General features: G+C 44.6%; 2 protein-coding genes across 3 annotated transcripts; both read right to left on the bottom strand.

The window, feature by feature from the left end:
• Positions 1-6326: 6326 nt before the first annotated feature.
• On the bottom strand, positions 6327-208117 carry RFTN1 (raftlin, lipid raft linker 1). 2 transcript variants are annotated; one of them, XM_081235581.1, is made up of 11 exons: positions 207865-208021; positions 203263-203300; positions 190677-190829; positions 126905-127091; positions 99768-99876; positions 71361-71709; positions 62239-62442; positions 51828-51943; positions 18633-18736; positions 16188-16269; positions 6327-7708 (listed from the first exon to the last, which is right to left on the bottom strand). In XM_081235581.1, the coding sequence occupies exons 3-11, from the start codon at positions 190819-190821 to the stop codon at positions 7301-7303; spliced, it is 1704 nt and encodes a 567-aa protein (XP_081091707.1). In that variant the 5' UTR covers positions 190822-190829; positions 203263-203300; positions 207865-208021; the 3' UTR covers positions 6327-7300. The 2 variants fall into 2 exon arrangements, with proteins under 2 accessions (XP_081091707.1, XP_081091706.1); XM_081235580.1 differs by lacking the exon at positions 203263-203300 and having other exon boundaries at positions 207865-208117.
• A 51746-nt stretch (positions 208118-259863) lies between these two features.
• DAZL (deleted in azoospermia like) lies at positions 259864-275042 on the bottom strand (the record flags this gene model as incomplete). Its single annotated transcript, XM_081235364.1, has 12 exons — positions 259864-259917; positions 262797-262895; positions 264236-264349; positions 265176-265226; positions 265960-266031; positions 267438-267577; positions 267668-267731; positions 268182-268233; positions 268792-268883; positions 269144-269290; positions 271103-271150; positions 274719-275042. The coding sequence occupies 12 exons, from the start codon at positions 275040-275042 to the stop codon at positions 259864-259866; spliced, it is 1257 nt and encodes a 418-aa protein (XP_081091490.1).
• Positions 275043-288358: the final 13316 nt, after the last annotated feature.

The following is a 288358-nucleotide window of genomic DNA, read 5'->3' on the forward strand; positions in this document are numbered from 1 at the left end:
GGGGATGGAAAAAGATATTCCATGCAAATGGAAACCAAAAGAAAGCTGGAATAGCAATTCTCAGACAAAAAAGACTTTAAAGACTACTAGAAGAGACAAAGAAGGACACTACATAATGATCAAGGGATCTATCCAAGAAGAAGATATAACAATTGTAAATATTTATGCATGCAACATAGGGGCACCTCAATACATAAGGCAAATACTAACAGCCATAAAAGGGGAAATTGACAGTAACACATTCATAGTAGGGGACTTTAACACCCCACTTTCACCAATGGACAGATCATCCAAAATGAAAATAAATAAGGAAACACAAGCTTTAAATGATACATTAAACAAGATGGACTTAATTGATATTTATAGGACATTCCATCCAAAAAAAACAATACACATTTTTCTCAAGTGCTCATGAAACATTCTCCAGGATATCTTGGGTCACAAATCAAGCCTTGGTAAATTTAAGAAAATTGAAATTGTATCAAGTATCTTCTCCAACCACAACGCTATGCGACTAGGTATGAATTACAGGAAAAGATCTGTAAAAAAATACAAACACATGGAGGCTAAACAATACACTACTTAATAACGAAGTGATCACTGAAGAAATCAAAGAGGAAATAAAAAATACCTTGAAACAAATGACAATGGAGACACGACGACCCAAAGCCTATGGGATGCAGCAAAAGCAGTCCTAAGAGGGAAGTTTATAGCAATACAATCCCACCTTAAGAAACAGGAAACATCTCGAATAAACAACCTAACCTTGCACCTAAAGTAATTAGGCAAAGAAGAACAAAAACACCCCAAAGTTAGCAGAAGGAAAGAAATCATAAAAATCAGATCAGAAATAAATGAAAAAGAAATGAAGGAAACGATAGCAAAGATCAATAAAACTAAAAGCTGGTTCTTTGAGAAGATAAAATTGATAAACCATTAGCCAGACTCATCAAGATAAAAGGGGAGAAGACTCAAATCAATAGAATTAGAAATGAAAAAGGAGACGTAACAACTGACATTGCAGAAATACAAAAGATCATGAGAGATCACTACAAGTAACTCTATGCCAATAAAATGGACAACCTGGAAGACATGGACAAACTCTTAGAAATGCACAACCTGCCAAGACTGAATCAGGAGGAAATAGAAAATATGAACAGATCAATCACAAGGACTGAAATTGAAACTGATAAAAAATCTTCCAACAAACAAAAGCCCAGGACCAGATGGCTTCACAGGTGAACTCTATCAAACATTTAGAGAAGACCTAACACCTATCCTTCTCAAACTCTTCCAAAATATAGCAGAGGGAGGAACACTCCCAAACTCATTCTACGAGGCCACCATCACCTTGATACCAAAACTAGACAAGGATGTCTCAAAGAAAGAAAACTACAGGCCAATATCACTGATGAACATAGATGCAAAAACCCTCAACAAAATACTAGCAAACAGAATCCAACAGCACATTAAAAGGATCATACATGATGATCAAGTGGGGTTTATTCCAGGAATGCAAGGATTCTTCAATATATGCAAATCAATCAATGTGATATACCATATTAACAAATTGAAGGAGAAAAGCCATATGATCATCTCAATAGATGCAGAGAAAGCTTTCGACAAAATTCAACATACATTTATGATAAAAACCCTGCAGAAAGCAGGCATAGAGGGAACTTTCCTCAACATAATAAAGGCCATATATGACAAACCCACAGACAACACCATCCTCAATGGTGAAAAACTGAAACCGTTTCCACTAAGATCAGGAACAACACAAGGTTGTCCACTCTCACCATGCTTATTCAACATAGTTTTGGAACTTTTAGCCACAGCAATCAGAGAAGAAAAGGAAATAAAAGGAATCCAAATTGGAATAGAAGAAGTAAAGCTGTCACTGTTTGCAGATTATATTGATACTATACATAGGGAATCCTAAAGATGCTACCAGAAAACTACAAGAGCTAATCAATGAATGTGGTAAAGTAGCAGGATACAAAATTAATGCACAGAAATCTCTGGCATTCCTATACACTAATAATGAAAGATCAGAAAGAGAAATTAAGGAAACAATCCCATTCACCACTGCAACAAAAAGAATAAAATATCTAGGAATAAACGTACCTAAGGAGACAAAAGACCTGTATGCAGAAAATTATAAGACACTGATGAAAGAAATTAAAGATGATACAAATAGATGGAGAGATGTACCATGTTCTTGGATTGGAAGAATCAACATTGTGAAAATGACTCTACTACCCAAAGCAATCTACAGATTCAATGCAATCCCTATCAAACTACCACTGGCATTTTTCACAGAACTAGAACAAAAAATTTCACAATTTGTATGGAAACACAAAAGACCCCGAATAGCCAAAGCAATCTTGAGAACGAAAAATGGAGCTTGAGGAATCAGGCTCCCTGACTTCAGACTATACTACAAAGCTACAGTAATCAAGGCAGTATGGTACTGGCACAAAAACAGAAGTATAGATCAATGGAACAGGAAAAGAAAGCCCAGAGATAAACCCACGCACATATGGTCAGCTTTTCTTTGATAAAGGAGGCAGGAATGTACAGTGGAGAAAGGACAGCCTCTTCAATAAGTGGTGCTGGGAAAACTGGACAGGGACACGTAAAAGTATGAGATTAGATCACTCCCTAACACCATACACAAAAGGAAGCTCAAAATGGATTAAAGGCCTAAATGTAAGGACAGAAACTATCAAACTCTTAGAGGAAAACATAGTCAGAAGACTCTATGACATAAATCACAGCAAGATCGTTTTTCCCCACCTCCTAGAGAAATGGAAATAAAGACAAAAATAAACACATGGGACCTAATGAAACTTCAAAGCTTTTGTACAGCAAAGGAAACCATAAACAAGACGAAAAGACAACCCTCAGAATGAGAGAAAATATTTGCAAATGAAGCAACTGACAAAGGATTAATCTCCAAAATTTATAAGCAGCTCATGCAGCTCAATAACAAAAAAACAAACAACCCAATCCAAAAACGGGCAGAAGACCTAAATAGACATTTCTCCACAGAAGATATACAGACTGCCAACAAACACATGAAAGAATGCTCAACATCATTAATCACTAGAGAAATGCAAATCAAAACTACAATGAGATATCATCTCACACCAGTCAGAATGGCCATCATCAAAAAATCTAGAAACAATAAATGCTGGAGAGGGTGTGGTAAAAAGGGAACACTCTTGCACTGCTGGTGGGAATGTGAATTGGTACAGCCACTACGGAGAACGGTACGGAGGTTCCTTAAAAAACTACAAATAGAACTACCATATGACCCAGCAATCCCACTACTGGGCATATACCCTGAGAAAACCATAATTCAAAAAGAGTCATGTAGCAAAATGTTCATAGCAGCCCTATTTACAATAGCCCAGAGATGCAAACAACCTAAGTGTCCATAATCAGATTAACGGATAAAGAAGATGTGACACATATATACAATGTAATATTACTCAGCCATAAAAAGAAACGAAATTGAGCTATTTGTAATGAGGTGGATAGACCTAGAGTCTGGCATACAGAGTGAAGTAAGTCAGAAAGAGAAAGACAAATACTGTATCCTAACACATATATATGGAATTTAAGAAGAAAAATATGTCATGAAAAGCCTAGGGGTAAGACAGGAATAAAGACACAGACCTACTAGAGAATGGACTTGAGGATATGGGGAGGGGGAAGGGCAAGCTGTGACAAAGCGAAAGAGAGGCATGGACATATATACACTACCAAACGTAAGGTAGATAGCTAGTGGGAAGCAGCCGCATAGCACAGGGAGATCAGCTCGGTGCTCTGTAACCCCCTGGAGGGGTGGGGTAGGAAGGGTGGGAGGGAGATGCAAGAGGGAGGGGATATGGGAACATATGTATATGTATAACTGATTCATTTTTTTTGTAAAGCAGAAACTAACACACCATTGTTAAGCAATTATACTCCAATAAAGATGTAAAAAAAAAAACCATCGTATTTAAAACTATCTTTATTTTTTTTAAAAAACGGTCTTAAAATACCTAGAAATAAACCTGCCTAAGGAGGCAAAAGACCTGTAGTTGGAAAAGTATAAGATGCTGATGAAAGAAACTGAAAATGACACAAACAGATGTAAAGATATACCGTGTTCTTGGATTGGGAGAATCAATATTGTCAAAATAACCATACTACCCAAGCCAATCTACAGATTCAACGCAATCCCTATCAAATCACAGAACTAGAACAAAAAATTTTTTTTAATTTGTATGAAAACATATTTACATTCCTTTACCTTCTCAAAGCAATCTTGAGAAAGAAAAGCAGAGCTGGAGGAACCAGGCTTTCTGAATTCAGACTATACTACAAAGGTACAGTCATCAAAACAGTGTGGTACTGGCACAAAAACAAATATAGATCAATGGAACAGGACTAAAATAAACCCATTCACCTATGGTCAATTAATCTACCGAAAAGGAGGCAAGAATATACAATGGAGAAAAGACAGTCTCTTCGGTAAGTGGTGCTGGGAAAACTGGACAGCTACATGTAAAAGAATGAAATTAGAACATTCTCTAACACCATGCACAAAAATAAAGTCAAAATGGATTAAAGACCTAAATGAAACCAGATACTATAAAACTCCTAGTGGAAAACATAGGCAGGACCCCCTTTGACATAAATCGCAGCAATATCTTTTTGGATCCGTCTCCTACAGCAATGGAAATAAAAACAAAAATAAACAAATGGGACCTAATTAAACTGAAAAGCTTTTCCACAGCAAAGGAAACCATAAACAAAACGAAAAGACAACCTACAGAATGGGAGAAAATATTTGCAGACGATGCTACTGACAATGGATTCATTTCCAAAATAAACAGCTCATACAGCTCAATATCAAAAACAAAACAAAACAAAACCAAACAACCCAACTAAAAAAATAAGCAGACCTAAATAGAGAATTCTCTAAAGAAGACATACAGATGGCCAAACGCACATGAAAAGATGCTCAGTGTCGCTAATTATTAGAGGAATCCAAACCCAAAGTACAATGAGGTATCACCTCACACCAGTCAGAATAGCCATCATCAAAAAGTCTACAAATAAATGCTGGAGTGGGTGTGGGGAAGAAGGAACGCTCCTACACTGTTCATGGGAAAGTAAATTGGTACAGCCACTATGAGGAACAGTATGGAGGTCCCTTAAGAAACTAAAAATAAGGCTACCATATGATCCTGTAATCCCACTCCTGGCATATATCTGGAGAAAACTGTAATACGAAAGGATACGTGCACCCCAGTGTTCACTGCAGCACTATTTACAATAGCCAGGACATGGAAGCAACCTAAATGTCCACTGACAGATGAATGGATCAAGAAGATATGGTACATATATACAATGGAATACTACTCAACCATAAAAAAGAATGAAATAATGCCATTTGCAGCAACATGGATGGACCTAGAGATTATCATACTAAATGAGGTAGGTCAGATAGAGAAAAACAAATATATGATACCGCTTATATGTGGAATCTTTTTAAAAATGACACAAATAAACTTACATACAAAGCAGAAGTAGACCCACGTAGAAAACAAACTTAGGGCTACTGAAGGGGAAAGATGAAGGGAGGGATCAATTAGGAGTTTGGGATTAACATATACACACTACTATGTATAAAATAGATAACTAACGAGGTCCTACTGTATAGTACAGGGAACTACTCAATATTTTGCAATAATCTATAAGGAAAAAGAATCTGAAAAATACATACACATGTATAACTGGAAAAAAAAAAACCTATCTTGTCTTCGAACAGAGCCTTCAGCTTTTCTGTAAGCTCTGGGGCTTGGGTGTGAAGTTAGCTCAAAAGTCAAAAGGAAAATGACTGTACAATGTGTCTGTGTAAGGGTTTTCAATTCTGCCCTATAAAAATATATTAAAATGTGTTTTATTTTAGCAAATTTGCAAGCAGGTAAAAGACTTACCTCATTAAATAATTAAAAGCTCGGAGACATGCTTAGAAATTGACATAGGGCTTCTTCTTTGTTTTAAAAAGGTATTTGTCTCCACCACCCCCGGGTGATGGGAGATGGCCGTGCCCTGACTTACCTGGTGGCACCTGAATCCCGCTTTCTGTCTTCTTTCTACAAATGAATGCAGAGCATGCTCAGCTGGCTCCGCTGCTTCCACAGAAGCTTTGGTCTCTCCAAAGTCATCCATCTGCTGCCAGGAGTTAGAAACTTAGGAAGCGTGAACAGGGGACACGAGGCTATAGGACTTGTTACTGCAACATGATAAATACTCAATACTCACAGTGCACTAAACTCATAGATGATTTATTGCTTTAAGTAACTAAACAAGAAAGAGAAGAGACAGGATGTTGGTCAAGACAGTTGACACTCTCCAAGGTTTGCCAGCTGCTTCTACTTAAAGCCACATTCTGGATGATATAAACACATCATAGCATACATGGGAAGTGACTTGGCTAATGACACATGATTAAAATAGCACGTAACAAGGGCTCGCCGCCAGTCGGTTTGCCTTGAAATGACAGAAAGAACGTGTGTTCATGTGATGTGCTGAATACAAAATCTTAAAAAAAATTTTGGCATTAACACTAACACAGAATACTTTCTTGGACATTCTTCAAGAGTGGGTACACACACAGAATTACCTCTTCATTTTCAGATTACCAGTATCTATGGGAACACTTGGAGAAAAGCCAGGAGGTGGGGCACCTCCCCTCCCAATGTTATTTTATTTGCCAAAGCAGCAAGGTCTGGGGGGGTTAGATGGAGAAAGGCAGCCCGACTGGGCACCAGGGGTTGTTACAATCACCAAGTAGCTGCAGCAGACAGCACGGGCTGGACACGGCCATCTCGGGGTGTGGGGATGAACAACTCAGCCTTGACTTGTAGACAGGGTGGCCCGCGATTTGGCCCGAAGGCCCCCTGGAGGCTCTGGGTGGGGGTAGGCACAGGCACTGGATGGTCCAGCCCCTCCCTGGAGTGGCGTGGGGCCAGGGCTGGGCCTCCAGCCCCCATGTCTGGGAGTAACCTGCCCTCTTGTGTTCTAACACCAGGGCCTTACGACACATTTCAAATGGATGTGCAGAAACCAACACTGTCAGGGAGCCAGCCCTCCTCGGAGGGCTCAGGTAAGCTCACAAGGAGAGGTCAAGCCAAGCCAAACGGTAACACGTGACACCAGGGCACATCAGCCCCCAGCCCAGCTGGCACTGTGCCCCAGGTCTGCCAGCTCTTCACGCCTCAGCACCACCTGCTGAGCCTCAGTTGTCCTCTGCTGCCGTGGGCTCTGCAGCCACTTCCTCAGCATCCCCCTCCCCGGCATCCTCTCTAGGATCAGGACTGGGGTGCCCAATGCAGCCCCCTGCAGGGGCGGGGCTGTGGCCGAAGGGACCGTTCTGCACGGCCCCAGCCTCCACCCAGAGCTGGCCGTCAGGACGCAGCTTTTCTCCCAGGACCTCCGCCTGCGCGGGGACCTTCACCTCCGCAGAGGCCCAGTCCTCCTGCTGCAGCCCCGGCACACGGTTTTCCACGTCTCCGGCTTTGGGAAACCGGTCTTCTAGATACCTCTCATTTTGCTCTGCTTGCTGCTTTCCTCTGGCACCGAGTTTACCTCTGGATTTCCTCATCTGCCTGTTGTGCATTTCGTCTCGGGAGAATCGCCACTGAAACTAGAAATCAGAGAAGATGGGGATAAATACATGCAGCCTCTGTGAATCTAGAGCTTCCCGTGGACGTTTGTTTGCATTCACGCCCACGTCACTTCTGGCAGCAAGACGCAATGCCCAGTATTCCCGGAGCAGGGCATTCCTGGCACCAAACCGAATCACAGCTCAAACGTCACACCCACCCAGAGCCTGCCGATCCTGCCACGGCGTGGATTTTAGATGTGGATTCCAGGGGTTTGTGGGGGGCGAGGGGTAGTTCTTTCAGCTGGCCCCATACCAAAGGCCTGCGAAAGAAGGTGCTGAGATCCTATCATTTGGAGGACCAGGATGGGTGAGGGGACACGGGCCTGTTCTTCCTAAGTGCCAGGGCTCCGGCCACTCCCTTCCACTCTGAGCAGCTGTAGGTACCCCGCACTGGCCACCGCCTCATCAGATCACCCCAGCCAGAAGGGCACAGAACCCGGGTGCTCAGGTCCCCCTGTAGGATGGGCAGGCTGACAGCCCCCAGCCAATCCCCTGAGTCCGGCCACCTCCCCAAAGGTCTCACTCCCTTCTGGGGGCAAGCTACGACCAATGACTGGTCCAGTCATGGACAACGGCCCATCCTCCTGTTACCAACTCTGGGCAACTCTAAAAGGCCATCCCTGCTCCAGAGCTACAATCACAGCCCAACATCTCCCTCTGCCCACTCCTGTGCCCTCCTTCCCCAACATGTATTCCCAAGGGCACTCCCCCTAAAACCGCATCCAAATCCATCTCAGAGGCCGCTTCCCAGGGAGCCCCACCTGCATTTCCCTGTGGGACAGGGAAGTCTATGGAGCTCAGAGAGGACCAAGCACACGGTCAGCAACAGAGCTGGGAAAGGACGGGGTCACATCGAAGCCGTGGAGGGAGACCGCCCACGTGAAGAGTCCACCCCCCCACCCCGACTGGCCTGTGTTCTCATCTATACAGTGGGGGGGAGTAACCCTAACTTAAATCAGGGTCAATAACTTTTTCTGTACAGAGGCAGGTAATAACTATTTTAGGCTTTGCAGGCCTTACGTTCTCTGTTGCAGCCATTCAACTCTGCCATAGCACAAAAGCAGTCATGGGTAACACGTGAGCAAACGGGCATGACTGTGTTCCAATAAAGCTTTATCTACAAAAACAGGCCGTGGGCCAGATTTGGCCTGAGAGCCGTAGTTCGCCAAACTCTGCCTTAGAGGGTATTTATTTCGATTCAATGATGCAATAATCCACATAGCAGGCTTAGCACTGTGCCCAGCACACAATATACCAGTGTGTCTGCTGTTACCATTACTGACACAAGATGTGAGTTCAGAAGGTCAGGGATGCCATCTGTCCTCTGCACCCCTGCATCCCTGGGATACAGCACAGAGCCTGGCACAGAGAAGGTGCTCAAAACCTTTTGTGAGATGGGTGAATGGAAGGACGGCAGAGCCCGGCCAAGCTAGCCAAGCTCCCTGTTTCAGGGGAGCTGGTCCTGAAATCTTAAGAGTCAAAACACAGCTTGGGCCTTAGTGAGGAGTTACTGGTGCATCCGCACATCAGGTCTGGCTGATCTCCAGAAAGTGAAATTAATTTGAGGAAGAAAGGGGAAAAATTCAAAGTCCTGTTGAGTCTGCTGACAGCAGGAGCTGCTCTGGAGGAAGACAGTTTGGGAGCCTGTGTGCTTGGAATAAATCCGGGCGAATGAGCTGGAGCAGACACAGAAACGTGAAGGGTAGTAAAGGAAGACTCGGAGAAATGGGTCCCTGTGTTTACAAAAGAGGGATGCGCTCCTGGGTAACAACGCAGAGAGAACTGTGGCCTTCTTCCACTCCCCAAGCATAAGTCTTCCTGAGCAAAGACCCCTCTGAGCCCTGCCATCCTGGGACCCAGGTCCCCGGTGCTCAGAGTCAGAGGCCGGGAGCTGCGTGCTGCACACCTGGGGTGACGCCAGCCACAGGGTCCTGGGGACAGGCCAGGCCCAGCTGTGAGAGGCACGGAGAACAAGAGCGAAGCCCCAAGAGTGCTGGGTGGGGGAGGACTGGAGTCAGGAGGCCCCGGGGAGAGATGGGTCTTGCTGGGAAGAGAATCGGGGGCCTGGACCCCAGGCAAGGGCCTCGGTCACCCCGCAGGTGCAGCTCCGGGCCCCAGGGACACGCGGTTGCGCTTGAAGTTCCACTTCTTTCTTTCGTTTCATTTCTTTCCACTTGAGTCACAGCACACTGGTTTCATCAAATATGGACTTAAATCTAAGCCATTCTGTGACTGAAAGAAAAATAAAGGGAGCCATCCGTTCAAATGACTTCTGGCGAGGCTAGAGAGGGGAGCCCAGGAGGGCAGTTGCACCATCAGTGGAAAACCATTTCCTAAGGCTTTACCATGCATAGATAAATCTGAGTACTTTGCTAGGAAGAAGCAAAAATGTGCTATGTAAATTCTTAAAAATCTGCCAACTTTGTGGCGTTTTCGGTGGTAGAAGTCTACTTCCTCAAATAAGACATCTGCCTGAACACACTCAGGGCTCCGAGGCGGAACACATCCTGGGGTTCCTGTGTTGACCCCCTTTTGGACAAGACTGGTAAATTTGAATATTCCATCAAAGAAGAGGAAAAGGAGTGAAGTGCATGCTGAGGTTAGGATTTAACGTTTATCCTGTCTTCCTCCACCCGCCCTCCCTGCAAATCCCAAATGAGTTCACCTACAGTGTTGGCTGGGTTTCCCCAGGGCACTCCTTTTTGGGGGTTCTCTTGTACGATGGCTGATGGACTTCCCTCTGGGGGTAGTTTGAGTTTCTTCCACCCAAGCCATGAGTTTGCAACAGTGGACCCCCTCTGCAGGTGAAGGGGTGCCTCAGACCCCACCCAAAGGCACCCACTTCAGTAGACACTGCCAAGCAGGCATCTTGGGGCCCCCTAACCACCAGTGCAGGACCAGGACCTCTGACCTCAGCACAGATGCTGCAGCCTCCAATGCCAGCCCTGCATGGCTCTTGGGTACCACGCAATCATGCTTCATAACTGCTGCCTTGTTGTGTGCAGAGGCTGCTGCATTTTAATTCCAGCCCAAATGGAAGGGCCTTTTTTTTTTTTTTAATGGATGTCTCCAAACAGTGAGACCCTCTGCATTTTGCATGTTCTTAGAAAAAGGCCAGTCAAACTGGCCTATATATAGCGATCTGAGAGGCAGTCAACTCTCAGAGAAGCTGGAGGAAGTTTTACTTTTGCCAAAAAACTGGGGAGATTGCTTCGGCTGAAAGGCCCTAAATGCTGAGACACCAAAGCATTACACGTAGTGTGGTGGCTAAGACCCCGGTTCAAACCCTGGTTCTGGCATTCGTTAGCTGTCTGTCTTTGGGCAAGTTATTAATCTCCAAAAGAGCTGCCCCTGCCCCCAGGTCTGGGTGCACAACCCACACGGTAGTGGATGAGCACAGCACCCTCTGCGGGTGGGCGGTGTATAGCTGTGCCCATTCTACCTGTGCCAGACTCCATCCTGGACCCTGGCTATTTTCTAATGCAAACCCGATGTCCTCTCAGAGGCTGCTCTTGCTATAAATAAACAACAGACTCGTGGTTCCTCGGATGCCTGGCTATATCCAGTTTCCTGTAGAGGATCACACTGCATTGATCTCCTGATATAATACGACAGAAGGACACAGACTGGAAAGGGCCTGTGGCGGGCACACCAGCCGCTTCCTCCAGGACCCTGCCTGGGCTGCTGGGCAGAGAAGGATTTGGGACTGTCCGTACCGAGCTGGATGGGAACTACTCCAGCCAATGTTTTTCTGTCCTTTGGAGTCATCCCAGAAAAATCTGCCAAGCCAAATGTCTTCGAGGACTGCACCGTTTTCTGTGTCCTCAGATGGGGAGTGGTGATGTCACTGACTCCCCAAGCTGCCCGGGGTCCCCAAGCCACCACAGCTGTCCCAGTGCTGCAGCCAGGTCACCCAGAGGCTCTGGCTGGAGTCTTCTCCTTTCCTTCTCTCCTTTTGAAGGGGGCATTCTCATGAAGCAGGGAAGTAGCAGTGGCCAAAACTCAGGGTCTGTATAAACTAAAAGCTAAATGGGACAAGCTTTCCCATTTCCCTGAATCCCCAAAGCGGTACTCTCATTAGGCATTGTTAGCACCATTATTATGATGGGCATGTAGAGGTTCAGAGGGGTTAAGTAACTTGCCCAAGGTCACACAGCTAGAAAACAGCAGAGCTGAAATTTGAACACAGGTTTCTCTGGCCCCACACTAATCTTCCATCTGCTCATTCTTGGTGGGTGAAAAGGCTTTAGGCTCATGTTCTGGAAGGAAGGGAGGAGAGGAAGCCAGGGGGAGAGGGCACACACCTTCGGAATAGCTCAGCCCGTCCCCTAAGTGCCTCAGCTTTCAGACTTCATGGTGTTCGGATTCATCTGCTAGGTCAGGTGCTTGACTCATGAAGCCAAGGGGTCAGCTAATGGAAGTCCAGCTATAACTGCCATGAAAGATGCTTTGGTTTGTCTTACTAAAAACAAATATCTACACTGAAAGCTCCCTGACAGGCCCATTTTTTAAAGATCAATAATAATAAAATGTGAATGGAGATCCACACAGTGAGCCTAGAGGGGGCCCTAAACTATTCAACTCAGACACTGGCTCTCAGACTCGAGTGGGCATCAGAATCACCTGGAGGGCTCCTTCAGACACGGGTCCCCCACCCTGTCCCGGAGTTTCTGACTCAGGGCGCCTGGGGAGGAGAGGGAGACTGGCATTTTTAACCAGCTCCTGGGTAATGCTGGTACTGCTGGTTCACGAGCCACAATGTGAGAACCAATCAGGTAAGAACAACAGCTGGGCAGGGTTTCACCGTGTGGAACAGGGTCCCCAGTCCTTGCACAGTGCCAGCCCTGCGTCCCTGGGAGGGCCTCCTCCACCATCGCGCCCGCTTCCCTTCACCAGCAGTCGTCCCTTCCTCCTTTGCTGGGGACAGTCACAGTCTTTATGGAACAACCAAAACTACAGTTGGCCCTTGGACGATGCAGGTCCACTTACACGCGGATGGTTGGCAAGAGTAAAAACTACAGTGCTGCTCGGTCAGTGGTTGGTTGCATCCTCGGGTCAGTGAACCTTGGATACGGAGGGCCCACTACAAATTACACTCGGATTAACCTCCACGTTGTTCAAGGGTCGACTGTATTTCAGATCCGAGGCGGTAGAGCTTTCCATGCGCAGGCTCTGAGGGAAGAACTGTAGCATCCACAGCCTGAAGGATGCATCACATCCTGAGCAGTTCCAGGGCGAGTCTCCGAACCCAACCAGCGGCTGCAAGTTGAGCAGGGTGGATGGCCTTCCTGAGCCGGGTGTGTGTGTGGCACGTGAGTGTTCTGTCGGTACCTAAACTGAGAAAAACCCCGACTAGCTGTCCATGCCAGAAGTGCGTGAGAAAAGGAAAAATCCTCCGCTTTACAGCAGCGTGTGTGTCCACAGCTCCACGTCAGCAGGGCTGGTGATTTCATTCACACATTAAGAAACCATCCATATCTGCCTCCACTTCAAGTAATTTAGTGGGAAGGCAGACTTCTCCCGTGTCGTAGAAATCACCTGTTACCTTCCAAGGAGGTTAATATTTGCTTTGAAAGCCACACTCAGAGGTACACAGAGAGGTTTCTTTCAACTGGTGAAAAGTCTTGACTGGAGGCTTTTGTCCACTTGGCTGATTAAAGAGGACTAAGTATGCTGCACCCTTGATGTTTGAATCTTGCAATCTCTTGTCTGAAATTTCAGTGCCAGACATACTGTGCATGTCCCAGGCTCAGAAGTTTGATTATTCACTCATTGATCCAGCAAGTATTTGTTGAGTACTAACTAAAAGCCAGGCACTGGGCATACAACAGTGAGGACAAAAAGGGTCTGTTCTCACAGAATGAACGTCTGATTCTACTGGTGGAGGATTGATCACAAATAATTAGAAACGGAGAGGAGAGGAACGTGGTTCTTCCCAGTGAATCACAGAGGAGCCTGGCTTGGTCTAAAAGGAGAGAACACCATCCCCAAAAAATACAAAGGAAGAGAACATCTGGGGCAGGGGAACTGCCCAAGCAAAGGCCCTGTGGCAGCGAGGGGCACGGACGCGCAGGAAGGCCAGAGTGGCTGGAATGCAGAAGATGGGGGCCAGATCCCACAGGGCCGTGTGGACCACCATACAGGCTTCCATCTTTATCCTAAGAAAAACCCAAAGCTTTAGAACCATTTTAAGCAGTGGAGTGACACGATTCAATTTACTCTTTTTGAAAGTTCACTTTGGCTCTGAATGGAGAACATATCTGAAGGGGAGACCTGTCATCAGGAGATCGGAGGAGTCATCCAGGCAGGTGGTGATGGAGAGAAGAGGGGGTTCCAGAATGTCTAGGACCTAAACCAGATGTGCCTTAAGGACAGACTGAATATGGTGGGAAGGAGATGGAAGCACCAAGGGCAACCTCTAGGTGTGTGGGAGCCTCTAGGCCATGGAAGCGCTGTTCCTCTAAGGTCAGGGGGTGGGGTGACGGCCGGTGCGGGAAAGGGCAAGGTCACGAGTAGCCGCAGGGCAGGTGGAGCTGGGGTCCCAGGGGAGAAGCCAGGGCTAAACATGCAGAGGTAAGACTCATCGACACAGAGGTGGTGAGTGAGATTTTCTCACTCTGGGGGTGGATGAGATTTTCTCAGGAAGAGGTGAGAGAAAATGGGGAGAAACGGGGCTAGAAATGAGGAACTAGGTGGGAAACCAGGCGAGAGTGGTGGGACAGCTGAGAGAAAATGGTGCTTCGAGGGATGGAGGGCAAGAACAGTGTCAGTGACGCGGGGGGCTAGGGCACGGTGAGGATGGAGCCATGGCCACGGGCCAGGGGGCACCGTCTCCTGGGAGCAGGACGATGGCCCGTCAGCTGAGTGAGGAGTGGATGACGGGGGTGATGGGATGGTACAGTCCCTGCATCTGGGGCTGTAACAGTGAGGTGGCCTCCCCAGGTCACACAGAGAACAGTGCTTGTCACCCCAAGCCCTGGAATGAGCAGGTCTGCCCGGGTTCGTGCAGCTCACTGGGGGTGGACATCTCTACTGACCAGAAAAGGCCGACTCCCACCTCCCTGGATTTCCCGAGGTGCGCTGTTCTACTTTCTTACAGCAGCCTTAAAGCTCTACCCCTAACATCCCCCTGCCCTCGGGTTCCCACTGGCTTGTCCCCTGGGTGAGATGCGCAGCCTTCACCAGGATCAAGCCACCTGTCCGTCCTTTGGGATCTGCTGGCACCACAACAAGGACACGCTGGCAAGAAAAGGCAGCACCACGTCCTCCTCGTCAGGGCAAAAGCTGGGCTTTGCCTGGCGTCTGGAGGGAGACCTCAGCAGTGCTGCTAGAAGGTCACTGCGTGAATGCGCGCGGCTCCACGGCCCAGGCCAAGCTGTGGCTGGTGGCAGCCCGGGACCATCCGTCTTCCAGCTGGTGGCTGGTTGCTCTTGGTGGGCAATGGTGGCTTCGGTGGCTGCCTTCTGGTCCTCTGCTGCTGTCATCCGTCACACCGGCATCTCCGAGCTTGAAGAGCCCTTCCTCTGCCCTCCATCCCAGCTGGCTCCGGAGCTTCTTCCTTGGCGTTCCTCCCACCAGTGGCCCCCCCCTTGGATTTGCTGGCTGCAGAGGGGCTGCTCCAATCTGTTCACTTGCTTGGTGCTCCTGTCTGGGCTCTGGGTCCCAAGAACACGAGGAACTGCGGGTGGGGAGCTCGGGGACGGCGCCCGGCGAGGGCACGGGCGGGTCCGGTGGGCTCTGCCCCACAGTGTGGCCTTGTCCGTCACAGGGGGAGCCAGCCGGCTCCAGGGGCTTGGAAGTTTCCCTCGACTCTTTTCCCGAGTGACCGTGAACACCCGTGGGAAGAGCACCCAAGGGGGCAAAGCACGGGGGTGTGAGGCATCGGAATCATGTCACACAAGGGGAGGACTTGGCCTCAGTCTCAGGAAACACGGGAAAAACTCTGAGAACGGCCACGTCTCTCAGTGCCCCTGTGTTTCTGGGACAGTTCACGTGACGTCCAGGGAGAGGGGGAAGGCCCCTGGCCATCCCAGGACAGCCTGGCCCGAGGACTCACTCCACAGGGGAGATGCCCTCTGTCTGTAACAGCCACTGCCACTCAGACCTGCAGGGCGGGGCCTGTGGGGAAGGTCGTCTGGCAGGTTCTCTCTGCCAAGCTCCCCAAACTTCTGATGTCCCAAGGGACCCACGGGCAGGACAGGGCGTCAACCAGCTTGGAACGAGATTAAGAGATACGGAGAAGCTGGGCGTGAGCTCAGCCGTCCCAGCCCGAGTCAGACGGCACCTGCCTTCCCACTCCCCCTTCAGCCTCGTGAAGCTGGTGGCCTGAGCATCCTTGCAGGAGGAGACCGGCGACAAGGCCCTCCGGTGCCCTCACCTGCCCCAGAGGGGCTCAGGTGTCCCCGGGCTCTGGTGAGCAAAACAGAGCAAGCAAAACAAAGCAGCCAAGGTCACTCACCTTTGATTCCTTCTTCTTGATTTTCTGAGGTAGACACGGTCTCTGAAGAAAGACAATCTGCTTGGTGGATACGTTCCCCTCCCTGTAACACAGGCAGAGCTGAGAATGAGTCCTTTATACCTGGCGGAGCCCCGCACCTCACACGGAGGCTGCCGTCCTGAACTTCATCCAGGTCGGCTGCCCGTGGGAAGGAAGGTGTCCGCCCGAGAGTGAGAGGTCGGAGGTCAAGAAGCCCCCCACCTTCCCACCCCCAGGCCACCCACCCTTGCTTGCTATCTCAGGGGCCCAACGAAAGCTATGTGTGCACCCTTGGAAGGCAGCTTCCTGGCTGAAAACCCCCTTTCCCGTGACGTGAAATGATAGCTACCATCTTCGCCAAATGACGACAAAGTGGCCTCAGTGAACATCAGAGGGTGGAGGCCTCCTCCAAGTCTGTCTCTGGGAATGAGGCCAAGGAGGGAACTGGTTGGCCTGGGATGGGCGGCCAGTGAGGACCTGAGCGATTACAGGAGTTTGGGCAGAGGGCCTGGCTGCACACGGGTCCCGGCCACCACCCTGAGTCACCCTTGTGAGCAGCGGGAACTGGCATTAACGAACGGGCTGGGGACACTATTCATTTTTACGGCACAGGGGGTGCGCCTTCCTCCCAGGAAGGCAGGACCTCGAGGAGCTGCCTTTAAAGATGCTAGAAATGTTGTGACGGAGATCATTGTTTTCTGGCCACCGCGAACCCCGCACCTTCGGATCACTTTCTTAAACCTCTATTTGGCAAACGTCTTCTCTGCTGAGGTGATGTGTCACTACATGGGGTGTTGGACGGAAAGGAGGGAGAGGACTAGCATTTTCTATTTTGTGCCCGGGCCGGGCTGGGCGATTGCACCCGGCGCTCCAAACAATGGGACCCCTACTTTCACCAATGGGACAGGACAGGACAGCTCAGCTTGGTCAAGGAGCAGGCCGGGGGTCACACAGCGGGGATTCTGCCCGGTCCCACGCTCTCTCCACTCCACCGCAAGGGTCATTTAAGGCCAGGAAGGTGGAGGATCACGGAGGCTTATTTAGAAGGTGGGACTGCTTGAGACAGAGAGACCGTCCCTACCCTCCGGGCTGCGAGCACAGAGCCAGCGGGGGCTTCACATTCAAATACATTCTCAGGGAGGCTCTTGTCCTCTGGAACAGAAGGCAGGCAGCATTCCTAGCTGCATGGACTAGGAAACTGGCTCAAAGAAGCTACGTGGACTTGACCAAGGTAGACAACAATCGGCCGACTCAGGACTTGGGTTCAAGCTCTGGGTCACAAATCGGGGGTTCCTTCCCCTCCACGGCACCACCCTATGCCCACAGAAACTTTGGCCAAGAAGCAATACGGAAATCTCCCGGTGGTCCAGGGCCCAAGGGCAGCTGCAGACTGGCTCCTGCAGCTGCACAGACCCCGGGAGTGGGGGATGTGATGAGGGCCCAGGAGAGGCAGTGATGGGAGCCCACACTCCCGCCTCTGTCTGTGCTCTGGGGCTGCACCACCTGCCATCCCCCAGGTCACTAGGCTTGCCTCAGGCCGTCCATCACCTGCGGGTGTGAGCACGCAGCAGGACTCAGGGAGGGCGGGGCTGAGGGCCACGGGAGGGGGCACCCCCAGAGGTCAGCAAAGAGGTGGCCCGTTGTAGACTGAGGGTCTAGTCGGGGGTTCTGCCACTTGCTGGCTGTGTGGCCTTGGGTATGTGATGGAGCCTCTGTGAGCCTCAGTTTCTTCATCTGTAAAATGGGAACCACATCTATGCTTACCACCCCACAGGTAGTTAGAAGGACCAGCTTGATAGCAAACCCAAAAGACAGATGGAAGGGCTTTAGGGTTCGTAAGACTAGGATAAGCCCACGGGCTCAAGGGACAGCAGGGAGAGCTGAGGGTGGACAAACGACCATGAACGTGAAATCACAGGGAGGGCCACAGCCAGGGCTGAGAGTCCAGGGCGTCATGTCCCCTTGATGGGGCTACTGACCAGCGCCATGACCTTGGGCTAGCACTTCAACCTCCCCGGCCACACTTTCCTCAGCTATAAAATCGGTTAAATACAGCCAAAAACAATCCCACCTCACCTCACAGGATTTTTTGAGGACTAGATGAGACTTTGCATGCAACGTGCCTGCCCAGCCCAGCACAGGGCACACAGCAGATGCTGAGTTTCTTTTGCATCTGAGAGCCCTGGGTCCCCTCAGCCCAGGTGACAGGCTAGGCAGCAATGGCTCACTGGCCGAGGCTCCCCATGTGGGAAGAGGGCTGCTCTGGGTGGGGGGGTAGTTAAGACTCTGAAATCCTGACCCTGCCGTCTCCCAGGTGGAGAACTGACGTAACAGCACCAGACTCACAGGGATTCAATAAGTTACGCACGGAAGGGTTTACGGGGAACAGTGCAAGTGTTCAGTAACGGTAATGATGGTTATTGTTACCTCGTTGTCTTGACGACAGGAGTTGGCAGCACACAGGTGAGTTGCCAGCCGTAGGCGGCCAGCGAGTTCAGCAGGGGCACGTAGTCTGTCTGCACCTCGACACCCTGGGGAGAAAGGCCACAGTCAGGGCTGCAGCTGCCTCAAGCCAACGACGTCTGAGAGACGGAGAGGGGACCATCCAATCTGCCAACCCAACAAAGCAGAAAGGGGTGGGATGCCCTGTAGCCTGGGGCCCTACTCCAGCTCCGAAGATGCTTCAAGAGCTTGGAGCCCGACTGCCAACATGGGATTTCTTTCCAGCCCCGACTCAGTCTGTGCAGTCGGCAAAGAGATAGAGCCAAAGGGTTGATCCATTCGTTTTGTTTTATTCTTGTCTGGACAAATAGCCTCCTGTGAGTTTCACTGAAGAAACACCATCACTTCTGCTCCAAGACGTACCTAAGCCCATGACAACATCCACTGCTCCAATGGTTTCAGAGCATCTTGTGGGGAGTGAAATTACATTTGACAAACGATCGAGTCATCTGCATCCAGCCACAGCGGCAACACACACACACACACACACACACATACACACACACACCCTGCACGTGCACACAAACAGGGAGCTTCACCTGTGTTACACATCCTGCCGTAAAGGAGTAGATGAAAACTGCTTCATTTGGAATCAGGGAGGAGCAGGGGGAGGGGACTGACGCTTGCCTTTCAATTTAAAAACCCAGTCCTGCTCCCACAGGGAGACAATCCCACAGGGAGACAATCCCACTGTGAGGCCGCCAGCCCGGTCCTTACATCCTGCTTTCTCGAGAGGCAGGCTAAGCCCCACCCCTCCCTGCGTAGACCCTGCACCCACTCTCTGCTCGGTCAGCTCCTGGTAATGGCTTCAAACACTACTGACGTGTGTAGAGTCCTTCCAGCGGAGGCCGCCACAGGACTCATTCAGCAAGTACCTCGGAGCCCAGGTGGGTCGGAGGTGAACGAAGGCACAGTCCTGCTGCTGGAGTTCAGTCCAGCAGAGGCCACGGCACAAACACCCATGTGACCGAAATACAAAACAGCCCCCTGGCAGGGCCATGAGGCTGCACTGTTAGCAGAAAGGGATGGTGTGATCGTGGTCAGGGCGGGCTTCCTGGGGCTCAGAGGCTGGGTGGAGATGGACAGGTGGAGCTGGGTAAGAGGCATTCCGGGGGGACGCCAGCACAGACAAATGGCAGACCGCGAGGGGCCTGGAGCACTGAGAAGAGGCTCACCCGGAGAGCGGTGCTGCTCAGAGGGGATCACCCACAGTGAGGGGCTGTCCTGCTGGAGGCCTTTGGGGGACAGAACCAGGGGCCAGAAGAGAGATGAGGGAACAACCAGCTCTGCTTCTCCCAACGGCTTTTAAAACTCCTATCACTGGGCATCCATCCCAGCGTGGCTACCGGGCAACCAACGTACCCTCGGGGAGCCTCAACTATATAAAGTAAGTCTTGGCCTATGTCAGTGGTTCTCAGAGTGTGGTCCCTGAGCCAGCAGCATCACCTGGGAACTTGTCAGAAATAGAGTCTTGGGACCCCACCCAGACCTGCACAATCAGAAACTCTGGGGGTGGGACCCAGGGGTCTGTTTTTTTTTCTTTTCTTAATGGAAGTGCTGTTGAGTTACAATATTATATTAGTTTCAGGTATACCCCATAGTGATCCAATATTTTTATAGATTATACTCCATATAAAGTTATTATAAAATATATATTCCCTGTGCTGTACATTACATCCTTGTATCTTATCTATTTTATACATAGCAGTTTGTACCTCTTAATCCCCTTTACCTATCTTGCCCCTCCCCCCTTCGTTCTCCGCACTGATTACCACTAGTTTGTTCTCTATATCTATGAGCCTGTTTCTGATTTGTTATAGTCATTCATTTTATTTTTTAGATTTCACATATAAGTAGAAACATAAAGTATCTTGTCTTTCTCTCTCTGACTTATTTCACTAATAGGCATAATACCCCCCAGGTCCATCCATGTTGCTGCAAATGGCATTATTTCATTCTTTTTATGGCTGCATAGTATTCCATTGTGTATATGTACCACATCTTCTTTATCCATTCCTCTATTGATGGACGCTTGGGTTTCTTCTGTATCTTAGCAATGATAAATAATGCTGCTATGAACACTGGGGTGCATGTATCTTTTCTAATTGGTGTTTTCTTTTCTTTGGATACATACCCAGGAGTGGAACTGCTGGATAATACGGTAGCTCTATTTTTTTTAAAGAGTGTTTCCAGTAGCTGACATGCAGCTAAGTCTGAAAAGTACTGCCTAGATAATCAATTAGGTTTCTTCGGATGACAGAAAAGAGTCTGCAATTTTGTGGCCAGAAATGATCAGCTGTTACTTTCGAATTTCCCCGAAAGGAAAGCTGTTACCTTTCTTTTCATCCTCCAGGAGAGGAGAAGTCGGGGGACTTTGAAAGGCTCTGCTCTGTTACTAATACTGGTGCAGCAGAAAGCAATGGAGGGGGGAAGAGGAGAAGGTGGGGGACAAAAGAATGGGGTGGGGAAGGGGCAAGAGAAGGAGGAGAGGACGGGGAGTTAATGAAAGAGGGGAGCAGGAAGAAAAGGAAGGAAGAGAGGAGAGACAGGTACAAATACAACCAACTGACGGGAGAGGGACAGGAGGCGACCCCACTCTGGCCCCGTCCCTGAAGCCCCCATTCAGGCCAGAGGCGGCAGAAGGTGACCCAGCCACCCCTGTCTCTGCTGGCCCCCTGGACACACGGGACCTCCCTTCCAGACCAGTTACGGCCAGTGTCCCTTGTGCTGGACAGGGCCCTCACCACCTGCCGTGGCAGCTTTATCCTGAGAACCCGTGCCCCCATCCCTGCATTCCTGATTTAAAGAGGAGAGAAAATGGTGCATCCACACTCAAGCTCTGCAAGGTTAAGATTACTTGGGTCTATCAAGAATAACCTTCCCACTTTATCAAGCACTCTGACAAACCAGCTACAGACGGTCGCCATGGCAACCAGGACAAGCGTGGTGCTCACAAAGCCCTGAGTGGCAGGATGGAGTCCTTTTATTGGTGCCTGTGCCCCGGCCGGGTTTTCTCCTCGGGCACCCAGCAAGGCAGGACAATGGGCACCCCCGAGGCAGCCTGACCCGCCTGCCCAGCCAGGCCTCGCAGGGCTGCTTCTGCTTTGCTTCTATTTTATTCCCCTCATTCACCATCTTAAAGAGAAAGACAGCAGGATTTCTCCCCAACAGCTTTTCCCCTCAAGGTAGGGGATGTCAGCCAGAGGGTACAGAATCAGAAAGACTAAAAGGAAGAAGCGAAAACACAGCAAAACATGACCCTGCTTGAGAGAGCTGAGAGTTCAATCACAAGTGTTCCCAGCCGGCTGTCACAGAACGGGCTGAAAAGTAAAATACAAATGGTAGGGGGTGAGGTGTTTCATTCTGCCAGACTCTCCCACTCCAACTCTCTGGGCTGGTCTTGATTTAATTAACGGTTAATGTGGTTTTCCACAAGCACCTATCAAAGCCGGTTTGCATATTATCAACAGAGTCAGAAGACGACGTTTCTAAAATATGACACGAACTCCATGCAGTCAGTGGAAGAGGCTTTCAAGTCCATTAGCTAGCTGAGAAAGTGGTCAGAAACGCATCAGACGGAAGGCTCTCTTTGATCTGCTTTTCTGTGACACTCCAGAGAGGAGAGAAAAGCACAAACAACACTCCAAAGCCAGCCCGCTTATCAAACGAAAGGACATTTCTTTCTGGGAACAGGTGCAAAAATTTTAATTAACTCTCCACTCTCCTGTGTGGATACATAATCTCCGATCACACCTGGAGTGTTAAAAAAAAAAATGAAGCATGTCCTGTGGTTCTTTGACTTGTATAAAAGGGATTCATTTGTATTTAAGGCTCTTTTTCCTTTGTTCCCCGTAATTTCTCCGTGGTTGCAAATCCACTAAAGAAACAGGCACCCAACACAACTTTCCCTTACCCTCCAAAAACAGAACAACACAATGTAGAGTTTACTAAGAAACGCATGTGTCTTTTGATCCGCTCAAAGATCCTTTGTGCAGGGGCGGTAACACATCGGTCCAGTGAGAAAGTTTGTATCCTGAAGTCAGTGTGCTCTTCTTTTCTTCTCCTTGTTTCCATTCTGGAAGAATCTGGGAGAAAAGCAGCTTAAAAGATGATACTTTGCTCCTTATTCATGACTCTGAATGAAGACAGGAATTCAATTTCCATGTCTGAAAAGTATGCAGGACTTCTGGGCTGGTCTCCACACCTGAAACAATGACTGGAGACAGCCACCAGCTGGGTGCTTCTCTTCCCTTCCCTTCCCTTCCCCGAGAGGACATGTGAAGCAAGAGCCCTGCAAGAGTCTTTTGTAAAATTGCTACCGAAGCACTGATGCCTAACACTAATTGGCAGGGCGTGTTTATATACTATTTCCTTACTTATCAATTTTAGGTGTCTATTGATTTCCTACCATGGGAAATGAAGGCTTAGAGCTCCCATTCACATTTCTTACTTTCTCTTTCCTGATGCCCCAAATGGTTATAATTTTAATTAAATCAAAAGTCTGTTTGTGTTATTGCAAATATTGCTGGGTCAAGTAATGCACTGTGACCACACCTTTTTTTTTTTTTTTTTAATATAGTCCTTTAGTTTTCCTGGAGTTAACTGTGGCCTCAATTTCTTTCATCTGTGTGGTTGTACATGAACCCATCACTAATTCATTCCACATGTTCCAACACTTCTTCTTCCTGCCCATCAATAACTATCCCATGTACCTAAATATATTCGTTCTACTTTTTTCCACTTGGAGACATATTTCTGCAACTTTCTGTACCCTTGCTTCAATCTGGTGTGGATGCTTCCCAGGACTGTGTTCTCCCTCCACTACTGTCTATGGCTGGTGTCTTCTCTTTTTTGATTTCCTCCTCATTTTGCTGGAGCATATCCTCTAGTGGCTCCCTAGGAAACAATGCCCTGGAAGTTATTTGCATCCCTGCACTCCTAAAAATGTCTTTGTCTTCACTTTTAACTAAGTTTGGGTACAGAAGTCTAGGCTGAAATCTGTTTGCCTTTAACACTTTAGAAGTATTGCTCCACTAGCTTCTAGATGTCAGTATTGCTATTGTGATATCTATTTGGATTACTAATACTTTGAGTGTAATCTGTTGTGCTGCTTTGGAAGATTTTAGGATATTTTTCCCCGTGAAGTTCCAGAATTTCACAACATGCCTTCGTGTGTGTGTGTGTGTGTGTGTGTGTGTGTGTGTGTGTGTGTGTTAAAGGGCTGTACACTCAATGGCTTTGCCCTCAAAGGATTCTTGTCCTTTGGCTCTGAAAAGTGTTTTGGGTTTTTTTTGTTTGTTTTGATAATTTTTCTCTCTTCCATTTTTGTCTTCTTTCTTTCTGGACTTGCTATTAGTCAAAGCGTAGGACTGATATTTTAATTTTATTACCTTTCTTTCCCCCTGTTTTCTTACTTTTTAAAAACTTTACCTTCTGAAAGATGTCCTTTATTTTGTTTTCCAGTCTTTTTGTATGTTTTAAAATGTTCTGCTGCCCTATTTTCAGACCCCAAAGCTCTTTCTTCTCTTTTGATCATTTCTTTTTTATAGCATCTTGGTTTTGTTTCACGGATACATATATTCTATCTCTATAAGTCGTTTCGTCTGATCCTTGAATTATCTCTGCAGTCACCAGGTTGCACAAGACAGAGGTGGCAGCCAGGGATCTTACCACACTGTGTAAGGACTTCACCACAATGCCCCAGTTTTCAGCTCTGCAGTTCACATCCCACCATTCTGCAGCGAGTTAGGCTTTGAAGACCAGAGCTTTCCTCAGGATCCCTTCTACATCCAGGTGCAGCTTCCTCTACTTTGCTAAATTAATCCGCCTTCCTCCGTGCACCTTCCATCTTCTAAAAATCTGTTGAAATCACACATCTTCCACTTTCTCTTCTTCCAATATTTTTGTTCTTATTTTGTTCTATCCATCCATCCATCCATCTACCTACCTATGTCTCTATGTCTCTATCTATCTATTTACCTATCTATCTTCCTATCTATCAATCCATCCATCCATCCATCCACCTATCTACATACCTATCTGTCTCTATCCATCTATCTTTGTATCTATTTATCTATCCATCCATCTACCTACCTATGTCTCTATGTCTCTATCTATCTATCATCTAGCTTCCTATCCATCCATCCATCCATGTACCTACTTACCTACCTACCTATGTCTCTCTCCATCTATCTATCTATCATCTAAAGTCATTTTTCATTATTTGTAGGAGTTCTGTTCTATAATGTCGCCACAAACACTGAATTAGCAGATACTGAAGCACTGTTCCTTGGGAGATACAGGGTTAGCTTCCTGTTAGCCTCTGGTCAGATTTGTAACTCACGCCTGAACAAAGCTTACTTAACACACATATTTGCCCCATAAGGCACATCTCAGCCTTCCTGTTCTTAGGAACACAGGACAGAACTGCACCACTATGCTTGGGGGCAACTTTATACAGTGAAATCACCAACAAAAAGCACAAGCATGTGAAAAATGTGGCACTAAGTGAACTGCAAACAGGACACTTGTTTACAGCATGACAGCTAAAATGAGAAAGCTTAGCTGGGAACATGCATGTCAGCAACATAATTTATTTATTTATTTTTTGCCACTAAGCATACATCTGCAAGTGACTGTGAAAGCACCAAGAGTACTGATTTGGAGATTACAAATAAATTTACAAATACATCTATCATTCTTTTAGTATCAGTTCACTGGGATTTTTCAGAAGAGAGAAGAAATAGCTACCTATGTCCAACTCCCCACATTTAACACAATTTTATTAATTTTTAAAGGGCCTACTGGAAGCCATTTCTAAACATCTTAGAATCCAGAAAACATAAAGAAAAAATAATAAATTTGGTGACATAAAACCCCTACTGCGTGACAAACGACAAGCTATGCAAAAGCAAGAGACAAATGACAAGATGGGAAACTATTTGTAGCTCAAATTACAGTCAAAAAAGTAGCTCCTAAAAATTGGTAAGAAAAGAAATCCAGTAATCCAAATTTTAAGATGGGATGAGGCTAGGAAGAGAGCCACAGAAAAGGAAATTCTAATGGCCATAAACCAGAGGAAAATATACTAAATCTCACAATAAGAGAAGTGCAAATCAAAACTACCCTGTGATATCATAGTTTCACCTCTCATATTGGAAAACCCCCAAAGTTTGAGAACTACTTAGCTGACAAGGCTGTGGGGAGGCAAGTATTCTCATACATGGCTGGCAGGAGGACAGATTCAACCTCAGGGAGAACAATTTGACAGTATCTCTCAAAATTACAAGTAAATACATTTACCCTCTGACCCAACAGCCACACTTCTGGGAATGGATCCTGTATATTAAAAAATGACAAATGTACAGAGTTATTCACTGGAGAACTGTTCACAATAGCAAAACACTGGACACCACCTGTGTCAATCAGTGTTGGGCTTGTTAAATAAATAATGCTGTATAACAACATAATGGGTAATGGCTGCTCATGTACTGAACCAAGGCATATGGGACAAGGACCACAATGAGAGGGAAAGATTCCTATGGGAGAAAGAAAAATGCCCACTCACTCCCCCCAAATGTGTCTACGTCCTAAATCCTGGGGCCTGGGAAGAGGTTGCCTTCTATGGTAAAAGGGATCCGGCGGATTGATGAAGTTAAGGATCATGTGATGGGGAGATTAACCAGGTGGGTTCAATGTGATCAAAAGGGTCCTTAGACAGGAGGCAGGAGGTGGGTCAAGGTGAGGATGGGAGCAGAGGGCAGGGTGCTTGGCCACCAGCAGGTTGGCCTCTAGAAGTTGAAAGCAAGGAACAGATTCTCCCAGAAAGAATGCAACTCTGCCAACCCCTTGATTATAATCCCTTACAACCCATTTTGGACTTTTGGCCTCCAGAACTGTTAAGAGAATAAATTTGTGCTGTTTTCAGTCACTAAGTTTGTAGTAATTTGTTACAGCAGCAATAGGGCACTCACACACAGTCTAAAGACAGGGAAAGGTTAGATGAAAAGGAAGACTTGGAGGCATTGGCCAATACGGGCAGAGAACAACTCAAGGAGGGGTGAGGCTGGCTGAGGACTCGGTCTCCTGGGGAGGGGAGAGCAGAAGGTGATAAAAAGCCCTGAACTGGCTGGAGGGCAGCCCAGGGTAGGAAACACATTTAAGAAGAAAGATCCACACCATCTAATGTCTTGAGAGGGCAAGCAACACAGAGCCTGAAAAACCATCTCTGGATAGACCGTGAGGTCTCAGGAGACCACAGCCAGTTTGCTTCAGGAGGGAAGTGGCTGGCATGTAAACATGTTCTCAGGAAATCTGGGGTCTGCCTTGACTTTGCCATGGCCAGCAGAGACCCTGGCCATGACGGCACACAGGGAAGATAAGAGTCATGCCCTCAGGAGATAGAAAGTAGGGATGCAAGGGCAGGGCAGGAGAGGGGAATGCCAAGCTGGAAAGAAGGAACATTTCATCTTCATTTATCAACTGGAAAGTAGGGGCTGTAACACGGCGGCGGTCTTGCAGAAAACTCCGTTGAGTCCTTCAGTATCGCCAAGGGCACGGCTATACCAGGTACCACTATTCACTTATGAATCTCCACATCCAGTCAACCTGGTTCTGTGCCACGCACCTGGGAAGCGAAGATGTGTGAGCCTCTTCTCCTGCTGTAGGAGATCCCGGTCCAGGGGGTGGGGAGAGCTAACATACAGTCCCTCCCCAGATGCAAGCCACCATGAGGTGTGCTGGAGGGAAGGAGAGAGGAAGGAAGGCTGTGCCACTCGTTCTCTCTGGGGAAAGGGCAAATCCATCTGAGGCCAGTGGCAGCTGCAGCAGCCCTGCCTTCCTGGCCCCCATCCCCCCACAGGCCTCCTGCAGGACCACTGCCTCTGCCAGCAGAGGGAGGGGCAAGGATGCTGGGGCCGGCTGGAGATGTTGTTTTCCTCTTTGTTTTACACACAATGCCCCAGAAAAACATTTTGCTGATATGTAATTAGGCCAACATAATAGAGCCTAAGAAAGCCGTCCGTCTCATTTTAGACAACTTCGGCTTTCATAACGTTCAAAGAGAATACGTTAAAAAAAAAAAAGCTTAGCTCTCAGATGTAGAAAAGGGGGCAGAGGAAAATACATGCAGTGCGTGGAAAGCTTCCTTTCTAGGACGATTTACCCACCCCTGCTGGTTAATTCACATCTTTGCCTGATTTTCACTCCCACACAAGAAAAGCAACAAACTGCAGCCCTATTGAGAGCCCAACAAAATAATAACAATGACTGTTATTGTTATTTGAGATACACTGTTTGCAAAAAATGGCCTCAATGACTACTTCCCTGCCTCTAGGCCTCTTTACGGCATCCTCCAGCTCCTCCCATAAAGAGGCAAAGTCCACTTCTCCACCCCTTGAGTTCAGGCTGGGCTTGTGACTTGCTCTGACCAACAGATATGGTAGATGTGACATCATAGTTGTTCTAAGCCTAGGCCGCGAGTGACCTTGCTGCTTCTACCTGCTCTCAGGGAACCAAGGACAAGCCCAGGCTGGCCTGCTGGATGATGAGAGTCATGTGGCCCAAGCAACTAGCAGACGTGAGGGATGCCATCTGGGACCAGCGAGACGCCAGTCGACCAGCCAGTGACACACAAGCAGAGTGAGGTTACAGGAGCTTAGCCCAGATCAGCAGGATCGCCCAGCTGACCTGTGCACTCACTACAGCCATAAAGGCTGGTTATTTCAATTCGCTAAGCTTCGGGGTGCCTTATTCCACAGGAGAAGCTGATAGATTATGATTATTCTAGGGAGAGCCAAATAACCCAGCAAACCTCTAGGAGGAAAATCGGAGTGAAAGTCACCTCATCTGATTAGAGAGAAATAGAACGTAATAGCTACTACTGAATGGAGCTCAGGGTTTCTAATTTCTCACTGCTCTCAAAGCTGGCACACCACGCCCTCATCTCCTACATGCCAGACATATTGTGATCTGGCATGACATCGCAGTCCTGAAGTCTCATTTACGACAAGCTACCGTGAGGCCCAGCACTGCCACCAGCGTACCCTGGGAGGGAGAGAGAAAAACCCACGCAGGGGGAGAGCGTGCTCACTCGAGATGCTGTCCGGGCTTCTCCCAGAGTACCACGCATGCCCAGCTGGCAGGAAAACCAAACCTGCAGTGCAAGATAACACTCTTCTAGATTCTAGGCCGGGCAGGTGATTTGGTCCTGGGACGTGCAGCTTCGGGAGAGGGGTTAGGGGTTATGGGGCGGAGGGACAGGAGATGCGTGCGTGCATCAGAGCTGCCTGCTGATACGCGCCTGCTCGACAGCGTGAGAACCACGCCAGGTGCGTGGCAGCAAAGGGCTCCCAGATTACGTTGCAGGCAAAGATGCTGGACGTTTCAAGGTGAAGGGGGCATGGCTGGGGCAGACTCTGACCATTAGTAGGAGAAGATGCTGCTGCCGTTCTGAGCGCAAACAGTTAAGCGACTCAAAGCCGTGACATCCTGTGGGCTGCTCTGCGGGACCTCATACTGGGACAGCGCGAGCCGTGCATCCTCCAGAAGCTGACATTTCACACACACACTGAATGCATCGGGGTGAGCGCATCCTCTCCGGCAGGCAGACTTGGAAACAGCTTGGTCTGATAACAATTGAACAAGAAACATTTTCTCCATCCAGGGACTTGCCAAGTCCCTTCCGCTTGCTTTGAGGAGTGAGAGGAAATTAGACTTTCTGGGAATAAATGGGATCTGTCACTTTGTCTTTAGACAACATGAGGTGAATGAGGGATCATAGTTTTAGCCTTTCTTTCTTATTTTTCCACCATATCTACAACCTAGAAAAAAGAGGATTTAAAAAGAGCTTTCCCACAGTATATAATTAAAAGGGATTTACTCTGGAGTGGGGAGGGGGTGGGGACGTGTGCCAGCAAAAACTCTCGAACTTAAAACTACATCCAAGTTATCACCTTCAACTACAGTGGATTCCTGACTGCTTACCAATAATCATAAAGCGTTAGCCCAGATGATGTCCCTGAACAAAGGCTGCTTCAAAATCCTAGCAGAAGCGGCAATGGAAGTTAAGGGTTAAGGGCAGGCCAGCAGCAGTCGGAGCCACAAAGCACAGTCACTCTGAAAAGACAGTAACGTTGTAGAACATTCAGCACAACACCTTTTCCCTCCCTGACTTTCTCCATCTGGTAAATTCAAGGGGCCACGGTCCCACTTCAGCATTCGGTCAGTATTCTCTCTGGTCAATATTCTCTTGGTGGTGACCCAATTGTTGGCCTCTTGTTGCCATGGTTACCAGGATGCTAACTGGACCCTCTCCCTCAAGCCAAATCATGTTGCACGAGTCCCTCACTGTGTCCTCTGGGGACCCTGCTCCTGGGAAGGGGACTTCTACTAGGGCTCCCGAGGTGCTGGGAACCACCAGCGGGAATATCCAGCCTTCAGGACATGTCAGACCCCTGACTGTCAGCTGCCCTGTCACCAGGGTTCTTCCATTCTCTCTGGTTTTCTGCTCCACTACAGCCTGGAGATAGACGCACCAGAGCCTGTCACAGACGCACTGTTGGGTTTCCATCAGCACCTGGGTTGTGACCCACCAAAGGAGGAGCTGATGAACAGAAAACCAAGGTCAAGCAAATGAAAATGGCCTCAGAGAGATCAGCCAACTCTCCGTGGGGTCCTGAAGAAAACCCCCCACTACCCTCTGTCCCCGGCACTATCACTTCGTCACACTGGCCACTTCTTAACACTGATTAGCTCATCTATTTATTACTGTCTCCTTCACTGGGATGCATTCTCCACAAAGCAAGGCGCTTGTCTTATTCTCAATGAATCTCAAGCAACTAGGGAAGTGTCTGGCACAAAATGAGTGAATGAATGAATGCACCTTCCCTAGCATTTCTGGGGTAGGTTCTGCCACCGCTGTCTTATATGCTCAAAATCTTATCAAAATTGCTGTAAATCACATCCAACACTAATGAGACGTGAGTTTACCATTCAAAATGGGAGTTAATCTGCCAGGATGTTGTGGTACCATCCTCCTGACCTTTCTGTATGTGGCAGTTGGAAGTATATTCATGTATGAAAATTAAATGCAGAACCACATTGGTCACCAACCACCAAGGCTACTGGATGCTTTAGCAAAGATTGGTAAAATTATTAAACTGGCCACACACAAATCCATCCCCATCCTGCATCTGTGCCCCGGCACTGTGATGCAGAGGGTCCTACCAGGAGATAATATCTGTCTCACCACCTCTTGAATCTGAGCTTGGTTTTGTGACTTTCTTTGGCTATTAACAGGATATTAACAAATCAATAGGATATTAACAAAGATGATGCAAACCAAAGCATGAAATAAGTAAGCTAGCACACTGGGGCTCTCAGGGACCCTGTGACTTCCCTACTGTGAAGAAGTCTGGGCGAGTCTACTAGATGTTAAGATACACAGCGCCTTCTGGCCCAGCCAACAGCCAGCCAACTGTCAGACACGTGAGGGAGGCCAACCCTGGATCCTCTGGCCGTCACCTGATGTATGAGAGAGCCCAGGAGAGGTCAGCTAAACTGCTTCAGAGCAGAAGAACTGCTCAGCTGACCCAAAGAATCATGAGCTCAATAAACAGTCATTTGAAGCTGTGAAGTTTGGAATGGTTTGTTATACAGCAAGAACTAACTGATACAGACTGGAAAACAAAACATCTATCATTTAATAGAGACAAGTCTACCTGCTTCTTTCAGTGTGACTTTGTCTTCATATGGCAGGGTGACTCTGCACTATTTTGTACCCTAAATCGGTTTTAAATAGGGTGATGTCTTTGTGATGATCCTCACACTCTTGACCCATGTCCCCTTCTGGACAGCATCAAGCATTTTTAAGGTGAAATCAAAAGTAAAACTTGTTTCCATGGGATACAAAATAGCTAGCTTTAAAAAGTATGGACCTTTAAGCCAAAATGTGATACAAAGCACAATGATAAAGCTAGAGAATATTCATGATGTACAAGAGCAAAAAATGGAAACCATCTAAAATCTACCAATAGAAAACTAATTAAATAAATTAAAATATGATGGCTCATATACCAATATTCTACAGCCATTTAAAATGATGAGATAGAAAGAGTGTGAACAAAATAATCCCATTTTTAAAAAATACATGCAAATGTAGACAGAATATATACTAGAATACACACCAATATGTGACTATCTTCTCAGTTATGATGAAAGTGGGATGATTTTTGCTTCCTTTTCCTTATTTGTATTTTCTAAACTGTCTTCAATTACATGTGTCATTTTTTAAAAATACCTTAAGAATAACTGACATATCTAAAAATTCACCTGTTTATAGTACACAATTCAATGGTTTTTAATATATTCACAGAGTTATGCAACCATCACCACAGTACAAATTTAGGACGTTTCCATCACCTCCCCCCAAATTCTTGTCCCCATTAGCAGTCACTCTTTTTCTCCCCATCCTCACCCCTAGGCAACCACCAATCTACTTTCTACAGATGTGCCTAATCTGGACATTTCATATAAATGGAATCATACAATATGCTATGTTTTGTACCTGGCTTCTTTCATTTTAACATAATGTTTTCAAGGTTCATCTGTGTTGTAGCATGTATTAGTACTCCATCCCTTTTTATTGCTGAATAATAGTCCATTGTACGAATAATATTCCATTGTACATGTTTTATTTATTCAACACTTGATGGGCATTCGGATTGTCTCTACTTTTTGGATATTATGAATAATGCTGCTATTATTTCTCTTGGATATGTGCCTTAGAGTAAAACTACTGGGTTGGTCATATGGTAACTATGCTTAACATTTTGAGGAACTGTCCATGCATCACTTTTGCAATAAGAAAAAAAAGTTATAAAAATTTAAGAACAGATGTCTTGGCCTCATTAGACTAGCTTCTGAGCCTTCTTGTCTAATTTGCCAAGTGAATCCTCCCTTCCACCATAGTTGAAGAGGATGTTTAATAATTTTGCCTCAAAGAGGCCACTGACTTAAAAGCAATAGTTGACCCATGCGTCCCAGCTTATTAAAGCTGGAAGCAATCAGGGTGTTTCTCCGTTCAGTGGCTCCTGGTTGGATTTTTAACATGCAGATCCTAATCTCCACCCCCAGACCTACTGACTGCCAGGGCTGGTGCTGGGGAATGTGTATTCGTAACAAATCCCCAGGTGATTCTGAGGATCAACAAGGTTTGGGAAGCACTGTTCTAGTGCTTCCTGCCCAGAACAGAAAGGCCACCGCCATCACCCCTGAGAGATGGTAAACTGAACATGTGAATCACCCTGATACCTGGGAGTTGACAGCCTCACGCCCCACCTACTTCCACTGCCAGATGGTTCCACAAAACTCTCCAAAGGATCCTGATTTTCCCCTTGCAACTAAGGAAAACAGAGTCTATCCCCTTTATCAGAGGTTTGCCCTTCAAAGATGTGGAACCAGCTTCCTGATTGCCCTTGTTTGTTCCTCCTCCAAAATAAACACAACCACTTGTTTTCAACCATTTCCAGGCATGCCCTCCATCGCTATCCACCCCCGAATCCGTCTGTGTTTCTTGTCAAATACAGCAGTGCGGTAGGCATAAGACTCCCAGTCAACCGGTATCACACTGGAAAACAGAAGATAAGCACCCCCAGGGGTGTGCATTTCATGATATGGCCAGTTATCTTTTACTCATAGCAATAATCTCATGTTGTTTCAAATCCACACAACCAGTGTTTGATGAAACTTGTAACACGAAAGGAATTAATTTGGATCCAGGGAACATGAACATTAGAAACAGCTAGTCCCTGACTCGAGGAGTTCACAGAGCAATTAAAAAATTAAATAACTCTATGTCATATGATCCAGCAATGCCACTCCTGGGCGTACATCCAGACAAAACTATAATTTGAAAAGATATAGGCACCCCACTATTCATAGCAGCACTATTTACAATAATTGCCAAGACATGGAAACAACCTAAATGTCCATTGACAGATGAATGGATGAAGAAGAAGTGATACACACACACACACACACACACACACAATGGAATATTACTCAGCCATAAAAAGAATGAAAGAATGTCATTTGCAGCACCATGGATGGACCTAGAGATTATCATACTAAGTGCAGTAGGCCAGACATAGAAAGACAAGAATCTAAATTATGAAACAAACTTATCTATGATACAGAAATAGACTCACAGACATAGAGAACAACAGACTTGTGGTTGCCAAGGGGGAGGGGGTGGGAAGGGAGGGATGGAGTGGGAGTTTGGGGTTAGCAGATGCAAACTATTATATATAGAATGGATAGACAACAAGGTCCTACTGTATAGCACAGGGAACTATATTCAGTACCCTGGGATAAACCATAATGGAAAAGAATATGAAAAAGAGTAGACATATATACGTATAACTGAATCACTTTGCTGTACAGAAGAAAATCACACGACATTGTAAATCAACTATACTTCAATAAAATAAATTTTAAAAAATTAAATAGCTCTAAGGAAGGTGGAACATGGTGCCAAAAGTGCTGAAAGGAAGGGAGTGCAAATCCAGCGTCAAAGATGATGTCACAAAGAGTTGGGCCAGGAAGGGCAAGGACCTCAAACATCGAGGGGGGATTCAGCAGAGGGCAGGAGAGAACACAAATGGAGGGACAAGTAACCAGGGTGTGATCTGGAAAACCCCACTCGGTCACAGCTCAGAGCATTTGGAGTATTTGGAGAGGAGTAGTCGGTACACTGTTCACCTGAATTAAACTTATTCATCACAATTGCTTTCAAATCAGGTATTCTCCATGCTGTGTTATTGATTTTTTTGCACTTAAATACAATCGATTTTTTTATACTTAAATGTATCCCATTACATTTTATTGGGCTGGTTTTGACCTAACATTGATAAACTAGTAGATAATGAGATTGGAAGGAGTTTAAGAAATCAGGGAAACCTACTCAAAAAAGAAGCTGGATTAGGTAAGTAATTTTCAAGGCTTCTTGTTTTGTTTCTTTTCCATTTTTGAAAAAGTAGTGGGAGGCTTTCCACAAACATCAATGTAATCTAATTTAGAAGCCCAATATGTAAAAGCAGATAGATTCAGAAAAAGCAGCTCTGGTTCCCACTGACGTGGGTGGGTTTTCCGGAATCTTCCCCACTCCCCGCTCTCAACGATTCCCTCAATTCTTCCCTCCCCCACCCACACTGTGCCCAACTGAAATGTTTTTGTGGAGCCCAAGAGCATCCCTGTTCTTTGGATCTTGACGGCCATCCAGTATACTCCACGGCCTCCCACAGGTCCCCCATCATCTATGTCTCTACACGAGGCACTGAAAATGACGTGAAACAGGACAAGGCACAGGATGGCATCATAGGGCCCACAAAGAAAGACCCCCATCCAATTAAAGATGTTCATACTGAGTGTAGCCCCTTAAGCAGTTCCAAAGGAAGCAGGCCCTTCCTTTGTATTTCATCTTACTAAAGTTCTTGCCAAGTGAATTTAAAAAGGACAAATTCCAAGGAAGGGTGATGAATGATCACTTAACTACAAGAACACCCTCCAACCCTTTATACTCATTGATTTAATATACTAAGTTCTTGCAGAACCATTTGCCCTGTCCTCACCTGTGGCCCCCAGGCTGTCTATGCATTTAAAAAATTATTATAGGGGTCATGAGAAGGAATGCAGGCAGTTCTCAGGAGCAAAACCAGCCCTTGGATGGCAGCCAGCAAGGAAGCAAGGACCTCAGTCCTACAACCACAAGGAGCTGGATTTGGTCAACAACCTGGAAGAGCTTGGGAGCAGATTCTTCCCCCAGAGCCTCCAATGAGGAACACAGCCCTGCCAAGCCCTGATTTCAGCCTAATGAGACCCAAAGGAGAGGACCCAGTTGAGCTCACCCTGACTTCTGACCTTCAGAAACTGTAAGACAATAAATTGTGTGTGTGTGTTTAAAACTCTTATAGAATCATTCGCCACCCTTCTAATCCCAAACACATTGGAAAAACCTAAAGATAAAGCCCTTCTTATCACATTGAGGGTTGCCTCTTTTTTGTCATGCACTGGATGTTTTAAAGCATACTACTGTTTAAAAAATGCATTCGTCCCATGATTCTGAAAACGTGATGATTTCCTTCACTCTCTCTTCCTCTGCAGCCAGGCTCTAAATTCGCTTTGCCCCATGGTCTTCACCAGACCACACACTTGCCTCTCCCCTCTCATCAGCCTTAAAAGGTTCCTGGTGATTTAGGGCCTCTCACCACCCCTCAGGAAGCCTGACAAGGAAGAGAGGTTATTTACGGGTGTGGAAAGACCAGGGGGTGAGCATTCATTTTTAATGACTGCACCTCTTCCCCCCCAGTTAAAGGAATCAATCCTTCCTGCCTGGATTGAATCCATTCATCATGTTTTCACAGTGGCTGACACACAGTAAGAACTCAATATTTATTCGTTGAATAAATTTTTAAAAGGCCTAACTTACTTGTATGACTACATTTTGCATAGGAAGTGAAATATGGGAATCTGAGAAAACGGGACCATTGAGTTTATGGAAGAAAAAGAGTGCAGACAGAGAGTAAAAGTCAAATTCTTCCTTTGTCATCCACTCTCTGAGCTGTCCCCAAGTCCAAGTTTAGTCTTCTTTAAAATACTTCTAGGAGCATCCCTGCCTTCTGTCCCACTCAGTGGCAAACTGTTGGTTGCCAAGGCCAATAGTCCAGGTCCGCCTTCCTGGCTGACACCCTCTCCAGCCCAGCTCACCATGATCTTGACAGTGACGTGGGTCTGCGACCCAGCCAATGGGACAGAAGGGAAACTCTGCTTGGGAGTTCCTGGGAAAGGTCTTACTTGCTAATAAAAAATAGCACATGGCAGGAAATGCCCCCTTCTTTCCAACTGTCATCATGTTCCCATGAGATGCTTGGGAACTGCTGCAGCCACCTTGGGATTAGGGTCCTGAGGGGAGACCTAGCAGACAAGCTGAGGACCGGGATGCGGAAGGTGACAGTCCCCAGGTCCCTGATGATGTCCTCAAGCCGCTGAAAAAGATGATGCTGCAACCCCCCACCTTCCTCCAGACTTGCTGCCTGGTGAGATGCGATGACAAATCCCTACTGTTCAAGCCACTGCCAGGTGGATACTCTGCCTTGACAGTGGAAAGCATCCTGATTGATACCCATGACCACCACATATGACATCACTTATAGGTGGAATCTAAAAAAATGATTCAAATGAACTTATTTACAAAACAGAAATAGACCCACAGACGGAGAAAAGAAACTTATGGTTACCAAAGGGGAAAGTGGGGAAGGGATAAATTAGGAGTTTGGGATTCGCAGATACACACTACTATATATAAAAGGGATAAACATCAAGGGCCTACTGTATAGCACAGGGAACTACATTCAATATCTTGTAATGACCTATAATGGAAAAGACTCTGAAAAAGAATATATATATATAACTGAATCACTTTGCTGTACACCTGAAACACTGTAAATTAACTATACTTCAATAAAAAATTATGTTCAAAACAAGAAGTTGTACAAGAAAAATAAATAGGTGGAAGACAAGAGAAAGTGGAATTACTCAACTCCTATTTTACTTTATTTTCCACAAGGAGAAAATAAGTACACCTAAAACCTAAGAGAAGAAAGGCTATGGGGAGACAGAACTAGCTATCATCTACAAATGAACTTTTAATTACCCAAGTAAAATGAGTATTCCTCTACATAAAAATGAAAATATTCCAGATAAAGCTGCCTTCCACGCTTCCATGCCAAGTCACATGTAGCCACCATCATCAGCTTGGTGGCCGCTCTTCCAGACCTTTTTCTGCATTTACATATTCCCACACAATATACATCATATTATTCTGTGAAGTTTTTTTCCCCATTAATGGCATCACACTGGTGAGGGTATCTCTGTACTGGTCAGGGTTCTCCTGAGAGACAGAACCAACAGAATGGATAGAGAATAGAGAGACAGACTTTTAGACAGATAGATAGATAGCGACAAAGAGACAGAGACAGAGAGAGATGGATAGATAGATTGATTTGGAGGAATTGACTCATGCGATTGGGGGGCTGGCAAGTTCAAAGTCTGCAGAGCTGGCCCTCTCTTGATGTCTCAGCTGACTGGATGAGGCCCACTCGCATTATGGAGGGTTAGTCATCTGCTTTGCTCAAAATCTAATGATTTGAACGTTAATCGCATCTAAAAAACACCTTCACTGTAACACCTAGATTGGTGCTTGACCAAACAACTGGGTACCACAGCCTGGCCAGGTTGTCCCATAAAATTAACCATCATGGTTCTTCTGCACCTTGTTTCCCCACTGGACAACACTTCACGGAGTTCCTTCCGTGTCAGTCTGTACAGAATGACTGCATACATTACTGTAAGGATGCACCATCCGCTATTTAACCCTTCCGCTACTGATGGATGTGCACCTTATTTCCTTTTTCCTGTTACTAATAATGCTGAAACCATGTCCTGGTATCAGCATTCTTGTGAACATGCCTCTGTTTCTCCAAAAGAGATGGATGTGGGCTTCCCTGGTGGCACAGTGGTTGAGAGTCCGCCTGCCGATGCAGGGGACATGGGTTCGTGCCCCGGCCCGGGAGGATCCCACATGCTGCAGAGCGGCTGGGCCCGTGAGCCATGGCCGCTGAGCCTGTGCGTCCGGAGCCTGTGCTCCGCAGCGGGAGAGGCCACGACAGTGAGAGGCCTGTGTAACGCAGAAAAAAAAAAAAAAAAAGAGATGGACGTGAGGTGTGGACTTGCGTAGGGGTGGGCATTGAAAATTTTTCATAGAAGTTGGCAACCTGCCCTCCTAAGCAAACCTCAATTTTTTAAATGACAAATTTAAAATTCATCAAGCCGAGAAGAATTCCATGTTAAGGAAAAGGTGCTCAGCACACTGGCATGTCACTATCAAAGGTAGATGCAAGGAGCCTGATCAAAGTGAAAGCTGGGAGAATAGACATTCTGTTGTCCCAGCCACTGGCAGACTCATCTGAGCTGCGGTTTGCTCTGAGTTAGAAGGAGTGGCGTTACCACCTGGGAGGGCGGGCCTGGTCCTTTCATGGCAGTGATCATCCACGGGAAAATCTTCTGTACCACAGGAACAAGGCAGAGACCTGCTATCTTTGGCACTAAAGGCTATGATCTCAGAACCAAAATAATTATCTTGGAGAAATTGTGGCAATGAGAAAAAATGCCAGATGGTTTAAAAGGAACAAATATTGGCTCCCTTGTCGGAGCAGAAGGTGGTGAATTCTAGACACCGCAGACATTGACGTTATTCCCTGGCAAATCCCAGTGTGGACCATTACATGGATAGTCAGGAGCCCTTGGAAACAGAAGATTGATGCCCAGAAGGCTGCGGATGTCCATGCAGAAAAAGGGGGACATACAGGTTGTTGGATAGGGTTGTGGGACAGGTGGGGTGGAGTGTACACCAGAGTGGGTTCCAATTACAGAGATGCCTCTTACCAAGCCTCTCATGAGTCCTTCAGGGACAAGATGGTGACCGCTGGGTGGAATGACAGGGCCACATGAAACCTCTGCAAACGGGGCTGGGGCCACATTAGGGCCTGGAGGAGAGATTCCAACAGCATGCCAAAGGACCATGTCCTCCATCCACCCGTTGGACACTGGATCAGACAGAAGCAACCCTATGTGGGGAATGCTCAGAGAAGCCAGGGCTGGGACGATCCCCCAGATGCAAGATGATACCATCATGATCACAAATGTCTCAGCAGGCTGGAAAAATGGGCAGAAACCAATGGGAGGCGATTCAACAGCAGACTGAACACACAGATGGAGGATGGAGACAACACCTGACAACAGCGCCTCACGGGATGAGAACTGTGGGTGTTCACAGGCTGTAACAGGTGCCCCCAAAGTCCATTCAACTTCCAGCTGCACTAGCAGAAGCCCAGGTCCAGCTGTAGTGAGACCAGATCCTTGCAGGTAGCGGGCTGCTCTTCACGATGCCCTTCAGATCCCAGGATGCTGTGCAGGTGAGCACTTCCAGGGTAAGTCTTCCATGCTCCCACACCTGTTCAGGTCAGTTAGACCCATGATCACAGCTACATGTCTTAATTTAAATTATTTAAAATGGATAGGAAGTGCAAAGAAGTTGTTTCCAGGAAAACTAGATAGAATGCTTTGAAGAAACCTGACAAAGGACAGTTGCTTAAAAATAACAACTGTGGCCACTGTCTGGTGGGGCGGAGGGGGCTGGAAAAGACCAGGAAAAAAAATCATGAAAACAGAAGGATTCTGCAGTCAAATCCCTTTGCTACTCTTTACAGACACTAACGCTGGCCATCAGCGACTGCACACTTTGGTTGATAAAAGAAGAATGAAATGGGATTCTAATCAGCAGACCCCAAACTCAAAAAGATTGGCACATGGATGTGTACTTACATATTTTATATTAAAATGTGTAAGATGTGAATATGCTTTTCTTTTTAAAAATTGTAATTGAAGTATAGTTGATGTACAATGTTGTGTTAATTTCTGCTGTATAGCAAAGTGACTCAGTTATACATATGTATATTCTTTTCCATTATGGTTTATCACAGGATATTGAATATAGTTCCCTGGGCTATACAGTAGGACCTTGTTGTTTATCTATCCTATATATATAATAGTTTGCATCTGAACTTGTGGTGAGAGAGACCTTCAAGATGGTGGAGGAGTGAGACGTGGAGATCACCTTCCTCCCCACAAATACATCAGAAATACATCTACATGTGGAACAACTCCTACAGAACACCTACTGAATGCTGGCAGAAAACCTCAGACTTCCCAAAAGATATATATATATTTTTCCTTTTTCTCTTTTTGTGAGTGTGTATGTGTATGCTTCTTTGTGTGATTTTGTCTGTATAGCTTTGCTTTTACCATTTGTCTTTGGGTTCTGTCTGTCCTTTTTTTTCTTTTTTTTTTTTTTAGTGTAGTTTTAGTATAGGTTTTAGTATAGTATGTTATCATTGGTGGATGTGACTTTTGGTGTGGTTGCTCTCTTCTTTCTTTTTTCATTACTTTTTAATTATTTTTATTTTTATTTTATTTTATTTTTTTATTTTTTTATTTTTTTTATTTTATTTTTTTTTTGCGGTATGCGGGCCTCTCACTGCTGTGGCCTCTCCCGCCGCGGAGCACAGGCTCCGGACGCGCAGGCTCAGCGGCCATGGCCCACGGGCCCAGCCGCTCCGTGGCATATGGGATCCTCCCAGACCGGGGCACGAACCCGCATCCCCTGCATTGGCAGGCGGACTCTCAACCACTGCGCCACCAGGGAGGCCCTATTTTTATTTTTAATAATTTATTTTTATTTTTTATTTTAAGAACTTTATTTTTATTTTATTTTTTCTTCCTTTCCTTCTTTTTTTCTCCCTTTTCTTTTGAGCCATGTGGCTGACAGGGTCTTGGTGCTCCGGCTGGGTGTCAGGCCTGTGCCTCTGAGGTGGGAGAGCCGAGTTCAGGACACTGGTCCACCAGAGACCTCCCAGCTCCATGTAATATCAAATGGTGAAAGCTCTCCCAGAGATCTCCATATCAATGCTATGACCCAGCTCCACTCAAAGACCAGCAAGCTACACTGCTGTATACCCTATGTCAAACAACCAGCAAGACAGGAACACAACCCCGCCCATTAGCAGAGAGGCTGCCTAAAATCATAATAAGGTCACAGACACCTCAAAACACATCACCAGACGTGGTCCTGCCCATCATAAAGACAAGATCCAGCCTCATCCACCAGCACACAGGCACCAGTCCCCTCCACCAGGAAGCTTACAAAACCCACTGAACCAAACTTAGCCACTGGGCAGGCACCAAAAACGATGGAAACTACGAACCTGCAGCCTGCGAAAAGGAGACCCCAAACACAGTAAGTTAAGCAAAATGAGAAGACAGAGAAACACACAGCAGAAGAAGGAGAAGGGTAAAAACCCACCAGACCAAACAAATGAAGACGAAATAGGCAGTCTACCTGAAAAAGAATTCAGAGTAATGATAGTAAACATGATCCAAAATCTTGGAAACAGAATGGAGAAAATACAAAAAACGTTTAACAGGGACCGAGAAGAACTAAAGAGCAAACAAACAATGATGAACAACACAATAAAGGAAATTAAAAATTCTCTAGAAGGAATCAATAGCAGAATAACTGAGGGAGAAGAACTCATAAGTGACCTGGAAGATAAAATAGTGGAAATAACTACTGCAGAGCAGAAGAAAGAAAAAAGAATGAATTGAGGACAGTCTCAGAGACCTCTGGGACAACATTAAATGCACCAGCATTCGAATTATAGGGGTCCCAGAACAGGAAGAGAAAAAGAAAGAGACTGAGAAAATATTTGAAGAGATTATACTTGACAACTTCCCTAATATGGGAAAGGAAATATTCAATCAAGTCCAGGAAGCACAGAGAATCCCATACAGCATAAATCCAAGGAGAAACATGCCAAGTAACATATTGATCAAACTATCAATAATTAAATACAAAGAAAAAATATTAAAAGCAGCAAGGGAAAAATAACAAATAACATACAAGGGAATCCCCATAAGGTTAACAGCTGATCTTTCAGCAAAAACTCTGAAAGCCAGAAGGGAGTGGCAGGACATATGTAAAGTGATGAAGGGGAAAAACCTACAGCCAAGATTACTCTACCCAGAAACGATCTCATTCAGATTCGACGGGCAAATTAAAACCTTTACAGACAAGCAAAAGCTAAGAGAATTCAGCACCACCAAACCAGCTTTACAACAAATGTTACAGGAACTTCTCTAGGCAGGAAACACAAGAGAAGGAAAAGACCTACAATAAAAAACCCAAAACAATTAAGAAAATGGCAATAGGAACATACATATCCATAACTACCTTAAATGTAAATGGATTAAATGCTCCAACTAAAAGACATAGACTGGCTGAATGGATACAAAAACAAGACCCATATATTTGCTGTCTACAAGAGACCCACTTCAGACCTAGGGACACATACAGACTGAAAGTGAGGGGATGGAAAAAGATATTCCATGCAAATGGAAATCAAAAGAAAGCTGAAGTAGCAATTCTCATGTTAGACCAAATAGACTTTAAAATAAAGACTATTAGGGCTTCCCTGGTGGCGCACTGGTTGAGAGTCCGCCTGCCGATGCAGGGGATACGGGTTCGTGCCCCGGTCCGGGAAGATCCCACATGCCGTGGAGCGGCCGGGCCCGTGAGCCATGGCCGCTGAGCCTGTGCGTCCGGAGCCTGTGCTCTGCAGCGGGAGAGGCCACAACAGTGAGGCCCGCGTACCGCAAAAAAAAAAAAAAAAAAAAAGAAAAAGAAAAAAAAAATAAATAAAGACTATTAGAAGAGACAAAGAAGGATACTACATAATGATCAACGGATCAATCCAAGAAGAAGATATAACAATTGTAAATATTTATGCACGCAACATAGGAGCACCCCAATACATAAGGCAAATGCTAACAGCCGTAAAAGAGGAAATCGACAGTAACACAATCATAGTAGGGGACTTTAACATCCCACTTTCACCAAAGAACAGGTCATCCAAAATGAAAGTAAATAAGGAAACACAAGCTTTAAATGATACTTTAAACAAGATGGACATAATTGATATTTATAGGACATTCCATCCAAAAACAGCAGAATACACTTTCTTCTCCAGTGCTCATGGAACATTCTCCAGGATACATCATATCTGGGTCACAAATCAAGCCTTGGTAAATTTAAGAAAATTGAAATCATATCAAATATCTTTTCTGACCACAACGCTATGAGACTAGATATCAATTACAGGAAAAAATTCTGTAAAAAATCCAAAAACATGGAGGCCAAACAATACACTACTTAATAACCAAGAGATCACTGAAGAAATCAAAAAATGCCTAGAAACAAATGACAATGAAAACATGATGACCCAAAACCTATGGGATGCAGCAAAAGCAGTTCTGAGAGGGAAGTTTATAGCAATACAGTCCTACCTCAAGAAACAAGAAATATCTCAAATAAACAACCTAACCTTATACCTAAAGCAATTAGAGAGAGGAGAACAAAAAAACCCCCAAAGTTAGCAGAAGGAAAGAAATCATAAAGATTAGATCAGAAATCAATGAAAAAGAAATGAAGGAAACAAAAGCCAAGCTCAATAAAACTAAAACCTGGTTCTTTGAGAAGATAAACAAAATTGATAAACCATTAGCCAGACTCATCAAGAAAAAAATGGAGAAGACTCAAATCAATAGAATTAGAAATGAAAAAGGAGAAGTAACAACTGACACTGCAGAAATACAAAGGATCATGAGAGATTTCTACAAGCAACTATATGCCAATAAAACAGACAACCTAGAAGAAATGGACAAATTGTTAGAAATGCACAACCTTCTGAGATGGAACCTTGAAGGAATAGAAAATATAAACAGACTAATCACAAGCACTAAAATTGAAACTGTGATTAAAAAATCTTCCAACAAACAAAAGCCCAGGACCAGATGGCTTCACAGGCGAATTCTACAAGACATTTAGAGAAGAGCTAACACCTATCCTTCTAAAACTCTTCCAAAATATAGCAGAGGGAGGAACAGTCCCAAAATCATTCTACGAGGCCACCATCACTCTGATACCAAAACCAGACAAAGACGTCACAAAAAAAGGAAACTACAGGCCAATATCACTGATGAACATAGATGCAAAAATCCTCAACAAAATACGAGCAAACAGAATCCAACAGCACATTAAAAGGATCATACACCATGATCAAGTGGGGTTTATTCCAGGAATGCAAGGATTCTTCAATATATGCAAATCAATCAATGTGATACACCATATTAACAAATTGAAGGAGAAAAACCATATGATCATCTCAATAGATGCAGAAAAAGCTTTTGACAAAATTCAACACCCATTTATGATAAAAACTCTACAGAAAGTAGGCATAGAGGGAACTTAGCTCAACATAATAAAGGCCATATATGACAAATTCAGCCAACATCATTCTCAATGGTGAAAAACTGAAACCATTTCCTCTAAGATCAGGAACAAGACAAGGTTGCTCACTCTCACCACTATTATTCAACATAGTTTTGGAAGTTTTAGCCACGGCAGTCAGAGAAGAAAAAGAAATAAAAGGAATCAAAATCAGAAAAGAGGAAGTAAAGCTGTCACTGTTTGCAGATGAGATGATACTATACATAGAGAATCCTAAAGACTCTACCAGAAAACTACTAGAGCTAATCAATGAATTTGGTAAAGCAGCAGGATACAAAATTAATGCACAGAAATCTCTTGCATTCCTATACACTAATGATGAAAAATCTGAAAGAGAAATTAAGGAAACACTCCCATTTACCACTGAAACAAAAAGAATAAGATACATAGGAATAAAGCTAAGGAAGGAGACAAAAGAATTGTATGCAGAAAACTATAAGACACTGATGAAAGAAATTAAAGATGATTCAAACAGATGGAGAGATATACCATGTTCTTGGATTGGAAGGATCAACATCGTGAAAATGACTATACTACCCAAAGCAATCTACAGATTCAATGTAATCCCTATCAAACAACCAATGGCATTTTTCACAGAACTAGAACAAAAAATTTTCACAATTTGTATGGAGATACAAAAGACCCTGAATAGCCAAAGCATCTTGAGAAAGGAAAACGGAGCTGGAGGAATCAGGCTCCTGGACTTCAGACTATACTACAAAGCTACAGTAATCAAGACAATATGGTACTGGCACAAAAACAGAAGTATAGATCAATGCAACAGGATAGAAAGCCTAGAGGTAAACCAACGCACATATGGTCACATTTTTGATAAAGGAGGCAAGAATATACAGTGGAAAAAAGACAGTCTCTTCAATAAGTGGTGCTGGGAAAACTGGACAGCTACATGTAAAAGAATGAAATTAGAACACTCCCTAACACCATACACAAAAATAAACTCAAAATGGATTAAAGACCTAAATGTAAGGCCAGAAGCTATGAAACTCTTAGAGGAAAACATAGGCAGAACACTCTATGACATACATCACAACAAGATCCTTTTTGACCCACCTCCTAGAGAAATGGAAATAAAAACAAAAATAAAAAAATGGGACCTAATGAAACTTAAAAGCTTTTGCACAGCAAAGGAAAGCAGAAACAAGACCAAAAGACAACCCTTGGAATGGGAGAAAATATTTGCAAATGAAGCAACTGACAGAGGATTAATCTCCAAAATTTACAAGCAGCTCATGCAGCTCAATATCAAAAAAAAAAAACAAAAAACAACCCAATCCAAAAATGGGCAGAAGACCTAAATAGACATTTCTCCAAAGAAGATACACAGATTGCCAACAAACACATGAAAGGATGCTCAACATCACTAATCATTAGAGAAATGCAAATCAAAACTACAATGAGGTGTCACCTCACACCGGTCAGAATGGCCATCATCAAAAAATCTAGAAACAATAAATGCTGGAGAGGGTGTGGAGAAAAGGGAACACTCTTTCGCTGTTGGTGGGAAGGTAAATTGATACAACCACTATGGAGGACAGTATGGAGGTTCCTTAAAAAACTAAAAATAGAACTACCATACGACCCAGCAATCCCACTACTGGGCATATACCCTGAGAAAACTATAATTCAAAAAGAGTCATGTACCACAATGTTCACTGCAGCTCTATTTACAATAGCCAGGACATGGAAGCAAACTAAGTGTCCACCGATAGATGAATGGATAAAGAAGATGTGGCACATATATTCAATGGAATATTATGCAGCTTTAAAAAGACACAAAATTGAGTCATTTGTAGTGAGGTGGATGGACCTAGAGTCTGTCATACAGAGTGAAGTAAGTCAGAAAGAGAAAAACAAATACGGTATGCTAACGCACGTATATGGAATCTAAAAAAAAAGATCATGAAGAACCTAGGGGCAGGACAGGAATACAGACACAGACTTACTAGAGAATGGACTTGAGGATATGGGGAGGGGGAAGGGTAAGCTGTGACAAAGCGAGAGAGTGGCATTGACATATATACACTACCAAATGTAAAATAGCTAGCTAGTGGGAAGCAGCCACATAGCACAGTGAGATCAGCTCGGTGCTTTGTGACCACCTAGAAGGGTGGGATAGGAAAGGTGGGAGGGAGACGCAAGAGGGAGGGGATATGGGGATATATGTATATGTGTAGCTGATTCACTTTGTTATAGAGCAGAAACTAACAGAAAAAAATATTTGGAGACTTGGAAAAATTATATATGTATTTGAAATTTAAAAAAAATAGTTTGCATCTGCTAATCCCAAACTCCTAATCCTTCCCTCTGAATATGATTTTCTTTGGTTCTTTTTTTTTTTTTTTTTTTTTGCTGTACGCGGGCCTCTCACTGTTGTGGCCTCTCCCGTTGCGGAGCACAGGCTCCGGACACGCAGGCTCAGCGGCCACGGCTCACGGGCCCAGCCGCTCCGCGGCATGTGGGATCTTCCCAGACCGGGGCACGAACCCGTGTCCCCTGCATCGGCAGGCGGACTCTCAACCACTGCGCCACCAGGGAAGCCCCTCTTTGGTTCTTTTTCATTGACTTTTTCAGTTAACCCACCAGTTCCCAAGACAACTGCATCAACTCAAAGCGCTTTCCCTACTGTTTTATGTTCAGTTCTGGTGGCAGATTTCACAGGAAGCACTTGTGAGCTAGAAGACAGTCCAGGCAGCGGGATGAGGATGGAGAGGCTCTGTGGCTCACAAGCTCCTGGTGGTATCCTCCAAGTCTATTGCGCGGTCAGGCTGAAGGACGTGCAGACAGAGAGAAGATGATGGTCCCTTTCTCTGCCTCTCTCTTCCTCTTCACCTATCCGTCTATGTAGCTTCCCCCTTTCCTTTCAAATAATCACCCTTTCTGCTCACACTCTAGATTGTAAACTCATAGAGCACAAGCCAAATACCTGTTATAAATACCCTATGGATAGACTTTCATCCCATTCACAACTGCCTTTAATTTTAGGCCATAGGTTTCCAACTGAGAAAAATGCAATTATTTGCATTTGACTCCACATGTTCCCTAGCCCAGCCTCCTCTGTGCTTTTGGAACAAGGTCAACACAATAGGCAGAGGATCTTTCCAATTGATGATCCCGGGTGACCGATACAAGAAAACAGTATTTACTTACTCTATGGCAAGTACGACATTCACAACTTTTAACTACGTTATCTTTTTTCATTCTCATCGACTTCGAGAGGTTGTTACCCGTGTCTCCATTTGTACAATTGAAAAATGGAAAAGCAAAGACGGGGTGGTTTCCTTTTCATACACTCAGCAAGAAATAAGAGAGCAGGATGCCTTCCCAGGCCAGACTCGAGAATCCACATTCTCTTTCCAACATACCGCACTGTCTGCAGAGCTGTAAAGAGCCAGGTAGGTTGTCTTGTGAAAGTGTGTGTGTGTGTGTGTGTGTGTGTGTGGTCTGGGGTGCAGGGGAGAGGAAAGCCAGGAAGATGTGGCCTAATTAGGCTGGCACATCTGCACACAGAGCTTGAGGATATTAATGGGCAGAGGAGTAAAGGGGCAGGAAAGGGACAAGTCAATCCCAACTGTGAGAAAAGAGAAAAAGCTGGTCCGAGATACTTTGTGGTCAGAGCCCTGGGAGGCTCCAGGAGGAGAGTGGCTGCCAGAAAAGCAGGATCAACCACAAGCCAAGAGGGAGCTGCCCAGGGCTTGAACAGGAAAGGCCTTCCCCAGAGGCCATAAGGATGGGGAGGAGAGGGAGGGGATGGTCTCGAGGATAGAGGTGAGGGAGCTGGACACCCCCACACACAGCCCAAGGCACAGGCAGAGGAGCAGCTGTCTGTGGGTCAGAGCAGGGGTCGGACAGAGCTCTTCCAATTGCTGGGCCAGGGGCAAGCCCACCCCACACTGGACCCTGCTGGGCTGTGCTGGTAACAGCTGCATACACGTGGCTCCTCTAAGGCAGGGATTGATTCTCACAGTGGGCTGAATAGGAAACTCGGGGGGAGAGCCTGGACGTGTGTCTTTTAAAAAGCTTTCCAGATAGACACAAGCTCAATTTTGAGAAACACTGGTCTACCCTTGGGCTGAACCAAAAGGCTTTCAACCCAATTCAGGAAGCATTTACTGGATGCCTTGAGAAACAAAGATGAACATCCACTGACAGATGAATGGATAAAGAAGACGTGGTATATATATACAATGGAATATTACTCAGCCATAAAAAAGAATGAAGTAATGCCATTTGCAGCAACATGGATGGACCTAGAGATTATCATAGTAAGTGAGACAGAGAAAGACAAATATCATATGATATCACTTACATGTAGAATCTTAAAAAAAGATATAAATAACTTTAAATACAAAACAGAAATAGATCCACAGACATAGAAAACAAATTTATGGTTATCAAAGGGGAAAGGTGGGGAGGGATAAATTAGTAGTTTGGGATGAACATATACACAGTACTATATATAAAATAAGTAACCAACAAGGACCTACTGTATAGCACAGGGAGCTATACGCAGTATTCTGTAGTAGCCTATAAGGGAGAAGAATATGAAAAAGAATATATAAAGTATGTAGAATATATATATACGTGTGTGTATATATATACATACTTTATATATTCTACATACTTTATATATATATATATATATATATATATATATATCTGAATCACTTTGATGTACACCTGAAACTAACACAACACTGTAAATCAACTATACTTCAATTTAAAAAAATAACCATTTAAAAAATTGACAGGGGCAAAAAATGACAACCGTGTCCTTACTTGAGTTTGTAACCATTATCTCCCTCCCACAGACATTTTATTTTTTAAAATATTTATATATGTATATATTTTATATTTGTTTGGCTGTGCCGGGTCTTAGTTGCAGCACGCGGGATCTTTTTAGTTGTGGCATGCATGTGGGGTCTAGTTTCCCAACCAGGGGTGGAACCGGGGCCCCCCGCACTGTGAGTGCAGAGTCTTAGCCACTGGACCACCGGGGAATTCCCTCCCACAGACTTTTTAGATAGTAGGCGTTCCCTCCAGTTACGCATCAAGGTCACATTTTAAAATTTCAATATTTCAAAGGCTGAAGAAAGACGAATCATTGGGATGCTTTTCCTATCACCCTTTTCATCAAATATCACACGACCATAGACATCTGGGGAAAGTGGCATCTGTACCATTCTTTCAGACACTAGTTCTTAAAACTGAGGAAGCTTCAGAACCACCTAGAGAGCCTGTTAAAACCCAGTTGGCTGGGCCCACCCGCAGGGCTTCCCATTCAGTAGGTCCAGGGTGGGGCCCAAGCATCTGCATCTCTAACAACTTCCAGGTGCTGCTGCTACTGGTCCTGGGACCACACTTCGAGAACCACTTTCTCAGGCAATTTTGGATCATTGCCATCAAACCATCTTTACTGAGGAAGCCACAAAGTCTGCCTTTCACAGCCACTTTAATGTGCAGACAGCAAGGGATTTTATACACGTTCCCACGGCCCTGTGGCCGATTGCATGTGCAAAATCACGCAATGTGTTTCTGGTGCAGCCACGCATCGCTTGCTGATACAGCCCTGTGTCACAGAGCAAACCGAGTGCTGCAGCTTGTGGGTGCAGGGCAGCCAGCATGGGCTTGTCCGGACGGGGTCCTTGAGATCCTGCATCTACCACACGTGGCAGGCTGGGTGAACGGACCGCCCCATCTTACAGCTGTGGAAGTTTAGGGTCCCCAGTGGGGACATGACCTGCCCACATTGGACTCTGCATTTTCGACAGAGCCTCACTTCCTCTGCACCCCATTTCCAGTTAGGGGCACGGAGGCTCACTGGGACCGACGGCGGGTGGGACTCACTGGCGGAGACTGACGGCAAAGCAGGTCATCACCTACGTCCTCACCTTCCTCACTACTTACGCCTGCAGGACCCCTGGCCCCCAACCTAACTGGCCCTGGATGCTGTGGTTTTGGAATTCCTGTTTCTGATTATTACAGTTTTTCTGTGGACTCTATTCTGTCACATTTTCAGGCAGCTATTTCCCATCCCTACTCAGATGCAGGCTGCCCCCTGCACCCCTGCTCCCCACACCAGGCCTCCTCAGAACGGCTGAAGGCTCAAAGGCTAAGCAACGGTGCTCATGGGGCACTCCACCCCCGTCCAGGCGGGGAACTGGCCACAGGCTGCAGTGCCAAAGGGCACAAGGGTGTGGCGGGTTCCCGTGCCCCGCACTCTGCACCAAGAGCTGCTTCCTCATCTGTCCTCCTCTGGCACAGAGACCCCCCTGTCTGGCAGGGCCCCTCGGAGCGACGCCCACCCTGTGTCCTTCTAGGGCCAACTTGAGAGCATTCAGAAATCAGTCCCCTATTTTCAAACATGCCAGATGCTGGGTGGACAAGAGACTGGTCTATAAAGTCCATGTTTCAACAGTTGCAGAAATGCCTTTAAAATACACACCAGCAAACCTCAGAAAGAAATCAGCTCTCCCCTTCCCAAATCCCAGCCCAACACAGCTTGAGGAATTCCTCTGCCCACAGCAATCTGGTGGCCTTGCGGGTCAATATATCTCAAAGACCGCCTTCGACACTTAATGGGCCAGGATTCTAATCTCCCTGTGCCTCAGTTTCCTCATCTGTAAAATGGGAGCAATCACAGTACTCAGACTTATTGCGAAGGTTAAGAGCGCAGGTGCATATAAATTTCTTCTGGCATATAAATTTCTATGGCCCCCTGTCAGAGGGGGCCATACAGTCTAGCTCCAATAACGATGAATCTCTAATTATTATGGGGGCCACAAACTATGCGTTTGCCTCACTTATGTCACTTAGCGTTTGCAAATTAATGAAAGAAGAATCTTTTCTACCCGGCACACACAATGTGTTTTTTCTACAGAAAGGGAAAAGTGGGGCCCATCCCCCAACTGGGGGTGGCATAGGAGGGGCACCAAAGGACGAAAGGGGTCCTCACAGGGTGTATGGAGGTCCAACTGCCATTCAGAGGAAAGCGACGTCCAGCAGCAGCCACGCTCAGAGGAGTGAGCGGGTAAAACAATCACTGTCCAAACAAGAAAAGCACCACTGCCAATCCCAACACTTACGTCCAGAACCGTCCATTGTTCCACTACAATAGCATCGTAGCCTTGCATGGTTTTGCTATCTTCTGTGGAAACTGCTTCAAAGATGAATACTCCATCTGTCAAGCCGTGTAAGGAATCTGTGGAAAAAGAAAAGGCGGGGCGGGTTGGAGGGAGGTTGCTGTAAACCGTCTGTGGCAGAAGCCTTACAAGCAGCAAAAATGTTCACTGCATTCATTAATAATCCCAATCAGAACATCTTTTCAGCATGTTAATTAAAGAAGGCATACACAGCCATAGAGTCTAGCCCCATCAGAATGAATGAGACTAATTTACCTCGCCGTTTTGAATAATATCCTTGATTTTATGAGCCCAAATTTCATTGTTAGCAATCACCATTTGATTTCACGTGTTTACCTTCCTTTTCATGCTCCAACGTCAGGATGCACTGGGGAGAACTTATTCGGGGGAAATGCAGTCATTTAGAGAGAGTTTTTAGGAGAAAACTATATTGAGGTGAGAGAAATTATTCTGAAGTGGGGAGAGATGCAACGCAGAGCTCTGGGCTTGCAGACACAGTCCAGATGCGCCGATTCCTCGACATTTGTGTGACGTGGGTGCAGTACATGGGACACTTCACGCAACTCTTGTCAGGAGGTGAAATTTGGGGGAAGGGAGAATTTTTCAAAATGATTTACCATTGAAAATGTTTCCCTGGGCACTGCTATAGTTAATGGTAAAGTTCCGAGTTCCATATAATTCAACAAACCTACATCAAACATAGCATGATTCAGAACTGTCTCAGGCAATGAGGGTGTCAAGAAAAACACAACAGGGTCCTTGCCCCTGAAGAAGACTTTCAAGGAGGCACTTTTTAAATTAATGGCTCCTAAATACCCTAGATTCACTTAGATGAGGGGCTGTGGAAACAGAGGAATGGACTCAGAAGCAGGTGGTTTGGGCCCATGCTCTATCGGAAGAGGGATCTGACCCTTCGAGGGGTTTGGTTTCTTGTCTGTGAAAGGGGGTTGTAGACAGAGGATTCCTCCTGGTCAGTATTCTACAAATCACTGCTCAGTCCCACTGTTCTGGACTGAACTCTGTCCCCACCCCCCACCCCCAATTCATATGTTGAAACTCTAACCTCCAAAGTGGGTACATTTGGAAATAGATCCTTCCCAGGGGTAATTAAGGTTCAATGAGGTCATAAGGGTAGGCCCTAGTCCAACAGGACTGATGTCCTTACAAGAAGAGGAAGAGACACAGAGCACCACCCACCCCAACCCCCTAACCTTGCACGGAGGAAAGCCCATAGGAGGACACAGAGAAGGTGGCCATCTGCAAGTCAGGGAAGGAGCCCTCACCAGAAACCGAATTTGCCAACTCCCTGATCATGGACGTCCAGCCTCCCGATCTATGAGAAAATAAATGTCTATTGTTCAGGCCAACCGGTCTGTGGTGTTTTGTTATGGCAACAGACATAAAAATATGTTTAGTGATATAAAGGCCAATTCACACAATAATGTGATCTTTTCTTCATCAGGAAGGAAAGGGAGACAAACACAGAAAGCCCCCTGAGTCACACTGGAGTTCAGGAACTGCCAGCACTTTCCAGAAGTCACAGAAAGACAGACAGGGCCTCCCTGGTGGTGCAGTGGTTGAGAGTCCGCCTGCCGATGCAGGGGACATGAGTTCGAGCCCCGGTCTGGGAGGATCCCACATGCCGCGGAGCAACTAAGCCCGTGCAACACAACTACTGAGCCTGTGCTCTAGAGCCCACCGGCCACAACTACTGAGCCCACATGCCACAACTACTGAAGCCCGCGCGCCTAGAGCCCGTGCTCAACAGCAAGAGAAGCCACCTCAATGAGAAGCCGCGCACCACAACGAAGAGTAGCCCCCGCTCGCCGCAACTAGAGAAAGCCTGTGCGCAGCAACGAAGACCCAACATAGCCATAAATAAATAAATAAGTAAGTAAGTAAGTAAGTAAGTAAGTAAATAAATTAATTAATTAATTTTAAAAAAAGCTTCCAGGGCTGAAGGGAATTTTAACTGCACAACCTTTCCAGAGAACAACTTAACAATGTCTCAAAAGACAGAAACACAAAAGTCCATCCTCTTTGACTCAGAAACCCTACCTCTTTCAGTCTATTCTGAGCACCCATTATGTGCCAGGCACTCTTGTGATCACTGGTGACAAATGAAGACCCCGCCCCCATGGAGCTTCCCCTGCCCTGCAGGGGGAGAAAACATAATGTCCCAGGGGATAAATGCTATGAGAATATAAAGTGGTCTGGGGCGGGGCAGGGTGTAGCATGGAGGTAGAGGCAATGGCACGGCTGTTTCTGAAAGAAGTGCTCAGGGTAGGTCTCCCCCCCCCTTTGAGTAGAGATGTGAACTAACTGCAAGCCAGGCATATGGATCTGTGGGGTTTGAGGGTTCAAGGTAGAGGGCACAGCTTGACTAGAAATGCAGAGTGAATGAGGGGCCACCAAGGACCAGACAAGCAGCAGAATCATGAGAAGAACTTCAAGACTGAGACAATGGTGGGGAGATAAGCCAACCAGGGGCTTATCCATGTGACTTGCTTGGCCAGTGGGATCTTAGTGGGTGTGACGCAAGCAGGGGCTTGCAAAGCACTGGCGTGGTTGAACTTGACCTCACATCTGTGCCACCACTTTGAGAGCACATGCCCCAGCTAGTCTGTTGGAACAGAGCTGCCCTGGTGGAGCTTAGCCTAGATCAGCTGATCCACAGACCTGAGAGTGGGCCCAGCTGCCTCAAAGAAGCTGCTCCAGGCAACCGACAAATATGAGACAATAAATTATTACTGTTTTAAGCCAATGAGCTCTGGAGTGGTTTGTTACACAGCATCATCCTGGCAATATCTGACTGTTACAATGCCCAATTGAAACTTAAGAAATCTGAGACCAGTGTACTTCACTTAGCCTGGGGAATATTCCTGATTATTCCAGAATGATAGAGGGGCCTGACCAACTCAACAAACCACAGCTCTGAGGGGAATTCCTGGAGCACAGCAGCCTCATCCTGATATTCTTTCTACCGGGCAAGACAATACTCCATTTCAAATAAGATCCCTGTGGGTTAATCAATACTATGCTCCATTTTTGTATTTGTTTCCTATACCGAGAGTCTGTTACCAATCAGCCTTAGCAAGAGTGCTAAGCTTGCCTCTCTCATCTGCTCTGCTAAAAAGTTCCCCCCAAGTGTTTGTTCAATGTCCTCCTAAAAGACATTTGACTAAGGTGACCAAGGAAGGACAGAACTGCTCTCTGGCTGAACCACATTTAAATATTTTAGGCTCCAGGACAAGCACGGACCATAGTCCAGCTCACTTATCAAGTTCCGGGTAACACAGGTCCAGCTGGAGCCCCTGCCACAGTAGGGATGCCCTACGGAACCCCTTTGAATAAAGCTTTCCCAAGTCCTGACCTGGGGATGCTTGGGACCAGAAGATACTCACTGATCCTTCAGTAGCATATGACCACAGCACACATTTCTTCAAGGCTTCTACAAAAATATGTTATACCCAATTTCCAAAGTCTCTACCTACAGATCTCCTTACTGGTAAGCCTCCAAGCCCTTTAAATGCTCCTACCACACGCTCTAAGTATTAGAGTGCTCAGCACGATATAGACAGAGTTGAGGTCCACCTGGGGAAGGAGACAGTGCAGCCCATCCAACTTTCTTTCCTACCCCCTGCCTGGCATCCCCTCCTTCGCTCCAAGTCACAAGCCTGGGAGGAGGGCTGTGTGGTCCAGGCTTGGGGGCGTGAGGCAGGAACAAACCAGGTCCTTATTTACCATCCTCCTCGTTCAGTCCTGCCTGCAGCGTCTCAGCCCGCTGCTCTGCTCTTCCGAACCCAGAGAGCTGATTCACCCACTTAACTACACAGCAAGTTCAGAATGGCTGTCAAAATTCGGTCATCTGTAACAGCAAAAAAGTCAGTGAACCACAGACAGCAGACAGCTGGGCTTTTAAAGAGCCCCTTGTTTTGACGGCCTCATCCACCACCCGTCTCTTCATCACCTTCCTCGTTCAGCCTCGCTGTAGCGTGCTCCGAGCTGGTATAAATAGGTCTCTCTCAGAGTGCAGCTCCCCATGCAAAAAGGTTAAATCATCCTCCATCTATGGAAAACATTCCATTATCACTGCATTTTTTAGTAAAGTAAAGATGCTTCCCTACTGTGCACAGAAAGCTATTTGCCCTGGCATCGTATAAATATTTGATGCCGGTCTTTTGGCAAAAGGACACCTTAACTTTCCAAGCTTATGCTTTACAAGAGGGATGTGAGAAAAGGACATTTGCCCTATTATCCCAAGAGGTAAATTCTATGAGAAAACTGCTCTTCCCCTGCAGCCTCTGGGACACGAAGACTCCATCTAGCAAGTACCCTTCAGGCTCACCCTAGGTGCCAGTCCTCTCCCAAGTCCAGTGTGAAATGCACACGCCATCGACATAGGGGTCGATGCATGTGGTCTACTAGAAAATGTTACTGTTCTCCTTTTAACAAGCTAGGATGGTTTAAATGCCCACACTGGGGTCACTGGCATAACAGATGTCCTTGACCCCCTGAAACCCCTTTTCCCCACCAGCATGGCACTCACGGCACCACCTTGGTTCCAGGAGTGGCCTGTACCAACTGCATAGCCATAATCGCCCATGTTATAGGGACGCACGCGCAGCCGCACTCAACCAATCGGACAATGGTGTGTGCAGCTCCCCCATCACCCCACAGCTAATCTGCTGACATTATCAAGAGTGGAGCAGGCCTGCTGCTTCTCTTGCTTCTGCAGCCCTCACTTCTGTTCTCGGCCAGCCTGCCTGCCTTCCTGCAGTCCCTGTTTGAAGCGGTGAATAAGTTAGTTAGGGGCAGCCTGCAACTTCAGTGTCATTTATCAGACCAGATGACCAGATGGGGAGGAAACGCCCTGATTCTGTGCTTGCCAGCTAGGAGGGCCTCTGCCAGGCACATTCATGGCTTCTCATTGAATGCCTCCCCCTGCCACAAGTTCTGCAAGGTTATCATTCCCCCTAAGTGGTGAGAAGATGGAAGCAAGCTATAGGCGTGAAACCATTTGTCCACATTCAAGCGCATACAAGGGCCTATCTCGACCTGAAATGTAGTTTGTGTGACTCCAAAGCCTATGCTCTTTCAACAGGTGACAGATATTTTATTTTGCTACCACGAGGATGTGCCAGGGGCTGTGCTCCAGCCAGGGGATGAGCAGCCTAGGCGCCCAGCCTCATGGAGCAGGCGTGCTCTGACCACTAGGCTGCTCTGCCTGTCCTCGTGTTTTGTGTGCATCTCAGTGGGGCTGCAGTGAGATGGCCTTACGGCTTCTGTTTGGGGCCAAATCCATGCAGAGGCCATGCCTTCCTGCATGGGGCAAAGAAAGAACAAAAATATGTGTGTAAATGGATAAGCTGTATCTATCAACACAAGGGACAGCATACAGCAGCGAGAAAAAATGATCTGCAGTGACGTGTAAAAATGTGGATGAATCTCACAAAGAGAAGCCAAACAGAAAGAAGCCAAACGCAAGGGCAGACTCCACCCACATAAAGTTCACGCCCCACCTGTGACGCTTCCAGTCAGGACCGTGGTCGCCCTGGGGGAGAGGCATTGTGAGGCTGTGAGTGGGACTCTGATGGAGCTGGGATGCCCTGTTTCTTGATCTGGTGCTGGTTACACGGGTGTGCTCGCCTTGTGAAAACCCACTGAGCTGGACCCTTAGGATCTGTCTTGGTTTCTGTACGTGTGCTATACTGCAAGAAAAAATGTACTTAAAAGATGTGCCATGGATAGAAGAGAAAATGCATTTCATGGTGTAAGTGAAACGTACCCCTTATGTTATTCAGCGGCTCCTCTGAAATAGAAGCTACGCCTGCGACCACTAGGCCAACATGCCTGGAGCCTGCGGTCAGACAAGGCAGTGGCCGTGAACTTCCTGCAACCTCCTCCTCCCTTGCTCCCCCAGTCTGCAGGGGCCTGGTGATGCACACCCCAACGCCAGCTTCCCCCAGCACTACGCATTACTGAGCAGCATCCAGAAACCTTTATTGGTCGCCTCCTGTATACAGTGCACGGTGGACAGACACCAGGACACTAAGAAGCATAGGAAGCAGGCCCTGCCCAAGGGCCTGCAAACATGTCTGCCTAAAATGTGTCCCTACATGTATTTTATTTAAAATACATACATGTTTTTTACCTATGTATTTTGCAAATACAAGGTAATCTGGTTTATGCCAGGCATCAAAAATGTGGTCTAAATACCAAATGTTATTTGGATTGACGTGAAGCTGGGGCATCAGAGAAAGTCTTAAGGAAAACCTAATCTTTAAAGAGGTAGGAAGGGAGGGACTTCTAGGTACAACATGTCTCCTGATGTGACACAGCTCGTCAAACACAACAGCATCTGGAATGTATCCTAGACCTAAGGGCTTAATTTATCGAGGCCTTAGAGCTAAATTCCAGTTTATAGGAAACAGAGGCTGGAGAAACAAGAAAAATTTATGAGGCACTGGCCGGACAAATCCAGAGCGCAGGGCATTCTAAGAGGCTAGGTTTATTTCAAGCAGTCAAGGTCATGAAGAACGACTCTTCCAGGTACAGGAGCCGTAGGGACGTGGTCACCGTATGCAGTGCCTGTTGCTGGGCTGGATTCTGGTTTGCGCTACTTGCTGCAAAGGACATTTTGGAAACAGTGGAAGACCTGTGAACATGGGCTGAGTAGAGATGATGCTGCCAGAGGCGGAAGGACTGCCCGGCTAGGAGAGGGTGAAGGTGGGGCGAGGGGAGGGGCAAGGCCAGGGGGTAGGGAGAGGGAGGGGGAGGGCTAGGACAGGGCCAAGGGCAAGGCCAAGGGCAGAGCAAGGTGGGGAAAGGAGGGGAGGGCAAAGGGTAGACCAGGTGGGATGCAGAGCAAGGACGGGGCCAGGGGGACAAGGCGGGTGAGAGCAGGGCAAGGACAGCTGGTGGTGGCCAGTGATGGTGGCAGGGACTCTGCAGGCCTGGAAGCCCTTGGTGGGAAAACAAGCTTCAGAAGGCGGGCAGCCAGCTCCACCTCGCCCTTACCCCAGACTCCTGGTACCCACCCGAGCCCTCAGCAGCAGCCAGCTCAGCAGAGGGTCTCCCTGCCCGGCCTTTCCCACCCTTGGGAAGCGTAGATTCTGGCCTTCATCTCACTGGCTGCAGTGTTTCCGTGCATCCATCCATCCTGCTGTTTGAGCATCCCCTGGGCTCATCCACGCTGCTGGCTGCCACCAGGTCCTGCTACTTCCCTTAGGGTGACTTTCAGCTCTCCCCTCCACAGGGGCCCAGCCGGGGGCCTCAACCTCTTTTCAAACCTCAAACCTCTTTTCTCTCCTCGAGTCCCTTTTCCCCACCTACACCCTTCTTTCTTCCAACCACTTTCTTGCCACTTAGCAGCTGGGCACCGTGGCAAAGACTTCAGTGCTCTGTGTCTCGGTCTCCACAGACGTAACGACAGTACCCACCCCACTCAGCCATGGGGATCAGATGAGTTGCTGTGTGAGCTGCTTGGCCGAGGACCAGCGCACAGGAGCCGCTAGGGGTGTGTTACCATCATTCTGCTGCCCTATCACCTATGCCTGAAGTCTACCAGACCCCAAGGCCACAGCCTCCCCAGCCCAGGACACCTGGGCATTCTCAGGAGGGACGCCCAGGAGGCCACGAGCAGAAGCCCAACTCGAGGATGGTACAAGCCTTTCCATGTCCTGGGAGGTAAAGACTCGAAAACAGAAGATGGAGTCTTCACTGGATTCTTCGGGCTAAACATCACCTTGTTTATGGGACAAAGCTCTCATGCATTTTATGACCCTGTGGAAAATATTCTGAAGCACAAATGTCTAGTTAAGAAGACTGATGCTTTTCCAGATGGCAAACAGCTTAAAGATGTGCTCCTAGCTCTGCCAGGTTTATTTGTAAGGACACTAATTATCCTACTAGAAATGGGTTCTTTTTATAATGATGATTAGCTTGCTTTTTTTTTTTTTTAAATTCTGGTTAAAGAACATATGCATGTTTCCTCCCTGGCCAACAGAAAGCCTGGGCTTTCCTAGAGCAGAAACGCGCTAACCCAGTAAGCCCTTCTCCCAGGTCACACGCTGCCTCCTATCAGAAACGTCAGGGTGAAATCGCGTTTGAATTTTGAGTGGGTTCAGACGCATTTTGTTCTGAGAATGTTGCAGCCGTCACCGGGACAGGGATGTGCAGCCACGGTGCAGCCCGACGTGTGGGCAGCCCTGCTGTGGAGACGTCACAGGCTCAGCGCAGGCTGCTCGGCTGCACTTGCCAGGGAAAATTTCATGTTCTGTCTTCAAGGCAGGAAGGCTGGATTTCATGCAGCTAAAGCCAAGGGAGGATATAACAGCATTTCCAACACTCTAGTCAAATCTGAAGCAAGACTGTATACGTTATCTGTGTTTTTGGACTCAAGGTTGGAGATCGGGGCTGGGGGAGGGCTGGAGGTGGTAACGGAGCCTTGGTTGCCAAAGGCAGAATGGCTAGACAGACAACGAACGGCAGCGTGAACTTTCAAGTTCAAGGTGTCCTCTCTTGGGGCTCAGCTCGCCTCTGACACATGCAGGCAAGAGAGAAAACTTCCCCTTTGAAACCCCAGTTCTCCCAAGGTGGGGACATGACCCGTGGCTGCCTTGGTGGCTGCCACGTCCAGCACCTCCTTACCTATCTGTAAGATGTTAGTGCAACTAACATCAGTTTCCCAGGGAGATATGCACAGTCACAGGGAGCCCCTCTGGGCCCAAGAGGAGATTAAAGGAGCTGTTGTTGCCACACCCGAAGACGAAGACGGGCAACGGGGTGTCCCTGCAGGAAGCAGGGGGGGGAGGGTTCCTCCCTGGCCCCCCCTAATGCTAATGACGAGGGCTGTAAACATCTGGCCCTAGCACACACCCTGGTGTTGGACGGTGCATCTTCAATAGGCCGGGACGACCCCTGGCTTCCAGGAACTCTGCAGGCACCCAGGGAAGGCCTCCTGGAGCAGAGGGAGTTTACTGATCTTGCCGCCAGGGAATGGAACTGACTCGTGCTTAGTTGTATTAATGAAAATATACTCTAGAACTGCACTGTCCAATACACTAGCTATGAGCTACACGTGGCTATTGACATTTAAATTAATGAAAATTAAATAAAATAAAAATTAAGTTCCTCAGTCATACGTACCACATCTCCAGTGGTCAGCGGCCACCAATGGCTGGTGGCTACCATACTGGACAGCACACATACAGAACAGCCCCGTCGACACAGCGAGTTCTACTAGACCGCCCGTCACCTTTCTTATGTCCTTCACCCACCCACAAATAGTCGTGGCCCACGATACCGTACAATGCCTGCTGCTACTATATAAACATACTAACATTAGATATTGCTACTAAGATAGGGACAAGGGACCTGCACTGTACAGTGTTCTAAGGTTTTGGATGATTGCATGTATGTACATTCAGAATTAAGACTGATGTCTCTTCCAAGGATGCTTGTTAGCATCTCAAGGGTCGCAAGTAATATAGCATCCAAACTCTGTTCCTGACGCTGCTAATTTTTAGAGAGAAAACTGCTCAACAACCAAGACGCAGGGCTGTCAGTGCCCCCTGCCACGTTTTGCTGGGATCATCGGATTTGGTGTTACTTTACGTTTCACTTACTTCGGGATCCTGCAGCCCTCAGCATCCACACATGCTGGCAGGTTGGCCCTACTCCCCAAATTGTCTCCCGATTTCGACGCCCCTAGCAACTCAACTTGCCTTCGTGTTAACTTGAAAACCCTTTCTTTGCCTGTGACACATCTCCCCACTTTGGGCAAACTTTCTCTCTGCCTTAGAAAAGCTGACACCAATAGTGCTACTCATGCAGCAACCCCCCAGAGAGAACCCATTACTGGCAGGGCCACTGGGTGCCGAGAGACCCAGGAGCAGTGTGTATGCCCATGGAGCTTACAGAAACCAATGCACTTCTCTGCAGTTAATTCCAAGGGGCTGCTACTGTTGCTTCAAACTGTAATGGTGTCTACAAACAATTAGTACTTTTGCAGCGGCATGATCCTAGGGGGTAATTAACAAACCCTGGGAAAACCTTTTGAAAAGGTTTTAAAAGCAACCTAGATCGAGGTCACCAACAATGAAACAGAATTGTTCCCGCTTCTCTGTCATGTTAGAATAGACCTGGCTGACTCCTGCAGGGGTTGACATAACATGGGTGGTGCGCTTTATGGAAGATTCCTCTAGATGTGTTCATCAGAAATCAAACACAGCATGCTGATCCGCCGCAGAGCTTTCTGAATAGGGCAGGCTCTGAAGACGGGCTGAGAGGACAAGAGTTAAGCAGCAGAGTTCAGAAGGGCCCCCCGAGGGGTGGGCTGTGCCTTCCCTACCGTTGACCAAGCCGAGGGAGAAGACCGAGTTCACCAGGACGCCGCCCTTCCGGAAGTGGTCGCTCATGTGCTCCAGCCAGTTGGCATCCAAACTGCTCACCGTCTGGCCATTCCTGGAGACCCGGAGGGGAATGGTGACGGGATAGTATTGCCGGCACTTCTGATGGCTCTTCGGTTTGTTGAAAAGGGCGAAAATCTCCATTTCTGTTGGGATTTGTAAAGAGAGTAGGGAGAGAAGAGGTCACATGGTGACATACTGCCTCACTGGGCCTGACGGGATCTCTCAGGAGCCTGAAGAAACTATATCAAAGGCCAAAGTTCTGTTAGGTTTTGCACTGTTACTTAATAATAAAACCCGATTCCAGGGACTTCCCTGGCGGTCCAGTGGTTAAGACTCCGTGCTTCCACTGCAGGGGGTGCGGGTTTGACCCCTGGCCGGGGAACTAAGATCCCACGTGCCACGTGGTGCGGCCAAAATCAATTTCTTTTAATTTAAAACAACAACAACAAAAAAAACCCCAATTCTAAGCAGTATGTTAGGGTGGCTTAAAAGTGACATGGACCTCAAAGGTTGAGTCTTAAGGTGACTGCCAACAAAAAAAGTGGCACTTGCCATCTGCCTCTACAAGGATGAGGTCACTAGCCACTGCAGCCACCGACCTCAACACACCCTGAAAGGCATTCAGGGTGGAGATCAGGAAGGAGGCCCTCTGTGCTCTGAGAAAAACTGGCAGATCCAGCTCTTAGACAGTCAGATATTTTCAGGAAAAGACATTATGAGCCCAATTCTTGCATCTCCTCGTATCTAGAAAAGCACTAAAATCATTAACAGTGACACCTGCTCTCGTGACTAGCAGCCAGCCTCTGCCAACACGTGTGCTCCACTGCACGTGACCCCTTCACTAAAATCATGTCTAACACTGTCCTTCTCCCCACCTCTCTGGAGCAGTTTCTCAGAACTACCTGAAACGCTGTCTCCCAGGCTAGAATCCTCATTTAGCCCCAAATAAAACTAACTAGCAAGTCTCATGTTGCAGGACTTAGGTTTTGAATCTGGCATATGATGAATAGGTGTTAGCTGGGATTCATTTGTACAGTTAGGTGTTTGAGCAAAGGACATAGTAGACATTTCTAGAAATTCATACGAAGGTGTGTTTTAGAAGAAAAAGCAGACATAGTTTGGGGGCGAGAGCTGGTCTTAAAAAAACAAGTAAATGCACAGAGGCACAGAAAGACAAAAATACTGCTGTAATTCCTGGAACCTTGTACATCCCTGAACTGACTATTTATAAACTGCAGTGGTGTTTCCTGGGGCCAGACCCATAATACTTAATCAAGTACATCAAAAATACATCACTGATATGTAAAAATAAATACGTTCCAGTAAATGCAGGTTCCTGCCTGAAGTGGTAGGTCGCTCAAACAGCCAAGCAGGCCCTGAGACTGAGGCTCTGCTTCCCGTGCCTTCATTTATAGCTCAGTTCTTTAAAAATCAATACTCACTACACCCCACAGCTGACCCTCGCCTCCTGTGACACACGCTACTGGCCGTGAGTGAGCAGTGTCAGCCTCCGGAAGCAAACACCTGGAATTTCAATCGAAGTCTGGAGGTCTATTTTTGCGTTACTCATTTAGTCAAGCAATCAGAGCTCACCCAGCTTAAAAAGCTTTGCTTACATGGGCTAGTCAGGAATATGCTTTGGTTTCCAAAAATATCTATTTGGATAATAAGAAAGTCCCCACCCTTCTTCCAAAGAAATATTTTAAAGGTCATAAACAATGGTTGACATTAGCAAAAAGGACAAAGGACATCCACGCTCCTTGCAGGAGATACCTCGCCTAGACTCACATTCTGGGACACTGCATCCCATATTTCAGTATTTCACAATTTTTCCAGTATCCGAGTACATTACTTTTTTTTTTTTTTTTTTTTTTTGAGGTATGCGGGCCTCTCACTGCTGTGGCCTCTCCCGTTGCGGAGCACAGGCTCCGGACGCGCAGGCTCAGCGGCCATGGCTCACGGGCCCAGCCACTCTGCGGCATGTGGGATATTCCTGGACCGGGGCACGAACCTGCGTCCCCTGAATCGGCAGGCGGACTCTCAACCACTGCGCCACCAGGGAAGCCCAGTACATTACTTTTTAAAATGGACTCACTCTGCTTTATCTAAATAAGTGCACTTAAACAGGAAACTCTGCTTCACGACTATAAGGGAAACCACTACCATTTGCAGTAAACAGGAGTGAATGATGAGGCACGTTCACACCAAAAATGTCCATCCACGTAGCACCTCAAATTATCTCACAAGATGACTGTATTCTGGGACCAAAGGAAGGCTTTCCACAGCCCCAAATGAGCAAGCACCAGCAGAGACCTCCGGGGAGCAACGCTGGGCCACAGACTTTGTCGTCAGCAACGGTGAAGCCGACAGGGAGGCCATTTCAAGCTATCCATGGGGTAGAGCCAGTTAGGAAGGAGGGGTCCCCATCTTCACAAACGGCCACCTGGATCTTCAACAACCACCGCTGGCCCGTTCATCATCCCCAGCCCAAATTACCTTTCTGGGTCCGCTTACCTGACTCAGGAAGCCAACTACAATCCAGCCAGGAAGTGCTTTCGCAGGAGAAATTAGGTCTTGGTATACGGAGCTAGCAATCCCTAGACTATTTCGTGACTTTCAGATACACACTTTAGGAATGGAGTCGTGCAGACAGCACAGAAGGTTTGTAAAGGAGGGAAATCAAGCAATGGATTAGAGCTGGGGGGTGAGACAGGAAGTGATTGGGTGTTTTCCAGTCCAAGGTGCCAGTGATTCCAATAAGACCTGCAGCTACTAAAGGCAAGAGGGTAAGTCATGCTTTAGCGAGTCCTTGACTTCATTTCAATTTCTTCAAAAGCAGACCCTGTAAGCTTTTGGGTGCAAGTCGTTCATTTGGGAAGTAATCCCAGGAAACAGAGAGAGAGAGCAGGGACGAGAAACAGAGAAGAGCTGAAAGCCAAGGAAGGCTGCATTGATGAAGCGGGTCACTGTCACGGCACCTGGGGACCTGACACACCATATACGCACACCCCATATTGCTCTATGAGGGGCAACGAAGCCGGGCATCTGTCCTCAGGGATGGAGGCCACTCCTGAGGCGTTAATTCCCTGGGACATCTGCCCATTCCAGAGAACACGTGCAGGCAGAGGCTAGGAAAACTGTCCTCAGGTGACCGCAAGGTGGGCCAGAGCACCAGTCCCCAGGGTCTGCTACGGTCAAGCCCAAATGCATACGAATGATCAACAAAAAGAAAAAGAAATCACAGCCTCTGCACGGGAGGATGAGCGGGGAACTGAGAAGTGGCCCACGTCCAGAAATACATGACAGCACTTGATCACACAGCAGGGTCCCCAGCCACACGGCAAGACAAAACCACAGCTTTCCCACACGCGTGATGAAACAGAACGAGGGAAGGCAGAAGCAGCAGCAGCATGCTTGGGGGCAGGGCAGGGAGACAAAGGTGGATGGTGGGGCGCCGACAGCGCCCCCTGCTTTCCGTCTGGATCCTCCCCAGGGAGGAGGACCAAAGCCAGCGCCAGAAATAAATTTTTCAGGAAGGAAAAGGAAAGGCTGTTGGAATCGAGAGCCTCCAAAGCATGAGCAGCAATGAAATATTGGAAGAAACCTGCTTCCACATGCCCAAGCCTTCAGTAAACTCCTGTCCCGCTGCCGCCTTGGCCACAGTCCTCTTTCTACTCACGTGGAAACCAGCCAAGAAAAACTGTCCCCAAACGATGCCCTTTGATGTTTTAATATTCTGACTCTCCAATACACATCCTCACAGGAGCAGTCACCAGGGATTCCGAGAAGAAGACCAAGTTTGTTTACATTTTCTCAGCTGCTCTGTGACCCTGCCATGACCCCAGCTGGAAGATTTTTCCAGACATGGAACAGAAAGTCCCAAAGGAGGGAGAAGGCATTGTTTCTGAGAATGTTCTGAGAATGGCCGCAGGACTGGCCTGGCAGGGCACCCAAGGAGCTTCGAGACTGTTCTATCTTGCACTTCTATTTCTGTCTCGTTGTCTTGCTGTGTTCCCCTGACATTGGGGGTGGGGTGGGGGCTTGCCTTGTGTCATTTAGATGCTTTGTGTCCAGAAAAGGTGGTAGTCCAGAAAACATGGCAGGTGCCACACCTGTGTCTGCTGGATTGACCTGAGCCAGACAAGGGCAAGGAGCTAGGTGGAGGGGAGAGGAGGGGACGTGGGCCTGGAGCTGGGGCCAGCTGGCCGCTGCCGGCCTGCCAGCCGGGTCCGCTCAGGCCTTGCCAAGCTCCTTGGGAACAAGGAGGAAGAAGGCAGATGCCCGGTTCGGAGGCAGGTGCCAGGCAGTAGGGACTTAGGCATGGGACGGAAGCCTGCAGTCTGTCTGCAGCTGCGGCCCCAGAGAGGTGGTAACTTGCAGGTAGCAGGTGGGTCCTGGCATCCCAGGGGACCTCCAGGCTGCAGGAAAGAAAGGGTTCAGAGTCTGGCTAAAAGCATGGGGCTCCCAGGGCCAGACTGGGAGAAGGAGGCTGGCAAGTTGGCTGGGTTGGAAGGGACAAGTGGGTGTCAGATTTGGCCTGGGAGCCAGGCTGGGTGGGACCTCAGGTCTGCTGAGGTCACGGCAGGGGAGCTAAGGTGAAAGGTGTCATTGCGAAGACGAGGCTGTGGCTGTCTCTGGAGGAAGAGAGGACAGAAGGGCCTCAGGCCTGGCCAGATCCCTGCATCTGGGAGGAGGCTGCTTCAGGCACCTCTGGGCCTGGGGGAGGCCTGCTTGCCAGGCAAAGTGTGGGACCCGCTGTCTGCACAGCAATCCACGGGGCCCACTTGTAAGGATGTCAGCGGCCCACAGGATGGGAATGTATTAACGAGGGCCATCACCATCGCCATCATCTCACATGACTCCAGCCTCCATGGGGGAACGGTGTCCCTCTATGCCCAGAAGCCTTAAGTGGATCCCCCAGAATCACAAGCTGGTAAGTAGCAAAGCCAAGACTCTTCCAAACCCCCAATGCTGGGCTGTGTCCAAAATCTAACAAGAGGCTAATTTCATCGGCACATGGAAAGCGGGAGCTGACAATGACGATGTGCGTGTGTGTGTGTTGTCGGGGGTGGGGGTGCCGGGGAGGTGTTCAATAGCTATTTGTTAATGGACTGAGTGAAAGGCCAGGAAGATGGTGGCAGATTGGGGGTGGGGGACAGAACCACAGGGTAGAACTATTCTGGGGGCTCTGGGAGGGGAGGACAAGGCCCAGGGAGGACGGGCAGGCTCAGGGGGCATCCCCCCCAGAAGAGGCTGCCTGCCAAGGATCCCTGCTGAATAGAATCCCCCTCCAGAGAAGGACACTGCAGTCCCTGGCTCAGGTTCCTGGCTGCATCTGTAGGCATTTTACGTGAGCAGGTGCAGGTAGGAAGGGTAACTCTTGGAAGATTTTGCATTATTATCTCGGTGCCAGTGAGAACCAGTTGACTTTGCGTGAACCTGTGTGGCCTCCTTGTTTCTCCTGCTCAAGTTTCAGCGACAGAGACAAGATGGGAACGCTGGAGGCCAGGAGAGAAGTGCCAGGGGTCCGTCCTGCGACACTTCCCTAACCTTGCCGTGCACTGGCCTGTCTGCGGTGAATGAAGGCAGCTACCCCCCGGCACAGAAACGCATGGAGAACGTGGCATGGGAACGCGGTCCTGCTCTTCCCAGGTGCTCTGCGTTTCATCAGGAGGCCGGGGCGAGCTAGATGTGAGAAAGGAAGCAGCCTGCAGCAAGGCCCAAGTGATGTCTGCACGGCCTGACATCCAACCTACAGGAAATTCCCTAGGACGAGCAGGAAGAAACCCAGGTGGGCATGGGGAGCAGAACGCCTGGACCAGAGCGGTCCCTGCAGCCCGTGGGGAGGGGGAGGGGAGGCCTGCCCTGTTTCCAGATGAGAGCTCCCTGGCAGCCCTCCTGAGCAGCCTCCGCCCCACCAGCTCCCCCAGGCTCCTATAAAGGAAACAAATTAAAGGAGGAAAGGGAGGGGGAAGGAGGGAGGGTCCCTCTGGATTTTTTTTAATTGTCTTGCTGTGATTGCCTATTTAAGCCCACCTGGCAGAAAGAGGAATTAAAAACACTTCACCCTCCTTAGGGGGCCCTGAGAGAAAGGGAGGTGAAAGCTGAGTGAGCAGCGGGGAGGGGGCATTGGGGAAGGGGTGGGTGATGGTGCATGGACTTCCCAGGGAAGGAAAGGAAAGACTTCCCCGGAAAACGATTAGGAGAGAAGCCGGGGTCAGGTGAGGGCTGTGAATGGGGACAGGGTCCCTGGACAGCCGGCCGGCCTTCTGGGAGGTTGAAACTATGCTTGCTCAACTAATGCTCAGACGAGGAGATAACATTTAACTCTGTGAGGGCACGCAGGCGACTGTCCTTATCTGTGATACGGGTGTAATAATAGCATCTTCTGTCACAAAGCTGTTGTGAAGCACAGTCAAGACACACAGGAAGAGCTCAGAACAGTTCACTCAGAGGGTTGTCACCATGATGACGTCTGTCCATCCCCTGCAAGGCCACGCCTGTGCACTCGTAACCCCTGTGTGTCACTGACTGATGAAAAAGATCCAAAGATTCATTTATTCCACCAAAAGAGAAATAAAGGGTAACAGTGAGACCTGTGGCCTCCTGCGCAGAGAGATGAGTGCCAGGCCCATGAGCAGACAACAGACACACACAGCTGCCGACCGAGCAAGCTTGGGGGGGGGGTGGCACTATAAGCCCCTCACAGCTGGAGTTCTCATGCTCTGCTGGGCTGACCACTTCCAGACACACCCTAACCTGCTATTCCTCAGCAGGAACTGATTTTCTTATAGAGAACAGGGACTTGAGGAAATGAGATGCAGGCCAAGACACTTGGGGTATCATGGGGGGTGGGGGGCGGTCTCTGTGTGCCCAGCGATGGGGGGGAGTGTCTGAGTGAGGGAGGGAACAGTCACAGGACAGCAGGAGGGACCTGGGGCGGAAGGTCCCAGGACAAGTCTCCCCAGTTAACTCAACCCCAGGAGGCAGGAAGTCTGGAAGGAATCTTGGAGAAAAGTGGATTCTGGAACGAGGAATATCTGAAAACTCCTGAGGGGACCCTCGGTATCAAGAGGCCCCTTTCCCCAAGGCAGGGTTCTGTGCAGAGGTGGGGGCAATGGTCAGGACGACGGAGCCTGTACCCCAGTCATAAGAACCGCCACTTAGGAGTGCTTTAAATACATCTCTCCTTTCACCTTTCTACAAGAAACTTTTTTTTTTCCATCCCTATTTTACAGGGTAAGGAGCTGAGGCACAGGAGGGTATCTTGCTCAAGAGGTCTGGTTCTTAACCCCTGTGCTCCCTGCCCTCTCTCCTGGGGCCTGTGATGCCCTGATCCGTCACCCTCCCAGGGCCTGAGATGGTACAACAGAGGGGCTCCAGGGAGGCCAGTCCTCCTTCTCGGGATTCAGCCCGACAGCCATGCAGAAATGGGGGATTCTGAAATAAGACTGGTATGTTCCATGGGAGGCGCCCACGGGATCCTAACGTGCTCTCAGCTACTCTGTGGGGGCAGAAGTTCCACAACTGAGCCTCTACTTCAGCACCTATTTAAGAAGGATCAAGGCTTTCACGAAACGGTCCTAATCTCTCCCGGAACTGAGGCTGCTGCCAACTCCCCCTCCAAGGTCAACTTTGCAAACCAGCCCCAGAATTAACCAGCCCATAGTTTTCTTTTCAGGAACTACTGACATAACAAGAAAAACTATTTCACCCTCTTTTCTCCGGCCACACCGCGCAGCCTGTGGGATCTCAGTTCCCCAACCAGGGATCGAACCCGCACCCCCTGGAACAGAAGCGCGGAGTCTTAACCACTGGACCGCCAGGGAAGTCCCTCGCCCTCTTTTCTATTCTCAAAGTATAAATGGTTCCTCGTCATTTCTAAGAGGCTAACTTCAAGAATTAGTAGGTAAATAGTAACATTAACCAGGGAGATGATCCAGGAAGGCCTAAAGAGAAAGGCTTCGTAAGACCTGTGGCCGCCTCCTGTCAGTCTTGTCACCTGTCACCTCCCAAAGGCTAGAAGAGGCCACGCAGCTTATACGAGGGCCTGGCTCTCAGGAAATGGCTCGAGGCTAGATTTCCTGGAGAAGGAAGACAAAGGGAATCACGGGAAAATGAAGAGAAACTTAGCTCCCTGTAGACTGAGGGCCTCAGTAAACCTTGTTCGTCTGTCTGAGTATCACACAGGAAAGACCAGGCAGAGGGCCGGCCTGGGCTCACACATCAGCCTGGGCAACAGATGGACTCTCTGAGCCTCAGTTTACTCAGCTGTGAAATGGGCGATGATGGAAGAGCTCACCCACATCATAGGAAAAATGAAGAGACAGTCATAGGAAAGCTTGCTGGCCCAGCGCCCAGTCCACAGGAAGTATTAATAAACGTTGGCTATTATCATCCTTGTTGTGTTGTGTCACTATTTGAAATCCCCAACCTAAAGGGCGCGTTCCAACGGCCGTTACAACGTGATTCAGCGGAGTCGCTTACTGGTGGCCTCTCCTTGGCAGTGTTCTTTCCACGGTGCTCATCTGTCAACTATACAACTCCCTGAAATCTGGCTGTTTACAGCTGGGTGAGCTGAATCACCAGCTTCCTGCACTATTTGTCCTCAGCTGGCTTTCTTGATTTCCTTCTTTAGGCAGATATTCAAAGCAAGAGGTCCAAAAGTGGGGGCTGCTTTCTGCACTGGTGCCCAGCAAAGTTCACACTTCCTGTGTTCACACGGGGTAAGTCAGGGGCGGTGCAAGGGCGTGCGGGAGAAGCGACCTCCCGTTCTAGAACCTACTTCACACGTGACAATCTGGAGCAAGTACGAGTCAACGTCATGTGGTCCTGCCCCCTGCCCCGCCCCCGCTCCTCCTCCACACCCCTGAAAGTCACAGACAGCTTCAGGCAAGAAACAGTCAGGAGGCCCAGAAAATGGCCTGACAGTTTCTCCTGTTTGATGCACTGCTCCCTCTACACTCTAGTCCCCTTCGTTTTCCTAAAATGCCAAGGGGATTACTGACAAGCTAGCAGCCTCTCTCTCGGCGGGTCAGAGTCCCAGCACTGACATACTTACTTCCCAAGAGTGGCTCTCCATGCCCTTCCAGTGGGTCCCCATCCGGTCCATCCAGAGTCTCGCTCACCCCGCATGGAGGGGATTCTGTGCCATCCCTGGCTCCCGAGGGCGAGCCGGGCTGCTGGGCGGTGGGCACCTCCCCTCTCGGGCCCTGGCCGGGCTCTGGGCTTCTGTCCATCCCCACCGGAGCGTCGGCAGCCCCCAGGTTCTCCGTAGCCACACACCTGCCAGGCTCCTCTGTCGCATCCCGGGCATCCGCTGGGGGGCTGCCACCTGCCGAGTGCCCAGGGCAGTGGTACTGAGGTATGACCCCGACGAATTTCAGGCCCCGACTCGCAGCCTCCTGGATCTGTGAGGTAAACAGAACGAAGGGAAACAAGTGAATGGGATGTTCTAGCAAAGGGGGAACGAAATACCTCAGGGAGGCCTTGGAGGATGTTTCTGTCTGAACGTGAAGTCTCTCGAGCTGGCAAAGGCTCCGTGTCCTCAAGGCAGTGCCCACACCCCAACCCTGGCCCAACTGGGGACAGAGAGTGTGGGGCTTATTTTTTTTTAAACTATGGAAAAATAATGCATTTGGCTATGAAGGGCTGCGACGGCCTCTCTTGGCAACACTGTGTTAGTCCCGATTAGCAATTGTTTTCTAAGAAGCTGGAAGAAGGTTCTAAAAGGATGAGCTGGAACAAAGAGTGGCTGAAAGAGGAAGTTCATTTTGGTAAGAGTTTATTTTCTTGTTATTTTTTTTTTCTGATGAATCACCTACTTCCTGCTCATCAGGCTACTATATAATACGTCTATATAACGATATACTAACTACCAGATGACATTTTATGACCCAAAGAGCTTCCTCTCTGAAACAATTGTTTTGGCAGAGAAGGGCAGAGGTGGGGAGAATCACCACCGCGCAAAAGCTGACGCACGCAGCCCCGCAAGAGGGGACATATAAGGACATCAGTCCACACCCAGCCCACGGGCATCACTTTGGGCTGACCCATGACTCTCCATCCACCATCCAGTCCAGGTAACAGGTGGCACCTTCTCACCTCCTGAGCCTCAAGATGGGGGACGGATGGCCACACTGAGCTCTGTACCCCGTGAACGCTCCCCTCCCTAAAAAATACCCCAGGCAATTGAATGTAATAGTCGTAAGTGAAAAACAAACTGAAAGTAATAGCCAAATAAAATCAAGCAAGAGCTGGCCAAAACTAGAAGATGGGCTTTAGGGGACTTTCTGGGCAAGAATGCTCAAGTCACTTTACAAATAACTCAGGAGGTGGAGACCTCAGAGCTCTGTGAGTCTTAGTCACCAACCCCCAAGTGGATGACCTCAGAAAATCTCGAGGCTTCTGCGGTGATCATCTCCTGTCATTTGAGAATTAGTAAGAAATACCAGCACAGAGCTACTCTCTAAAGGAGAAGCAAGCCTTGGCAGCCCTCCCCGGATGACCCACCCTAACTTAAAGCAGGAGGTCATTTTAGTTCAACACTGGCCATTCTAGAAAATGGCCTGGAGCAGCTACACGAATGTACAGCCCAGTCTTTCTATAAGGCCTAGCCTGTGCTAGATGTAATGATAACAACAGTATTAATTGCCATCTATCACGGACCTACTATGTGTCAAGCCCTATACTATGCGTTTTATATAAATTGTTTTGCTTAACCCTTGAATGACCCTGCATGGTATCATGATCCTCATTTCAGATGAGGACACTAAGGCCCAGAGACATTAAAGTCATAAAGTAAGCTATGGGTAGCCAGGTTCAAAGCCAGGTCTGGCTTGGGCCCAAGTTCATTCTCTTAAGTACAAGGTCAAGTGGATACATGTCAAAGCATCAAGTTCTTGGATATGTATGTGCCCACACAAATGCCCATGGTTGGCCCAATTCATGCTTCAAAACTTAAAAAAAAAACTTAAAGTCATCCTTTCCATCCTGAAAAGTCATTTTTTCCCCATTAATCTGTGATATCTATCTACTCTTAGAAATTGTTTTGGAAAGCTTCTAAAACAACACACAGGTCACAAAAGTTTTAAAAGAAAAGACTGAGGAGATAATTATACCAAAGAGCCTTAGGTTGAGGGAAGGTAATGTGTACAAAGCATAGCTCTGAGCTTCCTGGCAGCACGAGCAAAAAGAGAAATGCAATGGATTTCACAGTCCCAAACGAAATAAGGAAAGACTCCTGCTCAAGAAGAGAGAAGCATAACGTGCTAGTAATTCGTCTGACATACAGGAGGTGATCAATAAGTATCTGTTGAATGAATGAATGAATGAATACATTACATAATGAGTGGATATGTGTCTCCTCTCCCAGAATGAGCTCCTAGAAGGTAGGGATGGAGACCAATTGATTTTTCAGCCCTAGACTCCAACAAACATTTATTAAGTCCCTATACTGGCTCAAACCAACATCACACTGAGGTTCTGGGGGATACAAAATAGAAGTCCTGACTTTCAAAAGATTCAGCCAATTATTGTAAACAGACTTTAAAAATATTATACTAACATGGCACAATAATGCTTATATTATAATGTTATATTAAAAAATCAAGATTCTACACTTTTTAGACACAGTATTACGACAGCTGTATAATATTTGTGTGTAATTTTTCAAAATTTATCTAATAAGCATGCATATTACCTTTATAATTGAAAAAAGTAAATATTCCAGAAATTTCTCATAGAGGGTGCTAAGCGCAATAATGGATATAAAGGTATAGAAAGGTATAGATTATTTCTGCCTGAAGGGGACACTGAGACGTTTCTCACAGAAGGTCAGGGCTGTAATAAACGAAATGGAGTAAGACTGCAATACAACTGGAAGAGGTGAGGGGTGTGGCAGAGCTGGAATGTGCATGCCTCACCGACAACATTCAAATTCAATTTTTTCCCAAAATATCGTGCTAAACCAATCCTATTTGGGGACCCAATCTGCGGGAGGCTTTGAAGGATGAATAGGAGTTCACCAGATGGGTGAAAAAAAGGGACAGGGCAGTGCAGGTAAAGAGATGGACGGATCATCACGGGCAAAGACTTGATGGTGTGCAACAGCCTGAGTATTGAAGAAATTTCTAGAAACATTTCTGGAACATGACATGAGAAGCCAGGAGTGCGCAGAAATGAGGCTGGGCTGGAAATCACAAGGGCCACACCATCGATGTCACAGAATACCAAGCCAACAAAGGCTCTGACTTCACCCCACAGCAACAGGTCCCTAACTTTCGCACCATAGTAACTCTTGAGACAGAGGAGGTGAGGGGTGAGGGGTGAGGGTCTGAGGGCAAAGCACAAGATTTCTTTGAATGCTAATCTTTTATCTTAAACATTAATGAAAACGTGGTATACTGCACCTAGTACTGCATAGTATCACAACTTTTAAAAAGATGCTCAAGTTAAATGGTAAAGATGCTCCCCTCTCCCCATTGCAAAACTTCCAGGGAAAGTGTGTCTCAAGAATATGAAACACCTTCATGCACAAATCTTTGTCTGCAGCTCTATTTACTTCCTTGGGGTGGATTCCTGGAAGTGCAATTAATGGGTCAAGGGATATCAGCTTTTCAAAGGCTTGGTACAGGATGCCAAATTGTTTACCAGGATTTTTTTTTTTTTTTTTTTGGCTGTGTTGGGTCTTCATTGCGGTATGCAGGCTTCTCATTGCGGTGGCTTCTCTTGTTGTGGAGTAAGGGCTCTAGGCGCGCAGGCTCAGGAGTTGTGGCGCAAGGACTTCATTGCTCCACAGAATGTGGGACCTTCCCAGACCAGGGATCGAACCCATGTCCCCTGCACTGGCAGGCGGATTCTTAACCACGGCGCCACCAGGGAAGTCCCCACAGGATTTTTTTTTTTTTTTTTTTTTTTTGGCGATACGCAGACCTCTCACTGTTGTGGCCTCTCCCGTTGCAGAGCACAGGCTCCGGACATGCAGACTCAGCGGCCATGGCTCACGGGCCCAGCCGCTCCGCGGCATGTGGGATCTTCGCAGACTGGGGCACGAACCCGTGTTCCCTGCACCGGCAGGTGGACTCTCAGCCACTGCGCCATCAGGGAAGCCCCCATATTGTTTACCAGAAAGGGTGAGTAGTCTTTTTTAACTAGAAGACCCACATTTAGATTTTATAAAGATCAATATTTGGCTACACCCTAGGGGCCCTGACGCCTTTGGTTTTCTACCTTATCCTAGAACGGGGACTTTGTTTTCTTTTTCGTAATGTCACTTGACTGTGTTTGTCAAACTGAATCCTGTTTGTTTCTCATTTACTCATGTATTCATTTGTTCATTCCTAACCTGCATTAAGCAGGTCTCGCGCACATCAGAAAGGTGGGCACTAGATGGTGTTCATCGGGGTTCATCCCTGGCCACCAGCTCTCCTCACCCCAAACTCCCCATGGGAACCTCCTCTACTCACCTGGACTTAACCACTAGTCATATGTTAATAATTCCCAAATTTGGACTCTCCAGTCCTGACTTTCCTCTGGGGCTCAGACCTACATGACCAATGATCACAGCTGATGGGTCTACTGTGGACCTTGTCCCTCACACTGGAGTAAAGGCATCTTCTTCAGTTCTTCCCTTTCTGTAACCCTGTGTAACTGCTCACCACATCCTGCCAGGTTTATCCCACGATGTTCCTGGAATCCCTCCCCCATTCTCCAGACTTCTCAGATCCCTTTACTTTCAGGGGCTCATCAGCAGCTGGACACCACCATGACTTCAAGCTACACCAGGTCTTCAAGATTGTGGAATTGAATCCATACAGAAGATCAAATCCTGAATGTCCAAGCCACTTTGGGTAAGGAATTCCCCACAGACTGTCACACGCATGCCCAAAGAGTTTCTCTAACATCTGTGATTAGATCATGGCAAAGCCCAGATCTGACTCTGAGTGTCTTAATGCAAACTGGTGCGCTTTCAGGACAGCGCTCTTCCACATTACACGATCCAACCTGTGCCAAGATGCCCAATCGGATACGAGTTTAAACTGAAATACACCCTGATCCACCTTTTCTCATGTTTGCTGCATTTAAAAACCATCCCACCCCCAACACTTAAAGGAGTAACAATTGCTGGTTTAGGCATCAAAAATTAACATTTTCAACTGACCCAAGACTTCATTCAACTGATCTATGATGAGTAAGAACAAATTCAATGGTAACTATATTTTCCCAGCCTAAAACCAGAGATCATGATGTGAAAAAGATTTATTTTTTCTTTTTTAAAACTTTATTTCTATAAAGGCTCAATGCATTGGCAAATGATGTCATCTTTGGTTATATATTTCAAGAATCATTTTGATTAAAGATAACACCATTGGGATAGTCCCTGATAGTCCCTGATACTCTAGGACGTCCTGTCTGTTACTCTACTTTCAAAATGAATACCATGCTGCTGCATCTGAGTGCAAATATATACTTTGTCTGGTCCTATACACATATTTGTTTAGAGTACATTTATCAACAAGGAAAACCAGTTAGGGAGAAATGGGACATGGGTTGAGTCTGGGAAAAATGAAAGACATAGGTGACACAGGAAAAGGAGCAGAAAAGACTCCTGCTGACAGGTGAGTAAGAACTGGAGTACTCACAGGCCATATGAGATGGCACAGGTGAAGGGTCAGAGGGAGTCCAGGAGTCCAGGACAATTCAGTCTGAATCTAATGAAGAAGGTGTCATGGTTCATTTTATGTGTCAACCTGGATAAACTATGGTGACCAGTTGTCAACACTGGCCTAGAAATTGCTGTAAAGGTATTTTTAGATGTGATTAACATCTACAGTCCATTGACTTTAAGTAAAGCAAATCACCCTCTATCATGTGGGTGGGCCTCACCCAATCAGTTGAAGGCCTTAAGAGCAAAGAGTGAGATCTTCCAAAGAAGAAGGAATTCTGCCTCCAGACAATCTGCCTGAGTTTTCAACCCTCAGACTCAAGGCTGCAACATCACTCTCACCCGAACCTCTAGCCTGCCAAATGGCCCTGCAGATTTGGGACTGGCCAGATCTCACAATAACATGAGCCAATTCCTTAAAATAAATCAATCTCAATTCCAGTCTCATGATATAGACAGACAGATAGACAGATAGATAACCCTATGAGTTGTTTCTCTGGAGAAATGTCATACAGGAGAAAAGCAGGTTAAGGGAGTGAGGGGAAGAAGACCGCACAGGGCAGGCTGCTAGAGGTCTCCAAATTCCAACCGGAGTGGGTGTGAAAGGAAGGCATGGCTAAGAGCTCCCAAAAGACAGGGAGATAAATGTGCTCCAAACAGGAACAAAGAAGGACTCAATCTGGTGTTGATTAAAGGGCCCAGGGAGAGGCTGAAGTGTACAAGAAGGTGGAGAGCAGTCACCATTGCCCAGGTGAAAGAAATCTCCCCACCATATTTTGAGGTGAAAGACTTAAATCTCTAACTGTTAGATTTAATTTCTATAAGTTATAAGCAGTTTCTAACTTTAGGATGAACTTACTGGAATCTCTATAACTAATGAGCTAATTAGTGCCTGGAATCAGAAACTTACTGACCTCTTAAAAATATGGAGCTATACTATCCAACATGGTAGCCACTAGCCAAGTGTGACTATTTAAACTTAAATTAATTCAAATAAAATTAAAAATTCAATTCCTCAGTCACACCAGCCACATTTCAAGTATTCGATAGCCTCTGTGGCTGGTGACTATAGTATTGGATGCAAATATAGAACATTTGGTGCAAATATAGAACATTTCTATCGTCACAGAAAGTTCTACTGGATAGACAGTGCTGTTGTGGGGCATAATAAACCATATGAAATACGGAGCAATGGAAACAGAGCTTTCAGTAATGAATGCAGATGCATATAATACAGGGTGAAGACCAAGACACACACACAAACATCCCAAATGGACCCTAGACCAGAGCAATGCCCACTGTGACCCTCCTCATAACTCGTGGGCCACCATTTCATGACAGCTGACATTTTAAAGTCTTTGGGGATCCATGACATACATAGGGAACCTACAAACAGAGGCATGTACCGTATGTCAAGAACAGGTGCAAAAATGCTGTTCTGGGTTGCACGGTTACACATGAGTCTTTACGGTGAATATTTTATCACACACACACAACCCTTCTCATCTTCTGTCGCCTAAACTCTTGTACCAGCTTTCTGAAAACAGAGGTTCAAAAATAACATGGGTTTTAGCTCAAGTCTGAAGCTGCCTTTAGTTCTGACGTGTTAACACTTTGCCTCAGGAATCGAAACTTTGACCAAGTGCTGCTGTGTGTTTAGCTCCGTTATGAGGCCACAAGGAAAGATCATGTAGACCTCTGGTGTTGTGGTTTTCTCTTTCAGTGACTGAGAGGTCTCAGAACGAGCCCTAGACAAGGAGTCTGAGACCTAAAGCTTTGGACTCAACACTGCCATTCGCTAGCTATGTTACTGGTCAACTCAGTTGATTTATCTGAGCTTCAGTTTCCTAATCTATAAAATGGGGATAATAATACCCATTTATTCATTCACTAACTACTTACTCAATATTTACTATGTGCTGGGCACTAGGTGCTGGGGAGGCAAACAGGCACTATCCCTGACCTCTTGAGTTTAATATGTGTTGATCTAACTCAAGGGGCAACTCAGAGACTCTGAAGAGTCCATGTGATCTCTCCTTCTCAACCTGCCTATGCTCAGTTTGAGGGACCACTGCTTGCCCCCTTAAGTCTCTGGCAAGGCTGAGGGTGAAGGAAGAGGTACTATTTTATTCTCCTCTGCTATTAGGAGTGATTTGGTGGGAAGCTTGGGAAATGATGGAAGAACTTGGAAAACTGTAAACTCCCTTAAAAGCAAAAGGAAGAGATGGGGTCCAACACTGGGGTAGGAGCAGAGAACAAATCCATCCTTTGGTGGTTCAGGGAAGGTATTCCTGACAAAAGGAGTTTTAGTGGCCTTCCTTACCTGTGTTAACTGATTCGGTTCTTTCACTTAGATTGTGCCTATAATTTCACTGTTCCCTGAAAATGTAGTTCATGGGAAATCAGTAGAACTAAGAGGTGGTGTGCTGTTAAGCTCCCTCAAAGATCTTCAACTGGTTTTTAAAGCCCCATGAAAACCAACCCATCAGAAGATCCCAACCTAATGTCAAAAGTCTCAATCAGGGCTTCCCTGGTGGCGCAGTGGTTGAGAGTCCGCCTGCCGATGCAGGGGACACGGGTTCGTGACCCAGTCCGGGAGGGTCCCACATGCCACGGAGCGGCTGGGCCCGTGGGCCATGGCAACTGAGCCTGCGCATCCGGAGCCTGTGCTCCGCAACGGGAGAGGCCACAACAGTGAGAGGCCCGTGTACCGCAAAAAAAAAAAAAGTCTAAATCAGAGATGCAAAAGAGAGGTGAACAAGGAGAGACCTATCTGTGGGGAGCAATCCAATGGTGTCTCAAAGAGCAAGCGCCAGCAGGGTAGGGCCAGAGCAGGATCTTAGGAAGACCTGGGACCAGCATCTCCAGCACTGTCAGTAAACTCGCTCCAGGTTTTGTCCCTGCTTTTATTTGTTACCATCATTCTTCTTTCTCTTCCACGACCAATTTTCTCCATGTGGCAGAAACTATGGCCATTGCCAACTTCTGAGTTTTTCTGCTCATAGCTTAGCCACTGGAGATAGAATGTCAAAACTTCCTGGCTACACACAAGTAAAAGATCTCAAGGAAGGGCTCTGATTGGCTCAGCTTAGGTCAGGTGTCCACTTCTGGGCCAATCAGCTCTGGCCATTGTTAGGGTAGCTCCTCTGGAATTCACATAGCTGGATTGTGGGAACAAAGCAGCTTTCAGAAGAAAAGGAATTTCAGGGCAGAAAAAATACATATTTAATATCTGTCATGTAGATACATCATCTGATGGGAAATAAAATTTGAAATTTGTGGCATCATCCAGGCAGGAAAACTGAGGGACCTTCAAGTCACAGGACCTCAGAAGGATCTGCATCTCCCACCAAGGCTACAGGATGCCCCCAGGCTTCCGCTAAGGCCAGTGCACACCCACAAAGAAAATGGAGAAACCAACCTCAAAAGCTTATGTCAGCAAAGCATTTAAAGAGACTTTCATCAGAGTCGCATGGGAAAGTCGAAGGATGTGCAACAGACTTCACGGTTTCTCAGTCTTGTGGCTGCTGAAATCCATGGCTGGTAAAATAACCTGACCCACAGGTAGAATATGTGCATACGGAATGGTTTGGGGGAAAGAATCCAAGAAGGAACAAGGCTAGCAAAGGCAAAGAGGTAAGAAAGTGTCCTAAGTTATGCAGAGAAGGACAAACGTCCTGCACCAAAAATCCATAATCACAGTAGCTTCCATCTACCGAGAGCTTACCGTGTGCCAAAAGCTGTTCTAAGGGCTTTACGTGGATTAACTCATTTCATCCTTTTGTAACAATAAGAGTAGATTTTCTTTTTTATCCCCATGTTACAGATCAGAAAACTGAGACACAGAGAGGTTGCACAGCTTGCCCAAGGGCACACAGCTAGCAAACGGCAGGTAGGATTCAAACCTAGTCAGCCTGGCTTCAGAGTCCATATTCCCACCTGTTATACAGCGTGTATTTACTATGGTATGTCCTACATTCTAAGCTATACTGTGAACTACCAGGGCTTGATCTTGCAGAGTGCTGAATCTTTAGAGTCTGGACTTCTTTTCTGGAGGCAACGAGATGCCATCACGGTTTCTGGCAGCAGTGACATAATCAGCCCTTTCCCAAGCAAAATTAATCTTTCCACAGGATGTGGTATGGATGGGGGAGGAGGGTAAAAGGAGGGAGGCAAAGAGAGTGGTTGGGGGCCGGGGAGTCACCGCAGGGCTCGTGGGAGAGGCCACAAGAGCTTACACTTGCCATGGGGAAGGATGGGCGAGGTAGACGGGAGACCCAAAGTAGACACGGCAGTCCAGGACTAAAAGGTGATACACTACGAGTCTCCAGTGTGTTGAACCATTGGTAAACTGTCGTGCAAACTTTAAACAGTTTGACTCTTTTGAAAGCAAAAGGTGAAGCTATTAACAATTAGTCTGTGATGACAGGCATGAGCTAGTCCAAGCTAACCCAGACACAGGGTCACTTCGTGACACGCGACCAGCAGTGACGACCCAGAAAGCTGCTTTAAAAAAGTACCAAACACACGGGTGACAGCTCTCCTCACCCCTCCCTGTCCAGCATGGGACCCGCTTCCTCCGCCAGCCATCCCTCCTGCCCTTACATCCTTGGCTTTCTCTGGCTAGCCCCTCCCACAAAGGTCAAGTCCCTCCAGTCCACTCACGGTCACAAAAAGAACAGCTTAGGGTCTTCCATCTAGACCGGCAGTGGACTCGGCTGTCCTGCAGTCCTTCCGCCCCCTCTGCCAGCTCTCCTGTCCTGTCTTTCCCCATGGGACCTACCCCACGCCTCCTTCACTTCCTCCACCTTCGCTATTTTACACTCCAAGTCCGTTCCCATCCGAGGCCTCAGCATCTGCAGCTTCCTCTGTTAGGGATGCTGTTTCCCTCCCCTCCCCACGACTGGTTTCTCCTTGTCACCAGGGTACCCTCTTTCCATATGGCCTTCACTGACATCCCAACCTAAAAAACGGTCACCCGGTCACTCTTCAGCACATCTCTTTGTTTAACTTTCATCATATCACTTATTTCCACATTTTTAAACTATTGTCTGTCTTTCCCAGTTGAATGAGAGCTCCGTGAGGGCAGGAGTGTTGTCTGTTTTGTCCCCCACTTTGTCCCCAGCATCTGAAACAGTTCCCGGTCCCTGGTAAGTACTCAGTAAATGTTTATGCAAGGAATGAATAGTCAGGAGATCAAATTTGCAGAATCTGAGGTTACTTCTAAAAGGAAACTTTTATGAGTCTACAGTTTCAGGAAATATCCATCTGGGGCCAATAATGTTTTACAAATACACTCATTTGAGATTGTGAAAATGTGCACATTGTTCGCTACTTGTATCGTTTTTAACAGTGAAGAAAACTGAGGCTGCAGGTACCTGGCAGTCCTTGGGTTTCCAGTTCATCTGGTAACAAACCAGGTCAATCTTCCCCTCAGGAGAAGGAAAATATGCAGAGGCGAACAATTCATTAATATCAGTACTTGTCATCACGGTAAAAAAAAATGCCTCATAACTGGGCATTCCACTGGGCCTTCTTTCAAAAGGCACTGCCTAAGACAGTGCATTTCCAGAAAAGAAAAGAAAAGAAAGAAAAGGAAAGGAAAGGAAAGGGGAGGGGAGGGCAGGGGAGGGGAGGGAAGGGAAGGGAAGGAAAAGAAAAAAGAAAAGAAAAGAAAGAAAAGAAAAGGAAAGGAAAGGGGAGGGGAGGGCGGGGGAGGGAAGGGAAGGGAAGGGAAGGAAAAGAAAAAAGAAAAGAGAAAAAAAACCAGCTAGAATCTAGAATCCTGGAACTGCTGATGCTGACAGCCCCAACTTTATCCTTTGGTAATAGCAGTGACCCTGGAATTATAAGCCTGGGGGCAAAGAACCTCAAGGGCTTATTAAGACTCCTGGGAATGTTCTGGAAAACGTGTTTGAGTCTTTATGGAACTCAAATCTCAGCACCACAGTTAAGTGACTGAGGCAAAAGAACCTGAGTTTAAAGAAGTTTAACCAGGAGCAGATGTTTCCCTTCACACCACATTGCTGCTTTAACATCCAGAATTCATGACTTTTTTTTCCCCACCACTGCCTGATTTACATAGGCCTCCAGAACATTAATGAAAGGCACTTTAACAAAATGTTGAGCTGGCGCTGTTGGACCAATGCTGTCCTAGTTTTAACCCTTAGTTTAAAAAAAAAAAAACAACCCCTTTTCTGTCCCCATGACTCCAGACCAGCAAAAATATAATACAGTCCTAATGGCATTTGAAACCCTCAGAGTAAACAGAGCAGTGAAACTAAGTACTTGGGGATGGTTTCCATTACAGTGTGCTAAAGAAATGAATGTTTTATTGTTCTTTTTGTAAATACCCTGGAGAACTCTGGGATGGTTTTTCTAGAAGATGAAAATGATCTGAGAGTTTCAGATCTCGTGAAGATATGTGATCTCTTTGCGTAACAAATAGGGTGGTTGTTTATGCGGGAAGAGGACTTTCCATTTCCAACTGTTGAGAATTACACTTAAAGATGATTTCCAATGCCCAATAACACTTTTATTCAATACTCAACTCCTTATTTCCACTTCTTGCCTTCATTTTTATTTTTTCTGTATTCCATATGAGCCCCAAATGGTCTCAAAGTTCTCTCTTTGTAAATGAACATAGCATGTCTGAATTCATGTCTGTGGCAGGTTGTATTTTCCAAAGATATCTCTCATCCCACATGACAGGCTGGAACCCTGTCACTCCCCCGACAAGAGGTGCAATCTATATATGTCTCCTTGGACCAGTATAGCCCTTGACCAATGAATAAAGTGAAAAGGAGACTATGCAACTTTTGAGGCCTGGTCATAAAATTTCCACGAACTTCCACCTTGTTTTGGGGGAAGAACACAGCCACACGTTTTGAGGAAGCCCAAGCAGTCTGTGGAGAGGCCTGTAGCCAGCAACTACTCGCCAGCGATGTGGGTGCACCATGTTGAAAGTGGATTCCCCAGCCACTGACCAGAGGATACCATGTGGAGCAAAGATTAGCTGCCTTGCCAAGTCCTGCCCAAGTGGCACATTTGTGAGCAAAATCAATGAATGGTGCCACTGTAAACCACTATGTTTTGGGGTGGTTTGTTACACAGCAATAGACATTCTCTTAAAATACAGTAATCCTCAGTAATTCATACCTATGGGAAGATACCAAACTTCAGGACTTTCTTAAAGTAAAATCCACAATCTTTATAAAGGATGCTGTTATAAAGGCCCACACTTCCAAGGAGTGGGCCTCTAGGGACCTGCTTTAATAAAGAGGTAAGACTAGTTTGTAATTAGCCTCTCAGTTTGTGATGATGCATCTGAACTGGTGGCATAGGCGGGCCCCCGGAGGTAAGCACGGCCCCTGCAGCGTGCCTTACGTTATTAACTGGCTGAGCAAAACTGTAGGCACATGGAGGCTCGGTTCTTGTTTATCACATGTTACAAATGCACAGCACATGAATTAGTGACGATGTCTCACTACTTAGGAACGCCACAGGACGATGCCCACACTCCCAAGCACCATCAGACTCAGAAAAAGTCACCGAGAAACCCTGTGCTTGGGGCTTCGGAAAAAAATCCATGTGTGTTCTTAAGGTGTCATAAAGAGAATATTCCCTGGCCCTCTGGGGAGTGTCTCAGAGGTCAGAGTGGCAACAGCATCTCTCATTCAAAATGGGAAGTCCTTGAAATAAAGTTTCCACCCCAACTGAACGACGAAGAGTTCCATCAAAAGCTAAATTTGGGGCTTCCCTGGTGGCGCAGTGGTTGAGAGTCCACCTGCCAATGCAGGGGACACGGGTTTGTGCCCCGGTCCGGGAAGATCCCATATGCCGCGGAGCGGCTGGGTCTGTGAGCCATGGCCGCTGAGCCTGCGTGTCCGGAGCCTGTGCTCCACAACGGGAGAGGCCACAACAGTGAGAGGCCCGTGTACCACAAAAAAAAAAAAAAAAAAAAAAAAAAAAAGCTAAATTTATTTCTACCAAGAATATATTTAAACACTTTCTTTTAAAGTTTTTCCGTCTCTTCAGGTACACTACGCTCGTAACATCCTTATCACGCCACCAATAGCATCCCTATCACTGCCAACGATAACGTCCCTACTTAAAGGAAGGGTGGTATGTGTGTACAATGGAACATTATTCAACCACGAAAAAGAAGACGATCCTGCCATCTGCAACAACATGGATGGACCTGGAAGGCATTGTGCTAAGTGAAATAAGTCAGACAAAGAAAGGCAAATACTGGAGGCTATCACTCGTATGTAGAATCTAAAAACGTCAAACTCAAAGAAATGTAGAGTAGAATGGTGGTTACCAGGAGCTAGGTGGGTAGGGGAAATGGGGACATGTTGGTCAAAGGGTACGAACTTCCAGTTATAACATGAATACATTCTGAGGATGTAATGGACACCATGATGACTGTAGTTAACAATACTGTATGTGTTGTATAATTGAAATTTGCTAAGGGAGCAGATGTTAATATTTTCAGCACACATGGGAAATGGTAACTTCGGATTCACGTGGTAGTCATTTAACAATATCTCAAATCATCACGTTGTACACCTTAAACTTACACAATGTTATTTGTCAATTATATCTCAATAAAGCTGGAAAAAAGCAAGCTCTCTACTACGCCACCAATAACATCTCTGCTATCCAAAACAATAACATCCCTACTAGCCATCCTCCACAGCGACCTTTTCAGTACCTAGGAATGCTGCTATAAGGCTAACAGAATGGACACGTAGACTGGGAAGTAATTAATTAGATGGGAAACCTTGGTTTAGCCTATTTTCTCTTATTGCTTAGGCTAGATTTATAATAGTTATTAGAATATGTGGGCCATTTGTCCAAACATACTTCTACAGATTACAGCACCACTCACAAAATGGTCATCTATCTTATTTTTCAGTTTTTTAAACACTTAAGAAGTCATAAGTGAATCATTTAGATTTTCCTTACAACGGATTTTTTCTTTCCACTGGAGTGTTAAAAGGCAATATTTACTTTTAGCTTTAAAAAAAGAGAATAATAGCTCTTGTACTGAACTCTAATCACAGTTATTAGTTAAGGGGGAAGACAAAAATCATTGTCAGTCAACAAACATTGATTTACTAGATGAAGAGCACAGGGAATACTAAGATGTGCCCAGCAAGATTCACAAAATGAGGGCATGTGGCACTGAAATTCAGCACGCCACCATTAAAAACCAGAATTAATAAATTTTTTTTGATAATGAGGGAGAAATAATTTAAAAGTCAGGTTGACCACACAATCACAGAATATTCAAGATGACTGATGTGCAAAAACTCATTTGACACACAAGAGAACCAAGAATTTGAGAAAATGATGTGTCCCTCCTAAATGCCAGCCCATGATTCGTTAAGCAGTAGGTTTCCTTTAGTGGAATCAGGAGACAATTCTGGAACTGGGCTTTTATTTTATTTATTTATTTATTTTTAAACATCTTTATTGGAGTATAATTGCTTTACAATGGTGTGTTAGTTTCTGCTTTATAACAAAGTGAATCAACAATACTTATACATATATCCCCATATCTCTTCCCTCTTGCGTCTCCCTCCCTCCCACTCTCCCTATCCCAACCCTCTAAGTGGTCACAAAGCACCGAGCTGATCTCCCTATGCTATGCTGACCAAATAGATTTTAACCTATTTTTCTCTCTCTCCAAGTATCTGTCTGCCTTCTTTCTTCTTTTCTGCCTTCTTTTTTATTTATTTATTTATTTATTTATTTATTTTTTGCTTTATAACAAATTAAATCAGTTATACAGGAACTGGGCTTTTAAAGTTCCAGATTTCTCCTGGAAGCGGCAACTTGGTTTCAGGACTTGAGTACTTGGTAAGCAGCCCCTCCTTACCCACTCCCCAAGCCATCCTCAACACTGCTGACTGGTCCTAATGGGATCCGGCTCTTTGAACGGGAATTCTCCCAAAAGCAGAAGAGGGGAAAACCTTACGTGGGTTGTAACCCTGTCACACCGGCTCTCAAAACCCTCCGAAAAGATTCCACGTAATCTCCAGCAATAAAATTGAGACCTTCCAGTTTGGGGGAAAGAGCCACCCGCCAGGATAAACTCCATCTCTCAGACGAGACACTCCACCCTCCACATGCCAAGAGGTCAGGCCAAATTCCCACACTCGTTATCTGTGCTGGATCCCAGACAAATCGGCAGACAAGAGGTCTCACTGAGCAGGGATGCTCAGCACCTCCAAACAACCCAGATGGGAAAGTTCAATCGGGCTGTAAACCCGTCAGCTACCACATGTGTTCACTGACAGCACATAATTAGCACTCACAACATGTTCCCCTCCCATAAAAGATATATATTTTTTGCATGCCATACATGCCACTTTGGAAACTTCCCTGGTGAGAACAGCAAATTCCATATTTGTAAACACGTCTGGTGGGAAGAATGAAGGGGACCTGGGTGACATTCTAATCCTCCCAAGTCACTTCCAGGGACGGCTGACTCAACAAGTTTCGACCACCCCCAAGCACAGACAAAAGTGACCGCAAGTGACAGGAAGGAGAAAACACGTGAGTGTCCATCACCTTGGTGTCCCCTGCCTCACCTCCAAAAGCCTCTGTCCCTATACAGTTCTGACACCTTTCAAGCCTCGGGAATCCACGGTGTCTCGCTCGGGAATCCACAGTGTCATTCCATAAATATTCATTGCGCATCTACTATATCAGCGGTCCCCAACCTTTCTGGCACCAGGGGCCGGTTTCGTGGTGGGGGTGGGGGCGAGGGGAGGGATGGCTCAGGCGGTAATGCGAGCGATGAGGAGCGGCAGATGAGGCTTCACTCACTCGCCCAGGCGCTCACCTCCTGCTGTGCGGCCCATTTCCTAACCGGCCGCTGCCCCGGGGGTTGGGGACCCCTGTACTATATGAGCCCCACTCTTCCTGGCACGGAAGAAAAGAGATGGGAAATAATAAACATAATAATTAAGTAAAAATAGTCAAGTATCTTCAGAGGCAAAAGAGGTACAGATACAAGAGAGATAGAGTGAAGGGAATCACTAGAGTGGGGAGGGCAGGGGCTAAGGTGCTCTTTTTTTTTTTGATGGCACCTCTGGCTTTCGGGATCTTAGTTCCCTGACCAGGGATCAAACCCGCACTCCGGCAGTGAAAGCACTGAGTCCTAACCACTGGACCACCGGGGAATTCTCTAAGGTGCTCTTTAAACAGATACACACTGCTGTATATAAAATAGATAACCAACAAGGACCTACTGAATAGCACAGGGAACTATACTCAATATTTTATAATAACCTATATGGGAGAAGAATCTGAAAAAGAATATATATAGATCTACATATATATGTAACTGAATCACTTTGTTGTACACCTGAAATTAGCACAATACTGTAAATCAACTATACTTCAATAACAAATATATAAAATGATGGGCAGGGTTCTGAGAAAGCGAACTCGAGCGAAGATTTGAAGGAAGGGAGGGAGTAGCCACGCAGGTATCTCAGAGGGAAGAAGGTTCATAAAAGTGATGTCCCCTGCCGAGAGTTAGACCGAATTCAGTAACCACAACTTGGTGGCCTGATTCACAGTGAGCTGAAAGGGGAAATACACAGTCCATACATAATCCCACGCTGCATCTCCAGGATGTAACCTGGATATCCCCTGGGTTTTACCCCCCCAAATGTTATTTCTCAGGAAAGAGGGAATTACACACATTTACAGACTTTTACAAAGTCTCTCACAAGACAACGACTCTCTGTCACTTTTATTTTGAACAACAAATACTGACTGGGGAAAGCACACTAGTCAAAGCTGATTTTGGATGTTTACTGAAGTCATCTGATGGATTTGATTTTTTAAAAGGAGGTAAATACATTCAACAAAACTTAAAATAATTCCTACAGCATGAAACAAAATTTGCGGGGAGCTGTAGTAAGCATGCTTCTTAAAGACCGCTTTTCAAAACAATGCAAGGAATTCTATGCACGAATGCAAATGGGACGCGGATGAATCTCACAGACAGAGTGTTGAGCAAAAGATGCCATTTACAAAGATGACACTTATATAAAGTTCCAAACCCAGCTAAGCTAACCTTTGCTGTTAGAAACTAGACAGAGGCTACCTTTGGGGAGGAGAAGGATGGGGGGTGATGGGCGTGGCCACTGGAGGTTCCCTGAGCTGTTCTGTTTCTTGACCTGGGTGCTGGTTACCCAGGTGAGTACATTTTGTGCAAACTCACTGAGCGGTACACTTACGATTTATGCACTCTCCCGTATTTATGTTATTTTTAATAAAGAGACTTTTTTTTTTTTTTTTTTTTTTGCGTTACGCGGGCCTCTCACTGCTGTGGCCTCTCCCGTTGCGGAGCACAGGCTCCGGACGCGCAGGCCCAGCGGCCATGGCTCACGGGCCCAGCCGCTCCGCGGCACATGGGATCTTCCCAGACCGGGGCACAAACCCGCGTCCCCTGCATCGGCAGGCGGACTCTCAACCACTGCGCCACCAGGGAAGCCCAATAAAGAGACTTTTAAAAGAGTTATGCAGAGTACGTGGTTGCATTATGGTGATTTCTCATTCACGTATGAGCTGGATAAGAAAAAACAACTAATGTTAAATGAATGGGCACTTAGGACTTAGGATAGAGTTTCCAGTGATAGCACCATTCATGAATTTTAAAAGTGCCGAATTCCACACAATTTGGATGAAAGTAAACACGATGAGCTTGAAACCTGTGTTAGAAGCTCCCAGAAGTCCCTCTGATGATGACAGAAACACTGAGGGCAAAGATGCATGAAAAGGGTTGGAACAAAATTGTTTCACGAAATGTAAACATGGGGCGGGGAAAGCACTATTTCCAAATTTATGTGTTTTTAGATAAGTTAAAATATGCATGAAGAACTAAATTAATAATTAATATTCTAAAAGGAAATGTATTTCAAATATATTCCTCAAAGGTTATATAGTAAAGTTGACCCCAACGTATTTTTTTTTTTTTTTTTTTTTTTTTTTTTTGCAGTACGCGGGCCTCTCACTGTTGTGGCCTCTCCCGTTGCGGAGCACAGGCTCTGGACACACAGGCTCAGCGGCCATGGCCCACGGGCCCAGCCGCTCCGCAGCATGTGGGATCTTCCCAGACCGGGGCATGAACCCGTGTCCCCTTCATTGGCAGGTGGACTCTCAACCACTGCGCCACCAGGGAAGCCCTGGGCAGTGGTTTTTAATTATAACCCAAAGACTTTTTGGATCAGGCTTGTAAAGTATGTACCGGGAGGGGAGGGGCCACAGCAGTAGCTTCCGTGGAGATCACCAATGACCTCATGGCCATCCCACCAATGGCTATTTCTGATTTTCAGTCTTAGAAGCACCGGCAGTGTTGACAAGCCCTCCCCTGCTGAAGCATCCTCAGCCTCCATCACCCGCCCTCCCCGAGTTTCCCCTGGACCTCTGTAGCCACTCACTTTCTGCCTCTTTTCTCTGCCCACAGTGAATGCTAGAATTCCTCTGGGTTCCGATGGAGGCCCTCTTCCTTCACACCCTCCCTTCCTTCCTAAGTGATTTCATCATGGCCATGGCATCATTCACCATCTGCCAGCTGGTATCTCCAGCCCAGACCACTGCCCTGAGCTCCTGGACCACAGAAACGATGGCCTGTCCCACAAACTTTCTTATCTCAGCAGAGGCCTCCATTCCTTCAGCTGCACAGGCCAAACCAGCCTGGTCCCTCCCTCCCTACCATGCCGTTATTTGATCCGTAAACAGCCCTGGTGATCCCCCTGGCTCCGCAGTCCTTAAATCCAACCACATCTCCACCATGATGCTGTTCTGACTGTAAGCTAAGCTACAACCTAACCATCTACAAAGAGACACTACAACAGGATCCTAACCACACCCACCCCTGCCCCCCATCCAGTCTCTACCCCGCAGCCGTTCTGATCTTTCCAAAATGTAGATCTGGTATCATTCTCTAGCTCCTCCTAAAAGCCGCCCCCCCAGTGGCTTTCCACTGCATTTGGGAGAAAAACCCAAATCCTGCGGCTGGCCTGTGGGTCCTGCACACGTGAGTCCTGACTCTCCAGCCTCACCCTCCAATCTCTGCGGTCAAGTCAAAACTGCCTCCGTGAGCTTCCCTGGTGGCGCAGTGGTTGAGAGTCCGCCTGCCAATGCCGGGGACACGGGTTCGTGCCCCAGTCCGGGAGGATCCCACATGCCGTGGAGCGGCTGGGCCCATGAGCCCCGGCCGCTGAACCTGCGCATCCGGAGCCTGTGCTCCGCAACGGGAGAGGCCACAGCAGTGAGAGGCCTGCATACCGCAAAAAAAAAAAAAAAAAAAAACGGCCTCCGTCCCTTTCCTCTGACCAAACATGCCCCCTCCCACCTCCTGGCCTTTTTCCAAGTCCTTCCCGTCCCCACTACCTCCACTCTCTCTCACCTGTTTACCCCTCAGATCTCAGTGCACCACCCTCTCCCCCCACCGCCTGCCTGGGTCAGGGCCCCTCATGTTCTACTACGAAGCACATACCTTTGTGATGAGACCTCCACCCTGTGACCACCTGCTCTCAGCTGGGCTGTGAGCCTCCTGTGACCAGGGACAGTACCTGGACTGGCTAAGGCCTCCCCAGACGACACCTCAAAGGTCTGGTCACAGAAACATGGGTGAACCCTGGCCACCGGTACTGGGCCTTGGGTTCACGCACAGGGCAAAAAATGAAGCATAAGAGTTTGTCTCGGGGCCTCCCTGGTGGCGCAGTGGTTGAGAGTCCGCCTGCCGATGCAGGGGATACGGGTTCGTGCCCCGGTCTGGGAGGATCCCATATGCCGCGGAGCGGCTGGGCCCGTGAGCCATGGCCGCTGGGCCTGCGCATCCGGAGCCTGTGCTCCGCAACGGGAGAGGCCACAACAGTGAGAGGCCCGCATACCGCAAAAAGAAAAAAAAAAAAAAAAAAAGAGTTTGTCTCATTTTGGGCAGAGTGACCAAGACAAGCACACAACGCCCTCCCTCCCCTCAGGATCACATTAACTTCAGCTAACCTCCCAGGCCAGAACAGGGAGCTCACAGGCCAGTGAAAAGAGCAGAAAAGGAACTTTATAAGCAAACAGGCCTCCAGGCAGCAGCTCCTGCATTGTCCCCTCCACTGTGAGCGTCTAAGCCTGTGAGGCCCTCCTGCCTCCTACCCTGGCCTCAAGGGAGAGGATGTCCCATGCCACGTGTGCAGATCACCCCACCCTGGACCTGCCTCTGCTTTTTATCACCTCTAACGCCCGTTAACTTTTCCTTCTCTATCAGTACCTTTCAGCTTTTAAAGATGCTCAATTCTCCTATTCAAAACAAACTAACAAGAATTCCTTCGACCTGTACCCTGTCTTAGTCTCTATCTATACTTACATATTCTTAAACCCAGAATGTGAGGGGTCTCTGCCTGCCCCATCCCTTAAAAATTGCTCTTGTGAGATTTATCAGTGGCCTCCAGTGGTCAAACCCAGTGGGTGACCTCCCACCCCCAGTGGGTTCCAACTTGACCTCTTTCCTGCTGTTATGGTATTCCCTGGTCTCTTCCCGCAAATTCTGGAACATCACGCTCTTCCCTTTCTCCCCCTGCTTCCTTTAAAAGCCATTTCTTTTCCTCCTTCTCTGGATCCTCCTCAGAGCTCTCTCCTCTCTCCCTCTGCAGGAATGAGTGAACTCTCCCATCATGAATTCATCCTGTCCACGTCTCTGCCATCTTAGCCAGGGGCTACTCAAAATGTGGTCCTCGGCCCATTGCTGGTCCACCAACTTTCTGTTACCAGTTTGTGACAAGATAGGTACACAAAGCAAGAGAAAGCATTTATATACTTTTCTAGCTCTTCAACGTTGCCACCATGTTTCACTGTATTTTACAAAAGCATCCCTCCTTAATGAACTGGAAAAGAACAAAACAAACAAAACCTGGTCCTTCACCACAGAGAATCTGAGAATAAGAGAATCTGGTCTAGCCTTGCAGTTCTTTGATGGATCTATCTGCTTACACTGAGAAACCAAGACTTCCCAATAAGAAAATAAAAAACATTATCCACTTCTCTAAAACAAAGTCAACCAACGAGCCAGCCAAGCAACAGAAGACCTTAGGATCCTGGGTCTGTATTTTCCACGAGGCAGCAATGGGCTGAAGCCCTTGAGATGGGCATGTGCCCCCCAGAATCACTTCCCCGCCATCTCACCTGCCCCTCAACTACGTCCCCATTCCCTGCCTCCTCCCAAGCTCTGGTGTAACCATACTTGCCTTCTGGAATGTTTCCCAGAGGGTCCCACTGGCCCCTCGGTCCCAAACATGACCGTCACCAGCCCCATTACCTCTCGCCCCCAAACGGCCCCTTGGGCTGTGTGTTTCTCCTCATCCTTGCAAATGACCCCGCCTGACACTTCAGTCCCCTGAGTGTCATGTTAGGCTCCCCTCCCTCCTCTGTGACACAAAGTCTTAATGATTCTTCCTCTGCATTTCTCTTTTAATTTGTTCAGTCACTCGACAAATCTGTATTCAGTTCTGGAGACACAACAGGGAACAGGACACCCCATCCCCCTGCACTGCCTTGGCCCCTTCTCCGTCCAGCCCTAGCCCTGAGCCACTTCCCTCCACGCCTAGGGTACCCTCTCTGCTAGAACCACACTCCACTTTGCCTTAACCTCTCCCCCAGCCCTACCAGGGCAGCCTTTTAAACAATGCCACCATCCCCTTGGTCTGAGAGTAGATGAGGGTGCAGTGAGGAAAGGGAAGCCTTTTTAATATAATTTCCCTTTCACTCTCAGTCGGCAACTCGCACTAATTAAAATTACACCCTGCACAGCACTTGTAGAAATGAAGCCCCGAATACTCAACAATTAGCCAGAATAAACGATGAGTCATTTAGATACCACAGGCAAAGTTTCATAATCCTGGGGATTTGAGATATTCTGTTTCATTAAAAGGAGCCATTGAGATTTGAAATACCTGTCGGGTTCTCTTCTTTAGGACAAGATGTAAGCAGCATCGTTTGGTTTCCTGAAGGGCAATGCCTGTAGTTTAATCCAGGCCACTGAGTCTCTCAGCTTTCCCACACAGAACCTCGCAGGGGTCTGCCTTGCTTCCCCTCGATGTCTTCATTCCCAAGGCTCCGTGGTCCAGCGAAAACCGAAACCTAGTTCTAAGTAGGTCCTTCAGGTCCATCGTAAAAGGAGTTAATCTGAGAAAGTGAGAGCCCAGAGCTGAGGGTCTGAATCTCGCCCGGACAGTGGCAGGGGGTGTGGCTTTCTCCCCTGGGCAACCAGGCCTGGAGCCCCAGACTCCACTCAGGGGAGGCCTTGGACTTGCTCCGAAATCTGTCCCCACGTACCAGACACGGTTACACCCAATTGCCTCCCATCCCAACCCGGCCTTCTGGCTTGGACGGCTCCCTCCCAGTTCCTGAGGGCTCCGCAGAAGTGGCGGCAGGGCCCAGTGGTCAGGAGTGTGGCCCCTGGACCAGACAGGCTGGGTTCCAACCCCAGTCCTCCCTTTCCCAAGTGTAACTTTGGGCAAACTGCATAGCTTCTCTGTGCCTCAGTTTCTTCACCTGTAAAACGGGGATAAGGCTTCAGAAGGCCGAGATGAGGGTTAAGAGTATAGTGCTTGTAACAGCCCTTCAGCCCAGGGTCTGCCTGGCATCTAGGGGGATTGCCTCTGTGGAGTAAAATCCCATTTAAAATTCAAATTAACCTATATACGCATAAATGGGAGCCGGCAGCACATAATACAGAGAGACTAATTCATCTTTTTTTTTTTCCCTTGTATTCCTGCCCCAGGGGAATTCTTGCTCCTGAAGCCGGAGACTCCAGGCCATTTCCTGCATCTTTAGAGGAAGGAACCCTCTCTCTCCACCCCCAATTCACCTGAGCTGGCTTGAGTAGGGCTCCCTTTCACGTAACCAAAAGAACGGTGCCCAGAACAGCCTTCCTCCTCCCACTGTCCATCCTAAACTCCAGCCAATCAGGACGTGGCTCTTTCTCAGCCTTGAGCCTTTCCTCCATGCTCCCGTCTACACCGGGAACAGCACTGTCCACCAGGCCCCTCCACCTCCGCCAGCGCCCATCACTCGCTGCTCAGAGCCCCCATCCTATAGCTCACGTCTCCATAGCCTTCCCAGGCCACCTGGCCACAGACCCTCCCCAGACCCTCCTCCCCAGCTCCATGGGCACCCGCTGGGGCCATCCCAGGCCCCATCGCTCTGCAGTCGCGGCCCCTGGCAAAGCCCCCGTCCTCTCTGAGCTGTCTCCTCCGGTCTAGAAGGGAGACATCACTGCCAGCGTGGCCCCCGGAACGGAAATACTGTGCAGCACCAACCAGAAAATGTGTGCCATGACTCGGCAAACTTTAAAGTGCTTTCGAAACATCCAGACACTTCCCCAAGAAGCTCCAAAGAATGTAAAGTCATTCGAAGATGAACGTGTAGACTCTTCATTCTATATCACCCTGTCTTCTTTACAATCTCTGGGAACTCTGGGGAACAGAAATTCCAAAGGGTCCCACAAACACACCAGCCACATGAAACAGGCTCTGGGAGTTCCCTGGCAGGCTGAACCTTTGTCTCAGAGGAACAGAGGCAGCACTGAAGTGCTCCCGGCCTTGCAACTATCTCTCGAGCATTCCGTTCTAGGGCTTGGAAGATGTATTCTCTCCAAGTCTGCCCATAAAACTGTATCTTAAATGTTCTGTGGGCCATAATAAATAATTTACATAAAGGGTCAGTTAGATGGAGCACAGCAGGATACCAGAGGGAAGAACACAGTGCAGTAGCCCAGGTTTAATTTGATCAGCCAAAGTGCTCAGAGCATCATTAAGCCACACGGAAAGGAAGAGAGTCATCTTTTTTATACAGCTCCCTTCACCCTCCGTGTGAAATCGTGATGGAGTGGGGCTGTGAATTATGGCATCTTCAGCTAATTTTACATGACACAGATACAAATGATTTTATTTTTCCTCATTGTGGAAAATAATGAAATCTCCTTTCCCTCCCTCCGTCCATGTCCTCTATCCAAAGGTTCTGCTAATTTAAAACATTTGGTGGAAAAACAACACTGAGGCATTGTTCTGAAGAAAAGAAAAATTCTAATCACTTTGAGTTTAATTCTACTGTGCAGAGAAGAATATGAGCTTATCCTGGATGATGGCACAGTGACAAAATGAGTTAATTACCGTCTCATCGTAAGATGGATCTACTTGTCATAGGGACAGGAGCCATTATTTCACACAAAATAATGACCCAGATAAAAAAGGAATGGCTGTAGGCAGTAGCTGCCAGTGACACAGCTTCATCTTGACCTAAGTGAATGGCAATTAACAAGTGTCACCACTTGTTATACACACACACACACACACACACACATATACATATATATAGGGACCAAGCTATTCATTAAATATTTACTAAAAATACACAAAATTTTTTTTTTTTTTTTTTTTGCAATACGTGGGCCTCTCACTGCTGTGGCCTCTCCTGCTGCGGAGCACAGGCTCCAGATGCGCAGGCTCAGCGGCCATGGCTCACGGGCCCAGCCGCTCCGCGGCATGTGGGATCCTCCCGGACCGGGGCACGAACCCACGTCCCCTGCATCGGCAGGCGGACTCTCAACCACTGCGCCACCAGGGAAGCCCGCACAAAATAATTTTTACTGTCTTTCTTCCCAGGGAACTCCTGTAGTCTTCTACCCGTGTGATGACAGGAAAATGTACACACGTGTGCAATTCAGCCATCAGCTGCAACCGCTGTTGACCTTGCAGAGAGGCCCCCATTCCTCTCCTCTTTGCACCAGAGGCGGTGTTTTCTCCAGAAATCATGTCCACCAACAGAAAAGGGGGGCAACGGAAGGGGGCCCAGTCCCATCATTTTGTACCTCTTCTCCTGGTTGTCATGGCCACTGGCCTAGAACTAGAGCCACAGCCAGCAGTGACAGCCAGAAACACTAGATCCTCCCAGGTGGAGCCCCCGGCCATGGACCGACAGGGCAGGGCCAAATGGCCAGGCCACCTCAACACCTGGGTTCTCCAGAGTGGGTAGCTTCCCTTCCACTCTGCTGACCACAACCATGAACTATGTCTCTACTGAGAGAAAGAGAGATGAGAGACTCTGAGATACACATCTGGAGACCAATTCTGGCTCAGAAATCTCAGTGCTACCTGAGTGTGCAAGCTGTCTAGTCTGCCCGAACCCAGTCATTTGTATATGAAAACCAGGGGTACAGAGGCACCCTGTGCCTGCTGCACAGGCAGAGGCAGGATGGCACAGTGGGCTTTAAAGTGTATCCTCTTCAAAATGTTAAAAACAGAATCGCATGGAGACTATCATACTAAGTGAAGTCAGCCAGACAGAGAAAGATAAATATGATATGTCACTTATATGTGGAATCTAACCAAAAGATACAGGTGAACTTATTTGCAAAACAGAAATAGACCCACAGACACAGAAAACAAACTTATGGTTACCATAAGGGATAAATTAGGAGTTTGGGAATAACATAAATACACTACTATATAGGAAACAGATAAACAACAAGGACCAACTGTATAGCACAGGGAACTATCTCAATATTTTATAATAATGTATAAAGAAAAAGCATATGAAAAAGAATATATGTGTGTGTGCGTATATATGTATGCATGTATATATACATATACATATTTATAACTGAATTGCTGTGCTGTACACCTGAAACTAACACGACATTGTAAATCAACTATACTTCAATAAAAAAAATAATTTTTAATGCTAAAAACAGAATTCTTATACAAACATAGAATGAGCAGGTGTCAATGATCAATTTAACCAATTATTGAATAAATCATGGGATACTGCCATGTGTACACACACACACACACACACACAATCAGTGGGGGGGGGAAGAATGTTGGGATGAAAGTAAAAGTTAACACAAAAGTGGCTGATGTCCTTCAGGGCATATAAACTATAACTCTGGGGTTCTGTCCTCTGTGGGACAGACGCCCACCTGCACTGCAGGCACTGCAGACACACGGCATCTGAGTGTCCACTCAGCAGGCTGTTTACAACCTGATATGGCCACAAGGCAACGGGTCAGTCCTGCAGTGATCTGGTTTGGTTAAGACAAAAGTGCCAAATCACATGTTTTTAAAAGAGCCTGTTTGATAGTATGGCCAGAGCCGATGCCCTCATCTTACCAACCCGCCCCTCAAATATTCCAAGCATCTGAGTCTAATTACAAAACCATTTCTACAACTATTTTTCCCCAGTGCTCAGATCACGGGGTAAATCCCACCTCTAGAATGCCCCTACCAAGTTTATGAGAACATTTTATTTGCAGCAATCCAAAGAAGATGGCCCTATTTATACAGACATCTCTCTGAGTTATGAAAGCACCCATGTTCTCAGGCTTAGGCATGTGTGAACTAAAACTGCTTTTCCTCCCACTTCTTAAAAATGATCTGAATTCTACCATAGCAGAAAGAGTCTCCATCGTCCTAGTAAAATTACCCAAATGTCTGACCTAAGAGGTCATCCGATTCCTGGGCTACGGGTCTCGGCTCCCATCATACCAGAGTGGTTATTCCCAGGGCCTTGTAGCGCCTGAACACTCCACAAATGTTGAAGAGAGGGAGGCAGAGAGTGAACCAAAAAAAAAAATAAATAATAGAATCACTGGTTGTTTAAAGGGACCATCCAATTATTCCACTTTTCTGCAGAACTTCTCTCCACGGCCTCCTGTTGCTTTCACAGCCGAGTCCGGCCCCTTCCTTCCACCCCTCATGGCCCCTTTCTTGCCAAAGGTCCTCTGATCTTCTTTTCATTCCCCTCAGGCCCTCACACATGCTGCTCCCTCTGTTCCGAGGGACCCCAACCCACCCACTGCAGCCCCATCAGGCCTAATCCTACTGTCTCAGCCCGAGGCGCCTCCCCGACTCCCACACCACACCCGGTCTGTCCGCTGCTTCCCTCGTGGTCATGCTCATCACTCGGGTTCAGAAAAGCCTTCACTGTGAGGACACGAGGGCAGGACCACGGCTATTTTGTTCTCTGCGTGCCAGCACCTAGTACTATTTCTGGCCTGACAACAGCCAACAATATTTATTAAAGAATTCACTGATTGACTGGATCTCAGACAAACCACAATCTCCTCTACATCATGCGGGACTGCCAATTATTTTGGGAGACTGGGAAGGGGAGGACAAGGCAAGCATTAAGCGATGAACTTAGCCCCAGTTTGGGCAAGGACATTCCTCCTGCAGTAAACGTCAGCGTATTGAAACTCAGCGCACCCTGCAATTAGGCAGGAAACCTCATGTGGCTCAAAGAGAAGTTCAAAACCAGACATATTTCAGGGCAGAAAATGAACCCCCTGCAACGAGGCAATTTTCCCTGCTATGATCGCATGCCAGTGGTCACCGGACTGTGGCACGCTCCCACTCTAGGAAAGAAAGGGGGCTTGTGACAATGAAGACCCACGGGGGAGTGGAAGGTGGGATGTGGGGGGCTCACACCACCCTGAGGATTTGAAGGGGCTGCTGGCAGTGGGCCGGCAGGCCTGTCAGCTGTTAACGCCACTCCAGCCCTAAAAACACAGGGTCTGCCATCCTTGGAGGAGGGGAAGCCACCTTGTTCCAGAGCCAAGGCCAGCCTGAGTGGGAGTGGACTGACCCCCATGAGGCCGCCCAAAGTCCCAGGTCAGAACAGGCCTGGGGAGTGCAGCCCACCTGCCCTCAGCCAGCCCCCAGCCATTCACTCAGGCACGCGCTCGGCGAGCCTGTTCAATTGCATCCTGACTGCAGCACTCACCTTCTTAATGAACTCTGGGATGATTTTTTGGTCTGTCAGGTGGTCTAGGGAAGAATAGCAATCTAATTCCAAGATGTAGCCTTCATTGTGAAGATCAGTGTTCTGAGATCTGAAAAGAGAAACACACACACACGCACAAGTTAAGATTTTGCATAATATACATATTAAAAAAAAAGAATCACTGGGTGTTGAATGAAATCCTAATTTCTTTCCTGAAAGTAACTGTCAAAAAGGCAGTTCTGAAAAAATAATTTGTGGTTAACAACTCAAATAATATAGAGGGACCTATTAATACTTCATGGAAAGACCTCCAAGACATATCATCAAGGAAAACACATCATTATAGAATGATGGGTTTAGTACAATAAGGTTTATACCTTAAACAACACAAACACAAACACCCACACACACACACACACACACACACACAGTCCAGTAATGTATATTTCCCATTGGCAAACCAATAACAGCAGCGACCTCTTGGGGGATGGTGAGGGCCAGTGTGGGAATCGGGCGGGGATGGTGCTGGTGATCAAAAGTGAGTTTGGCTGTATCTCTGATTTTTTCACTTTTTTGGAAGAGAATATATTCACGTACCATTTAGAAAATTAAAAATTAATTTTTAAAAGACTTTTAAAGGGTTCAACCCCTACAGAGGGCAATCCGGCAAAATCTATCAAAACTAAAGATGCATGAAGAAAAGAATATAAGGCAACTGAAGTAGAAATCCTGGGACGAGAGCGGACGTGAAGGGTTGTCTGAAGCAAACACCAAACACCTTGCGGTTGAGACGGAGGCGTCCAGTGTGCCCTGCCCCCCATCACCGCCCCCCAACCAGGTGGTGGGGCTGCTTCCCCATCCCCCTCATATAGATGTGCACGTGACCCAATGCTGGGTGCACTTGGGACAACCAGCAGCAAGTGGTCACCAGAAGGAAATCCCACCACTCCGTGTCACTCCTTTGAGGGACCCCTGGGTGACACTATGGGGCTGATGGACTCCTGGGAACCACGTTGTTGTCAGAAATTGAAGGTGACTGGCTGGCCCTGCCAGACGTCAGACAACAGGAAGTGAACATCAGTCAAGGGCCGGCAGACCATGCCCTTTCCTCGTGGGAAGGGGGACTTGGAGACCAGGGCCGGGCTCTTCAGGGCTCACACCACGTGTACAGCAACTCTCCACTGCCGAGGGCAAAGTAGGGCCCTCCCACCTGACTTAGGAGGGTCCCTACCGAGGAGGGGCCCCTGCAGCCCCTGTGAGAGCAGGTGCAGCCAGGACGGGTGCCTTCATACTGAATTCCTGAGACACGTATATCCCACAAAATAAACAGTTTCTGAATGCCTATTTGCTATAATATTTTAAAGATGAGTTTCTAGGAGTCTTATATATCATTCAAAGCAATTTATGCTGCCATTAACCATCTGAGTATGATTCACACGAAATTCAAAAGTGGAAAAATTAAAGAGGATTTGGTTTTCCCCAGGTGTGCAACTGTGATATTTTACTTTTCTCTCTAACATATCCTTTCAGGGGTAGGGACTGAGGGGCATACTTTTGAAATGTAAAAGAATCAACTGATTCCAAACTGGCCAAACTGGAATAAACTAATTCCAAAAGAATCGACCAATTCTGAACCTCAGCCTGCTCGCCTAAAAACTTCATCAGAGATTAGACTCGTGTTCTCCCTTTTTCCCCCATGTTCTTACTCTCTCCCCACCGTAAACAAAAGACATGCTAAGAGGAAGTAAAGCAGAAGATTCCAGACTTTTGAAAGAGAAGACTTAGTCAAGATACTGTCATATGCATCGTGTGGGATCTCAAACAACAAAGACAGGAATAGGAGGAGGAAAATAGGATGTGAAATCCCCACTGCTGTCACACAGGGACACCAGACTGTACAAGGTTATTTATAAATACCCACTGACATTTTGTTTTGTTTTTTTATAAATGTATTTATTTTTATTTATTTATATTTGGCTGTGTTGGGTCTCCATTGCTGCACACAGGCTTTCTGTATTTGCGGTGAGCGGGGGCTACTCTTCATTGCGGTGCGTGGGCTCTAGGTACGCGGGCTTCAGTAGTTGTGGCTCGCAGGCTCAGTAGTTGTGGCTTGCTGGCTCTAGCGCGCAGGCTCAGTAGTTGTGGCACATGGGCTTAGTTGCTCCGGGGCACAACATTATAAATCAACTGTACTTCAATTAAAAAAAAGAATCCTTCAATAAGAAACCAAAGCAATAAAATAAAATAAGTCAACACTGTATCCACTCTGTAAAACACCCATAAAATGAATGGAGCGAAGACGGGTCTGTCTTTAAACAACTCACAGGCCAGACTCGCTAGACTCGCAAGGGATAATTGTTCGTACAGGATCTAATAACTCTCAGCTTTGCTTCTAGAACAAGAAGTACTCTGAGGAGGAAAGCAAGCTCTGGTTCATTTCATCAGATAATTAACTCAGCTACATCTGAACTGAAAGAAGCACAAAAGGTGGACAAAAATAGGCATTATTACAAATTTTCTAGATGAAACATGAAAACTCACATCTCGGCCTACGGTCACTTGAAAGCAAAGCCATGCATATTGGAGGAATAGGTGAGTAACTAAAGGTCTCCCCTGCCTTACAGGAATTACCTCCACAGTTTAAAATGAAAGGGTTGGAACACTGAAGAGCGGCTGCGGGGGAGGGGTGTGGCAAGGACCCCTGACTACTCCAAGGACAGATGCCCAGGCCCTCAAGTCAGCACTCTGTGAGGGGTGAGGCCAGAGCTGGGTGGGTGGCACAGTCACACAGAAAGCCCCTCCCTGCCAGCAGCCCTGTGAAAAACTGTGTATCAAATCCACAAAAGCTTGAAGCTTGCCTACAGGCCTGCCAGTGGGAGCCTCTGGGCTTCTCAGCACTGGGGGGAGGTTGGGTGGAGGGAGGGCAGTGACCGTGGTTGCTCTAAGGTGACCCCCAATGACCTTCCTTTTCTGGTGTTCATGCCTTTGTAGAGTCCCTCCCCCTGAGTGGGGGCAGGGCCTGTGACGTGCTTCTAATCAAAATAACCAGGCAAAGGGACAGGAGATCCCTCTCATGATGACGTGACACCATAAGACTCCACCTTAGCAGATGAGAGCTAGACCCTGCCCTTGCTGGCTGCCAGGCTGCCAGGGCACCGTGTGGGCAGTCCTTGGATGACAGCCATCAAGAAACAGAGATCTCAGCCCTAGGAGATGAATTCTGCCCACCACCAAACAGAGCTTGGGAGCAGACCTTTCCCCAGTCAAGCCCCTGATGAGACTGCAGCCCCAGCCAATACTTCCACTGCAGCCTGATGAGACCTGAAACAGAGTGCCCAGAAAAGCTGCAGTAACTGAGATCAAATGTATGTTGTTGGAACCAGTAAACTTGTGGTAATTTACTACAGAGCGTAGAAAACTCACGCAGTTGCCGAGCAGGAAGACATGGCAGCTTCATGCTCAGACCAGGCCTCCTGCTGGTGGCTGGGTCTAGGCTCAGGACCCAAGACCCAGCCAGACACCTGAGAAGAGCCTCTGAAAGGTGATGAGTGTTTCATGTCCCAGAGGGCAAGGACCACCCTGGCATCAAGAAGCAGACATGCCCTAGAAGTGAGTCCAGGAACCATGGCCTGGCCCCCAGCACAGGGGAGTAGATGTCCTGCAGTCAGTCAAGTGCCTAAGAATCCTTAAGATGCATCACTGGCTGAGCAGGGGTCTGCACCCTCCTGTGGGGGAGGGGAAACACCACTTATGTTTCCCCAAAGGACATGTCCTTGTGTTGTCCTGGAAAAGGATACTGGAAACTATCAAACACCCACCTGGACTGAAGCCCACTGGCTTCCACTTCCAGAAGGGACAGAAAGATCTGGGTCTAAACAATTAAAAAAAAAAAAGAGGGACACAGAATGCACTTCTGGAGATGTAGGATTAACTACCTGACAAAGGCTCCCTTATCTAAAAATTAACAGTAAATACACTAAGATTAAATGCAGACACTCTGAGAAGAGCATTGCTAACAATGAAATATGCTTCCCCGTCTCCCTGCATACCTCCCCTCCATAATTTCCTCTAGATTTATTAGTTAGAGGTTGCGGGTCCTAAAGCTAACTACAGGTGGATCATTTCCCAGCTGTGTGCCTTTGGACAATTTATTTAAACATTCTATGCCTCAGTTTCTTTCACTGTCAAATGGGAATATTATGAGTAGCTATCTCTTGGCATCCTTGTAAGGATTAAATCAGACAAAAGCATGTAAAGCCCTTAGCATAGGGCATGGCAAGAAGTTCGGGCTCAACAAATATTAGCAGCTGCTGATCTACTTCTATCATCTGTAAGTGCATTCCTAGCCCTTTTCATAGTTCCTAATTACTCATTCATTCAACGAATATTGATCACACTACTACTTTGTGCCAGACACTCTTCTTTAGCATCAATAGACAAAAGAGACGAAATCTCTGCTCTCAGAGCTCACAACCTGGTGGAGGGAGACAGGCAATAAACAAGAAATACTCACGAGCACAGAGAGTATGTTCAACGGTGGTAAGTGTTAAAGAAAAAAGAGGCAGCAAGGTGTAGAGAATCACGAGCGGTGGGAAGCTGCAGTTTTTATGAGGATGGTCAGGGCAGCCTCACTGAGAAGGTGACACTTGCAATAAAGATCTACGGGAGGTGACCATGCTGACAGCCAGGAAAGAAGCTTCCAGGCAGAGGAACAGCCAGTGCAAAGGTCCTAAGGTGAGATGGTACAAAAAAGCCCTGTGGCTGGAGCTCAGTGAACCAGGGGCAGGAGATGAGGTCGGAGAGCCAAAGGGGAGCCAGAGAGTGTAGAACTTACAGGCCACGGTGAAGACAGTGGCTTTTACTCAGAACGATAGGGGAAGCCCTTGTTGAACAGAGAAGTGACACCATCGGATCTATTTTATTTTTATAGAAGTATAGTTGATTTACAATATCGTGTTAGTTTCAGGTGTATAGCACAGTGATTCAGTTATATTATATATATATATATATATATAAATAACTTTTTCAGATTCTTTTCCCTTATAGGTTACTACAAAATATTGTGTAGAGTTCCCTGTGCTCTACAGCAGGTCCTTGTTGGTTATCCGTTTTATATATAGAAGTGGGTACATGTTTATTTTAAAAGGAGCCTTCTGGCTGTAGGGGGCAGCTAAGAGACTAACCCAGTGGTCCACGCGGGAGGTGATGGTGACCCCAAGGGGCCTGGTAGCAGCGTAGCAGCGCTGGGAAGTGGTGGATTCTGGATATATTTTCAAGGTAGAACCTTCAAGACTTCCTTATGAACAGAACAGCTTGTGAGGTGTGAAGGGAAGAAAGCAGATGAGGATGGCTCCAAGGATTGCTCCAGCCACCGAGAGAGTAGATGATGCTGACACAACTATGATGGGGAAGGCTGGGGCGGGAATGGTCACAGGCTTGGGGACAAGATCAGTAATTCGGCTTCCTAGGTACTGAATTTGACATTATCCAGCAGACGGCCAAGGAGAGATATCTGGTAGAGAGCTGAATACATATTCGAGTCTGGACTTCAGGAGAGAGGGCTGGAGATGTGAATCTGGGAGTCATCAGCTTCCACATGGTATTCAAAGCATGAGACTAAATGAGATCTCAATTAATATATAGGCAGAAGAGTCAAGGACTGAGCTTGGGGACCCTCCACCATGAAGAGGGTGGGGAGAAAAGAAGAGAAAGCAGCCAAGGAGACAAAGAAAGAGCAACCATGGGGGAAGAGAGAAAACCAAGGGAATGTGCAGTCCTGGATCAAATCAAGGAAGTACATCTAGGGGAGGGTAGGAGCCACCCTGTCCATTGCTTCAATTAACGTATTTACAATCTTCTCTTCAATTTACTTATCCTCTTGAAATCCCAAGAGAGAAACTGGATTTAATCCACCCTACAGAAAACGGTGCGAAGAAATCAGTTCACATTTAATATTATATATGACTATCCTGTTACATGGGCTGACGGTCAAATCAATCTGCCGATTTGGGTTCCAAGTAGCTTGGCTCCTTGAAAAGAAACCATCTCCGTGCTGCTGGGTCATTTCTCAGAAATGGCCTGGAGGGAGCATTAACTAAAAAGATCTCTGACCCATCTCACATCTTGGGGTCCCCACCTGTACACACTGGAGAGTTGAGAGGGGTTTATTTCCAGCCATTCCAAAGGGAGTTTCTCAAATGAAGAGGGAATGAAAGTATATCATGGAGCAGATATTCAAGGTCCTGAAAGCCAAGAATGAGTAAGACAAAATGAATTCAGATTCTCAGAGCACAGCAACGACAACAAGGCACATAAACAGAGCACTCCTGACCAATTAAGACACTGGAGAAGCAGCTAAGACCTCACAGTCCAGCTAAGTTTTCAAAAACCATCATAACATGGCAACAAAATGCTGTGGTACCCTAGACTGGGTCCCAGAACTGGAAAAGGACATTAATAGAAAAATTGATGAAATCCAAATAAAATCCACAACTTAGTTATTAGTAATATACCAAAGTCAATTTCTTAGTTTTGACAAATGTACCACAGTAATGTAAGATATTAATGATGGAGGAAACTCGGTGAAGGGCCTAAGGGTTGTGACTTTTCTGTTAAATCTAACATATCCCCAAATAAAAGTTACTGAAAAAAAAAAAAGAAAGCAAGCCATCAGACACTCTGGGGGATGTGTATGTTTGTTTGTTTTGATTCTGTAATATTTATTCTCAGAGTAAGTGTTTCTACTGCTAAACTACACCAACACCCCTGCCTGACTATACTGTTTATGTAAGAGACCCCTCAAATCACATGAAGGCAATGACTGAAATAATTGGGTTTGGGGGACAAAAGAATAATCTCCGTTGATGTGCCCTAACTTTAGGCACTGGACCTAGCCAACAAGCAAACCCTGGGCTCTGTGCATCAGACTGGGTGTCCCGTCGGGCAGGCATTCTCCACCCTGGCTGTATTCAACCTTGAAATCACTCGGTGAGCTCCCACAAATTTTGATTTAATTGGTCTGTGGTATGGCCTGGGCCAAGGGGCTCTAGAAACTCCCCAGTGATTCTAATGGGCAACCAGAGTGGAGAACGACGGTCTAGGTGGGCTGTGTTGCAGCGGCTGCTCTCCTGGAGATGTTCCTTGGCCGTAACTGAGCAAGTCCACGGAAAAGAGGAAACACAGAAAGAAGGACTTGTAGAGACCAACAATGTAGACTCCTAGCCCCTCAGAAGAAGACAAACCTCCCAGAAAAAGGACCAGACCTTAAGGAAATATAAGAATGGACAGCTCTATCTGTGACTCTTTCAGTTAGAAAAACTCAAAAATACTTCCCACTTCTTGGTTTCCTCACTCTTCTTATGTGTTATTGTGCTAAAATATACATAACATACCATTGACCATTTTAGCCATTTCTAAGCATACATTCAGTGTCATTAAGTACATTCACAATGTTGGGCAAGCATTACCACCAACCATTTCTGGAACTTCTTCATCATCCCAAACAGTCCTTGCTCCTTTGACACCATATAAATGGGACTTGGGCCAAAACTGAGCATGAACATGTAGGAAAATTTAGATAAAGGCTTCTCAAACAAACACACGAGAGTAGATTCAGGCGCTGCGCATTTGTGCACAAACCTTTCCTAACCGTAGGGCAAGGCAGCAAAGAGCCCACATGCCAAAGTACCTCAGAGGTCAACACGATTGGCCCCAGACATCAGAGCTGTTTAAGACCATAATAAAACACCACCTATTCCGTGTCATGTCGCCCTCATTACTCAGACACAAACATCAGCTGTCATAAAAACTGTGCACAAACTCCTCATGTCACCACTGCCACATCTGCCAAGGGTTGTGTGGTCATTCCCCAGGCAGCTGGAGAGTCAGAAGGTCAAACCAAGGGAAGCAAACTCAAAGATCCACAAACACTGAGTGAAAGAGGATATTTTTTTGACCAAAAGATATAACCCGATCACTTTGTTCTCATATAAAAGAAAGAGAAATGGTCTTCATGTCCACCAAGAAATATGCGCTCTCCTATTTTTCTCCGAACACAGAGTCCTGTCTGATGCCCTTCCACATTCCAATTTCTGAGAGCGACGTGGCTACAGAGAAACTTGACCCACCAGGGGAAAAGTCCCAGTGCACGGGTGATGTCAAGTGGCACGGCCAAGTCACCCCCGTACTGGGGAGCAGACGGGAGCAGTGGAAACCATGGTGAGCTGGGCAGTTTCTATCCCAACCATTGCTAGGTACTCCAGGCCAGGGTTGCCAAATCTTCAAACTTTTTTAAAGGAGTCATTACCTCATGTTTTTTGGTGGCCACAAATGTCAAATTTTGGCTCCAAACGATGTTTATTACTATTATGTAATCCAACATCTTTGGGACTGAATCTGACCTCTGGGCCATCAGTCCCTGGCCTCTGGGTTCCATACACAATGCTCCAATGTGAGTCACAGAGGCTGGATGCCAGGCAAGAGATAAGAGCGAACAGATTATCCAACTATATCATTGTCACAATAACTAACCATAAACCCAAGTCCTATATTTCATCCATTGTAATGAGCTGGCAGATTCTTCCCCTCCCCACTCCCCATGACCGTGGTCAGGACATCGACACTGACCCTGCCTGATCTCACAGTGGCTGGGACAGAACCCTTTTCTAAGCCATTAAAAAAACATGTTTGCAAGCAAACACTGTAACGCTTTATGAGTTACAGTCAGTCATAAAGGGTTAATCCTCAAATTATTCGGATGAAATGTCAAGCAGTAAGCTGAATACCTATTTTGGTCTCATGGACAGAGCTGAAATCAGGCCACTAAAAAGCAGATGCCTGTTTATAGTCTACTATAAACTATCTTTTTAAACAATAAACATGTTAATAAAAACTATCATACACACTTCTTTTAAATAATAAACATGTAACAGATCTCACTTCAACTCATTAATCCCTTAGATAGCTTCAAAGATCATGAGTTGAAGCAACATCTTCTTTTTCCCAGGGCACAAAGCACAGTTTGAACTTGAGTTATGAAAAGAAATGAGAGAGAATGTGCAGTTCATCAGTAGGGCTATTTTTGCTTCATTGAGGAACAATCAGAAAGAAATGGTGACAAACACAAACTTAGATTACTAGGCACTTCTCCAACGAGAGAAAAAAAAAATCATTAAATGTCAGTTGACAGAAGCAAATTCTCTATCTCTGGGAAACAGGACGGAATTTTCAGATTTTTCCCTCAAGGCAACGCCAGGTTCAAGTAGAATGATCAGAATGGTGTGTTGTTGTTGTTGTTTTAAAGGAGTAGTAGGGAGGAAAATGAACTACACATCTGAGAAAGATCTATCCGCAAAAGGAAAAGAAGGCTTTTTCTAGTTTCATGAGCTTATCACTTGCTTGACCACTGACCACAGGAAGGGCTGGAGTTACATCCTCTCAAGAAACTTACAGTCTCATATTTTGCTTAGTGAAATGTCAAAGAAAAATACTGCATGTTATCGCTTAAACGTGGACTCTAAAAAATAAAACAAATTGGTGAATATAACAAAAAAAGAAACAGACTCCCAGATACGGAGAACAAACTAGTGGTTACCAGTAGGGAGAGGGAAAGGGGGAGGGGCAACATAGGCAGAGGGGCTTCAGAGGTACAAACTATTGGGTATAAAATAAGCTACAAGGAGATATGGTACAATACAGGGAATATAGCCAATATTTTATAATAACTATAAATGGACCATAACCTTTAATTAAAAATTGTGAATCACTATGCTGTACACCTGAAACATATAATTTTGTAAATCAACTACACTTCAATAATTAAAAAAAAAAAGAAACTTAGAGTCTATGGGCATCTAAGTACCCAACACTGCTATTTATTCTAACCATAGAGAAGAGCTATGAAAGTTCAGTTGCTTCCACAGTCAGGGATCAGGGAGTTTTAAAAAGCAAAGAGCACGTAAGCAGAGTCTTTGAAGCTGTGTGAAAATTAGTCATGGGACAATGGATAAAATTACATTCCAGGCACTGAGAACAGAAATTAGGAAGGATCTAGTTGGAAAAAAAGCATGAGTTACATGGTGGAAATAATAAATAGGTCAGTTTGGTAAAAGATATCTGAAGGCGAGGTTTGTTTATGCTAATTCGGCTGGATCAGTAAACACGAGCCTGGCGAATGTATGGGTGAATTTGCTGTTGGAATAGATCTGTGATGGGGGCCCTGCAGTGCTGGCTGGAGCAGAAAGTGAGAAACGGGGTTGGAAAGAAAGAACAGGGGTGTGTCGCTACAGGACGGGACTGGCCTTCATTCTGAGGTAAAGGGGAGTCATGGATGGTCTTAGATGAAAGAAGATACGGAGTACAGATTTTAGGAAGATTAAGCAAGCAGCACTCCGTATGATGGAGGAAGAGTTGGAAGAACATTTTAGGAGAGCAGAAATGAGACCTAAAATTTCTACAGAGGAAGTGGATGGATGGGAGAGAGAGTTGAGGTGTGTCTTGTTCCTGCAGGTGCTGCTGGTTGGGTTGGGGGGAGGGGAATAAACTGCTGCTCCCCAAAGCTGCTCTCAGATCAACGGGGAAAAGGTTCCAATAATCTCTGTGACCTCCTCTTTGCAAAGTGAACCAAATCTACAAAACCAAAAGGAGGCTGCTGGAGTCAAAAGTTTCCCCTAATAGTGAAGCTTGAGAAATGCTGGAAGGAGAAAAAGCCAAATAAACAAATCCTAGTGAATCTTTCAATAAAGCACCTAATTACAGAGTTTATCAGGGGAGTGCTGAAGTAGGAAGCAGAGAGAAGGAAACAACTCTTAGATGGGTCACTGGTCTTTCTTCTCCCTTCTTTTTTCACCAACAGACATGCACCCCATCTGTGGATAAGGGTTTGGTATCCCCTGGAACATTCCAGAGATGATGGGGGGAGATGTGCACATGATACTCTAACCACACACTCTCCCAGGGAGCTGTGCACTGCCAAGCGGGTGCAAGGTATCATGGGCCCCTAACGAGCCACGGCTGCTATTTATGCTAGAGAAATCTTGCCACATCCTGCCTCACTCTTTACTGCCCGAGCCGGCTCTCTGGTAGATAAGCCATCAGTGACTTGCACAACACAAGGAGTTCACCTTTAACCTTAAAAGGCAAGAAAAACAAGTTTTACCCCCCGTGGTCCCTGTATAATGTAGCTGTGAGAGAAATTCAATCCCCACCACACCGGACTACAGCAAAGAGGACCACCGCCACATGAAATCAGACTTGGGGCAGGGTCCTGCTTTCTCATGAACACTGCAAGGCTCTGGCTGACTCTGAAACATGTGGAAATGACGACTGATGCAGTAGTACTGATGCATAAATGTTATTTTTTCACAAAGATAACACTGAATAAAGGCAGGTCTGCCTGGCACTTACTGGTTCAGAAAAGTCACATGATCTGCAAACAAAAATAACAGCAGTAGCCACACACGTGAATGCCCTTCCTAAGACGCTCACCAGCCATGTCCAGCTGAGAGACAGGAAGTCTTCTTTATTTACGGTTAACGCACACATCCCATTTCAAGTTTGCTCATCGTTTCCTTCTTTTCTGGGTCTTCCTACCCGCACCCTCCAACCTGCTGAGTTAGACGATGGACGTGTTGCATCTCTGCACTGCCCAATACAGTAGCCACTACCCACATGTTGCTACTGAGCACCTAAAATGTGGCGAGTGCCACTGAGGGAATGAATGCTTAATTTTATTTAATTTTAATTAATTTTCATTAATAATATGTGCCTAGTGGCTCACTAATAGAAAAGCACAGCTTAGCTCTGTTCTGAAATTTTTTTTTTTTACATCTTTATTGGAGTAAAATTACTTTACAATGGTGTGTTAGTTTCTGCTTTATAACAAAGTGAATCAGTTATACATATACATATGTTCCCATATCTCTTCCCTCTTGCGTCTCCCTCCCTACCACCCTCCCTATCCCATCCCTCTAGGTGGTCACAAACCACCGAGCTGATCTCCCTGTGCTATGCGGCTGCTTCCCACTAGCTATCTACCTTACGTTTGGTAGTGTATATATGTCCATGCCTCTCTCTCGATTTGTCCCAGCTTACCCTTCCCCCTCCCCATATCCTCAAGTCCATTCTCAAGTAGGCTGTGTCTTTATTCCTGTCTCACCCCTAGGTTCTTCATGACATTTTTTTTCTTAAATTCCATATATATGTGTTACCATACGGTATTTGTCTTTCTCTTTCTGACTTACTTCACTCTGTATGCCAGACTCTAGGTCCATCCACTTCAGTACAAATAACTCAATTTCGTTTCTCTTTATGGCTGAGTAATATTCCATTGTATATATGTGCCACATCTTCTTTATCCATTCATCCGATGATGGACACTTAGGTTGTTTCCATCTCCGGGCTATTGTAAATGGGGCTGCAATGAACATTTTGGTACATGACTCTTTTTGAATTATGGTTTTCTCAGGGTATATGCCCAGTAGTGGGATTGCTGGGTCATATGGTAGTTCTATTTGTACTTTTTTAAGGAACATCCATACTGTTCTCCATAGTGGCTGTACCAATTCACATTCCCACCAGCAGTGCAAGAGTGTTCCCTTTTCTCCACACCCTCTCCAGCATTTATTGTTTCTAGATTTTTTGATGATGGCCAATTTTGATGTGCACATAGATCCCCTGGGATCCTGTTAAAATGCAAATTCGGAGTCAGCAGATGTGGGTGGGGCCTGGGATCTGCATTTCTAAGAGGCTGCCAGGTGATGCTGAGGGTGCACAGACCAAGGTAAAGACTGGAACTGCTTCGGGAACCACCAGTGTGACCTGGAAGCCTCATGAGTGGGTGGTCTCCAAAGCTTTAGATCATAAAACCCTCAAGTAAAAGTCTCCTGAGTACTACTGTACCAACATCTTACCTATGTTAGAAAACAATGGACACAAAACAAAACATTTAGAAGATTAGAAACAGATGAAATAAGCAATATTTAAAAAGTGTAGTCGCAATAGGTCCCTATTATTAGTAATTAATATTCCAAGGCACAATATACACTTGAAATGAGATTCCCTGTTAACAATCATGGAAGTAAATCCACATTGCAAAATGTCTTCTTGATGAGTCTAAAATTCTTTGGCCATCTTTTGTCAGACTGGAATAGGTAGGCATCGATTTTTTTATGTCACCAAGAAAGCTCTTACACACAGTGAGAGAAGGATCGATATGGCCAGTTGTGTCTGTGTGTGTGTGTGTGTGTGTGTGTGTGTGTGTGACAGAGACAGAGAGAGAGAGAGAGAGGGAGAGAGGCATGGTGCTCCAAGGACAAAGAACAAGATAAGGGAGGGGCGATGGAGGAGAATTTCACATTTACATTACTGGTATTCTATGTTCTCTGCAATCTGCAATGAATTTACAGGAATTTTTTAAGCCATGTGTATATTTCATGAGGGCTAACTTAGTTAAAACTACAAAAAATAATCCACAAATCCACTTCCCTGGGTTCTCAGCTGCAAATGTTCCTCTGACCTCAGTCTCCTCCAGGATCCCCCCCATCACACCCCGCTTCACACAGACAAGGGCCCTCTGACATCTACACCCAGCCAGGGCACCACCTTCAACCTGAAAGCTAAATATTGGTAATGCATAATTTCTCTCCTAATTTTTCAGTATAAATAAACATACACAGAAGCTTCAATTCTCTTTCAACATAGGTATGTCTACCACCTTTGGTAACCACTGGTCTAGACGGTGCATAGAGTTTTCAGAATAATCACAAAGCTCTAGAATAAAAAATGTACTTCCAACAATAATATTGAACTCTATGGTCTTAAAAACACCTGGTAGAAATTCTTCTCAGATTAGTATGTAAATGAAATTACAATTTCAACAGGGTTTACTGGGAACTGAAGAAAATAATTTTAGACTATAGACAATATATGGAAAAATCAATATGCCAAAGTTGCCAAGATCCTGAAAAAAATAGTGCTTGGCTAGATATTAATATACACTACAAATTTATTGTCATTTATTGTAATCAAAATAGCATGGGATTAGCACAAAAAATCAATCAATAGATCAAAGGAACAATAAACAATCGGGAATAAATTAGGATGTATGCAGAAATCCAACCTATGATAAAGGTGGAATTTCATTCACCAAGTTAGGTTAATACAATAAATGCTGTTGACAAAGGCAGAAGAAAATACAGTTAGATCCCTTACCTCACACCCTAACGCTAATCCAGTGGTTCTCAACTAGGGGCAGCAGTTTTGCCTGTTCAGGGGCATTTCATAACATCTGGAAACATTTCTGATTGCCATAACTGCAAGGGCGGGAAGGGGGGGGTGTTTGCTATTGGCATCAAGTGGGCAGAGGTCAGGAATGTTGCCAAGTATACTACAACTCACGGGATGGTCCCTGGCCCAAAATGTCAACAGTTGAGAAACTACATAGGCTGAGAAATCCTACCCAAACCCTAACCCTAATGATTACAAAGTTAAAGAGGAACAGTGTTAGAAGTAGAAAGATCCTGATGAGAAACCTGGCTCCTCCACACCATCAGAAGGGTGACTCAGAAGAAAGTACCGTTTTCTTCATCTTGGCTTTCAAGAGGAAAGACAAGGCACACCATGAAGCAAAGAGCAGGGACTCTGGCCACGGCAATAAATAAATGGTAGCTATTATGGCCACTAACATAAATGGTAAATCATATTAAGAAGTGCCTGTGAGTCTAAAATGTCAATATGACACTAATGAACTTATCTACAAAACAGAGCAGACTCACAGACATAGAGAACAGACTTGTGGTTGCAAGGGGGAGGTGGGTGGGGGAGGGATGGAGTGGGAGTTTGGGGTTAGCAGATGCAAACTATTAAATACAGAATGATAAACAACAAGGTCCTACTGTATAGCACAAGGAAATATATTCAATATCCTGGGATAAACCATAATGGAAAAGAATATGAAAAACAGAATGTATATCTATGTATATAACTGAATCACTTTGCTGTACAGCAGAAATTAATAAAATGTTATAAATCAACTATACTTCAATAAAATAATTTTTTTAAAAGAAGAAGTGCCTGCAAACATATAAATGTTCTTCACAAGAAAAATGGGCTTTTTGTTCCCTTTTTGTTAAGATCCAGGTTGCCTGACAGAGCAATTTTGGGGACTTAAACTATAGAAGTCGAGGATGAAAATTTCAAGTTGTTATAAATCCCCCCAGAGCATAGATTGTGCTCACCTCATTCTCTTACAAGGGTCACTACCTTAGAAGACAGAGACACCTAGGACATTTTGCTTTTGCTTTTAGGGAACAGAGGGAAATAGTACATTAATGGCCTTAGAACCATCATTTGCATACAACTGTTCAGTGCAGAAACTGACAAGGCCCAGCTAGCCTGCTGAATGGAGCCATTTGGGGGGGCTCCAGCTGGTTTGCAGTGGCAGCCCTATGTCCTGAAACCAGCTTGGGGGTAACCAGGCCTGTGGTCCCATAGCCTTGCTATGGGGACCCTTGATACTGTGAAGTCCAGAGGATTCTGGGAATTCTCTGAGGACCCTTCCATAAGCTCCAGGCCCCTGAGCTGAAAGATGGTGTATTTCTGAGCCATGAGCCTCAAGATGGAACATAAGTCCCATCCCCACTACACCCTCCCACTCACGTGCCCCACACTTCAGTACTGAGAAGTCATTAGTAACTTCTTCAGTCTAATTTTTTAGGAAATAAAATGGAAGCAAGGAATAACAGAAGATAATAGTACCTTTTAGCTATAAAATAGAGGAAGTCTAAAACCTCAGCTGAACGCATAATAATGGTTTCAACAAATATTAACGGCAAAAAACAACCATCATGAGGACATAGTGAGACAAAATTATAACACTTAACACACACAGGAATGAAGCAAAAGTGCTCTCAGGCCCTCAGAAACAGGTGTTGTATGAATAGGAGTTACTAATTTGGTTTTTAAAGTCTTTGTAGCCATTTTAAGTTCCATCCCGTGGTCTCCGAATAGGAAGCAAATGAAATGATGTACTCCACTAAATCACATTACAGCATTTACCTCTTTGTAAAATGGTTCCATCTTTCAACCATTTAAAAAATTATAGAAAACAGCTAGATAGATCACAGAGATAATCATTACATCAAGATCTCAAGAATGCTGCAATCACTAGCAATGTACTTATATGGATCTGGAAGTTATTTCTCACCTGCCGCTGCATTCATAGCTGAAAACGCAAAATTGAATAAGTACTAGCCTTTTCCAGGCCCCAGCACTAGTAATGCCCACTGCATCTTTCTTAGCTTGAAAAACAGACACAATCTAAGTTACCTCTGATTGACAAAGAAGAGTAAAGACAAAAATGACTTTGCCAGGAAGACAATGTGAGTTCCTAAATCTAATATGGAATAGGCGTGCAAGTACAAAAATCTAACACAAATAAAATTGTGTGCAAGCAAATGACCTATATTGTGTGCACATGGCCCTCATAACAGTAAGTGTCCCTATAACCCACCTGCAATGTCACATAATAAACCTTCCTAGAGTCCATTTTAATTTAAAGATTGTGTGTACAGTGTGGGAGGAAAGGGCTTTTACCTTATTTTAAAACAAATACAGACATGTCATGGTACCGTAGTATTCGCGCAGGTTTTAAGATCAACAGGAAACTTCAAAGAAATGTAGTGTTTGTGCTGCTGCATTTTGGATATCTGCTCGCTGTTCTCTGCCATTCCAAACGACTTCTGAGAAAGACTGGAAATCACTAGCATGTTAATTCTCTCTCTCAGAGGAGGCAAAAAAATAAATAAGGTATAAAATGTGGGGAGAGACACAGGCAATCGAGGACAGCAATCAAACAGGGGAGGGAAATGAGGTCTCACACGAACCACGCACGGCTTTCCTGTTCTCTCCACTGGGATAAAGACCGACACTTGGAGAGACAGAAGAATAGGTAGGCAAGCCATTTAGGGGTGTGGATGGGAAAAAACTCTCTCTCCCCAAGAGAATGTGGCTTTACACCGGCATATTAGATTGGAAAGTGCAAACACAATAATTAACAGTGAATCCTGAAACTTCAACACGCCAGAAAAGAGTGTCACTCAGGAGTGAGACGGGAAAATAGGAGGGATACATTAAGGTAATCTTCAGTGAGGCTGGACAGCTCTGCAGGGGGCGGGCGGCAGCCCTGGAGAGCTAATCAAGTTCTCCCGACACCTCGGGAAGCTTGAGAAAGCTGATGAAGGATGCTCCCACGCCAGCAGCTAGGGGCAACTGTGGGCAAAGAGCGGGGCCCTTCCCAAATCCGAACCCCAAACAACAACCTCCACGCTAAACAAACACCTTTATTCCCCGCCTGATTTAAGAAAAGAACTTTGAGTCCCCCTTCCTCAGTTTCTGCCCTCTGGGAATAAACCAGCTGCTGTGGTTTTTGCACCACAGGAACACGTGTCAATCACCGCTAGGCCCAGCATTACTTTTCCTCCTCACGTGTGATTCCAACAATCAGATGCCCCAGGCTGAAGCCCAGCCTCGCGCGTGAGCGTTTTCTAGGGCACATCCCAGAAGGCGCCCCCAGCCCCTGTGTATTTCATTTAATTATGAAACCTCTTTCTAGAAGCCCCATAATTCTCCCAAGAGTCAAAGTAATTGGTAGAAATTAGACATAAAGAGACACAAGCCCTCTTAAAGAGGACACTTTCGACTATAATTTTTAAAAGAATTTTCTGTTCAGTTCCAATATAATTTTGTACTTTCCCAATTCTGCCCTTTTCAAATGCCAAAGAAAAGGTTCATATTATCTTGTGGGCTATAAAAAAAAAAAAAGGCAATCGTTGGGCTGCATCCCGCAGGCCTTCAAGGCCTGCACTTGCCCGGCTTTAAGACCTTAAGACCGAAGAAAGAGCCCTGAGTCACCAACAGAGACATCAGTGGTTTCGTGGATGGGGGAGCTTACACGTCTAAAGCAAGGTCTTGGAGGGACACCTAACTTGTGTGGCCAAAGGCAGGCAGAACCTGAAGGCAGTCTTCACGCCCAGCGAGAGGGGAGGTTACCAGTTATAGGGGGATTACATCAGGCTGCCTCATCAGTTACCAGGGAAACCAGCAGAGGGGCACCCCCTTATTGTCCCTTGATAAGAACCACCACTAGCTGGGGTCTGGGGCAAGTACTTAAGAAGGTCACTCCTGTGAGTAGGGTATAGGTGAAGCAGGTACTGATCAAGCAGGGGATGTACAAAGAGCGAGAGAACAGCCATCTTTATTGGCCTGACCATACAGCAAGGTAATGCATTTGTACTCCACTTAAGGTCCACAAAGATTTCCCTTCCTTTGAAGGCCATCCTTTGGATGGTTTTTAAAAAGAAAAAAAAAAAGAGTGGAAAATAATGTACATTACTCTTGTGGCAAATCACTGCTATTTGGCAATTGAAAGGATTTTTTTTTTACAACTTTATTGGAGTATAATTGCTTCACAATGGTGTATTAGTTTCTGCTTTATAACAAAGTGAATCAGTTATACATATACATATGTTCCCATATCCCTTCCTTCTTGCGTCTCCCTCCCTCCCACCCTCCCTATCCCACCCCTCCAGGCGGTCACAAAGCACGGAGCTGATCTCCCTGTGCTATTCGGCTGCTTCCCACTAGCTATCTATTTTACATTTGGTAGTGTATATATGTCTATGCCACTCTCTCGCTTTGTCACAGCTTACCCTTCCCCCTCCCCAAATCCTCAAGTCCATTCTCAAGTAGGTCTGTGTCTTTATTCCTGTTTTACCCCTAGGTTCTTCATGACATTTGTTTTTTTCTTAAATTCCATATATATGTGTTAGCATACAGTATTTGTCTTTCTCTTTCTGACTTACTTCACTCTGTGTGACAGACTCTAGGTCTATCCACCTCATTACAAATAGCTCAATTTCGTTTCTTTTTATGGCTGAGTCAATGAAAGGATCTTGTGTGTGTGTGTGTGTGTGTGTGTGTGTGTGTGTTCCATTACTTGGGGTCCATGCTGCTGTGTGGCTACATTAACAAGATGCACTTTTGGTACTGGTTAGATGTGTAAACCAAAGACAAATCCATCTTTCAATGGATTTATGGTCGTTTAGTGGAAGATGGTAGCAAAATTCCACGGCACGGTTTTATTCCACTCAATTCAGGAAAATTCTATTGATCCACACCTACTCAGCACCTGGCACACTAAGTAAGTAATGGGAATCCAAAGACGAAAGAAGATTTAGCAAGGGGGAGGGGAGGTGGGCAGACATACGAAAAACAGTAACAAGAGAGTCAGAAGTCTGATGATTGCTGTGTGTGAAAGGAGAACAGGCAGCTCAAAGGGTAGGTGATGAACTCCCCGAAGCAAGCACCACACAGAAATCTTAAAGGTTACAAGATGACAGCCAGTGGGGTGGGTCAGGGATACACAATGTTATTTTGAAAAAGTGAGGCAACGGTTAAAAAAGAGAAGTTTTCACATAAAAATCCAGATTTCTGGCTTTTCTTAAAAAAAGTACAAGATCTGGCAACACTTGGCAACAACGGAGCAGAGATAGGTAGGCATGGGCTCTCCAATACCCGAGAGTCCTCACTCAAGGAGCCTGGCCCCTGTAGGCATCTGCGTTTTAAGCCCCTGTCTTAGGGCAAAGGCAGAGTCGTCAAGATTTCAGAATCCTACCCTAAGAAGGGAAACAAAGGGAAAAGCTGAACACTCTGAGATTTGCTTTCCTAGAAATAACACAGCAAAAAGCCAACAGAATTGTCTGTCTCTGCGTCCCTTGACACTGATCAGCCAGAGTTGACTCAGTTAAGCCTCTGTGCTGCTCGTAAGTAAGTACTTGTGAGAACAGCTTGCTGGTGCAGTCGGAGAGGAAAAACTTCTCAGGCTCCAAGCATATGGTGCGTTTGGAAGACAGCGACTCAGCACAGCTCTCAGCAAGCCACTGCATCTCTCCTAAGGATCACTGGAAGCATCTGGTACAGAAAATGAGGACCACAGCAGCTGGGGCTCGGTCAGCAACACAGAAGTGTGCTGGTCCTAATGGGCTCACCCCGGCCTCCCATGGCTTTCCACAGCCTCCCCCAGCTCGGCCTTCTCTCCTGGCTCCCGGCTCCCCGGGGGATAACTCCCAGGGGCATGTGCCACCAGCAACAGCCAAAACACGATGCGACCAAACTGATGCCATTCATCTCCTCCTGTGGTGGATGCTTTCCATTTTCCACCCAGGTCCCTCCCATCCCCCCTCCCGGTTCTGTGTGTCCCCCCGGCTTCTGCGTGATTTGCAGTCATCTTTGGCTATTGGAGCTGCTTCGCCTGGATGTGCCCCAGACCTGGAAGTGTGCGGGGAAGCTCACGGGCAACAGCTCCTGGATGCAGGAGTGTGAGAACCAGATCCCCAGCCTCAGGGTGGACTCGCTGCTCCCCAGAGGACCAGCCACCCTTGCTGGCTACCTCCCCTTCCCTGCCCCACGTCCCCGCTCCTGATTCCTCCTGGGAGCACTTCCTTAATAATCACTTGCATGTGAAGCCTCCTCTGGGGTCTGCGCCTGGGAGAACCCCACCCAGACACATCCCCTCCCCTCCCCACCCCTGTCCCCTCCAGTTACCCCTCCCAGGCCCTCGGAGTCAAAAGCTCACTTAGACTTCGATTCTCCCTCTTCCTCCATGCTGTCCCTTGCTAGCTAAACATTAAATCCAGTATTTCCTCCTATGGGACACATACCCTCACCTTCTCACTACAACCGCCTTTAGCTACCCATCACCTCCCACCATGACAGGCGCCATGTTTTCTCAGCTTCCATTTTCTTCCCCTCTTAGGCTTTTGGAAACTCAGCACTTCCAGTGGTTGTTCCTCTAAAACGAAACAAAAATATTGCAGTGGTTCCCCACTGACTTCAGGATAAAGTTCAAACTCCTTAGCCCGGCCATCAGAGGCCTCGTGATCCAGGCCCTCACCCTTCTCATGCCTTTCCTCCCGGTCTCCCTCTGGGCCTCACGCTCCAGTCACCCCACATCATCTGTGGTCTGCTTTTCCAGGCTCCAGGCTCCCCTGGGCCGGTCCCCCTGCCTGGGAGGCCCTTCCCACCCCTGGTGCCCCTGTTCAAATCTACCCATCAGTCCAGACCCAGAGCACATGGGAGTCACAGAGCCTCCTTTTCTGAAGGCCCCCCATTAACACATTCCAGGTGAGAGACAAAAACCAAGACCCATAGATGAAGCTGGGCATTCACATAATTTGCATATAGACTTTACATCTTCCTAGCAGATAAGTTTCCTGAGAGCTGGGAGCTCTTTGCTCATTTATCTTAGAAAAATCTAACTGAAAGGGCGGAAACGTTTACCACTTAAAACGGTGCTAGTTATTCGAGTCTCAGGCAGATGTGTTCCAGAATGGAGGTGAGACAGTGGCGGGCGGGGCTGGGGGAGCGGGGAGATCCTCTTCTCTCTATCTCAGTTCCCACAGACGCCTGTCTGGGTGCAAGCATCTCACCACCCTAGGTGTGATTCTAATGAACACTCACTCTAAACCCAAACCAACTCATTCCCCACGGGGCTCATTGCTGGAAACACCAATCTGATCTAGTCCTGAAGGAAAGCCTGCATCATCGGGTAGAGAGATGCTACAGGATTACATTTCACGGGCAATTAAAGAGATTTTCAAGGGCAGCTTTGATTATATGCGTTTTTCACCCTCCACCAGGGTTTCGGAATCCCACCCCCTGCATTAGCTGCTTTGATTATATGCGTTTTTCACCCTCCACCAGGGTTTCGGAATCCCACCCCCTGCATTAGCTGCAGCTCCTCTGGGTGCCCCACTCCCTGACCCTAAGCCAAAAGGCACCTGATGAATGTCGACAGAGGGCACAGATGTCCTGGTTCCCTGTACCATATAAGGCATTATTCCAGGGGACCTGGACCCAAATGGCTTCAACCCATTAGTGATGAAAAAACACATCAATGACACCCTGAACTAGCTCTGTGTGTGAACGACAGTTTGTAACAGCTGAAAAATGGAGCAGCACAATGCATTTCTGTACTTATGTCTACAACCATAAAGCGACCTAGAATTAAACCCACACTCATGAAACATCAGAGTGACATTTTAATAACTGACTTCTCTTAGCCATCAAGTTTTAAGGTCTTTGGCAACTCGTTCTAAGGAAAACTGCCCGAAGAAAATGAAGCACAACTTAAATGCACTCAGAAATCAGAGTGAATGCAACTACATTGTCTGGTGCAAATCACTCTGTGCTCCCAAGAAAGACCTGAGAGAAGGAAGTACAATCGCCCTTTTACTTACCAAATATCTCATATTCGGCTATTCATTCTTGAGTCAGTTTTCAAAGCCACTGACTGACTCAACTGAACACACCTAGGATCAAGAACAACTGACTCAGATGTGTGGTTTGGCCTGCCATCTTAAAATGGAATGGCAGTTATCAAAGTTTTCAGAAGAAAGGATCAGGCAATTTTTCATGGATTGAAGTGAAATTTAGCAAAATGGCAGAGGCCTCAGAGGAACATTACTGCACCGTGCTTTGGGAATAACTGATGATACAGTTAGACTGTCCATGACGCTCTCAAATTACTCAAAATTCACTAGAAAACATTTCATTGTGAGACCTGAATAAACTCTTCTCACTTCAGACATATTACTCCTACGCCTACCCGAAAGAAATGTTTCCTCCTGAAACATTTCCCTAGTTTTTCTTTCCAGCAGGAGGTGACTTCTCCTTTTTCCAAACTCCCATGGCGTGAGGGATGTCTTATGTTCTCAGGTAAACTGCAGGTACCTGGAAGGCAGGTTCCACGGGCAGTTGAATCTTGCGCCTGCACCCTCTCCCTTCCCACCAAGAAGAGTCCCTAGCACGATACTTTACAAAGAGCACAAGCTAAATGTCTGCAAATGACTCGGTGAGTGAGTGAGTGAATGCAAGCTTGTATGGTTCTGGGGTTTTTTTTTTCCTGATCTTCCTGCAGACCCCAAAGGCTAATTATTTGCTACAAACTTTACGTTCACCTTTCAAACACATTAAGGTTGATATCCAAGTTTCAAGTAGTCATTCCATGATGATTCTTGCTAATGAACTTGATTTAAACTGATAGTAATCTAAAAAGTTTATGTACAGCTCTTTCAATATTGTCTACTTAGACAATATTAACCAAGGCATTTACCTCCTCTTTGAGAGATAATCATTTCATTTACCAGCATCTATAGCTGTCAGAACTTTGGCAGACTTGGTGAAAAATACCATCAACTGCTCATATTAAAAACTAATCACACAAGATTTCCTTTATTTCATTTTTTACTACTTAAACTCCCTACTGGACTTCCCTGGTGGTGCAGTGGTTAAGAATTCACCTGCCAATGCAGGGGACACGGGTTCAAGCCCTGGTCCAGGAAGATCCCACATGCCGTGGAGCAACGAAGCCTGTGCGCCACAACTACTGAGCCTGCGCTCTAGAGCCCGCAAGCCACAACTCCTGAAGCCCGGGCGCGTAGAGCCCGTGCTCTGCAACAAAGAGAAGCCACCGCAATGGGAAGCCCGTGCACCACAACGAAGAGTAGTCCCCGCTCACTGCAACTAGAGAAAGCCTGCGTGCGGCAACGAAGATCCAACGCAGCCAAAAATAAATTAAAAGACCAGGTAGTGAGCTTCTAAAGGCTGCCTTATGAACGTTAGATTAAAATCAATACTTAAAAAAACAAACATACAACTCCCTACTGATACAGAAAATGTTCTGCTGGGTTTTGTTTATTTTTCATAGCATGGGGTCTTTCCCTCATGATGCAAAAACATACAGTTATTGCATTTGCTAGGGGAGAAAATGCCTGAACTTTAAAACTGTATAATGCAATACTAAACAGAAGTGGGGGAAATTCTGTTGGTCATTTTTGTCACGAGAATGGCAAATTACCATTCTCATTACCATACTTGGCAAATTACCAAGCTTTTGCAACTTCCTTTAAAAGGGTGGGGGCCAGTTTCAAAGATCTGGCACCAAGTTATCCAAGCAATTCTTCCTCTGTATCTGCTTATTAAGGAGCTGGAATGTTCATTAAAGTCATCCAGACAGGTGGTCCAGACACTCTGGATAGAGTGAACTCAAACTCAAGGACAATGTCATCTTTTTTTTTTGCGGTACGCGGGTCTCTCACTGTTGTGGCCTCTCCCGTTGCAGAGCACAGGCTCCAGGCGCGCAGGCTCAGCGGCCATGGCTCACGGGCCCAGCCGCTCCGCGGCATGTGGGATCTTCCCGGACCGGGGCACGAACCCGTGTCCCCTGCATCGGCAGACGGACTCTCAACCACTGAGCCACCAGGGAAGCCCCCCTCCTTCTTCTTAATAGCTTGACCCATTTTCTCTTCTGGAAAGTAAGTTCATTAGCTCAGGGCCTGTCCTCAGTGGGAGGAATGAACCCCTACTGAACGCCCCAGCTCCACCGCTGGCTTGTAATGAACTAATCCTAAAATGGGATCGTTTATTTCTTATTCCTGCAGAGAAGCTTTCTTGCCCTCTTCATCCAATCAGACTACAATATAGAGTTGGCTCAGGTCTTGCAAATCATTTAGTACAAATCCCACATCGTACCAGCTAGAAAATGGAGGCCCAGAAAAATCTACTGATGTGCCCCTTACACTACATCACCTGCTAGGACCCAAGTGCAGCACAGAACACAGGCCCTCCAATCAGGTGCCCTATGTGCTTTCTCCCCTTTCCTGGTGCTCAAAACTCTCTCTGGGAGTCAAGTGGTGTTGGTGAGTGTCAGGCATTGAGCCAGACAGAAGTAGACAGGTCCTTACGCCCTTGCCACTCTAAGTGTGGTCCATGGACCACCAGCATTGGGATCACCTGGGAACGTGTTAGAAATGTAGAGTACCAGGCCCCACCCCAGACCTTCTGAATCAGACTCTGCATTTGAACAATATCCCCAGGAGATTCAAAGAAGGCACATCAAAGTTTGAGAAGTGCTGCTCCACAGCAGGGAAAAAAGACACCTTCGCATTTAGAATCAAGCTCATTTATGATCTGCTGACTTCATGGCAAGTCCTGTGCTAGCACCACCTATAGTGGAATTATACTGAGGGATACTCCTGTGTCCTGACCAGAGGCGACTTTTGTCCCCTCCACACATCAAGGCCAATGGAATGGCCTAAGGAACAGAAACACTGGGGCCCAACGTACGTCTTAGGTAACTAGGAAGGCACATGGTAAGTTGGTCTTATTTTGTCTCTTTTCTGAAATTCTGATTTATTTGAAGACTGTTAAGTGGTAAAATGGAGGAAAGGTAGAGTACACAAATTACCACCTTATCTAAAAATCAAATATGCACTCTCCCACTTTTTTTCATAAAGTGGTCATCCACAGAATCATGGGTGCAGGAGGACATCAGGTGCTTCACATCAGGGCTCAGTTGCAGGTACAAGAGTCAGCCTGCCAGGGAGGATGCTTGCTGTCATCCCTGCCACCTTGATAACTAACTCCATGTCTGGGCCTCAGCTTCCTCATCTTTAAAATGGAAATAAAAGCAGTACATACCTCATAGGCTGATTATAAGGCTGCTGTGATACTTACAAAGCCTGGCACACAGTGAGCGCTCAGCAAATGAGACCTATTGTCATCATGTACGTCCCATGTGTCAGTGGGACCTGAAACCACTAGGGCTCCCAGAACAATTTCCTCTTGTGATTGACCAGATATTGACCCACTGCCACTCAACATAAAGAAACCAATATACAAAAAAGGCAGACATTGAGAAAAGTTTCACTCTGCCAAAATCATGGTAATTCTGGACGTCAGCAAAGGCGGACGCCACCTTTCACTTCAAATTCTAACGTAAATTAACATGGACTGAGGGCCCCAGAGCTCGATCAGCCGTGAAGAAGTGAAGAACTCTGCTGGCCAGGAGAGAGGGGTCCGTCTTCGTCACACAGCCTCACGCCCCACAGCTGTCTCTCCTGAGATCACCAGACAAACGTCTGTTCAGTGGGCAAAGCAAGAGGGAAGACGGGCAGTTGTTCTACTCTCTTTTTAAAATATAGCACGTGTTGTCATTTCTCCCACGATAACTGGCCAAAAGACAGATCTGATTTCCTTTGCCAGGCTTTCAATTTTTATTTTTACAAGAGCAGCAGAAACATAATGTGCTTTCTATCCCACCTTCATTGTTTTTATTTATTTATTTATTCATTCATTTATTTTTATTGGAGTATAGTTGATTTACAATGTTGTATTAGTTTCAGGTATACAGCAAAGTGATTCAGATTTATATACATATATATATATACGTATATATATATACGTATATATATATATATTCTCTTACAGATTCTTTTCCCATATGGGTTATTACAAAATATTTAGTTCCCTGTGCTATACAGTAAATAGGTCCTTGTTGGTTATGCACTTTATACTGATATATAGTAGTATGTATATGTTAATACCAAGGTCCTAGTTTATCCCTCTGCGCCCCTTCATCATTTTTTTAAAAAGCATTTAAAATTAATATTGCTCTTTTTGAAAAACCGATCTCTACCTCTCTTTTCCTAATTAGACCCAATAAAAATATAAGAGTAAGCATTCTTGGGAAAGCCATATTGAAAAACATCATCCAAACCTTGAAAATCAAAATCAAGACCAAATCAATTACAGGACTTGATTCAAGTGAATTTTGTTTTTCCTCCCAAGTGATTGACAGAAAGTATGATGGGTGTAAAATATTCAAGTATTTCTGGAGTTTGGGGGAAGATATGAAGTTTGTATACAGCCTCTAACCAAAATGAGTGTGTCTTCCAGCCATGCTTTGCAGATTAATAGTATACTTTCACTAGCCGCTCTCTTCTGGGAGTACAGCTCCTCAAGGAGACAGTTTTCTAGCTGAGTGTAATCCAGTAAATTAAAGGAGGAAAGGATGTAACGTGGATTCTCTACTTATGCCGTCTGGTGTGGACAGTTGCAAGACGCTATGAAACTCTTTAGTTGTCTAATGTTTGGCCTTACCTGTCAGAGGGCAGTCCTGGGAACAGATGCAAACTCTACACACACACCCCCGCAAACCCTATTCCTTTCCCCTCTCTTCTTCATTCAACACACATTAGGCACCTCATGATGCTAAGCTAACCGCCCACCCTCAGAGGCCTTACCTGTTGGCTTTCTTGATCAGGATGGCCCTGAAGATGTGCTCGAGGGGCGTCTTCTCCCGCTCATGGGTTGGCTGCACGAAGGGGTGCAGGGCCACCAGCGAGAAGCCCTGCTGGTACGGCTCCAGCAGCTGGGCGGGCAGGTCACGAAGGGAGGCCAGCCTCACGGCCGAGGCCCGTGGGAGCTCGGCTGGGAGTGGAGAGAGGGGAGGCTCATCAGAGACCCACCCAGACCGGCCACCCCACGCATCCACATCCCTCTCCCCTCAGCTCAGCAGAAAATCTCCAGGTCGCCTCTCAGTCACGTGAGTCTGTTCCCATCTTAACTACTGTCTTCAAGGGAACCTACAAAACTGCTGGTTAACTTCCAACTCATCCATAAGTACTGGTGACCGGATGGCTTAAAATTAGAGCCAGTTTCTCAGAGATCACACTGGAAAAGTCACTTCCACCCCCTCAGAAAATAAAAAAGAAAGAAATGAAGAAGGAGGAGGATCACAAGACGATGACAACTGCACACAAACGTAAAATTGCCGGGTGGCAAAAAGCAGCAGCATAACAAAGTCCAAAGACAGACTGGAACAACATTTCCGTGCCACTTAAGACAAAAGGGTAATTTCTTTAACAGGCAAAAAACAGAAACAAGGGCTTCCCTGGTGGCGCAGTGGTTGAGAATCTGCCTGCTAGTGCAGGGGACACGGGTTCGAGCCCTGGTCTGGGAGGATCCCACATGCCGCGGAGCAACTAGGCCCGTGAGCCACAACTACTGAGCCTGCGCGTCTGGAGCCTGTGCTCCGCAATAGGAAAGGCCGCGATAGTGAGAGGCCCGCGCACCGCGATGAAGAGTGGCCCCCGCTTGCCACAACTAGAGAAAGCCCTCGCACAGAAACGAAGACTCAACACAGCAAAAATAAATTAATTAATTAATAAACTCCTACCCCCAACATCTTCTAAAAAAAAAAAAAAAAAAAACCCAACTTCTAAAAAAAAACAGAAACAAGAACAAAAACAAGAAAAATGGGCAAAACATACAAACAGGCAATTTCCTGAAAAGCATAAAAGGGTAATCAATACATAAAAGGACACTCAAATTAACTCAACATTAGAACTATGCAAAACAAAACAAATAAGTGTTTTCCCCCAATTGAATTATTTTAAAATTGGGGTTTAAAAAAACCTTTTTGAGAAGGGCAGACAAGATTTCAGAAGTCAACAGATTCAAGTGACAAGGCTTCCAGCTCAATCCCCCGCCCCTCAGGCTCTTTCCCTAGAGGCAACCAGTATTATCCATTTTCTTTTGTATATATGTTAATAATCGCTGAATCTGTACACAAATAAGTTTATATATCTATCTCACTTTTTTTACACAAATGGTAGGATAATGTTACAACCCAGCTTTTTATCCATTTTTATCAACTAACAGTATCCTTTTCTTGGAGATCATTCCATGGCAGTACACAGAGCTCTTCCTCATTCTTTTTACAGCTGCACAAGTGTTCCATTGTGTGAGGTACCACAGACTATTCAAACTTTTGCTTTCATAAGTAATACTGCAATGAAAAACATCACTCCTACATGATTTCACATGCATTCATGTACGGTATACCTAAAAAAGTTAGTTCCTAGGTGTGGAATTGCTGGGCTCAAGATAAATGCATTGTAATTTTTTTAGAGACTGCCAAATCTCCTCCACAGTGCAGTAAGGGCTTGCCTTTATCAGTGAGGTACAAAGGTATTTCTTTTCCCACACCCTGGCTAATCTCACAGCAAAAAAAATGATCCCTGTGAGGTGGTAATTTATATTTCTCATTATGTAATTTGTACTTTTTCTTATTAAACATCTCATGTTTAAATGTTATTTATGTTGCCTTTTCTGTTAACTGTTCAAAATCTTTGCCTAGTTTTCTACTGGGTTATTGGTCTTTTTTCTATTGATTTGTAGGAGCTCTTTATATATTAGGAAATTCATTTCTTATTTGTAATAACAGTTGCAAATATCTTTCCCAAATTATTGTCTTTTGACTTTGCATGACACGGGTTTTGCCATGAAGATTTTTTTAAATAAAGCTGAATTTATCAATCTTGCCTTCAATGGCTTCTGAGTTTTATGTCATAGCAGAGAGACCTGGAATATAAAACAATTCTCTTGTCATTTCCTGTAGTAATATTTCAGTTTTTGCATGTAAATCTTTGCTCCATTTGGAATTTATGCAATATGAATTCAACCTTTCCCACCCCCCCCAGTTTATCCATTTTTCCACATTGATTTGAGATGTCACCTTTATCATATATTATATTCTTAAGTATATTTAAGTCTATGACTGTGATCTATTAATCTATTCTAACAATTTTAGTTTCATATTATGTTTTAAAATCTGGTCAGGCTATTTCCTGAATCTTCCTGTTTTCCTGTTTATTTTCTGAATCTTCCTGTTTCTTCTCAATTATTTGTTTTTCCAAATGGTCTTTAAAATCAGGTCATCAAATTGTCCCTCAAAAAAAAAAATCTTGTTGATACTTTTATCGGATCATGTTCAAATTACAGCTGAACTGAGAGGGAATGGATTTTTTTTCTTTTTAACCATTTTTTAAATTGAAGTATAGTTAATTTACGATGTTGTGCTATTTCAGGTATACAAGCAAAGTGATTCAGTTATACATATCTACATATGTCTGTTTTTCTTCAGATTCTTTTCCATTATAGGTTATTACAAGATATTGAATATAGTTCCCTGTGCTGTACAGTAGGTCCTTGTTGGTTATCTATTTTATATATAGTAGTGTGGATATGTTAATCCCAAACTCCTAATTTATTGCTCCCCCTCACACCATTTGATTATATTTTTTAATCCACAGGAATTGGAAATTGAAGCCAAACAATATTTTACAGCAAGTTAACAACATCAACCTCCCGAGAACGGATATTTTCATCACGCTGCAAGTTTCCATCCAAGAACACTGCATGATTTTCATTTATTCAAGACTCTTTGGGAGTCCCTCGGGTGCATATTAAAATTTTCTTCACATAGATACTGCACACTTGGGAAGTTTATTCCTAGTTATTTTATATTTTATTGCTATTTGAATTGTTTTTTTTCTCCTTTTACTTCTGTGATCTCCATCGTGGGCAAGAATGTTGGAGAAACAGTCGTGCTCATGGCGGTTGATAGTGCTGAACCTTTCTGGAGGGCTGTGTGGTATTTTCCCTCAATCCTAAAAGTGCATTTGCACTTTGTCCAGCAACCTCGCCACTGAGTATTATGCCTGTGGCTGGACTCCTAAATGTTTCTCAAGATATACGGGTAAAGATATTCACTACAGGGTCATCACAACAGCAAAAACCTAGAACCAAGGAGTTCTTTGGAGGGCTAGCTCAACACTGGGACACCCCAATGATGAATCCTCTGAACCATTAATATGTGTTACATGCGGATGAAAATGTGCCCAAGATCCATGACTAAGTTAAGAGACAAGGTGTTTAACAGTGTTTATCGAAGGATACTTTAGTATAAAAAAATTAGAAGGATAGATAGACATGAATAAAATTTTTTTCTGAAGAAATAACAAAAACATCAATATTGAAGAGACTGGAGTAGGGAGGTGAGGATGAGAAGGTAGTTTTTACTTTATTTTGTACTTTCAATACTATTACCGTCAATACAGCAATCGTTTGGGTGGAGGGTTTATGAGACATTTTAATTTTCTTCTTTATGTGTGAAAAATATTTAAAAATTTCATGTATTTTTAAAAATACTGTGTTACTTTAAAACAAACTTAAAAACAAAATCTAGGGGTACTTAAGAATACTCATCAGCCACTGTAGCCCTCACTTCCATACATCAGGCAAGAAATTTACAGGAAGAAAAATCTACAGCAATGATTCATTCTAAAGCAAGTGTCTAGCATCCTGGAGAAATTGCCATGATAACAGTGACAAAGATAAGGTTGGCCAGGAAAGCTGGAAAGCATGCAATCTTTCCCTTGAAGACTACATTCTACATATGCCGCCAGATAGAAAAAAATCTTGAAGGTAAGTCTGGAAAGAACGCTGAGCCCGTCCACACTCCTAGGCACAGCAACCCGGCGGGCCAGAGGGGCAGCCTCTCCAAGCCTGCCCCACCGTCCAGCAGCAGAGGCAACACCCAAAATCCTTGGAAATGGAGACCCTTGGGCGCCACCCCAGACCTACTGAATCGGAATCGGAGCCGTCTATGTCTTCACAAGCCCTCGAGGAGATTAAGAGGCTGAGAACTACCTTCTAGAGGGTTTCCCTTTGGCACTCCTCTAAAGGGCAGGGAACCTTTGGATCTAAGGGCACTCACCCACCTGTGACCTGCACCCCAACTCCACACAGCCAGGACCCTGGCTGTCCCTGCTGTGGCAGCCCCAGGTCCACTGTGGGGGTCTGCACAGGCTTCTCCCCGAGTCTGTGTGCACCCCCAGGCCCAAGGCGGCACAGGAACTAGGGGGAGGCGAGTGGGGAGACACTGCTGCAGGGGCAACATTTAAGGAGCACCAAAAACTCAGTAACCAGTACGAATCAACATTAAATGCAATATGTTAAAAAGTGAACGTGAATGCTGAAAGTCCATAATGAACAAACTATCAAAAATTTTACTAAGGACAGCATCCATATTATTGATTTTTCTTTTGCCTCAAGCTCGGCACAGCCCTGTTACTGATCTCCTCTTTTTAAAAGACGTTGCCTCACTTGCCTCACCCCAGTGCCGGCCCAGCCCCACATCTCTTGCCCTCTTGTCCAGGCCCCTGCGAATGACAGGAGTGGGCCTGTATGTAGGCTGTTCCAGGGGAACCAGGGGCAGGTCTCCTGCACTGTCAGGCGATGACGAAGCAACAGGAGCATGTGTGTCACAGACGCTGTTGTTTTATTTGAAAAACTGCATGAACTTTTGGTAGGAGTGTAAGCCCTTCTGGAGGGTAATTTTATAATATCCATCAGACCTAAAAATACCACGCGGCACAAAGATACCCTCTTCTCTGATAAAACTGTACAGAAAGAGCATCTGTGAGTCATCAAATATGAGACTTCAAAGTCAGTCTCTACAGGTCGGTATTTTGTAAACGTTTCGAGTATTTCAGACTCTCTCTGCTATGGTAAAATAAACCTGTGCCAAGATTTTAATAATTTGTATGCTTCTTTCCTCTTATGCATGATCCTATAATTTAAAAAATGAATAAAAGCAGCTGATGTGTTTAGAAGACTTGGGATTCTAGGATCAGCCCTATGCTCCTCCCTGGCATCGATCCTGGGCCTGTGAATGGTCAGTTTCCGCGTATAAAACAGAGATGACAATGTGGGCCTGCCTTCCATCAGAGAGTGGTTGTAAGGAGGCGTGCGTAATCGATGAAGCTCCAAACAGGGGAGCTCAGTGGTGCTGGAGGTGGCAGACGGACTGGTCCGCTGAAGCCGCTGATGACAATTCGGTGCTGGGACATTAAACCCTCCCCATCCCCGTCCACAGCCCTTCACCTCCATGCTCCAAATCAGTGCACTAAAAATATTAGTCAGTCAACCACTTTATAGCTAAATGCTTCCTGAATGAAACATAATACCTTTAAAATTTTTATCTTCAAATCTAAGGATGTATCTCCTGTCAAAACTCAGCAATTTTATAGCTTTAATTTTTGGTATGCATGCTGTCAAAGTTGAGCTTCATGGTTAAAAAACAAATAAAAATGAATCTCAACTATCCTATAATAAAAATAAAAAAAAAAAACGCCAACTGTAAATGTGATTAAAGGCCTACTTTCAAGTTTCTTTTTGAACCTTAACCTTAAAAAGAAACGCTGGTTCTTGTAAAGTGACCAATCCCCCAGTATTACTACTAGGAAAACAAACAAGGGAATGATTTATCTGTTTGGATGAACATACCAATCGAGGGCTCTTGGTCTATTTCTCACCCCACCCATCAAAATGACCTCTCCACTATTTTTGTTTTGTAATATTTGCCTGATTTCATTTACAAATTACATAACCTTGGGCAAGTCACGTAATTCCCACCCCATCTCTTGGGTACCTCATTTTTAAAATGAAGACCCCGGACAGGCAATTCCAAAAGGAGCTTCCAACTTTAAAATGCAATGATGTTATCATTTCAATTTGGAGACTAAGGTACAAGTTTCTAACTAAAAAGTGACATTGGAAGAGAATACAATCAATGTTTCCAGCGTGAACTGAAGAGTCCTCCCAAACCAGAGCCAAAATGAGAATTAAGGAACAACCACATGTTCGGGTGGGTAGAGAGATGGAAACGGAGGCAGGAAAAGAATCTGCTGCTGGTGCAGCAGGATAAAAGTCACCGCTGAAGATGAAGGCACTGATGGGGCTGTCTTGGCCAGTGTTACCCTCCAGTCTGAGGAAGTGTCACCATTAGGGCCCAACACCCATTTGAAGGTCACACTTTTCTCTCCACTTTCTAAACTGTCTTGTTCCATACACTTAGTTAACAGCAATCAGTCTGCAAGCCGGGGTCCAGGTTGGACATCCCCGTGCTCCCGCTCAGGGAACTGTCTTCTTCCCATATGGGGACTCATGTTGCTGCTGTGCAGAGCCCAGTTCTCCAGCCTGGCAGGGGCTGGGTCTCATCCTATGACCTGTAGCAGGTCTGGGACAGATCCCAAGGCCAGGAACTGGGGCCCCAGGGCCCAGATGGATAAAGTAAGCAAGAGACAGAGCCAGGGGATGAGCAGTGAACACGGAGGGCCCACCTCCCCAAGGGGGTGGCATCCTGTCCTTCTAGACTGGTTACTGCCAATGGGCACGTGGGCCCACTGGTGACAGAAGATCTAATTCTTACCTTCAAGAAGTCAGAAATCTTGATCCTCATAGAAACTCTCCTAATCTTTAGATTTGGCAAGTAAGTCCTATTTTATTTTCAACCCCATATGGCCCAAAGCCAAGACCTGGTAGGTCGCAGTGTCTGGCTGAGGCATTTGAAAAACGTGGGAGGATGGATGCCCCACACCCTTCCCATCCCTGATGGTGGCTGCCAAGGGATGGTGTGATTGCCAGTCAGGCAATGACCACCTTACCAGTGTGCTCATTCCCACATCATCACGACTTATCCAAGTCTTCATGGACATGTCCGCAGGCATTTGACACACGCCTCTATTTCCTTTCTACTTTCTGTCTCTATGAATTTGACTACTGGAAGTACCTCATACCAGGGAAATCGTATATTTGTCCTTTTGTAACTGGCTTATTTCACTTAGCATAATTTCTTCAAAGTTCATCTATGTTGCAGCATGCAACAGGATTTTTCTTTTTTAAGGCTGAATAATATTGCATTGTATCTATATATCATATTTTTTTAAAACTGAAGTCAGTTGATTTACAATGTTGTGTTAGTTTCAGGTATACAGCAAAGTGATGCAGTTATACATACATACATATATGTATATTGTTTTTCAGATTCTTTTCCCTTATAGGTTATTACAAAATATTGAGTATGGTTCCCTGTGCTATACAGTAGGTCCTTGTTGGTTATCTATTTTATAGATAGTAGTGTGTGTATGTTAATCCCAAATCCCTCCCTTTTCTATACTGATGTAGACATGAACAAAGAGGTTAGAACCACATAACTATATTTCACATCCCTTGGAAATCTTTTTTCCCTCATTCAATTACCAATAAGAGGCTTTTTAAAAAATCAAAACACAGAAAATACTGCTAGAAATGTATTTTGGGTAATATGAGAGCCCAAAGGTTTTGTTTTGAAATAAGTGGGGGTTTTTTCTTTCAGAAAATAACTCCATATAAATAAATAAACCATTATTCCTGGAGTTTAAAAAGAAAGGAAGGAAAACAGGGGAAAAAGCATAATCCACCAAACCACATATTTCTTAACACTCCTGGGATAAAGGAGATTGTGTTTTTGCTATGACTATGTTTGTTTAGCAGACATTCTGCAGCCCTGTTTATTCCCTGGAAACGAAGCCCTTCAGACATCTGCAGAAGAGCCAAAGCAATGTTTCTGCTACTTCAAACTTCATTACAGGCAAAGTACCAGCTTCCAACACAAGAAAGAAAGCACTGTGCACAATGACCTCACATCTCACTCAAGTCTCCACAGCAGGCAACACACGCTGACCCTCAACAGTTCCTATGATTTTGCCCAGCAATCATTTGTGACTTTAACCTAATTACTCAAAGTCCAACTTTGCTTTTCTAATTACATCCACTAATGGATCTGTCAATACCAGGGAGCCCAACAGGAGAGACAGACACTCTCTCCCCCGGGTCATTTCCTTCTCAGGTGAAGCTGATAATGACACTGCTCAACCAAATCTTTTTTTCTCTAATTTCCTTGAAGGCCACCATTTCTATAACATCAATCTGGCTGGACTTTGCAGTAGATCCAATTTAGCAAAAAACTAAAATCAATCACTTTTCGATGTGGGGTTTTTCACTGTATAAGTAAAAAATAGGAATTCAATTTTTTTTTTTTTGGCCACGCCACACGGCATATGGGATCTTAGTTCCCCGATCAGGGATCGAACGTGTGGCCCCTGAAGTGGAAACGCGGAGTCTTAACCACTGGGCTGCCAGGGAAGTCTCAGGAATTCGATTTTTTAAATAATGTTTGCAGCCCATGTCTTCGGTGTTATTTCTAAATCTGTGGCATAAAACTTTTAGGATTTTCAAATTCAGACTTCTGTCATCTTTTTATCAAATAAACTCATGTTTCTGAAACTTAAAAAAAAACACACATCCAGGCTCAGGAGACCACACCGTTAAAACACTATTTATTCTTTCATATTTTGTTAATTGGAGTGAAATTCACTTAAGATAAAAATCAGTCATTTAAAAGTGAACGATTCAGCGGCATTTAATACATTTGCAGTGTTATACAACCATCACCTCTGTCTAGTTCTAAAATGCATATTCATTAAGCAGTTATTCCCCATTCCTCTCTCCCCCAGCCCCTGGCAACCACCAATCTGCTTTCATAAAACACAATTCATAACACCTTAACTAAATCATGGATAGTGATAGTCTGATGTTTAACAAGCATCTGTGGACCAGTAGCCTGCATCTTAGGAACTCATTTGATGAGCATCTGTTGCTTTGTCAATTCCTGCCTGATTGACCTGTAGGATCCTAGGTTTATGGAAGCTTAAAAAAGTGCTTTTGGGCTTCCCTGGTGGCGCAGTGGTTGAGAGTCCGCCTGCTGATGCAGGAGACACGGGTTCGTGCCCCGGTCCAGGAAGATCCCACATGCTGCGGAGCGGCTGGGCCCGTGAGCCATGGCCGCTGAGCCTGCGCGTCCAGAGCCTGTGCTCTGCAACGGGAGAGACCGCAACAGTGAGAGGCCCGCGTATTGCAAAAAAAAAAAAAAAAAAGTACTTTTACTCCTACTGAGTTTTCCCTCTTGAGTTTATCCATGATTTGGTTAAGGTGTTAAGAATTAGAACACTCCCTAACACCATACACAAAAATAAGCTCAAAATGGATTAAAGACCTAAATGTAAGGCCAGAAGCTATCAAATTCTTAGAGGAAAACATAGGCAGAACACTCTATGACATAAATCACAGCAAGATCCTTTTGGACCCACCTCCTAGAGAAATGGAAATAAAAACAAAAATAAACAAATGGGACCTAATGAAACTTAAAAGCTTTTGCACAGCAAAGAAAACCATAAACAAGACCAAAAGACAACCCTCAGAATGGGAGAAAATATTTGCAAATGAAGCAACTGACAAAGGATTAATCTCCAAAATACACAAGCAGCTCATGCAGCTCAATAGCAAAAAAACAAACAACCCAATCCAAAAATGGGCAGAAGACCTAAATAGACATTTCTCCAAAGAAGATATACAGCCTGCCAACAAACACATGAAAGAATGCTCAACATCATTAATCATTAGAGAAATGCAAATCAAAACTACAATGAGATATCATCTCACACCAGTCAGAATGGCCATCATCAAAAAAATCTAGAAACAATAAATGCTGGAGAGGGTGTGGAGAAAAGGGAACACTCTTGCACTGTTGGTGGGAATGTGAATTGGTACAGCCACTATGGAGAACAGTATGGAAGTTCCTTAAAAAACTACAAATAGAACTACCATACGACCCAGCAATCCCACTACTGGGCATATACCCTGAGAAAACCATAATTCAAAGAGTCATGTACCAAAATGTTCATTGCAGCTCTATTTACAACATCCAGGAGATGGAAGCAACCTAAGTGTCCATCATCGGATGAATGGATAAAGAAGATGTGGCACATATATACAATGGAATATTACTCAGCCATAAAAAGAAACGAAATTGAGCTATTTGTACTGAAGTGGATGGACCTAGAGTCTGTCATACAGAGTGAAGTAAGTCAGAAAGAGAAAGACAAATACTGTATGCTAACACATATATATGGAATCTAAGAAAAAAAAAATGTCATGAAGAACCTAGGGGTAAGACGGGAATAAAGACACAGACCTACTAGAGAATGGACTTGAGGATATGGGGAGGGGGAAGGGTAAGCTGTGACAAAGTGAGAGAGTGGCATGGACATATATACACTACCAAACGTAAGGTAGATAGCTAGTGGGAAGCAGCCGCATAGCACAGGGAGATCAGCTCGGTGATTTGTGACCACCTAGAGGGGTGAGATAGGGAGGGTGGGAGGGAGGGAGACGCAAGAGGGAAGGGATATGGGAACATATGTGTATGTATAACTCATTCACTTTGTTATACAGCAGAAACTAACACACCATTGTAAAGCAATTATACTCCAATAAAGATGTAAAAAAACCAACAACAGACTATCGGACTCTGACAAAAAGGGGGGTTGTAAAGGGGAGCAGAGGGTCAAGTTGTTATTGGTTTGCTTGTCATTCCAAAGAGTCACACACAGTCACTGAATTACACACACACACAATATTGTACTATAAAAAATTCAGTGTCTTGGTGTTTGTAAGGAGAGGGCGTGAATAATTCTCGTTGACGATACCGATTGATCAAACTCCGAAGATGGCATGATTGCTCATCTCACCTCACCAGTCCATTTTGTCAGAGAAGACACAGGCTAAGATTCATCAAGAAAGCTTTTCAAGAAACACCAGGTACCGTGCTGCTTAGATCTCACAGTGGGAGTATTCAGATATTAAAAGCAGCCAGCTAGAAACTGAACCCAGAGTATTAATAAAATATTTCACAGACTTAAAAGTACTTTTTATAGAGAAGAGATGACATGAAGGATTACCAAGTCTGCAGAATTTCTAACCAAACTCATCCACACCAGATCCAAGAAGAGCTTAGCATGAGTCAGAAGGGAAGCTAGTTATCAGTATTTTATGCCATTTTCCTAACTGAGCATGATAGCACTATAGCTAACACTCCTGAAGTTTGATTTTGAGAAGACAATAAACTGATTGCATCAAAGACCAGCCACTAATGACTATGTACAAACAATATGGAAATGAAACTATTTAGAATGTAAATGAGACCCTATATGGATTTCCATGATAAAGTCTCAAGACTGCATAAAAGTAATCAGCACTGAAACTCTTCAGCGCTGGAAATGTGGCTAGTCCAAACTGAATGTGCCATACGTGTAAAATGTACATGAGATTTCAAAGACTTAGCACGAAAACAAGAATGTAAAATACCTAAGTAAAGAAGTTCTTTTTATATTGGTAACACACTGAAATGACAACATTTGGGATAGTTGAGGATTAAGTAAAATATATTAAAATGAATTTCTACCTGTTTTAAATGTGGCTACAGGAAAATTTAAACTTACATATGGGGCTCACATATATTTCCACTGGACAGCACTGCTCTTACGATTACTACCAAGCATTTGTTGTAACATTTATCACTATTTTTAATTATACAAATTATTCATTTAATTTTTTTTCTGTCCTTCCCAATAAATAAGTTCTGCCAGGCCAGAGCCCAGGCCAGGTTTATTTGCCAACAAGCTGGCCAACCCAGAATGCCTGGAGAAAGCTCGTTAACAATCATTGTTAACTGAAGAAATTCTCCACTGATTGGTACAGCCACACGTCATGACCACACCAGTACTTTTTCTATCAAAGAAAGGCCAATGCAAACTGCCACCTGCAGCTACTGGGGGCGGGGGGGTCGTTAACTCTGAGGTCCCCCCTCTGGGCTCCAAAGTAAATTGGTCAGGATACCAAAATGAAAGAAACCATAAATAGTCCTAGAAAACCATCACCCAGTGATGAACATTTTTTCTTAACCATGGTAAAATATACATAAAAATGTACCATTTTAACTATATTTAAGTGTACAGTTCAATGGCCTGAAGTACATTTACACTGTTGTGCAACCATCGCCACCAGGCACCTCCAGGAAACCTTCTTTTAACCAAGTGCAAGTGTCACCTGCACTTCCCACCCAACCCTTCACCTCAGCCACCCAAGGAGAAAGGACACCTCACCTCCATCCTTCCTTCCTCTCTCCGCTCTGGTATGAACAGGAGTTACAAGAGCAGCAAGGAGAAAAAAAAAGCTGCTATGAGTCATAATAATTCCCAAATGTGAAAATCTGCCACTGGAAAAAAATCAAATTTGATATGACAACGGAAGCGAAGGAAGAATGTAAAAAATTTCACTTTGCAGAGGCGACCAAATGACAGCACAAAGATTATGCATCTTAACCCCAAACAGCATAAAATGGAAAAAAAAAATGAATTTCCCCAAAAGTCTGGTGCCCCAATGGCATAAGGTGCACTTCAGTTTGGTATTTACACAGGACACAAGAGAATATTACTATTTCATTTTATCCTGAGTCATTATCATAAGGGTCTCCACTCTATAACAGAGTTTTACATTGGTATGTCAATAAAGTCTTTACTTAGGAGAGTATTTTTTATTTCAGAATATAATACGATAAAATAATACACTGTGGAAACTATTGGAAAGCATAAAAATTCACCATGCACAAGACTAGTTTTAAGTGCTTATGAGAGAATAAATCCCACTCTCTCCAGGCTTAGTACAACTTCTACTCATAAAGGAAGCCCACTTGTAGGTTCAAAGGCACGATCCCCAGACACACCAACAAATGCACATCAGTGGATTCTCCTTTCCTTACTGTAGTGGAGACACACCACGTATTCTGTGGCACAGTCAATAAACCATTCACAAACTTACCAAAAGTTCCATATATTGCAAATGCGTGTTAATAAATAAAATTCTTATGTGTATGACATCACAAAAGGTTCAACAGAACTCAAATGAGGACAGGACCAGACAGGTCTCATGCTCTAAAAAAGGTTTCGAGCACCTGCATTTTCAGCTTTGCATGAACAATTACTACGTTCATGCGTAAGCTCCCAAATTGGTGCATGGAAATAGAAAATCGTACACACGGGCTCCGCTAAACAATTTGCATGCAAAATTGTCATCAGCACTCTCCAGTTTATTTTTTGCCATATAAAATATGGGGGTCTGTGATGCCTCGGGAGACTGATTTTAAGAGACATTTTGGTTCCCACTATTAAAAGGGGGGCCCCTGATGGTGTCCGGGGTCTATGCATGCATGTAAGTCCCTCCCAGCTGCCTTCTCATGTAGTTTAGTGGAAGAGCGGAAAAGCTTGAGAATAAGATTAAGTAGAATAATGGGCAACGGATATTCTTCAGAATAATAAAACAGAGAAGAAACATGGCAAAAAAAAATAATTTGTATTGACACCCAGAAAAATGCCATCTATCAATGACAGTTTGCACAAGAAGGGAAAGATGGATATTACCCAGGCAGGAAAAAGGACTTCCCTGATTCGGCCAGTGATACATCTTGAATTGGACCACCCGGAAGCTTGGCCTTGGAGATTGCCAGTGAGGATCTGATAGGGATCTATGTGCTCATAAGGCGTCTTAAGTTTTCTCTAACACTTCCTCCCTCCCTTGCTCCTTCCTCTCTTCCACTTGAAATGCAGTTAGTGTGAACTGAGATACGCTGGAAGTGTGAAAAACACACAAGATTTCAAAGGCTTCATAGAAAGAAAAGAATGTGAAATATCTCAGAGTGTTTTACTGATCACATGTTGAAATGACAGTATTCTGAATATACTGGGTTACAGAAAATATATCCTTAAAATTAATTTACCTATTTTAATTTTTTTAAGGTGGCTACTAGAATATTTTAAATTAGATTCATGCTTCACATTATATTTCTATTGGACAAGATCTGTTCTAGAACCTCTTGTTTTAAATTTATTTATTTATTTACTTATTTAAATTTTTTATTTTAAACTAATTTCAGTCCAAAAAACATGATCCCTGCTCTAATTTTATTTTATTTTATTTTTTATTTTTTTTGTGGTATGCGGGCCTCTCACTGTTGTGGCCTCTCCCGTTGCAGAGCACAGGCTCCGGACCCACAGGCTCAGCGGCCATGGCTCACGGGCCCAGCCGCTCCGCGGCACGTGGGATCTTCCCGGACCAGGGCACGAACCCGTGTCCCCTGCATCGGCAGGCGGACTCTCAACCACTCACCACCAGGGAAGCCCTTTAATTTTATTTTAAATTAGATCTATGGCTCACATTATATTTCAACTGGATAGGCTTGATCTAGAACCTTTTATTTTAAATTAATTAATTATTTTATTTATTTATTTTAAACTTATTTCAGTCCAAGAAACATGATCCCTGCTCTACTTTTACTAAACTGACAATTTACCTCCTTACTAAGCATACGTTAGCCACAGCCATCAGTAAGGTCACTTCTCTTCCCAAAATAAACCAGTTAACACCAAGGAACGGGGCAAAGCTGCCAGAATATTTACAGTGTGGGATCAGTGAGTCACCTGCCTTCAAGCACATTAAATCTTTTCTTACTCATTGTCACTACTCCAAATTGGAGGGAAAAAGCAAAACTTCCTACAATCTTCGCGTTCAATGTTTTCGTCCCTGAGCCCTTGAATATTTGCCCTTGGAGACTTCCTAGTATCACAATCACACCAGCTCCTAAAGTGTTCACTCCTCTGGAGCAAGTGGGTTTGCAGCCTTTTTCTGTCCCTACTCCATCGGCAGCTCAAACACCCTCCGGAATCTCACCTCTCCCCCGACGCGGGGAATCTCAAACTGAGCATCTCACCTGTAAAACACTGCTCTGGCAAAACCGGCAACAGCTGCAGAGGCCACCAGCCAGCCAGCATCATGGCTGAGATTATTCATATCAGAAATATCAATAGACCTGCCAGTCTATTTTAAGTCCTTGGAAGTGCTTTGGACTGGATTTTCTGGATGATTTATGTTACATTCCAGAAATGCAAATTCTCCCTCACGCACTTAATAAACAACCCTGTGGCCACGTTTCTACTTAACAGAGCCGTCTCCCTTCCTGGGATTCCCTGCCTGGTTCCTTTGAGGGTAGGATGAAGGCTTCATGATATTCTGAATTCCCACATATTAGTAAGAAGTGAGTTTTATTATTACTTTGTTACCATTGCAGTTCAGTCTGTCTTAATTCTAAACAATGTATGCAAATAGAGAACAGAAACCTGGAATTGAATTATAGGGTAGAAAGTTGGTGATGTCTCAAAGCTGGCTAAGGCAGAGATGGGTGGTGTAGCGGCCAAGGTTGCACTTCTGTGGTGTAGTGGAAAGAGCACTGGGTTGGGGTCCAGGAGTCTTTTAGAGTCCTGATTCTGCTGCTAGCTCTGTGTCCGTAGACAGTCGTTTAATCCCTGGGGACATCATGTTATGATCTGTAAATTGAGGGGACTGGCTTAGGTAATGAGAGAGACTTCACAGTGTTGAGGTTAAAGGCATAGGCTCTGAATGGCTGGGTTTGAATCTTGGGTCCACCACTTACCAGCTGTGCAACCTTGGGAAAGTTACTGAACCTCTCTGATCCAGAGGTTCCTCATTTTTAAAATGGAGATAATAAAAATACATAGCTCAGGGGTTACCTGAGTTGAAATCTCAGTGCCACGCCTCACCAGCTATATGACCTGAAGTCTGCCAGCAGCCTGGTCAGGTATGAATGTCTCTCATACCTGTGCTGCATCCAGGGACTTCCGTAGGCAATTAGTTTCATCAAACAACACCAGGTAGACATCAACCTGTCTCTGACTGCTCCTGAGACAGGACAGGTACTCTGAACCCAGGATTAACAAACACTAAAGAAACTAACCTAGTATCTGTTCCCCTCCTTAGGAGACCCTATTTTCAAGTCTCTTTCTTTCTTCCTTTTTTTTCCCCCGTAAGAAAACAAAACCAAAGAAATGGCCGGGAGATGAGGGAGAGCGAAATGGTGAACACAGCTCCTGGAGCTCCAGTCTGCAGGGACTGAATGGATGGCGGTGATAGGCAGTGCTGGGTGTTGGTCATGGTGGTTGCAATGAGCTCTGTGGCATCTGAAAGGAAACAGTAAGTAGGCCACCGGCTATGAGGTCTGCAGCTCAGAAGAAGGAGAACTCTGAGTTGGGGATACAAGTCCAAGAATCATCTACTAAGCATAAACGCTCACTGAGGGCCTGGGCTCAGATAATCCCTCGTGACAAGAGACCGCGCAGAGGGAACAGCAGGCCTACAGCCGAGATGGCCAAACTCTCCACGTTCAGTGGCCAAGCGAAGATGGACAGATCTGCAAAGGAGGCAGAGGAGCAGCCAGAGAGGTAGGGAGAAAACCAGGAGAGCGTGGGAGAGAAGCCAAGAAGGAGGGAAGAAGAAGCAGCAGGAGAAAGCATCATAAGCGACCCCCCTCCGACCCAGGGCCCCGGGTCAGCCAAAGCCCTCCTGCCTTCTAGGACGCCTGGCCTGGCAGACTGTACCATACACCTGCGACCTTCCGCTGCACCAGCTGGGCCCAGTCCCAAGCGTGTCGATGCCACTTATACCGGTTATAAAGGGGAAGTTTAATCAATCATTACACAAACCGAAATAGAGTGAACGAGAGTTGTTTCTTAGGATTCCATAAGAGAGAGCTGCTAAGAGAAATGGCTGTCCAAGTGGATGAGAGAGAGAAAATAATAAGAGAGGAAGGGAGAAGTAACTTTTAAGTGTACAATGTTATACTCCGATTGCTTTGTGTGCATCGAAGGTCTCCCTCTATCTTAAAAAAATTTTTTAATTGAAAAGTTTAGATGGTATATTGAGGGTTTACACAAAAAGATAATGTAGATCTTTAATCAGAAACATGATCAAAGACCACATCCTCACACCTAAGAGACAGGCACATGAATGTACATTTTTGTGTTTGATGCTAAATTAAATGTTTAAGGCATATTACACACACACACACACACACACACATATATATATATATGAATGATTCTCTGTACAAACCGACTTTTTTGACTTACTAACCAATATTGGTCTCAGCTGTGACAATGAGGGAGTGGCCAGCATTGCCAAGCCCTTCAGTAAGACAAGGAATAGGAAACATCCATCCCGGAGTTTAGAGACAGCTGTGAGTGCAGAAATGTAGATAAAGTCAGGCTGGGGACAAGTCAACTGTCATCTGACGACCCTGCAGCCTGTTCTTCCCCAGCTATCATATTCTTTTCCACTTAGTGTTTTAGTGCTTTCTAACCTGCTTTCCTGAGAACCATGGTTTCCAAGGATTTTATAGCTAAAAGAGCCCTTAAAGACGATGATGACGACGATGATGCTTGTGACAATGATAGAAGTATTTCAGAAATAATACTAACAACAGTGATAACAATGATAGCTAACTTCCATTGAACATATATCTTATGCCAGACAGTTTTATTTGCTTTACATGCATCCTCATTTAATTATCAAACCACCCTTGAGCTATGTATTATTATTATCTCCATTTAAAAAATGAGGAAACTCTGGATCAGAGAGGTTGAGTAACTTTCCCAACGCTGCACAGCTGGTAAGTGGTGGACCTAAGATTCAAACCCAGGCATTCAGAGCCTATGCCTTTAACCTTGACACTATGAAGTCTCCCTAACTGCCCAAGCCAGTCAGTCCCCTCATGTTACAGATCATAACTTGATGTCCCCTGGGATTAAACAACTGGCCATAGACACACACCTAGCAGCAGAATCAGGACTCTGAAAGACCCCTGGACTACACATCATGCTCTTTTCACTGTACCACAGAACTGTAAGGGGTGCGGCAGGATCAGAACAAAAGGACTCCTAGAAACCAACGGGCACCGTCTCCTTGCTTCTGCACAACTGTGGCCTCCATGGTGCTCCTTCCAAGGTTCTGTGTTTTGTTTCCGTTCCATCAAGAGTCAACTGCTTGGATCAGTGTTCTCCTTGAAAGGCTGATCACAACAAAGCCTTTCTTTGAAATGCAGCGTTTATTTCTTCAATGAATGTGGCAGTGTAATCACGATGGGAAAAAAAAAAGTACAGCATGGATGTGTGCACCATGTTCACAGCCAGGAAATCTACAATTCGGGAACCAGAAGAATAAGAATGGCTACCTAGTGATTATAAATAACCATCAGAAACCAGACTTGCTTCATTTCAGGGTATGGCACACGAAAGTAAAGCAACTGTTTAAAAGCAAATCCAATATTAAAATTTAAATTTTCACAGTAATACTCAAAGACATTTATAAAGTGGCCACGGACGTAATTCAGGTGAGCAAATGCAAATAACATGTTGCTGATCTTCTCCATGTCCCTGGACTCCTGCCCACAGTGCAGAGGGGCAGGCAGAGGACAAAGGTCAAGGCCAGGAGGTCACCAGGTGCCTTGGCGGACCTCTACAAAGAGTTTGAGCAATACCTGGCTTGAGCATCCCCTGGTATGGGGCGGGGCATGCCACTGTAACGAGGTTTCCCCATTCACCTCTGCTCTGCTCGTGTCATTACTGTTAATGCTTTTCCAAAAACCCATGTTCGTATATCTTTACAGGCTCAAGATTTGATAGGAATTCCCGAAGTGCCCTACGAAACGGTCTGACCAATTCACAGTCCAATCTATGCCTATTTCCCCACATTACTCATCCAATAGGTGAAAAATGATTTTCTTGTTTTATTCTGAATTTCTATAACTGGTAACGAGGTGAGACTCTTTTTATATACAATTATATATGTCATACTCTTCAGTTAAGATTCCTGCTGCCCATTTTCCCATAACCCGGCTTATCTTTTTCTTACTGATTTGCAGTAAGATTTCTAAGATGGGTACTAGTCCTTTATCTGTTATGCATACGGGCACATCTCATTTTACTGTCCTTCACAGATACCACATTTTTGACAAATTGAAGGTTTGTAGCAACCCTGCATGGTCAGATGATGGTTGACACTTTTTTGGCAATAAAGTTTTGTTTTGTTTTGTTTGCCACACCGTGCAGCTTACGGGATCTTAGTTCCCCAACCAGGGATTGAACCCCGGCCCACGGCAGTGAAAACCCCCAGTCTTAACCACTGGACCACCAGGGAATTCCCAGCAATAAAGTATTTTTTAATTAAGGGATGTACACAGTGTCTAGATATAATGCTTCTGCACACTTAACAGACTACAGTATAAACATAACTTTTATATACACTGGGAAAACAAAATATTTCTGTGACTTGCTTTATTGTGATGTTCACTTTATTGTAGCGTCTGGAACTGAGCCCGCGGTAACTCTGAGATGTGCCTGTATTGCAATTTTGTTTGTCTTTTCCTGACATAAAAGTTTTAAAAGTGTACATGATCAAAACTTCTAAAACTTTAAGGCTTCTGGGTTACACAGCATCCTTTCTAAATGAAAGGATTGGGTTAATGTCTTAAAACCCCATTTATAGTTGAAGGTGATGCCACTAACCCCTAAGATAAATGAGTGCCTAGAACTGGGTTTCCGTTACGGTGCTAGGCAGTGCTTGGCCTCCAGAACAGTCCTGTACACATGTGCTGAGGTCCAGGAATAGAGAGTTTGAGCAGGGCCAACAGCCCCGTAAGAGAATGAGTTAAATATCCAGGACCCTCTTTCTTCTGAAGCTACTGAGATACCTTTCTTCTCCGCCCACTCAATACTATTCAAATTTAGATTGCAGATTCCTTGTGTTCATGCCTAGTAACCTATTTTTCTCAACAATTCAAAACACACACACACACTGCTAGAACTTTAGGGTCGGAAAAGACTCTCGTTTTGCAAAAGGGGAAACTGAGGCTTCTCCCCCACTCCCACCCCCAGACCCACACTATGTGGGACTGCTGGAGAGAGTCACAACACAGAGTCGTGGACTCCAATACCAGCAGGACCATCGCTGCCCATGTCCCTGTGACCCCCTTTCCTAACTGGCCAGGAGGAATTACACACCTGAACCACACCTCATGCACTCCTTGGCTCCAACCACTATTTCCTTCCAGACGATTCCATGTGGCCCACACTCCTAAGTCTCCGTCTCCTGAGCTCCAGACCCACATCTGCAGTTGGTCCAGAAAAATCTCTATCGGCAAATCCCACAAGGCATCAAAATTCAACATGTTCAAAACAAAACCCGTTCATGTTCCCAGCACTTGCCCTGCCTCCTGCATTTTCTCATGTGATTTACAGCATCACAGCCGAGGGTGACAGAGATCGAAATCTGAAACAATACAGATGCCTCCATCTACCTCTCGCTCTTCTCTACATCCAATTGGCCGCTGCATCCTATCAAGCCTCTCTTGAACTCTCCTTTATGAGGCCCCCTCCTCTGCACTGCCACGGCCTCAGCCTTCCTGATCTCCACGATGCCTCCAGGCTGCCCTCCATACACTGTCTACACCAACTGGGTAAAAAGAAACACAGGCTGGCACGCCTTCCCCCCACAAAAACCCCATGGCCCCAACGTTTGGTCCAGTGGTCCTCACAGGGGATGGCTGTCTCTGCTCATCACTACTTTGGGTGAAGGCCAAGCAAGCTGGACAGCTACGGTGCACAGGGCAGCCCCACTAAGAACTGTCCTGATTCCCACACGTTTTTTGAAAATCCCACTGGATATTCTTTGTAGATGGAAAGCCTGGCTCTAATTACCAAAGCCTGGAACTTCACTTTGCTTTACCTATCAACAAAAATAAGTTTGCACAGTTTACTATACACTGAATCTTTTAGGCGTGTACTCCTGTGTAAACCCAGGGAGATCAAGGGCCTATTTCTCAACACAGCTGCTGAGCACACCTGCATCAGGATCACCTGAGGGCGGGGCGGGGGGGGGAGGCCTGCTTACGAATGCAGACTCCCGGGCCATTTCTCAATCTACTGAGTCGGATCTGCATCTGGACAACCAGAGCCATTTACTTCCTTGGCTCCCTCACGTTTGAGAAGGATTGTGTGACAGGCTTCAGGAGCCATGTTCTGGAAAAGACTGTGGGCAAAGGGTGAGCTCGCCAGGAGACAGTTCCCAATGGATCAGTGATGCCTGCGTGGTGGCGGAAGTGGGAATCCACGCAGACCGACGAGATCCCAGCCTACCTTCTCTCCTCTCCCCATCTGTCCCTGTCTGCCTAGAGAACCCCTATCATCTTTCACAGCTCTTTCTAGAAGAAGCTTCCTCAGCCTACCCCCCAGCCTTCCTCCAGACATCCCCGGAGCTCTCACAATTTCTAAGCGCCTCCCCCAGAGAGGCTGGGACTTTGTCTTGCCCATATTGTCCCCTCACAACTGGCCTCCTCTTTGCCTAGCTGATAACCAGAATTCAATAAATACTCAGCAAACAAATAAACAACTAAGAACGAATACAGAGTCAGTTACTGGGAAGGACAAATGGGTAAAACTGCCTCTTCCTCTGCACCATGTCGCCTCCCCCAAGATCCCTGGTCCTCCAGAGAGGTGGCAAGACAGGCTGACAAATGAGGGCGGGCAGCCAGCGAAGTCCCCGCTCCGGTACCCGGCCTTGTCTGGGCAAGTGATGGAGACTCCAGGCGGGTGGTCGGGCACCAGTGGGGTTAAGGGAGCAGCTGCAGAAGCATTTGCAGAGCCACCCCGGTTTGTTCAGGTGGTGTGTGGCTGTGAGAAAAACTTGCTCTGTGATGATTTTCTGTAACTGTCACTTGGAGGAAAGATGTTATTTTTAGGGGGCAGGGGACATCCAGGAGGCTTATTTGGCCAACAAACACAATTTGTTGGCCTGAGCTTTGCGTGTGGGTGTGAAAATCCTCACGCTAGAAACTGGGCGTTTTCGAACCCACAGGGAAGGTGCTCCATAAACAGGTCAGGGGCGGGAAAATAAAAACCTCAGGATGACAAGCGCACAAATTCACCCTGGAACCAGGCGAGGCGCCAGTGATGACAGGCAGGAAACTATGAAGCTGGCCGTATGTAGAGATGAGGAAAATTCTGAAGAAGGGATATTCTGCCCAGAAGTTTTATTAGGAGAGGACATTCATGCCAGGCATTTATGGTCCCCAAAGCCCAATCTATTAGCACTGGGGGAGAAGGTGTCCACTATATTCAAAGGACCAGTGACACTGAAAATTCAGGACCCAGAGAGGTCCATTCTGCTCTGAGCTCACTCCCCCAGCTCTCAGATTAATCAACTAATAGAGTCCAAATAACCTAATCACGAAGTAATAAATGCACATGGCAAAAACACAACGGATATCCTACTCCACAGAATTAGACATCAGCTGTTCTGTCAAGATGATAATGAAACATCAGACAATCTGTGAGGATACCATGCCAAGAAGGAGAAAGACAAATTGGGCGCCTCCACTCCTCATGGAAATTAGAAGGTTCTAAACTAATCAGTTAGCTCGACATCCCCACACTCTCCACCCCATCTCTGCATTATCATTCCTCTTTATGAAATTTCCCGGGAATCTACTTACTATGCTGTGATCGCACATATCAGATGAAAATCAAGTTCTCTGCTGAACAGGAGAGAAACTTCACATTGTAATGTAAGCTGAACTGATTAAGGGCACTTAATCTACGAACAGCTAATTCTCAAAACCTGGAAGTGGAGTGGAGGAAAGGTCAGGAAGGAGGGATGCAGCTTAGTTTGGATCACACACAAAAATGGGTTCTGCCACTCAGCAGGCTGCCTTATTAACAATTACAGTAACGAGGGCTGTGCACTCTGTAGGTTAGAATGAGGGCCCAATCTTTGGAGAACGAAGATAGAAAGAATACCCTTCCTTTCAGGAGATAAGTTACTCAGGGCTTTGAGGATATTCTAAAAGATGTGAGGTAGCTCAAAAAGAAGAATAGCTTGTCTTTCTCAGGCAAATTTCATTTTGGCCAACTGCTCACACACTGCAAAGGGATTGCAGACTCAGGTATATTTGGAATAAATTTATTAATAAATAAATTATATTTATTGACCAAACTCTAAGAAAAAAAGAATCTTTCTTTCAGTCTTAAAAATTCTGGGAAACTCCCTAAGAGCTTCTGTTTATGTGGATTATATCTAGTGAAATTTATTATATTAGAAAATTTTAAACTAAGATTTTTTAAAACAATAATATCCAAGCACATGTTAATTAGCGATGATGCTAATTATTTCATGTAGCCTCTAGAAAATTCTACCGCGGACTCGAGACAGAATAAAAGTGACGTGACAGAATAAGAGTGAAAAAAGGCAAATAAAGATTTCACTATTATTTTGAAAATTCTTTTGTCCTTAGGAACTCCCAGGGGTTTCCAGACCACACTCTGAGAACTGCTGGCCTCTGGCTGACACAGAGATGTCAACTGTTTCAAGAATCATTTCTGTCGTAAAATCTAAACACTCCTTGTGTCCAACACGTCCATAAAAAGTTTACAGAATGACAGATGCCAGCTCTAGGAGAACTTCAACAAGTGCAACTTTCTGTGACAAGAAAACTGGCTCTTTAATATTTTATAGTTCAGCACATGTGTTTTATGGCCTCTGCTGGTACAGATGACTTACTGCTTCTACACAGGCTGTGCAATGTCTCCACTAAGGGACAGGCCTGCCTGGGTAAATGAAGTCCCTTCAACAAATACCACATTCAGGCCAGTCACTCCCCAGAGGCAGGTTCCCTTAGTGGTTAGGAGTGCAGCCTCTACAGTGAGATCTCCTGGGTTCAAATGCTGGCTTGGACACTTGCTGGGTGGCACTGGGTGAGTTATTTAATCTCTTGGTGCATTTGCTTCCCCAAGCATAAAAAGGGACAGCAACAGTATCTATGTGTCAGGCTCTTTATAGAAATCAAAAGGGTTAGCTACCTAAGACATAGTAAGTACACACCAAATACCAGTTATTAGTAAACCTTCTTTGACAATATACAAGGTACCCCAAAACTCTCAAGGCAGTTTTAAGCTCAAACTTCAGAAGTATAAGCATTACAAACTTACCAAAGAAGTTACTGAATTCTATGAATTTTAACTAATAAAATTCTCATCGTTTGTTTCAGTTCCTCTGACTGAAAATGGTAAATGCTACCTGAAGCAAAAATTAAACTACAACTCTCATCATAGGATAGGGAATAAGATGAATACATAAATTATTCCTACAAAAAGAAGATTTTTTGTCATCAAGACATATTAATTCAATAGACATTTACTGAGCACCTGCTATGTGCCAGGCTTGTACTAGGTGCCAGGGAGATAAAAAGAAACCAGACAAGGTGTCTGGCCAATGGGGACTTACACAGTCTAGTGGGCAGGGATGGAAACAGATCCACAGAGCACCTGTCTGCTGTACTATTAGGGTCCAGTTATGCTCGGGGTGGGTCCTGGGGCCTCAGGTAGTAGAGCCTTTAGCCCAGGTGAGGGTAGAGGAAAGGAGAGAGAGTACTGTTCTTGCTGACATTGGGAAAACGTCTTTCTACCAGAGAAGTCAATTTTTCCTCTCAATTGTCATTAATTCTGTTCATTCCCAAGAAGCCCATCTATCTACAGCTTTCCTATTGCACCAGCTCTTCAATACGGATCTTTAGTGAGCTTTTCCGTCTTTGTAAATCGTAAATTGTCCTTTCAACATTCATAATGACAAGTATCTCAACCCATACATTCTATTTACATATCATAGTAACAGCCTCTTATTTAGATGTCAGATTCCAGCAACTAAAAACTCAGAGGCATACAAAACAAACCCAAAGCACAAAGAAGCCAAAAGAATTCTCAAAACCATGGCAACTTTCCATAAACTTTAGTCCCTTTTCAAGAGTGTCTCAGGCTATAGTTACTTTTATTTTACACACATAGAGAGTTTGTTCATCTTTTTTTTTCTAGCAGATTGCAAGTACAAAAATCTGCAGAGTAAATTGAAAATATAATGCTCGGCTTCATGGATTCTATAAAGTTACAAACCAGTACACCTCGATTTTTACTGAGTGAACAGAACCAAAAAGGACTAAGTAATGTCCAAAAAGTATTTCAGACATCTAAACTCTTATATGAAGAGTCTTTTGCCCTAGTGAAAGACCATTTTTCATTTCCCATGTGTCAAAAGACTGAAAACTCAAACTCAAATCTACACTCAAAATTTTCTTTAAAACTCTAGTTTTTCTAGAATTCACTTGCCTGACTAGCTATCCCTTCTATCTATAATGACCTAGTCAGTACCATGATATAGAAAAAAGATGAAAAAGAACATATTATTACAGAAATGTTGACCACTATTATTTGTTTAAATGCTAGAAAAAAGTAAACTCTAATATTTATATACATTCAGTTCATCTCTTTTTTTTTCTATAACTTTGAGCTATTTGACATTTGCAGACTAAAACAGAAAACTAAGAAAATTAAATGTGAGGTTTTCTTCTCAGATAACTAAAACCAAGAGGTTTTTAAAAGCATGAATTTTCCACACGACTGGCTAATTTCAACATTGTATGTGGACATAGCTTTGGTTTGAATTTTTCTGAGTTTTAGTGGTGATCCAGATCCACATGAATATTACATACAATCAGATAATGTAGTACAGTATGTAAAATATACACTGCAGAAGAAGTAAATTACATGGAATTTTCTGGCCCTGTAAAACACCAAAATTGTCTCAATTTCTCTTTTGCATTGGGACTTTTTTCTGTTGTGTGTTATTTTGATATTTGTACGTTTATTGGAGGCTGGTGGTGAGTTGCACGTGGGGAGGTTTATAGTAGCTATATTTGGTTTTCATTTTAGGAGACTCCTCCTCTCCTCCCTTCTCCTTCCCCCAAGGCCCATCAAGTTATAAATAAACTCACAGCCCACAGGGAAGACCTCAGGAAGCCCAGGTGGACATTTCATCTGAATGTACTGAGCCCAGTTTTGTCTGAACAGCCCTCTGAACTCTTTGGACCACATTGGGCAAGCAAAGTGAAGCAGGGAATGGAACACTCAGATCAATGGTTGTCAACCACCAACATCATCGACCAAGACCCAAGCTGCACACTTCAGTCAAAGGCTGGGTGGTGAATATTTCATTTTAACTGACATTTTCTTCCCAGTTTTCTCCTTTTTTTGACTAAGGTAGAAGTATCATATCAGAGGCCTGTTATGAAAACGAGAGACGTGAACAGACATCACGTGAGCCTCATTTTCCAAGCCAAAATTCAGGATGGAAGGTCTGAAACCAGGAAGAATCTTCTAGAACCAGATGACTTCAGAACATCTGAGACAGGTGGCCTCCGCAGCTGTGACATAGCTCACTCCCTCCCACCTCCAACCGCCCCGCAAAGAATTTTACCCTTCATAAGGCAACGCCTACCCTTGAACGACCAGACTTCCTCAACAAAATGATAGGCAAAGCAGGCTCAGCCCCAATATAAAATGAAGCCATCTCAGAAGACACCAGTCATTTTGGAAAGGGAGATATATAAAGGCCCACAGAGGCTCCCGAGGCAGCCCAGCTGCTGTGACAACAGGGGCCAGCACCAGGCATAGGAAGGATGGAGAAAAATGTCCATGACCCAACAGCAAAACCACAACACAGACCCCACTGGGCGAAGGTTAGGTAGCAGCTAATGAACCGAAGCTAATTTTCCTTTGACCATCTTTGACAAGGCCTAATCTCTGCTACACTCAAATACAGACATTCTGGTAGGGAGTCAAAGAAAAAACCTCTTATAAAAGAGGGGCCAATCTCCTCACATAGACTCGAAGGCCATTTGCTTTGGAAGCAAATATTTCTTTAAAATTCTTACATGAATTATCAGCAGTAGTCAAACTTCAAAATATCCCCTATATTCTCATTTTTAATTTAAAAATATACATATACATGCACACACGTATATAAACACATACACATATATGTATGTATTTCTCATTAGGAAAGCCAAGCTAAATAACAGGGTTTGTCAGTAGTAATCTAACACGCTGTAACCCAAGGGCCAGGCCACAGACAATAGCAGACGCTTCAAGAGAAAGAATAGAGCCCTTTCAGCCAATTATGCAATTACACACTAGGACCATGTTTACATTATCAAAGGAGGCAGGCCCAATTGCCTAGCTACTTCAAATTAATAAGCCCATTTCCCTCCATTATCTGGCAGGCAGGGTCTAAATAATCTGAGTAATTACCTCAATTTACTCAGATGGTATAGATTTGGCCGGTGACTCCAGAACGCCCCCGCCATCAGCAAATATCAAAATGTGCAACAGTAAATTCACATCAGCTTCGTTTGTAAGCAGTGTAAGCAAATTCTTCTCCATTACCTGGCAGATTAAAATTTGTTATATTCTTAATAATCCAGGCTTGGAGTTTTTTGTTTTTGTTTTTTTCTGATAAAAACTCATAGGATCGTAGAATTTTAGAGCTAAAAAGTAGCACCCGGGGCCTAAGCTCTAAAAGCCAGCTGCCACCAGCAGTCCAACCAGAAATCCAGCTTACCAGGAAGGCTAGGGAAGGAGTTCCAAAGCCTAAATGTTTGGGTTCAAATCCTGGCTCTACCACTTACTAGCTGCAAGGTGACCTTAGCAAGTACTTACCTCTCTGAGCTTGAGTTTTCACTTGTACAAAGGTGGTAATGATGGCCCGTATCTTAGACAGATGGTTCAAGAACTAAATAAGATGATGCATGTTATGCACTTAGTACAGTCCTAGACACATACTACCTTTGTAAGCAATTACTATTATTATTACAACATCATCATCTTTAATGGGCTCAGTGGTAGCCCCCAAAAAGACATGTCCACCACCTAGTCCACAGAACCTGTAAATATTACCTTAGATGGCAAAAAAGGTGATTAAGTTAAGGATTCTGAAGGGAGGAGTTTATTTTTTCTGGATGGTCCAGGTGGACCCTAAATGCCATCACGTGCAACCTTAGAAAATGAGGCAGAGGGAGTTTCAAGACAGACACACAGAAAAGGACACAGACACACAGAGCAGACGGCAACGTGAAGACAGAGCCCAGAGAGGTACAGCTACAAGCCAAGGGTTGCCGTCAGCCCCCAGAAGCTGAAAGTAGTATGAAACAGATGCCCCCCCGCAAGAGACTCCAGAGGGAGTATGGCCCTGCTCCACCTTGATTTCAGACTTCCGGCCTCTAGAACTGTGAGAGAATACATTTCTGTTGATTTCAGCCTCCATGTTTGGGGTAGTTTGTTCCAGCAGCCTTAGGAACCTAATACAGCACCTTAATGGATACAGCTCTCACTTGACCTTACACGTGCCTTGAGGACGTTAACTGTGACAATGATAAGGCCAAAGGTAAGGGGGCCTGGAAGTGGGAGGTGCCAAGGGCTGGTGTTACGGGTTGAGCTTGACAAAAGCAGAGAGCGGGAAAATGCAAGGGCCGGGTAGAGTAGACGGGTTCGGTTGGAGGAGGAGAGGGGTCAGGGAGGTAAAGACATAAGCCTGAGGCTGGCCTCTCATCCAGTGATGGGTCTCACCCACCGTAACAGAAACCTAAAATGCCAGGGTGTTGTGTGTTTCTAATAACATCTTTATCCATTCAGCACTCTATTTTTTTCTTTATATTTATTATGCTTGGAGTTTGCACAGGTTCTTGACTCTGTGGGTTGATATTTCTCACAAGTTTGGGGACATTCTTAGCCACGAGCTCTTCAAATACTGCTTCTGTCCCATTCTGTCCTTGTCTTCTCCTTCTGAGACGCCAATTATACCTATCTTAGATTTTTTTCATTGCGGCCCACTTGTCTCTCAAGTTCTTTTCTGTAGGCTCCATTTTTAACTCCCTGTACTTCAGTCTGAATAACTTCCAACTTACTCTTTGTCTTCGGCCATATGTGATCTTCTGTTCTTAAGTTCAGATATTTTGGCCAGGAATAGATTCTTTATAGATTTGACTGATTCTTTGATTCCATTTGATTCTTTATCGATTCCAATTCTCTGATGAAATTTTCCATCTTTTCATCTGCTTTCTCCACTAAAAAGGTTTTTATATAATTTTTTTTAATTTATTGATTGATTTCTGGCTGCATTGGGTCTTCATTGCTGCGTGCGGGCTTTCTCTAGTTGCTGTGAGCGGGGGCTACTCTTCGTTGCAGTGCATGGGCTTCTATTGCGGTGGCTTCTCTTGTTGCAGAGCATGGTCTCTAGGCACATGGGTTTCAGTAGCTGCAGTGCACGGGCTCAGTAGTTGTGGTACATGGGCTCAGTAGTTGTGGTGCGTGGGCTCAGTAGTTGTGGTGCGCAGGCTCAGTAGTTGTGGCACACGGGTTTAGTTGCTCCACAGCACGTGGGATCTTCCCAGACCAGGGCTCAAACCCGTGTCCCCTGCATTGGCAGGTGGATTCTTAACCACTGCACCACCAGGGAAGTCCCCCAATTTTTTTTTCTTGAACATATCAATCATAGTTATTTAAAATTTTTTTTTTAAATTCTGGATCACCTATGAGTCTGTTTCTATTATCTGTTTCTCTCTTGGCTTTTTCAGTGACAATGGAATGACTAATAACTTCTGCTTAATATCAGACATCACGTATAAAAAAATGAAAGAGCCTTCTGATGAATCTTCCTCAGGAGATGGCTCTCCCTTTCTTCCGCTAGGCAGACGGAGCTGGGGTGGGGTGGGGCTGATCCCCTGAACCACTGAGGGACTGCTTTACCTCTCTCCCTAGGACTTGGCTCTCAGCTGAGGGTCTCGTGTGTTCACTGTGCCCTCACTCCTCCCAACCTCCCCAAACCGCTCCTGAACTCTAATCTTTATCTTCTCAGCATCAAGACTCAGCACCCTTCCCCCACCTCCGCCAGGTCCTCATTGTTTCAACACCTCTCAGATGCCTGTAAACACAATGATTTTTTTTTTCTTCTTTTGCGGTACGCGGGCCTCTCACTGTTGTGGCCTCTCCCATTGCGGAGCGCAGGCTCTGGACGTGCAGGCTCAGCGGCCATGGCTCACGGGCCCAGCCGCTCCACGGCATGTGGGATCTTCCCGGACCGGGGCACAAACCCGTGTCCCTTGCATCGGCAGGTGGACTCTCAACCACTGTGCCACCAGGGAAGCCCCACAATGATTTTTTAAAATACATTTTATATGGTTTTCTTGTTGTTCTTGGGATCATTAGTTTGCCTCAAACTACTCAATCTTACCCAGAAACAGAAATCCCTCCTTTAAATTTTTCAAAGTGCTTTCATTACAACATTTAATCTTCCCCTTGTAAACCTATAAGAAAAAATAGAGCAACGTTCATTCCTCTATCTTTGAAACCAGAGGTCGGTAAACTATGGCCCACAGGCCAAGTCCAGCCCATTGCCAGGTTTTGTGCATTTTTATTGGAACACTGCCACACCTATTCATCTACATATTGTGTAGGGCTGCTTTTGCATTTTGTAATTCTACAAGGGCAGAGTTGAACAGCTGTGAGAGAGACCATATTGCCCTCAAAACCCAAAATATTTAGTATCTTTTCCTTTCCAGAAAAAGTTTGCCAGCCTGTTTTATATGGATCCAGGAAACTGGAGCTCAGTTTAATGACTTACCAGTCAACTTTATGAGAAGATTGCATCCATGCATCCCCTGGTTTTTAGTCCAGCTGCCTCCCCATCTTTCTAAGTTGCTTCCTATCACAATGATTCATTATAATCATTTTTAAAGATTAACACAGGAAGGAGAGAGGGATGATTTTAAACCAGACAGTCCCAATACGTAAAAAGGAGGAGTCCCAGCAAACACAATGAAGGGCCCTTTTATCTTTGGAAAATTCGAGGAATTTCAGCAGTCACCTTGGAAATCTGCTGAAACAAATAAAAGAAGGCAAGTAGTCAAGGATGCCACTCTGAGGTAAGAAAGTCTTAATATTTCACAGGACTTTTTTATTGTGTTGTTCACAAAATAAACATATTAGGCAGAACAATGAAAAGAATCCTTTACGAATGTGTTCAATTTTTATCCATTTGATTTCTGAAAGCTTTCATCAAGGCAGTTCCTGAGCCAGGGGGGAAAATGTCCCCAGCAGAAGATGGCAACTAAAAAGGACAAGGACACACATACACACACACACACACAGTGCGTGATTAAACAAAACAAAACAGAAAAACATCTGATACAGTTCCAAACTTAATAATGACTTAAAAGAAAGGCCATCTTCCTTTTCCCCTGCTCTGCTTAATAGAAGTACAAGGTAATTTGCTTCTTTTTAATAAAACTGTACAATCTAATGAGTGGTGCAACTTAGCACCCCATGTCAATTATGGATGCTAAAAATTTCAGAATCATAGGATCACCAAAATTATCTCACCTATACACACGTACACATACACACACCTACACATACACACACACACCTATACATACACACACACACCTACACATACATACACCTACACACAAACACATACACACATCTACACACATACACATACACACACACCTACACGTACACACATAAACACACCTACATACATACACATGCACACACATACACAATTACACATACACACATCTACACACATACGCACACACGCACATACCTGTCGGGGGCAGCTAGCCTTTTCTCTTTCACTGCATCTTATGCAGAAGGCTGATCTGAGCGTGTCTGCCTCTTGCCAACTACAGAGCCCCATTTTCCCAGGAAAAATGCACTTATGGCTGGAGAGTGCAAAGTAGGGTGTAAGAGAGGAAAAAGGTTAATATATAAAAGTAATGGAATCACGTCCTTATAAAGAAACACGAACTCCTCTAAGAGGTGAGGAAAGCAGAGTCGGGAGAAAGGAAGGGCCCTCAAGGCCTCCCTGACAGGATCCCAAAGTTGGTTCCTCCCATGCTTAGAATGCTCTGGAGACAGAAAGGCAAAAGCAGAACTTAGCTCACGTTTCCATGGGTGAGCCCAGCATTCCGTGACACTCATGCTCTGAATTCTTCAATGGCTCCCCTATGCCCAGTTCTGGAGCCCCAGCCCCTGAGCACAGCATACATGGGGCTCCACATTCCTGTGTCTCTCCCCAAACTTACTTTCCAGCCTCTCTGCCTTGTCTGTTCTGCTCTTGCAGTGAGGAACCCCTTCAAAGCACATCATCCCACCATCCGAACCAGCAAAGGAATAAAGCTCTACTCGAGGACCACATTCTTACTTCAGAATTTGTCATGAAAAATGTTGGAGAATTTCACTCTATTTTAAAGATGGACTATCTATAAAAATCTCCATAGTCATTTACTTATGATAGTAAAAGTACTGCCAAAATGACTGAGTCACAAAGCTTGTAGAGACCCCTGACAGCATCGACTCTCATTTTCCCCACTGGTGGTTCAGGAAGCTCACGAAAGAATGTAGTGGAGGGCTTCCCTGGTGGCGCAGTGGTTGAGAGTCCGCCTGCTGATGCAAGGGACACAGGTTCGTGCCCTGGTCCGGGAAGATCCCACATGCCGTGGAGCAGCGGGGCCCGTGAGTCATGGCCGCTGAGCCTGCGCGTCCAGAGCCTGTGCTCCGCAACGGGAGAGGCCGCAACAGTGAGAGGCCCGCGTACCGCAAAAAAAAAAAAAAAAGAATGTAGTGGATTCGTCCTTTCTGCTCACTGAGCATCACCATCAAGAAGGCAGTTCCTAGGTGACCAGCCGTCCCCTCCTCGCCTTCTGAGCTGGACCTCAAGCCCATTCCCGATTTTCAAATAAAACACCAACTGCCTTCAGCACCCAGGAGGATGAGAGCTGTTCCCAGCAAACAGAGCATGGGCTGACCCACAGGAAAGGGCCGTAAAGCATCTCACCCCTCAGCCCTCTCCCTGCCCGCACGTCAGCAACAGTTTGGGGCAACAGGCTGAGAGAAGCAGGCTCACTCTTACCAACCCCCAATTAATTCCTCAGCAAACCTTTTCCATTCATGATCGTCATCATTTCTTCATAAATCAAGCCCTCCAAACTTAGAGACTGGAACACTCAGGAAGTGCTTACTTGAAGCACAGAAACATCAATACGGAGACTCCAGCCCCCGGAACGGTAATGGGGTGAGATGTACTTTATGTCACAGTGGGTGATGCCTCTGCACACTTTTCGCTTTCTAGACATCCTGTCAGCTGAATGTATGTGGCTCATACCTCATTCTCTTTCAGGTGACAAGCTTTTTATCTTTTTCTTTTTTTCTTTTTTTTTATTTATATATTTTTATTAGTTTCTGCTTTATAACAAAGTGAATCAGTCATACATATATATCTGTTCCCACATCCCTTCCCTCATGCATCTCCCTCCCTCCCACCCTCCCCATCCCACCCCTCCAGGCGGTCACAAAGCACCGAGCTGATCTCCCTGTGCTCTGCGGCTGCTTCCCACTATCTATCTACCTTACATTTGGTACTGTATATATGTCCATGCCTCTCTTTCGCTTTGTCACAGCTTACCCTTCCCCCTCCCCATATCCTCAAGTCCATTCTCAAGTAGGTCTGTGTCTTTATTCCCGTTTTAAAAATAAAAAAAAAATAAAATAAAATAAAATTTAAAAATGTCATGAAGAACCTAGGGGCTTTTTATCTTTTTCATTGGGAAACTTATCTTCAGGATTTTCCAGATCCTTGCTGTTGTTAATTTCTTATGTACGGAGTTCTCGTAGACAAGCAGGGCTCCTTTTGATGCTGTCTGTCTACACCCCATGGCTGTTCAATGTATTCCCCACGCCCCGTCACCACAGTTTTCTTTTCCAATCCACAGAAACCTTTTCAGATGTTTTTTTATATCTTTACTATCTTTCGATTAGATGCTCAATGCCAGAGTCAGCCCAAGTAGAGTGATGTGGCGGAGAAAAAGGCTGAAGCATTGCTTCAAGTACAACCCAGCATTTGAGGTTTAAAACCAAAACAAAACTTGACTCACAAAAAAGATAAGGCTAAAATAAGATCTAAGATTCAAAATGGTAAGGAAATGGCGACTAGCTGAAGCCAATTCCAGCTGAGCCAATTTTCACCAATCGTAAAAGATGACTTGAAAGAGGCCCCGAAGCCCCAGTACAATGGAGCAATTATATCTTTATAACGGAGACAGAAAATGCCACATAATCAGACGCAGCCAGTAAAGGGTACACAAGCTTCCCTTTCCTGTGGCTGACCTGCGAGGCCTGCGTGCAGCCACTTCTCCCCTGGCAGGAGGCCGGCCCATCCTCCCACCCCGCAGCCTGCCTGAACCACATCTGAAGGCAGGCCGCTGGGGGGCGGGGGTTCCTTTGGCAACAGGCCCCCTCAGAATCCTTGAGTTCCTTGCCTACTCCAGGTCCAAGTAAGTAAAAGATTAACAGGGTCCCTACCCACCAGGTACCCCCGCCCGGCTACATGTAAAAAAAAAAAATCTGTTTAGCAAAGCAGCCGAGGGCACAGCTTCTGGAGCTGGGTACCTGAGTTCAAATCCCAGCTGTGCTACTCCTTAGCTGTGCTATGGGTATAACCATAGTACAAGGCTGTTGGAGTGTTATGAGGCTTAAACGAGCTAATATACGTGAAGGGTTTCAATCAGTGCCTGGCATGTAGTAAGTGCCATCCAAGCGGTCGGTCGCTGTTGTGATGTTGTTGTTAAGACTCCATGACAGTATCTTTATTACTAAGCATTTCACAGTAGCAGGGGTTGCCAGCAGCAGCCAGTTGCAAGGCTGTTACACTTATCCTAGCAGGACAAACACCGGGCACTAGTCATAGGAATAGTGAAACAAGCCAACGCTGAGAGGCCCTGCAAAGGTACGTCTACAGCCTTCAACACAAGCCCAGCCCAGGGACTGAGGGATGGAAGCGCGACTCCAGGGAGAGTGGGGGATCAGGGTCCATGGAGGGGAGCTCAGGGCAGACCCCTGAGTCTGGGACCACGCCCCGCCCAAGACTTCCAAGGAGGATGGCCCTGGGCCTGGCAGGTGCTTGCTCACCTTGAACATGAAGCTCTTCCTTCTTCCCCCCTCTCACATCACCAATGCGTGGATTGCAGAGCCAAGGCCAGCCCCATGGGGAGAAGGGACGACGAATCCCAGAAAATACACCCCAAGGACTCTTTCTGTCGACACAGAGACATTTCCTGAAGGTCTACTCTGTACCGGGCCCTCCAGATATGGCATCTCATTTCCCCGACAGCGATCCCATGTTGCTGTGCGCTCAGAGAGGTGAGCTAACCTGCTCAAGATCACAGGGCTAGCAAGCAGCAGAGGGAAATATGAACCTGGATCCGTCAGAGACCCTAAAACACGCCTTGTCCACCACACAGCACAGTGCCTGCCCTCCAAGAATGATCAGTTTATCAGAATCAACAGGAGGGCCTTCGGTATCTTTCCAATGGCACTGAAGTAGAAAACTTCAGAGAGAAGTAGATGGGAAGTGACAGAAAAGAAGAAAGAGGACCAGGCTACAGACCCAAGAACTTGTATTCAGCCATTATTAACAAGCTCGGAGATGGAACCCCCCAGTGCCTTCATCTGTCCATCTTAAAATGAGGATGTTGACATTTGCCCTTCCAGCTCCTCTTCTGTTTGACTGAGGAAGCTCCTATCAGATCGACTCTCCTGCAGATGACAACTAAAAGCACTGGACAAAACCCAAAAACCAAAAAACCCTAACTGAGGGCACTGGAGAGTGGGCCAAGGCAGGTAGGTACTAAAGGGGAGTCGGTATTTGGAAGAAAGGTAGTGCACCAAGTTTTTGTTACTTACGGCTCTTAGCCCAAGGTTAAGTCCCGGTCTATACCACAGGGGCAACTAAAACTCAGGAACCCACAGTCTTACTGGCTTGGAGAAACAGAAGTCAGAATCCAGGGGTACTTCTGCTGCTGGAATATTAAGGGGGAATTCCAGAAAAGAGAGAGCCAAACAGAGGAAGTCTCAAATTCTGAGTATAAAGTGTGTCCATGTCTCTGGCTAACCCCTGGACCACGTACACATCAGGTAGTCTCCAACCGGCCCAATTAAGGCTGAAAGAACGAACTGAGACTTGAAGCCACCACCCAAGAAACAGAGTTCCCAGTTGAAGTCCAATCAAGTAAACTGCCTGCTAAAACAAACAAACAGAAAAAGCAATACTCATCAGAAGAATATAACAGCATCTAGAGTCTCCATGACATAACAGTTACAATGTCCAGGATACAATCCAAAGTTATTTCAAAATCAATTGAGTATGTGGCTCGTGCTCCAGAAAGAAGACAATCAATGAAAACTGATCCCATACTGATCTGGAAGTTAGACAAGAATTTTAAAGCAGCTTTAGAAATACACTCAATATCTGCTGAACCTACGTCACAGCTGAGAGTAAAGTCAGGCAAGAAAAAGAGCTCTGAAAAGTTTCGCATATGCTACACCTAACATTACGAATTCAGGTGGCCCCCAATTTTCACATCTGTTCCCAGAAACCATACATTAAAGCAAACCATTTTAATATACACAGCCTTTCCTCAAGGAACAAGTTATACTCAAGGGCTGAATTTATGATCAAAACTCTGTTTTTAAATAAATCACAAAGACAAATAATAATGTGTTATAAATCAAAGCCTGTAATGCCCACATTACCACCACAAACCCTTTTAAAAAGCAAAACTGAGCCACATGTCATACATAGCCTATTTTATGCAGAAGGCGGGGACAGTGTGCATAGTGGTTTACCATTGTCGGCTTAGAAGTCATACAGCCTGGGCTCAAATGTCAACCTCACGACATAAAAGCTGTGTCTCCCTGCACGACTTATGTAGCCTGTTTGCACCTCACTTTCCAACTGGAAAATGTTTTTTTTGTTTTAACTTTTTATTTTACATTGGAGTAGAGTTGATTAACAGTGTTGTGATAGTTTCAGGTGCACAGCAAAGTGATTCAGCTGTGCATTTTCCCATTTAGGTTGTTACACAATATTGAGCAGAGTTCCCTGTGCTATACAGTAGGTCCTTCTCGGTTAATTTAAATACAGCAGGGGGTACATGTCGATCTCAAACTCCCTAACTATCCCTTCCCCCCAGCCTTCGCCCCTGGTAACCATAACTTAGTTCTGTAAGTCTGTGAGTCTGTTTCTGTTTTGTAAATAAATTCCTTTGTATCATTTCTTTTTAGTGGAAACTGTTGATCGTAAGAGTACCTGCCTCACAGGATTAGTGTGATAATTCACATTCAGGGACTTACGTGGCACAGAGTCAAGTGCTCAATAAACAGGAGGTAAGAGAGGGGAGGTAACTTGACCAGCATCGCCCAGGAGCAGATTACAGACCTGGGAGGAGCACCTGGATCCATGCTTCCATTTTAAATCACTTCTTCATAAAAGTTCTTCAAATAGGCACAAATGCACAGTAAATTGGTTATTCCAAGTTCCTTCAGAATTCTAAAATGTGCAAAACACATAAAAAGCACAACTCTGCCATGTCACAAATTCAATCCAAACATTATCTCTAAAAAGTAGAATATTTGACTTTTAAACATTTTCTTCCTTTGAATTTGAAAGGTCTTAAGATGTGAGCCTAGGAAATTTACATGAATGCCTTTAAAAATTTGTTTCTTTAGGGCTTCCCTGGTGGCGCAGTGGTTGAGCGTCCGCCTGCCAATGCAGGGGACGCGGGTTCATGCCCCAGTCCGGGAAGATCCCATATGCCGCGGAGCAGCTAGGCCCGTGAGCCATGGCCACTGAGCCATGGCTGCTGAGCCTGCACATCCAGAGCCTGTGCTCCGCAACAGGAGAGGCCACAGCAGTGAGAGGCCCGCGTGCCGCAAAAAAAAAAAAATTTGTTTCTTTAAATTTTTTAAAAATTTATTTATTTAATTTATTTTTTTTAAATAAATTTATTTATTTTTATTTTTGGTTGCGTTGGGTCTTTGTTACCACGCACGGGTTTTCTCTAGTTGCGGTGAGCAGGGGCTACTCTTTGTTGTGGTGTGTGGGCTTCTCACTGTGGTGGCTTCTCTTGTTGCGGAGCATGGGCTCTAGGTGTGCGGGCTTCGGTAGTTGTGGCTCAGGGCTCTAGAGCACAGGCTCAGTAGTTGTGGCGCACGGGCTTAGTTGCTCCACAGCATGTGGGATCTTCCCAGATCAGGGCTCAAACCCGTGTCCCCTGCATTGTCAGGCAGATTCTTAACCGCTGTGCCACCAGGGAAGCCCTAATTAATTTATTTTTGGCTGCATTGGGTCTTTGTTGTTGCGTGTGGGCTTTCTCTAGTTGTGGTGAGCGGGGGCTACTCTTCGTTGTGGTGCACGGGCTTCTCATTGTGGTGGTTTCTCTTATTGCAGCACATGGGCTCTAGGAGCGCGGGCTTCAGTAGTTGTGGCCCAAGGGCTTAGTTGCTCTGCGGCATGTGGGATCCCCCAGACCAGGGCTTGAACCTGCGTCCCCTGCACTGGCAGGCAGACTCTTAACCACTGAGCCAACAGGGAAGCCCTCTTTAAATTTTTAAAAATTTTTTATTGAAGTAGAGTTGATTTACAATGTTGTGGTAGTTTCTGCTGTACAGCAAAGTGACTCAGTTATACATATATATATTCTTTTTCATATTCTTTTCCATTATGGCTTACTACAGGATATTGTGTAGAGTTCCCTGTGCCATACAGCAGGACCTTACTGCTTATCTATTTTATATATAGTAGTTCATAAGTGCCTTTTTTTTTTTCAATTATTTCCATCAGCGCCCACACGGAGCCTCAGAATTCGCCTCACACGTGATCTCCGACAGCATCTTTGTCAAGGACCTCATTGCAGACTCTGGTGTGGGGAGAACGGGCACCCCGTGCTTATGGTTCTTGCACTCACTGTTTTTCTTTTCTTTTCCTTCCCATTTTCCCAACAGCTGACACAGCATGAAGAAGTTTAAGCTGTAAAAAAACAACTGTCTAGGAGTTGAGGAAGGAAAGTCACTTTTTTTTTTTTTTGCCTGACATGAGGAGTGTTATAATTCTTTATGAAACTTGGGATTTTGCCTTTAAAAAAAAAAACCAAACAGGTGTTGGGACAGGGAGCCAAGGAGAGAGGCGACACCCTTCCCCACATAGCCCTCCACCTCCCTGTGAGATGAAACCCAAGAAATCATTACACACTGACTATATGGAAGCAGCGGGGCGCATCTATACGGGCGGTAACAACCCAGAGCCAGGAGCCTCCGTGCCATCCTCGTTTTGTGAGGAGAAGAAATTAGATCCTTAAAAAGCTCTCAGAACAAGACCCAAAACAACTGAGGCCAGAAAGGAGAGGGAGAACTTGGAGAAGCCCAAAGGGTTCCAGGAATTTCTGACAAGGGTATGGCGGGAGGCATGGATGAGACTCGGTTGGAACGTTCTGGAATTGCAAGGACACCCGGCCCGACTCGGTGAGGAAGCTCGGCAAGGCAGAGGCAGATTGTGTCGTGTCCAACTCCAGGTGAATGTGACTTCCTGTCTGAATCAGAGGTGGGCTTTGTCCCAACACATGATGACCTTCGCAGGCCCACGGTCTGCTCTCCTAATTACACGGGAGGGGCCATCTGAAGCCAAAGTAATGAACACAATGGTCAGTGACCGAAAGCTGAGGAACGCGGTCAGCGTGGGCCGTGGTGAGACTAGGAGTTGCCAAGAAACCTGGCGCCACCAGCTTGACTGGCCCTGGGTGAGCTCTCTCCACCAACAGCCTCGGTTTCCTCATCCGCACAGGGTCACCCTTGGGCGGGGTGACCTCGGAGGCCACTCTCCCTCCTAAACGTTCCCGGGAAATCACTGTTGGCCATGAACGCCCTCATTGATAACATCCATTTCCCATCACCTGTGTGCGCACACGCACACGCACACGCACACGCACACACACGTTATAACTTCAGATGCAATCTCCCGGTCTGTTCCTTCAGCAGAGCTGGTTCAACACCACTGGCCAGAGTAAAGGACCTCAGCTCCCCAAACTGGGCAAGATGCCATGATACTGGGTCAACGTGGGGTATTGCAAGGCACCAGATTTCTAAAAAGTGATCATCTGCTTATCACACCTATTGATAAACCCAGTAAGTCTCAAGTTGCTAATTATCAAAGAACTAAATAAGATAAGGTCCACAGAGGCACTCTGTATTCCTGCAAGCACTCTATTAATATCAAACATCACTAGTTTCTCCCACCCAGAGACTTCCACCTCAGAGGGGGAGCTTCTCTGGAAGCCTGTGGTCCTTGTGGCCTGGGCTGCACCACTTCCAACCTGTTCTGTCTTGCAGTTTCCCACCCAAGGTGGTGAACCACCACCTGCCATCATCCTAAAGGTGGATCAACAAGGACAACCTCATTTTGCAGGTAAGGGAAGGAAGGCCCCCAAAAATCATTTTATCCTTTGCGTATTGGGCAGTAAATCCTGTCAGGTTCTCCTGGACACTATTCTTTTTTTTTTTTAAAGCACTTTCTCTGCATTCAAAGACCGTATTCTTTTTTTTATTATTATTAATTTATTTATTTATTTTTGCTGTGTTGGGTCTTCGTTTCTGTGCGAGGGCTTTCTCTAGTTGCGGCAAGCGGGAGCTACTCTTTATCGTGGTGCGGGGGCCTCTCACTATCGCGGCCTCTCTTGTTGCGGAGCACAGGCTCCAGACGCGCAGGCTCAGTACTTGTGGCTCACGGGCCTAGTTGCTCCGCGGCATGTGGGATCCCCCCAGACCAGGGCTCGAACCCGTGTCCCCTGCATTAGCAGGTCCTGGACACTATTCTTATTGGACTCTTCTTTGCATTTATGTGATAAAAAATGGCTGCCATTTCCTGAGCCTTATCTATGGGGCTACCCAGTAATTTATCTGATGACTCTCATCAATTCTAACAGCCCCGGGGAATATATCACCATTTTACAGATAAGAAAGTAAGACTCTGAGGGGCTTAAGGAACCCACTCTGGGCACAGAGTGAATGAGAGAGATGGCTCTCCCACTAGGTCTGCAGCCTCAGACTCAGATCTGTGCTCCACCAAAGCCCACGCTTTTAATCACTCCACCAGCGCTATTCCCCAATGTGCAGGGTGACGGACTGATAAACAGTGTCTGATTAATTAGTTAATGCTGCTGCTACTTGCCCCCCTTTCTCCAAGATAAACACAGGCTGATCCTGGGGCCATGAGAAAGATGCCAGCACACCCCCAGGAAGGCAGCCAGCCCTGCAGTGATGAGTGATGCTGGACTGGACATCTATAGGCGTCTGATGGCCACTTTAAAGCACTCAAGGAGAGGTGAGGAAAAAAAATAGGCTTCCATCCAATGCAATTTTTAAACCACTGATTCACCATGCGATGCAGTGTTATCCAAAGAGCCTCAGCCACCACTGTGTATGCAAAATGCTGTACATCGTTAAAAAACAACAACCATGTATTGGTCCAACATTCCCTGTGGAGCCAGGTGGGAGACATCCAGACAAGTTGGAATTCACTCCTGCAGGATGAGGAATATAAATTGAATCAGTTCTACTTCCAGCAATCAAGGCTGGGAGTAGGGATGGCTCACCTCCTCTTAAACCTAATAGATGGGGACTTCCCTGGCGGCCCAGTGGTTGAGACTTCGCCTTCCAATGCAGGGGGTTCGGGTTCGATCCCTGGTCAGGGAGATCCCACATGCATCGCGGCCCAAAAAGCCAAAACATAAAACAGAAGCAATATTGTAACAAAGTCAACAAAGACTTTTAAAAAGATGGTCCACATCAAAAAAAAAAAAAATCTTAAAGAAAAGAAAACATAATGGATGTAGAACTTTTGCTTCCTGGTCCCACAACTTTGGATCTGCTGGTTTGGAGGTCTTGGTTCCCAAGGGAAACCTGCCACCAGACAACACAGCAATGGTTTCACTGAGCTGAAAGTTAAGACCGTCCCTAGGCCATTTTGGATGACCAATGCCACAGAACCCAGAGGCTAAGAAGATAGTTACTGCACCGACTGGTGTGAGTAATCCCGATTTCCAAGGGGAAATTGGACGTTGCCAAAAAATGGAACCCAGGGAAGTCTCTGGAGTTTCTCTTGGTACTTTCATGTCCAAGAGTAAATATTTATGGAAAACTAAAGCAACTGGGGGGAGAGGGGGTGGGGAGGGGAGAACCAGTAAGGATTTCGATTCCTAGATCATTCCACCAGGCAATGAACCCCAGCCAGGTGAGGTGTTGGCTGAGAGCAAAAGCCAAGTCCCCACAGTCACGGTATCCATATCTGAGCAATGCTGACTCCTTTTCTGGTTCCACTAGTCCCACCTGAACATCCCGTACCCTGCAGACTGCACGAGAAAAAGAATTCCCATCCCCCAGAGAAGGACACCGTGCCCCTGGGGCTTTGTGTCTCCTCTTTATGATGAAACAGGGAGATCACTTGTGTGAAGAGCCGTGGCATCTCGTTACATAGAAACAGAGTTGTTTTGTCATTACGTGGAGTTAAAAATGTGCAGAAGGGTGCATGGATGCCGAGAATGAGAACGGGTGGACTGTGCTGGTCATTTCCTTGCTGTCTCTCAGGTCCAAATCCCCCTGCTAGACCCTGATCTCTGCTGTGAACTAGAAGTCTGCAAACAGCATTTCTCCTTTGCCGGCCGACTTCCTATCAGGGTCCGCCAGTGCAGGCTCTAGATGGAGACAGGACAGCAGGCGAGGGGAGAAGGGACCTCCCTCTTGTGTTTGCAGCACTTCACCTGGAGGCGGCAGCTGGTTCCAACCCCTCCCCACCCCGCCCCCTCCCGCTGGAGGCAGCCTCAGGGAGCTCAGTGGTAGGTGCTGAAGACAGAGCAGTTAACAAGGTGGAAAGGGCCCCAATCCTCCGGGTGCTTAAAACCCAGCAAGGAGAAGCCACTGAACAAATAAGGAACTGTGATCACTGCCACGAAGGTGTACAGGTTCCTCTGAGAGTACGTCCCAGAAGGTCTTGGGAAGGATGTCAATGGCATGGTTACATTCTGGGACTTCTGGCTATTGGCAGAGATATACAAGCATAATGGCACCAAACCACATTCAGAGGATCAGCTCAGACTGTGTTAACTTCCTGGAGACAATACACCTTTAAGGAAGGCTACTGTGCACAGTCAAGAGTTTTTAAATTATTCTGCATTCCTGGAATTTTTACATTAATCAGTCATTCAGTCATTCAGTCATTCAGTCAACAAGTGCCCTCAGCAGGAAAGCTCCGAGGCTTAGCAATGAACAAGGCAATGCCGTGCCACTCAGGGAGCCTACATTAGGGGTGGGGGACCCCATAAATAACAACAAACAATACAAGAGTATGACTTCAGATGGTGACAAGTTCCTCAAAGGAGATAAAGCAGGTGGTGGAGCAGGTGGAAGTGAATGGGGCAAGGGGAAGGGCCGTTTTAGGCAGGACAGTAAGAGAAGGTCCCTTGGAGAAGGTGGCATTTAGCAGAGAGTTGGATGAGGGAAGGAATTAGCCCTAAGAAGATGTGGGAGCCAGCCCCCCAGGCAGGAAGCTCCAGAACACCATCAGCGGTATGGGAGCTGTGGATGGAGATGGTCCATCACGGGGGAAGCTGTCCTCTTTTCTCCACCGAACCCTACAAGTTGGACCTTGTTCAGTGGCTGAGTTCACATCCCCACTCTGGCGTGTGGTTATTTTTCCTTACTTTCAATTTACATCGCAAGCTAGAGAGAAATGAATCACATCCCCCTGGGTTTCTCTGTTCCGTACAATTAAGAAAAGCTATTTCTTAGTCACAAGGCAGATGACGACACCAAGATTTCCCATTTTCTCTCTGCAGGAAGGCTGTCATCACTCAATATTAATTGATCCTACTTTTCATCCATAATGCAGGGGTTGAAACAAATTTCTGGTCACAAAATGGCAACTATTACATTATAAAAGAAAATTATTAATGGCATCTCCATTAAAGCACACTCATCTTCCCAAGGCATCAGCTGCTTCAACTCTTTGAGGCAGTGTTTCTTTAATGGGGAAAATAATGAGTAAATTATATTCCTTCCTGATATTGGATAAACTGCCAGCGCCTATCTCGTCTAAGGTTGCCAGAGATTTCCCACTGTTTCATCACAACCAGGAACATACAAAAATGGTGTAATAGATCTTGGGTTCCCAGCAGGACAGCATGTCAATCGAATGCAATTTTATTTTCCTGCTAGAGAGCAGAGAAAGTGAAAACAGCAAGCAAACATGAGAGGGGCTTCCCTGGTGGCGCAGTTGTTAAGAGTCCGCCTGCCAATGCAGAGGACAGAGGTTCCAGCCCTGGTCTGGGAGAATCCCACATGCCGCAGAGCAGCTAAGCCCGTGTGCCACAACTGCTGAGCCTGCGCTCTGGAGCCCATGAGCCACAGCTACTGAAGCCTATGCACCTAGAGCCCGTGCTCCACAACGGGAGAGACCACCACAGTGGGAAGCCCGCGCACTGCAACGAAGAGTAGCCCCCGCTCGCCATAACTAGAGAAAGCCCGCGCGCAGCAACGAAGACCCAACGCAGCCAAAAATAAAATAAATAAATAAATGTATTTTTTTAAAAAAAAGAACACACGAGAAACTCAAAAACTGAGGAGAGCTAGTCTCATTTATATATATATTTGTCTTTCCCTAGACAAAAAATTGACGCTTATTTTTAGGGTAGGGATGAAGGAAGGAGTGAAGGAAGGAAAAGAGAAAGAAACAAAGAAAAAAGGGAGAAAAAATCCAGTTGTATCTACAACTAAACAGCCTACAGTGAACTGGGGCCCTTTGGGAAGAGTGAACCTCATTACTACTGGCCAGTAGTCATGGTCACTGCGGTGACCAGATGCCAGCAGCAGTGAGGAACAATTCTCAAGTTCATGGTTTTGGATACCCATGTCTTCCAACTCCTTCTCAGTCATTAATTTCTCTAAGTGCTAGGGCCTTGAAGGGTAACCGCAGGGCATTTGCATTTCATCAACAGGCTCAACTGTCACAAATCTTGACTTTCACAGCTGGAAGCCAGGCTTAACGATTGATTTACATCTAGACTGATGAATAACTGTGGGCAAAGCAGAAGGCTTTTCTTAAACATAGAATTTAGTCTTGAGAAGAGATGCACTCTGCTCAACAAGTCCTACAGCATGAAATTAGAGATGCTATGGACACAGCTCATGGCATCAAGGAAAAGACAAGGATGGAAAAATGAACAGTGGTCCTTTGCCTCCAGACTAGCAGGTCACTCACCGTAGGGGATCACTCCTGTTGATGGCCATTCTATTTTTTTTTAATATTTATTTATTTACTTGGCTGCACCAGGCTCTTAGTTGTGGCAGGTGGGATCTAGTTCTCCGGCCAGGGATTGAACCCGAGCCCACTGCCCTGGGAGTGCGGAGTCTTAACCGATGGACCACCAGGGAAGTCCCAATGGCCATTATTTAAGGGACCCGTGCACCCATCCCCCGGTGCTGTGTGTTAGCTGCCCCTTCCTCTGGAAAACTGCCCTCAGCCCAATGGGAGCCACCCAAGAGGCTTGAGAGAGTCATAAAAGCTATTAAAGTGGTCCCTTCTTTCTACTCATTGTGGCAGAAAGTGTGGACTGTGTCAGTTAAAACGCATCCACCTGCCTCAAGCTAGTCTTCCTAGAATACAGAGGCTAGAAGGCAAAAACTACATTTCCCTTTTCCGATGAGGAAACCGTAACAGAGGGGTTAAGTGACTTTCCCAAAGTCACACAGCTAATCAGTGGCAGAACCAGAATTTGAAGTCTGGCTCAAGAGTCTGTGCTCTCAACCACTCACAAGGCTGCCTCTCATACAGGAGCAAGACTTTTAACATAAACTTCCTGTGTTAGTTAACAGTAAGTCCCCTACATACGAACCTTCAAGTTGCATGCTTTCAAAGATGCAAACATAAGCTCACCAGGCTATAAAGCAGCAAAGGATAAGCTAACTCTGTTGTTTGGTGGCAATGCTTCCGGCGATATGAAGCTGAAGCCTCTCTTAGTTTATCATTCAGAGAGCCCAAGAGCCCTTAAAAACACAGCCAAGGGCTTTCTTCCTGTTGTGTGGAAGAGTAACCGAAAAGCCTGGGTTACAAAGGCCATTTCCAGGACTGGTTTTTCCACCACTTTATCCCAGATGTAGAGAAATATTGCTCGAAGGAGGACGTTCCAGGAAAACATTCTTTTGCTGCTCGACAATGCTCTGGGCCACCCCCCAATCATGGATGACTTTCATCCCAACGTCAAAGTAGTGCATCTGTCACCGAATACTACGTTGCTCAACCAACCTATGGACCAGGGAGTTACAGCGACTTTCAAGAAATATTATTTACATCACACTTTTCGTCAGGCAGTAAAGGCAAGTGATGAATCAGTAACAGCCTTGCGACAATTTTGGCAGGAACGTAACACGAACAAGATCCTAAAAAACACTGACTTTGCTTGGCGTGAGGTCACAGCCGTCACCGTGAATGGGGTTTGGAAGAACCATGGCCCGCAGTTTGTTCACGATTTTTGTGGATTTGAGGAGGCGGATGAGGAGTCCAAAGAGGTCTTCCCCAACATAGTGACCCTCAGCGAGAAGCTGGAGCCAGATCTGCAAGAGGATGACTTCATTGAACTCCTTGCTGTGCAACACAAGGAGCTTACTAATGAAGACCTGATGGAATTGGGGGCCCAGCGAAAGGACGAAGAGAGACAAGAGGAAGAAGAAGCAACTGAAGAACCGAAGAGACTCACAATGCAGGAAATGGCAGGGGATTTTCTTTATTTGAGGCGGCGCTGTTCGTTTTTGAGGTACAGGACCTGAACGTAGAACGGTACACGAAGGCTGCAGCAGCTGCTCAGAATGTAACCCAGTGCTACCGTGTCATCTATGACGAGAAAAAAAGAGCTACTACCCAGACATCACTGGATCATTTTTCAAGAGGGTGGATAGAATTGAATCCAGCAAGGAACCAGATCCTGTGCCATCAGCGTCAGGCATAAGCGACACTGCAGCTTGCCCTCCGTCCCCTATTGCTGACGATCCTTCAGCTCTGCCATCTCCCACCTCCCCTCCCTCCTCCAACCAGCAACTCTTCTCGCCTGTTCGCTCGATGCCAGCCCCTGTATGCCAGCTGTCGTACTGACTACTGTACTTTTCAAGGTACCATACTGTAAGATTAAAAATGTTTTATTTTTTTATGTATTATTTGTGTGAAAAATACTATAAACCTATTACAGTACAGTACTATATAGCCAGTTGTGTTAGCTGGGTACCTAGGCTAACTTTGTTGGACTTACGAACATGCTCTAGGAATGGAACTCGTTCGTATGTAGGGGACTTAACTGTATTTAATGACGTGCAGCAAATTACCCCAAAACATAGCAGCCTAAAACAACAAACATTTATTACCTCAGTTTCTGCGAGTCAGGAATCCAGGTGCAGCTTAGCTGGGTGCCTCTGCCTCAAGGACTCTCATGAGGTGGTATGAGGGCATCAGCTCAGGCGGAAGGGACCTCGAGGTCTGTTGGGGGACCAACCCCCAAGCTCACGGACGCGGGTGTTGGTGGGACTCAGGTCCTCCAGGGCTGCTGGACAAGGTTCCTCGCTGGCTGTTAGCAGGAGGCCTCCCTATGTTCCCTGCCACATAGGCCTCTGCACTGGCCAGCCTACAACATGGCAGCTGGCTTCCTCAGAAGGAGTGGGCAAGGGAGCAAGAAGGATCAAGGTGCAAGCCACCATCTTGTTATAACCTAATCTCGGAAGTGCCAGCCCATCACTTTCACTAGAAGCAAGTCTCCTGGTCCTCCCACACCCAAGGGAAGGGGGTTATACAAGGGCATGAACGCCAGGAGGCAGGGGTCACTGGGGGCCACCCTGGAGGGCACCTACCATGCTGCCCAACATCACACAGCCAGTAATCAGAAACGTTGAGTTTAAAGCTGTTTTTACCTCCGTTAACCTGGCTCCCAGCTCCAAGCTCTGTCCAGGACTCTAAGAGTCTGCCCTGTTCGAGAACACAACCATGTTTGGCTCACCTCTCTGGGGCACTAGCCCCCATCACCTGCCTTTGAAGCCACCTCTGGCTTCTCATTTATAGCAAAGAAAGTAAAGGGTATTAGGAGAAAAGTTGTCTTAGATTTTAGCTATTTTGGTCTAATTCATTTATATGGAGTCCACAGTGAGAAACCACCGGGTAGAAAGAAGAATAAGTTTTTGTTTGAATTTACAGTCTCCAGATGGGCAAGAAACAGTGGTTACACAAGGAGAGCTGGGCCACCCGTCTGGGGGATAAAGCAAGGCCATCCAGAAAACCCTCGGTGCCCTTCTCCCCGTGCCTAGTCATGTTTCTGGCATTATCTCAGCCCAGGCTATTGGAAGAAGCAGCAGTAATTTTTCTTTCACAAGGTTCATCTCACTCTAGACCAACATACCATTTCTTACCAAAAAAGCATAATGGACTGAAAGCCTGGAGCATACATCCAGGGCATCCTGGATGCACCTGTTAAGTCTCCCAAAGCTCAGCCTGAAGGCACGAGCAGCCCAGACGAGTCCCTCAGCCCTGGGAAGCTGGTTTGATTGAGGCACTAACCCAGGGGTTTTCCAAGCTTCAGGTTGGTGGGCCCAGGGATCAGACCTGGTCTGAGGTGTCCAGGGCTTTCCTGCGCCCACCAAACAGCAGACAAAGCTCCAGCCATGCAGGGCCTGCCAGGTCAAAGATAAATCATGGTAAGTCAAGGAAAAGGCTTTTCCAAGATAACACACAGACTCTGTTAAGGCTACGGCCATGCTGGACTGGTTTCCAGATATGGGAAAGCAGACACTGGGCTAGGACATTAATAACGTAGAATTGGATGGGGATGATTCAGACACTAGTTCCTATGTTGAGAGGTCTCGCCATCTTGTTCACCTTTGCATGCCCAGCCTGGAGCCGGAGAAAGAGCAGGTAGGTAATCAATAAATATCCAATGAATTGATGTTGTTGAATAACCCTGTCAGAAGGGACTGCTTTCTGCATTAAAGAAAGTCCACCCATCAAGCATGCCAGAGCCCTTAGGAATATATTACCAATCCTGCATCAACAGTAACACACATTCCATATGGCTCCATATTGTGTTCATGCTTACCAAGCAACTCTGAATTTACACCCAAGATGCCCAACTGAAATAATCCCCTTCCTCTTTTAAGAGGACCCAATAAGGCTGTTCAAATGAATGTATCCTCCTCCTAATGAATCATATATATGCACCTGACAAGCATGTTTATGCAACAAAATGCGGAAAAATCTCAGCTGCTGATGACTCCAGCAAGTACCAACTGCTTGTCTCACTTTTTTTTTTTTTTTTTTTTTTTTTTTTTGCGGTATGCGGGCCTCTCCTGTTCCGGAGCACAGGCTCCGGACGCGCAGGCTCAGCGGCCATGGCTCACAGGCCCAGCCGCTCCGCGGCACGTGGGATCTTCCTGGACCGGGGCACGAACCCGCGTCCCCTGCATCGGCAAGCGGACTCTCAACCACTGCGCCACCAGGGAAGCCCAGCTCACTTTTATTTATCAGGAGATCCGACCCGTAAACAAAGAACAGCTTAAGGCATGTCTGAAACGCAGAACTGAGGAAAAGACTCTCTAGAATTAATGACAGTGACAAGCAACCTGAAGGCAGAATCACCTACCTTTTTACACTATTTGAAAATATTTCATAGAAAAAATTCTACAGGCCTCCTTTCTTCTGAAGCATCAGTGAAAGCTAGTCCAAACATTGGCTAAAGCCTCTTTATAAAAATTCTTTGAAGCAATATCACTAATAACCATAATTAGTAGAGTGCATAGAACATTAACTTGTTTTCTGTTCTGTTTAAACCAAATTAGATAAAAATTATTACCACGATCACAGCGCTGCCTTTATGAATCCCTACAGAAAAAGAATTTGGTTTTGCTTTGACAGATAACAGTCATCACCAAGGAATTTCATTTTACTGAAGGAAGGCTTGAGTTGCTGAAATTTACTGCTTGCGCACATACACACACACCCCTGAGCCCATTTTCACACAAGACTGAGTGTTGTTTCTTGGTCTGGATTTGGAGTCACTGGGAAAAGAGCACGAAGAGTTTTTACATTAAGGAAGGAATGCAAAGAATGCCTTCCTTCCTCTTAAATCTAATCTTATTACCTCCATTAGTGAATATTTAACAATAACGTTAATACTAATAGCAGACTTGGCTGCGTTCTCAAAAGCAACAACACGTAAGACGAATTTGGTAGTTTCGCTCAGGAAAGCTTAAAGCCCTGTCACACATATTATCTCATTTATCTTTAAAAAACCCCGCAGACTCTGTAAAAGTGTACTTATCTGTGATAAGACATGTTTAATGGGAACCGATTTCCTTACCACTCCTTGTATCTCCTGTTTAAAAACAGAAGGGTCTGTTTTTAGCGCACCTCCCAACCAGAACCTCAACCCCTAACTCATGCAGCTGACTTCCTTTCATGAGTCTCAGAAACAAAACGAAAAAAAGCAACCAACTCTTAGCAATTACAGAAACTAAAGACAAAAATGAAACACGGGTAGGAAATTAAATAAATTCATAGGGCCCAACGACTGCCACTGCCCAAACTGAAATTAAATAAACATACATACACCCTGTCCATGAAAACTCCACCATACAATTTATTAATGAACAGCAAAAGGAAACAGAAGCTGAACGTGGGGCAGGAGAAACTGTTTAATCTAATAGTCTGGAAATTACATCGGAAGGAACAGATGGTTTCACAGAAGTCAGTGCAGCCTAGAGGCACAGGCAGCGATTTTCTAGGAAAGAAAAATGTTCCCCTACCTACTGCCCATACTATTTTCAGCAAAGGAGGCGCCTATATTCAGCACAGGAGAAGCTCTGAGCCTGGCACGCTGACAAAACCAGGACTGCATGGTAGCCATCCACAGCTACTTGGCCTCCAAATCTGAGCCAGAGGTCAAACAGCCCGATTTTAAAACCAGCAACAAATGGAAAGCAACACTCCACTCCAGTGGGTTATTACCCCGCATTCGCGATTGTGGCAAATAAGAACAGTCGTGATTCTAATAGGTTACGGGCAGCGTGATCTTAACGTGGTTTCTGACCCCCAGATCCTGAGGGTCCTGGGCAGCAGGGAGACCAACACTCTGGCACAGGACCGCCTCTGAGCCTCCCCGTCTATACACAGGACTGAAAGTCACCTCCAGAGCTGCGTTACTTGAGCCGAAGTCGACGAACCTGTCTGTACAGCAACGAATACAGCATCACCCTCAGTTGCTATTTTCATCCCCACCAGCTATGAGTCACCAAACCATATGCGTCAGTTCTCCCTGGAGCAGGGCTCAGTCAAAGGAAGGGCCATCGCAGCGGGAGTCTTTGAAAGACAGATCGGAGCCTACCGAGCCTCAAAGCTGTACCTGAGAGGCCTGTGATACAGCCAACACCGCTTAAGAGCAAAGGATTTGAAGAAGGCAAGTCTGAGTTCTGATTCTAGCCCCATCACATATTTGCTGTGTGACCGTGGGCATGTTGGGTAACCTCTCTGAGCCTCATTTCCTCATCTCGAAAATCAGGATCCCCTGAGGATTAACTTAAACCAAGCATGGTGTGTGGCTCATTAGCTGTCATTACCATTGTTACTGTTACCAATAATATCATCATCATCATCATATAAGGCTCCTGGCACACCTCATCATCTGCAGGCATCCTCAGCAAACCAAGAGAGGGCACAGAAGCAGAAAGCCTTTCTGCCATTAAGATTAAGGGCTGCAGCAGGAGGACCCTCCCTCAGGGATGAGCTTAATGTTTGGGGGTATAAAAAATCATCCCAACTCAGACGGGGGACCCCTCCCTGCTTTATGCTGTACCATCAGGGCTGCCTTGGGCCTTCCTTCCATCCATCCACCTCTCCTCCTTCCTGGCTTCTGACATTTTGCTTCAAGGTTTGTTTGTTTGTTTTCCCTGCAAAAATGTGCCATCAACATCAGTGACTATGTTCGATTCTGCTGAAGAGCTGCAAATGTTATAGATGAACTTGTTATGTTCTAAAGCTGCAGTTACCACATTTAGTGCGGTAATAAATACCTCATTCTGGATGGCAAAACAAACACTTCAGGGCACTCCAGGCTCCACTAAAGGAACCCCACGGTGAAACCCACTTTAAACCAAGACTCCTCCTGTAATGATAACTACCCATCCCCCAATACTCTTCCTTCCTTTCCAGAGCTTCCTACCAAGGGCTTCACCGAAAAGGGGGACTCACACCTGCAGGCACCTGCAGCCAGGTATCACTCCTCCCCAGCGCCCTGATCCCTCGAGGTCTCAAGCTCAGTCCATCAACACTCGTTCTAGGTTGTCAACTCTAAGTCATTTCTTTTTTTTTTTTTAATTGAGGTATAGTTGATTTACAATGTCATGTTAGTTTCAGGTATACAGCACAGTGATTCAGTTATATATATGTACATATATTCTTTTTCAGATTCTTTTCCCTTATTGGTTATTACAAAATATTGAGTATAGCTCCCTGTGCTATACAAGTAGGTCCTTATTGGTTATTCATTTTATATATAATAGTGTGTATATGTTAATCCCAAATTACCAATTTATCCCTCCCCCACGCTCTTTCCCCTTTGGTAACCATAAGTTTGTTTTCTACATCTGTGAGTCTCTTTCTGTTTTGTAAATAAGTTCATTTGTGTCTTTTTTTAAGATTCCACATACAAGTGATATCATACGATATTTGTCTTTCTCTGTCTGACTTACTTCACCTTAGTATGATAATCTCTAGGTCCATCCATGTTGCTGCAAATGGCATTATTTCGTTCTTTTTTATGGCTGAGTAATATTCCATTGTGTATATGTACCACAACTTCTGTATCCATTCATCTGTCGATGGGCATTTAGGTTGTTTCCATGTCTTGGCTATCGTGAATAGTGCTGCAATGAACACAGGGGTGCAAGTATCTTTTCGAATTATAGTTTTCTCTGGATAGATGCCCAGGATCTAGGTCATTTCTATGGGACCTGGTCACACAGGCAAGGGCAGCAAAGGAGTAGAAAAGGGGTGCAGGGAATAGAAGTGGTAGAGACCTAATCAAGGCAAAGCCTTCCAGAAAAGCGCCAAGGAGGAGGCTGTACCATGTGGCCACTGGGGCCCAAGAGCAGCCTACAGACCTGCTTCTAAGGTGCAGTGTTTCGAGCTAGACGTGATGAGCCGTGGAAATGAAAACAAAGGCCAATCCAGATGTTTGAGGTGTAACAGGCCCCTAATATGCCCAGTGTGGGCTGGTCAAACCACAGTATACTGACTGTCCCCCAGGTGGGCTACACCTCCCCCTCCACCTTGGATGAGAGAGAAGGATACAGATACCCAGTAGTCAAGGTCCCTGGGCCAAGAAGGGGCTGTCCGCAGACCCCAGACCACTGGGAACACGCCTGTTAGCCAGCACGAAACTGTTCCTAAACCCACCTCTCACTCCTCTTCCTTCAGCTGAGCCCAGCATCCGCCCTGCAAACACTCATTTCCAACTACACAGCCTCTCACCCCCAAACCCATCCACCTCCTGCCCCCCTCCACAGTGGCTGGTAGCCCGCAAGGGCTGGGCTCTCGGGGAAGAGAGCCTGTAGGAGGTGAAGATTTTCTAGGACTTTGAAGAAGACAGAGGACCCCAGTTAGCCTCGGGGCTGTAGCGGGGGGAGGGCAGCGCTCCACATAGGACGCAGTTCACACAGGGGAAGAGGGCAGGGCCGTGTGGTCCCACATCAGGACTGGCTTTTCTGACAGACAACCATTTAAGGTTTTAGGGCACCTTGGGGAGGCAGGGTATCCACCGGGGACAGCTGGGATTCAGTTACAGCGGAGATGTGGAGGACTCAGCTCAGGAGAATGACTGTGGCTGCTGGTGGGAATCTACTGCCCACGGTCTAGCCCATTGGTTTTCAGTGTGGTCCCCTGTAGGAGCAACTGCAAACAGCAGCATCACCTGGGAACCTGCCAGAAGTGCAAAATCTTGAGCCCCACCCTAGACATCCAGACGACAAATTCCACAGGTAGGGGCTCAGCAATCCGGTGTAAGGAGCCCACCAGGTGATTCTGGTGTTGCTACAGTTTGAGAACAACTAACTGTTTGTACCTGGGCTTCCCAACTACACCATGTCACATGCTTGCTCAGTGCTCTGGAGAAAGAAACCAGGCTTCAGGGAACTGGAAGTGACGTGCAGGAGATTCAAACGCTCCAAGGGCTGAAGGGAAACAAAGTCTCAGTATATGTGACCCACCTGAGGGTAACCAGCTGGGGTACCCAGGCTTGTACTGACCACCTGGCCCTTCACAAATGCCCACGGGTGCACCACAGCTGCACGCAGCATCACCTATAAGTTTAAAAAAACCCTGAGGTCTAGCTCACTTTCCCAAGATGGACTTCACTGGTCTGGGGTGCAGCCTGGCCATGGGAATCTTTTAAGCAAAAAGTTTGAGAATCATTGTGTCCAACTGGTAGTATTTTTGTTTTAGGAGTATGGGCTGTCCTTCTAAACATACTGCAAGCTACTTCAAGGAAATAAAATATGAGTGGTCATTACATACGTGTATATTTACTGAATTTAGTTTATACTTAAAAATCACACCAGTACCATTTCTCTCTGCCATCTCCACTCAGATCAAAGAAATCTGCAGTCCATCTGGTTCTGGAAGGTTCTCAGTGTGGTCCCCAGACCAGTAGTATCAGCGTCACCTGGGAACTTGCTACAAATGCATTCCCAGGCCTTGCCCCAGGCCTAATCAATCAGAAATTCTGGAGCTTAGGATTCTGGGTTTCAAAGAGCTCTTCAGGTGATTCTGACCCACCATCAAGTTGGAGAACCACCACTTTAAGGAAGAGATTAATTCTAAAGGCCTACATTCTTTCTCTGGAGGTTAACATTATTTCGGATGGTATTTCAGAATTTGCTTATCACCTCCCTTGACGACCCATGAAATCAGACAGGCTAACAGTATTGGGATTTATAATGAGCCATTAGGCACCCAAGCTCTTAGCCCCAAAACACTTTAACCTGTTACTTTTTAGACCTTAAATTGTGATCCATCTTTTTAGAGGAGTTCTTTTTCCCAGTTGGGAAGAGAGATTAAGAGGACAACTTAAAGAGACAAAGATTATCAGCTGCTTCTGCAGTCGTGTTTGGGGATAAGGTTACCCAGACTGGAAGTGAAGTAAAACCTGGACCTTTAAATGATTCATTGCACAATACACATGTTTTGAATAATTAATGTCACCCTGTGTTATTCTCATAACCACCCAAAATTTATATACAGGGCTTAAGGCTAAAATGCTCGCAGCCAAAATCCAAGTATGAGCCTGGTCAGCATAATGGCGAAGAAAAAAATCCCAAAGGTCAGCTCTCAAAGACCTCTTAGACAGGAAAACCACATAGACGGGAATTTTAAAAATGTGGCAGTGTGAACTGATGCTAGATATTTTAATGTGTGTCATGGGAATGTTTTACAAGCAAGAGTTTAAGAGGAGACACAGAAGACGAGCTTGAAGAAGACACGCGATGGACCATGAGGTACTTTTCAATTTTATCATGTTGAAGCCCTTCAGTTTAGTTGAAACCCACCACAGCGTGCAGGTGATTCAGGAATCAAGACAGCCTAAAGTGAACGCTCTACTGTTCAGTAAGATGATGGAGTTTGCTACAAACATCCAGCAGCCTGGTGGCCTAGGGCAAGTCAGTTGTATGACCTCTCCAAACTCAAGATCTCAATTAGCCTTCTATACCACCCACCTCATATGACTGTCCTTAGTTTGTTTAAAAGTGATTAACACAACACTAGGTGCTTAATAAATAGCAGCTGTAATTATCACATGTAAAAAGATGAAGCTCCCAACCGTCATATACTGCTGTTGGAAATGTAAAGTGGTACAACCACTTTGGAAAACAGCTGGGCAGTTTCTTATAAAGGTAAACAGACATTTACCCAACAACCCAGAAATTCCACTCCTACGTATTTACCCAATAGAAATGAAAACATATGTCCACACAAGACTTGTTTACAAATGTTCATAGCAGCTTTTCTGATAATAGCCCCAAACTGGAAACAGCCCAAGTGTTCAACAGGAAAATGATTTAAAAATTGTGGCACATCCAGACAGTGGAATATTACTCAGAAACACAAAAGAATGAGCTCTTGATATATACAATGGCATGGATGAATCCCAAAAGCATTATGCTGAGTTAAAGAAGTCAGACACAAAAGTATATACCCTGTATGATTACACTGCTATGTATTCGAGAAGAAGCAGGATGAACCTACAGTGACAGAAGGCAAATAAGCAGTTGTCTGGGGCGGGCGTTGGGGGCAGGGAATCTTCTAGGGTGATGGAAAAGTTCTACATCTTGAGTGTGGTGGTAATTACACGGGTGTTTACATTTACCAAAACTCATCAAGCCATACACTTCACATGGGTGTATTTTATGGTACATAAGTTATACCCCAATAAAGTTATTTTTTATACTGCTATGCCATTCGGGAGGCCTGAGCTCTCCTTCACGTGCAGGAGAAAAATGCTGTGTGAAGAGAGTACAAGCACTGGATTCTGGTCCCACTTACTACCTACTACATATCAAGGAAATTTCCTCATCTGAAAAAAGAAAGAGAAAAAAATTGCCTTTGCTTTGGCTCTCAGGGCCACTTGGATGATTGAGTGAGATCATTATTTGAAAATGCTTTTTGGACTTCCCTGGTGGCGCAGTGGTTAAGAATCCTCCCGCCAACGCAGGGGACATGGGTTCCAGCCCTGGCCCAGGAAGATCTCACATGCCGCGGAGCGACTAAGCCCGTGCACCACAACTACTGAGCCTGCGCTCTAGAGCCCACGAGCCACAACTACTGAGCTCGCGTGCCACAACTACTGAAGCCCGTGTGCCTAGAGCCCATGCTCTGCAGCAAGAGAAGCCACCACAATGAGAAGCCCACGCACCGCAACAAAGAGTAGCCCCAGCTCGCCACAACTAGAGAAAGCCCGTGCGCAGCAACGAAGACCCAACACAGCCAAAATAAATAAATAAATAAATTTATTTTTTTAAAAAAGAAACTGCTTCAAAGCAGAATCAGAGCATCCAGCCGTGTGGCCCCCATGCCAGCCGTCCAGATGCCCAGTGAACTACCTCCTCCTCTACTCCCCACTCCCTCGCCTGCCAGTCAGTCCCTGGGATCACCTCCTGATCTCTCTTGACCACCCCCCTGCTCACTTCCCTCGTCCCTACTGCCACCCCTTCAGCTGAGGCCACCTGCACCCCTTGCCTGATGATTGCAATGGTTTCCAAATGCTCTCCTCTCCCCCAGTTTTATCCCTGCCACCCTTTTTCATTCTAAACCCAGAGCGGGCTTTCCAGAACATAAATTTGATCACATCACCTACCCTCGCCCCACTTAAAATCCTTCAGGGCTCTTGAGAGAGCCTAGACTCCTCAGTCCAAGACCTAAGACCTTTAGTCATCTGGCCCCTGAAAAGCCACACTCCAACCGACCTGAACCACCTACAGCTTCCCGTACATGCAATGCTGTCTCCACGTTCTGGCCCCTCCCATAGGTTGTCCCCTTTGCCTGAAAAGATCGCCCGCTCCCAGTCTCATTCTCCTGCCTGGCCAACTCCAAATTCACCTGCGGATCTCAAACCTTCCTTGACATACTCATCTTCCAACAAGGGAACCTTCCACCACATCCCCTCTACCACCAGCACTCTAGCTTCAAGTACTACAGTCACTTGGTTTTCATCTGTAAGATGCTGAAGCCATGTAGACCAGTGGGCTAGACCAGTGCTATGGACTGAATTGTCCCTTCAATATTCAACTGCTGAAGCCCCAACCCCCAATGTGACTGTATTTAGAGTAAGGACGCAACTAAGGTTAAATGAGGTCATAAGGGTGCAGTTCTACTCCAATAAGACTAATGTCCTTATAAGAAGAGACATGAGAAGGGACTCTCTCTGTCTCTCTCAGACGCGAAGACACAGCAAGAAGGCGGCCATCTGCAAGCCAGGAAGAAAGCTCTCACTAGAACCCAACCCTGCTGGCCCCCTGATCTTGGACTTTCAGCCTCCAGATCCATGAGAAAATAAAAATCTGTGGTTTAAGCCCACCAGTCTGGAGCATTGTGTTACAGCAGCCCAGCTGACTAAGACAAGGGAGCACCTCCTGTCTGGTTCACTCTTATGTGCTCAGGACACAACATCTGCCTCTGGTCAACAGTCAATAAATATCTGTGAAATCAGTAAGTTGTTATCCTACAGTCCGTGGTGAACCCAAGGGCAAACTTTCATAATAACATGGTACATTAATGTGCATTAGGGATACAGAGTCAGACCTGCCACCGAGTTATCCTCCCTTGAAAACCAACTAGAACAGCACTGCCCAACAGACCCTTCTGCAATGGTGGGCGTGTCCTCCATCTGCGATGTCCAGTATGGTAGCCACCAGCCACATGTGCATGCTGAGCACTTGAAGTGTGGCCAGGGTGACAGAGGAACTGAATTTTTGATTTTATTCAGTGGTAATCAATTATTATATTTCAGTAACCATGTGGCTGGTGGCTTCTGTACTAGACAGTGCAGGACTAGACAGTTCAAGCAAGGATCACGCCCTGGGCACTAACTTCATCCTACAGGTCTCTGACTGCCAACTGTCCCTGCACCAAGCATGTTATAAACACAGTGGATTCTCACAGAGCTGACATAGGTAGCTTCTGAGTAGTGTCAGAGTGGCCTGGCACAGAGAAGCTGGCAAAACACACACATAAAAGGGATAATGAGGCACCGTTTTGCAGAAATTGTGATGCTTCATGGGCCTCTGTCTGTGATGAAACCCATCAAAGGGCAGGTTCATCCCTCGGCAACCAGAGTTAATTGAAAATTTAAGATCCAATGGAATCACCCAGAATTGAGATTTTTGGCAGCTTACATGTGAGTCTCCCGCTGCTTTTTGCCTCCGCCAGCCCTACAAGCAAGGCTGCATGTTCCAGTATCATCCACAAAAGCACCAAGCTCTAAGCAAGGGACAGATAGAACAATGTTGGCTCTGACCTTGATTGTTTTAAAGTGCACGTGGTCCCCTTCCTGCCTAAGCCAGCAGGTGGAAGGTCCCCAACTTGAAATTCATTAAAGTGTCAGATGACCACCTTCTCTATGAAAAATAAGCATGTCAAGTGCTACTCAAAAATCTCCTATGGCCAAAACCCTATAGAAGAGGAGTACTCCTATGCGTCTCTACACTATAACACAAGTTTTCTAGCAAGGACGTTCTGACTGGTGTCCATGCCTATTTCTCTGGCACGTTGCAGTTTACAAGGCACAAGCACTCGGATGCCCAAGAGATCCATATGCAAATTCCACCCTAGTCACTTCCTAGCACTGCATCTTTAGAAAGGTTACTTAACCTCTCTGAGGGTCCATTTCCTCTTCTGCAAAAAAGGAATGAGTGTCCCCATACACCTCACTGGGTTACTGTGGCGATAAGATGACATAAGAAACCACACAAAGACGAATGGTCATAGCAACTTAATTTGTAATAGCCCCAAACTGGAAATAACCCAAATGCCCATCAGCAGGTGAATGGAAAAACACACTGTGGTAAATCCATACAATAGAATATTACTCAGTGACAAGATAGGAATGAGCCACTAACACACCAAACAACATAAATGAATCTCAAAATAAGTAAGCTGAGTGGAAGAAGCCAGACCAAATGACTACACACCGTGATTCCATTTATAGAAAATTCTAGAAAATAAAATCAGTGATAGAAGGCAGATCACTGGCTATCTGGGGACAGAGGGTTGGAAAAAAGGAGGGACTCCAAAGGAGCATGAGGACACTTTGGGGGCAATGGAAATGTTCTACATCTTGATGAGGTGACGGCTTCATGGGTTTGAACATTTTAAAGATGTGCAGTGTGGTACGCTTAAATAATACTTTGGCAAAGTTGAAAAGTTAAAAAAAAAAATGAGATCAGGGATCTAATGCCCCATCACAGGATCTGGCACACAGTAGGCTCTTAACAAATGTTGGCTCCACTCTAGAGCAATAATGAATGATCCCATTAGAACTTCTGGAAAAGAAACTTGACAGGCTGCCAGGGAACCGCAACAGCAGCTGTAACAGTGACTTTGAAGGTGTACTAGAACCCAACTATTTAGGACACGCTGTTCTCGGCCAGAAAGCATAAACAAGAAAGATGAACAGAAAGATGGTAAAGGCTTGGTCTCTGCCCTCAAGGAAACACAAATGGGTTTAATATATGATGGGATAAAAGTGTCAGAAAGATGATAGTGACAAACTACAGCCATGCAGAAAAGAGTAATTCTGATGGGATGGATGTCCAGAAAGAACAATTTCAGGTAGGGGAGATCCTGGCAATAGGGAGGGTGGGGCAGGCACTGTGCAGAAGGTGGCCTGACGGCACCAGAGCGGGGAGACTGGGAGGGAGGGTCCTGCTGGGGGCAGCTGGCAAGGCCAAGGGCCCAGGCCCACGGTCCTCCAGAGATGAGGACCTCCTGAGCACTAGCTGCAACCCTCCCATCATTTATCCGGGGAACCAGCCAAAGGGTTCAGCATGATCAGATTTGGGCTTTACACCAGCAGGTCCCATCCAGGGGGCAGTGTGGCAATTTATCAAGTGCCCCGACATCCATATCTTTCATCTCAGTCATTCCTGAGGAAATAATCGGAAATACACGCAAAGATTTAGGTACAACGTTGCTTATCACAGCATTATTTATAATAGCCCAAAGCCCCATATAAGTTAAATGTCCAATAAAAGGGGACCCTAGGGCTTCCCTGGTGGCGCAGTGGTTGAGAGTCCGCCTGCCGATGCAGGGGACGCGGGTTCCTGCCCCAGTCCGGGAAGATCCCACATGCTGCGGAGCGGCTGGGCCCGTGAGCCATGGCCGCTGGGCCTGCGCATCCGGAGCCTGTGCTCCGCAACGGGAGAGGCCGCAACAGTGAGAGGCCCGCGTACCGCAAAAAAAAAAAAAAAAAAACAGTAAAAGGGGATCCTAAATAAATTACGGCACCCTGAGTGATTCAAGCATATAGGGGCCATTAAATCATATTTTCAGAACATATGGAACCACGAGGTGTGTGCCTCACGGTACAATGTTAAGATGCAAAAAAACAGGATACAAAAATATACATTGAGTATTCATTCAACAAACATTATTGATTATCTATTATGTGCCAGGCACTGTTCTTTTTTTCTTCTTTTTTTTAAAGCACCGACAATACAGCAAAGGATAAAATAGACACAATCCTGCTCTCATTAGAAGGGATTCCACCTTCTGAAGGAAGGCAAACAACAAACAAGGAAATGAATAACAACAAGCGAAATATAAAGCATGTTGATGGCAGGATACGCTACGTGGAAAATCAAGAGGGGAAAGGGATGGGGTGTCGGGGGAGGTGAAATTTTAAATAGGCAGTCAGAGAGGTTTCCCAGAGAAGGGGGTTAAGGGTTTGAACCCAGGGTACATCTGAGAAAACTTCCAGGCAGAGGGAACAGGCAGTGCAAAGGCCCTGAGGAGGCCTGGGAGATTTGAGAAACAGCAAGGCCGCAGTGGCAGAACACGCAGGACGATGGGAGACTGAGGCAGAGGGAAGCTGGTGTCTCAGGGTCGGGGAGCCATGGCAGGCTTTGGAGCAGAGGGGTGATGTGATCTGAGGGTGGTGGGAACAAGGGGAGAGAAGCAGGGAGACCAGCTAGAATTTTTCCAGAGTTTTCCTAACTTTTTTTCTAAGTCTTTATTGAATTTGTTACAATATTGCTTTTTTTTTTTTTTTTTTTTTTAAATGTTTTGGTTTTTTGGCTGCAAGGCATGTGGGATCTTAGCTCCCTGACCAGGGATGGAACCCTCACCCCCGGCATTGGAGGGTGAAGTCCTAACCCCTGGACCACCAGGGAAGTTGCTCCTAACTTTTTATGATGAACATATATCCACTTTATAATCGGAAAACAAAAGGTAATTCAATCAAAACAAGCCATGTAGGTGCCGCGACTGGAGCACAAGGCAGCAGAGAAACAAACAAGGAGGCCAGGGAAATAGCTCAGGGAATGAGTGATGAATCAGTGGGGGGCAGAGGGCGGGACATATTCCCGGAAATTATTACTAAGAAAAGCAAAAGGCGCAAATCACTCTTCTTAGTAATAAAAGAAATGTAACCATGATGCACAAAGATATGAAAAAGAGAAAAAGAATTCCCCCACCATCTCAGCACCCTAACAATCAATATTGACCATCTTGTTATACTTCCTTTGGATCTTTTTTCCTACGCATGCTCTGGTTTTCTCCTTGACCATCCTACAAGGCCCAGCACACTGAAAGTGCTCAAATACTCATTGAGCAAATACTGGATGATGAAATACTCCAAATGCTTCTAGGTTCAGATTTGTCCATGTTACATCAGCTACATCATTAGCATTTCTGGAAGTAGTTTTAAGAGGCTTGGGTGACAGAATGGAAACTGTGGGTGAGGGGGAGGCACGGTCACAATGACTAAGGTGTCAAGTCTGGCCGTTTAGGACAATGGTGACATTATATTCATCAACGGCGCCAGAAGGAAGCAGTCTGCTGAGGAAGAGGCCGGGTTCAGTTTGGGGGACGTGAAGGGTGCCCAGGTCCACCCCTACAGAGACGCCCAGCTGCCCATCCCTCTCGGGGCTCAGGAAGCATCTGGAGCTTCAGCACGAAGGTGGTCGGGCCAAAGCAGTGGAGGAGGAAGCTGGGGTAGTGATGCCAGCAACCCAACTGGAGCTGGACGTGCTAAGAGCTTCAGAACATGTGTCGCCTCTCCTGATGCTCAGTGCTGCCCTGCAAGCTGGTCTGTGTGTGCCCACTTCACAGATGAGGACACTGCAGGCCCGGCTGCTCCACAGCAGAGCCAGGGCTCAAACCCACGACTCGGAGGGCTTTTCCCATGAATTCTCTTCTCTTACTAGCAGATTAACATATTCACAGAAGCCCAGGGAGAAAGTTAGTCTTAAGATGTCTGTGTTAGGAAGCTCCTGGGTTGGGCTCACGGCTTCCAGGGGTCTCCCACAAGGAAGAATGTTCTCTTCCTCTTCCGAAAACATAGTTTACATGTTTCTGACTTACAGTTATAGCCTGCTGAGTTTTTCCATGTGTATGAGTCTTGGAAACCAGGACGGGCCGCGTGCTTTTCCCACAGCACCACCCCAACTCTCCGTATACAGTTGGTGCTCAGCAAATGCTCGGGATGAAAACACTGACCCTCACTCGCCAGTCACCCGGGGGCCACTGGGACACGGGGGTGAGGCAGGGCCAAGCCCGCTGGACGAGAAGTCTCGAAAGACGCCGGCGGACAAGGGGCAGGGAGACCTGGGTGGATGGGCAGATGACCACGCGGACAGATGGCGACTGTCCTCTTCCGCGCGTCTTGTCATGAAACAGTCTGTAAACCAGCGGGCCCAGGACCAAATGCAACCCACCCACGTGTACTCTTTAGCTCACACCTGGTTTTAATATGTTACAATTTAAATTAGTCGTTAGCTTTCAAGACAATGAAAGATTTCACCTAAAAATCTGGATTTCTGAGCGCAGGCCCTTCTCAACAGGCCCACCCTTTGCAGTTCACCTCCCAACGCCCCCCACGGTCCCCGGCCACCCACCCCCCAGCGTGTCCTGGGCAGCCTCTCCAGCGCTGATTGGGCCGAAGCCCCATCAAGCCCCCCACCCCTGGGTTGGGCTGAGCCCCGTACTCACCAGCGCTGAGGGTGGTGAACTCCAGGAAGCGGTACTCATAGGACACGTCTATCTTGGTTTCCACCTGCGGCCTCTTCAACGTCGAATAGATATTTCCAGGCCGTTTGTCATCAGGTTTCTCTAACTTGTTCAATCCGCAACCCATTTCAGCAGCTGCCAGCAAAAGGAGAAAAACGGGGGGATGATTTTCTTCTTCCTGAGATGTTGTTTTTACACACCATAGTATAAACGACCCCATCATTTCCCTGAAGAACACATAAAGGACCTCAGCCTGGCTGAAATCTAGAGCGCAGTTCAACCCATGACCTGAACACTGGAGGCGCTATGCTCAGGCTGCTTTCTCTTGCTGATAAGATACCATTACCAGCCAGCCTGTGATTCTGAAATGACACCAAAAACATACTGTTTTACAGAACGAAAAGACAACCCTCAGAATGGGAGAAAATATTTGCAAACGAAGCAACTGACAAAGGATTAATCTCCAAAATATACAAGCAGCTCATGCAGCTCAATATCAAAAAAAACAAACAACCCAATCCAAAAATGGGCAGAAGACCTAAACAGACATTTCTCCAAAGAAGATATACAGATTGCCAACAAACACATGAAAGGATGCTCAACATCACTAATCATTAGAGAAATGCAAATCAAAACTACAATGAGGTATCACTTCACACCAGTCAGAATGACCATCATCAAAAAAATCTACAAACAATAAATGCTGGAGAGGGTGTGGAGAAAAGGGAACACTCTTGTACTGTTGGTGGGAATGTAAATTGATACAGCCACCATGGAGAAGAGTATGGAGGTTCCTTAAGAAACTAAAAATAGAATTACCATATGACCCAGCAATCCCACTACTGGGCATATACCCTGAGAAAACCATAATTCAAAAAGAGTCATGTACCACAATGTTCACTGCAGCACTATTTACAATAATCAGGACATGGAAGCAACCTAAGTGTCCGTCGACAGATGAATGGAGAAAGAAGATGTGGCACATATATACAGTGGAATATTACTCAGCCATAAAAAGAAACAAAATTGAGTTATTTGTAGTGAGGTGGATGGACCTAGAGACTGTCATACAGAGTGAAGTAAGTCAGAAAGAGAAAAATAAATACCGTATGCTAACACATATATATAGAATCTAAAAAAAAAAAAAAAAGGTTCTGAAGAACCTTGGGGCAGGACAGGAATACAGACGTAGAGAATGGACTTAAGGACATGGGGAGGAGGAAGGGTAAGCTGTGACAAAGCAAGACAGCGGCATGGACATATATACACTACCACATGTAAAATAGCTAGCTAGTGGGAAGCAGCTGCATAGCACAGGGAGATCAGCTCTGTGCTTTGTGACCACCTAGAGGGGTAGGATAGGGAGGGTGGGAGGGAGATGCAAGAGGGAGGGGATATGGGGATATATGTACACGTATAGCTGATTCACTCTGTTATAAAGCAGAAACTAACACACCATTGTAAAGCAATTATACTCCAATAAGGATGTTAAAAAAAATACTGTTTTACATCATTTTTCTCCCCATCTGAGGAAAATAACACCCCAGAGTACCTCAGTTCCACTATAGTCTGTATACATGATTAAAAAATGGGATCTAAAAAGCAATACAAGTGCATCATGGTGTCAGCCCATCTGAGAAAAAAAAACAAGAGAGATGTCGCTCCATTGTGGTTTCTAAGAGGGGATAATAAGTTGTTACGATTTGCAAAGTCCTTTCTGCCCTCAACAGTAATTATTTAGACAGGATTTTACATTCAAAAAACACCTCTCAGAGTAGATGGTGGTACTTTTACAGGCCTCGTCTAAAAAGTCCCTGTTTGTTCCTTTTTAGACCAAACCACAGGAACAGAGCGGTTCTTCCAGACTCAGAGTCATTTGAGACCAAAATGAAAACTGGCTGAACGCTAAGAGCAGGGCCGCCGAAATTGGAAGCAGAATCCACGTGTATCGGAGCAAAGATCCGTGGCTGCGGTTTGGAAAGAAAACGGAGAAATGTTAATACGATGTGCATACGAGGGTGGGCTGCACTTCCAGGGGATTAAAAACAATGAATGTTCTCTGTTTATTCAGGCAGAGTGACATTCATGAAACGACTTTTTATCCACTCCCCAGACTTCAGCGGGAGACACTTCCCTTTTGTGACTGAGCCTGGCTAAGTTCCCTCCTCTCTGGGGCACCGGTGCTGCCATCAGAACATATTTCACAAATATATTAACTCGTCAAGAATATCACAAACAGAAACGTGGTGACCACTTCCTTTTTGAGATAAGAATTTCCGGTGGCTCAATCCATTCACAAGGTACCCAACTTCCTACGGCAACTTGGCCAGCTCCAAAAAAACAAGATGAACCGCACAAAAGCAGTGAGGCCAGGGAGGGAGGGAACAGGCTGATGAAGCGACAACCAGGCTATATTTGCAGTAATTAAAAAAAGTCTGGAAGGATAGATGAGAACAGGAAGGCTTACTTATGCCTTAATAAGAGAACATTAGTGTCCAAAGGGCCAGAGCAGACATGATTTATGTGCAATCTGCATGAACTGATTACTTGTAAAATACTCTGCAGTTCTGCAGATATAATAGCTGATATGCACAGAGGCTGCATATTTAACTTCTAAAAAGCAAACCGCCTGGCATCCGCTGGGGCAAAGCAGAAGCAGACAGGGAGGCCCCTAAGTACTGGGGAACAGGTAGGCTGGTGAGATAAGTGCTATCACTGCCGGAACAGAACTGGAAATAACCCAAAGGCTTACCAGTCGCTCACTTGTCTTCCTCCCTACAAAAGACTGAGCATTTGGGGACCTCCAAGAAAAAAACCCTTCCTCAAAAATCTTCCCATTCTTGCTATCCTATTAGGTAAATTCTAGCATTAGAGACTCATTCCTTTGAGAACACCCTACCTCGGCATCGCCTTTGAAACCGCAAATATCTCCCTGGGACGGGCAACAAACCAAGCTCCTGGTAGCCACTAACACTTTAGTATGATTTAATTTCTTCTCTCAAGGACAGGTTCCCGCACAGCATAAAAAAAGGAGGAGAGGATTATCAGGATGAGTAAGATAGTCTCAGACAAATTTGGGGTTGCAGGGAGCATTAGAAAAACTCCCCATTCATAACTTTGAATTTAAGGTTTTAATCAGACTATCCCAAACCTGAGGTCCAAGTTCACTCCAAAGGGCACTGTGCTTGTCTCACAGGACACAGTGAGACCCTGGGAAATCATCTATGTGATCAGACACTGTACGAGCCAGGTGCAAAACTGTAATATCAGTGAATCCTTGAGGTCTCCAATTTTAGGGCATGCAACCCTGGTTAAGCAACTGCTTCTAAAGCACAGTTCTCTCTGGGAAGGGAATCATGGTGAAGCCGTTGCCAGCCACCAAAAGCTTAGTGTGAATTTGTTCCTCTTACTCGTTCGTGTTAGGGCCCTACCTTGCTTGCTACTGACACATTTGCTTTCCTCCTAGTTCTTTCCTGCATTCTTCCACCACCCCCACCCCTGTCAAAATAGGAAAGACTTTTACATCACTCCAAAAATGTCTGTTACAGTCCCTACTATGCTCAAACAAGTCACAAAATCTAGCTTACAAAAAGAAGGAAAACTGGGCTTCCCTGGTGGCACAGTGGTTGAGGGTCCGCCTGCCGATGCAGGGGACACGGGTTCGTGTTCCGGTCCGGGAAGATCCCACATGCCGCGGAGCGGCTGGGCCCGTGAGCCATGGCCGCTGAGCCTGTGCGTCCGGAGCCTGTGCTCCGCAACAGGGGAGGCCACAGCAGTGAGAGGCCCGCATACCGAAAAAAAAAAAAAAAAAAAAAAAAAAAAGAAGGAAAACTAAGATATAGGGGCTTCCCTGGTGGCGCAGTGGTTGAGAGTCTGCCTGCTAGCGCAGGGGACACAGGTTCGAGGCCTGGTCTGGGAGGATCCCACATGCCGCGGAGCGACTAGGCCTGTGAGCCACAACTACTGAGCCTGCGCGTCTGGAGCCTGTGCTCCACAACAAGAGAGGCCGCGATAGTGAGAGGCCCGTGCACCGTGATGAAGAGTGGCCCCCAGTTGCCACAACTAGAGAAAGCCCTTGCACAGAAACGAAGACCCAACACAGCAAAAATAAATTAGTTAATTAAAAAAAAAAAAACCTAAGATATAATAGTGCCTTACATGATTATCTACATTTTGTAAACTTCACTGTTTCCAGTGCGAGGTTCCCAAACCCTGGTTGTATTAGAATCCCACAAGAGGCTGGGGCAGAGGCCAGATATGGGCCTTGGAGGGCAGTGAGAGGTGGAGGAGGAGGAAGGCGTGAAGGGCACAGCCTCACCGGATGCCGGCAGATGGGGCTGGCATAGCTGCACATCCCCCGCACAGACATTCAGGGAGGGTCTCAGGGGTCAAGGTAGGGCAGAAGGTAAACAGTAAGTGTGATGGTTTTTTAATGTGGCCCCCAAATCCTTTGACACTCCTGCCATCGAGAGGTGGGGCCTATGTCACCTCCCCTGAATCTGGGCTCCGTGACTGCTTGCTATAGAAAGTGTTGGATGATGCAGTGCCAGCTTCTGGACCTGAGCCTTAAGAAACTGGGGGCATCCACTGCCTGACTCTTGGGACACCTGCTCTTGGAACCCAGCCACCATGCCATGAGGAAGCTCAAGCAGCCCCAAAGAGAGGCCCATGTATGGAGGAATCCACAGCCAGCACCAACTTGCCAGCCATCGTGCCAGGGAGCTGCCTTGGAAGACGAGCCTCTGGCCTCAGTCAAGCCACTGATACCACGTGGAGCAGAAATGAGCTGTTTCCACCAAGACCTGCCAAATTGGCAGATTCCTGAGCAAAATACACCACTGTTGCTGTTTTAGGCCTCTAAGTTTTGGCGTGATGCATCATACAACAGGTAACCTTTACATCAAGTTTGCTCCAAATGACCACAGCCAGCTGCCTCCTTGGCCAAGCCTGCAGTCAGGGGCCTGCTGCAGCCACTCACGCTGGGAGGACATCTGGGGAGTTTCCAGTTTGGGTCGATTCTAAAAAAAGTGGCTGTAAACATTCACGTAGAAGTTCTGATGTGGACATAAGCTTTCATTTCTCTAGAGCAATACCTAGGGGCGGGATCGCTGGGCTACACGGTAAGTACAGGATCTTGTTAATGAATAACACACTCAGGGTGGCCAGATGCTGACCCGCGAGAGGCACGGTGGAAGGTGAGACCCTCTGAGACTCCACGGATTTAGCTCCTCCACCCCTGTGCACCCTGGGGCATCAGCTCACTGGGAGGGAATCACGACCAGCAGTGCTATTCATGGCTATTTCTCCTTTCGTTACTGTCTGTTTTTGTAAAGGACACTTGCTAAAAATCACCTGTGTGTGATGACATTTTTCCAGTACTTTCCTATGGTCCATCCAACCCCCATAGCTCTGCCCTTCCAAATTCCCATAGTCACTTCACATTGACACCTATGGAAACCAGGTTACTTGTTTTTTGTGTGCGTTGATGGTTGGATCAGCTCTGATTATTTGACAGTCACACAGGAGGGTTTTTTCTTCTTTTTACGTCTTTATCTTCCCAAAAGACATCCCTGCACCCAAGTGCATGGGTCTCTCTAGCATCAAGGCACCAAGAAAAACCATCCAAGGGGTCTTCACAGGTAGAAGAAAGAGAGGAGGTCTTTCCCCACTCCTATGGTGAGACAGTGGGAAAACAGCCAAAATATCCTTACAGTTCTTCAGCAGAAACTGGCGGAACGTTATTAGGACTGGAGACAGACTAGGGAAGAAAATAAGGGAATCACTGGGGGTTTCTGAGACCCACTACAAGGAGAGGTCATTTGCAAATGATCTGGAAGCAAAGATCCCTCAACTGGTGACACTCTGGAAAAATCAATTCTTTCTGAATCAAGCCTAGAAGGAGGTGTGTCTTTGGTATATGTGGGCCCAGTTTCATGCAGGAACTGTCAGCTCCATGAGGGAGAGAATTCATGTTCCAAGTTCAGGCATTCATTCATCCAATGCACATTTATTATGGCCTCTTTTGAGTCACGCCCTCAATTAGGAAATACAAAAATGAAAAGGCCAGGTCCTACCCTCAAGGAGATCACAGGTGAAGGAGAAGAAAGATAATGAAGAAATACACGTGGTACAGTGAGGCTTGTTCTAGAAGTCTGGGCGGGGTGCAGGGCATTCGGAGAAAACCTCTGTGATATAAAACAGAGGGCACATCCCCATAGACTTGGTTCCAGAAAAAGCTGATCGGCCATGGGGCACGATGTTCTGTGTCATTTTAAATGTTGAAATGTTTGAATTTTTATTTTAAAGTCGTTCTACTTTGGTTTTGAAATACTTCCCCAGACGCACGTAAAACACTGGAAAACCACTTCAAAAAGCATCACCTCCTTAAACAATTATTTTTCAGCTGGGGTTTAAAAAAAAATCCCTCAGTTTAAAGGTTTATTTTTACTATCAACTAGCATGCACACATTTAAATAATGGGGGCAATAAATGTAGTTATATTTTCAAATACGAATTAGTTTCATTAACAGTGAGCCCTCATTTACCACACTTGCTGCTAATCTGAGGCAGACTGTAAAGCTAATTTTAACAACTGCCAACAGCTCATGACAAGCAACCAGAGATGGGGCAATTATACGCAATGATGCTGGATCAGCTGGCAAACTCATTCTTTATTTCTCCACTCAAATCCTATATTTAAAGACTCGGGTGTGTTTATTACATCATTCAGGCACCCAAAGTAGGAACTGATGATCCAAATTAAGCAGTTTTTACATGATAAGAACATCTCTCTCCACCCAGAAATGTAAATGAAAACTTGAAAATCCAATCAGCTGTACGGATGGTGTCAAATCTTGATATCCTACAAACTAAGACAGAAACCCAAGGATAACTAAAACTGACCCATTGAAAGTATTCCAGATTCAATGCCAAGGAAAAGAACAATCTGTATGAAACGGGGTTATATTATGGTGCTATTTTTTTTAAGTGTCTATGTGTGTATCTGTATATGAAAATCCACATATTTTTTTTAACTGGCAGGTTAAATAAAGATATTCACAGAACTTTCCTCTGGGTCACGAGGTGATGGGAGACATTCTCTTTATGGTTTTCTATATTTTCAAGTTTTCTGTGTTGCATATGCATTACGTTTCCTAGTCGAAGACAACAAGATGTATCACAGACAGCCTGCAAGATATCCCTCAATAATCCTGCCGTTCACCAGTGGTCCCCTCCTCTACTGAACAGGGCTGACCTGTGTAGTCAGTAGGATATGTCCCTGGGGGAAGCCCACTGCCATATTGTAAGAAAACCCTATTAACCCCGTGGAGTAGCCCCCAGAGCAGGGAACTGAGGCCTCCAACCAACAGCCACGACGAACTCAACACTCAAGTGGGAGCATCCCTCAGCTCCAGAACAGCCTTCAGCCTAGCCAGCATCTTGACCACAATCTCGTGAGAGACCCTGAGTCAGAACCACCCAGCTCAGCTGCTTCTGGATTTCTAACTCACAGAAGCCCTGCGAGATAATAAACATTCATTACTATTTTCGGTTGCCCAGTTTGGGGGTAATGTGTTACACAGCAAGAGATAAGGCAATACCAGGGGTATTTACATTCTCAAAGGAAAACACTCGGTGGAGACTGATCCAGACCACCTTTCTTTCTTCTCTCCCACTAGCCTCCATCACAACCACCCTTAAACAAAACAGCCTCCCCTCAGAAGAACTTGCTACTCAAACAAAGTATGGTCCTCAGACCAGGAGCACTGGCGCTCCTCGGATCAGCCCACCCAGGCCTGCTTAATCAGAATCCACCTTTTCACACACGATTCATCAAAGTCTGAATCACAATAAAGCTTAAGAAAGCCTGGACCATGGCAGTGGTTCTCAATCTTGACTGCACACTGGAATCACCTGGACAGCTGTTTTGATGTCCAGATGCCCAGGCATTTGGGGTGGGGCCCAAGCATCATTTTTAAGACACCCCCCCAAGTGATTCTAACTGACATCCAGGATTGAGAATCAACGCCCTCAGAGCAAACCCTGTCTTTTCCCACTCCTGACCCTCTCCAGTCTCCTAACACCCAGGCCGCAGGGGCCCAGGGTCTCTCTTAGGCCGCTTAGCCAGGGCTGAGAACCACAGTCTAGAAGAATGTGCTCTTGCTGACCCCCTTGGTTCCACCCTTGCATCCCCTGAATCTCTCTGGACCTCATACCCTCCCTTCCCAGGCTCTCTGCTGTCATCCCTAACACAAGGGCACCCCCAAATTTCTATCTCCAGCCTCCTTCTGCCTCTCTCTTCAAATTGCTTTCACTACCAACCACTGCAAACATATGGATAAGGATAAAAAAAATGAGACATCTCTGTACCCACTACCATGATTTAACAGATACTTATATTTTATTTGCTCACATCTTTTGTTTTTGTAGAAATACAACTTTTGGGGTGCAGCCCTCATTCCTGTCCCTTTGTCCCCTGTCTTTCTGTCCCTGGTCCTTATCCTGTACACACTACATATAATACCCAGAACAATACAGGGCAAAACAATACATGACACTTTCCAGGTCATGGCACCCCCAGTGTCCCTATACGTTTGTTCACAGCACCCCCAGGCTAAAAGCAATACCCACAGCTCGATTTATTAAGTAGTCAGGTCCAAACAAATTGATAATTATGTATAAACAACTTAGCATCCTTTTGAAAGAATAGACTACACGAACTGAAAAAAAAAGTTTTTCCTGCATCCTTAAATTACCATAATTACTTACTACTGGGATGTGTGCATCCATTTGGCACTGGAAAACTTCTCAAACCTCAGTCACACTGGACACCACCACCCTCATCTCCTGTGCAACAATGATCTTCTTAGCAACCACCCCAAATCCAGCTTTGCAAAGATATGACATCATCAAAAGGAAGTGGTGGCCTTTGATGTTGATCCTGTGAACTACCTCGGGCTAGTAATGAGGGCGGCATCCAACATGCAAGTACCACTTGCTGCGGTGCCTTGGGGTGCCTTAGTACAGAGTTTGGGAACCTCCAATACAGGGAGGCATGTCGGCTCAAAAAAGTTCCATAACTGCATCATCTCCCCCTTAGCTGTCAGATTCCCCTCCCAGCCTGACTGCTGTCCAACTCCAGCAGACATGCCCACGGACCCATTCCGACATCTTCACCTGGAACTTTCCCGGCACTTCTGGATGAATACGCCCCAAAGAGAACACAACACTCTGCCCCAAAAGCCTGTTCTTCCTCCTGGGTTTCTTGTGTGTATGTATGTCCTTATGTAGATATCTACAGAGAGAGAAGTTGGGGCAGATTTGTTTTAAAGGACTTGTCTTTGGACTTGGAGGCTGGCAAGTCCAAAATCTATAGCACAGGCCAGGAGGCCAAAGGCCCAGGGAAAAGGTGACGGTGCAGAGCTGAGCCCCAGGCCCACCTGGAGGCAGATTCTTCCTTCTCAGGAGACCTCAGTCTTCTAAGTCCTCAGACTAGTTGGATGAGGCCCGCCCATATTATGGAGGGTGATTCAAATGTTAATCACATCTTTAAAAATACCCCACGGCAACACCTAGCCTGCTGTTTAACCAAACACTGGGTAGCCCCGGGGTAGCCAATTTGATACATAAAATTAACCATCACGCCCTCCTTCACTGAGCACTTAGTAGGTGCAAGGCACTGTTTGTTCCAAGTGCTGGGGATACCAAAGTGAAACAGAGACAAATACCAAAACAAAACAAAACAAGAACAACCCCGCCCTCGTGGACCTTACTTTCAGGAGCAGACACATAAAAATAATAAATGAAGTTCAAGTTTAAAAGTATGTCACATAAAGACAAGTAAGGCAGAGAGGAGTATTAGCAAGTACAGGGGCGGGCACAATTTTTAAAAAAACAGCGTGATCAGGGAAGGCCTCCCCTAGAAGGTGACAAACAGGGCGAGCGCTGGGATGAGGGAGCAGGTGGCCACAAGTGCAAGCAGGCCGGGATGTCCTGGACCCGCCCGGGGAAGTGGGGTAGCCTGGGCAGCCGTGGTCAGGACACTGGCTTTGTTCCCAGTGAGATGGGAGCCCTCGGAGGGTTTCAAGCCCCGAGGGAGACACGATCACTCTGACCCTGGAACAGGGAGACCAAGTGGTGATGAGGTGTGAGCAGAGGTCAAATTCTGGATATGTTTTAAAGGAAGGAAGTGAGATTTCTTAGTGGTTTGGAGACAGGGCATGAGAAAAAGAGGGCATCCAAGACCCCTCTCAGGTTTGTAGCCTCAGCACCTATAAAGCTGCAGCGGCCACCTCCCAAGACAGGGACGCCGTGAAAGGAGCAGTTGGGCCAGAGGAGACCGGAGTTTGTCCTGGATGCGTTAACTCCAACCAAGGGGAGGTGGGGTGGGCAGCCGGATGGACCAGTCCACAGCTCAAGGGAGAGAGCTCTGGAGCTTTGGGTACCGCCCCATCTTCCCATGGGACAGCAAACTCCTCGCAGGCAGTTTACATCTTCATCCTCAACAACAACTACCCCAATGCCCTGCCCCAAGAGATGCACAGGAACACCTACTCCGTCAACAGACTTCCGGAGAAGGAAAGGTGCCTATTATCTGGAAAAGGATGGGAAGGGCCTTTGGAATATTTGCCTGTTGCTCGCAAGTTCGCCTTTTTAAAAGCACAGCACAGGGGCTGGTGAGGCTCTGGAGCCAGAGTGCCTGGTTAAAGTTCCAGGGCCCCTACTTTTTAGCCGAGTGACGTCAAGGGAGCCACTTAACCTCAGGGTTCTCAACTATAAAATCGGGATGACCGCAGAATCCACTTGCAGGGTGAGGACTAAATAAGTTAATTTAACAGGGCTTAGAAGAGCTCAGACACCTAGAAATGGCTGTCTAAATGTTAACCATTATAAGTACTACTACTAGTACTACTTGTTATCCATGATAAAGGTTAGCATGTTAACCTGCTATAATTACACCACACTGAAAGGGTGCTTATAAAGTGTCCCAAGACACTGGAAAAATCCCCGAAGACCTCTCTAAATTAAAGAAGTGTTCAAATGAACAGTCTGATTTCTTGTACTCTGCATTTCCAAAATCTTGTAATACACGATAGGTTCACATTCCATTAACCAGAGTCTGTGACTAACCTAATCTCTTCTCATCCGACTTTAATGGATAAGGTTTATTACAAAAATTTCTCCAAATCTGAGTAATTTGGGAGTTATTCCATAAAACTTGAAGGTTCCTCAGAAGTATTTCCTCGGGGTGAAATACTGATCAGGGACTTCCAACACACAAACACACACACACACACACACACACACACGAATGGAAGCTGATAATCCTTTGCAAAGAATAAATGCCGCCCATCCAGGGGGTCTGTCTATGGAACAACACAATGGGACAGTTTAGTTTCAAAAGCCAAAGAACGTAGTCAGTGAAGTGCAGCTGGCTTCCTAGTTGAAAAAGTGTGGAAACATCCAATACAGCTTCATAAAGTAGCACGAGAGTTGGTGAGCATCAAACAAGCTGAGCAAACATAGCTGATGTTAACTTCCCAGCTCTGGGGGAGCTGGGTTCCCCACTGACCCCCGTGGGCTGGCGCCCCTCTCCTTTGAACCGAGCCTGAGTAGTGGACACCCCCTAAAGAGGACGTCCCTCCGTCACCATCTTGCACCATCAGACACAACGCTGCGGCCCCTCCACTGCTCCCTGCACCACAGGGGCAGGCCCAACCCAGGAAAACCCCCTAACGAAGCCCCCAGGTACCCCAAAGGATGTCTGCTCCACCTCAGTCTTGGCAGGTAGCCATCACACATTGAATGTGACCTGATTTTCTAGCTCTTTGGTTCTGGCCCCGCTGAGAGCGCTTTTTCTTCCTGAATTCAGCCCAGGTAGGGAGTAAGTCGCACAAATGCATATTTAAAAGCTGAACTGAATTCTTTGGAGAGCAAGGAAATTAACAGGGCCTCAAGCAGTGGCCATCGCTTGCCCGCTGTACCGATCTTTTCAGAGAAAGCATCCTGGTAAAATACACAACGATAATAACGAGAGCCCCTTTGGGGGCCCAGGAGAAAAGGGAAACTCAAATTTATGTCAAAAACTGAATGTGAATGGAAGGAAGGATCACACACACACACAAACCTTTTTATAAACATAAAAGAAATGTCTGGCTAAATTTATCTCTTTGTCAGTGAAAAACAGCCTAAGCTTTAGCCAAGAGTGTGGCCAATTCTTAAACTGAAGGACAAAAGAGAAATGCTTAGTATAGAGTAGCCCCATCAAACAGAACTTTCAACAAGGATGAAAATACATCTGCTCTGTCCAATTCACTCGCCAATAACCACATGTGGCTCTAGGGCTCTTGAAAGGTGGTCGGTGAGACTGGAACTGCATTTTAAATTGTATTTCCTTTTAATTCATTGACATTTAAATGTAAATAGCCACATGTAGCCAGCGGCTACTGTAGTGGACAGCTCAACGACAGACACTCAAACCAAACAGCTGGCAATGTCTTTCTTTCCCTACGATAAAATTACAATCATCACAACCAACAATATCTTAAATTGTCACCAAAATTAGTACCTCTACCCAGGCTCCAGGTGCCCCAAATCTCAGAAAGCCTGAAACAAAAAGAAAAAGGCAAAAGACTTAAGAAAGTGATTCCAGTGTGTCATTTGTTCCAACTTCCATCCCCCATCCAGCTTACATTTCTCTTCTACGACAGCTTCGTGTATTTGGAAATCTGTGCTTGCAGATGGAATCTGCATTTGCGAAACCAGAAGGTCACAGCCTCTTCCCTTAATGTCCAGGAAACATGAAAATGTGAACTTGGGGCAAGTTCCCTAACCTCTCTAAGCTTCAGTTTCCTCAAGGCCAAAGTGCAGATAATAATAGTATTTGCCTCTCACGAGGATTAGATTCAGAGCACGCATGTAAAGAGCCTAACCGTGCCTGGCAAAGAATGGGTGCCTGGCAAGGGGTAGCTATAATGATAATTTTGTTAACAGCAATAGTAAAATCTGTAATAAAATAAAAACGGTGCTACTAGAATGGAAGTTTACAGTTGGCAAAGTTTTCCTAACACTTTGAACCTGTTTCACGGGCTAAAGTAAAGTGGCCTCTAGTAAAATACGTCTTGGGGTCCTGACATCTTGGCCATCCCTGCCAACCTCCAGACAGGCAGTCACCCAGATGGGTACCATAAGAATTATTCTGTGCCTCTACCCTGTGGCAGGCAATGCACTAGGCTGGCGGGTGAAGGGAACAGTCTCCAAACATAGTCCAATGTCTTAAGACTCTGTACCACTTGTCAGCTAACCTCAATGAGACACCTCGGCGAGATGTCAAAGCTTCATCCTGGGTCTCACATAAGCAGGAGGCTCCATTCCGACTTCCTGGATCAGCCAAGACCAGGTTTGGCTATAGGCCCACAGACGGGGACGAAGGTGCAAGGGGACCTGAGAGGGAACGGCCCATTTTCTCAGCCAGGACAATAAGAGGGGTGTTGACAGGCCATGCTTCTCACTGACAGGTCACATCATTTTAACAGGAAACCTGTTCTCACAGCCTTCAAAAAGCCAAATCTGACCTGCCTCACAAAGCAAACACAACCGCTTTCAACAGCCAGCTGCCTCAGCCGGTGAAATCCAACGGGAATCTCCACCAGATTCACAGCAACCAGACCAATACGCCAGAAATCCCCCAGGAGTTTCGAAGCAGAAGTTTAGTGGAATTCTTTGGGGTTTGGGGTTTATTTTTCTTTATATAGAAAGCAGTCGATCTTCTTTCACAACCAAGGGGACGTTCCCCTGTGGAATTCCCTTCTCTGAAGATCTCTAAAAATAAAATATTTGTCTGACTGTCTGCAATAATTTAAGAGTAAACCCATTTACTGGCAGAGTCAGGGATTTCTCTCAGCTCCTTCATCTATGAAAACATGGTCCAGACTGTCTCAGATGTTCCAAGTTCTGGCTCCCTCAGGCCCCAGAAGAACACTGGTCTACCACGCTCTTGACTTTGGGCTAGGAAAATGAGTTGCTGTACCTGGAATCTCACATTTGGATTCTTTGCTGGTGGGAGTGTAAAATGGTATAACCATGTTGGGAGAAGGTCTGGCAGTCTCTTATAAGGTTCACATACATCTCTTTTATGACCCAGCAATTCCACTCCATTTACCCACAAGACATGACAACATATGTCCCTAGGAAGACTTGTATACAAATATTCACAGCAGCTTCATTCACAATACCCCCCAAACCTGGAAATAACTCATGTGTCCATCAACAGGGAAATACATAAACAAACTGCATTATAAATAGATACTGGACTATAACTCAGCAATAAAAAAGACTGAATTACTGGTACATAAAACATGGGTGAACCTCAAAAACATGCTGAGCGAAAGAAGCTTTACACAATACTGTGAAATTCCACTTATATGAAGTTCAAGACCAGGCTAAACTAACTTTGAGTGAGAAACAAAGGGTGAGGACAGGGACTGACTGGGAATCGGGATGAAGGAACTTTCTGGGGGAGATGGCAACATTACTTGATAGAGATGAGGGTTACACAGGTGTAGGCATCTGTCGAAACATTATGCAAATGTTACCCTCAAGGTCTGTGCATTTCACTATATGGAGATACGTATGTATGTAAAAGTTCACCATATGTATAAATTTTACCTTAAGAAAATCATGAACATATATTGAACTCTAAATAATGAAATGTGTGCTGAAACGTTTAGAGGTGACCTGTACCAATGTCTGTCATTTAATTTAAAATGCATAAAACAATAAGTTGCTGATGGATGGACAGAGGGATGACTAGATGGACGGATGTGTAATAAACCCAATATTGTAAAATTATAGACTCTAGATACGGGTATTTGGGTGGTCACTGTTCTTGCAACTTTTCTATATTTTTTAAAAGGAGGTGGGTGGGGGAAAGAGTCACAGGGCCCTCTCCCTAGTCCACCAACTTAGAAATTTAGCAAGACACCCATGCCCACCAAGCCATGGGCCCACATAATTTCGATTCTGCTGAAAAGTTAAGACTGGAAGAACACAAGTAGCTTTACAGGAACTCACATCACTCATGCCAAAGATTTTCTGCCTGTTTCCCTACAGACAAAGCAATTATTTGAATGGAAGCCAAAAATTCCTTCTCAAGAGGGAGAAAAAGAACTCACTGACTCGTATTCCCAATTAATTCTCTTTCAGTTCCTGCACCAAATTTACTAGCTAACGAACGGCACAACACCTCTCTTCCATTTGCCCCACGTCCATGCAGCCAAAAGACAAACAAAGAAAAACCGACCCAGCGACTTGCTAAACAAATGCAGCCAGAGGGGTGTCCTCCCAGCTGTCAGGCCAGAAGCCCCACTTATGGCAAAAGAAGGGCCACGGGTAGCTTGTAGGAGATGAAAGTGGCCCCAGCTGGCAATCAGCAAATAAACAGGAGCCTCGGTCATACAACCACAAGGAACTGAATTCTCCCAACAGCCATGTGAGTTTGAGTGAGAACTCTGAGGTCCAGACAGGAACCCAGCCCAGGTGACACCTTGATTTCAGCCTTAATGAGACTCTGAGCAGCGTACCCAGCTGAGCTACATCAGGGCTTCTGAGCCACAGAAATGGTGAGATAACAAATGGGTATTGTTTTAAGCTGCTAATTTTGTGGAAATTTGTTACGCAGAAATACGAACCTAATAAGTATTCTAATAAACATTTGTATGTTTAAAAAAAAAAAAAAAAAAAGAGGATGCAGAGCTCCCTCTGAGGTTAAAGTGATTTCACTGAGGTTAGCACACACACACGCACCAAAGAGCCCCAAACAGCTTGTTGCTTTACCCCTCTGTGGGGTTTGGTGACATCTGGGGTCACTTGAACTTGGTAGGGAATTCAGCTGTTCAGAGGTACAAATTAGGAATCCCTGTGGCCAGGGACACGTGGGGTGCAGAGCAAGCCCTACGCACGGGCCCAGAGGTGGCTCACATTACGCCTGCCTTCCTTCCTGGCAGGGCCTCACTTATCCTGAGATGACACACGATGGCAGGGGCTGGAAGAGGCCTCGCCTGACTGCGCCCACCATCTGAAAACAGCTGTACCCATTACAAAAAGGAAACCAGGTTGCTAGAGACCAGGGCAGTCAGTCACTCAAACATAGGAACTGGTGCCAGACTTTTTTTTTTTTTTTTAATACTTTTTTGTTCTTAAACCCCCTAACAAACTCACTGACACCACCCAGCGTCCCTGGGGACCACCCACAACGACACAGGGCAGCCAGGTGCAAGCACCAGGGAGGCAGGGCGGCTGGGTTACTGCACTTTGGCCTCCACGCGGTTCTCGTGGCCAAAGACAGCGGCAGTCTAGGTGAAGGGCATGAGCCCTGGCGCAGGAGGGGGGTGTGCATGCCTGACAACGGGGCTTCCTGAAATAAACGCCGCCGCTACCCCGCCCTCACCCAGGTCCACCCTGGCGTCTCTTGGGCCTAGTAAAGTGTTGAGGACGAGGGAAGAAACCCCCTTTACAGAAGGGGAGATGCCCGTTTTCAGTGCCGGGGACTTCCCGCGCCCCGAGGCTCTGAGCCTCCCTTGGCCGTGGCGCTTCCTCTGAACGCGCGGCACATCTGCTCCCGCCCGTCCAGCACCGCTGCCCCGGGAACAAACGCACCTCCTGGGGCGCACGAAGAAGGGCAGCGGGAGCCGCCTCCACCCCAGCCCACCCCAGCCCACCCCGGCCTCGCGCCCTCCTGAACCTGGATTCCTCGGCCAGCTCCCGCCTGATCTTTGCCGAGGACCCCCTGCAGCAGTGTCCTACACCCACCTGTAGCCTCGAAGCTTCCCCTCTGCTTCCTTCCTAGGCGCCCCGAGCATGCGGAGCCCACGACCCTCAACAGACTGCTCTGGGGTGCCTCGCCCCATGGCTCGCCAGGGATGATTTTTTTTTTTTTCCAAAAAAAAGTTGGCCCAAGACCGCTGCGTCCCATGGATCCTGTCCCCAGCCCCATCCAATTCGGGCCGGGGTGCAGGGGACGGGGATGGCCCTCTGGCAGCCCCGGCACCTGGGAAGCACGCCCAGCCTCGGCAACCTGAAGGGAGGCGCCCCGCCAGGCTCCCCCTGCCCGCCGGGTTCCCGCCCCGCCTGCGCCCGCCTCCATCCCGAATCCTGCAAGGCGCCCACCTACCGTTCTGAACTAAGCCGAGGAGAAGGCGCGGGCTCCCGGAGACAGCGTGTTCCGTCCCGGGAGGAAAGTTTCTGCCATATAGAGGAGGCGGCGCGGGGAAGGCGTGGGCGCCAGGGGGTGGGGACGGGGCAGGCGGCGCGGCGTGCTCGTGTGTCCGTCCCTCAGCGGAGTCCGCGGCCGCCGCGCTCCCGCTCGCTGCGCCCTGAGCCCGGCGCGCTCCGGCTCCAGCCCCGACGCGCCCCCGTCGCCGCTGCGCGTCCGCCGGCTACACTTCCTCTTCCTCTGAACTCATGTGCAAAATATGCTGCGCTGCGTCTTCGGGGGAGCCGCCGCGGGAGCAGCTGGCCCGCCCCGCGCCCCCTCCGCCCCCCGCGCCCCCCGCGCCCCGCGCCCCGCGCCGCCGCCTCCAGGCGGCCGGCAACCTGCGCGCTGCACGCGGCTTCCCCCCAGCCAATCACCCTCGCCGCTCCACGGCGCAGAGGTCCGTGGCTCCCCGCCCACCCTCTCGACCCCTTGTAACCAAGGTTGCGTGCGTCAGGAGCGCGCGTGGCGGACTCGGAGCCCTCAAAATTTGGGCTTGGGTGCTGGAGGGTGACTGCCACTAAGGCGCTGATGGCTGGGAGAGGGCGGGGGAGGACCATTCCTCCTCCCCATTCCACAGGTGGGGCCATCCCCAGGCTCTACGTTATTGCTTGGGAGTCAGTGCTTAAGGAGCGGGACAATGCCACTGTCCTCATGCCACACCCTAGCCCACCTACTTCAGGCGCCCAGAAGGTTTGAGAAGAACTGGGGAACCATCTTGGCCTGCAGCTTTAGGCCGGCCAAGGAGACAATTCTATAAATGAAAAGCCAGGCCAGGGCTGCTTTAGTGACAGGAAAATGGGAGGCAGTGAGCCCATTGTAAAAGTCTTTCTTCCTGGAGCTTTTTAAACAAAGCACAATCGCAGTGTAAGAGTTAATAGCGGGGAACCCTAGAGCCAAATCATCAGGCTGGGCCTCGGGCCCTCATCCATATCTACCTTCTGTGTGATTTGGGTAAGTGACTTAACGGCTCTGTTCCTATTTCCTTCTCTGTTAAGTAGCACTTTTTTCTGGTGGGTTTTATAAGTAAAGTGTTTAGGAAAGCACTCTATAACTTAGCTATTATCCTGTTGTTGCTGATATTATTATTATCTTTACTATTATTATTAGGGGACTGCAGTAAGACAACTGACATAATCTAATTATCTACATTTTCTGGTTGGCCAAAGAGGGGGCCTTAAGCATTGGAGCCCACAGGATGGAGGGCTGGTGTAGGCCCCAGCAGTGTTTTAATGATGTCCTTCCGGTACTAATAACCACCCCCAGGGGGTAAGGAGGCACTATTTTGTTTGCAGGAATTCCTGTAACCACAGTTTCTCAGAGATTTTCTTCCTTGTTTGCTTGTTCCCTAGCCATCCCAGTTCTGTGTTCCTCCCCCCTCCCCCCACTACCATTTTGTTTTTGGTTTTGGTTTTTGCCCCTTTCCCTTTCCACCCCGCCACTCGCTGGTATCACTCACCACCACCACCTCCAATCTCCCCCACTCTCTCCTCTGCTTGGCTTGCCATCTGGGAGAAAATAACAAGATCAGGTGACAGCCCAAGTCCAGATGCAAACAGTATTATGTGGAGACAAGTGTCAGGTGGGGCCTCTCACTGCTGTGGCCTCTCCCGCTGCGGAGCACAGGCTCCAGAGGCGCAGGCCCAACAGCCATGGCTCACGGGCCCAGTTGCTCCGCGGCATGTGGGATCTTCCCGGACCAGGGCACGAACCCACGTCCCCTGCATCAGCAGGCGGACTCCCAACCACTGTGCCACCAGGGAAGCCCAAAGGAGGAATCTTTGTTATTTATATGCCCAAAGCCTTGAGTGATCACAAGCTAGGGCCCATCTGAAATCTTTCCAATCCTTACCTGGGAGAAAGAAAATAACATTTATAGGTATTAACCAGTAGTTCAAAAGTAAACACGGAGTATTTAAAAGAAGATAAAGGGAAAAGGGAATGCAGCATAACTTGGTGTGTTTGGAGGAGGAGGTTAACTTCTTTTAAGCAGATAATTTCCACTCTATACAATTTTTGCACATTTTTTTTTAACACCAGGTCCTTGGGGTTAATAAGTTATTCTGATTGTTTTTATTTTCTTCCACTCAACCTTTTCCTGAGTAGTAATGATGTGTAAATGCCTTTTTTCCCTGCTTGGACCTGCATTTTCTTAGGTTTTCTAGAACTCCCGACCTTTCCACCTAGATATTCTGACGCTTCCTATCTAGTACATAGTAGGTGTTTAATCAACATTATGGAATGAATGGGTGAGTCATTCCTATCCGGACCTTTTTCGGCTCTGTGTAACCTACATTGAACAATTACCTGGAGTATTCTGATTCTCTTTCACCTGGAATAGCCAATGAGGAGACAAGGTTGGGTTCATTCGTGTTGTGTAAAGGTCAGCCTTGATTTTCCACTTGACTGCCATGGACTGGCCAGCCAGGGGACACACCCTGAGCAGCTGGGCCTCACCTCTGACTGACCTCGCCTACCCAGCATCAATCCCAAAGATGCTGGAACTGTATCCTGGTGGGTTACCTTGGCAACCTCACAATGTCAGCTGTTAGAATGTCCTAGGGCAGCAGCTTTTAATTCTATCACAGCGGTCTCATCGGGGGTCATGTAATAGTGCTGTTTTTCCTCTGCTCACACTTCCTCCCCCTATGATTTAACACTAAGTACTTGGGGAGGGAGCTGAACACGGGGAAAACCAAGCTATTACAGCACAACAGGTCACAGATGGCTCCAGAACTGGGATCCCGAGTGTTCGCAATCAATAAAACGCAAGCCCCAAGTTAATGAGGAAACTGGTTCCCCTCACAGCCCCAGTAGAAAGAAGAGCAGTTAAGCCAGCCCAGGCAAGTGTAAGAAGCAGCCGTGGCCAGACTGTTCAATTCCTAGAAGAGCTGGGTTCAAGGAGCCCCGCAGCTGGAGCAGTTCTCTCCCTTGGCCTCAGCAGCATCATCCCACCCTGGAGATAATTAAGGCCACGGGTACCAGCAGCCAGGGCAGTTGTGCTGCATCCCAGCTTCGCTGAGGCTTGGAGAGAGGGAGAACCCCAGCTAACCTTCTGTTCTGCCCACCTCTTTCCCACACTTACCACCACCCCACCTCACTCAACCCCTCTCTCCCAGCTTAGCTCAGAAACGCTCAGTGCCTGCTATTCTGCAGAGAGCAGTAACAACTTCTGCAGAAAACAGACCCATCAAAAGCTGCAGAACCCGGCTTCCCTGGTGGCACAGTGGTTGGGAGTCCGCCTGCCGATTCAGGGAACGTGGGTTCGTGCCCCGGTCCGGGAAGATCCCACATGTCACGGAGCGGCTGGGCCCGTGAGCCATGGCCGCTGAGCCTGCGCGTCCGGAGCCTGTGCTCCACAACAGGAGAGGCCACAACAGTGAGAGGCCCGTGTACCACAAAAAAAAAAAAAAAAAAAGCTGCAGAACCTGGGAGCTACTGACCTTATTGTTTATTTGCAGGACCACGAAAACCAGATCATCTCCCGGGCAGCTGAACAGCAACATTTCAGGGCTGGCAGGAGAGATAAGCAAACTCATATATGCCCTGGAGGTACAGGAATTATTCATCTTTATCATCACTGTTAATATTTTAAGTGGGTTTGCAGCCACAGTGAGATCACAGTTTGGCCAGCTGCTCTGTAATAAACGGCTGCAGAAAGCTGGCCCCATGTAGGGTAACATTCATTCCCATAAGAGTTCCTATAAGGTGCCCCAGAGCCAGTGGTTTCAAAGGAGCCCCCTGCCCTGCGTGCACTGTGACGGTCACAGCCTCACAGACACGCCACTGGCGAGTCCAGAATGGAGCAGGGCACCTTCATGCCAGTGTCCAAACATGCCCTGTGACCCCCTCAGCCATGTGGGAGTGTGAATTGGGGTGGAGCAGGGAGCTTGTCAGGACATTTTGTATGTTTGCATTGATGGGCCAAGGCCAGGGAATTTTGTCCAAAGTGTAGTCAAACTAATACTTTGCATCTGCCACCCATAGGCACCACCAATTTGAGGAAATGTTCAGATGATTGCCAAATGTTCCATTCACCCCAATACAAAAAAAAAAAGATTGTTATTCTGCTCCTGAATCCACTCTTCATTTCACCTCTGAATTCCCAATCTGTCTGACAGGCAGTTCAGGGGAGCAGGGGCCCTCCTGTGGCTGAGATAGAATTTGCTCTCTGGAGCAAAGAGCTGCGAGAGAATAAATTGCAGGAATATAGTATGAAGCACACTGCTGTTGGCAGCCTGAGGAAGCCTCTGGCTTTACCAAAAGCCATCCACATCCATACCCCTTCACTGGTTATTCCATTCATGGGACACACCTATCAACTCGCATTTGTGAACAAACTTTATTACCAGAGATAGAAAAAAAAAATATATATATATAAGAATATGTAGGAAGCCTATATATTCCACAGATGTAAAAAAATAAAGGAGATTGTGGAAATAACTCACTAAATAAATGATGGGATAATATTTTGATATATGAACTGATCTGATTTCCCTTCCCCCTCTGTATTTCTTTTTTTTAACCTTTTTTTTAAATTGACTTATAGTTGATTTACAATGTCACGTTAGTTTCAGGTGTACAGCACAGTGATTAAGTTATATATATGTACATATATTCTTTTTCAGATTCTTTTCCCTTATAGATTATTACAAGATGTTGAGTATAGCTCCCTGTGCTATTCAGTATGTCCTTGTTGTTTATGTATTTTATATATAGTAGTGTGTATATGTTAATTCCAACCTCCTAATTTATCCCTCCCCCACCCCCTTTCCCCTTTGGTAACCAGAAGTTTGTTTTCTATGTCTGTGAATCTGTTTCTGTTTGTAAATAAATTCATTTGTATCATTTTTTTAGATTCCACATATAAGCAATAACATATGATATTTGTCTTTCTCTGTCTGACTTACTTCTCTTAGTATGATAATCTCTAGGTCGATCCATGTTGCTGCAAATGGTATTATTTCATTCTTTTTTATGGTTGAGTAATATTCTTTTGGACCCCATTGTATTTCTTGTTATGCTGTACCAACCCTCTTCCCACCAATTTAGACAGCTAGAGAAGGCATCATTTGCCACCAGGGAGAGTTACCATGACAATACCAGGAAAAAAAAAGCCAAATTCTTGGTTTTGGGGTTTCCAAAGTCAAGGTCCAAATATGAAATGAAAAAGATATGGAAAAATGTGAAATCAAGCATTGTCCCCTATCATATCTCCTTTCCTTCCTCTACCCACCACCATCCTATACACACACTCACACACACACACACACACACACACACACACACACACACACACCTTTCAGGAATAGATCGAAGTTGCCAGACTGGAGCAGGGGGAGGAGGGAGAGACAGAGGGGCTATGTCAATAGGGTGCAATTCACAGGACTCAGGGACTGATCAGAGTCAGCATTCAGAAACCCAGCTCCCTCTACTCAGATGAGAATCATCCATCTGTAACAACTTGGGAACCCTGTATACAACCAGACAACAACTCTTGGAGCTTGACATTTGGAAATGAACTCCCATCAGTAGCAGCCAGAGCACCACTTGTGGGTCATCCAGAAAGACTAACTCTTATTCCTTGAGTTCAATCCTCATTTGATAGCCTAGGATGCTGTGAAGCACCTGAGACAGAGTAGGGCCCTGCCACCCTGAGGGAAGTGAGAAGACCCAGGAGTATGAGAGATACTCCCACTTATTTCCCATCAGACCTGTCCTTAGATGAGCCTGAGTGGACCAGCTCAGGATCTTCCTTGCAAGGCAGGACTGTGGTGATCATCAGTGCTGTTCCTCCAATATTTCTGGTCCCCTCCTTCTGGTCCCATGGTAGAATTGCTCTTCCTGGCTCCTTGTGTTTGGGAGAGGCTATATGGCTAGTTCTGGCCCACAAATTGTGAGCAGAAGTGATGTATATCAATCCACAGCAATTATTTAATTGTTAGGACAAGACCTTCCAGAGCTCTCTCTTCTCTCTAGCAAGGCCACTGGCAACATTCTATATGGTGGCTGCTTCCCAGTCTAGGTCCATGAATGGTTGTGAGAAGCTGAACCCTCCATCAAACCTGTAATGATCATGGAACATGAACAAGAAATGACCTGTTGTAAGCCACTGAGACTACAAGTCATTTGTTTCTGCAGCACAATATCCTAATTGATTATTACCTATTAGAATCCATCAAATGTTCTGGAAGATATCACAAGCATGTCTGGGAGCTGGAAGAACAAAGGAGGGACCCAATTAGAGGAGCATTTCCCATGTTAACCTGGAATCCTGGTAGTTCTCAAGATGTCCAGCTAGAAAAGTCCATATCGAAAAGCAATAAGAGTTATTATTTACTTGCTCATTTAATGTTGAAGTATTTATTGAGAACCTAATGTGTGCCAACACTATGCTAGGATACAGCGGGGAAGGAACAGGTACTGTTGGGAGAAAGCTTTCAGTCTAGCAACATTCAGCAGTTAATAATGATTGAAAATGAATCATTTTCTATCATTAGGGCCCAGAGAAATTGAGAGATTGGCCCAAAGTAATACAATTAATAAATGGTAAACTGGGACTTAAACTTGAGTTTTTTGAATCCAAATTTTGTGCTATCTTCACTATCCCAAATGACTTTAAAGTAACAGCATCTGTATTGCTCCAAGTCTGCTCGAGCCGGCGAGATTTAATTCTAGGCTACCTTATGCCTTTCTCTGTAATGTTGGCTGATACCTGAAATGTCTTTAACAAATACAACTTTTTATTCCATAATTAGTACCTAGCACAAGGCCTAACAAATAATAGGCACTCTCTAAATGTTTTTTTAATGAGTGAAGCATGTTTGAATGAATAAATGAATGAAATAAGAAGGCTTAAATACTTACAACTATTGATCTAAATATCAGACATACTCAGTCTCACTTGTACTAAACCACAGCCAAATAATCACTCAACATAAGTGTCATTCCTGATATGGAGGAATACTTTTTTTTGAAATATTGATGTGCTTTCCAATCCCAATACTTCCTGTTATCTTATCCCTTTCTTTGATTTGGGAACCAATCATACATATGGCATCTATAGCCCAAGGAATGGTAGTTTCAGCAAAAGGACAAAGAAAAGCTTTTGAGGCCTTGAAAGCTTGGACTTTTGAGTTTCAAATATCCAAGGGGACTCAAAATTTAGAAAGAAAAAAAAGAGGCAGAAAAAAATCTCCCCAACTTCTCAGAGTGCATAACATAACCCTAGGCTGCAGGCAGGGAGAAGAATGTGAGGAGGAGTGGGAGTGAATGGACACTGTAGGTCCCTGAGAAAGGGAGACACAATATCCTGCCCCTACAGTTTAACCAGAAGGAAGGGGAGCAAATTCCACTCCACATGGTACAGTAGTTTGTATTGAACCAACTCTCCTACAGATAAACTCTAGACAAGCTCTAAAAAATAACTCTCTGGAGGTAGTGGAAAGCAACTAAAAATAGGCATAAGCTGGAAGGGAGTCCACATTTGAAAAATGGAAACATCCGTGGGTGGGTTTTCCATTCTTTTATGGCTTTTCACCTGAGGCCAGGCCCCTTTAGTCCCTGAGAGGGCAGCCAAAACTTTGACAGAAACCCACAGTCATACCAGCTAAGGAATCAGAGGACAGAGGACAGAGTTCAGAGTGATCACAGCAGCTGGAGAGGGAGAGGCAGAATCCCCAAAATGAGAGAGCCACAGATGGGAAGCACCAGACTGTATAACCACTGGCTGACCCCTGAAGTAGACTCCAAGCAGTGCCCATTGCAAAGGTGACCAAGTTTGTAATTTTAGTTCAGCAAAGTTAACTGCCTGCTGACATTTGTAAAAAATAATATTCTTGAGAGTAAGATAGCAGAATCCAGAGTCTTGACAATATATCAGTCACTAATGTCCACAATACAATCCAAAATTACTAGACATTTTTAAAAAGGAAAATGTAATCCATATCCAAGAGAAAAATTAATTAATGGAGGCCAACCTCAAGATGAGCCAGGTGTTGAAATAAGGTTAGGATGTTAAAGCATCTGTTATAACTATACTCAGGGATATAAAGGAAAATGTGTTTGTAATGAAGGAACAGATAGGAAATTTCAGCAGAGACCTAGAAACTACAAAAAAAGGAACCAAATGGAAATTCTAAAACTGAATACCTGAAATAAAAGTGAATAATATTGGTGGGTGGTATAATAGAAAACTGAGATGTGTTTGGAAGAACCCAAGTACAGAAGGGACTCATGGCTCCTTCACCAAGTAGAGCTCAGGGTGGCACCCAGCATGGTATGTCTGGACAGATGGATCTGAAGAAGACCATGACCATACCATACTGTGGAAGAAATAAAATGACTCCTGAGGACCTGAGGGAAGCACGGAAGTCATAAAATAGTCCCACAAAGATTCCTGTAGTGAGTGAAGGCACAAAAGCAGCAAAAATGCTCTCATGTACTGAAAGAAGCTGAGAGATCTGAACCAACAGGAGCCTTGTGACAAATCTTAGGGATAATACAGCAGAGAGCAGTACAAAACAATAGGCAACCAGAGGATCCGAAGATGTCCCAACAGAAGCCATCCTGGATGTAGATGACACCGATCGGTTTTGCTAATCCTGCTAAGGGTTTGGCACAATACGAGCCCCCCAGAACTTATGCGCAAGTCTAGGGGAGCTGGGGCCAATCCTGAAACTGACTGGGAATTAGTTTCCACCATGTCTGCCCCCCTGAAATGTTGTTATAGGAACATAAGTTTTATTCTTAGTATATCTTAGTACCTACTATGCTAATAGGTAAGTGTCTGTCTGATATGAGAGGGGAGATTAGACACTTGAAGGATGACATTGACGATTAGCAAACAAACATAAGGTCCTCCTCCCACCCCTCCCTGTGCCGTATAGAAGAAAACTCTTAACAGTTAGCATATGGCTCAGGCTCTACACTGTGAGCACAGCTTCTCAAGGTATCTGCTTTTTAAAAAACCTTTCCAAACATGATTTCTTATAAAAGGGGTTTCCTTCAAGAGGTTTTGTTAACTGAGATTTAACTGCCTTGCCTGTTATGTAGCCATTTACTCCTCTCCTATTTCCCCAGCTGCAGGAGGGATCTCTTGGTTCTGATCTAGTCATTTCTCCATTTCCTGGGATGCTCTGGCTTATAAACTCATATGATGAATGAATAAATAACAAAGGAATGAATAAGTGAATAAATAGGATAAACAGGTGAATATCATTTGTCTTAGTCAGTCTAGGCTCCTATAATTAAAAACCATAGACCAGCTAGATTATAAACAACAAACATTGATTTCTTATAGTTCAGGAAGCTTGAGAAGTCCGTGATCATTCCCTGCCCCCCACCAGATTCATTGTCTGATGAGGGCCCACTTCTTGGATAACCAACCATCTTTTGATATATCGTCACATGGTGGAAAGGACCAGGGGCCTCTGGGTCCTCTTTGTTTTTTTTCTACCTTTTGGCCGCATGGCATGCAGGATCTTAGTTCCCCAACCAGGGATCGAACCCATGCCCCCTGCAGTGGAAGCATGATGTCTTAACCACTAGATCGCCAGAGAAGTCCCTGGGGCCTCTTTTATAAGGGCACTAATACTATTCATGAAGGCTCCACCCTCATGACCTAATCACCTCCCTAAGGCCCTACCTTCTACTACCATCACCTTGGGGATTAGGGTTTCAAATATGAATTTTGAGGGGGTGCACACATTAAGACCATTCATACCAGGAGCTAATACAGAACTTATAAGTTGGATTAATAATGTCTCTTGAAAAGCCCACGCTTTCCCTCCTCCTAACTCATTCTGTTCTACCTGTCCCTTTGTGAAACACATTTAGGGGGTTTAAATGCCAGTGGCTCCAGGCCCACTTTCCTCCCTCCCAATGTCTGTTGTCTCTCTACTCAGTTGAAATGGGAGTTTTGGAATAGAGCTCTCCATTAGTCACCACTGAGGCCTTTTCTCTCAGCCCTAGTGTTCCCAGGCCCAAGTATCAAGAGTCAGGCTGACAGCCCTGGCAGCTTGGGGAAAGAGCATGAGAGGCTTTTTAACAGGCCTAAGGCCTGTTTTTGGCATGCAGCCTCTGCTAAGCAACAGCTGGACCACAATAGGCCAGCTTCAAACATCTGCCTTCTTCTCCAAGCATTAGTATAAGCTTTGCTAATGCTATTATTAAGGAATTACCAATATTTTTCAAGTGTTATCAATTCCTGAAAAGACAGCTAGTAAAGTCATGCAGGACAAGACCTTGGTGGTCAAGACACCACAAGGCAAGGTCTTTTTCTCACCTCTCCTCTCTTCAGGTCATTATACTGATCTGATTATCTTAAGGAGGGAAACTCTGGCTCCAAAAGCCACCTCGCTCTGTCTTTGCTCTAATTCCAGTTAGAGGTTCTAACCAAGAATCTATAAGTAAACTTCATTTTAAATAATTGAGAGGGTGCCAGGAAGGGTTCTTGTTGCACACCAGAGACCTGGGCTCTGATTACCTTAAAGTGTAAAGAAAATCAGAAAAAGGCTTTTGGGCAGCTCACAGAATCAATGGGAACACTGAAGAACCGGGCTTGGGCAGTGTAGCTAATTGTATCTTCCAAAGATGGCCTGCAACAGTATCACCTGCCCTGTGTTCTCTTCCAGAACCTTACCATTCCCCCATCAAAAGAGGGGGTGTCTAATTTCCCTCTCCCTAATCTGAGCAGTTTGTGATGCACCTGTAACCAGTAGAATGTGGTATAAGTGAAGCTGTGTGACTTCTGTAGCTAGAAGGTAATGAAGCTTCCACATAGATAGCTGGAATTCACTCACGAAACATATTGATAGCTACTGTGCAAGCAGTCCAACAGCTTTGAGGTCACCATGTTGTGGGGAAGCCCAAACTAGCCCTCACAGAGACCACACAGAGAGGACCTGAGAGCAGTAACATGAGGAAGAGATGCCCAGTCAGTCCCAGGCCACTCCAGCCCCTCACTGACACACCACCAGAACCACCTAGCCTTGACTTCCACTAATCCTGATTCACAAAAATCATGATAAAAACTAAATGACTGTTGTTTTAGTCACTAGGTTTGGGGGTTATTTGTTATGCAGCAATAGCTAACCAGAACAGTCGGGAGCAAAGGAGTGTAAGAAAAAGATCAGAAACAGTTTGTTTAAGCAGGATGCTCTCACCAGGTTGATTTCCTCCACCTGCCCCAGACTTTATATTGCTGAGTTCCTGGTGTTAGAGAGATATATGAGAAAATAAGCAATGAATGAATGGAAACCTTGAAATTTCAGTGGCATACAGATTGTTTTCTTAAGTGTAAAGCTAATAACCTGAAGCAAACCCCCCACAGTCTCCTCATCGCCCCCATGCCTTTCCTCCTCATCCCTACTACAAAACAAACCTAAGCCAAAGATATCAGGTGGTGTTTTGTCTGTGGAGGCACCTGTTTTTGTGACTCTATCTTCTTTTTAAAAATAAGGTTATAATTTTTAGATGCTCATTTTCCTATTTAAAAACACTGGTTAGAATATGCAAGAAAAATTCCGCTAAGCCTTTTAAAACACACACATACATGCACACCTTGTGTGGACTCATGCAATCTTCAGATCATTTGGATAGAGAGTCCTTTGGCTCACAAGGGGACAATGACAATAAGCATTCCTGTTACTTTTAGAGAACGCCAAGTTTACCTCACCTTTGAGTTTCTATTTTTGGTTCTCCTTTTAACACTCAGAAGAAACTTTCATTAGCATTTTTACTTAAGCAAAACCAAGACACAATGAACTGCTGCTTCAGGATTTTCAAACCTTGACGTCTGGGAATTTCCCAGAAAGCATTATTAATATTACAAGTAAAATGTGTTCAGGAGGGAAAGTACAGCCCCTGACTCATCTGGCTAACCACACAGCAAGTAGCGCATCATCTATTCCTGATACATAAACCCTCCTGGGTGTTGGAATGACAACGATAACCCACAAATGACAGCATTGTCTCCCAGATGGTGGAATCCTGGAAAGCCAGAGCTTTTCCAGGCGTGTTTGCCAGGAGGACTACCAACGGATGTTTCCAGAACTTGGCTTGTCTGGGCTGCCAAACAGGACCAGGAAACATGAGGCCATCATGCACATTTGCATAAAGGCTAAGGTTTCATGATGTCTTAGGGCTCCAGACTCTGTCACTGAACAACAAATCACACCAAAACACCAGTGCTCCACTGCCTGTTATGACCTAAACTGGGAATCACAGAGTAACATTTCCACCATACTCTGTTATTCAGAACAGTCACATCCACCCAGATTCAAGGGGAGGGACATAGACGCCCTCCTCCAATGAGAGAAGTTGAGTTGTAAGAAGAGCACGTGGGGTGAGAGACATTATGGCCGCCATCTTTGGAAATTACAAGTTGCCACAGGTCAGGTTCTCTAGAAGCAGAACTTGAAATAGGGATTCTTGTGTAGTCACTTATTAAGGAACAGGGAAGGAGGAGAAGCTAAGTGAGATGTGGTTTCAACTGAGCTCTAGCCTCAGCCCCATCTCGGGAGGAGCTCTGGAGCATATATTGTTATGTAGCATCTGTCCTGCATTGAGGCAAAGAAGTAGGGCTCTTGTACACTGACATTAGTCAACCACTAGCTCAAAGAAGCCCCAGGTGATGGGTTGTAACTCCCAGGTACGTCAGAGAGAGTCAACTCCAGTTTCCTAAGGGCACTTCTCAGGTAAGGACTGCCATGGGAGCCATTAGCAGCAGCCAGTAGAAGAACCACTGGGAATCTGGGTGAGGTGCAAGGGCCTCTGAGGGCATATTCAAGGGCTAATTTCTATAGGGACTGGCAGGTAAGGACCTGAGTCTCAGGTAAGTCCAGGAGGTCCATCCTTAGGACGGGAGATGCTAAAGTGTTGAGTGGGAGGTGCATTCATGGCACATCAAGGTGTCTAATCCAAATGGGATTTGGGGAACCACTCAGAAGACATGTAGGGTTCAGGACAGGAAATCTACTTAAATTAGCTTAAGCTAAAAAGGAAATATTTTGGATCATGAAATGAGAAAGTCAATAGAAAGTGCTGACCCAGGCTGGATCCAGAGCTCAAGGAGTATCCTCAAGATCTGGTTTTCAGACTTCCCTGGTGGCACAGTGGTTAAGAATCCGCCTGCCAATGCAGGGGACACAGGTTCGATCCCTAGTCCGGGAAGATCCCACATGCTGCGGAGCAACCAATCCTGTGCTCCACAACTACTGAGCCTGCATTCTAGAGCCTGCAAGCCACAACTACTGAGCCCACGTGCCACAACTACTGAATCCCACGTGCCTAGAGCCCATGTTCCACAGCAAGAGAAGCCACTGCAATGAGAAGCCCACACACCGCAATGAAGAGCAGCCCCTGCTCACCACAACTAGAGAAAGCCCGCGTGCAGCAACGAAGACCCAACGCAGCCATAAATAAATTTATATTTTTTAAAAAAGATCTAGTTTTCTCTCTCTCTTTCAGTTCTTCCCGCCTTTTTGTGGGCTCTCTTCTTGGAAGCCTCTCCTTTTAGGGGGCAAGATGGCTGCCAATAATGCCAAGCTCATAATCTCTCCTCTCAGCAGCCCCAGCAGGGAAAGGGCTTTCCTTTCTCAATCATTCTTCCAAAAAATTCCCATCACTGAGTATCACTGGCTTTGAGCAGCCAGACTTGGTCACATGACAATCACTGAACTGATTACTGTGACCAAGATGATTGGATGCTCTGATTGGCCAGCCTGAGTCACATGCTCACCCTTGAGCTGGAGTTGGAGTTAATTTCACTAGAACTACAAAGATCAGGAGTAAAGAAGGGGCAATGCTGCAGGAAAACCAGTGAACAGGTGCCAGAATAAGAGGGATAAGACCAGACAGGGAAAATACCCCTAACAGAGGAAATTAAAGAGCATGTAGAGAATCCAGTCACTGGTGAGCTAGGACAACAAGGTTAAATGCTCATGAAAGGCCCATAGACCCCATTCAGAGTCAGGAGTCCTTCAGCCTATGTTGCATCTGATTCCTCTACCCAGGGACAATTTTGATTCCAGAATTTGGAGCCAGAGTCACTAACATGAAGATTTAATCACCCAGGAGAGGCTATGTGGCTCCAGCATTGGGGCTGGAGGGATTTGAAAGCAGGAAGCCAAAAAGTCTTTACAATTTTATTCTCCAGATAAACCAGAGATCCTAAGTGACCACACAAATATTTAAAAACTCTAACCCTACATTTTGTTTGATCAAATTTCACATAAAGATTAGAGGTTTGAAAAATAAGACCTATGAAGAAAGTCAAAGAAACCAGGGAAAACAAACTGAAACACGCACGTGTGCATGCGTGCGCACACACGCACATCACAGAGATGGAAGTGTATTTTTAATTAAGTCATCTTCCTTATTTAAAAATATGGTAACTAGCCATACTTGAGCTCTACTGAGGATGAAATAAAAGCAAATGGGCTTAATTGCAGCATTGGGGAATTAAACATGAGAAGGAATTTTTTGTTCAACACTGGCCTAAATTTTAAGCTCTATTTAATTGTAAGCTTCCTCTGGGTAAAAGGACTGTGTCTTCTTCATCTTCCCCTAAGTTTGAAACTGAAAACTCAGAGTAAAACAGAGAGAGACATAGACCTGTACCAGATTCTATAACTTCTAAGCTTTTATGTATGGCTACAAAGGAATCTCATTTATCCGTTTTATCAGTTAGGAATATTTTGGCTGCAAGAATCTGACAAACTGACTTGAGTGATTTAAACAAATAGGGGATTGTTTTTCTTATACAATAAAAAGTCTCAAGGCAACAGCTTGCTGGCCCTGGTTTGCAGCTTATGATTCTTTTGACCTTTCCCTCATGTTTGCAAGATGGTTGCTGCAACTCCAGGTATCACACCCATCTTCCATTAGAAGGAAGAAGGAAGAAACAACACCAATTTGGGGGAAGTGTTTGCTTTTCCAAAAACCACAAAGAAAACACAAACTTGTGTCTTATTGGTCAGAATTACATAACTTGGCCACCTCCAGCTAAAAAGTAGCTATAGATAAAGGGTTGAGAATGGGAGTTAGATCAGCCAGATCCATGGTATTGCATTATTTTTACAAATACATACCTGTGAACATGGTGTGGACAAGTAAATATTTGCTCCAGGAAAGGACTTCATTCCTGGAATTTAGGCAGACCATTTGTCTCTCGTATACGATCTCAGCTTTCTAAGTCAACTAACCATTTGTATTTGGCTCTGTATCTTGGTGTGGGGAATGCGCCTCCAAGACTTAATCATCAGATTCTAGTGGGACTGTTGTTCCCAGGAAGGATGTCCTGGCCACAGGTGTGTAGGCACGTGACCTGAGCCCAGCCATTCATCATAACCCAACCACTTGGTCCCAGTGATTGGTCTACAAGTGGTCATGTGACCCTAGCAGGACCAATCAGACTTATCCCCCAGGATTGTTTATTTAGAGGTACAGAAAAAAAAATCCTCATTTTTGGTGGTAGAACTGGAAATGGGCTGCTGGCAAATATCTTCCCCACGTGGAGAAAGCATGTCTTTAGAAGGAGAAAAGGAGGCCACAACCACACAGGGACGTGCAGAATTTAGAATGCATGTGAGAGCAAGGGAAAAAGAGCTAATTACAATCTTGTTTAAGTCTCTGAATGTCATTGTGAGTGGACTTCCACTTATGTGAGCCATAAATCTGTCTTTTTATCAAACTGATTTAGTTGAATTTCTATCCACTGTACTTGGGATTCTTGATTAATCAAGAGCTTAGACAAACACACCCAATAAGGTAAATGCCATTTATTTGTAATTAAGGAAGAAGTTTGCCAAGGGGAAATGGGAGAAATGATTCATGGACTTATATTGAGCTTAGAAGACTTTTAAAAGCACTTAGACATATCATAGTATGCAAGTACTACGGTTAAACAATGACCGTTTCTATAATGGTTTCTTGGGGTTCTTTTTAGAGGCCATTTAAAAATCTCTCAGATGAGCCGTGTGCCATCTGCCCCTCTACTATGATTACTTTATATATTGGAAAATACTTGGAAGGGGGCTTAGGATGACAGGCTGGTCAGATAGGAATGGACTAAAATAGGAGTCAGACATCTGAGTTCCCACCTGTGCTGTGTGGCCTAGTAAATGTTACTTGGCCTCTCTGGGCTTCAGTTTCTTCATCTGTTCAACCAAAAACATGAACCAAAGCCTTCTGAGGCCCACTTTGCCTCTACTGTTCTGTGTCAATGCAATCACTGAGACTGACACCTGATTTTACCCATAAGGCCCAGGGGCTTGCCTAGGCTCCACAGCAAGGACATAGTCTAGAACTGAGACCTCCCGACTCCCAGACTGTCCTCAAAGTCAGACTAACCTCCTTGCCAATTATAGGAGAGCGGTGGGGGCCGGTGGGCTGATAGAACCTACTTTCATTTGTTGGAGAGCATCTGACTATTTTAACTCCGTATCGCCAAGCATGGGAATGAGGCCCAGGTCACAGCTCAGTCCCCATGTGGACCACTAACTTCCCTCTCTTCATGGCCCAGGGGTTACCCCAGTGACAGGCCACCATGATGCAAATGCATGCACTTGGCACAGAAGAGTGCAAATGTATCCTGGGGGCCTATGGGGAATAACAGGAAAAGCCATTTGATGTCCACCACCTCTGAGTGGGTCTCTTGAGTGTATGAAGAAGCTGCATACAAAATTATCATCCGAGAGGGAGGTGAGATGCCAAAGGGTGAGGGTCAGCCCCTGGTCCTACTAACAAGGACAGCGTGGTGAGGAATCCATGGAGCAGGGCATGAGCTGGGTCAGCGTCTCTCCACGGTCGCATCTAGGGAGAGAGACATAGGTGCTCCAGCGTGATTCAAAATAAAAGAGGGGGCTTCCCTGGTGGCACAGTGGTTGAGAGTCTGCCTGCCGATGCAGGGGACGCGGGTTTGTGCCCCGGTCCAGGAAGATCCCACATGCCACAGAGCGGCTGGGCCCATGAGCCATGGCCGCTGAGCATGCACGTCCGGAGCCCGTGCTCCACAACGGGAGAGGCCACAGCAGTGAGAGGCCTGCGTACCACACACAAAAAAATTTTTTAATAAAAAAATAAATAAATAAAATAAAAGAGGGAGGAGGCATGCAGAGCTTAAACGTGTTTGAAAAGTTCTACGTTCAATAGATTTGATGATGCAGACGCAGTCTTTAACATCCTTAACTCCTGTAAACCTCCAAGCAGGCTGAGGCTGCTTGAGGAGATTTTCTTTCTGTGAGTCAGCGGTTTGCTCCCAGTTGCCCTACCAATTTGCCTAGGAAATCTCTTTCGAAAGGATCACTTGGGTTGATAAGTGTGTCCTGGAGCAACGCTGAACTAGTCGATGCCAGTAGATCAGCGTTTTCTAAACATTTTTGACCATGACTCACCACCATTAAGAAATACATTTCAGCCCATGACTTGTTACAAACACACCTGTCTGTAAAAACTGAAAGCATTCAGGACACAAAACTGGCCCCTTCTTTCTGTGACAGAACCTGATACTTACACCTTGCTCTGTTCTACTCTGTTTCAGTTTCCTTTTTTTTTTTTTTAATGGTAGTTGAGACTCACTCAGTTGACTCAGTGATGGGTCACAGGCTACAATTTGGAAAATGGTGCTTCTCATCCTTTGAATGGCAATTTTGAGTGCCTAGGACTTTGCTTCCTCTGTGTACAAGGTGTCTTGGGGGCTGCTTTCCTGTTCTGGAAAAGGCAGAAACTACACGAAGCACACCGCCATTCCTTCCCCCTTCAGGAAGCTAACGGTGGAGGCAGGGCACTGAGGAAACTCAACTGCAACACAGAGCAACGTAAAAGTCAGCAGCTAGGAGGTGCCGTCATCGTGAAGCCTTCAGGGTGTGACTGGGGGCTGAGCCAGGGCTGGATCCCTTCCTCACTCCTTCATTCCCTCCCTCTCTGTGAGTCTGGATCTTCTGAGAAGCAGATGCCAAGAGGGGATGCACCTTGCAAGGCTTCTATCAGAGGAGATTCCTGCTGGGGATGCAGGTCTGGCCCAGGTGGAGGAGTGAGGGAAGGAGGATTGGGTGGGAGCGTTCTAGACTGCTGTGAGGTCTGGCCAGTTCTGTTAGGGAGGCCTCGAGCCAAAGCTGGCCGTCCAGGGGTCCCATGTCTCCCAGGAACAGGACTGCCTCAGGGCTCTGCTGTGTTTGGTCCCTGGTGTGGCCTCCACCTCTGAGCACAGTCACAGGGCCCTGATCATCTGTGCTCCCCGTGCCTGGAGGTCAGCTGGGTGGGTCCTCATGGCCGCCACCCACTCCTTCTCCTCTTTCATCCAATGCACATTAAGTGTCTCTGCCCTAAGCCAGCTACTGTGCTAGGGGCTGGGAAGATGGTGGTGAGCCAAACCTCGTCCCTGCCTCCTGGGACCCGCAGTCTGATGGGGCCACAGATAGGAGGACAGAATTCCACCAGATGTGCCGAATGACCACTGTAAGAAACGCTCCCGAGTGGAGGACCCTGGAACATTCCAGAACGTTCCCTCAAATCCCTTCTCAGTCACTCCCAGCCGCCACCCTCCAGAGGCAACCACTATTCTGTTTTTATTTCCACCACAGATTAATTTTGCCACAAAGATGTAGAATCGTGTATTAGGTACTCTTTCGTAGCTGGCTTCTTTTCACTCAGCACAATGGTTTGGGACCCATCCCAAGTGGCTGTGGAGAGTTGCTCGTTCCTTTTGTTTGCTGAGCAGCGTGCCTTTGTAAGAACAGGAAAACTTTGTTTATCCACTCTTATGTTGATGCACTGGGCTGCTTCCAGTTTGGGGTACTGTGAATAAATCTGCTATAAACAATCTTGTTAAGTACTTGCTTTTTATTATAACAAAAGCTAAAATGTCATGAACTTGAAGCCTCAGTAAAAATCTCCAACTAAGCCTGATAGTCTTTCGAATAGAAAAATAAGCAAGTAAGAGTTATCCTTTGTGGTGGGCGTACAATGTGCCAGGTGTCTGTGGAGAGTTTTTCTCCCATCAATCCTTCCATTTCATTCCCACAGTCTTGTCTTCCAGATCAGCAAACTGAGGCTTAGAGCGGGAACTGACTTGCCCAAGTACTAATAGCTTATATGTGGCAGACCTTATTCGCCTTTTGGAAAGTGACATGAATATCAATAATGATCTCAAGGCCAAGAAAAGATGAGTATGGTGCTTTGCTTTTTCAGTTATCACACTTTATTATGACACTGACATCATTTTTATTTGCCTTCTGTGATGGGCCTTAATTACAGTAAGGGAAAGTAGAGAGCCAAGGATTACAGCATTAGAAAAAAAGAAGAGCATTCCTTTACTAAGAAATCTTCAAGAACAGCAAGGAACTTAAAAAATTAATGATGCATTAAAAAAAAACTTTCCTATAACAAAATTAGAAAAATTAGAAAAGAATAAAAGCTCCAGAAGACAAGGGTTTGATCAGTTTTTTGTTCATATCTAAAAGCAGATATGACCAAATTGGAATGGTTTGCAGGAATGTTTTATAGGAAACCTGTAAAGGAAGGAAAGAAAGATTCACAACTAGTGTTTATCTAGTATACCCTAAGTGCCAGGAAGGTCCTCTGCTGGATAACTTACCTACATTTAACTCATTTCATCCTCCCAGCAACCTCAATATCCATTCCCCCGCTTCTTTCTTAGTAATGGAACTCCTGATTTGTAGCTAGATAAGTGGCCTCACAGCTTCCTTTGCAGCTAGATTTAGAATTTGCTGAGTTCTGACCAATGGGATGTAAGCAGAAGGGGCATGTGCATCTTCCAGGAAGAGAGTGACCTTAAAGAGAAGTGCTCTCCTTTGCCCCTTCCTCCTTCCCAATGAATGGAAACAAATGTGATGGTTGGAGCTAGAGTAGCCATTTAGGACTATGAAGTAGAAGAAATGCAGTGAGAATGGCAGAACAAATATATAGAAAGCCTGGGTATTTGATTACCATGGAGCCACCATGTGAGTTCTGGACTGTACCTCTCCAGAATTTGTTTATATGAGAGAAGAATGCACTTCTCTTGTTTAAGCTACTGTTAGTCTGTATTTTCTGTCATTCTAACTGAAGCTAATCCTGAAATAGGAGGCATTGCCATCCCCATTTTACAGATGAAGAGACTGAGCCTCAAGTTTACATAGCTGGGGTACACTCTGGTTCCTTGAGAATAATGCCTCACCCTTGAGGTTGGTTGATACCCTGACTCCTAGAGCTGATAACACTGAGGTGCAAAATATCCTCTTTGTGTTTCACTCACTGGGCTGTATGCCCACAAATTTGGGGAACAGGCCACACATTCCTTAAAGGTTAGCCCTGGAGAGGCTTCCAATCACTGTGGGAGTGAGGCCAGGGTTCCAAGAGCAACAGACCTGGGTATAGTAAGTGACCCGTGTTCTGGGAAGCCCCAGAACTTGCTGTTGTAGAAGAAAAGGGGGGACTTCCCTGGTGGCGCAGTGGTTAAGAATCCACCTGCCAATTCAGGGGACACGGGTTCAAGCCCTGGTCCGGGAAGATCCCACATGCCAGGGAGCAACTGAGCCCGTGTGCCACAACTACTGAGCCCACATGCCACAACTACTGAAGCCCGCACGCCTAGAGCCCGTGCTCTGCAACAAAGAGAAGCCACCACAATGAGAAGCCCGAGCACCGCAACAAAGAGCAGCCCCTGCTCGCCGCAACTAGAGAAAGCCTGCGCAGCAACGAAGACCCAACACAGCCAAAAATAAAAATAATTAATTAATTAATTTAAAAAAGAAAAAAGGGGGAGTTGGCAGGGCTTGTGATAACCAAAAGAGTCCATTGAAAGAGCTAGTGTTCCAAAGCATGGAGGCTTCTCATTGGTTGAGCTGCTACAGTCTCTGATTGGCTGGGCTGCCCTGGGCAGAGGGCAGTTTTCTTCCGGCTGGATAGTAAGTAGAGGTACCTTCTGATGGAGTCCTAGACCTGAGTCTCTTCCTGTTCAGAGTAATTGATGATGCATGGTGGGGTGTGACAGCCCCCCCTCTGGGCCTGGCTCCAACTTTAGCTGAGGTTTCTTTAATCAGTTCCACAGGGTCTATCCTCAAACAAGATTAAACAAACATCCCTTTTCTCCTTGCAGACTGGGCTCCCCACCCTCCCATAACCTCTGCCCACACAAATCTCTCATACAATCAACAGCACCTTAGACTCAGCCGGAAAACACGCAGGGTATGGTTGCCAAACCCCAGCTGTGGGCCCAGGTTTTCAAGCACAAGGCAATTTTAGCAAGAAATTTGGTGTTCCTAAAATCAGGACTTGTACTTACTACATTTCCACCACGCAGTCTCAAAGAGAGTTGGCTCAAAGAAACCCAAACAAGCCATAAAGCAGCAAAAATTGTCTTTAAAGCCACCCCTGCCCCCTGCCAAGTCAAACACCCTCTCAAATTTCCTGCAGAACCCATATCCTCTACAGGTCTGTCTGGGTGCTGTTCCCTGTGACCCCTGCTCTCTGATGAAAGAATCCTTCTGATGTGGTAACAAGTACTGCAGGGATTATTGGGCTGGTTCCCCACCTACAGGACAGGAGGCTTTTGGGGATGGGAGCACACATTTTGTGCAAGGAGACCCCCAAATCCACCTGCATGCTTTACTGTCCATGAACTCAATCTCTTATGTGTCTTGCATAGGGTTATACCACTATTATTTAGATGTATACATGCGATATTGTGATGAATAATATGTCATTCAAAAGCATTATATAAGCATTAGGTAATCAGTAGATGCTGAATACACACCTACTATCATGTAAGATTTAAACCCCTAGCTTAATGCTATTCAACAAGAACTTTCACAAACAGTCCCACAGCTAGTGGTTCTCATGGTAGAGTTTCAGACACAGATGCAGTTTGGGGATGGATACGTGGAGGCCACCAGACTATTTGGTCACCTTCAAATCAAACTGAGATGGGAGCTCAGCTTGTATACAGTGCAGCTGTACTGAGAAACACAAACCCACGGCCTTGAACTGGGGCAGCTGTGCCCAGGGAGCATAGTACGCACCACCTCCTTCACTCTCCTTGTGTGGAAGAGAGGGTCAGGCCCACATGCATCATGCACCCAGTGCACGGAAATCGTAACCCCAGGCAGTAAGGAGAGGAAGCAGAAAGACTGAGGCAACAAGAAGTGGGAACGTGTGCAGGCAAGCTACTGACTCGTTTCAGCCAAGACTATCTAATTGCAAGCAACAGAAACCGACTCTGGACAACTTAGGCCAGAAAGGAAGTAATAGAGGAAAAGCTGAAGAACCAGGCTTTAGAAAGGCTAGAAGGGAGACCATGGGAGCAGATACTTTAGGAGAGCTCCAACCATTTTCCATCCATGGTGCTTTACCAAGACTGGGATTCTTTGGGAAGAGCATAAGATTGGCTAGAAGAGAGCAGGATACCATGGGTGGTAGCCTCCCCTCAACTCCCACCAAGACTGGGGGAGGCATGTCCCTCAAAGAAAACCAGAAACAAAGGGGAAGGATGCTGAGCATGGAGGAAACAGCAGGTGTCTATTCTCTTTCTAAGACTCTATCTCTCCATCTTTAAAGTGGGAATAACCTTAACTACATTATGAAATTCAGACCATCGTGTGGTTCATGGGACGTGCCTAATAAGTAATAATCTCCAAACGTTTCCTCCAGAAAATAAAGGTGTTGTCATTGGCTTTCTAAAAAATGTATCCGCAGCACAGATGGAAGATTTTTCATGGCCAAACCTGCCATTTTATAGATCTCCTAAACCTCAACCTACAGCAAGCAGTGGATCTCTGCAGGTTGATCCATCACTTCTCGCCAGGGGAATAAAAACTAGAGTTTTGCATGAGTCCTTTCTCGCAGGCAGGCTGAGGCTGCCACTCAGGACACCACCCAATGGACGACCCACCTGAAGTCAGGGGCTATGAGAGCTGTTCCTTTCTGGCATTGAATATCTCCGTCTGGCTCCCTGCCAGAGGGGATACATGTGCACTGAGGAAGTTGTTGCCGCCTGAACAATTTCATTGTAAAATCTTATATTGTTTTATTTCCCACTGATACACACACACACACACACACACACATACACATTTCCCTTAAAGAAAAGTAACACTAGGTCAAAGGCACATTTTGTCCACATATTTTTCAACCTTTGGGATTGCCTGTTCCAGTCTGGATGTGGGCACTTCCCAGGCACTGCCTGATGGATGGGCTTGCCTGTTTTCTCCACTTTTTCTTGGCTCTAATTTTTGCCAACTTAAACATTTTTGCTTAGTTTCAACATCTTCTTTCCATTGAACCAGGCATTTCTGTTGCTTCACCATTTCAGGGTTTTTTTTTTCTTGTCAAAATTATGAAATTTGACAGATTTAATTTACTGATAAAGGGTTATTGAAAGATGAGGCCATTGCAAGTTATGAATTTTTAAAAATCCAGCTCTGGTGAATTTGTTTGCAAAGTATGAACTATAAGACCCTTTCATCTTTCAGGGGTTTTTTTAAAAAAATTTATTTATTTTTTAACTTATTTATTTTTGGCTGCACTGGGTCTTTGTTGCTGCGCACAGGTTTTCTCTAGCTGCAGCGAGCAGGGGCTACTTTTTGTTGCGGTGCACAGGCTTCTCTTTGCAGTGGCTTCTCTTGTTGTGGAGCACAGGCTCTAGTCACGCAGGCTTTAGTAGTTGTGGCACGTGGGCTCAGTAGTTGTGGCTCGCGGGCTCTGGAGCGCAGGCTCTGTATTTGTGGCACACAGGCTTAGTTGTTCCACAGCACATGGGATCTTCACGGACCAGGGCTTGAACCGGTGTCCCCTGCATTGGCAGGTGGATTCTTAACCACTGCACCACCAGGGAAGCCCTCAGGGTTTGTTTTTTTTTTTTAGTGCTAAAGGTACAGTGATACTGTTGGCCTTCTCAGTCTGTTAAGGATTTTGTTTTCATCCTAAGAACAATGAGGAGACATTGAATGATATTTGACAGAGGATAAAATGACCAGATTTGTGTGTTTAGCAGATTTCTCTAGCTGTTGAAAATGGAATGGGGATAGGAAGTGGGAGGTGAGAATAGAGGCAATGAAGGCCGAGAAAAGGCGTTAATATAGGTGGAAGGTGGCAGCAACCTGGACCAAGATGGTGGCCGTGGAATTGGAGAGAAGTAGATAAAGAGGGAAGTGATTGAATTGGGTGATCAGGACAGACAGAGCTGAATCAGAAATGAAGAAGGTAAGGTAAATAATTCCATACACAAAAAGGCAGACTTGCATTCCTAATTAGAGTCTCTTCTTCGGAGCAAATATCTCAGCCAAAACATAGCTATTGGGGTTATATCCATTTCCTTTGAATATAACACCAACATCAAGAAAGTCAACCTCCAAACACCTAAATTCTTAATAATTTCAGAATATAAATGTTATTTAAAATAGACAATGTTGAATAACTAGCCTCTCAAAAGTTTCAGGAAAAATCCATCCTCCCCCTTCTCCACTATATACACACTTTAAATTGAACAGTAAGCATATTTGGAAAGAAGCATTCTCTTTTTTTCTCTCAAGGTGGATGGTGTTCTTACTTGAGTCATAAGTGTCAGAATAAAGAATGCCCATGAGGTTTTTGTAAAGTGAGATAACCATTCTCAGAAGTATGGTTGTGGCTTTAAAAAAAAAAAAAAACAGTTTTCCATAGAGGAGTTCTCCTTTGGGAAGAGAAACTTTTCTTTATAATTTCTGCAGCCACACAGAGATGAAGAATATGATAAAGGTATAATATATCAATTATGGAAACATGGCTACGTTTTAAGAGCACACAGACTTCTTCCAGATACATCTTAAATCTGCAACTCAGGAATTCTCGATCAAAACAGGATTGAGTGCTCTTGTTTCTAAAATCACTCTGATTTCCTTCCTGTTAAATACTTAGCACCAATGACACCCTAAATCATCTCAAAAAGTGTTTGCGGACGAAAAACTGTTCAGAAAAAGACATTGTAGTAGTTAGGCTATCTGTATTTACCTGTATTTATTTACAAATAAAAAAACTGATTCTGGCTCTCTTGGACAGAGCGGGGTGTAATTGGAAGGACATTTGGGGTTCACTGACTTGACGGTAGGTTACGATCCCAGAACCAAGGGGGTTGTGAAAAGGACCACGTCCTAGGAATGACCTGCACATCCCTCCTTAGCCTGTGAAGAACTGGGACCACCACTGCCCCATGGCTTTCAGATTTTCAGAGCCTGGAAGGGAGGTTGAACCCAAATGGCAAAGCCTTATCCCCTGACTGTATTCCTACCTCTAAGTCTCCACACGATGGAAAACCCCTCAAGAGGGGACAAGAGGGGAGAGTCACAGAGGGGAGTGGATGCCAGACAGCCTGGCACCCCTCCCCCTTCAGGGCCACCTCTCAAATCGTTCTTTCCTGGGTTCCTTGGATCTGATTGATTTATCCCAAACTGTTATAAAATCAGGTCTTACTAATTTGATATTGTAAGAACTCATACAGGGGGTGGAGTGGGGTTTAACAATGGCATTGACAAAGACAAGAAAGATTTTTAATAAATGGAAGGTATCAATAAAACAGAAGATTGCTTAACTACTTAAGAGAATTAAATGTTTTGGGACCCTGATGAATTTATTGGTAGTCATACCACATAAATAGGTAAGCTACTGGGGCTGGAATTTTACTTTCAAGTGATAAATGATTCTTTACCTGTTAAAACTTAGCCTCTAAATGGCAGCGCTTAACTGCTTTTGAGCAAATAAAGTTTGATTTAAAAAAAGAAGAAGAAACTCGATTATTTAGACTCTCCACTAATTCAGGCTTTCCTTCTTATGGACAAGCCCCTTTGAAGATAATCCTTGAGTCATTAGTATTTTTGTAAATGTTACAATAATTAAGACTACTTCTATTTGTATAATAGTCCTTAAAGTATTTTCATGATTATTATCTTATCCAGTTTCCACTACCATAAGTTATACAAAGTAGCTAAATTATTCCCATTTTGCAGATGAGGAGCCTGACATTCAAGGAGCTTACTCAAATGACCAGTGAGTATCCAATCTTCTTTCCTTTATGCTTCCCATGGCCCCTTGCTGTTTTATATATATATATTTTTTTCATAACCCACTTCTTATTAGTGTTCCATAAGCAAATCCAGAATATGAAACTATAGAGGAAATCAATGCCAAGTCTATTCACCAACAAATGTTTACTGAGCACTACTGTATCAGTGAGGAAACAAGCTAAGCTGCTGTAACAAAGAGCCCCCAAGTACAATGGCTCAAACAAAACAGAGTTTGTTTCTCTCTCATAAGACCATCTAGGGTAGTGGACAATGCAGGGTGGTTCATCCATAGGCCCACGTTCATTTTCGCTTGCCTACCTCCTAGGGCAGAGATGTCCCAGTTTTCTTGGTTCACGGCTCCCTTAGCATCTCAGGAATTTTTCATGGCACCTATAAGTCAAAAGAAATGCCCCAAAGATTTGTTTATTAATTAGTTTCAAATAATTTAATAATTATGTCTTTCTTAATGGCTTAGTACCTATGTGAAAAAAATATATATAGATCAAAATAAGCAATAATATTTTAATTTCTTTTTTTTTTTTTTTTTTTGTGGTACGCGGGCCTCTCACTGTTGTGGCCTCTCCCGTTGCGGAGCACAGGCTCCGGATGCGCAGGCTCAGCAGCCATGGCTCACGGGCCCAGCCGCTCCGCGGCATATGGGATCCTCCCAGACCGGGGCACGAACCCGTATCCCCTGCATCGGCAGGCGGACTCTCAACCACTGTGCCACCAGGGAGGCCCTAATTTCATTTTTAATACCACAGTTTCTTAATAGTAGTGCTGGGCACTGCATGACTTGGACTCAGATTGGATACCAACATCATTATTTCCTATTCCACATTGATATTTGCATAGTGCATACTTTTTATCAAAGCAACCATCTGAAACCCAGCTTCACAAAGACATGACGTCATGACCTAATGTTCAAACATAAGCTATCTTGAGCTAGTAGTTTTATTCAGTATCTGAGAAGTTAACGCGTTTCCCTCAGAAATCTAAACTATCCTGCAGTGCTCCTATGTGTTCAGTGAGGCACCTCAGGGTGCCTCGACACACAATTTGACAATCACTGCCCTAGAGAGTTGTCCTTGTCCCCCTGGCTGTATGAGTCATTGCACTACACCAAGATATGACTTCTTCTGGAGGGGCAACGCCTGCCGACCTCTCTGGCAATCACTTCCTCAGCTCTTCCAAGACTCCTCACATTACATATCACACTAAGTTTCACACAAGTGTCACACCAGGAGGAGTGAGTGCTGATGAGTTTCCCAGAAATGTCCTTGCTACCAGTCCTCAGCCAGTGGGGACTAAGCTTCCCCACCCGGCCTGCCTTACCCCAGTAAGAAGCCTACAGCAAAACTCACTCCATTTACAAAGTCACGGTGAGGATTTGTAGGCGCCTGCTTGTTCTCTGAAATGACCTACATCTCTCTAACCCTGTACTCACATATGACACAGGTAAGACTTTAAACTGGATTGAATTGTAAGGAGAGAACGAGTTCTCCCTGCTTCGTGCATGGTCCATCAAGATACAGGAAATGGGGCTTCCCTGGTGGCACAGTGGTTGGGAGTCCGCCTGCCCATGCAGGGGACACGGGTTTGTGCCCCGGTCCGGGAGGATCCCACATGCCGCGGAGCGGCTGGGCCCGTGAGCCATGGCCGCTGAGCCTGCGCGTCCGGAGCCTGTGCTCCGCAACGGGAGAGGCCACAACAGTGGTAGGCTCGCATACCGCAAAAAAAACCCAAAAAACAGGAAATGGTGTGTAGGTCTGAAATGGCAGTTTGTGGAGCAGAATCCATTCTAATCAGAGCCGAATGTCTTGGAAACATCCCAGGCGCCCCCCACAGAAGGAGATCTGAACCACTGGGCATTCCAAGAACTGCTTGGTGTCAGTGTGTGAGCAGTGTGGCCCCCAAGCAGGGGGCAGGAAATCCAAGTGTCTGTTTGACTGCCACTGAATTTGATTTCCATTTCAAGCTCCCGTTCTGCCGGGTGATAGAAACTAAACTGCAGCCAGTTCTGGGGTTCCTATGACATTACACTGAACAATATAAAATGGCTGCGGTTTGATCATTTCTAAGCAAAAATTGGCAACTGTGTATGGTTCCAGTATATTTCAGCTCCACTGCTCCCAGGGCTGTGCCTACACTTCAGGGGCTGATGTGGCGACGGGGCGTGCGGGGAAGGGCTGTCATGTGCGGGAGCCATCTGGTCCCTGGTCACTGCACACTCTGCCATGCCCCTGAGGTGTCCTCGCTGTCCTAGGCTTTCGTCCCTGGTCCATAAAGTGCTCCTTCTGTCTCCTTGCTCCATCTCCAAGGCTGCTGTGAGGCGTGCAACCCCCACACTCACCTTGGGTGCCTGTGAAATGTGTGTGTCACGCCCCCTTTCTCAGTGAGGTGTGTGAACACCCAGACACTCCTGGTCCCTAAGCCTCTCTCTTCTCCGCTCTCTACAGTTTCTGGCATAAACTTAGGGCTTTAATTCCTTTAGAGCTCCGATTTTTAAGCTCTTGTGTCTCTAAAGCCCTGGTGCAGAAGACAGAAAACATTTGCTTCCACTTTTATTTCTGAGCATCCCTCCTCTGAGCCAGAAGGGGCCTCCATTGTACTTTGAGTGGGAGAATGCCCTTGCGGTGAAATATTCATAAAAGTTAGTATTGATGTATTTATCCTGCTCTGTAGTGGGGTCCCTGGCCCCCTCATGCCCTGCCTTATCCAGGTGCACAGAAAGATACCTGTTGAGGGGTCAGGAGACTGGGCGAGAGTCGCGGCTTCACATTTCCAAGCTGTGCAGCCCTGGGCAAGTCACTCAACCTCTCTCTGAACATCGATTTCCTCAGGCCCTCAGAGTCAGAAAACCTACCACCAACAGACCCAAACGTCATACTATGTGGTCAAAGATATTTAGTCAGAGGGAAAAAAATTCTTTCCAGATTCATTGAAAATGGAACTACTTCCTGGTGCATTAGGAGTATCAAGACTGGATATATATTTTTTTTAACCCAGAGCTATTATATTTGAAGCAATCTGTATATACTTTATTCCCCCTCATTTATCCCCACTGGCCAACACAAATGAAAAGAGATACAAAGCGTGGCTTGACTATTGCCTGTTTAGATACAAGGTGTGGTGAAACGCCCACTTTCCCAGTCTGCTGTATTCCTGTTTATTCCTGTGAACACATGACCTCTAAAATTGGCAATGACTTTCTCTTTGTTACATTTACCTTCCTTTCGGGGGCCAGCCCAGACTCCTGGGTGGATTCATTTCCCATTGAATTACCAGAATAGGGCAAAATCTGATAGGAAGAACAGCATGGTAGAAAGCTCGGTTCCCAGGCCCTCACACAAGGGGATTTGTCCTTCCATCAGCCAGGGCCTGGGGGCTGCGGGGGATTGATGCGGATATCCTGTCCCCTCCCCCGGCATTCTTTCCCCACCAAGCAATGGCATTGTCCTTTGTGCTCGCACAATCCGGGCTAGGTGGAGTGGCCAGGTTGGCATGGCTGGAAAGACCCCCATGGAGCAGAAATACGTCCTCCTCCCATGCCGAGGGCCGCCCTGACAGCTCCCTTCTTAGGGTGACTCTGCCTGTGGTGCTTTTAAAGAGGAAATACCCCAGGAATGGGCTGAAACACGGAGCAAGTTTAAACCCTGGGCTTCACAAACTCCACTTCTGAGGAGACAGTAAGGTCCACACTCTAGTAACCGACAGAGTCCATAAGAGGCCCTGAGGACACACAGCTTCGCCGAGGACCATCCTGAGGGAGTAGGAGAAAGGGATGGTCCAGACCAGATATGTCTCTGGGCCTCAGCGTGGCTGCCCAGAGTCGATGCCTTAGTGATGGGCTGGCCTCAGGCCAACCCCTTGTCCTGAGAGTGGCCATATCTCTGACCCCGATGTCCTAAGACTATCCACTTCCCAAAAGTGTGAGTCTGGAAGAATTGCTTAACCTCTCTTTGAGCCTTGATTTCTCCATCTCTAAAATGAAAGTTATAAACCCACCCACGTGACAGAATTGTTTTGAAGCTTAAATGAGATAAAACATGTGACTAAGGGCTTTATGACTTGTAAAGCACCATATGAATATAGAGTTTTTTCTGACTCATCTTACAATCCTTTGGAAGAGATCTTAAATAAATTCTTTATGTTCAACCTCTCCAAATTCAAGAATCCTGGACAAAAGATCAACTACCCTCTGCTTGAATCCTTCCTGTGATGGGAAACTCCCTACCTTTCTCTAAGAAGAAATTAACTCCCACAAGCTTTCCCACTTGAGTTGGCTTTTTGTGAAATCACAGCCACCTTGCAGAAGCTCCAGAGTAATTGCAGAAGGACCATCATGTAGATTCAGCGACCATATGCTTACAGATATTTGTCTCAGATTCTGAAGTGACTGGCATTCATTTGCCTTTTTGAAGGTTAAGTGGGTTTATTTTTGTTTTCATTATCAGAAATACATTAAATTTGGCTTGGGGCAGGGTGCAGAAAAATAAAAGGAAAAGGTAAATTCACAGATGTTCCAGGCAGTGTATCCACCGTATGAACATGGAGTAAAATGATTTGTCCCAGGATTACTTCATTTTGGTCATTTGGAGAGGTAGCCTGTGACCCTTGTACATGTGGAAGAAAGCTTTGTCCATTTCTCTTTAGCCAGAGCAGTTCAATGACACTTAAAATATCAGGGAGACCCCTAACTTAAATCTCTGCTATGAGGTGTTGCCCAGGACACCAGTGTGTGTCCCCAAAGCCAAGAGCTTTGTTTAGCTTTAGTTTCAGCACAAAGGTAAATCAGCTTTTGCTTCTGGATTTAGGATTTGGCAAGCATGTGAAATTAAGCGCTACTTCGGGGAATTTTTACATAGGGAAGCTAGGATTTTATGAGTGTTGGTGCTTACAGTTTAAATCTGTAATCAGCGTGAACTCACGAAGGTCAGCCTAAGGGAGCCCCTGTGGTCCACAGAGGGAAACAGCGGCAGGAAAGAAGTTGGCAAACGGGGTTTTGCAAATAGTTGTGCGACAGAATTTCAAATTCTCCTGCATGCATTGCATCCATGGCCTACAAGGAATCAGAGAGAGGACTTAGGAGAAATCAAGGGTGAGGAATCACCAGCCCATGGAGGAAACATCACTGACGTTGAGCTTTGCAGAGGCAAACAGCAATGTGGCAGAAGCTGTTGCTCACCAACCCAGTAGCCATGCCCTAGTCCTTGGTTAACAGAAAAGCAATTCTGTTCAGGAATTCAGCAGCAGGTGCTTCTGGGAGGGTGGACCCCACTGGAGTGTCAGAGTGAAAATCTTGATTTATCTCTGTCCCAAACTGTAGTTCTGCTTCCCTTGTCAGTGACTGGTTGAACGTGGGGCATGTGACACAATTCTGGCCAATGAGAAGTGGGCCAGAAAGACTTCTAGGAAAGTTTTCCTCATTCTTAAAGAAGAAGAAACCAAAGAGACCTTCTGCTTCTGGCATTTGGGTGTTGCTGGGAAAGATGCTTAGAGCTGTTGTAGTCATTTTGTGACCATGAGGGAACAATCTCGAGGCCAAAGCAGCATGCTTAGGATGAACTTTTTCATGTTAGGAAGATAGAAAAATCCTGATTCATGAATTATATTTCACTCCTAACCCAATCAATGGTGGTAATGCCTCTCTAAGTACTTATTATTATGTAAGAAAATAAATCTTTCTTATTTACTGAGTCACACAGAGATGAGTCAGATATCCCAGGTTCAAAATTTTTTATACAATTTTACTGAAGTATAGTTGATTTACAATGTTGTGTTAATTTCTGCTGTATAGCAAAGTGATTCAGTTATACATACGTATACACATATATATGTATATATATATATACACAATCTTTTTCATATTCTTTTCCACTATGGTTTATCACAGGATATTGAATATAGTTCCCAGGTTCAAATTCTAATTTTACCAGTTATGTGAATTTGAACTTCTCTGTGCCTCTTGTTTCTGATTTGTGAAGTGGAGATACTGATTAGAGTACCTACCCTGCAGTGTTGTTAAATTTAAATAAATTAATACGTGAAGATGCTAGAACAATACCTGGCATATAGTAATCACTGAAACATTTTAAAAAAATTTTATCATTTAAGTCATTTTGTATTGCCTCTAGTTTTTGCTTTTGAAAGTATTCTATATGAAATGGCAACTTTCAATTAGCTGTTTTTTCCTGTCCAAAAGTTAGGAAATCAACAACAAAAAGATAAACAATTTCTTAAAAAATGGACAAAGGAATTCAACAGACATTTCTCCAAAGGAGATATAGAATAGACCATAAACACATGAAAAGATGCTCAGCATCGTTAGTCATTAAAGAAATGCAAGTTAAAACCACAATAAGATGCCACTTCAATACCCACTAAGATGGCAATTAAAAAAAAATAACCAGAATTAGTGAGGATGTAGAGAAATTGGAACTTGTACATTGCTGATGGGAATGCAAAATGGTTCAGTTGCTGTGGAAAACAGTTTGGAGTTCCTCAAAAAGTAAACAAAGAATTACCATATGACCCAAAATTCCACTCCCCAGGTACACACCCAAAAGAACTGAAGTCAGGGAGTCACACAAGCACAAGTACACACATGTTCACAGTAGCACGATTCACAAAAGGTGGAAACAGCCCAAATGTCCACCAAAAACGAATGGATAAATAAACGGTGGTATATACATACAATGGAATAATGTTCAGTCACAAAAATTGGAAAATAGAATGAGAAAAATAGCCCATTCACAGAAGCAACAAAAATGATCCTATACTTAGGACCAAATACAGCAGAAATATACGACCTGGACAGAAACAAGACTGAATAGTGCAGAGAAACATCATGCATCTGAATGAGAAGGCTAGGGCTGCTGACTTTACTTTTTTTAACTTGCCAAATTGATTTTTAAATTCCACTGGAAGAATATATTTGTGAGTAACTAAGATAATATTTTAAAATTAAAGGGGACAGGCTCTACCAGATGGTAAGACATATTTCCAAATACTCTAATTTAGGAAGTTTGTTACCAATGTAGGAATGAAAAGATAGATTCCTGGACCAGAAATCCAGAGATCAGAATTTATCATATATTAGATTGGCAATTGCAATAGATGGGGAAAAGATAGACTAATTACATAGTCTGTGAACAACTGGTTAAAACTAATATACCAAAATAAATTCCAAGGGGATTAAATGTTCAAATGGAAATAGGAGACCACAGAAGAACTAGGAGAAAATATGAGCATATATTTATGTCATATTAGGATGGGGAAGACCTGGCTAAGCATGACTCCAGGGCAGAAATTACAAAAAAAAAAAGATTGCTAGGTACATTTGATGTTATAAAATATAAGATGTCTGTAAATAAAAAATTAAAAAGTGACTGAAAAATTTGGGAAATATTTGCAAAATACATGATAAGAAGGAATTAATCTCCAAAATATGTAAAAGCTGTTACAAATCAACAAAACAGTAATACCTTAACAGAAAAATAGAACAAACATATGAACAAAAAATTATTAGAATAAACATATGAAAAAAAGCTTTACTAATAGCTTTACTAGTAATTTAAAAATACAAATTATTATTGTAATTTGGTAAAACAATGAGTTTTACCAAGTTGGAAATATTTTAAGATACAATACTCGGCAGGGAAATGGGCACTTATGTTCTCTAATTTGTCAGAAACTTTCTGGAAGGCAATTTGGCACTATGTATCAAGTCTTTAAAGATGTGTCTTTTCATTGACCCAGAAATTCCATGTTTGGGGATTTATCTTAAGAAAATAACAAAGGAGGGACTTCCATGGTGGCCCAGCAGTTAAGACTCCGTGCTCCAAATGCAGGGGGCCCGGGTTCGATCCCTGGTCAGGGAACTAGATCTCACATGCCGCAACGAAAGATCTCGCATGCGGTAACAAAGATCCCGTGTGCCGCAACTAAGATCCGGAGCAGCCAAATAAATATTAAAAAAAGAAATTAACAAAGGATACAATTCAGACAAAGATCTGGTAGATGTTTATGATATTTAACATGTATAGAAAAATGTTTAAATGATCAAATAGTCACAGAATGAACTATTGTGTAGCCATTGTTATAGAAATATATTTACCAAAATGAAAAGATGTACTTCAATGAAAAAAATCTGCTTTTAAAATACATATAATGTGATACAATTTTGTAAAAATCATACTATCTTTATAGCCACACAGTAAGATATGAACCATGTTTTTCTCTGGGCATGGGGATTGTAGGCACTTTTTTCCCTCTTTGGCCTATATGTATTTTCTGATTATTCTTTATTAAGTACATCATGCTTTTGAAATAAGAAAACCATTATTAAACTTGAAGACATTTTCCTGAATAAAAGAAACAAAAATTAAATACTTACATGTATTTCACTTGTACATTTTTACCAATTCATGTAAGACAAGAGAAGAAAAATTTGAAAAGAAGAGTTATTTATCAGGAAAAAAGAATGACTCCAGAACTGGAGAGAGAAATGACTTATGTTAAGCAGACGTCTTATTTGAAAATGGCAAGCCCCAACTCAAACTAACTGATCAGAAAGGAGAGTTTATTCATGAATACTGAAGTATTTCAAATAATCTAAGGGAAGACTGTCCAAATGAGTCGTGTTCAACAAGCATTTCTTTCCCTCGACTCCTTACCGAGGGCTCAAGGCTCCAGTGATCAAAGGCACAGTCCTATCTTCTAGGATGGGACAGGTTATGCTGAAATAACAAATTAAGCCCAAATCTCAATGGCTTAACACACCAAAAAAAGTATTTCTCTTATAACATGTCCAATACAGTCAGTGAAGGGGACTTTGCTTCCTATTCCCACATTTATCAAAAAATTTCAATACCAAAAAAAAAAAAAAAAAAAAAATTTCAATACCCAAATACCCCATTCCACAACTGTAATATTTGGTTTTATAGGCAAGGTCTTGCTTTCTCATTTGATGGTCTTAGGATATCTTCAAAAGGCCAGATTGTTAACTGATACTTAAGCTGCATATTGGAATTATGTCTGCTCTCATTCTCTTTTTAATAATGAAGCTTGAATAATAGATAGGAAGGGCTAACTTTGGAGCGATTGGTTCCAAATTCCTTGCTAGTGTGAAATACAAAAGAACAAATGTCTATCGGTTTAAGAATAGATTTCACCATAAAATATGCTGGTGGTTAAAACTGACCTGGCTGCTCTGAAATTCCTCACACTTTCTTACACTCTGCAAAAAAAGGAGCAGGTAAGGAGCGGGAGGGCTTCTGGGCAGATCTGGGCAGAAGCAGGTCATCCCTGCTGTGCGGGCAGATTTGCCTGAACGCAGGTGCTAACCTCTCTCAGAGTCCAGGTCCATCGCCCTCCGCCTTTTCCCTCATTGGGGCTTTCAGCGGGGCTTGCTGGGGAAGAAAAGGTGCTTGTTTTATTTCTAATTGTACAGAACAGCTGAGCAGTGTCTGCAAAACTTCTTGAACAAAGAATGTGTTTCAGACCTTCTTATTGCTTGCTTACTTCATTTTAAAATTTAACAGATGTCAATTGTGACACATAAACACTTTCTCCCTAGGCGATGGATTAAAGCAAATTTCATTTTACGCCTGGCACGAAAGCCATGCTCTATTTTGTGCTGAAAGACTTTTTTTTTTTTTTTCTTAGAGAAAGTGGAAAAACCATTCTGGCTTAAAATTCAGTAATAATGGAAGAAAACCAATTTACACAAAGGCATTGTCCCGAAAAGCTTTGTTGGCTTAGGGCGCCACCTAATGGGCACGCGGAAGATTACACAGGGCTGTTCCGTCAGGTTGCACCCGCTGTCCTACAGTGGACACAAAGGCAGTGTGTGGCTGCAAAGGCAATTTATGCAGATTTCCGTGCCGGGTGAGATGTTGTGTTCAAGTTTTATGTCTGCTTCCAGTTAGTTATAAAGCCTTGGGGAAGCCCCTCAACCTCTGAACCCCAGGATCCTCTCCTAAATGGTGGTTCTCCAAGCCTTCTTTGTGGGATTGTTGAGAGCGTGTATTTGAAAGCAGATGTAAATCAAGGCGCTCAGACTCAGATGACTACCTGTCATGATGTAATAAAATCATGAGGCCCTACATGTTTTGTGTTCCTCCTTTTGTTAGCGGTATGGGTTCCAAGGTATGTTTCTCAACAAAAAGAATAAACAGTGTGAGGGTGAAAGTAAACAGCAGGTGATGGCTGTCCTCGAGGTTGGAGAAGTGCTAGGAAATGGTGGGGACTGTGGTGACCTGGACAACACTTATCTGGTCTCAGGGGGCATCCAGAAGGGACTGTGGGCCTGGGTGGCCAGATTTCCCTCTTTGCCAAAAGAAATCAACTACCCACGTGGAGTCTCCTGCTCTGTAAATTGGCCCATATTTTAAAACCCTGCAGGGGCTAAATAAGTCATACATGGGGACTGAATTCAGCTTGTGGGTCTCAGCTTTCAGTCTCTGCTGTTCATTTTTATAGACATGCAAGAAGACGCGGATGCTAGGAGTGAGCCTGCTCTCTGGAGGAAGCTGGGTGTGTGAGAGGGGGCCGTGAACGTCCAGCGACAGGAATGGGGTGGGGGGTCTGATGTCACCACTGTTTTGGCCCTGAGGTGAGAGTCACAGCCTGGTAGCGGCCCAGGTAGGCCTTCCCCTGGTATCAGCTGCCCCTTCCCACTCTCCCTCTGTTGCCTTCCTATTCCTTGGGACAACTCTTCCTGAAGCTGCCAGCCTTCCCTGCTGAGATCCCCCCAGAGCCGGGTGGTCACTGGCAGCCTTGGGGAAGAGCCCCAAACCTGTAGTCAGACCCTGCAGATTATGTCATTTGCGGTGTGACCTGGGGTGGGCACCTCCACCTTTCTGCGTCTTTGTTTCCTCATCTGTGAAGTGGGGAGGGGAACACCTTGTCTGGCTGCTTCTCAGGATGGTGCCCAGGTTGTATGAGATGACATGTGAGGTAGTGCTTTGCAAACTTGAAAGTGCTAAACAGTATTTGGTTACTTTAAAACTATGTCATTTTCGCACACAGATGTTCATAGCCGCATTATTTACAATGGCCAAGATATAGAAACAACCTAAATATCCATTGACAGATGAATGGATAAAGAAGATGTGGTGGGGCTTCCCTGGTGGCGCAGTGGTTGAGAGTCCGCCTGCCGATGCAGGGGACACGGGTTCATGTCCCGGTCCGGGAAGATCCCACATGCCGCGGAGCGGCTGGGCCCGTGAGCCATGGCCACTGAGCCTGCACGTCCGGAGCCTGTGCTCCACAGCAGGAGAGGCCACAGCGGTGAGAGGCCCGTGTACCGCAAAAAAAAAACAACAAAAAAACCCAAAAGAAGATGTGGTATATATATGCAATGGAATATTAGTCATAAAAGAGAATGAAATTTTGCCATTTGCAGCAACATGGATGGACTTGGAGGGCATTATGCTAAGTGAAACAAATCAGACAGAGAAAGACAAATACCGTATAACATTACTTATACGTGGAATCTAAAAAATACAACAGACTAGTGAATATAACAAAAAAGAAGCAGACTCATAGAGAACAAACTAGTGGTTACCAATGGGGAGAGGGAGGAGGGGCACATAGGGGTCAGGGAGTGGGAGGTACAAACTACTGGGTGTAAGATAAGCTTAAGGATGTATTGTACAACACGGGAAATATAACCAATATTTGGTAATAACTGTAAATGGAAAGTAACATTTAAAAATTGTATAACAATTCTTTTAAAAATTAAAAAAAATGCCATCTACTTTGAACAGTTATTAAATGCTGGAAGTACAGCATTAAAAATGGGTCATTCATTCATTCAACAAATATCTACTGAGCATCTATTGTGTGTCTGACACTACTAAGCAACGACTAAGACAAACATTTGGATCTTTCTGTCATGCAATGCAAATTCTGGAGAAGGAAGGGAGAAGAGAATAAGAAAAGGGAGGGAGGAAAAAATAAAAGAAGGAGGGAGAGGAAAAAAGGAATGAAAGAGGGATGGGGAAAGAGAGGAAGGAAGGAAGGAGAGAAGGAAGGAGGAAAGAAAGAAGCTTGAAATCAGCCACTATGAGAGTATTTACACCACTGATAAACTACAAACAGGGTCCTTCCCGAGGGCTGATTGTTGAACATTTACATCAGGTATTGACAAAAGAGGTCAATGAAAAGGAACAGAGAGACCAGAAAGAGACTCACACATATGTGGACACTGATTTTCTTCCCAAAGGTACAAACGCAAGCAATGGAGAAAGGATGGTCTTTTCAACAAATGGTGCTAGAACAATAGGATATTCAAATTAAGAAATAATAATTCATACTTTACACCATATATAAAAATGAACTGAAAATGGGTCATGGACCTAAATGTAAAACCTAAAATGTTAAACCTTCTAGAAGAAAACATAGGAGAAAATCTTTATGACCTTGTCTAGGCAAAGACTTCTTAGATATGACACCAAAAATACAATTCATAAAAGAACAAACTGATGAATTGGATTTCATCAAAATTTAAAACTGGTCTTTCTGATGACACTGTTAAGAGAATGAGAAAACAAGCTAGAGATTGGGAGAAAATATTTCCACAGAACATATCTGATAAGAGACTTGCATCTAGAATATAGAAAGAACTCTCAAGTTTCAGTGATTAAAAAACAAATGATTTAATAAAACAATGGGCAAATGATTTGAATAGACACTTCCACAAAGAAGTCATATGGATGATAAACACATGAAAAGATGTCCAAAATCATTAGTTGTTAGGGAAATGCAAATTAAAACAACTACACATCTGTTTAAAAAGCAAAATCAAAAGAACTGAGTACACCAAGTGTTGGCAAAGATGTGGAGGAACTGGAACTCTCCTACACTGCTAGTGGGAATGCAAAATGGAATACAGTCTGGCATTTACTTAGAGTCAAACATCTATCTACCATATGATCCAGCCATTGCAGTCCAAGGTATCTACATGAGAAATGAAAACACATGTCCATACAAAGACTTATACAGGAATGTCTGTAGCAACATTTAACATTTGTTTGTAAAAGTCCCAAACTGGAAACAACCCAAATGTTGATCAACAGGTGAAGAGATTAAGAAATTTTGATATGGGGACCTTCAAGATGTCGGAGGAGTAAGACGCGGAGATCACCTTCCTCCCCACAGATACACCAGAAATTCATCTACACGTGGAACAACTCCTACAGAACACCTACTGAACGCTGGCAGAAGACCTCAGACCCCCCAAAAGGCAAGAAACTCCCCACGTACCTGGGTAGGGCAAAAGAAAAAACAGAGACAAAAGAATAGGGACGGGACCTGCACCAGTGGGAGGGAGCCGTGAAGGAGGAAAGGTTTCCACACACTAGAAGCCCCTTCGCGGGCAGAGACTGCGGGTGGCGGAGGGGGAAGCTTCGGAGCCACGGAGGAGAGCGCAGCCACAGGGGTTCGGAGGGCAAAGCGGAGAGATTCCCACACAGAGGATCGGTGCCACCCAGCACTCACCAGCCCCGAGAGGCTTGTCTGCTTGCCCGCCGCCGTGGGCGGGGTTGGGAGCTGAGGCTCGGACTTCGGTCGGAGCGCAGGGAGAGGACTAGGATTGGCCGCGTGAACACAGCCTGAAGGGGTTAGTGGGCCACGGCTGGCCGGGAGGGAGTCCGGGAAAAAGTCTGGACCTGCCGAAGAGGCAAGAGACCATTGTCTCAGCCTCTCCTTTAACCCCATCCTGTCGGAGCAAAGAACAGACACCCTCAGGCAACCTACACGCAGAGGCGGGGCCAAATCCAAAGCTGAACCCCAGGAGCTGTGAGAAGAAAGAAGAGAAAGGGAACTATCTCCCAGCAGCCTCAGGAGCAGAGGATTAAATCTCCACAATCAACTTGATGTACCTGCATCTGTGGAATACATGAATAGACAACGAATCATCCCAAATTGAGGAGGTGGACTTTGGGAGCAGCTGTAGACTTGGGGTTTGCGTTCTGCATCTAATTTTTATCTTAGTTTAGTATTTAGAGATTATTATAATTGGTAGATTTGTTTATTGATTTGGTTGTTCTCTTCCATATATATATATATATATATATATATATATATTTTTTTTTTTTTTTTCTTTTTCTCTTTTTGTGAGTGTCTATGTGTATGCTTCCTTGTGTGATTTTCTCTGTATAGCTTTGCTTTCTGTCTTAGGGTTCTGTCTGTCCAGTTTTTTTTTTAGTATAGTTTTTAGCACTTGTTATCATTGGTGGATTTGTTTATTGATTTGGTTGCTCTCTTCTTTCTTTTTTATTACTTTTTTCTTTGTTTTATTTTAAATAATTTTTAAAATTTTTAATAACTTTATTTTTTTTTTTAATTTATTTTTCTTTCTTTCTTTCTTTTCTCCCTTTTCTTCTGAGCCATGTGGCTGACAGGGTCTTGGAGCTCTGGCTGGTGTCAGACCTGAGCCTCTTAGGTGGGAGAGCCGAGTTCAGGACATTGGTCCACCAGAGACCTCCCGGTTCCATGCAATATCAAACAGCATAAGCTCTCCCAGACATCTCCATCTCAACGCTAAGACCCAGCTCCACTCAACCACCAGCAAGCTACAATGCTGGATGCCCCATGCCAGACAACTAGAAAGACAGGCATACAACCCCACCCATTAGCAGAGAGGCTGTGGAAAACCATAATAGGTTCACAGACACCCCAAAACACACCACTGGACATGGTTCTGCCCATCAGAAAGACAAGATCCAGCCTCATCCACCAGCACACAGGCACCAGTCCCCTCCACCAGGAAGCCTACACAACACACTAAACCAACCTTACCAACTGGGGGCAGACTCCAAAAACAATGGGAACTACGAACCTGCAGCCTGTGAAAAGGAGACCTCAACCACAGTAAGTTAAGCAAAATGAGAAGACAGAGAAATACACAGTAGATGAAGGAGCAAAGTAAAAACCCACCAGACCAAACAAATGAAGAGGAAATAGGCAGTCTACCTGAAAAAGAATTTAGAGTAATGATAGAAAAGATGATCCAAAATCTTGGAAATAGAATGGAGAAAATACAAGAAACATTTAACAAGGACCTAGAAGAACTAAAGAGCAAACAAATAATGATGAACAACATAATAAAGGAAATTAAAAATTCTCTAGAAGGAATCAATAGCAGAATAACTGAGGCAGAAGAATGGATAAGTGACCTGGAAGATTAAATAGTGGAAATAACTACCACAGAGCAAAATATAGAAAAAAGAATGAAAAGAATGGAGGACAGTCTCAGAGACCTCTGAGACATTAAATGCACCAACATTTGAATTATAGGGGTCCCAGAAGAAGAGAAAAAGAAAGGGACTGAGAAAATATTTGAAGAGATTATAGTTGAAAACTTCCCTAATATGAGAAAGGAAATAGTCAATCAAGTCCAGGAAGCACAGAGAGTGCCATACAGGATAAACCCAAGGAGAAACACACCGAGACACATATTAATCAAACTATCAAAAATTAAATACAGGGCTTCCCTGGTGGCGCAGTGGTTGAGAGTCTGCCTGCCGATGCAGGGAACACGGGTTCGTGCCCCGGTCCGGGAAGATCCCACATGCCGCAGAGCAGCTGGGCCTGTGAGCCATGGCCGCTGAGCCTGCACATCCAGAGCCTGTGTTCCGCAATGGGAGAAGCCACAACAGTGAGAAGCCCGCGTACCGCAAAAAAAAAAAAAAAAAATTAAATACAAAGAAAAAATATTAAAACAAGGGAAAAGCAACAAATAACATACAAGGGAATCCCCATAAGGTTAACAGCTGATCTTTCAGCAGAAACTCTAGCCAGAAGGGAGTGGCAGGACATATTTAAAGTGATGAAAGGGAAGGACCTACAACGAAGATTACCCAGCAAGGATCTCATTCAGATTCGATGGAGAAATTAAAACCTTTACAGACAAGCAAAAGCTAAGAGAATTCAGCACCACCAAACCAGCTTTACAACAAATGCTAAAGGAACTTCTCTAGGAAGGAAACAAAAGAGAAGGAAAAGACCTACAATAACAAACCTAAAACAATTAAGAAAATGGTAATAGGAGAATGGACTTGAGGACACGGGGAGGGGGAAGGGTAAACTGGGACAAAGTGAGAGAGTGGCATGGACATATATACACTACCAAATGTAAAATAGATAGCTAGTGGGAAGCAGCTGCATAGCACAGGGAGATCAGCTTGGTGCTTTGAGACCACCTAGAAGGGTGGGATAAGGAGGGTGGGAGGGAGATGCAAGAGGGAGGGGTATGGGGATATATGTATGCATATAGCTGATTCACTTTGTTATACAGCAGAAACTAATACAACACTGTAAAGCAATTATACTCCAATAAAGATGTTAAAAAACATTTATATGAAAAAAATGAACTGCTGAAACATGTAGCGACATGATCTCATAAACATGATGCAGTGACAGAAGCCAGACTGCTTGATTCTGTTTACAAGAAATTCTAGTGCTTACAGAGTCACAATTACAGTGACCAGCCAGATCAGTGGTTACCTGGTGATGGAACAGGGATTATTTTGGGGATGATAGAAACGGTCTATACTTGATTATAGTGTTTATAAGGGGATATACATTTGCCAAAACTGTATCTGTTCACCTAAAATAGATGCATTTTATTGTATGTAAATTACACCTCGAAAAAGTTGATTGAAAACTGTTGACACCCAGACTCCACCTTAGACCAATTAAATTAGAATCTCTGGGATGGAACCCAGACATTGGACCTACCCAGATAAGAGCTCTATCTTATCTGTTTGGGCAGCTATAGCAAAATACAATAGACCAGTTGATTTATAATCTTATAAACAGAAATTTAGTTCTCACAGTTCTGCAGGATGGGAAGTCTGAGGTCAAGTCCTGGCAGATTCAGGTGCCTGGTGAGGGCCCTCTTCCTAGATGGCCATCTTTTTTCTGTAACCTCACATGGCAGAAGGGGCAAGAGAACTCTCTCAGGCCCTTCGTAAGGGAATTAATCCTACTCATGAGGGCTTCAGTCCATTGCAAGCTCCCTGGGTGATTTTACATGTAGCCAGAGTTGAGAACCACTGGCCCTAACTTTAATAAGAGTATATTGGGGGAAAAACAGAACAGCAGTAAAATATTTGTTAAAAGAGGGAATGGGAAGGATCACAGGTGACTTATTTTCTCCTTTAATCTATTTTGTATTTTCTGATTTTTCCATAATGAATTACTTGCATAATTTTTAAAAGACAAGTGTTATTTATTTACCTATTTTATTTTACCTATTTTATTTATTTTACCTATTTCTCGATCTCTCAAATTTTGCTCTGTCATTCATTTTGGTGCTTAAATCATCATCACATTTGTTCAGATAAACCATTACCTGATATTCATTCATCCAAGGCGGATTAAACATCTGCCTTATACAAAGCACTGTTTTAGGAACTACAGGAGCAAAAAAGAAGAAATCTCCAGGCAATCGGAGGCACAGGTGAAACAGATGCTCTCATTTAATTTTATAAGAACCTTCAAACATCATTGTAGCACAAACGTAACAGGAGAGATGATGATGCTACCTTATCCTTGCGTGTTTCCAGAAGACGGTCTGGAAGTTTCCTTACGAATTTAAAATGAACCTATCATGGGACGCAGCTCTTCAATTCCTAGGTGTTTATAGAAAAGAAATGAAAGCATATGTCCATACAAAGACTTGTACACAAAAGTTCATAGCAGCTTTATTGCAATAGCCAAAAACTGGAAACAATCCAATTGTCCATCAACAGAAGAATGGATAAACAAATGGTGGTAAATTTATATTATGGAATACAACACAGCAATAAATAGGAAGAAATTATTGATACATGCAACAACATGGATGAATCTAAAAATAATTGTGCTGAGTGAAAGAGCCAGACATAAAAGAATATATACACTGTATGATTCCATTATATAAAATTATAGAAAGTACAAATCTATAGTGACAAAAAGAAGGTTAGTAGTTGAGGGTGAGTTGTGAATGAATTACAGAGGTGATGGAAATGCTACTTGTCTTGATTGTTGTGATGGTTGTGTATATATATATATAATATATATATATATGTCTATACTCATCAAAACTCATCAAATTGTTCAATTTAAATATATGTAGTTTAATGTACACCAATTATACAACTTTAATGTAGCTGTTAAAATGAAAGGAAGGAAGGAAGGAAGGAAGGAAGGAAGGAAGGAAGAAAAGAAAAACCAGAAGAGGAAAAACGAAATCATGGAACAAAATATAGAGCCCAGACAGAGACTCATATAAGTATGTAGTCAACTGATTTTTAACAAAGGTGCAAAGACAATGCAATGGAGCAAAGATGGTCTTTTCAACAAATGGTGCTGGAACAACTAGACATCCACATGCAAAAAAAAAAAAAAAAAAAAAAAGAATCTAAACACCCTTCACAAAAATTAACTCAAAATGGATCATATAACTAAATGTAGAATGCAAAACTATAAAAATCCTATAAGATGACATAGGAGAAAACCTAGATGACCTTAGGTATGGAGATGACTTTTTATATGCAACACCATGACCCATGAAAGAAATAATCAATAAGCTAGACTTTGTCAAAATAAAAAATTTCTGCTCTGCAAAAGACAATTTCTAGGGAATGAGAAGACAAGCCACAGACTTGTAGAAAATATTTTCAAAAGGTACATCTGAAACATCCTGGAGGAGAAAGTAAAAGTAAACGATACATCTGATAAACTGTTTTCCAAAATATATGAGGAACTCTTAAAACTCAGAAATAAGAAAACAACTCAATTAAAAAATGGGCCGGGCTTCCCTGGTGGCGCAGTGGTTGAGAGTCTGCCTGCCGATGCAGGGGACACGGGTTCGTGCTCCAGTCTGGGAAGATCCCACATGCCGCGGAGCGGCTGGGCCCGTGAGCCATGGCCGCTGAGCCTGCGCGTCCGGAGCCTGTGCTCCACAACGGGAGAGGCCACAACAGTAAGAGGCCCGCGTACAGCAAAAAAAAAAAAAAAAAAATGGGCCAAAGACCTTAACAGACACTTCTCCAAAGAAAATACACAGATGGCAAATAAGCATATGAAAAGACTCTCCATATCATATATCATCAAGGAAATGCAAACTAAAACAACAACAAGATACCACTACACACCTACTAGAATGGCCAGAATCTGGAACGTTGACACCACCAAATGCTGGCAAAGATGTGGAGTAGCAGGAACTCTCATTCATTGCTGGTGGGAATGAATGCAAAATGGTGCAGCCACTTTGGAAGACACTTTAGTGGTTCCTTACAAAACTAAACATACTCTTATCATATGATTCAGCAACTGTACTCTGGGAATTTACCCAAACGATTTGAAAACTGTCTGCCCAAAAACCTGTACATGGGGGCTTCCCTGGTGGCACAGTGGTTAAGAATCCTCCTGCCAAGGCAGGGGACAGGGTTCAAGCCCTGGTCCGGGAAGATCCCACATGCCACGGAGCAACTAAGCCCGTGCGCCACAACTACTGAGCCTGTGCTCTAGAGCCCACGAGCCACAACTACTGAGCCCGTGTGCCACAACTACTGAAGCCACGAACCTAGAGCCAGTGCTCCACAACAAGAGAAGCCACCGCAATGAGAAGCCCGCACACTGCAACGAAGAGTAGCCCCTGCTCACCGCAACTAGAGGAAGCCTGCATGCAGCAACAAAGACCCAATGCAGCCCAAAATAAATAATTAAAAAAACCCCCAAAAACCTGCACATGGATGTTTATAGCAGCTTTATTGCCAAAACTTGGAAGCAACCAAGATGCCTTCAGTAGTGAAAGGATAAACAAACTGTGGTACAGCCAGACAATGAAATATCATTCATCAGAAATGTGCTATCAAGACATAAAGACGTGAAGGAAACAAATACATATTCCTAAGTGAAAGAAGCCAATCTTAAAAGTTTACATACTGTAAAATTCCAACTATATGAAATTCTGGAAAAGGCAAAACTATGCAGACAGTAAGATCAGTGGGTGCCAGGGCTTGGGATTGGCGGTAAGGTTGAAGGGGTAAATAGGCAACAGACGATCTACGGGGCAGTAAAAATACTCTGTATGGTGAATTCACGTCATACATTTGTCCAAACCCATAGAATGTACACCACCAAGAGTGAACCCTAAAGTAAGCTATGGATTTTGGGTGATTATGATGTGTCGATGTAGGTCCATCCATCGTAACAACTGTCCCAACTCTGTTGGGGGATGTGGATGATGGCGGAGGCTGGCATGTGTGGGGTCAGGGGGATATGGGAAATCTCTGTACCTTCCTCTCAGTTTTTCTATGAACCTAAAACTACTCTGAAAAAATGAAGTCTTTAAATAAAATCCTCAAAAAAGTGAAAAATTTAAAAGCATCTAAAAAAACATATGAAAAGAAACAACCAACAATTTAGTGGATAATTAAACCAAAATTCAATTTAGTGGTTACTTCTTGTTGAGGAAGAGGGTGTGATGAGGGAAGGCATATAGGGAATTTTTAAATTAATGGAATATTGCTATTTTTTTTGAGGAGGGAATTGTTATTCATTGGTAAATTATTTCTTATGCTAACGGGTATTTTATTATTCTTTAAAGGTATACTTATTTCTATACTCATTTTCACATGAATTATGGGTGAATTTTTAAAATACACACACACAAACACAATTCAGATTTCAGTATGCTCAAGACTGCCTCTGGAACTTGATTTTTTAACATATTATTTCCAATGTTGACGTGTTATTAATATTCTTGTTAAGAATGAGACATACTAGTTAATTCCAAGGCAGGAATAGGAGAAATGACAGGCCATACTTTTCTAAAATCCAGGTAATATGTTTTTAAAATTAGCCAAGTGGGCCAAAGACCCTCCAGGAAGGAAGTATGGCATCTCAGCCTCCATAAAGTCCACTCTGCCCTCCAAGCTGAGCCTAGTCCCTCACACTCGGCCTACACTTGGCCTCAACATCCGGCTTTTCTCCTGCAGTCACTCTCTCTTACCATTCATTTTTGGTCACAAGTCTTGGCTTTCAGACTTCATTCAATCCACTTTCCAGCCTGTTCACGAGTCAACTTGGTCTGAGGACAACTGGCACTCCTGGGCACAGGCTTGGCAGGGAAAGACTAATTAAGCCAACAAACTCCCTTATGAAGGAGTCAAAATGGACTTGACAGCATTGTTCTCCAAATTCAGCTATCCTCAAACTAGGGGTAGCCTGAGATGCTGAGATCCCCATCTGGGGCAGTACTTCTCAAAGTGAATGTCACAGAGGTAGGAATCCCAAGGGACTTAAAAAAAAAAACAGCATATTACTGAGCCCACCCATGACTACAGAGTAAGTATATCTAAGCATGGGGCCAAGGAGTCTGAATCTCTGAGAAACACCCCAGGTGATGGTTCCGATGTTTTTTGACTTCCCTGTGAGATTGTGATCACTGAAACTTGACCTGTTAAATATGAGGTTGATCTAATCATTGATAAAACCTTGGATAGTGAGTGTATGGGTTTTTACTTTGTCCAAGACAGACACACCACCAATCAGAATAATGAGCAGCAACCACGCCCTGTTCAGAAAGAAAGTGCAGTTAAAACTTTTCTCATTTACCAGGTATACTATTTTAACGTTGTTCAGACTTGACCGTGAAGGGGCTCTAGCTTAGGTAAAATCAAAGAGAAAATGGCCTCTGTATTTTAAATTACCCCTACCCATTCTCACTGGTCCAGCCAGATTTATCCTGGGGGATGGGGCTGTTGCTAATATTAAAAATGTTTAACATGTGTGCATGGGCAGAGGGGACGAGCCCATTGGAAACAGCTGATCTGGCTTTACCAGCACAGATCAGTTGAGTGCCAGCCCTGCCTTTCTTCTGTAGTAAATAGTTTCACCCAACACTGAGCAAGAATACAGCGTGTCTCTATTCATTTTCTTTTGGAGAAAGACAACAGATGTGACTAGAGCCTTAATGTACTTTTGCTACATTTGCTTTTTGTAAAGAACTGATTAAGGATTAAAACCTTCAACTTTCTGAACTGCTTGAAATGTTACTGTTGCTTCAAATTTATAAAGAGCTTTCATGACTTCAATATCCCAATAATGCAAGCATTTGTTCTATTGTTAGAGATCTAGTGAACTGGTATCTGGGAATTTCGTACGAGAAGAGGCAATTCCTGGCACGCAGGCTTAATAGAGGTGCATGTATGATACAAAGCCCCGTGTGCCTTGGGAAAATGAACTAGAGACTCAACTGGAAAGCTTTCAGACCAGTTAAAAACATAAAACATAGCTACCACAGAGCTTAATTGTACAGTGGCAGTTTCAGTTTCTGTATTGAGAGACAATTTTTTGCATTTTCTTAGGATTGGCCCACAGCTACAGCCATACTGGACACGTTTTTAATTCTAAATGCAATGCAGAATTACCTATCATTTCTTTGCTATACAGATTGAATATTCTGCATGAACATTCAAAAACGCATGTTTATAGTTTGAACTTATGTTTACTGTGTTCTACTACCAAATGTACTGTCTACAGAGTCTTCGATGATGGGTGGTGAGGAACTGCTCAAAAAGATTCAGTTACACACAGAGAAAACATATTACACATTATGTTGGGAAGGGCTAGATTACATAGTTATTGAAATATATACAGGAGCAATCTTCATCTAGAAGTGTTACAGGGATTCCAAATGATCACACTCAACAGCTGGGCCTATTTGTAAGATTTGGTCAATGGGAAGCTTTTCTCTGCCTTATGGTCCCCCACCCTCTCCAATACTTCTTTGTGAAAGCAGAGTGGCATGCTGCCTTATCGCTGTTGCTAATTACCCTCAAACAATGGCAATGAAAGCAGGCAAAACGATTAAGCAATGTGGCAGCCCATTTTTATGAATTTACCTTTAAAGACAACCAAGAGAATTTTAGAGCAGTAGGTACAGGGCTTTATAAACTACAGGAAACTGCAGTGGAGTATTTATTTTTGAAACTCAATGACTTCCTTGCAATTTAAGGGTGCTAATCAATATTGAATAGTTATTTTGAACAATTACAAAGATAACATGCTCTTACTAGGAAAAGAAAAAAAAGCATGCAGAATAAACTTCTTACAGAGGTGAGCAAACTTTTTGGAGTTGCTTGATTTTGCCGTAACTTGCAACTTTTTACAAAAAGGTGTTCTATGAAATTTTTTTCAATCCCAAAGACTTGGCTTTGTGTTGAGAATTTTGTGGTAATCCTCAACTGCAAATATGCTTAAATTATCAAGTAGATTGAAAGCCACTGTTTTAAAATATATAGTTTTAGGATCTCAAAATGTTATAAACTGTAATTTAGCTTGATCAGAACTAATCAAATAATCTGGATAATGGTTAGTATATATGTATGAGTATACACAGACATTTAAGTACTACTAATCGTCAGCAAATTATACTTTAAACATCAAAATTTAATCTTTGGTGATTCAGAAGGCACTCTTTTTAATGAAATACATGCAATATGAAAAATCTAAGCTCTATTATCGACAACTGCAATTCCCCAAAATAATAGTGTCACAGAGATGAGACCAAAAGTGTGCAACTAAGTGTTTATAAAGTCCAAGTTGTTTACAGAGAGGGACCTTGGCCATGGGACTGCAGTAATATCACATGACTCTCCAGCATTCCTACTAGGCACTGCTCTGCTGATGCACTGCATTGGAACCCACTGTTAACCATCTCCAACTCAACTAAGAGAAATTATTTTCTCATGAAAATCTCTTAATTTCATCAGAGAGGAGCAAAAATACAATGTACCAAAATGTGCTTTTATAAACGAACTCGGCCAGATTAAGAAGCTGAACAATATTTACACTCCTGAATTTCAAGGATCTAAATCTTGTCACATACTACCCACCCAAATCCCCATTTTTTTAGATGACATGAGTAAGTAGGTTAAAACGCTTTTGAAAAAAGTTTTATTTGTTTATTCATTTATGCAAAGACAGTATCAGCATAGGTAACAGGAACACTTTTAAGTTTAAACTTTTAAGTTTAAAATTAATTTTCCATTTTGAAAGGTTCAGGATTTTGTCTCTTTGTACCTTACTCTTTTAAATACTTCAGTCCAACAGAACAGGAGGCAAAAATTTATTTCCTTCCTTTTCTTAAGGTCATATTGGGATAATCAGAATTGGCTCTTTAGAATTTAGGTATCATTTACAGTAACCTGGAGATTTAATCACAGAATAATACATGTAAGAATGTTATAGCACACACACAAAAAAGTACAAAGAATTTTAAAAAGAACAAATTTCAGGGCACTTTCAAATTTTGAGGCCTAAGAAAGCTCTCTTGGGGATCCTCAAGTTAAAAGACTCCTCCCTTCAGATTCAGAATGAAAATTATTAGGGATTATAAAACAATGGGCACTGATGATATGGCCCATGGAAGCTTCATTAGGATAAGGACAAATGGAGTTTCCATGTTTTAGTGAAGGGGCAGGCCAATGAAAGAAAAGCCAGGAAGCCACTTTAAACTCATGTCCACGGCAGGTCAAATGATGCCTGATACAAGTGTTTCCCTTAGAAAGGTATTATCCCATTGCTACCTTTCCAAGGCTTATTAGCCCAAATACTGCTTATACTGCTACTTCTCTTCTTTACATCACCTATTCTAAGAGCAAACCTCCTGGAAGAATGGTGCTACAGACTGGAAAAGCAAGACTGTGGGTAGTGCAAAGGGGCTCTGGATCTCTAGTTTGTCACGATTTACAATGTCTAACCAGGAGCCTAGCTAATCTAAAAATGGAGTGTTAACACTTAACGCTAGTATATTTTGGGGCTATGCGTATTACTCAACAACTTTTGTGGTTTAGGAATGTCAAAACTAATTCGATTCTCCTAGACATATTTTACTTTTAAAAAGGAAATATAAGAAGCTAAAAAACAAAAATAAAAATCGACCTGTTCTTTAACAAATAATATTTTAATGTTTTTTATAAAAACAATTCCTTTCAGATACTCTGATTAACTTTTAAGTGACATAAAGAAGTTTCAGCCTTCTTTAATACCAATATTTTGCACAATTTAAGATACAGCCACTGAATTTATCATTTCACGGAAAAAAAAGTAAAAGAAAAAAAGGAGAATGGTAACTCACTGAGAAGCTTATGTACCTAGTAAAGTTTAGTTTGTTTTGGATTCTTTAAAAAAAAAATTAGGCCCAGAATTTTAGTTATCCTAGTTACCATCCCAATTCGATATCTCTATGTGTGGATTCTAGATAAGATTAAATATTTTGAACTAATAAGTGTAAGACCCACTGATTGGACTATTTGTTTAGAATCTGTTTTACTGGGTTTAGATAAGGAAAACTTCAATAAAGCCAACTATATACTGAGTTCCACTGATTAAAAATGCAGTTTTAAAAACTCTGCTTTTGTGGTAAATTTCTAGACAAATCATAAAAGCACAGTATTGTAGATACTGTGCTGTTCATAGGTACTTGTTGGAGAAGTGAAGTGCTTGTATTTAAACCATCAAAATTCTGACCTTTCAAAATAGGTTTTCTAAAACAATTTTTCTGAAAATCAGCATTTGCTTTTAAACTCTTAAAATGTCAATTAAAAAAATCCTTACAGATAAATCTTAAAGTTATTCCTTTCAGTCTCAAATTTTTTTTACTTTTAACCATATATTCAACACAGAACCAGTTTCTAAGTAAATGTCTAATGAAAAACAGTTCTAATGTAAATAAAACTAAGCAATCTAACTTGTATAGAAAGTCTGAGTGTGATTTATCAAAATTCAGAATTAAATCTCTAAAATAGTGGAAAAACTTTCAGTCTCACTATTCAAAACTTCCAACTTCCTGTGAGACTAGAAAGTTAGCAGAGGATCAAACAGACTTAAGCACTGCCCGACTTCTTCTGAAGTGATGAACTCGTTTATCCTAGAAAAGACAGGAATACTCCATTTTACTTCACTGAAAATTCCTATTACCATTATGACCTAAGACAGTTGAAAAATATTGTACTTAAAGCATTTATTTTGGGTTTAAACACTATAAATAATGAAAGAAAAGTGATCCTTTTGGGGAAGCATTCCTGAACTTTGTGATAACCAATGTACCAATGACCAGTTTTATTCAACAATTTAGTTAAAAAAGAAATATCAGTAACTCAGAAAAAGAGGACTTAGAATCAATACCCTTTTATGTAGATTAACTCATGATTTGGCAGTGATGTCCCAAAAAGACAGCTGGTGAAAAGCACATGAGATTTTTAAAAGTCCTATTTTTACTAAAATACGTCTGACAGAAATCATGGCTTGAGAAGAGTAATCCACTTCAATCTGAAACCCTATGCTTTTAGGTTAAAAGACAAAAAGTTCTGGCATATTTAAAGGCATATCCTTAACCTGTAATGAAGATATATAATTTTTTAGGAAATGAATAGAAAAAGTATATGCAAAAATTTCCTTTCACTTTATGTTGCTTGCAGATGTGCAGATAGAAGAAATGAGGCCTTACAAAGAGGAATGGAGCTGAGTAAACCAGCAATAAAATAATAGTATTTCTTCTCTACACTTTTAGCTTAACTGTGCCCTGTTCCTAGGGATTAAATTCCGTTGTCACATAAAGAAGGGTGACTTCTGGAAATTATGTAATCTGTTAACAGGGTAATATCCTATTTAGGTTAAAGCCCAGAAAACTGGTCACAAACTCAAGTATCTTCAGAGATCAGGCAGGATATGAAAGATTATGAAGGAGCTGGAATTTATCATGGCAACAGTGTACATCCTGCCTCAGTGCATTCTAATTCAATTAAAACAACAGTAGCAACATTTAGCTTATCAAAATAGGTCTAGATATGCTACACAACTTCTAACTCTTAGCTCAGAGGAGCAGAAAATTTTGTAAGGTTCAAATGGAAACTTTTAATACCAGGTAAAAATTCAAGCTTAAAGACTTGCTGGTTAAAGATTTTCTGCTTTGCAAACAAATCCTTTAGCACTCCCTATTTAACCTGCAGAACCTTGGGCAAAAGTAAGCTGTCCTACAGCTCCCAGTTCTTTCCTTTTAAATTGTCCTATGCAGAATGAAACGAGAACAAAGATCAACTTTAAATGAATGGGTTTACTCCCCAATGAGAAGGGGGTTAAGAACTTAACTCTGCTACAGCTCTAGTCTTCTGCATTAAAGGAACTCCTAAGTATTTCTTTTAAAAACAGTTTAAGCTTTATCCTATTTCCATTCATAGATGGAAAAAGCTATTCTCCTTTCTGTTTTTTTTTTTTTTTTGTGGTACGCAGGCCTCTCACTGTTGTGGCCTCTCCCATTGCGGAGCACAGGTTCCGGACGTGCAGGCTCAGCGGCCATGGCTTACGGGCCCAGCCGCTCCGCGGCACGTGGGATCTTCCCGGACCGGGGCACGAACCCACGTTGCCTGCATCAGCAGGCGGACTCCCAACCACTGTGCCACCAGGGAAGCCCTCCTTTCCCTGTTTTAAGATACAAAGCAATGGCTTACAAATGGTTCCAAAATGGTGAATTTTGGAAAAATTCTGGCAGTTCCTTGGAAAGTTAAACATAGTTACTATGTGACTCAGCAATTCCATTCTTAGGTATATACTCAATAAAAACGTATGTCCACACAACAACTTGTACACAAATGTTCATAGCGTTACTCATCAGAGCCCAAAAGTGGAAACAACCCAAATGTCTATCAAATAAGTGATGAATGGATAAACACAAAGTGGCAGATCCATAAAAAGAAATGAAGTCCTGATACATGCTGTAACATTGATGAACCTTGAAAACATTTCGCTAAGTGAAAGTCAGTCACAAAAGGTCACATATTATACTATTTATATGAAATATCCAGAACAGGCAAATCCTTAAAGAAAGGAGGTTAGTGGTTGCCTAAGGCTAGAGAGTTTGGGGGAACAGAGAGTGACTGCTAATGGGTAGGGGCTTTATTTTGGGGGTGATTAAAATATTCTAAAATTGATTGTCGTTATGGTTGCGCAACTCTCTTAATATTCTAAAAAATATCGAATTGCACACTTTAAATGGGTGAACTGTAGGGTATGAAAATCGTTATCTCAATAAACCTGTTACAAAAAACAACAAAAACCTTCCCTTCACTAAAAAGCACAGTATTCTTCCCCCATTGAAGCGACCTGTTCCTTTCCATATTCAGAGACTCAGAACTTAAAGGGATCTTAGAGACTCATTTCAGACTTGTAAAAACTGGAGCCTTAATAAGATTTAAGTGATTTGTCCAAGGTGATAGAACCAGAATCAGAAACCAGAACTTTCTTAAATTCAAACACCCATATTCTTCTCCACTTTACCAACTCTGAATCAACTTCCATTTCTTTCTACTCAGCTCTTTTTACTACTTCATTTTACGTCTTTTCTCCCCCCAAAACACTGTTCAAGCATCATCTGAGTGATCGATTTCTTTTCTTCTCTTTAGTCTAATATCTACGTACTCTTAAGTTGTGCTTTCTGCTTCTAAAATTTTCTCTTTTCCTATTTGGTCAAGCCAATATTCTCATTCAACTCTCATGAACCCTATCAATTACAGTATAGGCTTCTGCTAAAGATATCTTCCCTAAGGGCAAACTACACTATATCAAGACTTGAGCAGCTAGAATACACTGCCACTTAAAACTCACTCACAGATTTACTGGGTTACAGTCAAAAGCTAACAGTTCAATTACTGATATATGCTCTATGTAGTATCAAAATATATATACCACAGAAAAAAGATACTTTATGGCCGACAACTGTGCTTTTTATCCTGTGTACTATTCCTTTCATACCTTGAAGTAGTCATCTTGAGTAACAAAGGAGTTTCTCAATCTGTTCTCTGGATTAAATAGACAAGATACCACTGTCTGTATGCTTCGGTCCACAGATTTCTGAAACACAAAAGTTTTCGGTAAAGACTATTCCTCCTTTTACTCACTGGTAACAAGCTTTTTGAAAAAGTTTAATGAACACATACACTTATTTCTAAAGAATTCTCAGGTAATTTTGTAATACGTGCCACGTCACTTAGTTTGTTAACTTTTGTACCAAATTTAAGAATAATTTCAGAAACTTAGTGATAGAGTACTGATTTAAAAAGCTCAGTCAGTCAAGCCCTAAGATATTTGCTTCAGCCTCTTTAATTTTTCCTGTTAGATAAAAAACAGTGAACTTCAGGCTCCCTGGTGGCACAGTGGTTGAGAGTCCGCCTGCCGATGCAGGGGACACGGGTTTATACCCCGGTCTGGGAAGATCCCACATGCCGCCGAGTGGCTGGGCCCGTGAGCCACGGCCGCTGAGCCTGTGCATCTGGAGCCTGTGCTCCGCAACGGGAGAGGCCACAACAGTGAGAGGCCCGCGTACCGCAAAACAAACAAACAAACAAAAAACCCCAAAAAACAGTGAACTTCAACATTTCAAGAAACATTTAGGTTAAACTTTGGTAATATAATTATACTGTAAGTTATTTCGATATTTTTTCAAATTTTAAGTTGTGTAACAAATCTGGGAATTTTTTCACCCCACAGTTCAGTAGTTCTCAACATTTTTCCACTGAGAAACACATGAACGAAGTACACATACTCCAATGGGAATCATCCAATGTTATGCACATTCCAATCACATCAATTACTTCCATATTCTCACCCATACAAGAAAACACAGAATTCAAGAGTGAGGGCACTGTTATAGGGATCTGCTCTAATGATAAAAAAGAAACAACTCTGCCTGTTTTAGTATTTCAATTACTAGTGGCTCCACCACTCTTGAGAGCTGCTACCATATATAATGTTATGGAGAGAATACCGTAAATAACTGTATATTACTATTTAGCTAAATAAATGTTTAAACTGGCAAAAGACAAAGTAGATATAATTCATACTAATCCCTCTTTTGAAGAGTAGGATTCTTGAGGAAACCAACCCATTGCACTCCACCAAATCACGTTAATATTTATTAAACTACGGTTAAAAAACAACCAAAAAAACCCCAATGAAAACAGAACAGAGGGAAGGACTAGTGAATCAGCAACTATATATACACACTGAAAGTTTGGGGATGCCTAAAATTTCATTAACTTTTACGTAAATTGCAAAGTTATTAGTCAATGACTCAAGCTCTGTAATGTATTTAAATTTGGGCAAAGATGCTTGCTTCTCAAACGGCCATTATTAAAACTTGAAAAAAATAAATATAAAAATATAAATATTAATAAGCAAAATTAGATGTTTGCCTTTTGTGGGCCATTTCCAGAGGATGCAGTAGCTTCATGAACTGAGCATTCACTTGGCAAAACTTCAACTCCTGGATCAACTTCATTACAGTGGTAGTTAACAGCTGTATAAGCCTACATTTAAAATGGTAAAAGTGTAATTAAAGAGATGTACATTAGATACATTTCTAAACAATCTATTCTTCAAAATGGTGAGTTGACACTGAAAGTCTAAATGTGGATTGTGAAGTTCAATTACATTATTTCAGAAACTATTTGAAACTGTAGAATTGAAATGCAATAAGGCAATTTTTATTTTGAAATGTCAACACAATCAGAATTAGGACAATTTCCCTAAGAAAAAGGAACTCCAACATATAGTAAGGGAATGAGAAGGGAATTTCCTAGTGCCTGAGAATTTCAGCTCATACTATATCCTTTGAATATCCAATCCTGATGAAAGACAGAAGGTAACAAAGGCTCAGGTGTTTTAGAGGTAGCACCCTCTCTTTTTTCCTTTTCTTATATGACATATAACAGTACTGACAGCAAAACATTTTTGCTTCTCTTCATCACATTTTTTTATGGCTAGAAAACTAGAGGCAGATTCAATACTAATTCTAAATCCCTGGAGTTAGAATTAGCATAGTTATTAATACTACCTTTTTTGGTTACATATTCTATCAACAAGTAACTGAGCACTTGTTGTATGCAGGGCAGCCATTGCTTAAGTACACACACAACCACCTGAGAAACAAAAAGCACAGTTTCTCCCATGGGAGTATATACTTGGATTGACAAGAAATAAAACATAACACAATGTAAAAGAGCATTTAAAATATTTCTAGGCATACTTGATATGGCAAAAGGTCAAGAAATATATAACAGCTGAACAATAAACTACTTTAAAATATATAATAGTTAAACAGTAGGAAGTACATGTTTCGCTAATTCACCTTACCGGAGAAATAACGTAACTCCTTTGTTCCCCAACAGGCCACTGTGGTGGCATCTTAGGAAAAAAAAGGAAATAATTATTTCAATATACCTTCACGTTTTCACAAAGATATGAGATAGACAATGTTGAGGTATCTGTCATGCTGGCTCCTTGACCTTGTTATAATAAAAGAAACAAAATGGAAGAATAAAGTACTTTGTTTCTGATACCTAAGGATTTTATTGTTACTTTCATATATAAACTCCATCTTTTTCTCAATTTTCTGGAGTTGGTCTACAGGAAAACTCAAACATACAGTTCTTTGAATATATTACCATAGATATGGTCATATCCATGGACAGAAATTCAGAGAACTACTATCTTGTAGCAGCCAGCTAAAATAAACACTATCAAACATAACTGGAAGTCAATGCTCTTAAGAATTGAGTAATCATTTTATTTCAACCTATGCCATTAGAAAAACTCATTAAAAGTCAGCCTGGATGTTTCAGCTGTTTGACAGAAAAGATGAAGAATACATGTTGAAATGTAGAAGGCGACACCAAATCTTGTAAGACAGTACAAGAGAAAGCTTCTTCCTAAACTCATTCCTGTAAAAAGCTTCTTGCTAAGCTCATTCCCTTATTTCTAAGTAATAGAGAAGCCCTAATTCTAGACTAATTCCAACTTATTTTTTAAATTTTAAGCACACTCAACTACTTTAAACGACAAACTATTAGGGAAATTTACATAAATAAAGGCCTCAATAATATTCCAATATAAATCATTTTGATCCCTCTTAAATTACCTGATAATTATAAACAGGCAGCTGATATCCAGTGATAACCTGAACTGGTGAACTTGGATAAGGAGGATAAGCCTGAAAATAAATTTTACAGAAAGAATGAATGAATGAGGTATATTTTTAAAAATCAGAAAGAAGGAATATTATTCCCAATGTAACAAAAATATGAAAATAAGGAAATCTTAGTTTTTTCATATACAATGCAAGATTCTATTTGAGTGACTGGCTTCATGAAGAAATAAGTATTCTCTGTCAAATGTTAGTCTTTTGGGCTGGGAGAAGGAAGAGATAAATAAGGTAAGTGACTGATTTTGCCAGCCTAAGTTTACCTTATCTGTGTATTTATTCCCACCCATTAGTTCTTTCTTACATGATGATAAGACTCTATTAGAATAGATTTCCATGTTAGAGTTATATTAATACATGTGTTCTCTTTTTTTGTAAAAATACTTTTAAGCAGTTTTGTATTCCTTTGACAGTATTTCGGGGTAACATGGGATCCTGCTACAGACTTTTTGGCTCTTTCTGTATTTCACTTCTAAAAGTTAAGGGCAGTGTATTACCCCAAACTAGAAAAGAGACAATACAATGTCTTATATCTTTCAAAAGGTATTTATTGATTGAAAATATCTAGGTAGTAGCATACATAAATATACCAGAATAGGTAATAATACCTCATAGTAAATGTTAGGAACAAGTAGGGCTTTTCTTCTAGCTGTGTTTTAAGTAAAAAAGTAAAAAAAGATATATCCTACACTTCAGGTAGATGGAAAATGTAAACAAATGAGAGACACTGCAGAACTATTTCACTATTATTTTGTTTCTTTCTTTTCCTAAAATGTCTTTTAAACTGAAGAAAGTAAACTGAACTAAGAAGAAAATAAATATTATCAATGGGAGGCAAGTATTCCAAATCCCACTTCAAATATTAAAGTAACCAAGACAAGACAAATTATATGCCAGAAACTCATAGAGTTTACAAATATAGTTAAGTCATCAGATAGTTATCCATTCTAGAACCATAATACATCCAGAAATCAACAATCTATATGAGGAGCCATCTGGAAATCATTGCAAATAAAGAATAGCTGACCCTAGAAAAGAACAAACCAGGCAAACACATGAGGAAAGCTGCCTTCAAATATTCTAGGAGTTATCTGGGAAAAAGAAAAAAAAGATATATTCTATGTGGCTACAGCCATCAGTTCTAAGATAAAGGCTTGCAAACTATATAGAAGCAGATTTTAGCTTAGTATAAGAAGTAACACTAAGAATGACAGATTTCTAACAGAAGTAACAGATGTCCCATCACTCAAAAATATTCAAACAGGAATAATATTGTCACTTATTATGGAAATTGTTGACATAATTCCACAGAGGGTAAGAAGTGAGACTGGCTTAATTTTTAAGGTGCCCCCATCTCATTGTATAAGATTTCTAATAGAATACACAAAAAAAACAGGAATGTAGGTAATTCTTACCTGAACATACTGAGTTATAGGACTCATCACGGGTGGCGGCTGCATGTAAGCTTCCGTGTGTGGATTACTCCAGACACTCTGCAACTGTGGTGGAGGAGGAGGATTAAAAACCAAAGGACGTGGCTGCACATGATAAGCACCTTTTTAAAGAACAAAAAGAAAACAAAGCCTATTTTTAGTTCTCTGAAAAGCTACAAGTGTCAACGAAAACAACTGCTTTCTTTACTCACAGAAAGTTTGTTTCCTGATGGCAGGGCCCAGTTTCAGCTTTTTACCATGGAAATTTACCTGTGACTGAAAATAAAACAGTAACAAAACTAGAATCAATGTCTAAATCTTTACTTCCAAGACTTTGGTAAACACCCAAGTTCTCTAAAATTACTACTATCGGAGAAGATCAGTGCTAAGAACATACCAAATCAAAATTTATCAGCCTGAAGATACCTTACTTACCTTCACTACTCTAATCAAATGTTGAGAGGTATTGTGGAATTTGATCAAAAACCTTTACTCTCTGGTCTCTAATCTTTCCTGTCTCTGGATCATGAGGCTGGATGCCCAATCAAAAATAAATAGGTTCTCACAAGTTATGTAAGATTATTCTAAGTCTGGATTTCAAACATAAAATATATTTATTTCTATACATTATACAAGACTGAGTAAATATTCAGGACTCAAAACAATACTGAACACTGCATCCATAAGGTAATTAAGAGATTTTTTTTCCAAAAGAAGATTACTTACCTCTACTATCTTCTGCACATCCACGTCATTATAAAATGAAACAAATCCATAGCTAGAAAGGCAGATAAATGAGTATAAAATCACTACCGTTAACAGTACATGGTTTGAAACTTCAGTATTCCATGAAATAATTGACAGAATAATGATAAAGGAGGAAGAATATACTGAGATAAATAACTGTAAGATATACATGATAGATCCTCTATAAATACTGTTTTATTTTCCTACCATCATCTGTATCAGAATGCACAAAGATTAACAGAAAATTCATACCTATGAACCTGAATTTAACTTACTATCTATGGTAAGATGGTTAAAATTTAAGATACTGTGACATGTGTGAAGAAAACAATTCTTCAATAAAACTGATTAATCCACTTAAGTGAAACAAATGAAGATGGGAAACATTTCAATACAAACACTAGGCAAATGATTAAATAAAAGAGCTGGCAGCAAACTTTTATCCTCTATATGAAAGAAATTACAAAGTAACAAATTACATTTATACAAATGTTAGAATACCAGAATTGAAATTTTATTTTCTGAAACTCTATAGGTGCTATAGTTCAGGTATTTATTATAATTTATATTGAACATATGTTTCACTTACCCTTTGGACACACCAGTTCGATCTGTGATTATCTTCACTTCTTTTACTGAACCATATCTAGCAAAGAAGCTTCTAATTTCGGTTTCATCCATCTATGAAGAAAAATTTGACTTCAAGATTAAAAATTCAACATTCAAAATTTTCAAGTATACTATAAAGAAGATTTGATGATGTGGAAGTACCTCCTCCATGTATCCCCAAACTAGCTGTAGTTCTTTGTCAAAGATATTTTTAGTTCCTATTAGGTTAAACATAAAAACAATCCCCCCCAAAAGCCTTATGTTTACAACAGGGCCCAAATCCCACTATTCACAGAATACTTTTAAAAATAAATGAAACATGAATACAATACCCTAAAATCAATTCCACCAACGAAAACAGTGTTCGGCATGATTCTGCCTTCTGGTAAAACATAGCCTTGGCTGGTGGCAGTTGATGAAGACTGGGTGCTGGCCTCTCTGGAGATGGTTGAGTTTGGAGTGTCAGGATCTGCAGCAGACTGTAATTTGGAAAGCAGATATCACCACTAGACATACAGGCTAAAATCACAGATGATATGAAATATAATTTATGTTTTTAAAATACAAAATATTTTCATATAAATTACTTTGATTGTATATTAGTCATCAATATAGCTTAGTTCAGGCTCAAGGTCTAGGGTAATCAGAGTAGATCATCATGAAATTTTAACAGAAGGGTATATAGTATTTTCTCAAACCCAGTGTCACTCACCACTATCCCTGGTACAGTGCTGTGGCAGAATACTGATTTTATATTGAGTTTGTGAAATACTACGTGAACTGGTTAAGTAATTAGAATTGTAAAAAGTAAGGTTACTAAAATCATCCTGTTGTACGTCAATAAGCAAATTCTCATTTTTCTGAGTACCTTACTCAAAAGTATGGTTTTAAAGATAACCAATTTTTTTTAAGTTGCATCAAAAGGAAACAAGAAAGTTTTAAACCAATTTGTTTTGCCTCATCTTCCTATTCACCAAAACTAACACGGACTTTATAATTTTAACACTCCTTTGTTAGTATGCCTGCTTTACTTTGGAAATGGATCATGAAAACATCATTTGCTCACATTATCATAGCTCCTGCTTAAAAAAAAAAGGGTTTATAATCCTTTTCCCTAATGATAGGGTGTTCATAGCATCTTTAAAATAATGTTTTTCTTCTTGAATAATACCAAATAAGTCCTACTGATAATTCTAATTTTCACAATGGGCTGATAGATACAAATGATATCATCTTTATTTTCAGAGACCCACACAAGAAACTTATTATTTTTCTGAATTCTGGTCAGAACTCTGTCTTTAGGCTTCCTACGCTAAGATTAATGTAGATTTTTCTGAATCAGGATTTACTGGTAATACATATTTCAGAAACAAAAACTGATTTAGCCAGGAGATCTAAAAATTGATTTAGTCAGACGTTCGTGTCCCTTACTAAGTTATAAATCACTTACTTGGCAGTTGTTTACCTCTTGGAAAACTGCTTTGAGAATGAAGTGAGATAACGTCTGTGAATTCATCTTGTAAACTATAAAGTGGTATGCCAATACAAGTTAGCATCCTGGTATCTGAATTTATTTTCAATAGGTTAAAGAAAGGTTTCTTTCCTGGTTTTACGATTTATGTACTTATTTTGTAGATACTCTACTAATTAACAACTAATTTGAGTTGGAACCTCAGGAAACTACTTTATGGCACATTTGCTCATTTGAAATTCATTTATGAAGTGCCTATTGATTATAAGTAGTAAATACAAAAGGCTGCAAGAGAGAGATATAGCTATTACACTTCAGCTTGTGAAGGAAAACAAAAAGGACAAAAGAAACCAACTGATACATATTTTTTAAAAGATAAGCAAAATAATTTTTACAGAAATTAGTTACAATAATGAAAAGCAGGTAGAGTTCCTACTTTGTTAGGTGTTAGAAATTACTGATAAATTTAAGATTCTACAAACTGCTGTACTAATTAGCTATGAAATCAAAATTGTTAAATTACCAAATTTGAGTGTTTGGGCTTTTCTCTATTAATTTGTGTTCATACTTGCTATTCAGTGTTTCTGTTTGAATAGTTCCTGATTCTTTCCTTTAACTATGGTACAGTGATATTCCAAGAAAATAAAATCAGAGAAAGTAAAAACTATTTCTCAAGCTTTTCCATTTTTTAATGTTTTATAATTTTATTTTTTTCTGAATGGGAACATATTATGTAAGTCACACACCTTGAACTATCGAGAAATTTGACTAGATTTCCCTTCGTGACAGACAATTTACCAATCTCTTTCAATTAGCTCACATTCAAAAACCCAAAACAGGAATAAAACAAAATAGTGGTTCTGAAATTCTTATAATAGACTTTTTCTCCTTCTCAATTTCCCCTTCATTTGTGGATGAACTTTGGATACCTTTTTATTTGACAAACTATTTATAGTATTAGCTGTCTGTGAACCACAATGGATAAATGTATTTTAAATTAGAGGTATAACATTAGACCAGAAAACTGTACCAGATTATAAAGAGTTATGATAATATATTGATTTTCAACCAGGGAAGATTTTGTGGCCCAGGGGTAATTTTTGGTTGTCACGATTGAGGGGTGTACCTGGTATCTGGTTGGCAGAGGCCAGAGATACAGTAAGCATCATATAATGCAAAGGAGAGCCTCCCACAACAAAGAATTATCTGGCCCCAAATCTGCACAGGGTCACAGCTGAGAAACCTGTGATAGTGTTGCCAGAATTGAAGAGGGAAGTTCTAATTTTTTGTGTTTTTTTTTTGCGGTACGCGGGCCTATCACTGTTGTGGCCTCTCCCACTGCGGAGCACAGGCTCTGGACGCGCAGGTTCAGCGGCCATGGCTCACGGGCCCCACCGCTCCGTGGCATGTGGGATCTTCCCGGACCGGGGCACGAACCCGTGTCCCCTGCATCGGCAGGCAGACTCTCAACCACTGCGCCACCAGGGAAGCCCGGAAGTTCTAATTCTTATATCCTATTTACAAAAGTAAAATTGATGTTTAAGACAACTAAACAGTAATTTGCGAAAAAGAAAAAAGCCATTAGATATTATAGAAAGTTTGGTTTCGGGTTGTACAAATTGACTGTCTGCTTAACTGAAGTATTAAGTATAAAACTGATCAAATCATTTCACTAGTGTCATTATGTCTTAAGGAAGGCATCGTTATGTCCGTCCTAGTCCTGAGCCAGCAGATGGTGCTCAAAGCTAAACTAAGGAAAGTACTCCCTTTTAAGACGCCTGAAAAACAGGGATTTTAAAACTTTGCCTGTGTGTGTATTTACATAGTTATAACTTATATATACAAATCCAGAACCATACACAACCTTTGGTTACTTCTAAACTATTGCCAGAAATACTTCATAAATGAATTCTTAGGCTAAAGCAAAGTTTGGTGAGGAATTCATCTTACCTACCAACAGCATGTAGAAAATAAACTGAATGTAAATTAAATGAAAGAAGTAATTATTTTTCTTAATTACACCTTCAGGTGAGTTGATGGGTTCTGAAATGAGTAATTCTGGAATATTAAGTAGGGGTGAACTTGGAGGCCATCATATACACAATTCTCATCACTGCTATTCACAGTAATATATTCCCTTTTATATCTGGATGACCAAATGACAAAGGTAACTAAAAGCTGGAAAAAAAACTTTATCATTACTAAAGCTTCTGGGATGTCAGCTCTTTGACATTTTATTCAACTATTACACCTACATGCAAGCAAACTGAAATAATTTGCAGTCATCAGTGTCATATCCACAGAAGGAAGTAGTTATTAAACAGAAAAGGAAATTCTATTAAGGAAATAGTAAATGAAAATCAGAATAAAAACCCTTTAAGTAAATCAAAGAATGGACTCGGGGGGACAGGGGGAATCCAACCAATAAACAAACAATCCTGGGAAAGCTAAGCAAGAAAAAGGCAAGAATACAAAAATACACATTAGTCCTGAAAAAATGGGATATGAGTACAGATTAGAATGCTCTGTAGGAGTAAGTTTGGAAATCTTGATATGACTAACTTTCCAGAGAAATGTAAACTTTTAAAGACAAACTTAAGAAAGAGCACTCAATTCCTGGGTCAGTTTCATTGGGAGTTTTCCCAAACTATGAAGAAACAGGTAATTTTTGTGTGGAGGGCAAGCGGGGTCTTAAGAGGGGGCGCACCTAGACAGAAACAACGGTAGACAGGAGAGAGTGGAAGAGAAGGAAAATTCAAATATTTTAAAAAATTTTTCAGAGAAAAGAAGAAGAAAGAATATTTCTCAATGCATTTTATAAAACTAACACCATTTAAATAACAATACCTGGTTAAGGTGGTCCACCCCTGCCCCCAACACTGAGATGCAAATTTCTAGCAGCATACAAAAAAATATACAATTAAGAACTGTTTACACTGTAAATTCAAGGATGGTTCATTCTTAGGAAATCTGTTACTGTAATTCGCCACTGCAAAAGCATTTGATAAAATACAGCATCCATTTCTTAATTTTTAGAAAACCCAAGTAAAATAAAAACATCTTATTTTCTATTGATCTAAGTCTAGGCTATCATCAAGCTTAAAGTGAAACATGGTAGTAATTTACATTAAAATTAGAAATAAGGGTCTCTCATCACACCTATAATTTTTTTCCTATACATGACTAATATGTTAATATAGAGTTGTTATAAATCACCAAGAAAAGATAAATATGCAAATAGAAAGGTGGACTAAGAATTAAAAAAAAAGAAAGGGAAAAAGCTAATGACAAACTTCAACTTCACTAATGATAAACAAAAGGAAAAGTACATCAACACAGTAAAATATTTTCCAGTTATTAGACTGGCAACTTTAAAAAGTGCAATACCTTTCACTGCAAAGTGTGTGGAGAAGGGGTCACACTACACACCATCAGTGGGAATATATACTAGTGCATGCTTTATCAAGAGGTACTAAGAAAAATGTATAACTCAAAATTGTTATAAAATGGGCATAACCTTTTCACCCAGTGATTCCACTCCTGGCAATTTATTTCAAGTTATTAACAGATAAGCATGCCAAAACATTTGCACAAACATACTCATTATGGTATTGTTTTAACATAAACAAATTATTCATTATAAGAGAATTGGTAAAATTAAGTAATGGTAATATAAAAATATATAATTTTTGGTAAAATAACTAAGTATATATTCAAAATTATTTTAAATTTCTCTTTGGAATAAGGCCCACAACACTAAATGAAGAATACAGGTTGTAAGATAGTATTATATAGCACAGTAAAATTTTTATAAAATAAAATGTACCTATATATATGCAATACATGCTTGAAAACAATCTGGAAGGGCATACGTACATCTAAACTTCAATAGTGGTTAAATGCTGGGATTAAGATGGACCTCTACTTTCTTACATTGATTACCTTCCAAAGAGTTAATGTATTAGTTTTGTATCAGAAAAAAAAATCAATAAAGTTATTAGCATTTTCCCCCCTTTTCATCTAAAAAGAGAAGACAAAGTTGGAAATAATTACAGTAACTCCGATGATTGATTATTGATATGGACACGTACATGACATAATTATTACAAAGTTACATACAACCACAAATTTTTACTTTAAAATTTATATGTTCTAATAAATTGTATATAAATTTCCTCCCTTTACCTCTATAAAAACAGAAAATAGTACACTACAGACAACTACACATATATAATACACCTGTGACTTGATGGTTGATCAAAAGTGTTCTCAGAGTTGTACCTTGAGGTGGTGAAATCAACTAAATGCACTTAACAAAACTCACATAAATGTCACCCAACAGAGCATGTAATACTCTAGGGACATTTTGTTGAAGGTTTCTGGTTTCTCTTGGGGAAAAGTGTTCTCTGGGTTAAAAACTGCTAGACTTCCCCAACCTGCGGACGCTCAGAGGCATGGACAGGGCCGACCTCGTAGGGAAATGATGGCGTCGGGTGAGCTTCCGCCCCGAGGTCCCCGCGGCCGCCACTGCGCAGGCACGAGGCTGCCCCAGGGGCATCACAGGCTCGAGCTCTCCAGGTCCCGCCCCGCCCCCACTCCGGCTTGGACACGCCCCCAAAGGCCCCGCAGGAACCCCGACCCCAGCCCCGCGGCGGACCCGTGGGGCCCCGCCTCCCCAGGTGGCTCGGGCCTGGCTTCCGCGTCTGCGCGCAGGCGCCCCCGAGGCCACGCCACGCGGCGCTCAGCAGGCACGACGCCATCTCGTGGCGGCCGCACCGCCTGGCTCCTCAGAGTAAGCGCGGGAAGGGAGGCTTCTGGGGTGGGGTGGGGTGGGGGTGGGGTGGGGGTGGGGCGGAGCAGGGTCCCCGCCCCCCAGTCTGGCGGCGGAGGCCGGACGCTCCTCCACACCCTGGCTGCGGTGGGGGGATGGCCGCAAGCCTTGCATGTGCTAGGCGGGGCCCCGGGCACTCCCTTCCCACAGCCAGGCCTCCCGCCCCTCCACCGGCCCTCAACGCCCTGCAGGCCGTGCTGGACCGCCTCCCCTTCGCCCTCAGACCGGGCCCAAGTACAGGAAAGCCGGGTAGCCCCGCTCTCGGCTCCTGTCCCCCACCCCCTTCAGCGCCCCGGCCGCCCTGAGGACCCCCTCAGGCCTCCTCCACTCACCATGATGGCGGCAGCCCGTGTTCCCACAGAGGGGCTCGAGAAGAAGCTGAGGCTGGTTTCAGGCACCGGGGCTGCTGTTAGGCCTGCTCGTACCCCCCGCCCGGATTGACTGGGCAGAGGAAGCAGAGGTGGACGAGCGAAGAGAAGCGGAGGCTGCTGGCGAGGCCGAGGGGCGCAGGGCGACTGAGGCGTGGCCAGCGGAGCGCCCGGACGTGGCTCCTGCGCAGGGTGAGGGGGGCTCGTCGTAGAGGTGCGTCAGCCAATGGGCGGCCACGCTGCCGCCCCCCATGGCGGGGGGCGGGGTGGGGGGCTCGCGGGGCACGACTGCGCCGGCCGGGGGTCACGCAGGGGGTGCTCGCGGGCCGGCATCATGCCCCTCTCCCCCTGCCCCAGGCACCGGCCCCAGACGAAGGGGCCCACCGACCCACAGAGACAGGCATCACCCCAAAAGTGCCTTAGAGGCACGCCTGAAATAAGTATGCATTCCCAAATATGTGTTAAAATTAAAAACAAAACTTTAATGTGTCCAGGCGCTGGTATCAAAATGGCGTCCTGAAGTTACAGGATTAGCATGATCGATGGCGATTATTCCTATCATCGGCCGCAGAATCAATTGAAATGCCAACAGAAATAGAAAATAGAAACACGTATATGGAGAACAGGTAGGGAGACATCAAAAGTCCAGAAACTTGGGCGACTTTTTGTCAAGTCTGAGGGAGATGGGGTTGGATTGGAAGGAACACCAGTTAGGGCAGGCCAACTTGGTGTTCAAGACGTTCATTCTTTCAAGAAATAGTTATCTAGGTGTGCGATTTGCCGGATACCCAAGGTGTAGGAGTGAACAAAACAGTCAAACATTCCTTCGCTCCGGGAGTTCAAGTTGTGAGGGGAAGAATTTTTCTTCTAGGCCTTACAGGAAGCTAGGCCTGTCTAGAGAATTCTAGAACTTTATCAAGGTCGGAGAAACAGGGGGCCTAGAGCAAGGGAGAGCTGTGGGGCAGTTGGTGGAGCAAGTCACATAACTTTGGGAACCACTCCAGCACCCTGTATCCACAGGGGGTAACTGACTGTGACTTTTATCCTCTAACTTCACTTTGGTACTGATGAAAAGTTAGAAAATGTTACTTTGTGAGCTGGCAAAATGGTGGTCATCTGTAACCGGAAAACTGACCACAAACAGCATCACTGGATAATATAATAACTTCATGTCTTCAGTTCAATGTGCAGTTAAACTCAAGAAATGAAGGGAAATCCCAAGAGGCCAGAAATCAAAATAAACTGAAAATCAGAGAGCAGTGACTTGTTGAACAGATTCTTCTCCGCCCCTGGGTGTGAGGGCTGGAGTGTAGGGTGACTAATCAACTGGTTTGACCGGGACCTTCCTGGTTTTAGCCCTGAAAACACCCAAATTCTTGGAGACCAGGTCCAAGGCAAACCAGGAGAATTGGTCATCTTAGGTGTGGGCAAAACGTTAGTTTCTGTAACTTGAGGCCTGAAAGTATAGGGACAGGAGGTAAGGGTCTGGAATAGCTCAGGGTGGGAGCTGGTACTGAATACGCTACAAAAAGCCATTGTCCCAGAGAGACATCAGCTCAGGAGAAGGGTGGACTAGGGACAATGTAAAACACCCAGTGGACAAGCAAGTGAGGAAGCTTATCCCATTTCTGGGTGAAAATGAAAATTATTTAACTCCAATGAAATTTTAAAATCCTAGACCTGCATTTCATGAGTTTGGAGTTTGGAGTTTAAATCTGGAGCACTTATGTGGCGTTGGGATTTCAAAAGCTAGAAATTGATTCCCCTTAACCTTCGCCTCCTCCCCACAAAAAGATCCCAGACAGGGTGCAACTGGAATGCCTAGCAGAAAAAAATGTAAAACCAACCTGGAGGGATGCTTCCGTAAAAGGCTGAAAGGGATTCTCATGAGAAAAGAACCCTTTAAAGTTAAACTCAGAGTGAAAACTTATAACATACCATTTACCATGAATAAGAATGGCAAACGATGAAGATTAAAATGTCAAAAACTTAACAAAAGAAACTTCTTTTGGAGTGTGTGTGCATACGCCTGGGCACATGTCTTTTTCTCTTATTTGGAGTCATACACTCTATGTATATTGTAAGGTGATTTTTCTACTATGTTATAACTTGTAAACAAAGTCTCAAACCAGTAAATATCTTTGCTCTCCTCTCGATAATTCAAAGACCTTAGGATGTTTTAAGTTGGCACACCCCTCCCAATTTATAAGCTATTATTAATCACTACTTTAGTTCTATCCTGTTTTCCTTTGAATTAGACATCATGTTTTTTAAAGCCACCTGCATGTGTAAAAATATTTTGTTTACCATTTCTTTGCATATCTCAGATCTTTCTTCTGCATTGTTTTCCTTGTGCCTGAAGTAAGTTCCATAGAATTTCCTTTAATAAGTGTGATGTGTGGTAAACTCAGGTTTTTTCCCACCCGAAATGCTTTTATTTTGCCCTTGTTCATTGAAGATAATTCTACTGGATATAATTCTAGGTTAGCAGTTGTCTTTTTTCCTCAGAATATTGAACATATTATTCTGTTATCTTCTGGTTTCTGTTGCTACTGAGAAATCTGCTATCAATCTAATTGCTGGTTAAGATCTGTTTTTCTTTGGTGTTCTGAAATTTCACAGTGATGTGACAAGGTGTACAGTTTTAAAATTTTTTTCGCCTTAGGAGTTTTTGGGCTCTCTGGATTTGTAGATTAGCTTTCAAGAATTCTAAAAAATTTCACTCATTTTCTTGTCAAAGATTAACTGGTTAGGGAATTTAACCTATTTTTCATATTCCATAAGCAGTTCTTACGGTGATTTTTGTTTAGCTCATGACTTTTTCAAAGGTTGATAGTATTTTCTTAAAACCTTATGGAATCGTCACGTAACATAGAGAAAAAGAATTGATTTAAGATTAAGATTGACTGTTACTATTTCTTCTTTTTTTTTTTTTTTTTGCGGTACGCGGGCCTCTCACTGTTGTGGCCTCTCCCGTTGCGGAGCACAGGCTCCGGACGCGCAGGCTCAGCGGCCATGGCTCACGGGCCCAGCGGCTCTGCGGCACGTGGGATCTTCCCGGACCGGGGCACGAACCCGTGTTCCCTGCATCGGCAGGCGGACTCTCAACCACTGCGCCACCAGGGAAGCCCGACTGTTACTATTTCTATGTGTTAAGATTGGTAGCATAATTCACATAAATTCAAAAATAAATCTCTATATTGCTTCCTTATCCTCCAGGACTGATAGGGAAGTGAGAAGAAAAAAGACTGATTTTTAAACTCCTCTGCCAGTTCTTTTGTGCTCTTAAAGCCTGTGGCTTTGGATAGAAGGCTTACAATTAGCAGTATAAACACTCTTAAACTTCATTCATTTGCAAACCATTTTCATATTTTAAGTTGTATCTGCTCTGAATCTCTATTTCATTATTTACCTAACTTTTTAAAAACTGACTTGTCATAAGCAAAAATATTTATGAAATCACATTTATTGTGTTAGTTACTTTTTTTTTTAGCAATGCATGTTAAAATATATAATTATTAACATTTAAAACAATATTGGTCTGTGGATCACTTCAGATCACACTTTCCCAGAGCAATAGAAAAAGACTGGATTAGGAGAACTTTTTATCCAGTCTCTGGATATGCAAAGTTAGGTCCCAGGAACTAGTGGGTGGAGTGTCATATTGTCCTTCATAATAAATGGGAGTAATTCGATCTGAAGAGGGAAACCAAGCAAGGCTGGAAAAGTGGAAATCTGGGAATTTGGAAAAAAGGAATAAGCTTGCAAAGTGAAAAGTTGGAGCCTGCAATGAAAGATGTTATCTGAGTACATTGGAGTCATCTGGAGGCTTTTAAAAGTTCACATTCCCAGGCCTTACCCCAGACCAATTAATTCAGGATGAGACCCAGACATTAGTATTTCTTAAAAAAAAAATGTTTTCTCGAGTTAATCTAATATGCAACTAAATTTGAAAATCTTTGGTATAGAGCTTTGCTACTCAAAGTGTGGTCCTCACACCAGCAGCTTTGCATAATCTGGGTGCTGTGGAATCTCAGGCCCCACCCTAGACTTACTGAATCAGAATCTGCAGTTTGATAAGATCTCCAGATGGCTCACAAACACATGAAAGTTCAGGAAGCACTGACATAGAGAATATTTGCCCTAAACAACTTGCATTCTTGGATTTGAGAATCCCTCACTTTACAGGGAGAGACTGCTTTCCCAGCCTCTCTTTCAGCTAGACCTGGGCATGTGACCTAAACAACACCAATGAGAGGCACCTACCCTAAATTTTGAATAGGGGACTAATTATGCCACAAAGCAGTGACAGCAGCAGCAGCCCTGGCATCAGTCAGAGCAGCGATATCCACTGAGGTCAGCTGTGCAAGCTGTGATGCCATTCAGTAGCCAGCAGTAGCAGCTGAAGCTCCTTCACTGGACCAGTTCTGCAACATGATTCCACATGTTGTTCCTTCAGACACAGACTTCCAACCTGGTTCTTCAGTCCTTTATGAGATTCCTTTTCTATTTAAATCAGCCAAAAGTACTGTGGCTATTGCTTGCAACAAAAAACCTTTACTGAAATAGGTGGAGAGTGAGGTCAGCCAAAGTGCTTTTAAGTAGATGGTTAACAGCCAAAAGATTTATGGCTTTTTGCTCTGACTCCATAACACAATACCCCTCTATTGCTTCCAACGTTTAATAAGGTTCTACTACATACACAAAGGCTTTGTGCCAGTGGCGTTTTGTGAGGGCCGTCAAGAAAGTGTCTCTTTTCCCTCTCCGGAGCAACATAGTATAGACAGGGACTGCACGGTCTGCAGCAGGATGATCCACAGATGAAATAATTCATCAGGAACAGAAGCTTGGAGCCAGAAGTGACCTGGAAACCATAAATCATACTTTCAGAATTCCCAGAGATATAGAAAGAGATGTGTGCTATACCAACTGCACACTGAACTCTGAGCCAATGCCATTTAAATCTCAAGGTATGGTACCTTAGCTTCTATTGGGCCTATATTCACATGGCCCAGCATAGCAACACACATCTCAAGGGCACTTATGTGTACTTGCAGAGATGTCTGTCCACTGAGCAATGTTGCTTAAGCCCCATTTATTCACCTTTAACCCTAGTACCTGCATAATAGTTTGTTCATTTAACACTTAATCTCATAAGCAGGTTGCCTGAATTTGGGGGTTGGCCTGAGCCACGCTGACCTAATCTTCACAGTGGCTTCAAAAGACCTGCCTAAACAGATGACCGTGAAAGTGACTGACTTATTAAAAGTAACAATAATGACAAAAATCACTGATGCTGATATGGTGCTTACTACGTACCAGGCACTATTTTAACCGTCTTACTTCTGTTAATTCATCCAATCTTTATAATAATAATAGGTACTATTATTATCATCCCCATTTTATACAGAAGGAAGCAGAGGCACAGAGAGGTCAAATAACTTGCCCAAGATCACACAGCTGGTAAATATCAGAGTGGCAGTTTTGAGCCAGTCTGGCTTCTGAGTCTGAATTCTTAACCATCACGCTGTGTTAGCAAACTTTGTGAAAGATGAAAGGGCTGATGTAGTGGGACAAATTAAATCCCTGACTTCCATGAGAGTAGCCAAGTAAAGAGGAAGGTTGGGAGTCTTTTCTCACTTTAAAAAAGGTTTTTTAGTCATTTCTGATATATTCACATTAATAAGTAGGGCCAGGGACCAGGACTTCAGTGGTTCCATCAAAATGAAGGAAAACCCCCAAATCTACATTCAAACCAACCTACACCATTGAATTGCTCCAACACAATTGGCCCTTGAGGAGGCTACCTGATTAACAGAAATTTCCCTCTGAACTTTGCCGGTCAGAAAACCTTCTAGTCCTTTTCCCAAGTGTTGGGGTCACAACTATACTGTTTGACAACCTCATCTCCAGCCCTGACTCACACTGCTGGCTGCCTACTCACGCTTATACTCCTCGCAATCGCTTTGAAACTGCTTTTTTCTGAGTCAAGAGGCATCACTGAGCAGACATTTGCAAATCAGAGAAGCAGAGGCTGTTTTACACCGTGGAGGAGCAGGGAGAAAAGGCTGGTAGAACTCACTCTTCTCATTTTCCTCAGGCCTAGTCAACTTCACCTTCATTTCCATAGTTTTTCTGTATTTAAATGTTTTCTTTTCCTTATCCATTTTTTTCAGAATACAAGAATACATTTCCCTTTCTAAAGAAATGAAAAACATTAAAGGTAAGGTTTAAATTCCCTTTGACCACCAACTCTCCATCCCAGATCTCTCCCCAGAGGTAATAACCACTGTTGGTAGTTTGGTGTGAATACTTGCACACCTTTTTCTAGGCTTTCCCTTTTGTATACTTATATGCAATATTTTTTGTTTGTATTTATAGAAAGTACTTATGCTAATGGAAAATATGTACTTCTTTTAGTATACTTGTAGAAAATATACACTACTTATGCTACTTATGCCATATTACTATACATAGTTTATATAGGACATATACTATATGCTATAGTATATACTTATAGACTATATATGTATATTTATAATATGTAATACTTTATTGTATGTTGTTAACACAAATGGTATCATACTGTACACATCTTGCAACTTGATTTTTTTCCTTTAACTGTATGACTAAGAGACTTCTAATGTCAGTATATGGATCTACCTAATATCTTTTAACAGTGGCATAATTTTACATAATATGGATATACCATAGTTATTTATCCATCCCCTGGTCAATGGACCTTTAAGTTGTTTTCACTTTTTCATTGCTACAAATATACACAATGAGCCTATCTAATTGGAGCCACATGAGTATTTTTCTGCAGTGAACACCAAAAAGTGTAACTGCTGGGTCACGGGATATGCACGTTTCAAATTTTAATAGGTAGCAGGAAACTGCCCTTTAAAGTGCTGTGCCAGTATATACCAGTTTACAGCTGTGAGTGTGAGTCAATTCATTTGCCAATATTGATACTATTACACTTGAATTTGTCAGCCCAATGGCACAGAAACAGCATCTAATTTTCATTTTACTTTGCATTTCCCTAATTGTTCATGGAATTAAATGATTCTCTTTTTTTGCTGTCTGTTGACTGTTCAGTTTCTTCTTCTGGCCTGTTCTTAGCCATTGGCCATTTTTCTTTTGGGTTGCTTGTCTTTTGTATATTGTTTTGTTGGAGTCTGGCTTCTTTCTTTTCCTTCTCAGCCCCTTGGGCAAAGGTTGCAGTGGTATTGGCGCTTCTTTGAAATTCTAGTCCAGTGTAATGCATTAGAGTTACCTTCATTTCCAAGAGTTTCTTTCCCTAAATCAAAGAGATGTAAGCCACAAACAAGAGAGGAAAGGAAATCTGTGGTGTAAACATCAACTGTTGAAGCTTTCAGTGCCTCTGAACATCAACCCGTTCCTGGACATCCTCCTAAAAACCCGATAAGAGCTCTTATTTAAATCAGTTAGTCCCTCACTTTCAAAGAAAGTGCCTAAAAAACCCCGGAGAGGGCTTCCCTGGTGGTGCAGTGGTTGAGAGTCCGCCTGCCGATGCAGGGGACGCGGGTTCGTGCCCCGGTCCAGGAAGATCCCACATGCCGCGGAGCGGCTGGGCCCGTGAGCCATGGCCACTGAGCCTGCGCGTCCGGAGCCTGTGCTCCACAATGGGAGAGGCCACAACAGTGAGAGGCCCGCGTACCGCAAAAAAAAAAAAAAAAAAAAAAAAAGAAACCCCCAGAGAAATCTGCTCAGGGCAACAATGTACTAAGATCCAACAACTTTGGAAGTTCTGTTCTTGCCCCTGGTCCCCTCTGTTTAGAGTGAGAGTACCTGTAGAGAAGAGAGGTGAGACTTCAGATGAATAAATACATCGTTCACAGGACCAGCATTTAGAGCCTAGCAGGAAAGGCTCAGAAAGCAACTTGATTAACACAAACATAAATTAATCTCTGATCACCCTAAAAAGGAGAAGCTGTTTCCTTTTCCCCACTAAGGATTTTTTCTGTGTCCTATGTGGAATTGACTGAAAAAAAAATCTGTCTTTAATTTTAGAGCTCCCTTTTGGCAAACAGTTTGTGTTTTGTAGCTGTAGCTAGCATTTCAGCCAACCTGGACAAAGAAACGGAAGTGAAAGGGCAGAACAGAACCCAGATTGAAAGAAAATCAGAGAGTAAAGAAAGAAAAGACATAGAAAAGGAGAAAATGCACATACTTAAAAAAAGAAAGGAAATAGTTGAGGGAAACATTCTTTTGTCATTTTCCATATCTGGTCAGTCAACAAGTTCTGTCAGTTTTCCTTCAAATTGATTCTCTAACAGAGCTTCCTTTCTGTTCCTACCACTTTCTTTTAGACCATGAGACATACTCTTGGTTAAAAAAAAAAAAAATCAGGTCATGTTCTCTTCTTTTTGTGCCTGGATGATTCCAATAGCTCTGTGACTGGAATCCATGCCACCTAAATCTCCATCAGATGCTACTGTCAGTGTATTGCTCTCTTGCTCTGCTCACAAACCTTCTAGCATTCCCTAGTGCTAACTTTATTATATTAAATTTTACCTTTTCAGCCTGGCTCTTAGATCTCTTTATTATACGATCTCGCCCTACATAGCCCTAATCAAACTGTCTCACCAACTCCCTTCTCATTCTGCCTTTTCTGTATTCCTTCCTTTTATTTTTTAAATAAATTTATTTACTTTATTTATTTATTTTTGGCTGCATGGTGTCTTCGTTGCTGTGCGCGGGCTTCTCATTGCAGTGGCTTCTTCTCTTGTTGCACAGCACAGGCTCTAGGCGCGTAGGCTTCAGTAGTTGTGGCTTGTGGGCTCTAGAGCACAGGCTCAGTAGTTGTAGCTAACGGGCTTAGTTGCTCCGTAGCATGTGGGATCTTCCTGGACCAGGACTTGAACCCGTGTCTCCTGCATTGGCAGGTGGATTCTTTTTTTTTTTTTAAACGAAAAAAAAAAATTATTGAGGGTCAGACACTCTACCTACCTTATTACATGTATTATCTATTTCAATACTGATAATACTCTGTAAATAAGTACTTTCATTTTATGCATGAATAAAGTGCAGATTGCAGAGCATAAATGACTTGCCTGGGCTTATGTTATTACTAAATTAGTGAAGCTAGGGTGACATGAGAACTTATACTCTGCACTACCTGATATAGGAGACACTTTAGAATCACAAAATCTATATGATTTCTATTATTTAATTTGTACATGTGTTTATATACATCACTGGCAAAAATATCCATTTTTGGTCATTTATAAATAGCACCGTGAATGCAAAAGCTCACTGAAATTTTTATTCTGTTCCTTTAAAATCCGTTGTTCATCTTGCAGTTTTCTTTTTTAAATATCTTCATTGGAGTATAATTGCTTTACAATGGTGTGTTAGTTTCTACTTCATAACAAAGTGAATCAGCTATACATATACATATATCCCCATATTCCCTCCCACTTGCTGTCTCCCTCCCACCCTCCCTCTCCCACCTGTCTAGGTGGTCACAAAGCACCGAGCTGATCTCCCTGTGCTATGTGGCTGCTTCCCACTAGCTATCTATTTTACATTTGGTAGTGTATATATGTCCACGCCACTCTTTCACTTCGTTCCAGCTTACCCTTCCCCCTCCCCATGTCCTCAAGTCCATTCTCTATGTCTGCGTCTTTATTCCTGTCCTGCCCATAGGTTCTTCAGAACCTTTTTTTTTTTTTTTTTTTTAGATTCCATATATATGTGTTAGCATACGGTATTTGTTTTTCTCTTTCTGACTTACTTCACTCTGTATGACAGGCTCTAGGTCCATCCACCTCACTAAAAGTAACTCAATTTCGTTTCTTTTTATGGCTGAGTAATATTCCATTGTATATATGTGCCACATCTTCTTTATCCATTCATCCAATGATGGACATTTAGGTTGCTTCCATGTCCTGGCTATTGTAACTAGTGCTGCAGTGAACATTTTGGTACATGACTCTTTTTGAATTATGGTTTTCTCAGGGTATATGCCCAGTAGTGGGATTGCTGGGTCGTATGGTAGTTCTATTTTTAGTTTTTTAAGGAACCTCCATACTGTTCTCCATAGTGACTGTATCAATTTATATTCCCACCAACAGTGCAAGAGTGTTCCCTTTTCTCCACACCCTCTCCAGCATTTATTGTTTGTAGATTTTTTGATTATGGCCATTCTGACTGATGTGAGGTGATACCTCATTGTAGTTTTGATTTGCATTTCTCTAATGATTAGTGATGTTGAGCATCCTTTCATGTGTTTGCTGGCAATCTGTATATCTTCTTTGGAGAAATGTCGATTTAGGTCTTCTGCCCGTTTTTGGATTGGGTTGTTTGTTTTTTTGATATTGAGCTGCAAGAGCTGCTTGTATATTTTGGAGATTAATCCTTTGTCACTTGCTTCGTTTGCAAATATTTTCTCCCATTCTGAGGGTTGTCTTTTCGTGTTGTTTATGGTTTCCTTTGCTATGGAAAATCTTTTAAGTTTCATTAGGTCCCATTTGTTTATTTTTGTTTTAATTTCCATTTCTCTAGGAGGTGGGTCAAAAAGGATCTTGCTGTGATGTATGTCATAGAGTGTTCTGCCTGTGTTTTTCTCTAAGAGTTTTATAGTGTCTGGCCTTACATTTAGGACTTTAATCCATTTTGAGTTTATTTTTGTGTATGGTGTTAGGAAGTGTTCTAATTTCATTCTTTTACATGTAGCTATCCAGTTTTCCCAGCACCACTTATTGAAGAGGCTCTCTTTTCTCTGTTGCATATTCTTGCCACCTTTATCAAAAATAAGGTGACCATATGTGCAAGGGTTTATCTCTGGGCTTTCTATCCTGTTCCTGATCTATACTTCAGTTTTTGTGCCAGTACCATAGTGTCTTAATTACTGTAGCTTTGTAGTATAGTCTAAAGTCAGGGAGCCTGATTCCTCCAGCTCCATTTTTCTTTCTCAAGATTGCTTTGGCTCTTTGGGGTCTTTTGTGTTTCCATACAAATTGTGAAATTTTTTGTTCTAGTTCTGTGAAAAATGCCATTGGTAGTTTGATAGGGATTGCATTGAATCTGTAGATTGCTTCGTGTAGTATAGTCATTTTCACAGTGTTGATTCTTCCAATCCAAGAACATGGTATATCTCTCCATCTGTTTGTGTCATCTTTAATTTCTTTCATCCATGTCTTATAGTTTTCTGCATACAGATCTTTTGTCTCCTTAGGTAGGTTTATTCCTAGGTATTGTATTCTTTTTGTTTCAGTGGTAAATGGGAGTGTTTCCTTAATTTCTCTTTCAGATTTTTCATCATTAGTGTATAGGAATGCAAGAGATTTCTGTGCATTAATTTTGTGTCCTGTTACTTTACCAAATTCATTGATTAGCTCTAGTAGTTTTCTGGTAGTATCTTTAGGATTCTCTATGTATAGTATCATGTCATCTCAGCAGGCAGATTCTTAACCACTGTACCACCAGGGGAGCCCATGTATTCCTTCCTTTTAGAAAGCCCTTCCAACTGTGCATTTCCTCCCTGAATTCCACCTATACTTGAAGGTCTAGTCAAGTTTCCCCTTCTCTTAGAAATTTTCTGTCAATTCCACCATTATCTTCCTCTTCTAGACATTTCAGTGCCCAAATTGTGTAACATGAAATTTTGGATGGCAAAACCTCTGAAACTAGGGAAAGAGTATAGCAAGTCTTTGGATTTACATTGGGTTTGCATTGTCTCTTAATGATTGGGGGTGGGGGGAGCTCTTTACCCCCTCTGAAGCTCTGTTGTTGTCTGTAAAATGGGGTAATATTGTTTTACCTTAGAGGATCAGTGGAAGGAGAGGGCAGGTGGAAGGATAGGTATCTGGTGCTTAACACCATGCCTGGCCAATAAAAAAAAACCACACCAGTTAAGCCAATATTTTGCTTCCTGTTCTCATACCCCCTTCTGAGAGAACCTTTTCCTACCACAGCCCCAGAAGAGATACCCACTCTTTTGGATGCTTTTTGGATATAGGTTAAAAAATGCCTGATAAAAAGTGACTAAATAATACTGATTAAAAAAAAACACCTAATAAATATGAAGTCTAGATATAAGCAGTTCTAGCATTGGTGTTGAGGCTCCATGATGTCAGGACTCTGAATTAGCACCTCTGGGATTCTTCGGTTAGTACCGTAAAGCATGACTTACCCTCATGGAAAGAAGGAAGGAACTTTCTTACATCTCTCTTTTATCTGGGAGGAAAATCTTTTCTAATAGACTTCCTTTTGTACCTTATTGGCCAGAACTGTGTGATGTATCCCCTTCCAGCTCAGAGGGAGTCTGGGTAAGTGCATATCTGGCCAAAGGGAAATGCATTTATAATAATTGACCTGAACTAGTCATGATTCATCCTCTGGGCTTGGGCACATTCCTGCTTGATACCAGAAGTGGGTTCTATTGTCAAGGAAGAAGAGGGGATGGCTATATTTTAGGTGTCAACCATGACTGTCCTTTGGGCAACTCAAGATGCCACCTGAGTTCTTCCGGCCACGACTGATTGTATGGGAATGAACATTGACCTAACCTGGATCAATCAGATTCTCTCCCTTTAGCATTTGAATTAAGAACTCAAGAATCAGTATTTCCTGATTCCAGCGCCTTACATTCTATGATAGAGCTTGGCATCTTTCCAATAAGTCTCCTTATAGTGGGTTTCTGTTTCTTGAAATCAGAGAGCCTGATTAAGCCAGAGACTCAATTAAATGGTCTCAATTAATAATCACTAAGATAATTATTATAACATTTACTGTCCTATTTTGTTTTTTAATGGTTTCATGCATGTTAGTCTCATCTTGCACATAGCCTATAAATCCCTCAAGGCAGAAATCAATTGTGTATTTTATTTCCTGTAGTATTAACCAC

This window comes from Mesoplodon bidens (genome assembly GCF_964165515.1).
Source record: "Mesoplodon bidens genome assembly, chromosome: 5".
Lineage (NCBI taxonomy): Eukaryota > Metazoa > Chordata > Mammalia > Artiodactyla > Ziphiidae > Mesoplodon > Mesoplodon bidens.

Bases quoted from the DNA above. Each gene is read 5' to 3' on its own strand.
- RFTN1 (XM_081235580.1), bottom strand. From the start codon at position 190,821: ATGGGTTGCGGATTGAACAAGTTAGAGAAACCTGATGACAAACGGCCT. The intron at 99,877-126,904 runs GTAAGGCCTCTG...TTCTCTTTTCAG, and splicing joins CTGATCAAGAAAGCCAACAG to ATCTCAGAACACTGATCTTC. The intron at 71,710-99,767 runs GTGAGTGCTGCA...TTTACCTCACAG, and splicing joins TCCCAGAGTTCATTAAGAAG to ATCCAGGAGGCTGCGAGTCG.